Source organism: Dysidea avara, chromosome 4 (genome assembly GCF_963678975.1).
Source record: "Dysidea avara chromosome 4, odDysAvar1.4, whole genome shotgun sequence".
NCBI classification, from domain to species: domain Eukaryota; kingdom Metazoa; phylum Porifera; class Demospongiae; order Dictyoceratida; family Dysideidae; genus Dysidea; species Dysidea avara.
In genome coordinates, this window is record NC_089275.1 from 37,667,616 (window position 1) to 37,955,973 (window position 288,358).

General features: G+C 37.5%; 17 protein-coding genes and 3 long non-coding RNA genes across 32 annotated transcripts; 11 read left to right on the plus strand and 9 right to left on the minus strand.

Annotated features, from left to right (window-relative positions):
* The first annotated feature begins 901 nt into the window (after window positions 1-901).
* Window positions 902-5,104, plus strand: LOC136252016 (uncharacterized). Its single transcript, XM_066044350.1, has 9 exons — window positions 902-975; window positions 1,131-1,834; window positions 1,923-2,654; window positions 2,840-3,016; window positions 3,073-3,246; window positions 3,311-3,493; window positions 4,185-4,352; window positions 4,408-4,581; window positions 4,915-5,104. Exons 2-8 carry the CDS (start codon window positions 1,153-1,155, stop codon window positions 4,578-4,580), a joined length of 2,289 nt encoding a protein of 762 aa, XP_065900422.1. The 5' UTR covers window positions 902-975; window positions 1,131-1,152; the 3' UTR covers window position 4,581; window positions 4,915-5,104.
* Window positions 5,105-8,938: 3,834 nt separating this feature from the next.
* LOC136252020 (uncharacterized) lies at window positions 8,939-13,480 on the minus strand. Its single transcript, XM_066044359.1, has 9 exons — window positions 13,357-13,480; window positions 12,491-13,193; window positions 11,414-12,397; window positions 11,063-11,239; window positions 10,833-11,006; window positions 10,561-10,743; window positions 10,203-10,370; window positions 9,974-10,147; window positions 8,939-9,457 (listed from the first exon to the last, which is right to left on the minus strand). Exons 2-8 carry the CDS (start codon window positions 13,176-13,178, stop codon window positions 9,975-9,977), a joined length of 2,547 nt encoding a protein of 848 aa, XP_065900431.1. The 5' UTR covers window positions 13,179-13,193; window positions 13,357-13,480; the 3' UTR covers window positions 8,939-9,457; window position 9,974.
* A 123-nt stretch (window positions 13,481-13,603) lies between these two features.
* On the plus strand, window positions 13,604-17,854 carry LOC136253421 (uncharacterized protein C6orf163-like). The gene is made up of 3 exons (XM_066046093.1): window positions 13,604-13,731; window positions 15,353-15,468; window positions 17,013-17,854. The coding sequence occupies exons 1-3, from the start codon at window positions 13,650-13,652 to the stop codon at window positions 17,667-17,669; spliced, it is 855 nt and encodes a 284-aa protein (XP_065902165.1). The 5' UTR covers window positions 13,604-13,649; the 3' UTR covers window positions 17,670-17,854.
* Window positions 17,855-18,642: 788 nt separating this feature from the next.
* Window positions 18,643-20,757, minus strand: LOC136253834 (uncharacterized). The gene is made up of 2 exons (XM_066046492.1): window positions 19,886-20,757; window positions 18,643-19,808 (listed from the first exon to the last, which is right to left on the minus strand). Exons 1-2 carry the CDS (start codon window positions 20,578-20,580, stop codon window positions 18,803-18,805), a joined length of 1,701 nt encoding a protein of 566 aa, XP_065902564.1. The 5' UTR covers window positions 20,581-20,757; the 3' UTR covers window positions 18,643-18,802.
* A 3,142-nt stretch (window positions 20,758-23,899) lies between these two features.
* On the minus strand, window positions 23,900-31,693 carry LOC136253422 (uncharacterized). The gene is made up of 7 exons (XM_066046094.1): window positions 31,409-31,693; window positions 29,564-29,653; window positions 28,787-28,967; window positions 28,614-28,724; window positions 25,697-25,765; window positions 24,978-25,019; window positions 23,900-24,427 (listed from the first exon to the last, which is right to left on the minus strand). Exons 1-7 carry the CDS (start codon window positions 31,663-31,665, stop codon window positions 24,029-24,031), a joined length of 1,149 nt encoding a protein of 382 aa, XP_065902166.1. The 5' UTR covers window positions 31,666-31,693; the 3' UTR covers window positions 23,900-24,028.
* A 6,013-nt stretch (window positions 31,694-37,706) lies between these two features.
* Window positions 37,707-39,866, plus strand: LOC136253423 (uncharacterized). The gene is made up of 2 exons (XM_066046095.1): window positions 37,707-37,954; window positions 39,054-39,866. The coding sequence occupies exons 1-2, from the start codon at window positions 37,739-37,741 to the stop codon at window positions 39,693-39,695; spliced, it is 858 nt and encodes a 285-aa protein (XP_065902167.1). The 5' UTR covers window positions 37,707-37,738; the 3' UTR covers window positions 39,696-39,866.
* A 6,626-nt stretch (window positions 39,867-46,492) lies between these two features.
* Window positions 46,493-47,254, plus strand: LOC136253835 (fibrinogen C domain-containing protein 1-B-like). The gene has a single exon (XM_066046494.1). The coding sequence runs from the start codon at window positions 46,493-46,495 to the stop codon at window positions 47,252-47,254; it is 762 nt and encodes a 253-aa protein (XP_065902566.1).
* Window positions 47,255-49,406: 2,152 nt separating this feature from the next.
* LOC136253424 (ficolin-1-like) lies at window positions 49,407-50,412 on the plus strand. Its single transcript, XM_066046096.1, has one exon. It carries the CDS (start codon window positions 49,483-49,485, stop codon window positions 50,218-50,220), a length of 738 nt encoding a protein of 245 aa, XP_065902168.1. The 5' UTR covers window positions 49,407-49,482; the 3' UTR covers window positions 50,221-50,412.
* A 4,928-nt stretch (window positions 50,413-55,340) lies between these two features.
* Window positions 55,341-61,988, minus strand: LOC136252022 (TLC domain-containing protein 3A-like). Its single transcript, XM_066044360.1, has 5 exons — window positions 61,793-61,988; window positions 60,304-60,390; window positions 58,711-58,909; window positions 56,392-56,493; window positions 55,341-55,819 (listed from the first exon to the last, which is right to left on the minus strand). The coding sequence occupies exons 1-5, from the start codon at window positions 61,942-61,944 to the stop codon at window positions 55,565-55,567; spliced, it is 795 nt and encodes a 264-aa protein (XP_065900432.1). The 5' UTR covers window positions 61,945-61,988; the 3' UTR covers window positions 55,341-55,564.
* On the plus strand, window positions 61,463-63,596 carry LOC136252023 (uncharacterized). The gene is made up of 3 exons (XR_010699314.1): window positions 61,463-61,676; window positions 63,134-63,234; window positions 63,323-63,596. It is a non-coding gene; the product is annotated as an uncharacterized lncRNA (long non-coding RNA).
* A 35-nt stretch (window positions 63,597-63,631) lies between these two features.
* LOC136252024 (uncharacterized) lies at window positions 63,632-66,664 on the plus strand. 4 transcript variants are annotated; one of them, XR_010699319.1, is made up of 8 exons: window positions 63,632-64,108; window positions 64,166-64,410; window positions 64,890-65,288; window positions 65,343-65,476; window positions 65,531-65,719; window positions 65,805-65,936; window positions 65,986-66,035; window positions 66,086-66,664. It is a non-coding gene; the product is annotated as an uncharacterized lncRNA (long non-coding RNA). The 4 variants fall into 4 exon arrangements; XR_010699316.1 differs by having other exon boundaries at window positions 64,890-64,966; window positions 65,021-65,288; window positions 65,986-66,664; XR_010699315.1 differs by having other exon boundaries at window positions 65,986-66,664.
* Window positions 66,665-74,612: 7,948 nt separating this feature from the next.
* On the plus strand, window positions 74,613-76,355 carry LOC136252025 (uncharacterized). The gene has a single exon (XM_066044361.1). The coding sequence runs from the start codon at window positions 74,757-74,759 to the stop codon at window positions 76,203-76,205; it is 1,449 nt and encodes a 482-aa protein (XP_065900433.1). The 5' UTR covers window positions 74,613-74,756; the 3' UTR covers window positions 76,206-76,355.
* Window positions 76,356-91,032: 14,677 nt separating this feature from the next.
* On the plus strand, window positions 91,033-106,921 carry LOC136252026 (uncharacterized). Its single transcript, XM_066044362.1, has 9 exons — window positions 91,033-91,147; window positions 99,761-99,844; window positions 99,914-100,192; window positions 101,121-101,189; window positions 101,248-101,298; window positions 101,550-101,807; window positions 103,117-103,287; window positions 104,294-104,356; window positions 104,879-106,921. Exons 2-9 carry the CDS (start codon window positions 99,778-99,780, stop codon window positions 106,768-106,770), a joined length of 2,850 nt encoding a protein of 949 aa, XP_065900434.1. The 5' UTR covers window positions 91,033-91,147; window positions 99,761-99,777; the 3' UTR covers window positions 106,771-106,921.
* Window positions 106,922-110,879: 3,958 nt separating this feature from the next.
* LOC136252048 (uncharacterized) lies at window positions 110,880-120,085 on the minus strand. Of its 6 annotated transcripts, XM_066044392.1 has the most exons (7): window positions 119,918-120,085; window positions 116,183-116,261; window positions 114,994-115,056; window positions 113,238-113,501; window positions 113,143-113,183; window positions 113,036-113,086; window positions 110,880-111,560 (listed from the first exon to the last, which is right to left on the minus strand). In XM_066044392.1, exons 5-7 carry the CDS (start codon window positions 113,153-113,155, stop codon window positions 111,028-111,030), a joined length of 597 nt encoding a protein of 198 aa, XP_065900464.1. In that variant the 5' UTR covers window positions 113,156-113,183; window positions 113,238-113,501; window positions 114,994-115,056; window positions 116,183-116,261; window positions 119,918-120,085; the 3' UTR covers window positions 110,880-111,027. The 6 variants fall into 6 exon arrangements, with proteins under 6 accessions (XP_065900464.1, XP_065900463.1, XP_065900467.1 ...); XM_066044391.1 differs by lacking the exon at window positions 116,183-116,261; XM_066044395.1 differs by lacking the exons at window positions 116,183-116,261; window positions 119,918-120,085 and adding an exon at window positions 116,476-117,441.
* Window positions 116,616-131,081, plus strand: LOC136252046 (NACHT, LRR and PYD domains-containing protein 14-like). Of its 2 annotated transcripts, XM_066044387.1 has the most exons (4): window positions 116,616-117,021; window positions 122,120-122,179; window positions 127,984-130,591; window positions 130,643-131,081. In XM_066044387.1, the coding sequence occupies exons 1-4, from the start codon at window positions 116,667-116,669 to the stop codon at window positions 130,701-130,703; spliced, it is 3,084 nt and encodes a 1,027-aa protein (XP_065900459.1). In that variant the 5' UTR covers window positions 116,616-116,666; the 3' UTR covers window positions 130,704-131,081. The 2 variants fall into 2 exon arrangements, with proteins under 2 accessions (XP_065900459.1, XP_065900460.1); XM_066044388.1 differs by lacking the exon at window positions 122,120-122,179.
* A 7,075-nt stretch (window positions 131,082-138,156) lies between these two features.
* On the plus strand, window positions 138,157-162,554 carry LOC136252028 (uncharacterized). Of its 2 annotated transcripts, none has more exons than XM_066044365.1 (9): window positions 138,157-138,329; window positions 142,921-143,026; window positions 143,079-143,357; window positions 145,137-145,205; window positions 145,258-145,308; window positions 147,933-148,190; window positions 157,496-157,660; window positions 160,381-160,443; window positions 160,502-162,554. In XM_066044365.1, exons 2-9 carry the CDS (start codon window positions 142,963-142,965, stop codon window positions 162,391-162,393), a joined length of 2,841 nt encoding a protein of 946 aa, XP_065900437.1. In that variant the 5' UTR covers window positions 138,157-138,329; window positions 142,921-142,962; the 3' UTR covers window positions 162,394-162,554. The 2 variants fall into 2 exon arrangements, with proteins under 2 accessions (XP_065900437.1, XP_065900436.1); XM_066044364.1 differs by having other exon boundaries at window positions 142,956-143,026.
* A 1,263-nt stretch (window positions 162,555-163,817) lies between these two features.
* Window positions 163,818-171,179, minus strand: LOC136252029 (uncharacterized). Its single transcript, XM_066044366.1, has 6 exons — window positions 171,067-171,179; window positions 169,269-169,331; window positions 166,777-167,053; window positions 166,683-166,732; window positions 165,944-165,994; window positions 163,818-164,361 (listed from the first exon to the last, which is right to left on the minus strand). The coding sequence occupies exons 2-6, from the start codon at window positions 169,309-169,311 to the stop codon at window positions 163,832-163,834; spliced, it is 951 nt and encodes a 316-aa protein (XP_065900438.1). The 5' UTR covers window positions 169,312-169,331; window positions 171,067-171,179; the 3' UTR covers window positions 163,818-163,831.
* A 1,640-nt stretch (window positions 171,180-172,819) lies between these two features.
* Window positions 172,820-209,600, minus strand: LOC136252030 (uncharacterized). 2 transcript variants are annotated; one of them, XM_066044368.1, is made up of 21 exons: window positions 209,504-209,600; window positions 196,627-196,695; window positions 196,439-196,564; window positions 196,231-196,285; window positions 196,060-196,164; window positions 194,575-194,646; window positions 193,067-193,339; window positions 190,566-190,793; window positions 189,983-190,117; window positions 189,841-189,918; window positions 186,740-186,826; window positions 185,593-185,679; window positions 184,380-184,466; window positions 180,308-180,412; window positions 180,114-180,167; window positions 179,766-180,059; window positions 177,878-177,931; window positions 177,547-177,612; window positions 176,635-176,724; window positions 175,919-176,161; window positions 172,820-174,846 (listed from the first exon to the last, which is right to left on the minus strand). In XM_066044368.1, the coding sequence occupies exons 1-21, from the start codon at window positions 209,558-209,560 to the stop codon at window positions 172,970-172,972; spliced, it is 4,242 nt and encodes a 1,413-aa protein (XP_065900440.1). In that variant the 5' UTR covers window positions 209,561-209,600; the 3' UTR covers window positions 172,820-172,969. The 2 variants fall into 2 exon arrangements, with proteins under 2 accessions (XP_065900440.1, XP_065900439.1); XM_066044367.1 differs by having other exon boundaries at window positions 209,489-209,588.
* A 9,735-nt stretch (window positions 209,601-219,335) lies between these two features.
* LOC136254482 (uncharacterized) lies at window positions 219,336-220,417 on the minus strand. Of its 2 annotated transcripts, none has more exons than XR_010700508.1 (4): window positions 220,178-220,417; window positions 219,582-219,674; window positions 219,443-219,530; window positions 219,336-219,389 (listed from the first exon to the last, which is right to left on the minus strand). It is a non-coding gene; the product is annotated as an uncharacterized lncRNA (long non-coding RNA). The 2 variants fall into 2 exon arrangements; XR_010700509.1 differs by lacking the exon at window positions 220,178-220,417 and adding an exon at window positions 219,725-219,902.
* A 23,522-nt stretch (window positions 220,418-243,939) lies between these two features.
* On the minus strand, window positions 243,940-278,126 carry LOC136252033 (uncharacterized). The gene is made up of 15 exons (XM_066044370.1): window positions 277,988-278,126; window positions 276,233-276,304; window positions 276,050-276,175; window positions 267,610-267,664; window positions 266,536-266,628; window positions 266,412-266,477; window positions 266,296-266,367; window positions 264,507-264,779; window positions 262,952-263,110; window positions 261,815-261,946; window positions 260,961-261,086; window positions 259,574-259,654; window positions 253,912-254,022; window positions 246,715-247,083; window positions 243,940-246,090 (listed from the first exon to the last, which is right to left on the minus strand). Exons 1-15 carry the CDS (start codon window positions 278,030-278,032, stop codon window positions 244,202-244,204), a joined length of 3,669 nt encoding a protein of 1,222 aa, XP_065900442.1. The 5' UTR covers window positions 278,033-278,126; the 3' UTR covers window positions 243,940-244,201.
* Between the last annotated feature and the right edge of the window lie 10,232 nt (window positions 278,127-288,358).

The following is a 288,358-nucleotide window of genomic DNA, read 5'->3' on the forward strand; positions in this document are numbered from 1 at the left end:
ATATACTAGTAATAGCATATGTAACCATGCACATCATTTAATACCAGTATTATAAACTGAAAATCTGATATCTATAGTTAGACATTACTATAATGCTTGTCTAATAAATGACTTTAATGTGTTTGTTGTTAACTTTAATCTGAGTTTTGTACGATTATTATCCAAACCTTGCTTACAAATCAGTTTGCAATGTGATGAATTGAAGAAGCCCTTCTAACTTTCATCACTTGGAACATATGACTTATGGAGCACATATCTGTGGTTTATAAGATAAGCGAATACAATAGTTACAGTATAATAACTCGATAATACATTACTATATACACTTATACGTAGCTGAGACTATTCGTGTTACAGTGTAGACTTACTAACTTTGCAAATCAAAGATTTAAGGATACACTTCGATTGAGTATTGCTAGCTAATGTAGGTACGTAGGCATGTGTTATCAATAGATACATGTAAAATGTAATGAAGTAATACCACGCAATGGGTCATGTATGCACACACATGTGGCTAGCAACTGCATTGTTCCTTCTAGCCATATCAAAGAAATTTGTCATTCTTACAATGTAAAACCTTACAAATATAGCTAGTAACCCAAACAGTACTGTTATTGAATATGTAGAGGTTCATCCATGGTAAATGAACATGTGGCTATGAGATTCTCTCTTCTCGTATTTTTGAATAGAGTTTGGTACACTGATACACTGGTCATCTGTATAACCTCCATAGCCAATTCTGATAATACAGCGTACATAAAAGCAATTAGCTAAGATGTGTGTGTGTGTTCAAAATTTTCATTTAATGATGTCACTATGTTACGCATTTATATGTTTTTAAACTAGCACTATAAAAGAACACTCTATAGTGTAGCAAAATTATTGTCATTTTCAAATAGATCAAAACTACTCAAGTATTCTATATAGTCATTGTGCAACAGTTGGAGATTCATAGCTCATCAATTTTTGGTTGCAGTAAGTATGTAGCTACATTTGTACAATATAATAATACTCACTGAGCGCAGAATGTTTGCCTATAGTTTCTATAGTATCCTTATCTATTAGATATTTAGCCCCAATCAGGAAGTTTTGTCTCAGTGGTTTATTACTTTTCAACTTTTATTTTACAGGATTTTTTTTCAAGATATATCGATGTGCAGAACTACTCAAGTGTTTTGTGGCAGCCTGGTAGTGTTCCTACTATCCAGCTATACTACAGCCATGATACCATCATGGTTATCAGCTGTGTCATTTAAATGTCATGGTGAAGGTGATAACTGTGCAGGAGCTCTTATTGATAAACAATGGATAGTCACTACTGCTTCATGTTTCCAAAAATGTAATGGGAGTACTTTACAGCATTTTAAAGCATTTTTAAATATCCCAGTCAAAGGAAAAAGGAGGATTAAGAATGGTACCAAAGTTTCTGTTGAGGATGTTTGGATACATCCGAGGTATGATTCAATCACATATGCCAATAATTTGGCTCTAGTCAAACTTGAATGCCATGATCTCATTCTAAATATTGATGCTAACTTCACAAAAGCTAATTGCTCAATGCTAGTGGACTGTGTCACTCAAAATCACTCTGGTTATTTGCATTCCTCAAAGAAACACTTCAGATCTAGAGAGCTTAGTTGGGAAATGGATTCAGAGGGCAATGTAACTCTATCACGATGTTCTATTGGACTGGGTATGGATACCATCTATTACTGTGCCAGCCAACCAGTTGCTGTCTCATCTAATAAAATGAGTGAATGTGTTAAGAGACGAAGGATAGTTCCCACAACTCCAATCTGTTATCATAATGAATGGATAATATCTGTCATGCAGGGTAAGTCAATTGTGGTACTAGCTATATTGCTATGCATTTATGTACATACTTTGAAAGAAAATGTAATGTTAGCATTTTATAATTGCAGATAACGAAGCTGTTTGTACACCATCCACTGATGCGCCACTCCCAACTGATAAGCCTACACCAACCCCTGATATATCAACTGATGAGCCAACACTGGCACCAACATCAAATACTACATCAATGCCAACTACCCAGTCAGGATCAACAGCAAATCCAAATCCTGAAACTGTAAGTCTGCAACCAACTGAAGCTGTAACACCACAATCAACTGAAACTGTAAGACCATGGCCAATTGTAGCTGTGACACATCAACCAACTGAAACTGTAAGACCACAACCATCCAATGCTGTAACACCTCAACCAACCAAAGTTGCAACACCACAATCAACTAAAACTGTGAGACCACAACCAACTGAAGTTGTAACACCTTGGTCAACCAAAGTTGTCTCACCACAACCAACTGAAGTGGTGACACCACAAGCAACTAAAGCTGTTACTCCACAATCAACTGAAGCTGTAACACCACAGTCAACCGAAGTTGTGACACCACAACCAACCGAATTTGCAACACTACAATCAACAGAAACTGTAACACCACAATCAACTGAAGCTGTAACACCACAGTCAACCAAAGCTATGACACCACAGTCAACTGAAGCTATGATACCACAACCAACTGAAGTTGTGATACTGCATTCTACTGAAGCTGTAACTCCACAACCTACTGAATACATATCATTGGAACCTGTTACAACCTCAACAACACCCTCACAAACTCCTGGTGATAATGGTGGTACGCTCATATCACTAAAATGATATGTCATTTTTGTAGTGGCATTACTAACTATGTTGATAGTTAATAATACCACTGTAACAATGTTCTTACTAATTAAACGAACAATAATAGCATCTTAAATTTAGCACTGTAATGAATTAAAATACTACATTTAATAAGGCTTTACTGCACTCTCTCTGCAGGATGTGTGTTGATTATTGACAATGGCAAAGCTGCTGTTATTCACAACTTTAATGATGGAGCTACCCTTGTAATAGAGTACATGTGTAATAGAGGATATCACTTTTCTCTTAATAATAACAAATTAAGCAGAGTTTGCATCAATGGAAGCATGCCATCCAAGCCACCACCTTGTAAACGTTAGTCAAACTCTATTGTTTTATTATACAAGGTATAATGTGTTTTAATTCTTTAGAAATTGCATGTCGTCCATTTGAACCTATTGCCAATGGAAAGATTGAAGTGACTGGACTAACGTATGCTTCAGTGGCACATTTTAACTGTGATCCTGGATATTATATCACTGGGTCCGCAGTACGTAGTTGTGACACAGATGGTGAATGGAATGGGATAGAAGGAGTTTGTAAACGTAAGCATTTGTTGAGGTGTGCATACATGTCCTCCAATATCTCCATGTCTATTGTTTTCTTCAGGCAAATGTACAGTTCCACAGTCCATTGAGTGTAATGATGGAACACGAGTCTACCCAACTAAATCAGCATTTGCTGATATTGGAGATGTGGTCCAGTATAGAGTACCCAGTGGATATGGATTAATTGGGGACCCTCCCATCTGTCAACCTGACTCAACATGGAGTGCCCCTCCAGACTGTCTGAGTAAGTAAGAGCTTCTTGTATGCAGATGATATATTTGGTGATTCTAGAACTGAGGGCATGTACAGCGTATAAATGCATTATAAGGGAATTCCCAGGGGGTTCTTGGGTGCAATCCCCAGAACCTAGCCTGAAGGATTATATGGCTTTAAAATAACTGAAAAAACTTGATGCCATATTATTAAAACCAACAATGCCAATCTTTACTGCTACTCCCCTCCCCTCCCCCCAAAGGTTTTCAAACTTTCACAATGGCTCCCCTAAAAACTTTCTATGGCCAACATCATTATTGTTGCTCAATGGAAAGACACAACCACTATAAGAACTTGTTGAATGTATCCAATGAATTAAGATATATGTATACAATTTATTAAATGCACGCATTTTTGAGAAATAGAGAGATCCACGGTATAGCTATAGACTCTAATACGTGACCAGATTGCGAATAAGGGTCTTTAACCTATTACACCAATCTTGACAGTTGATAACTACAGATTGGATAATACAATAGATGTTAAATTTGAACATAAGCCTAACTACTAAACTTTCAAGTCAGCATGTTTCTTTGAAGCAATGTTATGGTCTTTTAAGTTAATAGGACTGGATGTGTGTGGAGAACCCTTTTTCACAAATTTGGGCACATTTTATGTGTTCTTGTGACAGCAAATAACTGCAGTTTAACTATCTTGTACAGAACTGTGTGACGAAAGACAAAACATACCTAATGCAGTAGTCACCATAAATCGGGACATCAAGAGCTATACTCGCAAGATCACATGCAATCAAGGATATCAACCTGATGGTAGTGATGTTCAAAGTTGCTACTTTGGAACATGGACCCCAATTTTCAGATCCTGTAAACGTAAGGAATTTGTATTGCCTTTATAGGAGTAGTTATCATTTATAAATCTATTTAGGAGGATGTAGCGAATTTTCTTTGGCCAATGGCAGTACCACAATGATGCTTGACAATCAGTTTGCTCTAATGGAGTGTGATAAAGGTTTCCACTTGGATCCTCCACTAGTGTTGATATCATGTAAAGAAGGAATGTGGCTACCATCTATTCCTACTTGTGTACCCGACCAATAAGGTAATGTATTACTTAACCTAATGTTCCCCCATGCATTGACTTAATTCTGTACAACTTGTTCATATCAGACCAGTTAAGGATATTAATAAGAAATCTATTTTTTTACTAGAATCTAATAGGAGTTAGCTTTATGGTTTGTGGTCATACGTACATCCATTGCTATATGATGTTGATAGCTAAATAGGAATGAAGTATTGCAAAATCATTTGGGTACGTCTTATTTGCTAGGTTAGCATACCCTTTCATGCATTTGATTTTGATCATTTTTCATTGGTGTATGCATCTTGTACAGCTTTTGAATGTGTATTTAGGATCTTATGCATGTATTTACAGACCTGTGAGCACTGTCAGAAATATATACATCCAACTCGTCTTGAAGCAAAGTCTTGTGATTTGTACAATATTTTATATGTATAGTAGTAGCTGTTGTTATGATGTTAATCTTACACATGACACTTGAACAGTTTTATCCTTTAACATGTATGTATAATTATAAACTTTAATTAAAGGCCTGTGTACACAATATATATATATATATATATAATTATAAATGCATCAATATGTTTCATATAATGATTATAATCTATTGTGATGGTAAATCCAAGTGGGTCACATGATGACATGTACTTGCATACTGTATGCTTTATGTAGGGAAGAATTATTGAATATTCAATAATATCAATGAAATGTTAACAGATGTGTTGGCAGGGAGTCTACATGCGTAAAAAATCTTTAAAAGTCAAAGCATTTAATACGTCACAAGTAATTATGCTGCATTTAAGAACAAGTAAATTTGGTCATGACATGATGAGGATGGTAAATAGAATCCTTAACAATCCATGGCACTCTGTCAAACACTAAACGCATGCATGTGTGTGTGAGTGTGACGTGTGTACGTGTGTGTGTGGTATTTATTTCTTGATTCATTAACACAATATGGCTTGAGTTCCCCCTACTTTTAGGACTTGGTCAGCGGGAATAAGTGACCTGTAGCTGAGTTGCCTTCATCACAGTGAGTAAGCGATTGAATGCCTACGTAGCTATAATGCTTTACATATAGTTTAGCAGTCTGTAATGCTAAGCTATAATTATTTGTAGTGGTAATGTGGTATATAGTCATGGTAGATACGTACTGTATGTGTAAACTGTGAAAGAAATAGTTTTATTCACTATCCCACTGGTGACCCACAAAGAAAGCTGCTGAAAGCCTCTGTAGTAGGAAGTCAGAAACATGTTATGTACTAAAACTCTTTGAATGCAGCAGACCAAGTGGTGATGATTTGATCCACAGACAGTTTGTAGCCTATAGGCAAGTGCTTGAGGGGTGATAGCCTGGAATACTATCACATAATGGAAATTAATGTTCTTCAGCTTTTAGGTATATACACATGCAAATCATACACTGTGTGACACATTACTAGATCATACTCTCCTCAAGAAAGTTTTCTCTCAAGTTTCTCCAATGTGATATAAAGGAATTGAAGATCTCTATAGGTAATGAGTAATAATTATTGTAACCTTTAACGATTATTTGACCATGTTCCTGTCATTGGCCAGAATTCTCTCATGTTTTATGTAGTACATTTACCAGAAGGGTAGTTGATTTCAACAGATCAATGTGTTTCTGTTACAGTACAGATATCAAAGCTATACATACTGACAACAATATCTTGTGTTAAGCAACAATAAATTTATTTCTAAAATCTGTCCTATCAATGGAAGTTGTATAACAATGGCTAAACTGCTGCAGTTACAAAATCATGAGTAAATTGTGACAGTTACTATGCAACCACTTTATAAGGATATATAATACACATTTAAACAATGAGAGTATGAGACTGACTTCCTTTTCACTTGTTGCTAAATGAGGCTGTGGTGAAAAGCTATATTTATCACTTTCTTTTGTTGTAAAGAGATCAAAGAAGTCTTGAATTTGAAATCTTTTTGATGATAAAAACTTATTGAAAACAAAATCCTTAGGAGTGTATGTAGGCCAGCCATTAAAATCTCTATAGACTGACACCATGATAAATTGTACATTATCAGTAAAATTATTAATGATTTATAAATAAATTATTTGAATTTCAAGGACTTGTCTTTGCTTTATATATGTACATACGTATGTATGTACATACACACTAAACACCTTCAGGTACTGTATACAAGAATTACATCACTACATGCAATTACTGTGCCAACTGGACAACTCCACTGAGTGACTTCATGATTTGTATATAGCTAATTGTTCTGGTCATGTAGTTTGCAGTTGTTTACATGGAGACCTGGAGTACACTGTGAGTATCTCACAAAATTGATGAGGCTCAGGTTAGACTTAAGCTTCTGGTACCAAAACCTTAGCACTGATATCCAATGTACAATTAACATATAAATGCACTATCAAAATGATTGATCACCTACAAAGCTGTATGTGCGATCAAGAAATTTTATGTGCTATACACCTGATGTTATTATTTCCTTTGAAATGAATATCGAATACCCAAAATGGTATTCAAATATTCAAATAGTCACTGAATATTCAAATAATAGAATACTCGCTTGAGTCGTACGTGACTGGTCACAGTACTGGAATGTTATGGTGACAAGGAAAGTTACTATTTGTTCCTCAGTTAACACCTGGTCCTCAGTTATAGCATCAAACCCTGAAACTACAATTACCAGGCCATTCTGTAGCACAACATGAAGCCAAAGCAAAAAGTTTAGCTGCAGCGCACATGGTCATAGTGTACCTGATCAGTGAAACACTAGGACACTTGTGAACTAGTAAGGTATTGTGTATGGCAGTAGATAGCCATGCATGTTAAATCATTTGATAACATGAGAAAGGTCTTATCAATGCCAATTGCATACAGTACAAAACACACAGACCAATGGATGTGGAATGCTACCCCACCACAGTACTTCATGTTAAGGTATGTATGTGTGTACATAGCTAGGTAAGTATATTACCTCCAGATATAATTTTGTCATGAGCTAATGCACAAATTGATACGTGATGAGAGTGTGACTTTCAATGAAACTGACACTGTTGAAAACATGAAACTTAAGAAAGACCACAATACATAACACAAGTACAGATCTCTACTGAAGCAATCCCAGAAGCTCATTTGTGTAATGGCAGTAATTAACTGTAACTGTATAAGTTTCAGAATGCTAATGATTACATGCACATATCAATCATTGCATTGCACTCTTAAAATTGGATTATAAATTGCTGTACAGTAGCTATAAATACTGTATTGTGGCTTTTTGATATTCTATAATCATAAATTGTGAACCATCCCAAGCAAGCAAGGTTATACCTACGTATATGAAATTTGTAAACAAATTCAACACAGAATTATGATAGCTCCTGGTATATTAAACAGTTAGGAACAAAGGGTGTGCACTCAGTAGCCTAGGTGTGTTAAATAAATTATATTAAGTATGTAAGACATCTTAAGAGCTTAACCTCACTATCAAAGTTGAGTCCTGTAAGCACACTTCTTTATGATAAGGCCACTCCAAATAAATTCTCTGTTTTCTGTTCTGGGCTCAGGCATATTTGCATGCAGGTGGGCGGTCCACAGTTTCCATTATTTCATTACAATGTTGGCAGCTTTTCAAGCTATTATTTGCCTAGCACAACCATAAAAAGCTGCATAAAAGCATGCTTAAGCTTGTTCTTTCCTTTTTAAGTTGCAAAATAGCACAGACATGAGGTCTGTGCCGATGTGATAGCACTGCTGACACTGTTTCAAGATAGCTTTTACTGAGTCTGTCAGTATGCAATAACTGGAAAATAATGAAAGAATACAGGATAATAGTAACCAGATGAGGGCGGTGGATGGGAAACAGAGAATATATTTGGAGTGGCCTAAGACTTTACATCTACTAATCTATCATTTTATATGGAGTGGCTACATATAAGCAAATGGTAGGTATAGATACTATTAAGACAAGAATGATAATTTATTTGGCACCTTTAATTCACAACATAATTGCAACAATGTTACACTGATGTATATACATGTAAGTTGGCATGACTTGTTGAGTTCAGCTAGAATGCTAGAACTCAACACCATCAAGTGTTTCAAGCAGTTGCAAGCCGCAAGAAGTCACAAACATGTTACTAAAATTCTGTTCAATGTAGAAAAAATCCCAGACCAGGTGGTGACTTGTCAACAGACAGCTTGTAGTCTATAGGCAAGTATCTGAGGAGCTGTACAGCCTGTGATCCAGAATTTTGTCTGCATTTGGCCAGTACTTATATTATTGTAACTTCTCATGTTTTATGAAGGGACGAAGGATTGTAAATTTAAGCTACTCACAACAAAATGATTCGCATAGATTACTTGAATAATTTTGAAATAATTTTTATTCAATATTAAAATTCAGATTTTCAAGCATTGTTACAGTTACATTAAAAAATATTCAATATAAAAATTAAAAAATGAACATGCAAATTAAGCACATAACTAGTACAAAAAACATCAAACGTAAAATAACACCTTACAGAACTATTACACAATATAACTACATAGATACATCCAATCCAAATGCTAAGTTAGCATTGAGTAAAGTTACAACAAACAATTACTTTAAGGCATTGAAATAATGCCAGGTTGTCTAACAAGTTATGCCACTGATGTTGTGGCTACAAGTTGATGCATACATATATACACACAGATAGCTACACAGATAAGATACAAGAACATTATGTACAAAATATTTTTACACAGCAAAACACACAGTCTACATAGATGCCAACTTAGCATCTCAGTAAAATATAATAAATACTAATTTACCAGTATATACATGTATGTACACAGTCAGTGCCAAAACTTTCAAGGAGATTTCAAACAGGAGAATCACAAGTCTGTGAATACATACACACAAAGTTCAACCAAATGTAACAATGTATTATGTGTACAAATCTGATCTATTGGTTTGTGGTGCATGTAAAACAAACACTTGTAGGAATTTGTCATAATATAAGTGCATTTACGAAAATATTCAGTACTAAACAAAGAGTGAGAAATAATAATGTGATGTCTTAGAAGGGTAAGCTGACCCAGTATCATTTTTCTACAGCCATTTGAAATTTAGGACTTGGTGTCTTTGTAACAAGTGTTATCTTGGTGTTATAAATAAACAAGGTCTCCTGATCAGAATTTACTTTCATATTTATTTAATAAGGTGTGCATGGGTAAGACAGTCTTATATCTCCTTGACAACATCCAATAAAGCCTCAGAATGCAATGCAAAATCACTAATCACAAAATTTGAACTTTTAAATCTAACTTTTTTAAAAGGTAAAAGGTTTCTAAGCTTCCCATTTAATACTTAATTTATGAGTTAGCATTGCTACATGAGTACAGAGACAGTACATTACCTTATTGGTCAGGTACACAAGTAGGAATGGATGGTAGCCACATTCCTTCTTTACATGATATCAACACTAATGGAGGATCCAAGTGGAAACCTTTATCACACTCTATTAGAGCAAACTGATTGTCAAGCATCATTGTGGTACTGCCATTGGTCAAAGCAATATCACTACATCCTCCTAAATAGATTTATAAATGACAACTACTCCTGTTAAGGCAATACAAATTCCTTACGTCTACAGGATTTGAAGATTGGGGTCCATATTCCAAAGTAACAACTTTGAACATCACTACCATCAGGTTGATATCCTTCATTGCATGTGATCTTTCGAGTATAACTCTTGATTTCACGATTTATGGTGACTACTGCATTAGGTATGTTTTGTCTTTCATCACAGAGTTCTGTAAAAACAAAGATATACATTAATTTAGAATTTCAGACATGATTTAAAATGTATAACAGGCAGTCCTTAAGAACGAAAACAATTGTTAGATATTTGTGATTAGAATTTCTTTTAAGTTTGCCAAAGGTTTATTTTTTAAAACATCCAATATGCATGCATAGCCAACAGTAAGAGTAGTTTGTACTTACTCAAGCAATTGGGAGGTGCACTCCATGTTGAGTCAGGTTGACAGACGGGAGGGTCCCCAATTAATCCATATCTACTGGGTACACTATACTGGACCACATCTCCAATATCAGCAAATGCTGATTTAGTTGGGTAGACTCGTGTTCCATCATTACACTCAATGGACTGTGGAACTGTACATTTGCCTGAAGAAACACAATTGGAGATGTCAATGTAAATATACATAAGTACAAACAATGTTACACAAAACAGTTAAACAATTATTGGTGCTTACGTTTACAGACTCCTTCTATTCCATTCCATTCACCATCTGTGTCACAACTACGTATCGCAGAGCCAGTGATATAATATCCAGGATCACACATAAAATGTGCCACTGAAGCATACGTTAGTCCAGTCACTTCAATCTTTCCATTGGCAATAGGTTCAAATGGACGACATGCAATTTCTAAAGAATTAAAACACATTATACCTTGTATAATAAAATAGTACAGTTTGACTAACGTTTACAAGGTGGTGGCTTGGATGGCATGTTTCCATTGATGCAAATTCTACTTAATTTGTTATTATTAAGAGAAAAGTGATATCCTCTATTACATGTGTACTCTATTACAAGGGTAGCTCCATCATTAATATAGTGAGCAACAGTAGCTTCTCCATTATCAATAATCAGCATACATCCTACAGAGAAAACATAAATATATTCATTACATTGCTAAGTAATATTATTGTTTATTAATTACTGGTTAGGTAGTAAGGACACAATAGTGGCATCATTAACTATGTGCACATAATCAGTAATGCCACTACAAAATGACATGTCAATTTAGGACTTTTACAGAGACAGGAACATACCATTGTCACCAGGTGTTTGTGAGGGTGTTGTTGAGGTTGTAACAGGTTCTGGTGTTATGATTTTGGTAGGTTGCGGAGTCACAGTTTCGGTTGGTTGTGGTCTTACAGCTTCAGTGGATTGTGGTATCACAGCTTCGGTTGGTTGTGGTGTCACAGCTTCGGTTGGTCGTGGTGTCACAGCTTCGGTTGGTTGTGGTGTCACAGCTTCGGTTGTTCGTGGTGTCACAGCTTCGGTTGTTCGTGGTGTCACAGCTTCGGTTGGTCGTGATGTCACAACTTCGGCTGGTGGTGGTGTCACAGCTTCGGTTGGTGGTGGTGTCACAGCTTCGGTTGGTGGTGGTGTCACAGCTTCGGTTGGTGGTGGTGTCACAGCTTCGGTTGGTCGTGGTGTCACAGCTTCGGTTGGTCGTGGTGTCACAGCTTCGGTTGGTCGTGGTGTCACAGCTTCGGTTGGTCGTGGTGTCACAGCTTCGGTTGGTCGTGGTGTCACAGCTTCGGTTGGTCGTGGTGTCACAGCTTCGGTTGGTCGTGGTGTCACAGCTTCGGTTGGTCGTGGTGTCACAGCTTCGGTTGGTCGTGGTGTCACAGCTTCGGTTGGTCGTGGTGTCACAGTTTTGGTTGGTTGTGGTGTTACAGCTTCAGTTGACTGTGGAGTTGCAGCTTCAGTGGATGGTGAGGTTACAGTGGTAGATTGAGGTGTTACAACTTCAAAAGGTAGTTCAACTATTTGTGTTGTAGTTACAATATCAACAGGCTGAATGCTTTTAAGGGGTTTAACAGTTGATGGAGTTTCAGTGTAGGTGATAGGAGTGAAGGTTGATGAGGTTGATGCAATAGATGTTGGAGCATCAGTCGGTGTTGATTCATCTGGAGTTGATGTTGGTGCTGACTCATTTGTTGTAGCATTGGTTGGTGTTGGGTCATCACTAGGCTTATCAGTTGGGATAGGAGCATCAGTGGGTGATGCACAAGCATCCTTGTTATCTGCAATTATCAAAAGACAAACCAGCATTACATTTTCTTCTAAATATGTAGCAATATAGCTATAGGCTTAACTATGTACCACAGTTGACTTACCCTGCATGACAGATATTATCCATTCATTATGATAACAGATTGGAGTTGTGGGAACTATCCTTCGTCTATTAACACATTCACTCATTTTATTAGATGAGACAGCAACTGGTTGATTGGCACAGTAATAGATGGTATCCATACCCAATTGAACAGAACAACGTGATAGAGTTACATTGCCATCTGAATCAATTTTCCAACTTGGTTGTCTTGATCTAAAGTTATTCCCTGAGGTGTGTAAATAACCAGAAAGATTCTGAGTAGAACAGTCCATTGGCATAGAGCAATTAGTTTTTGTAAAGTCAGCATTGATATTAACAGTGAGATCATGGCATTGAAGTTTGACTAGTGCAATGTTGTTGGCAAACGTAATAGAGTCATTTGGATGTATCCAAACATCCTCAACAGAGACTTTAGAGCCACTCTTCAAAGAAGCCCGCCTCCTATTACCTCTATCATGGACATTTAGAAAAGCTTTAAAGCGTTGTGGTGAATCACCATAACAGTTTTTGAAACATGAAGCAGTAGTGACTATCCATTGTTTATCAATAAGAGCTCCTGCACAGTTATCATCTTCACCATGACATTTAAATGACACAGCTGATAACCATGATGGTACCACGGCTGTAGTATAGCTGGATAGTAGGAACACTACCAGGCTGCTACAAAACACTTGAGTAGTTCTGCACATCTTAGGAAAATAATCCTGTAAAGTAAAATCAAATGGGTAAGTACAATCCAGAATAGGCAGCAATCATTATCGAGCGGGTAGACTCGAAGGTACGTACAGTAGCTAGCGGCTACGTAGCTAAACAGCTGACCGCCCAGTAGCGACTAGCTAGCTACACTTCCAACGAGTAGACACTTACTGCTAGCAGAAAGTCGGGGTTCAGTAAATCTTCAGTCGGTATACTTGAGTTCAGTGATTCTTTTAGTGAATGATGATGATTCCCTCGCGAGTTCTTTTATGGAGAGGATAGAAAACATAAAAACGTACATATGGTAGTGACGTAATTTTCAATAGGTATACGAAGACATAGAAAGCGGTGTGGTGGTCAAAACCAGATCAAACGGTTACCAGGCTACTGAAAAATGTATTTTGTAATTCGATACATTGTTTTTGTTTAACACGTGTAACCTTAGTCGCTAAGTAACGGACGCCATGAATCTCGATAGCGTCAAGTTGGAAGCAAACGACCCCTTAATTTACCGCAGACTTGCAGCTACTCATGTTGATATTTTAAGTGAGTTCCTGTGAGTTGTGTTTTGTGAAGCTCATACCTGCCTGGAATTTGAAAGACGAGGCCGCGCCCACTTTAGAGATTAGTCTTTCTAAAAAATATGAAGACAGTTAAGACACTGAGAGAAGTGTTTGGAGGTGTTATTTTGATATATCAATACTGTCTCTCGTAGAACATTTCCTGTACAATTCAACGTGTACTTGTAAAATGCCACTTGTGCGGGTAGTATGTTACTAGTTTCCACAGAAAAGCATACCAAACAATAGTCAACAAACCTTAAAATAAATGTAAACCTTCCCCCAGTAGTGGTGTACAAGGTTTCTCTAGTGATGGTAGTAATTAAAAAGCAAACAAGCAGTGTTCTTGTGTGCATCTGTTTGTTATAGTGGAACTAAGTGAAAACCAGTCAGTGTAATTTGACTGTAGCACTCTGTCTGGCTTTTCCTATGGTGTTCTGCTAATTTTAGTTTGTGGTAAACTTCATAATAAGATAATTAGGTCAGTGTAAGCAGAAGCCAAATCTTAATTGAGAACATGTGGTCACCAATTGTATTTATCAACTTATCTCACTAAGACCCACGAGAAGCCATGATGCCTGTAAACTCAGTATCTTGACCTATACGAGAAAAACTTACTGCAGATCAGTGTGACATGATCTCCAGACAGATTTCATTGTAAGGAAAGTGCCTTGCAGCCTGGTCCCTTCTGCATTCTACCTACTCTTACTATATATAATATTGCTCCTGCTAATATATCAGGGAGAAGAGTACTATATTTCAATTTGTTGGTTTTTTTGTTAGCACGGCACTTAATACAGATGGTTTATAAATAGTTAGTACTGGCCCAATTGTTTATAGTTTCACTATCAACCATTGTGTGATGATATTTAAGCAGAATGTACTGAATAATAGTGGCAGTGTTTGTGGAACATATCTCAGTAAGATTTTCTTCCTTACAATACATGTGCAATAAAGTGGCTATCTATCTAGACTATAATTATGTAGTTGAATAACTTTTGTACTCGTTTAAAAAAACCTCACTGTGTCTTAGATGTTACATCGCAGATGGTGAAAATATCTGAAGGGGTGGCCACATTATTATTTATCAAAGCCTCATCTTAAAGATCACGTTAGTAGTACAATTTTTTTAGACAATCGAAAACAAGGTTGCGGTGTACAGTGTATTAGTGCAATTTCTTTCAATATTAGTTTCTCATGTAAACTGGATAGCATGAGATGAAAGTTCTTTCACACTGTCAGTTAAAGTGTGATAAACCAGTACCAACCTGGTTAGTGGAAAATTTAAGCTTTACTTTAATACATCCTAATAGAACATATGCTGCCTCCAATCGTATAATTGAACGTACCACTAACATCTCACCTATTACTTAAATCATAAAAATATCTTAAATGTTAACATACTTCTCCTCTGTATTTGTGGTGTTAAATGATGCACATTCAGATATATGTGAAGGTATTGAGTTCTCTCAAATATCCATTCACAGGTTTAAAAAAATTGTTAGGGACTTACACTGTAACCTGTGTAGAGGGTCCAGTAGCAGAGCTGTCCAAACATTGCTAAGGATTGTTAAAACTGCATTGTTGCATTGCTTATCATTTCACAGGCATAGGTGCTAATGTAGAGAAGAAATGCAAAGAAATTGTAGAGGAAGAGAGACAGAAAACAATCCGTTCTACAGAAGAAGTGATACGGAGAGAAGAGGAGTCCAAAAGGCTAGAAGTATGTGTATGACTTTGTTTATATGCATTTGCACTGATTTGTCTGTTGTGTAGTCAGTGTGTGTGCATGCGTGCGTGTGTGTGAGTGCGTGTGCACACATGCAGGCATGTGTGTGTGTTATTTTTCACATATAGTGTACATGCAGACATGTGTGTGTTATGTTTTACATGTAAGGTTTAGGTGGGACTTTGAGTGCCTGCACCTTCACTTGTGAGACAACAGTATATAGCCTCCTGTAGGCAGCACAGGTGCCCCAGGACTGGCTGAAGGCTTTGCCTATTTGCTTTATATGTGCGTGTGTAATGTAGTGTGTGTTGTTAATGTATGTGTGAACAAGTTGGAGATATGAGTTAGTTAATGTAAGTTAGATTCACAATTTCCTGTTTAGTTACTCTAATAGAAACACACATGAATGCTCTAATTGAACAGTCACCTTTTTGCAAGTCAGCAACATTCTTTGATCGCAGTAGATGTGTGTTTGTGCATGCATGTTTTTATGCAAGTACACAACATACTACATACAAACGCACAAGACAAAGCCTTTAACTGGTTGATAGTTGATACATGGTCAGCCACCCAGTGAAACACCAAACTCTGTACTACTCATGTTCAGGTGCTACGAATCAGAGCTATCATATATTCCTGCTACTATGTACATGTCTCATGGGTGAAGATGTGGGCACCTGAAGTCCCACTGTCATATGTGAGACACGGACAGTTCAGTATGTATTTTTGCATCTCCAGGTCCCCCTTAATACAGCTGAGTAGGCTGTTCTCTCATTTTACCAGGTTCCCATTGAAACAATTGGCTAGACTGGAGCAAATAAAAACACACACATGCATGCACACATTGAACACGCATGCACCTAGCTTCTGCGTGTGTGTGTGTGTGTGTGTGCGTGTGTGTGTGTGTGTGTGTGTGTGTGTGTGTGTGTGTGTGTGTGTGTGTGTGTGTGTGTGTGTGTGTGTGTGTGTGTGTGCGTGCATGCCCATGTTGTGTAAACATGCATTCCCCAAAAGTTCTTTGCAGGTGTAAGGGTTAACTGGCTGCCTGCTTTTCAGAAGTATAATAGTAACTGAACGGTTGGTTTTGACGGCAAGATGTCTAGGTTACAGTACTTAGACCCTTGTGTTTCCGAAATCAGAAATGACTGTTCTTTTAGAGTATTTTGAGTATAAGTGTAGAGTATTTCAACAGAACTCTGTATATAAATGTATGGGCATCAGTTATCCAAACAATTCACTTATCTGAACACTTTTACCATTGCCTGAGATACACTGGAGTTCAGATAACCGAGTATGTGAACAACTTAATGGTTCAATGGCTGATTCTCACTGTATAGGATACCACAATTATACATCTTCCTTGATAACTAAGACTTCACTTCTTGTACAGTGATATATGCATGCATACTTTTAGTTTTTCAACAGATGCTAATAAAATGCTATTTAACTAGTGATTAAAAGAATTATTGCTTGTACAATAAACATTTACTGTCTGGTTGGGTATTAGTGATTTTAAATGTGACATCTTATAATTACAGGCTTTGAGTAAAGCAGCTGACGAAGCACAGAGACAGAAAGAATTACTACTAGAAGAAGCAACAAAGGAGAGATTGCTAGCTATTGTTGAGGCCAATGCTGTACTAACTGCCGAGCTGAAACAACAAGAAGAGCTCAACATTAAACTTGTGCGAGGAGCTGAAGACAAGAGGCTACAACAGGCACTCAAAGATGCCTCAATCGAAGCATCAAAAAGACAAGATGAAGCTGTAGCTTTAGCTCGAGCAGAAGAACAAGAGTCGGCAAGAAAGGAGGCTGAGAGAGTTGCTCAAATTACAGAAGACAGAAGAATTGAAGCTTCACTACAAGCTGAAGAGGAACAGCGAAAAGCTTTAGAAAACCAAGAGCAACAATTGAGCGAAAAACATGTTGCAGAAATGAAAGCCAAAGAGCAAGAATTACAGCAAACTCATGCCAATGAAATGGACAAACTAAAACAAGATTATGATACGCTGTTGAGCCAGCTGAATTCCAAGTTACAAGAAGAGCAAGGTATTAATAGTCGCCTGACTGCTGATCTTCAGCAAATGACTTTAGAAAAAGAAGACTGGGAGAAGAAATATCAAAACCTAAAGGTGGAGTTTTCACATTTCATTGACCAGTTTCCTGGGTTTAGAGGTGAATTTATTTTAAAGTAACATCAACAATATGTCGCTGTTTTCTATCCCATGTATTCGATATAATTGTTTATAAGTTTATATGAGTATTATGTGAGCATTAACTGTAGTGCTGCACTGTGACTTGTACAAGGTTATTTATATTGGGAGCACAGCTGCATTCAATTTTTTAATTTGGTGCAATGTGTTAATAAGTACGTACATACCTTAAGTTTGTACAGTTTTAGTGTACTTTGAGTATAATCTGATCAGGCCATTCTTGTAGTGTACACATTATAGCTAGTATTGTGGCAAAAATTAATTTAAGTGCATATACAGTACCAAGGTCCAGGGAGGGATGGCTCAACATGTTGAAGGGTTAATGAACCACTAGAACAGGAGTCTAACTAATTTCTGCCACATAGTGACGGTCATTACTTTTGTAGTGACTTCACAATACTTTCTTGTAGTGAACATCACAATAATAATTATAGCGATTTTCACTACCTAAAATAGTAAAAATTGTGGCAATGACCTTCACTACTGTTTTTACTGTGTGCACTTAATACTTTAGGCACCTATAACATAATTGGCTGATGTCAGTAGCAAACAATGATTATTCACTGTCCCACTATGGACCTGCAAGAAGCGTTGGAAGCAGAAACTGCACATCAACCATTGGCAATCATCAGCAGATAAATGTTTAAATAGTAGCTTACGAACAAACATTGTAACAAGATAATATACATTTGTGTCAAGAGAGATGCAACTCATAATGGGGATTCCCTCTGTTGGTGTCAGCATGTTGGCCCATCACGAGCAACGCTCTTTTAAAGATGATTGCCAATCTCAGCAGAAATAAGAAGTCTAAGATACAGGCTGACTTTAGTGAAGTAACTAACTTTTTGCAAGGACACAGAATGGTCAGCACTTTCCCATAACTCTTGCATATTTCATTTCATTTACAATAAAGGCTTTTTGATCCTACCACACGCACAGGCACCACACTCGCGCACATGGTAAATGCTAATGAACATCACTAAAGAACAATGAACAACACCACTGAAACTTTCCCACATTCTTACTACAAAATATTATCTGTCCATATTTACTAAAATAACACTAGTCCACATACAAGTTCATAATAATGAAAAGTTACATGTTTCTTTGCAAGTTTATTTCTTAGGTTCAAGGGTTTCTCCTAGGTGCATAGCCAAAGCCACCATTACACCAGTTGGACTCCAGGATGATGCAGTTGGGAATAGTGATCCTCCAGTGATGTACACATTCTCCACTCCTTTGGGACGATAGTCTAAACCAACTGGTGCCTCCTTATCATTATCACCTCCCATCCACATTGTAGATGCTTCATGGGCAGTGGCAGGTTGACGAATCATTTCTGCAGTTGGCCTGGTCTTCTTCCAGCTACCAGAATTCCCTTCAGGGTGCCAGTACTCGATATGACTTGGTTGTGATGCTATCTCCTGTTCAATTACTTGGAAAGATGCAACATCCATAACGTCCCATAATTCCTCATCAGTTTTGTTTGTTAAACTCTGTAAGGTAGCATTGGTGGTGACATCATTGCCGTCATTCAGTCTGAACCAGTTCTCCTTGTTGTGGTGATCTAACTCCCCAAATGTACTGCATACTATGATCACATGCTCCGTAGAACTGGATCGTTGATCAGAACCAGGGAACGAAACTATGTCAGGATAAAACTGGAAAGCATCTTTAGCATTCTTGACTGGATTAGTGTCACTCATGGCCACCACCTGTATGTGAAACTGGTGTTTAGATTTCTTGTCAACTCCTGCCAAATATATTGCAGCCATTTCTAAATCACCGAATTCTGAGTTGTGATCAAGGACACTACGTGGTATTCGAGCAGTGAAAGTAGTATAAAAGTGACATGTGTAACGCTCTCCAATATTAACAAGCTGCGGAAACTGGTTCTTTGGAAATGAGTTAAGCATCAGAGTGGTAGGAGGTAGTGTACCCATTGCTAGTACTAGTTTAGCACTGCCAAGCTTTAAGCAACCCTGGCTGGTTTCTAGGGCAGTAACCTTTTTACCATTGTGCTGGACTTTCTTCACGGTACAGTTAATGCGTACCTTTAAAGGTGCTTTATCAGCAGAGCTTCTTTTTGTTAGGATGAGATCAAGAGCTTTTCTGGAACTGCATGCTTCTCAAAACTTTGGTATCTAATAAACAAAAAACTGGCAAGTACATTATGTCAAATAATGTAATTTCCTTACCTTTGACCTTTGCATTTGGCAGCCAGTGGCCCTGGAATTACTTTTGTTATAGTGTCAATTTTATCTGATGCTTTGACTAGTGCAAGCTGAAGTCTTTCCTGAAGTTTTCCATACACAGGTTTTGCAGACTGGTTTGTCACAAAGAGTTCATCTGCAGCAACAACATTCATCAGCTCTCTGACTTCACCAAAGTACTTATGTACAGTGTCGATGATTTCAGGAGGCCAGTGTTCCATCTCGTCATCAGCAGGCTCAGGAGTCCACCCACTCCACAACAATGAACGACCACCAAGAAAATTTGTCATTCCATATTGCCATTTAATGTACTTTCCTTGGTGAGTTCTCTCCGATATACTCCAGGGAAAACTAAATGCTGCTCCTAATGTGTGTAGGTATGCTGGGGCTAAGTTTTGTAAATGGCTGGTATAGAAACACTGTCCTTGTTCTAACACAAGGATCTTTGCTTTTGGATTATTTTCTGCCACTTTAGTGATGAAGCCCAATGCACAGAAAGACGATCCAATGACAACATAGTCAAAATCTCCAGTTTGGCAAAGTTCTCCCCACTCTTCATCACCAACAAAGAACATTTGTGTCATCACATCTTGTGGTGTAATGTTCTGCTTGCCAGGTACAGGGTACCCATTCTGGGGTGTTGTAGAGCCCATCATACCTATTAACATACAACAACACATAACATTTGAATCTATTATACACCAACTGCTTATTATTATACTGTAAATTTATATGTTAAAGTAGGAATAGGGATCACTGAAAAAACAACAACATGTGGATTGCTGGTATAATCAACATGGTCATCAAGTACATTTCCATTTGGTTCCACATGGGGTACTTTGAGATAATAAGTCATTCTCTAGAGTTCCCCCATGGATACATATACATGAAATTGACAAGGAGAAAACATCCTGACCGCCTGGCAGACTCCTGCAAGCGTTTGAGTGTTAATCGGATGGAAGCGGGTTCGAGGCTGCCCAGGTCCAATCATGGATTTTTTCTCCTTTTTCCACCTTTTCAAACTTTAAGTAACAACTGTAAAACAGGCTGTAGGACCAGGTGTCCTACAGACCTTCAGCACTTGTTCTGTAAAGCCTTAATAAATAAATAAATAAAAAGTTGCTAAATCCACGTATCCCTATTTTGACTGCGCGTATTTTGCAAGAGACTAGCGACTGAGCCAAAATAGGGATTTGTGAGTTTGTTGAAGGGATTGCTGCAATCCCTTCTTGTTTCATGGGTTTTTTTCAGCAATCCTTTCTCCTTATTATTAATATATTTAAAAATGTATAGTTTATGAAAAAAATACATTTATGGATTAACTTTAACTTGTTAGACACCATGGTACTATTGATTGGAAGCATATACAAGATGCTACATAAACACTGATACAAGACGCAGACTATGTAGTTGTTTACACCATAAATAATGTTTTAACACCCACACAAACAATTTTAACATTGTATTTACCAAGACCAAGAGTTCATAATATATATCAAACAGTGCGGTTGTAATGTTTAGTAGGGTTCCCCCCTAAAGTGATGCGCACCACTAAAAAGCAGTGTCTAAAACCATCATGGAAATATCATACTCGTCGAAAATCACCTTTATGGATAGCCTTATTCCATTCAGCATCAATTACAGCATTAAAAACAAGAAAATACTTTCAGGCATCCGGACACAGAATTTTAAAAAATTTTCCAAAACTCCAAATTTCGTCCAACTGACTGCCTGCCTGACCAAAGTTGCAAGGATAGAGGCCAAACGAAGCAGCACACGGCCACCATTAATTTTTATGCCACAACAACAAACTCACTGGTTGACTGGTACCTTTTGGCATATATACCGCAGTATTACATACAATTCATGCTTCATGGATAGATATTTGAGAGCATAAAGTAGAAATGTCACGAAAGAACTACAACTACAGCTAGAGCATGAGTTGGTCAACTGCTCATTGTCTTTCCAAGTAAAGATGTCTCCATGATGATTGTACAGAAGGGTTTGTTGTGAGCAAGGGTGATATGGGAGTGTTATTGTTATGATTACACATCATACGTAGTTTTGGTGTATTTGTTTAATTAGTGATGTCATTAGCTGAACATAATATCGATTGAATACGTGCCTAACAATGTTTCTAACAACCAAATCAACTCCAGCTCTTGGCATTTCTCACTGAACTACAATCGTTCCTTCATGAGTTTAGACTGCTTCGTAGGAATTTCTTGCTAGGCCATTCACGAATAGGGCTATCTTGAGTGTCGTGAGTGTGGAATGGTGCTAACAATTCTAGCACGTTTATGGCTGCTCATACATCACAAAACAACATCTTATCATTGTGTCATTACTTCACGATATACCCTTCTACAGGGGTATGTGAGGATAGGATACTCTCTTCAGTACTACATAATGACTCTTGATAGTACATAATACACTCAATCTGCCTGGTTTTATCGGCTCCGCCTCCTGCATGCTCATCACGTGACTGGTCATGCTGCATCTGAAAAGGTGAAGCTGATGAAAACAGCTGAGTGTCTTACATGAAGGTTTACCTTTACTGTTTACACGATTTTCACCGCGGTTATCACTGTTTAATACGCAGACGGTCACAACTTCTGTAGTTGGAGATGTGTAGTAGTACTAGTACTTAAAGGAGTAATCTCAGGTCCGCAGGATCTTGAGTGCTGAGGATGTTGTAGCTCGCTCTTGACAGTAACTTACAGCACTAAGTTTTTGCAGGAAATAAGTGAAAAATTATTCTATTAGCGCTTATAATAGAAATAGAGTAGCTATATAGGCGTTAGAGCCAGAATCCCTAACAACGCACAGGCTGAGCCGGCTGACTCTGACATTTCTTGTTTCCATTGCTAGTACGGTGATCTCTAAATCTGCATAATTCATAGCTGGCTATTATAGTGGCTAAATGTACCCATAGGATGGTGCTGCAGGATGTGGAGGATTCTTAAGTGTTAGTACATATACGGTAAAGTAGAATATTTAACTCAGGCTGTTCTATTAAAGTACTTGTTCATACTGGTCGTATACACTGGGTATTCTATGTATTGGTGACCCTGCATTTCTACCACTATGAGTTGTTGTGATAGCCCAGGCGCTGAGCTCGAATATCCCAAAATTATAGTTATAGCTGCAGCATCATTGTAATCAGGCCTGCAAAAACAGGATCACATGTGTGCACAAGCTATACATGCACAGCAGGTCATATCATGCATGTACTGTAATATTTTTGGAAAGTCATGATCAGTTGCTTGTTTAATTAGTGCAGGATATTGCAAGCATGGTCATAGCACGATGGCATAGCCATAATTAAATGTTCTGAGTGATAAAAAGTTTTTGAGAAGTTGTGCAAAATATAATATGCGCATGTGCCTATAACTTTTCCTATTATTTTTGTATCTGTGTGTTATACTCCTTGATGGAGTCCTACACAGTAATAAATAAATTATTATTATATCATTATCAGAACTGTACAGTGGCCAGCACTGAAGGCATGACAGAAACTTCTTCAAACTTGTACTGTAGCCTTTGGATTACCTAACCTAATAAACTGAAAATGGAGTCTATAATATATGTAGCACTATAGCTATATCTCAATAATCTGACATCCTCGCTAATCCAACACAATTTTCTTGTCCCAATGAGCATTGAATTATTATAGTAGAGGTTTCACTGTACATCACACAACTCATCATGTAGCTATTGTGGATATTTTTATTCAATTGCTTCACAAATGCCTCACAAACTAAAATTAGCTCTTCAATCCCTTAATTCACATGCAGTCACTGTCGTAGTACTGCTAATATTAATATATAGCACTACAATGTTTTTGAAATTCTGCAGCCACCAATTAAGATATGCATATATCACCTTACATATAATACTCACGTTTCTTGAATATCATTTTTATCGCTAACCTTCTCTGTAAAAGTATGTTTAATGTATAAGATTTTAATTTGAGACATCGAGTCAGATCTCACATGCATATCAAATGAATGAAATAAAATTGTTTATAGTACAGTAAGTATAATTGTGTACAAAGTACTGCTTAAAACACATACTATAAATTTGTTAATATAATATACATCTCTCAGTTTGTTATCTGTATGGTGTTTAGTCCTGTTTCATTTGGTCCTTCATATCTCCATACCTCACTATTATCACAAGTGCATCCACTAGCCAAAGTATCTGCAGTGCAGTGTAGATGCCAACTGCTACAACTTCAGATGGTGTTATATTCTGAACTAGTTCATATTTTGTTATTCCAATCTGAGTCCCGTAGAAAACGTACAACATTGAAACTAATACTATTCTGACAGAGAAGCTTATTAAAGCCATTCCAGCGAACACGATATAACATGGACACAGGTGTAAGCAACAAGATACTATAGACTTGAAGATTGCGATGACACTGTTACAGCGTGACACCATATATTTTAAGCAGGAGATAGAATATTTGCAACAATAGGATAAGTATGTCCAGCACTTTGCCAAGTATCTGTTCTTGCAAAGCTGCAGTATAAAGGATACCATACAATAATCATAATACTGTGCAAAAATATGTTATGTAGCATATGATGAAATATAAAAATTAATGAAAAAATTAAAGTAGAGTTTTATCATAACAATCATCTTTTGACTGTTACATGAATCATGTGAATTTCTTATATAGCATTCCATTTAAATAAAAATATGACCTTTAACAGGGCATGTGGGCACAAAATACACCCTGTCAAACAACGAGACATTTCTCAGTACTTACACTTTTAATTTGTATTATAAAGCCAATTAAATTTTAATGTAGGCCTGAAACTTGCATGACCATAGAATGATTAAGTTAACAGTTATGAGTCATGTAACTTTGAAAAATTAGGTAAATTTAATGTGCTCACATGCCCTGTTTTCACAGGCCCGGTCACTATAATATAGCACATTTGTGATATTTGAATTTCTGGAATTCTCAAAGAAATATCATATAATTCACTATGCAAGAAACCATAGAGAATTAAAATTTTTGTGCAGTAAACATACCAATTACACGCAGGGCTTCCCAGTCACTCACTTTCTTAGACAATCGTTTTCTAGCAGATAACTGTCTTCTTCTCTGTGAATGATAGATAGTGTAAGTTATAATTACTGAAAGCAACCTATAATATATGTATATTCAAAGCAGGGGGTAGTCAAGATTTTCAAAGGTGGTTTGTATGTAGAATTGATAATGAGTCATAGGTTTGGGGGCTTTGAGGCACACCCTATAGTCGGTTCACATTCATTCTTAACCCCCGCCAAAAACTCTTAATATCAAAGAGGTACACTTCCAATGGTTTTGTATTTGTTGTAAACTTGTTTGTGTGCCTGAATCATCTGTACTGAATAAACGGCATATATTTAAAGTTATGAGTTCTTGCCTGTATCGAAGTGCATGCTTTTTTGATAAACATTTCTAGTGTTTAAAGGACTTCACAGCAATAGTAAATGTTTGGGCAGCTGACCCATGTAACAAGAGTTATTACAAAGAAACAAGGGCTCAGATGAAAGCGAACCGACTATAGTAATATGGCTTGAAACTAGTCAGTAACCTTGATCATGGACATCTAGTTTAATGATATCCAAATTATCCAACTGACAACTCAAGATTTAGCAACTAAAATTAATTTGGAGTGTTCTGAATCATGCTCTACAATTTATATTACTACTTATTACTCCATTTTAGAGAACGTACTATCTGTTGTCTATATTATGATGATGTGTGTGTACTTTCTACAGTGCATCTTTACAAACCTTTACTGCAACCTGTAGTGGTTTTACTGGTATATTTGCAGCATTTGACACAGGCTTTGCCTTTCTTACCTTTAAAAACATTGTATGCATAATTAATCCACCATTACATAACTATAAATACATTAGTTTACTGTAATTTTATCACATGGCTTGCATATAAGACACAATAAAAATAATTATAACAAAAAGGATAAAATTAATTGCTGCACAATTTGTGTGTTAATAAAAATTCTGACTTCTCTTCAAAGTTTTTAATCACCACTGTACTTCAATTAAATGCGTTAATCACACACACACACACACACACACACACACACGTACGCGCGCACATACACACATACGCGTGCGCATACACACGTACGTGCGTGCACGCACACAGACACACACTGCACCCACACGCATATGCTAATCTGATATAATTTTAAAATGAAATAAGATTCCAGTGATAAAAAAGTAGTGGAACAAGACATGATGGTAGCTATTAGGAAAAATCCCTTGGCATGTATGATGAATGCTGTAAGCATGTTTACATATGCCACCGCTGTAAACATGTCAAGCGTGTTATTTGGCATGTTTTCACAATGCCAAAGTAGGGATTTTCCCACATTGTAAGGATTTTTCCTCATACAGTAGCTACCATCATCTCTTGTTATACTACTTTTTATTGCTGGAACCCTACCTCATTTTTAAATCAACATTTTTTAGTTTATAGGAAAGAGCATACTTAAAGTACATACTGATTAATTTGCCCTTAGTATCAAAACGCAGCCAGACACTGTGGCTACACTCATGGAAAATTTCAGCGAATTAGATGCCATAATCAAAAAGTTATGAAGCTTCAAAAATGGGTACCATTTTGTGTGTGAAAAAGTATCTTTTCGCAATTCCGGTCATATTAGAGAGATTGAGGTACTCTAATACAGCAGTCACAATCACACAAAAGGAGTCAAGTGTTACATGGAATGTAATTTTCACAAATCCGGTCACCTATACTAGTACTACATAGTAGATTGAGCTATGGGGCATGGTACAATAATACCTGGCACTGCCTGGCAGCTAGGTAGCTACAGTATAACTCAAGGAAAATGCATTTCTTTCTTTCTGTTAGCCTAAGCATGAGATTAAACGTTCATAACACATGAATATTTATTAGATTCATTGGTATGTAAATTAATCTTTACAAACTGTTTATCTGTGCCAAAGTTTAAGGCAATTGAGTTACCTGTTTGTGTTTTATAACAATTTTTGCAGAGTGTACAAAAAAGGAAGAAGTAAAATGTTGGTCACGTCATTGGCTTTCTTAACCACATGACACACTATTGTGTCTCTTGATGTCCGTTGTACATAAAAAAAATTTCAATACATATGTTGTTACCAAATTTTTGATAATCGTCTATCTATGCACACACCAGTGAAGTTTACTTTTTACCATGAATGGATAGCCACACCAACACACTACACATTCACACCACAGCCATGTCACTGATTTTCCCTGGCTGCTTTTCACAAGTAGATTTCTAGAGACATGTGCCAGCCACTGGGAATGATCTGACACCTTGAAATGTTACTGGCCAGCTAAAACTCAAGGGTAGAGACATGGACAGTTGCCCAGATGTTTTCTAAGTAACTTTCTTTCATTTTCAGTGGCACAGGTGGTCTTGAAAGCCCATTATTAAGGCTGGAGATACCACATGACCTACTTGACCATTTTCTGTTAATATAACAATTGCTCACCCACCACCCCCACCACTACCCATGGTGATATGCTTGTGGTACAGATACCATTGTGAAAAAAGATCTATGAAAACCTGGGGAATAGTCAGGGGATTTCTGAGGTTTCCAGAAATTGGTCAAGTGTATCAAAGCAGTTAAAAAATATTTTAAATTGATTTGCAAAGGAATGAGACATTCAATCGAGATACTCTAATAGAGCAGTCAATCACTATAATAAAGCAGTCACAGTATACGTATGTAGCCTATAGTTTATCACTGTTAAATATATGGTTAGTGGAGGGCGGTTATTTTCAGCTTTTTTTGGTCTTCACCAAAAGTCTATAGCTAAGCTCCTGATCAGAAACCAGTTACCAAAAATGCTGGAGCTGCTTATGATAGTGATGCATATTTTGAATCTTTATAATCTACATAGCCAAATGTATGCTCTGGCGAAGTTCCAGTCTTGTATGCCAATAACTTTTAGAATTACGTAGTAACAACAGAAAGATCAATTTGTATAGCAAGTATAGGGAAAACAAACTACTGGTGTTTACAACAAAAATGTTTGTAACTTACTAACACAATAATAAACAGAGTTACAACTTGCATCAATGTGTTTGCTATGAATTGGGGAGTCTATTGCTGGGTATGTTTTCCTTGTATTACCTTTCTTCACTACATACAGAGATGAAATTGGTGAAGAAAGATCAGTTGCCTATGATCGCTTTGACATGACATAAACAAATTCCCATAACTCATGTACTATCCATTGGTCTACTGCAACAAAACAAAGATTTTCTAACTCCTCTCGAGTAGGCGATCGAATAAGGTGATATCCAGGTTTTTATTGTTAGACCAAAGAAATAGCATTTGAAAAACTACAGAGTTTTAAAAGAAATATGCAAATATTTCAGCCATTACAATCAATGATTTATACTGTAAATTTAGTCTTGCACCGTTATGCTAGTTTTTCGCAGATGTGGTCACCAATAGCTAGCTTGCTATGGATTATTATGAGATAAACATTACAGATAGCTGCATTCACACAGAACATTTCAAACTCATTGCTTTTGATCTACTGGATTGAAATGCTTAAAATTGCATACATATCTCACAATCTATTGGCGTGTGTAGATCAACGGTTTTCCCAAATTAGGTCACATAATTTATGTATTATACTAACAGACACACATGTAGTACTTACCAACTGTTCAATGATGACAGCAGACAAACATGCTGAACTTAATTCTTGAGATAGTATAACACAACCAATTGACATGTGTAAATAAGCATCAGCATCAGAACTCAACATCATCTATAGTGTGTATACAAGTGTTTTGGTGTAGTGTACAGCAAAACAGTACAGTAGTGACTTACGATAGTAACGCGCTGAACAAGATATTGATACATCATGTATCGTTTTAACAATAGTCTTCTCCATATGACACTAAATGACACTGAAGATGTTTCATCAACAAATATTATATCCTTCCAATAGAACATACTAACAACAAAGTACCAGAACAGGAATGGATGTAGTGTCACAAAGTAAGAAGACCTACAAAATTACAAGTCTGTGTATATAACCATACAAGTGGAGTTTGTGAACTCATTAACAACACATCAAAGCCTGTCTATTTTAAATAACTACCTAGGTTAAACTTGCCTATGACCTTGATTTTATTGGGATGTAACTTTGTACACAAATTTGCCTATTTGTAATTTGGAAAGAAATGTGTCTGTGATCTTATTATAAAGTGACCTGATTACAGAGGTTTCAATGCAGAGCATTCAAATGTAAACAAGATAACCAATAACATTCATGTCCACTACTGTGCAAACATGGTGCAAACTACAAACACAATTAGAACTACAAACACACACACACACACACACACACACACACACACACACACACACACACACACACACACACACACACACACACACACACACATAGTCTCCTCTGACAGCTATGTGAAATAGCTATTGTCACCCAGCAGACCAGCACTGGGGTGCCTCTGCACTACTTAGACACAAGAGTCATGTGCAGGCAAATCCTTTGGGGAGAGACTAGTAACCTACAGGAGGACTGTCCATGTCTCATGGGGGAGAGATAAATCTGGTCATGTACGTGGACAGCACAAATGATACCTTGGGTGAACATCATCAGTATGATATGTTTCAGAAATCACTCCAATAGCAACAGCACTGTGAATGATGGCATGTACTAACATGAACATCCTGGTGAAGAAAAAAAGCAAGGGATCAACACTGAAGAACAACATGTACTAATCACAGTGGTCCCTCAATTATCTGAACTGGTTGGGCCCTAGGTGTGTTCAGATAATGGAAAAGTTCGGATAATCAAAGCCCATTCATTTATATGCAGAGCGTTGCTCAATTACTCTAATAGAACGCACACCTTATATAAAATACTCTAATAGAGCAGTCATTGCTACAGTTCGGATAACTGAAAGTTCGGTTAATCAATGGCTGGATAATCGAGGGACCACTGTAAGTATCTGCAGCAGTAGGATATAAAGCATGTTAGCGTTTCTTTTATGATTAAAGTTTTACAGTGACCGGCAATGAAGATTAGGCAGCAACTTATGCTGTAGAGAGCAACTTGTACTACAGCATTTGAATTACCTAACCTAATAAACAGAAAAGATTAGCTATACTAACAATAACAGTGAAACAGAAATGGAGACTTTAAGATTACTTAACCTAGCTATAACAATAGTAAGGTGAAACAGAAAATGATTTTCCACATATTTAAATGATTGCAACTCATGTACAACATTAAAACAAGTAATTTAAAAGTTGCAATGTACAGTGAGGAAATTGAACAAGTGAAAATGCTGTAACTGTAACTTGTTGGTAAACAAACATCATCAGGTAATTTTGATGGTGATGTACAAATAGCTATAGTTATGCAGAGTAGAAGTGGATCCCTGTGTAGGCCTCAGTCACAGATCAATAGACTAATACAGAAAATATCTACTTGAAATACATAATGGAAGTCTGTACAAAATAGATAGCTTACCCTATATGGCTCTGGCTATGCTATGGGAGAATGGCAGGAGAGTTATATTATTATTATGGACAACATCTCAAATAAGCTCCTTCAAAAAAAATTTATAGCACTGGTTGTGATATGAATAAAATCTTTGTTGTTTACATTAATTCCCCAAGTTTTGCTATAGTGATACACTTCTAGAAACTGTTTATAGAAGTTTTTGTGGCATTGATATATATACAGCATTATATACAGCCTGTACCTTGGACTGTGCCACATCTGTTGTGTTTTGCTGTCGGGTTAAAAGTTAAAATGTTGACGATTTTTTTTGCTGAATCGAAGACTGCATTCAGCCTATAGGGAATGCTATACATAGCTAGGCTCCCCATTGAGAAAATCATGTGTGTGCTTGTGCACTTTTGCCCACCTGAGAAAAATGTTTTAATTAAGCAGTAGCCAGCGCGCGAGCACTTTACTAAACCTTGTAGTAAACTTACAGCCTAGTCAGTGAAGAAATCCTGGAAGTGAGCAAGAAATTGTAAACATAAGATTAGGCCACTCCAAATAAATTCTGTTTCCAAATAATGGCTTGAAAAAGCTGCCAACCTTATAATGAAATAGTGGAAATGGACTGCCTACCCGCATGCAAATATGTCTGAGTCCAGGACAGGAAACGGAGAATTTATTTGGCCCGCCTGACAAATGTTGGGCGTACAGCGCTAGCATGATCAGAGACCACTGAGAATCACGACTCAGTAAGGTGTGAGAGTTGAATGGCCTCTGCAATTTAAAGAGTTAACACCAATTATAAAATTCAATATTGGGGGATGGCATTTAGTGGGCACCGGCCTGGTTTTTCAGTAGCACAACATCAACACCTCTCTTCGATTCGTGATGGTGTGGACGAATAACATGTGTTATCAGTGCCTTGGCTTATTCAACAGTGAGCACATAATAGCGTACATTATGGTTTTTACCGTTCTTTAAGTTGCTCAAGCTTCAGATATGCTTCAATAAATTGGTTTTCATCCACTCCTTGTCCATAGCGGTAGCCCCTAATTACCGGTCCAGCTCCTGCGTCACGTTCACCCTGAGGTTCACCCTTGTCAGCCCCAGTGGTGTTGGCCATCTTTTCAATAAGCACATAGACGAGGATATAGAAGACAGCACCAACAATAGATAAAGGAGACAACATGGAAGGCAGCATTTCCTGGAAGACCATTTTATTCAGCATCCAAGAAAACCGGATATGCTACCTTAGTTGTCAGGATATTTACGTAATACTGTATGTCTGGACAGTGACCTTTTAATAACTTAAAACACTGTTTCCTAGAAAAAACCATCCTTTACCACTTGTGACCTATTCTGTGATGATCATGAGAGAGAGGGTCTATACCAGAGAAGAACTGCATGTCAATAGCTATTATGTTTTTACCATGGAACTTAATGTCAAATGGTAGAAAAGTCATTTAATGGGGTACCATGGATTTTCATGGCCTATGAAATGTCAGAATTTCATGCCAGAATTTCATGCCAATGCAGAGATTTCATGGGTGCGATATCCATGAAATGTTGGGGATTTCATAGCAATTTTCATAGTCTTTCATATGTTGTGTCTGGTAGTACTTGTGACCTGAGTAGTTAACTATAATAACTGACTGTTGTGGAGGGGACTCGCATTTTGAATTATACATAAACACCTGTGCAGTCAGTTTGAACCAAACAATCTTATACGCATGTAGTCCGTAGGCTGAGAGCAATTCCCCCTCCCACCACTGAGACACTCTAATAGAGCAATCAACTGTCTATTCTCTATGCCACATCCTGTGACTACTCTGTCTGTCACAGCACAACAGCTTGGTTTGTCCATAAAGGATCTGGTCTGAGGGGCCTTGATCATCAATATGACAACAGTGTATGTGTAATGCTGTTGTATAAAAACTAACAGCATAATGTATGGGCACTGTCTTTCTTGTCAAATGACAACTACAAAACAAAATCATTGTAGCACACAGAACCAGTATAAAGTAAATTCTATGCTGTAGACTATTTTTAGAATTGCATTGATGAATTGTGATTGAGGGGTCTTCCACACACATTCAATTCTATGAACTTGGAAGATTTTCATCTACTAAACTACATTGGTGCTCACATTTCAAGTCAATAGCCTTTTTCATTCTGAAGTTATCAGTCACCAAAGTTGGCAAATTAGATGTGTGTGGAAGACTCCTTTTCGCAAATCTGATCACAATAATATCTACTAATTTACTTATTTAAAAAATCATTTTACACTAAAAAAATACAGTGATTAGGCAAAGTAACACGAATTGTAGATGGAATACTGGCATCCTGTGCCAATACCTTACTTAAAGTTATAACCGTATGCAATTAACAAAAAATTATGACTGCTTAATTACTTCTGAAATAAAAATTTAGTTACAAGAATTGCCGGATGTTAAAGGTTGACAAGTTCATGCAATGAAAATAAAATATTAGCTACAATGCTGCAATGATTCTCCAACTATAGTGTTTAGGTTACTGTAAATATGACTATATACATAACTTACAATTATGTTAAGAAATAAATTTAAAAGAATTAGTGTTATGAGTTGACAGAGGTGCTTAAGAGATGATCAGAGCTCACGAAGAAGTGGAAGATTCAGAAATTATTGGTTCCTTCCTTCTTCCTTAAGGGATATACAGTGCTCCCTCAATTATCCAAACCTCTGTTTTCTGAACGCTTGGTTATCTGAGCAGTAGAAATGACTGCTCTATTAGAGTATTTTGTCTAAGATGTATGTTCTATTAGAGTATCTGAACAGGGTATGTATAATGAATGGGCTTTGTTTTCCAAACTTTTTGATTATCTGAAAATGGATAATTGAGGGAGCACTACAATGTGAATATAAATTTAATGTGTATGCAGTCATGTGACCACTAAGTAGGCTTAGATGATAGGACGTTGTGGGACATGAAAAAAGCATGCACTAATTCATTAAATATGTAGTTTGCAAACATGAAATAAGTCTGTATCTTTGTGGAACTGATCTAAAAAAGAGCAAAAGAATGCAATTAGTGGTACATGCTAGCTATAAAATGTCCTGATTTTTCATAAATAGAATGCATGTAGTTTCATACATATTGCCTGATATTAGCTATAGTTTACAAAAGCAGCTGTCACAGCTGGGTTTACCATTGGTGTAAGGTGTAAAGATATTATTACATATGTGAAATCCCGCCTTGCAGGTTGGTGTGGTAGGCTTTAAAATTTGTACTTAAATACAAAGTGTAAGGACTGTATTATAGTACGTCTTGCTGACTTTCACAATTGCCTATAGACATCGATATCGCTCATATAACACTGTGCTCATCAATACTAGGGGATTTATTGTTGTCTATATACTATGGATGTTACAAAATGAACACTTATTCAATTACGTATACGTACCATAAAATAAGCTATATCAGCACTTTTGTATCAAGGTTGCTTTAAATGGTGACAGGTATATCATTTTTACCTTAAAAGGAATACATAGCTGAATGAACTACAGTTACATATATAGTATTCATAACATGTAGGCATATTTATTGTAAATGATCCTTTAATGCACATAATATGAAATTCATGATCATCAGCTATTTACAGCTGCTAATCATTTAATAGCTGTAACATTCCTACTAATAGTACACAATGATTGACTGCCTTGTTTGGTATAGAGAGTTAGTATTAAGAAAAATACTATACTTGCTCATTTACCTTTAAAGGAAATACTAAATGCTTTAAATGTACTAAGCACAAAACTGTCAGATATTTTCAACAATTCACAGTCAATTATTGTAGTAGTGAACTAGAGTTGATCAGTGTTGGCTAATTTGCAGTGACTACTATTATAACACTAGTAGTTCTAGTTAGTCTAGGAATAGTGTTAGTTGATGGAGAATGTCAAACAAATGGTGGACCTATCAACAACTGTTGTTGTCTTGGCTACAATAACAACAACTACAATGTAAAAGAATTCAGGAGTCTACACTATTGGTAACTTCTGTGGAGTGAAATGTTCCAATGCTAGAGTATATTGTGATACTACCTCAGGAGGAGGAGGATGGACTGTTGTTCAAAGGAGAGAAGATGGAAGTGTAGATTTCTACAACAGAGATTGGGTGGAATATGAAGATGGATTTGGTATCCTTCATGGAGAATTTTGGTTGGGACAAAAAACTGTTATACCCAAGTCTAGCAACACATTTTCATTGCAGCTCTAGGAACACAACCGGTTAACTACTGGCTGACACTGATCTGGATAGAGGCTGTAGCTGCCTGTAAAATATGTTTGACAAGCACAGGAAATTGGGAGCTTTGAATAGACTATCGATTAAACAATGGTACAAAGTCCTATCTTTACTACAAACGATTTGCTGTAGGACCAGCTGCTAACAAATATCAATTAACCATATCAGGATTTGATAGAGATGGACTAACTGATCCATTTAGTGGTTTAAACAACATGTTGTTTTCTTCAAGAGATCAAGATAATGATCGATGGAATAAAGAATGTGCTAAAGTAGATGGTGGATGGTGGTACAATGCCTGCACTCACATTGAACTCAATGAACATAAGGAAGCACAGATATACCTCAATCATCAATCGCTTATGATACCTTTTTTTGAAATGAAAATAAAATCCACAGAGTGTGGTATGTGCAGCACAAACTAATTTCATATTTCACTGAGCACACCCAATATTAATTGTTTTTGCTGTGCATGCACATAATATAGCAAACAGCATTCACAATTTCATAGCTACCATGTAGTTTCATTATAGTTTGATATTAGCTACTCTTTTATATGTGACATTATGTGTACATGCAATAGTACTATAATTATATGGCCCATTTGCTGATTAGTTGATATCAAATTGTTCAAGGGTTAAACCTGTTGATGCTGTTAACAACACATTGCTGTAATTATGTAATCACAAGTGATTTACTGTAGAGGTAATAAATCATTATTGCATCTGCAGATACAGTAAGAAGAACAATGATTTGTGTAAAAACAAGCCTCAAAGCTATGCAGTTTATTATTTTACTTTTTATTAATTAAGGCTTTACAGCACAAGTGCTGAAGGTCTGTAGGACACCTGGTCCTATACAGTCTGTTTAAGATGTTACTGTATAAGTGTGTTTGAAAAGTTGCAGAAAGGAGAAAAATGACTGGACCTACATGTATGTAGCAATGGTTGGCTTTGGGATAAATCCATGCAAAAACAGCCAAGCTGTGCAGTATAAAAAGGGTGCAGCCTTCAAAATCCTGGGGTGAAACCAAAGTTGGCGGTCATGAACCACTGTTAATTGATCTCATAGCGGATTTTGAAGGCTGCACCCTTTTTATACAGCTTGGCTGTTTTGCTTGGATTATTATTTTGCACTAAAACACTCCTAACAGTTTTAAAAGCTAGTAACGTACTTATGTACATACTATGAATGGTGCAAGTGTTATTGGATAGATGGAAGTGACTGCTAGGGTTCTGGTACTTCATTGTGGGTCAGCTGACATGGGTGACCAATATTCTTTCTTGGACAGTAAACTTCAACAGTACTTTGCTATGAAGATTGACTTTTGCCATGCCTCACGTTCACAAGTGTGTATGCATGACTGAAGCCTATAAGCCTATAATACCTTTAATACATGCTTCCATGCTTGCTTCATTTAAGTCAAATGTTTAGCATTGGTAGTTTCAAAAAATACTTATAGCTCAAGTGTGCATGTGCACAAAATTGATTAGTATAATATGAGTACTGTGTGTTTAGTAGTGACGAAGAAACTTGAAGCAACAACCAGACACTGTAACTGTATATAGCTCTTTATACCCAACGAGATCAAAATATAAATGCTTTGCTGCTCAACCGTAACTATTAAGGAGGGCCTAGACCAGACCTGCTGAAAAGTAACTTATGATTAAGTTTATGAATATGTGCATGCAGTATAACTGGCAGAACCATTGCACGTGTTGCTTACGGTACATTATTTCATCATAACATTGAGGATTTGGGGTACATTCCTGCAACTTCTGATCAATTCAAATCAAACTAGTGCTCGGTCAATACAGAAAAATACCTATCCATCTGATACCAAAGCCAAAGGATCTAGCTATGCAATAACCAATTAGCTAATACTGATTTGTGCTTTTAGCTATACTCACTCACAACTCAAAATTTAATAGTGCTTGAGGAGCCATACAGCTTGGTATCTGGAATTTCCTATTACAAAATATGTTATTTGTATTAAGTAAACAAAACTACATCAAGAGGGAATCATATACAAACAGCAGATAGTTGTATGTCATCATTGTCATTATGGCAGTAGCAGCTAAAATATAATGGATTCCAACTTCACATAAAGTATAATGTACGTTTAAGTGATAGTTCATCTATCTACGTGATTGTTGGTTATGAAAAAAATTCTCTCCTAGTTGCAATCTGCACATAAGTTCCATCTTTGTGGGATATCACAACTTGCAAAGAATCATTACAAGTTAACTTTCATGACTTGTTGATTGCTTTCCGAGGTCGAAAATCCCTTACAGTAGTTGAATAATTATAAATCACAGCTCAGTTGATCAGCTTCACACTCTATATAGTGATATGTAACAACATGAAGCTAACCAAATGTGAAATTGTTTCTGTATAAACAATCAATTTTGTATGTAGTAGTCAAATTACATCAATCATAGAGGCTTTAAATCCAGACTGATATAGTTACTTGCATTAGTTGACTAACTATAGAGTGAAACCTAACAAAAGTAATAAATTAAGTTGGTTTCTAGCTGCATGCATGCTGTCTAGCACTATTAAGATTCCTATGGTTAGGTTTCAGCTCTGTCACTGGTCCATACCATTTCTCTTCTGGCAAGAAGTCAATGTTGTTTAGGTTTAACTGGTGTGTTCCTTAGGCATGTACATGCTTTTAAGCTTCAAATTGTTGGAGGATGAAAGTCACAGTTGAGTCTAAATCTGAAATTTTAGCAGAGTTTTGATGGCAAGTTTCCAAATCACCATTAATATTTTCAGACTTGAAAGTTATGTATACTAATAATAATAATAATAATAAGCTACAGCAGACCTTAATCTGAAAACACTACAATGCTTCCCTGTTTATTGAAGCCCTATATCATAAAATGTTATCGGGGAAGCCATACACCAAACTTGTCATGCATGCAAAGTTGGTTGAAGTGGCATGCATGTACTAGGTACAAACATTAAATAAAAATACTACTGCATTGCACTCATTTCTATGCTATTACAAAGTGATGAAGGGTGGTAACTGCTTTGTTATCATGATGCTGGTAGCTGCTAGCAGTTCAGCAGTGGAAGAACAAATGTTGTTAAACTTCTACAATAGTCTGGGCATGCAGCCATTATTTCCTGCCAAATCCTGTAAGGAAATATACAACTACAACTATGCTAGTCATGGCAAATCAGGATACTACTGGATCAAGGCTGCTACTTCTGAATCTGCATTTCAGGTAGCTATAGATTACAACTAACTGTAAATATGACTAGATTTTGGAAAATCAGCCTTAACGTCACATTTTACAACTGAAATATTTATGATTAAAATAAGACATTACTAACTTCTAATCAGCTTTATAGTAGATCAGTAGTCAGTATCCTGAATTACAAGAAATATTTTAACAGGTGCACAAGTGCCTTAGTGGTGACACATATAAGTGTAGGTTTTAACATATATTTCAGAGGTGACTGATTTTCCAAAATCGGGTCACAAATATAGTGTAACACATTAAATTTTATGTTAATTACAAAGTATATAAGTAATTGGCACATGTAGCTAGTTAGCTATGTATAAATTATCTTACCAATAGCTAAACATATTTTGATGCAATGGTTGATTGCATTATGTCAGTGGGTTAAGATTTGTTGTTAAATTCATTGGTAGGGCAGTGATTGCCAATAAGTGTGAAAATATGTGAGTGAATTGGCATGACTTGCGTATTAATATAATGGAAATAGAGATTGAGAGTTGTATTCATATACTGTACTAAACTAAATATGCGGCAACTAATTTTAGCTGATCTTTGAATCAGGCATTGTTAGTACCAGTGAGACATGCAAATCGTATACCAAAGATACACAGTACATGGGTATAGTGTAATACGACTGCATCCACAGCTATATTTTTGTAGTATATAATATGGCTTCCAATCACTTAGCAGTACATAGTCTATTGGATGGTGCCATCTGGCTGTCACCTGAACTGTTTGCTTTCCTCAGCTATAATGACTGAATGCACACACAATACAGCTGAATGCACATGTACTGTTTATATGTATGCTATGTACAGTACGTGTGTATTCAGTAACTATATGTAACTGAGGTGAGCACATAGCTTTTAGCTGAGGTTAGTGAACAATTCAGGTGACAGATGGTGTAATGATATTCAATAGACTAGACGTACTGCTGAGTGCTATTATTGCAGTTGTAAGGTTGTAGCTATTCCATGAATCACTGTGTGTTACTGCAATGAAAATTTGCTGATGTGACAAGCTTCCCACATATTAATATAATGCTTGTGTAGCAAAGAGAAATTTCCTACACTTACCTTAGGTTTACTGTGACATGGTACTGGTTTGTGGTGGAAAGGAAGGAGGATGGATGAAGATTGCTGATATTGATGATGGCCGCAACTGTCCCACAGGATGGCAGCAGATAACGTCTCCAGTAAGAGCATGTATAGCTGGTGACAACAATCCAGGGTGTTATTCAGCATTGTTTGCGAACAATGGTGTTCATTATAATGACATATGTGGTAAAGTGGTTGGATATCAAAAAGCAACGCCAGATGGATTTCATCGAGGCAAATCTATAGACGACATTTATGCTGATGGAATTTCTTTGACATATGGTACTCCTCGAAAACATATCTGGTCCTATGTAAATGGACACAGTTCTCATGATACTGTGTGTGCATCTTGCAACTGTCCATGTGCTAACAACCCAGGAGTAGGTCCACCAATTTTTTACGAAACCACTACTACTGTGATTCTGGCAACTACATTGGTGTATCCTTTACTACATATTATACAACTAACCTTCTGTGGGATGGTGAGGGTTGCACTAGAGGTGATAACTGCTGCTCACAGGCTGGCATGCCATGGTTTCACCGACAACTCCCATTTCAGACTAATGAAGCTATTGAAGCAAGAATTTGTCGTGATCAGTATGCCAATGATGAAGAAATTCTTGTAAAGAACCTAGAAATTTTTGTGCAGTAGCATACTGTAACAATGCACAGCACCTTCTACTAAAACAACATACATGTAAATGACACATTTGTAGTGGTGTAGATTGTGTGATGTACAATTATCCATAGCTTGTTTGTTCTGAGTTATGCTGATCTGTTTATACATTTGAACATAATGAGTGAATATCATATAGTAATCACAAATGTATGCATTTGTGCAAAAGCTAACAATAGAGTATTTTCACAATTATAGCTGACACCGCAAGTACTTATTTATTATATTAAACATCTGTTTTATAGTTTATACATGAATTTCCAAAAGAGTTGCAGGTGGTGACTTGATCCCCTGCACTAGACAATAGGAAGTGCTTAAAGCAATGGTGGATCCAACATGGGGCATTGGGACAAATGGTCCCCCCTCCTTAGTGGAGGAACCATACTTCTTTTAAATACTCAGTCCAAAATCAACTTATGAAGCTGAAAATATGCAAACTCACCTGAAACCAATGTCAAAACAACTGTCAATATGTCACCCAGCACCTTCATGTGTACTAAGTGCCTCTAAAAATAGTATACAGTGTATATACTAAGATCTCTAGGGATCATGTTTATGTTCATCATTTTCAAGATTCTATAAGCACATAGCTTTTACAACAGAATTTTCTTTGTCTTTTAAACTAATGTACAACATGTGAGCACACACAAACATAGCTACATGTGAGGACACAGAACGCTGAGAATTTAAAATGCACTTGACTTAATTTCACTTCTTATAAACCACAATTCCTTCTTAAACAGCATATGCTTTGCAGTATGTGGATGTGGTGTATGTAGCAGTACTGTGATAACAATGTTTATCACATATATAGTAAAATGGTTAGATAATCAAATCGTCCATCAATAATTGTTAGATTGTACTTGGAAGACATTCTGATGTAATTGCGTAGTTCCAATTGCTAATATCAATGACTTTGGAAACATGCATGATAATATATCTATACAAGTTAATATTGTAAGAACATTATTACTTTGATACAGCTGTAAAGTAATTCTAATCAAAAACAGCCAAGCTGTAAAAAAAGGAGTGCGGCCCTTGAAAAGGCTATGGTGAAAAAAGATGTGAAATCAAAGGTGGCGGCCAAGAAATGGCTGTGATGGTAGGTTAATGGTAAAAATTTTAATAACAACAATTCAGGTGAATGTGGTGCCGCTTGGTCAATTGGCACAAAATTCACCTGAATTGTCATTATTAAAATTTTTACCATTAACCTACCATCACAGCCATTTCTTGGCCGCCACCTTGGATTTCACATCTTTTTTCACCATAACTTTTTCAAGGGCCGCACTCCTTTTTTTACAGCTTAGCTGTTTTTGATTAGATTTCACTTCTTTTTGTATTTGTATACTCCAAAGCCGGCCTATGGCCAGCTTTGGGGCTTTTTAACCTATATATTTTTCTTTACCACAGGAAAAAGAAAAAGATGAAGCAGATTTTATAAATACTTTAACTCATTCTGATTTTATCAGTAAATGTACAAATTATATATATAATGCATATATCAAGAGTTCATTATATTATGAACTCTTGCATATATTTATTACATATCAATTAATCCCCACAGGATAATTTGCAGCTGATCTCTCTACTGGGTGACTTGAAATGTAGCTGAATTTTCTACAGGGTGATCTGCTTGTACGTAGATGAACTCTTTACAGGATTCTCTCTACAGGGTGACTTGACTCTAGCTGAACTCTCTGCAGGGTTAGCTGTTTGTAGTTGAATTCTCTACAGAGTGATTTATTTGTAGCTGAACTCTCTACAAGTTAACTTCTTCTAGCTGACCTGTCTACGGGGTGACTTGTTTCTAGCTGGTCTCTTTACAGGGAGATTTGTTTGTAGCTGAATTCTCTACAGGGTGATTTGTTTGCAGCTGAACTCTCTACATGGTGGTTGCTTTGTAGCTGAACTCTCTAAAAGGTGACTTCTTATAGCTGAACTCTCTACAGGGTGATCTTTTCATAGCTGAACTCTCTACAGGATGATTTGTTTGCAGCTGAACTCTCTACATGATGATTTCTTTGTAGCTGAACTCTCTACAGGGTGATTTGTTTGTAGCTGAAATCCCTACAGGTGATTTGTTTGTAGCTGAATTCTCTACAAGGTAACTTCTTCTAGCTGATCTCTCTACAGGATGACTTGTTTGTAGCTGAACTCTCTACAAGGTGATACTTCTAGGTGATCTCTCTACAGGATGGCTTGTTTCTAACTGAACTCTCAACAGGGTGATCTGTTCATAGCTGAACTTTCTACTGGGTGATTTGTTTGCAGCTGAACTCTCTACATGGTGGTTTCTTTGTAGCTGAACTCTCTACAAGGTAACTTCTTCTAGCTGAACTCTCTACAGGGTGACTTGTTTCTAGCTGATCTCTCTACAGGGTGATCTGTTCATAGCTGAACTTTCTACAGGGTGATTTGTTTGCAGCTGAACTCTCTGCATGGTAGTAGTTTCTTTGTAGCTGAACTCTCTACAATGTGACTTCTTCTAGCTGAACTCTCTACAGGGTGACTTGTTAATAGCTGATCTCTCTACAGGGTGACTTGTTTCTAGCTGAACTCTCTACAGGTGATTTGTTTGCAGCTGAACTCTCTACATGGTGGTTTCTTTGTAGCTGAACTCTCTACAAGGTAACTTCTTCTAGCTGATATTTTTACAGGACATATTTGTTTGTAGCTGAGTTCTCTACAGGGTGATTTGTTTGCAGCTGAACTCTCTACATGGGAGTTTCATTGTAGCTGAACTCTCTACAATGTGACTTCTTCTAGCTGAACTCTCTACAGGGTGACTTGTTTCTAGCTGATCTCTCTACAGGGTGACTTGTTTCTAGCTGATCTCTCTACAGGGTGACTTGTTTCTAGCTGAACTCTCTACAGGTGATTTGTTTGCAGCTGAACTCTCTACATGGTGGTTTCTTTGTAGCTGACTCTCTACAAGGTAACTTCTTCTAGCTGATCTTTCTACAGGGTGATTTGTTTGTAGCTGGATTCTCTACAGGGTGATTTATTTGCAGCTGAACTCTCTACAAGGTGACTTCTTCTAGCTGAACTCTCTACAGAGTGATTGATTTTTTTTTGCAATTGAACTCTCTACATGGTGGTTGCTTTGTAGCTGAACTCTCTAAAAGGTGACTTCTTCTAGTTGAACTCTCTACAGGATGATGTTTTCGTAGCTGAACTCTCTACAGGATAATTTGTTTGCAGCTGAACTCTCTACATGATGATTTCTTTGTAGCTGAACTCTCTACAGGGTGATTTTTTTGTAGCTGAACTCCCTACAAGGTAACTTCTTCTAGCTAATCTTTCTACAGGCGATTTGTTTGTAGCTGAGCTCTCTACAGGGTGTTTGTTTGCAGCTGAACTCTCTACATGGTAGTTTCTTTGTAGCTGAACTCTCTACAATGTGACTTCTTCTAGCTGAACTCTCTACAGGGTGACTTGTTTCTAGCTGATCTCTCTACAGGGTGACTTGTTTCTAGCTGAACTCTCTACTGGTGATTTATTTGCAGCTGAACTCTCTACATGGTGGTTTCTTTGTAGCTGAACTCTCTACAAGGTAACTTCTTCTAGCTGATCTTTCTACAGGGTGATTTGTTTGTAGCTGAATTCTCTATAAGGTGATTTATTTGCAGCTCAACTCTCTATAAGGTGACTTCTTCTAGCTGAACTCTCTACAGAGTGATTGATTTTTTTGCAGCTGAACTCTCTACATGGTGGTTTCTTTGTAACTGAACTTTCTACAGGGTGATTTGTTTGTAGCTGAACTCTCTACAGGGTGATCTGTTCGTAGCTAAACTCCCTACAAGGTAACTTCTTCTAGCTGATCTTTCTACAGGGCATATTTGTTTGTAGCTGAGTTCTCTACAGGGTGATTTGTTTACAGCTGAACTCTCTACATGGTAGTTTCTTTGTAACTGAACTCTCTACAATGTGACTTCTTCTAGCTGAACTCTCTACAGGGTGACTTGTTTCTAGCTGATCTCTCTACAGGGTGACTTGTTTCTAGCTGAACTCGCTACTGGTGATTTGTTTGCAGCTGAACTCTCTACATGGTGGTTTCTTTGTAACTGAACTCTCTACGGGGTGATTTGTTTGTAGCTGAACTCTCTACGGGGTGATCTGTCCGTAGCTGAACTCTCTACAAGGTAACTTCTTCTAGCTGATCTTTCTACAGGGCATATTTGTTTGTAGCTGAGTTCTCTACATGGTGATTTTTTGCAGCTGAACTCTCTACATGGTAGTTTCTTTGTAGCTGAACTCTCTACAATGTGACTTCTTCTAGCTGAACTCTCTACAGGGTGACTTGATTCTAGCTGATCTCTCTACAGGGTGACTTGTTTCTAGCTGAACTCTCTACAGGTGATTTGTTTGCAACTGAACTCTCTACTAGGTAACTTCTTCTAGCTGATCTTTCTACAGGGTGATTTATTTGCAGCTGAACTCTCTACAAGATGACTTCTTCTAGCTGAACTCTCTACAGAGTGATTGATTTTTTTGCAGCTGAACTCTCTACATGGTGGTTTCTTTGTAACTGAACTTTTTACAGGGTGATTTGTTTGTAGCTGAACTCTCTACAGGGTGATCTGTTCGTAGCTGAACTCCCTACAAGGTAACTTCTTCTAGCTGATCTTTCTACAGGGCATATTTGTTTGTAACTGAGTTATCTACTGGGTGATTTGTTTGCTGCTGAACTCTTTGCATGATTGTTTCTTTGTAACCGAACTCTCTACAAGGTAACTTCTTCTAGCTGATCTCTCTACAGGGCACTTTGTTTGAGCTGAACTCTCTACATGATGGTTTCTTTGTAGCTGAACTCTCTATTAGGTACCTTTTTCTGGCTGATCTGACTACAGCGTGACTTGTTTGTAGCTGAATTCCCTACAGAATAACTTGCAATGTATTATAGTCACCCATGTTAGCTAACCAGCATTGAAATACCAGAACTACATGCAGTTACCTAGACCCAATAAGACTGGCACCATATCCTGAGAGGTAGACTCCAGCACATCTTCCAAACCCACCACAATCAATAGCTGCATGAGACTGAGGTTTATATCAAACCAGTAAAGTATTTCAAAAAGATCGAGATTCTCTAATAGAACAGTAAAACACTCTAATAGAACAGTCATCGCATGCAACAGAGAGAATGACAACCATATCCCCAGTAGGCTAATATGTTCTTGGCATGATGATGCAAATGTAAGTTACATAATATACTGAGCAGTTGCTGTCCTTTGTATACCAATTGCTATAACTCAGAAGATCAATCAGAAACAATGCATAATATTTTATTTGCATACAAAACTACAAAGAGTTTAGACAATAAAATGTGCATAGCTTCTGAGGGTCTATAGATATGCCCCCAGACCCCCTGCTCTAATATGATGAACTCTGGAACACACCCAATTTCAAGCTATTGCTATTATATGTATTTTGGAGTTAAAGTGACACTTCCCCATTTACATTGTATCATATGAAGAACTTCTCTGCACAAAGAAAAAACATACAAAACAAAACTATATAATGCATTTCTGAAAAGCATAAAAACAATCATAATAGTCAGAAAATTGGGGAAATGCCAAGAAGTATAATAGGCAAATTTTGGAGCATAATAGACTCAAGCCTAACAATCATTTGTTAGTGATGTAGGCTTACATACTGGAGCAACTGCATGTAATAAGTTGATGCCATATGAACAAGTAAGTTGATTATAATTCACTATGTACACCAGTTTCCCTTAATGCCTCCTATAAGTATCAATTTAAGTTTTTAAAGCCACAACAACATTGATAACAAATGGATCTGCATGCGCATAGCATATTGACAGTTTAACTACATCAAGATTAATTCTTAAGGCAACTCTAATAAATTCCATGACAGTGCATCATTCAAAACATCTGCACACAGCATTTTGCATCCCATTAACACATTACAATCATGTGTGTGGTGTATACACTGTATAGTTTCCTAATCTAATTAGTATATTGAACAGCTGCTGTTGATATGTACATACATCTATGAAATTCTCCATCCAAAAAATGCTTAAGAGATCTATGTAGTGAGTAGCTAATGACTGGATGTTTTTCTGATTATTTTTTGGGGGGTTCCAACGATCGTGCACTGTTAGCTATCAGAGAATGACATACAATGATTCAGATTGGTAGTATATAGTGTAGTGTATAGTTATTCTTACAATTATATAATTGTAGCTCTGTTTGAGTTTACAACATTGTCCAAACTTGAGGTATACTTACCACCCTCTGATTCTTATAATGGATAGTCTAGCTTTTAAATTTGTGTACCATAATTACTGTAGCTATGCATGTAAATGTGCTACAGCTATGTACAATCATTGCAAGTATTTGGTGAAGCACATGTGATGGTATAGCTACATACTGTACATATCCATGGGAATGAAATAAAACTTTGCTCTATCCTAAGATGGTATAGGAATATGATAGGAAGTGGCTATTTGCAATTGTGAATATTATAATTTCACATTATTTACCAAATTGAAACATTGCTTTTATAAGGTAGATGGTACCTTGTTTGGAATGATCACTACGTTTTAACTACCAAACTTGGAGAACTACAGTAAGCTAAACAGGATGTTAACCTTGCAATTCTGCTTATGTAATATCCTAAATAGGAAATAAATTGTGGTATAAATGTACTGCAATGTTTCTTCAACAGTTCACAATTTTTGAGAGAACAGCTGAGAGGTTGATCAGTGTTGTATAGTCTACAATGACTACTATTATAACACTAGTAGTTCTAGTTAGTCTAGGAATAGTGTTAGTTGATGGAGAATGTCAAACAAACGGTGGACCTATTGACAACTGTTGTTGTCTTGGCTACAATAACAACAACTACAATGTAAAGAGTTCAGGAGTCTACACTATTGGTAACTTCTGTGAAGTGAAATGTTCCAATGCTAGAGTATATTGTGATACTACCTCAGGAGGAGGAGGATGGACTGTTATTCAGAGAAGAAAAGATGGAAGTGTTGATTTCTTTGGCAGAGATTGGGTAGAATATGAAGATGGATTTGGCAGTATTAATGATGAGTTCTGGCTTGGACTAAGGCCTATGCATTGTCTGACCAGTCAAGGAAATTGGGAACTTAGAATAGACTATCGATTACCTAATGGAACAAAGTCATATCTTCACTACAAACAATTTGCAGTGGGACCAGCCGAAGATAACTATAGGTTAAACGTATCAGGATTTGTAACAGGAAGAAAAACTGATCCGTTTGACAGTGGTCATCCACTGAACAGGATGCAATTTTCTGCTCGCGATGAAGACAATGATCACAAAGATGAAGCAACTAATAGAGATCGCCGTACTTGTGCCAAGTGCTGTGGAGGATGGTGGCACAATAATTGTGGCAATCTCAGACTGAATGAAAACTATAACAGCGCTTTCTTTATAAGGCTTAATGGTGAGTGGTACAATCTACCATTTGTGGAAATGAAAATACGTCCTTTACTTTGTGATACTGACTGAGTTTACTACGTTTGTGTGATGCAGTGACTGCATGGATTTGAATTTAGTATAATTATTGTGCATCTAGATTTGTCATAGACTTAGGTTATGTATCAAGACATAGTCTGTAATGTATACAGTAGGTACATGTGGACTTGACATTAGTTGCTGCTCACATTGTGTGTTTTAGTGTGATATTTTTTACCATGGCAACTTAATTATGAGAAGAACTAGTGTTATAAGTTTTTATGCCGCTTAATACAGCAATGCAAGCAATATCATGGAATCTACTTTTGAAGGTGCATAAGTATAATGAAGCTTCCGTTGTGTTTATGTGGGAACAACCTGTGCATGTGATGTTGTTGTACAAGTAACCTTACATTCGCTACCACAGAACAGTACCATGAAATACCTATGGCTCATCCACAAAAAGTGAAATGTTCCCCATGAATGTGCCATGAAAGTCTTTTCATGGATATTACGTACATGCTGATGGCAATTTTCATGTCATGAATTACCTGTGAAAAGTAAAATTTCATATGCCATAGACAAATAATCTTATGGCACAGGAGAATTTCATAAAATTTAATGCAGTGCCCATGCATGGCCATAAACTGTTAAATTAATAATAGATATATCATAGAGAGTGTGCATGAAAATTACATGAAATTTCATGAGAATTTCCATCGTATATCATAGCCTGCTCTCTGGTAGACAGTGGCTATGGATAAAATTTTAAAGTGGACTTCAACAGTTTTAGTGGAAATCAAGCGCAGTCAAACAATAACCTAACCAGTTGATTAGCGTGACTCATCAACTCTCTCAAGCTCCATTTCCTGCTGAAAACCACGACAAAGGCTTATTTACAGATGAATTCTATGGAGGCTGGAGATCATGAGCAGTCCTTCTTTACAGATTCAGCAAACTGCACATTACATTGAGTATTAAAGTGTTTTATTAGTTTCCAACTAAGCTACTATATAGTTGTGGATCCAATAGAAACCTGTTCCTTTACAGGAACAGTCACTGGCAGTAATAATCTATAAAGTGCTGCATCAGCAAATTGATGGAGACTTTGACCGGGCATGTGCAGCACTGTGCTCACAAAGGGCACACAAATTTTGCCCTGTTTTGAGAATGTAGTTATAATATATGCACTTATAGCAATAATGTACAATAACGTATTATACAAGTCTTAGATATTCTGAATCACTTGATTATAAGGTATATACTCCCTAGTCTGTTATACGATAGCACATATAACTGGTGTCCTCATACCTGCTGGCTTTCATGCACCAGGTTAATACTCATTGCATCAGCCACAAGCTGTAGTTCCAAATTCACACACAAGGAAAATAATATACTAGTCATCAATAATTATATAGTAAGTGAGAAAACATATTGTGAAAATATTGCATCCTCAAATGGTAATATATGCAGAATCTAAACAGGGTTTAGTCAGTAAGGATTTCCAATTTAGTAGTAGTGGATCAGTGCAGAAGTTTCTGTAAACTAATTTCAAAGCTCAACACATGCTGTTTAAAGCGTACACTTTTATAACCTGGCATCAAAAAAGCCCTCAGATTTAGCTGTAGTAATTTACTCATTAAATAAAATTTTTCAGAAAATATTTATGCCCAACTAGACATAATATAGAATGTGTAAGTATACACATCATAATCAAGTTACCCTAACTAACATCTGTTGAGAGAGAAAATAACTTGTGTACCTATAGAATTCCATCCCATCCCATCCCTTCCTTAATAAACATAAAACTTGTTGTACCTTTCACCCCATGCAACAGTGTCCCTATACTGATGTGAAACCATATCCCTGCAGTCAAACTGTAGTATGTAATATACAAACTAATTTTTTAATGAATAGTCATTAGCTATACATCAGCAGCTCAGGGAATAAATAAACAACCATGAAATAAAATAGTTCATGTTACCTAATATGTACATACATTATACTCTTCTGCTTCATATGGTCATCAAACATTAGAAGTTGGTAATAATAATAGATGCTTAACATACCTACTCTTGATTGCCTACTGGTAGCATTACCTTGTTTGGCATAATTTCCTTATTTGGATGTATTAAAGAATGACTGGTTGATTTCCTTGTGAGGTAATACCATTATAATACATAAACAGCAATACATCTATATTAGCTCAAAGTGCTGACAACAGTTTACAGTCAGTTTATTGTGTATACGTAGAAGTGAACTAGAGTCTTGGCTAGTCTACAATGACTACTATTATAACACTAGTAGTTCTAGTTAGTCTAGGAATAGTGCTGGTTGATGGAGAATGTCAAACAAATGGTGGACCTATTGACAACTGTTGTTGTCTTGGCTACAATAACAATAACTACAATGTAAAGAGTTCTGGAGTCTACACTATTGGTAACTTCTGTGGAGTGAAATGTTCCAATACTAGAGTATATTGTGATACTACCTCAGGAGGAGGGGGATGGACTGTTATTCAGAGAAGAAAAGATGGAAGTGTTGATTTTACCAAAAGAGACTGGGTAGAATATGAAGATGGGTTTGGTAATCTTCAAGGAGAGTTTTGGCTTGGATTGAGGTCAATGCACTGCCTGACCAGTCAAGGAAATTGGGAGCTACGTATAGACTATCAGTTAGCAAATGGAACAAGATCTTATCTTCGTTACAAGCAATTTGCAGTAGGACCAGCTGATGACAAGTATCGCTTAACCATAACAGGATTTGACAGGGATGGATTAACTGACCCATTCGTCAGCAGTTCAACATTGAGTGGTATGCAATTCTCCTCCAGAGATCAAGACAATGTCAAATTACACAACCACTTAGCTTGTCCACAGCGACTCGGTGGATGGTGGTACAATAACTGTGGCAATGCTAGACTCAATTATGACACTTACTCCATAAAACTCAATGGTGAATGGTTAAGTGTACCATTTCTGGAACTGAAAGTACGCCCATCAAATTGTCTAATTTCTTAACTTTCAATGATCAACATTTTTATATGGACATTGAAGAATGTGTCTTCTACTGGCATGTACTGTAATAGGCTTTTGTGTGTCATATTTTAACACAGCCATTTTATTAGTATCAATGTCTGTAAAATATTTATATGTGGTTGACGTGGCTAATACGTTTTACCTAGTAACAACATCATCATCACTGCAACAATTACCTGATTATTATGATAATGCTATTTTCTATGGATTTGTGTGCAGTAAAACCTTCATAATATAATTATACACTAGCTTTACTGAACCGACTCGCAGAGTTTCTGTGTAATTGCTTTGTACTTATTACTAGCTCACCATATTTCATTCCACTTCTTTAATTAGAAACTAATTTAAAAGTCAGATGGACCTTGGAGACTGCAGACTCTGTAATTCCAAACTAACTTGTCCACTGCATATGAACTGTACATAGTATGCATGGCTATTAATTACTGTACGTACCTCAATAGTTGTGTTCTTGTGAATTGAAATTCCTCTGGAACAAGAAAATATATTATTATTAATTTTTAATTTAGGAAAAATTGTTAAGAGTTATATATCCTCCAATCATTATGAAATGCTCATGTTGCTTGGTTATTTTGATTTGACAACATGTGATCCTGTTAATACTTTATGTAATGCATGTATTGTACATGTATGTAGTGGTAATGTGCTCAGTTATAAATATTCCACACACACTCACACAGTTTGGAAACTTCACTAAGCCATAGCTACCTTCACATTCAATCTGATACTGATTTTGTTGTCTATTTTTGATACAGATTTTTATGAATGAAGAAAATGCTATTACTTCAAAAGTGTAACAATTCATTAGATTTTGAGATTCAAGTGTACATGATCACTCTCTAGAGCTGTGTCCTGTGTGACATTTACTAAAATCCTCTATCCAATTAAATATGCTTTCCTATACACTGTAGCTATTTACTGATATTAGCTTCTAGTGACTGTTTGCAAAGTAGTTCTATGACTGTACATGTACACTGATTATATGTATAAAATAATATGCACATCACACACACATGTCTCCTACACACATCCAATTCTGCAAACTTGAAAGACTGTATCCAAATAGAAATGCATCTGAAATCTGCAACGTGCGTGCAGCCAATGAGCTTGTTAAAAATGGGCCAACAATTTCGTGGTGATAGCAGAATGTAACAAGCTACATGAATCATGAAACTATTGAAAAAGTAGTCAAATTTTATATTTATCTTCATGCCCAGTTTATTGGCACCTGGTCACATATCAGGGAAATTAATTATAACTTGTACATTAATCACACTATAATGCACGTGCCAGATTTAAGATGTAGGTAAAGGAGATGAATGCAATGACCTCAGTGAAACATAGACATCCAAATGGTATATGACCAAGTCCCTTCTTTACAGTGTAACTCTGTACATAAAAATAATCAAATACACGTAATTATATGAGTAGAATTATTTCAGTACACATGTGGCATGCATCTGTACAAATCTCAATAGAACTACAGTTAATCCATGAGTCACCGACCAATAGAACCACAAGAATAACCTGAATTATAAGGTGGTCTTAAGTACAGAACACCTTTACTGTGTTGAACCTACTGTATGTGGTAACTCTAATGAACAACGTGGTTGCTAATTATAAATGAGATACCACTGTAACATAGTTACCAGCACATGTGCAGAGTAGATATTGCCACTATTTGTGGGTGATGATTATAGCATAAACTCCTCTTAAGTGTAACAACTATTCAGTATAAAAAGATCATTCATATTTAGAAGCTCTAGTACATTTCACTGCAATGCACAATAAAAAGAAAACCAGATGAAAGGTATGGCCTCCAGACACATGATTTTGAATGGCTTTTGTTCCTTTCCTTCCTAAAAAATAATTACTACAAGATAGTCTCCTAACCTGTAAGAGTGAATATATCCTTAGAGCAACATTTTTATACCAAATCAAATAAGCGTGGAGAATATTCAAGGGTACTTATTATTAGAAACTGTGAAACCTCTACAGTGGATCTTTAGTTATCCAAACACCTTAAAGTTTGTTCCTATAGAGTTAAACAAAATAATTATAAGTGTTTGGATACTGAAGCCCATTAACTTATATACAGAGCTCTGCTCGATTACTCCAATAGAATATACATTTATTCTAACAGAGTGCACATTAATAATGAAATACTCCAATTGAATAGTCATGCTGTGTATGGATACCCAGGATTTGCATATGAAAGGATCTGCAATGCAGTAATTACCTAAGGTAGAGTAAATGTAGTATGCGATTACAAATTTATTGAAATGGAAGGCAAATAATTATCGTATTGTGTTGTCTGATATCCGACATTCCGGCATTGTGCAGTGTAGTACCTTGTGGTCTACATATATTTATCATGCAATATAGCTTTGTATCATTGTGGGATGAACTAGTAATAGGAATATTTCATTTATAAAAATATGGCTACAGGTCCAAAAGTGGATACAAGATTTAGTTTAAATTTTGCAAAAAGTGGCAAAGTAAAATACTACTGACTGTTCTATTAGAGTGGAGTGATCACACCATGTCAAGTTTACACCGACAATTACTACTTATAAGTCAGATTTGTTGAAGTAGCATTTCTGAAATTTTGCTTTTTTTCTTAGCCATTGCAGACTTTGCCATGTATGTCTGAATGTAATATTCTTGGAAAAGAGGAAGGTGATGATGGAACATACTGTAATATTACCAACTTATATATACTAGTATTAATATTGATGCCTCAAGTGCAAAACTATGTATGAAGTCAACACACAACATACAAAAAGTACATCATTTGTCACTTACATACACTACTGGGATCAGTAAGAACACAAATATGTGATGAATGATATTCAATGACTTCATAGTGAACAGTTTTATAACTAGATCCATCAGTGGTAACTGCTTGGATTTTCAAATATGACACATCACACATAACATAAATATTGTAGATAAAAAATAGTATGATAACCAATGATGTACCAGAATTAATATTAGCCAGCTATCGGTGGCCTCTAGTTATTAGTTTCTCCAGGTCTGATTTGTTAGATATGCAGATATCAATCTTGGTGTAGTAATAACATAGTGATGTGTAAACACTGTATGCATTCACAATGTACAGGAGATAGAACTAGAATTATGTATGTATGCAGCAATTAGTCAGTGCATTCAGCATTGGATTGGAATGGTGAGGGTGGCAAAGACTAATTCATCTACTGTATATAGCATGCCAGGTGAAGGAGGAAGCATTAGTACAGAACGAACAAAACTATATCATGCAAACAAACAGCACTGCAATAATATTGTCCTTTTGAGCCATGCAGCTGTATATCAACAAGACACTGTTGGAGGAGAGACACAGGAGATTTGCAATTGAGAGGTACGGTGTTTTAGGGAGAAGCATGTGTGGTTCATTCTGCTATAGTACTATTTTAACAGAAAGGGTGGAACTCTATATTTATATGTGACCGGACCTGCAAAATAAAGCATGTGGGCACATAAAAATTGTCTACTATTTAAAATGGTGATGTATCATAACTTTTAATTCCATTATTGTTTGGCCATGAAATTTTCAGCACTTCTTAACAATTTAGTTGGCTTTAAAATAAAACTATCCTATCTCAGTATGGAGATACAAGATGTGATGTGGCAGAGTGTGTTTGTGCCCACATACCCTATTTTTGCAGGCCCATTCACATATAATTCTCTAACCATTTTCGAGCACTCAGCTCTGAGTTATGGGGAAACAAATACATCTATATGCATTGAATATCTTCCATGTTGCCTACACTCTTTCTGCTTTATATGGTCATCAGATATATTTTAGTTGGTAATCACTTAAATAATAGATGCTAGTAATTGATGGAGAATGTCAAACAGATGGTGGACCTATTGACAATGTAAAGAGTTCAGGAGTCTACACTATTGGTAACTTCTGTGGAGTGAAATTTTCCAATAATAGAGTATTGTGATGCTGCATCATTTAAGAGGAGGAGGAGGAGCATGGACTGTTATTCAGAGAAGAAGATATGGAAGCACTGATTTTAACAAAAGAGAGTGGATAGAATATGAAAATGTATTTGGTAACTTCAAGGTAAGCTTTGGCTTGGATTGAGGTCAATTCACTGTCTGACCAGTCAAGGATATTGGGAACTACGTATAGACTATCACAGGGGCTGGGGTGGATGGGATGGCTAGCCACCCACCATGAGTTGAACTACTTTACTTACACATACAAATCAAAGCATTAATAGCTAAATTAGCTACTCATACTAATCATATAAAACACTTGTAGTACACATTTTCTGTTATGTTTAGTCACAAATTCTTTGCATATTATTTGTTCAACAACATACAGTGGGAAACTAAATTCTTGCATCACCAACACTCCGAGGTTACCCAGTCTTTCATCACTCATAGTGGTGCACAACCATGAATGGATTTGCCTGAGACAAGGAAAGGTCTTTTTTGCTTCAGTGTTTCCGATGGGTAGTATTGACAATATGCAGAGGAGTTCTCATATATTGGGGAAGAATAGGATCTGCATCTTCACTCAACAAATGAGTTATAGACTTATCCTTTAAGGTTGCGCAGAATTTACTGCAGTGAGTTTTCCATCTAGCAAGCTCACTATCAAGGTTGTCATCTGCTTGCAGTAAATGATTCCATTTAGATTTTAAGATGGTACATAACTGACGCTTGTCTTTTGTGGCAATCACAAGTGTTTACAAGTACCAGTGTTTCTTTAGGTTCAGTACAAGTGAGGTGGCCAGCACAAAATTACATTTATAATTTTCAGTCAAAATCACTTCCAGATTCAATCTCAGGGGGCAATTTTCTCAATTTTCCTGGGGGAGCATGCCCCCACACCCCCTAGTAATAGCATGCTTTGCACACCAAACCTATTAACACTAACACTTTGATATAGCTAAATCCCCACTTCATTATATGGCAGTGCTCATTGTATAAAAAATTAGCAAAAGCATGAAACTATAAGTCAGCCACCCCCTTTGATTTATTTCTGGATCAGCCCCTGTATCAGTTAGCAAATGGAACAAGATCTTATTAAGCGATTTGCATTAGGATCAGCTGATGGTAAGTAGTGCTTAATCATATAATATAAATAATACAATTTAAAGTCTGTGATATCACAATGATAACAATAAACTGTATAAATGATAGTCATAACTCATAACATAAATATATAGTCATTAACAAAGGATTAAAAAGAGTCATAAACATTTTTGTACCTGCTATATATGACTTGTGTACAGTACTAAAGTTATAATCACTCAGCTATTATTAAATGCTAATCCTTAGTTCTCTTGACATGTTTTACTGTCACTGTTAGTATCTGCAATAGCCATGCAATTTGTATAATAGTAAATGTAATACTGAACAAGTGACATTTAATCATCATTGTTGTGATAACTCTGACTGGTCCTAGTCCATACTGTATCCCATAGTAGACATATAGTGACGGCAACATTGATACTCTGTATATGAAACTCAATATGGCACATGCTCCAAAAACTGTGTACCAAGTAGACGATGTCTTGTGAAGCTACAGAAAGGGAAGACAAAATGCAGAGATGAAAAGGGAAGATAAAATACTGAGATCTTAAGTTTCACTGATCTCCAGTGGTGACCTGAAAGCGTATCTGTATCTAACAGCTGTTAGTCACCAATATGACACAATACATGGTATAGTACATTTTCTCATAGTCCTTAAGAACATGTAATGCAATTACAGAAGTTATATCTTTGGATTTTAACTGTAGGATATATACGCAACATAACCTTCTGTCTGCATACATTAACGACAGAATATTTGATACAGCACAGTCAAAATGTGATAACTAAACACCAGATATGGAGTATAGAATTAGACTTGAAGGCTTGAAAGTGTACGTAATATGAATGGAACATCTAAAATCTGCAACTAGTATATTACAGCCAATGAAAGTGTTAAAAACGGACCAAGGATTTCCCAGTGATAGCGGAAATGTGACAAGAAGTTACACAAGTTATGAAACTATTGAAAAGTAATCAAATTTTCTATACACTTCAGCCCAGTTTTTGGGCAACTGGTTACATATTAGGCTTGGACATCAATTGCACAATACATGCACATACCAGATTTAAGATGTAGGTAAATGAGACGAATGGAGCACTGATCTCAGTGAGACATAAACATCCAAATGGCATATGACCAAGTCCCTTCTTCACAGTGTAACTCTGCACATAAAAAGGGAACATCATTGAATTATATGAGTATGTAGATCGAAATTACACATGTGGCATGTATCTCATCTGTACAAATTTCAATAGAACTAAAGTGAACCTTTGGACTACCAATGGTACCAAAAGAATAGCCCAAATAATGAGGTATTAGAGCACTTTGACTGTGTTTGGACCTAATAGATGTAGTCACTATAATGTGCTGGATTAAAAAGAGGTGGTTGCTAAGTGAGATACCACTGTAACACAGTTTCCAGCACATGTTCACTCTATTAGAGCACTAAACATAATTATGTCACAGCTACTATGTATTGGCCTAGTGTCAAAACCAATCGATGCTCAATGGCTGCATAGTCTACTTCTCTTTGCTAACCCAAGGGTGAACAGCTACTTCCTTAGAACAAAGAGCTGTGGTACATAATCAAGGGTGGTGTTTACGCTGCTAGTAGAACACACATTGAAAACAAAATGTGACCCAGTCTGACAAAACCGGTTTTATCGCCCATGTCAGCAGATTTGATTTTTCATCCAGGACACAAAGCTACATGAATAAACTATCTAATTCCACAATAAAAATCAGCTAGACTTGAGTGGTCTGGTTTTACTGGCTGCTTTTCCCAAGCCCAGTGGCAATCTGTACATGCGGTGTGGGGCCTTAATGGAGTTTTGGTTAGCCTGGGGATAACTGTATGTGGCTGTACAGCTCTGTGGTGTTGAATAAGTACCTCTGCTGTGAATTTCCTTTCATTTTAGCCAATTTTGAGACCTCAATGGTCCAAAATTTGGCCTACTTCATCCCTAAGCCTTCCTTTTCAATTTTTGAACACCATCTTGCCCGCCTTCCAGCCTCCCCCCCCCCCCCCTCCCACCTCCCACCCATTTTGCAGCTCACCTGATACAGTCAACATTGGTTTAAAATCTATCTAAAATGGCGGGAAACTTAGTTGTTGGCTACTTGCACAGTGGACACTGTGGAAGATAAGCCATTGGTATAAAATGTGTGAAAATTTGGTACACATAGCTTCAACCATTGGCGAGCTACAACACAATAAATACTTAATACCAGCATTTCTTGATACTTTTAAATAGGCGATAAGCCCAGTTTTCCCAGACTGGATCACAAATATTTCAATCCATCAGACATGCTTGGTGTTCATTGAGAGGTTCAGACAATTGAGATTCAGGCAAGCAACAATCCACTGTACTAAAAAAGCAGTTACTACGTACATATGTGACTAAGTGAAATATGGTATGTAATTAGTTGTGTGACAAAATTTATTGAAATGGAAGGAAATTGTAAGCAAATTATATTGTCTGATATCCAGAAATCCTATAAGATTATGCAGTGTATTAGATTACTTACTTTTTGGTCTACCTAATGGACAGCTATAAAGCAAAAAATATTGTGCTTTGGAGAGGGGCATGGAGCTATGCAGGTATGGATATAGGATTTTTTTGTCAATACACAGTGTAATGTGCCAGCTTTCTTGGCCCTTTGAATCATAAACTGTCATTACTATATACGTAGTACTGTAATAAGTTTGATGGTTCACTATTTCCAATACCACTCCAATTTGTGATTATACATTTCTGGCACTGTAAAATCCAGCTGCAGGAATTCAGCAACAAAATTAATGTAATGACTGTTCAATTTATGGTTTAACATTGACTGTGTATATTGATCTTCATGTAACTGCAAGCTGCATATTCACCACATTTAATGTTCTGAAATTTGGCTTTTAATAAGCAAGCACAGACATTATGCCATGTATATATTTCTGAAATTTCATATTCTCCTGAGGGAGATGATATGGACTAGAAACATAATTGTGACATGCTAAGCGAAAACCCGATTAGTTTGTTTTTGAGATAAATGCCATTGAAATATATCATTGGGTAAAACGCATGTTATAAAAATAGTTTTACACTCATTTTAATTGCTTCGGTAATAAGTGAAAGAATACATGGATTAAAATATCTAATACATCAATGAAACTTTAACAGCCTATTGTTTTTCCCCTCTGGACAACAAAGAAGTCGTAAAATGAAGTTCAAGAAAAATGCAAACAAGTCAGGTTTTCAATCAGCGAGTCACAATTACCAACTGGAGTGGTCATATACTGGTACCAATAGTCATACCAGCATTGATATAAGCTTTTGCTCAAGTACAAAACTGTACATACAGCATGTAAAAAGTACATCATTGTCACTTACATACACTACTGGGATTAGTAAGAACACAAATATGTGATGAATGATAAAGAATGACTTCATAGTAAACAGTTTTATCACTAGGTTCATCAGTGGTAGCTGCTTGGATTTGATTTTCAAATATGACACATCACACATAGCATAAATATCGTAGATGAAATACCATGATAAGATTGGTATCCACATTTCCAATAAGTTAGACCTAATAGAATAATATACAAACACTGATAAAATCCTCAGTACTCATGTACAATCTCACACATCCAAATACTAAAGTTAATTACAAGTTTGGGTAGAAACAAGATGTGTCTAGTTCCAGGAATTTGGCAATGAAATGATATTTCCTTATTACTTGTAGGTAGTTGTTTGTTAACCAGACTTTAGCTTTAAGTGACTGTCTCAATAAAGACCCACATAATTGCATTTCTTTTATTACCTCAGTAGATACTACAGCATCCAAGGAATGGTTTCATCTTAATGAAATCATAACACTAGACAGTGGGAGTGAAGAGCAAAGAAATCAATGAGCACAAAAATAAATTATGGCATTTAATTTGTGCCTAAATTATGTGCACAATACTCTATAGAAATAGAGTTTGGCTTAAAGTGTTCACAGTTTTTCACATGCAAGTGGGAAGGTGTTTCAAAGGAAATATTAATCAGTGGTGTAGCTACCATTGAGGCAACCGGGGCAGCTGCCTTGGTAAAAATGCTCAACAACAGGCTGAACAGGCCTGAGTTTTGGCACCCCAGATTTTCTACTCAAATGATATTAAACAGCATTACTGTACCACACATAATAGAATCTATGGCTGTAGTACTAAGCAGGGCTAGAACAGTGTCGAACCACTTTACAGCTACTTGAATTTGTAAAAAGATTAAGATACTCTAAAAGTAATGGAAGGTGAGGTGTCTGAAAAGTTAATTATCTCACACCACGAGTGCCCACGCCCACCACTAATCGCAAAGTGCAGTTGGGACAAGCTGTAGAGGAAGAATATTGAGTTGTGTATTACTATAAGGTCATTTAGCAGCAGCTACATCTTGTTTTGTGTTTTCTTCAGCTGGACAAGGCCACGCCCACCACTAATTGCAAAGTGCAGTTGAGACAAGGTGTAGAGGAAGAATATTCCTGAATTGTGTACTACTGTAAGGTCTTTAGCACCAGCTTTGTGTTTCTCCAGCTGCTATATCTTGTTAAATGGACAAACAATGGTGTCGACGTGAGAAATTCCATTTGCCAAAGGGAAACAAAACAAAAAACTGAATTAAGCGACAGTACACTCATAATTATGCCACCTACGCAATAGTAGCTATAGCACCATAAAATATTCATCAAACCTTCGAATGTTGCATTCATACCTTTGAAGCATAAAATCGACATTCATTAATGCACTACTATTATTATACTCTTTTATAAAGAGTCAGTATATAATTAAATACTCTAATAGAGCAATCATCAAATGCTTACAAAACATGAACATTTATCGCACATTTGATACAAGCATAACAGAAAAGTGAAAATTTTTTATAATTCTATGCAGAATTTATGACTACAGAATACACGTACAGTACACATGACAATCAATTACTCACTTGGCATACAGAATATCATGGTGAGTATCTGCTATCACAGAAATTCCAATACTGATACTAACTAATCCAAAAATAGTTGAAACCAACCTAGGACAGATTAAAAAGTCGTGTTATCAGAGTTCAAAACAAGGAGAAATTATATCCCAGACAAAATGGCCAATTAAAATATATTTGATAGGCAATTGGAGGGCTATAAGACATAAAGTTGTACAGTAGACCTGACCCTTGTTTATCCAAAATCAGAAATGACTGTTTTATTACAGTATTTTGTGTATAGGTGTATGTTCTATTAGAGCATTTCAACAAAACTTTGTATATAAATGCATGAACTTCAGTTATCCAAACAATTCACTTATTTGAACACTTCAAAAGGGTTTGGATAACTGAGGATTCACTGTACTGCTTTAGTGTGTTGGTATTTATGTCATGAAGAAGCAGGCATCACACAAGCAGTGCTAAGAAAATAGCATGGTATGCTACATTTATAAAGTGGGTATAATATTGTTTAGAAGGACATTACAATGTATAAGGTCTGTAGAGAATGGAATAAAAGTGATGATAAAACTTGGCCCCATACCATTCTACCCTAGAAGACTTGTACTTAGCAAAGCAAGGTGTGCTTCACCCTCAATTGATAATTGAGGTAAACATGAGGGGCAATGCTCTAACCTATGCATGCACATCGAGTTGATCCTTCAACAAAATAAAGACTTTTTCTCAAAACAAAAGGTCACAACACAACAACAGCTATCATAACACAAAGAACTACAATTGGATTGGCACAAATGGTCTTCTGTATCAATTGGTCAACAGCATTACATTCGGTATTGGGATTGTTGATAGACCCAGGACCCATTTTTGTCACACTATAAGCAATATATTGGAGACTTCTAGTTCTAATATTGACACTTTGATGGAGTATTAGCACATGATTTTGCTGTGTTACTTGGTCAGAAAATGGACTATGACCGATGTTGTATTGTACTGTGGTAATACTTTATGTAGCTTGTAGCAATCGCAAGCTATACAGACTCTATGGATATCAAGAAAGTATCAGATGTTGTCATTGCCATAATAGCTTAGTGTACACAGTACCAAGTTCCATTGTAATTTACATGTACCGTACATTTGACCAATTATACACCAATAGCACCAAACGTCAAAATCAATTTCAAGCCGGACACATTCGATTGTGAGTTTATTGTTTTCATTGATGGTATCATGGTAGTCACCCAGTGATCTTTTCTACCGGATTCTGGAGATTACATTTAGTCTCATCAACACCAAGAGATCACTGTCAGCAAATCCCTACGTGACACTCCTTTAGGAATTCCACTGCTTGGACGACTGCGACTGAACGGTTTGGGCACTAGGTAAGCTCTCGCCGGTATATCTGAGCTACAAGATTATGACTTTAAATACTAGTCAGAAAGCTTCTACCTTGTCATTTGTGACCATAACATTATATTAAACGGGCGAGGTCACGTACCTTTTCGCTATTTCAGCCACTACGGCTTTGTTCGTTTTCAAGGCTATGCCTTCATCACCAGACAAAATTGTAGGTACGATTGTGTTCTTCAGTAGATAATATAGAATATGATGAGCCACCACTCCAGCGAAGAAACGGCCGACTATACCCATTTTAGGAAATTAAACTGATTAATTTCGATTCGTCAAATGACACAATTTAGTTAATTAAACCCAAAGCTCCGGAAATGCGTGACCAGTGTATATGTACAGCACATAATGAAAGTAGTCACAGACATTTCTTTCAGTTTCGTTCAACGTGTAGCAGTGTCAGTGTCATGGTATTCCTTTGGAGCTATCATTCACTTTGGTTATATAATCACCAGAAGTACGTAGCTACTTAACACAATTAAGCTAAGCAGCACTTTGTCCTCAACTTTGAAGCTTGACTGTACGTTCTCACAAGGCTTCTTCAAGTGTCAGGCATCACAGTGGTGGAACCACTTCCCTTCCCACTTTAATGACCACATTGTTAATGGACAATATAAGCAGTTTATTGTGTGTCTGTTAAACAAATTGGTTTTCCATTTTGTAGTGTGCATGTGTCACGTGTGTGCTTTTATAAGCTGGTAATCTTCAGTTTTTTGTGTTTTAGTAGTAGTTCAGTGTGAATAGCTATGTGTTGTTAAACTGCATTTTATACTATGTTATAAATAGACCTGGTGTGATTACTGCATGTAGACTAGCTACATAGGAAAATGGTAACTGCAATGAATGGGAGTATCAAATAATTTTAAACAGGGCACAAATCAGGAACAAGTGGTGGGTCTGTTTCAGAGTACCCTCCAGAAGTAATATGAAGTTGTTTGGGATCCCAGACAGAAAATGATACATACACAAAATACACCATTTGGCAGTAATTAACCTATACTATACAGATCATCATGGCACGACCCTAGTTTCGTGCCACAGAAAAGTTTATTCTGATTACTGATAGGTTTGTTTGTTAGTACTTTCAAGCAAGTATAGTCTTTCAAAGAGTGACTCTTATGATAATAGATTGTTCACCCTTAGCAACATAAGTGTAATTGTATTTTTCAGGTTTTTTGCGTATTGTCGCAATTCGAGGTTTATGCACATATGTGTGATAACCAGTTGGATAATAGAATAAGGTTTCATTAGTTTGGTTTGTCGTATATACATTATCTTTATCTACTGAACACAGTAAACCTTTTCACAGTTGTTTAGAGTTGTCGTTTTGCCACCTTAAAATGTGGACACTATTGGAACAGAATCTCTATGCTATGTGTAGTTTATATTGGTATTGGTATATCATCAATTAAATTTAGTCTGTGACATGTAGATTAGCATGTGATCATGGCTGGAAAGAGGAAAAAGAAAGGTCAAGGGTCAAGAAGTTAAGCTCGTATTGGGCCCAAAAAGAAATACTGAAGTGTGCATGAGGTAACAATATATGTGAACTCAGTTAAAACTATTAGGTTAATGCACTGTGTCTTGCCAAATCAGTGTTATTATATATTGTTATATATAGGGCTCACTTGAATCACAGCATCAACTGCTGGATGCCACTATGCTACCTGACCAATGGCATTTTAGCTACACAATACACTGCAGTGTTATCAAGTGATGCATCGGAATTCATGTCCTCTACCATCAAAGATCTTGACTATAGAATAAGATTTGAGCTGGGAGGTGCATGTAGAAAACCACTGTATTCCAGCTGACAGTCTTGAGTTGCTTTCCAGTGAAATTGACATCAACAAAATTCATGCAACTGATTCATGTGGTCAACAGTGGTAATGTGTGTGTGTGTGGGGGGGGGGGGGGGGGGGGGGGGGATTATGATGAGCAATTTATCAGGCTTGCTCACTCTAAGAAGAGAAATTTCTATTCCACAAATAACAAACTAGTAGCAGTGTTGGAAGAATCATTTTGCTTTACAGTGGAAAGACTTGAGACATGTTGCACAGTTTGGCATGTGAAGTGTGAGACTCTACTTGTGAAGGATAAAATAACACTTACTATGTACATCAGTTACCGCAACACATTACGTACTCTAGTGTCTAAAGCACCACAGAGACCTAGAATTACAGTATCACTATACACTAACACACACTGGTTGTGAACCCCTCAAAGACCAGCACAAATAATCTCTTCAAAAAGCTATTCGAAACAAGAATAGGCAGCTGAAGTGTCTAAGAACTAAGGTGTAACTAAGGGGATTCAATACCACTTGATGAAGAACCATCTAGTGACATCCAAAAAGTGATTTTTCAGCATATAGGATGATTTCAGATGTATTTTCTGGGATCAACAGGTATGATTGCATTATTGTACTGAGGTAGTCATGCATGTGTGGTCTTGTTCGATGTAGGTAACAGCCTGTAAGGCAAACAAGACAGGAGTTAGATGGCACCCACTTTTTGTACATTGGTGTTTAAATATCATGCTGGTCTCCAGAAAAAAATGTATTATATCATTTAGTGTTTATCCAGTTACCATCCAAACACACTCTACATGATTATACCCACTGGTTGAAGCTCAAGCATTGACTTAATGCTGATGTTGTCAACTATCTTAGGGAAGAAATCAAGATAGATACATTGCCAGACTGGAAAAGTAACTATAGCAATATTTCTGTATACATGCATACAGACAAAACACATACACACTCGTAAATATTAAAATTTTAATATATTTATAACAACATTGTTGCACCTTGTTACTGGAGATTATAGTTGTGTTCACCTGAGACCCTGCCAACAACAGTAATACCAGAGAAGTGGACATATGTTCACTCCAAGTGGTTTTGTACTGGAACAAGCATGTTTTCATGTTGTAAACTTGTTTGCGCACTTGGGATATTTTTAAAGCAACACAACACAATTATTCTTGAAGGTACCAAAACACTTTTTTGACTATTATTTCTGGTGTTTAATGGGCTTCACGGCACTAATAAATGTTTGGGCAGCTGGTACATGTAATAAGAGTTATTAACAAAAACCAAGGGCTCGGGTGAATGCAAACCGACTATAATAGTAGGCATTACGTATGTGTGAGTATTATCTGTGTTCAATAAGGTATCATTATGTTCACAGATGTGTTGTGCTGGTCTTTGATGAAATGAAGATCAGAGAAGATTTGGCATTCAACAAAGTAACTGGTCAAATAACAGGTTTGTTGACTATGGTGAACCCATCCTAAATAGTCATTATCTTTGTTTGAAAAGTGTAAGCAGCAGTCTGGAATAGTAATTGACAGCACAACTGTAGCCACCCACATGTTGACTCTGATTGTGAGAGGAATTACTGATGGAGCTAGTAACAACAGGAAATTCTTTTGCATGTAATCCGGCCATACCAGAGTACACAAAATGTGGAGGAGTATACAAAGTTCCCAGCCTAAAAACTTCATTTCGTAGCCAATGTGCCACAGTTAATCAAAATTATGTGCAATGCATGGCATAACTCTTGCCCAAATGGAACATGCCACTTGGGGTAAGATAATGTATATTACATAGCAATATGCTGGTGAATTAATGTTATTTGTAGAATAATGGAAATCTGGACTGATCTTATCACTCTTCATGAGAAATCAGTTGCATTAACTGGTCTACATATAGGTAAAAAGCTCACAAGAGAACACCTACAGCTAACATCATATGAATGTCACATTAGCAGTTCAGGTATATACCCACCTATACTTGACACTACTAGGAACTTGACATGTATGCTTACAGGTACTCAGTTCAGCTGCAGCTTTTGCAACTTTACTAACTCTAGGTCTGCTAACCACAACAGCTGAAGCAGAATAATTTTGTAGGATATTTGATAAGTTTTTTGACATCTGGAACACACATTGCTTAGAAGAAGCTGAGAGAAAGATGAAGCCAAATTTAGCAGCATTTCAAGATGGTTTTGATGAAGAGGTACCGTCATTGTTAACAACTATGCAATGTACACACAGTGTACACATAAATATGTAACAATCAAAAATAATGTGAAATTTTGTAGTGGTTGGAGGATACATTTGTAAAGTACTTGGATGATTGGGAGAACAGTGTGCAGAAAAACAATAAGATCCCAACAGAAGTGAACCTTATTGTACTTTACCTTACCAGATAGTGGAAGGATTAAAAATTTGTGGTAGGTCATAATGTTGAAGCTTGTGTGATGTCATAAATATTTCATGTAGCTTTTTCACTGCCAGAAAAAGTTTTATTGTCACATGAAGAAGTCAAATTGGTATATATATACAGTAAAGTTCAATCAAGACACCATTGAAGCTTTTTTAGACAGCAAAGAGCTAGAGGACAACAGAATGATAATCCTTCAGTTGAACAGTTTTTGGATAACGTATACAAGCATTAATGGTGCAAAATTGTTGGTAGTTGATGGAAGCAGTATATAGCATGAGTAGAAAGCGAGGAACACCAGACCTATCTCTGTTCTACCTAAACAGCTACGTACAAAAATTACTTTTAATTTATTAATGCATACATGTATCTAATGAAATTCCTTTGTTTTCCTTTTACAGTACTCTTCATAGCTTTGTTGTAGTCTTCAAACAGTTTTCTGGTGATGAAGAACCCTCTCACTATGAACCACAATGTGACAATATCCCGCAGTAGTGTACTAGACATGGAGGTAACAAAATCATACGTAATCAAGTCCCAGTGAAACAACAGGTTTTCATCAGTGATCATTTCACATGACTGCACATTCCCTTGTTGTCTCCTGTACTAGCAACTCATATGCAATCAAAAAGTCTGGAAGTATCATCTGATACATGCTTCAAACCACCACGATCAGTTGTCATTGTCCACACTTTTACAATCTAAGTATATATCATACATTTATATGTCACTTTTAATATCGCCTAGTAACCAATTTCTCTCTACTATCTCCAGACCGTGTTCTAGTCTATACAATATACAGTCATCAGCGTACAAGCGACATGATGATGTTAGTTACATGGCCAGAAATATCATTGATAACAAGTAAGAATAAGAGGGGCACCATGCAGTACTGTGCACTGTGGGACACCACTCAACACCTCTGCTGGACCTGAGTAGTGTGCACCACAAACAACTTGTTGGATGCGAGAAGATAATAATGCCGATATCCAATTTAAAGTTGAGTTTCTAATAACCATAGCTGTCAAGTCAGTTTTAACATTTGGTGGTGGCGGTGAGATATGCAGTACTGAAATCTTGCAAAACTATGTCGCATTTTAAACTAATAGCTAAGTCATGAACTGTCTGCAAGAGTTGAAGCTCGGACATTAGTGGTATTATGAAGTCTCTTGAAGTTTAAAGTACGGCTGTTATTCTTTTTTTCGATTCAACTTCTTTCTTAATTCTACCTTCGTCTTGCCACTGTTTGATTACTGTGATGTTGTATGGTGTCCCACTACTGCTAAACTTACTACCGTGCTTGAAAGAGTGCACTGTAAATATTTACCTTCATTTCAAGTTTTCTTATACTTTGACAGAATGTTTAAGGTTTTATTAAGCTATACAAATTTTTAAGTTGTCTATATACATTGCAAATCACCTTCATATTTACATTACATTTTATTCTACTCAAATGACATTACAGGGTATGTTACTCGTAACATAAACTGCTTATTTGCTCCAAGAGTTAATACCAATTTTGTTAGTGGAGCCAATTTATGGAATTCTTTACCACCAGTTGTGACTGAGGCAACCAGCTTGTCATTTTTTTAATCTAATGTAATTGGTACTTGCCTTGTGTGTGTTGTTTGCTCCATCTTGGGACCATTATTCAAATTCTGTCAAAATTTGCACAGTAATAGTCTACTGCTATGACTAGTATTCTAGTTTTACCTCAGGCTAGGCTGTACTTGAAAAAAATTGTTCCAAGACAGAGTGAAATTCAGTCAATACGGAGTTACGTAGTATCAGTCAGTATTATTAAGGTATCCGTACATGAGTTTTGCTGTGCATGCCCCCTGTTAAAACATTACAAACATTTACTGCAGTAAAACACTCTTCAAACAAACAATGGCTTGGGCAGTCATCGGGTCTTGCTATACAGGGCTTATCCAGCAATTTCTTTAATGCCTTGCTATATTCAGAATCTATCTAGAATCAAACAAATCACGTAGAACATTTTTCCATTTCACTCACTATTAACAGCCACCACTAATAAACTAAGAGGGGTGCGAAATGAGCCTAGCTACATGAGTTTTGCTGTGCATGCCCCCTGTTAAAACATTACAAACATTTACTGCAGTAAAACACTCTTCAAACAAACAATGGCTTGGGCAGTCATCGGGTCTTGCTATACAGGGCTTATCCAGCAATTTCTTTAATGCCTTGCTATATTCAGAATCTATCTAGAATCAAACAAATCACGTAGAACATTTTTCCATTTCACTCACTATTAACAGCCACCACTAATAAACTAAGAGGGGTGCGAAATGAGCCTAGCTATGACAGGGGGGCACTTCCGGAGTGTCCTATCTATGGTGAACATATATTTTCTATGCTGAAACCTGTTTGTAAATACTATGTATTGTAAGATTAGTTATACATTTTCATGTCATGCGGTAGCTGGTGAGTGTATATGGTACACATGACATGAAATTTATGTGTATGAACTGCTAACTTCACTTTTCTACTGAGAAAACTACTGTTACTTCTACAGTGACAAGTGATACAAAGTGTTACATGACAAAGCAGCTAATGGGTATAATATAATAATTTATGTAGCAGGTATTATCTCTAAAATAGCAACACACCAGTTTTTCTTTAACCAAAAACATGTGCAATTTGTATGGAACTGAGAGAACTGCAGAGAAACAGATCAAGTCACTTTTATAAGTTGCTGTGTAGGCAGGTAGTTAGTGCAGTAGTTGGACTTCAGAGTTATCTATAGTCTGTCCTCATGTAACTAAATACTTTTTGTGAGAGTGAATTCGAAGTATAGCTTGATTGCATTTTTTTTGCATAGAAGAAGTGAGTATAACAACAGAAGAGAAGTTATGTACCAGGTGGCTAAAAGCTTCTATGTGTTGCTGTACAAAGTGTATACGGGTAGCCTAAGGACTGTGGTAAAGTACAGATTTTGCTTCATCCCTAAACAATAAATCATGCAGTTCATGGCTCTACTGTTACACTGTTTTGGCAGCATCAGTTCCTCTACTGCTGAAAACAAGCGCCTATACCACCACAATACAACTCTAATATATATTAAATATATATATTGTCAAATCCATCACTTACAAATTCAAAGTACAGTATTAAAAATAAAAGGGCAGATTTTATTATTTGATCAAGTATTCTTACAATGTTTAAAGATAAAAGTGTTTCCTAGCTATTCCCAGGAACTGAGGGTTGTCCTAATGCGAATGTCATAATTGACCACACTGTATTCCATAGTATAGACATAATTATAGTAGAAGATGAAGCTCAGCACAGCACATGCTCCCAACATTGTGTATCAGGTGACTTGTGAAGCTATAGCAACAAAAAGAGTGAAATTTTCTTGACAAACTATAGTCCAAGTAAATCCAGATTTGGTATCTCGTACACATGCAATAAAACCTTTTCATTGCAGCAAAAATGGACTAAAAAATTTTTGTCCCCAAAACATCTGTTATAGTTTCAATTGAACACTTCATTGCCTCTAATGATGACCATTCCTGTATAAAAGCTTTAGTTGCTGGAGGTACATATGAACATTACAACAAAAATGAAGAGGGGTGAGTGGTATACCAGTATGTAGTCATATCAAGGTACGTATGAACCAAGGTATTTATGAAAACTGTGAATACCAAGGTAATTGATTTTTATCAGTTAGCACAAACTTGGAGGTCTGGCATGGCTTCCAATTAGTTCAGTTTTGATAAAGCTAGAATGATACACTGATAGTGTGACCACAGCCATATATCCCACAGTAGTTTTGGAAATTCACAAGTACTAACCTCTTGGTGAACCAAGGGCCCACTAACCCAGAATTCATGCATGCAGAGAAAACCAGCTGACTTGTGCTTTATTATCAAAAATGAGCAAACAAGAATGTTAATTTGCCATACCACTACTTGTAGGTTACATTTTAAATGAAAACTTGAGCTCATTTGCAAGCAACCTATTATCAAGTTATATCAAGGTGTTTTAAAAAAATATTGAGGTATCATTTTTGTCAATACCGCCCAGCCCTAGAATCCCAGGTCTCAAATGAATGCAGTCATAAGTTCTAACAATTTAAAATAAATGAAGCAATGAGCATTGCTTTTCTAAAATTGAAACTGTAAAATATGCAAGGACAGTACAACATTGGGTGAAGTAGGTAGTTAATTCCAAATGGTGGTTTGTAAGTGAATTGTATAGCCTCGTTTAGTCACTGGTTTCATTTAGTGATCAGTGAAACATATGCTGGGGTCATAATTTAATGCAAAACAATACACGATTAACTCCAGTTGTATAACAATTAAGTAGCCAAAATGGGATTCTACAGTGTACCCTCACTAATCTTAACAAACCTGTCATCAAACTTCAGTACAATAGTAAAATTGTTGGTATTATGAATTTATATTACAGTGGAACCTCAGTTATTTGAACTACTGTTCTATTATTAGAATAGTGCATGAGTGTTTTATTAGAGTATTCAATATTTTCTGTTGTTTGAAAATCATTGATTTTCATTGTGATTTTACAAACATGCAACTGCAGAATTATGGACTTTCAGTTACCTGAACATTTGATTGTCCCCAGGATTTGAGGTTCCACTGTAGTGCAGAGCACAACCCAATTACTTAATTTAACACCCCTACTCTAATAAAACTGTGTGTTTGTTGTAAAATACTCTAATTGAACAGCCACATTAGTTATCCAGATGAGAGTGTGTATGTTTTTATATGTTCGTCATAATTCTGCACCATGTGAGCAAGCGTTTTACTTTATAAGAAGTAAAAGCAGTTTTGCATCAGGTAGAACACAAGGGTTACTGCAACTAATGCAATCTTGTAGCAGTGTTACACCCCTGACCACATTGCATAAGTGACTGCATGTCTTAAGTATGTAGGTTACTTTGTAAATAATGACATGTTGACAGGCAATTGTAAATTTAGTCAGGTGACTTCACCACCAAACAGAGAAATGATTAAGTTACATATAATCATATAACTTTTAGCCAGCAACCAAACATATGTGCAGCATGACATATTGACCATGTTTACCCCTCCATGTATGTTCATTAGGCGATAAACAGATCAGTGTGAAGTGTGAAACATAGACAGCCAACCAGCATGTGTCCCATACCTCTATTGACTGTGAAATGATATTGTTTGCATGTATACAATGGAAGCCAAGCCTTATCCTGCTCCTATATTCACCATCAAACCTACTCAGTGAAACACTGGGATACCAGTGTTACACTCAGGTAATGGGAACCAGTGCAGGTAAACCCTGTTGGAACAGGACTAGTACCTTACCTTGTAGGAGGCTGTACTACTGTATGTCAAAGTTTGGGCATCCAAAGTTTCGTACAGTATTTGAACCTCATTCGCTTCGTGAGACCATGAACACACACACACACTATACACTACTCACAAATCCCAGTGGAAATTGACGGAATGGCAGACAAAGACCCTTAGTGACCACTCTTTAACTTTTTGTTATTAATGGTGTCAATCAGAGTTGATCATCAACTTGTATACAACACACATTGCAAATGTGTCATAATATGTCATAATGTGTCATAATATGTAGTACCACACAATAAATGATATGAAGCACTGCATATATCTGACCAAAGAAAATGGAATCTTACTAATACCCAAGGCTGGTTACTAGGGCCCAAAAATGTGCAATCATTAAAGCACTTGTGTGGGCAAAGATCAGACAAATAAGGGTACGGTGGTATTATTTCCATATGGCACTGAAAAGAAAATACAGCACTGCATATGGAAAATACAGCACTGTTGATCACCTGTGTGAATTTGTAAATTGCCAGAAGTAGCCAAAACGATGCTATCTGTTTGTTTTATGACCAAATTTGTACTATATAGACACTTACTGATTGTCTGATGGCTGAAAATTGACATGATTCAAACCTACACAATGAACGCTCTGGCTATAAAGCACTTTACATCGGTTAAAGCACCACCACGCTTGTGCAATATGAAATAGTAGTTCTCTGGTGAAAGTAGCATATGGCTTCGCCTCATGCTGTATTAGTTTCTTGCCCATGTCCTCGTGTTATTTTTTCATATTGTACTGAAAATGCACTTGTGGTTGTGCTTTAACTAATATATAATGAGGTGGTAGCATATAAAATACTTAGCTATTTCATCTCACATGTATACACCACACACACACACGCACACACGCACACACAAACACACACACAAAGCAAAGCCTTTGGCTTCCATGCTAGCATGGTCACACCTTCCCAGTGGACCAGCACTGGGAAACCTGTGCCTCAAGTATGAGTTATGAGTCAGTGCAGGCAAATTCTCCTAGTAATCCGCAGGAGGTTGTACCATGTCTCACAGGTGAAGGTGTGGGCATCCTAAGTTCCACCTGGACCTTCGCCCACTATGACATGGATTTGCCTCCTCAGTTTTCACCAGGTATACCAAATGATACTACAGGCTTCTCCAGTTGACACCAGTCCCCATTTATACACCTACGTAGACTGGACACACACACACACACACACACACACACACACACACACACACACACACACACACTAAACACCTGGCATAGACAAAGTCATGGTATGTTACACTGATAGCTATCACCCTATAGAACTAATCTGCAAAATAAGTAAACACACCTTTTTAGAATATACACAGTGCACATAACTTTAAGTAAATTAAAGGTCAAGGTTACAGTGACAGGCATCTATAATATAAAACAAGACCAAGGTTTAGGTCGAGTAGAAAGTAAGAATCTCATTATGTAGTATTCACTAATTTGCATACATTGAACAGGTGAGTGCACTATTTATATGTGTAATTATAGCCTTGGGGGAAGGAGAGGGGTCGCTTAGTTTTAAGTAGATCTGTGACTGCAGTCAAAGCCACCTGTGACTTTTGAGCGTTCCCATGACAGTGTTTAATTGACTTGCGACTTAACAATTAATACACTCTGGGTTTCAAACCTTTATCCTTGACCATTAACTTGGCACATGAATGTAGTTGACCTTTTGTTTGACCACAGGTAAGGCCACTCCAAATGAATACTCTGTTTCCCATCCACCACCCGCATCTGGTTACTCTAATATTCCAGGGGGTCCGACACCACCCAAAAGTCGCGTTTAAGATTCCGGATCTCACCATTTTTTTTGAAATTTCTATAGCTAGCTACAATGCACTCGGATGTCTTCCAGGCTAATTGGATCACTAGTGAAGCCAGAAATGAATGCTAAAGTTTGCTTTTGCGTGTCCAAGTGTGTCGAGACACCTGCACAGTGCTCAGGCACTAAACTGATTGCAACACTGCCTATGAGATAATATGCACCAGAAATATATGGAAACAATCGGACTTTAAGAACATTTGTCGAGACTCCATTTTATGGGAGATTCCAGCCCAATATTCCAGATTCCATTTTGGGATTCCAAGTGATTTGTGTTGGATTCTTGTTAGTGTCAGAGCTAGACCCCTTGAAAGTATTCTTCCATTATTTTTGGTTATTCTTATATGCTGACAGGCTCAGTAAAAGCCATGTCAACTCACGTGTCAGCAGTGCTATAAAGTCTTCACGGTTGTGTAACTTGTGTTATTTTTGTAGGTTTAAAAAGGCTTAAGCATGTTTTTATCCAAGCCTTGAATTTTATGCCGCTTGGCAAATAATGGTTTGAAAAGTTGCCAACTTCGAATTCGTTGCCAATCTTTATGTCTTTGGAGATATAACGCTAAGACTGTCCTCCACTACTGGGCCCTCCACCCAGTTGTGGAGGAAGATGTTTGACTCGTTTGCCTTTTGTGTGTGTGCCGGTGTGTTAAATTTTTTTGTCATAATTAAAAAAAAACAAAAAAAACTTACATCTCTATCTTTATATGAAGGCAGTGGATACTGAACTGACTGAAAGTCTGTTCAATAAGCCGGATTGGCTATTGAACCGACAGTAAAACTTTATTTGGGTGACTCGAGTGGCCTAACCTACAGTGTGCTGTCATAGATTGCCATGTGTCACCTGGGAGCCGCAGCCATTTTGCAGCCACAACATAACATTTACTTTTTTGTTTTTTATTTATTTATTTTTGATGGAGGAACAGATAATAATATAACAAGGAAAGGTCTTCACGCCGGCTCAAACAGTGGGCAGAGAGGCAAACTCTGCCCAATCCTGTGATGATGGAATTGTTGCCATCACAGAAGCAGCATTGCCACGTTGAACATCAATAGCAACCTTCTGAATTAAAAATTCGGTGGCTCTATTATCACCAGACTGTGTTCCATTACCCGGGAACCTATCCGCCTCACTAATGAGCACGCACATGTTCGTGCACACGATCCCCAAGCACCTAGGGTCTCAACACATAGAGGGGAGGAGTGATCACATTTACTTGATACTCACCATATATACTACAACGCTTGCAGTTCCGTGTAGTCCATACCTTTCTGATACTTCTAGTGCTGCGTATGCACGGGGCTTAGCTCGCTCAGGCTTATGATCGAGATTTATATCAGCACGTAGCAAATTAGGCACTTGGACACCTTTGAGACTGTACAGTGAATGGCAGATGACTCCTCAGTGGTAAAATAATTGCGATTTCTCCTTTTTTTACCATCTCAAAATAGGCGCTAGACTGCATATAAATTATTTATAAAATAACAGTATAATGCGCGCTTATTGAAAAGGTGATTCCCCAGTTGATTGCTGACAAGTCTAACCTTTTCGTTTTTGTCGGTGAGATAACCCAAGTGATTTTAATACAGACGATCTACTGAAACAGCGACAGACAAAGAACATTGCCCTCGGAGAAAATGATGAACCTTAAAGGACTTAGCCCTTGTATGTACGCCATTGTTTGCTCGAAGAAGACCAAGGAACAGTGGCATAAGGCCGTACGGTGTTTACACGATAAATACAACGTTATTTGGCCAGGAAAAGTTCGCGTAATCAAGTATGACGACAGTGTAGAACAGGCGCTTCCTGAACTACAACGACTGCGTCCTTCCTACTGTTGCTTTGTAGCTATTCACAGCGAGTGCTCCAGAAGTTTTGTCCGAAGCGTCCACTCGGTGACCCGTAAGATTGACCCCTCCAATCCTTTCACTGATACGCTCTGGGGAATTCTGACAGGACAGGAAGAAGATGACGTCGTTTTTGCTGTTCAGCAGGTACAAGATAGTCTGTGTGTGAGTAGGGTTCTAGGAGGAACTGGCGTAAACTTAAAGAAATTTGAATCTGGGGTTTGGTATTCAGAAGGCGAACAAGGTGTTGCTTATCGTAAGAAATTGGGCAGTGCTGAAGCATGCAAGGAGTCATGTGCTCCAGATGCCACAGGTGATATTGTGGCAGAACTAAGTAGTGACAGAGATGAGAAAAATGACAAAGGTGTTGACATGGTGATTACAAGTGGCCATGCTACTGAACATGATTGGAACATTGGCTATAACTTTCGCTCTGGACAGTTGATCCCAATGGATGGCAACATTTGTGGTCTAACAGTAAACGGGGATGTCATACCAGTTCAATGCAGGAAGAAACCAAAAATTTATAGCGCATGTGGCAATTGTTTGATGGGTCACATTTCCGAAAAGAATTGTATGGCTCTTGCTTGGATGCACTCTGCCAATGTGATACAGATGACTGGATACATTGTTGAGACTTGGTTTGGTTATGCTGGATGGGGTGTACACAAGTACTTCATAAACAATCCCGGAATGATGACCTTTGCTGAATCATTCTTTGCAAACCAACAGTCATTGATTACAAAGCTGCACAAAGATTATCCTGAATTTTGTGACAAATCTGTTGGAGAGGCTAACTCTGTGTACAAGAAATGCTTTAATACCAAGGCAACAGCAAGGAAGGAGATGACACGAGAATGCAGTGGTCTGTTGTATGATCAGGATAGTCTTGCGTTCTATGGAGACCCGGCATATGAGGCAAGAATTGCTATCAAGAAGGAAGAATGGGACTATGACATTAGCATAATGGAACTTGATCCTGCAGGTCTCTCACCAGGATGGTCTAAGTGGGAACTGAAAGTCAAAACCGTATGTCACGGATCATTTGAGTGTCCAATTCCTGATGACAAAACAACATCATTTGGTCGGCCTCCTGTATTTGTCTTTCCATGTTCCATGAGAGACTTCAAGGTACTAGAAGGAGAGGCGGTTATCAATTGTCGTTTTATACTGGTATCGGTGTTTGGAAACTATACTCCAGGGAAAGAGTTTAAAGTTGTGTTTGCTGTACAGTTGTGACAAACTTGCAATATTGTGTACATGCTTGCATGTGTTCTAATAAAATTAATTTTTGGTGCATGTGTTTGACTGTATTATGATTTTCTTACATGCATGTGGATGTAGTTATTGAGTGTCATTTGCTTTATATACACCAGTAGGTATACATGACTGAAACAGTGCAATTACACAGGGACTTTAAGCAATATTATTGAGTGAGGAGTTTCAAATGCAAGCTGCTGATGAAATGGACTTGATTCTCAAGTGGGACCTCCTACATGCATAAAATTGTGTATAGCTATTATGCAGTCAAGAACAAATGAAGTACAATTATTGCAAGTACTCTTGATGGATATAATCCTGATAAGTGGGCATGGCTCATGACATGAAAGAAGCAGGGCTAGACTGTGACGCATTAATGCACTTTCACATAGCCAGACAAATTCATGTCACACGTGATCCAATCCTAGATTGCATGGTTGTACATTGCGGGAGATCAAGTCACCACTGAATCTGGGATTTTTTCTGCATTCTTACAGTTTTAGATACATGTTCTGACTCCCTGTATTTACAGGCCTAGCCTTCTCACAGGTCCCTAGTGGGATAATATATGAACTGAGTTTGATGCTAATTCCAGCTTTTGTATTTCACTGTTAACTTTGAATGATATTATAAACATTTGCCAGCATGTATGCATGGCCTGAGTTAAGACTCCACTCTATTTGCACAAGATCTAGATATCTAGCATAATGAGTGATGCTATAGTACCAGGAGTCACAAGGCTGTTAGTACTAATCCAGCCTACAATTTCCTAGTATCAGTATATCCTGAAAAATGACAAGGAAGTATTCACAGTCATGCTACACTACATGATTATAAAATATAAAACATGAGTTACTCCTGATCATATGTTCCATTAGCAATGGAAGTATATGGTTTCATTCGATTTCACAGTTTTCAATGTAATCCAGTATAGCTTTGTGGATACTAATTTTAAGCAACATTGTTTTCTTTTTGCCAAATCTATTCTTAAACCCTAGAAAGGTTAAAACAGCAGGTACAAATGAGAAGGCCAATACTTCTGCTAGCCCAAAAATGCCAGATACATTCTTCTCAAGATGATACACATTCTTAGCATGCATAGCAACTACTATATAGAATAGCATGATGGCTATCCGGATGATAATTGTAAACACTTTCTTTCTCAGTGGTTGATACTGTTCCACAATCCTATGAAATAGCTCTTTTGAGACCATTGTAGTTATGCCGTCAAATGTCAAAAGTAGCTTTGAAGGAGGCATAGAGTTTGTGGAGTTGCTTGCAGCACTGTGAGAATCTGCTGGTGTATTACAGGTAATACAAATGGAATATCCAATAGAATCATCCTCGTCTTTTCTAGTCAAGCTAACATTAGCACTCAAATCTCTCTGCAAAAGTTTAAGGCGTGACTTATCATGAAAACTTCCAATTATCTCATCCAAGATATCACTGTAATTTCCTTGCAGCTGGTTGACCATAAAATAGATGGTACCAACAAATGCTCCAACCAAGACTATATACTTGTATGCCTTGTCAGGTGTAAGAACACAACCAATAAGAGCGTAAACAGTCACTTCTGCAATGAAAAAGCAGTAGACAAAAATGCAGAGCATAGCTAACACAAAAAGAATAAATAGTGCTATTCCATGGAAAATGACAATGAAAAGACGAAACTTAGTTTTATCCTCATTGTAAGTGTCTTTCTCCCCTCTAGCCAAAGCACTAAGCATTTCTTTGCAAAAATATAACCACGGAATTAAGAAATACAAAATACCCACAGCAACTGAGATGATGACTGCAATGACTTTCAAACAAACCACAAATGGGTAGCAAACCCACTGAGTTATTGTAGGAGAATGTTGAGGCCATTCAAATAGACCACAACTACGTTCATAAATAAAATTCCAAAAGCGAAGATCAGTTGTAAGGAAGATCCTCTCCTCCATAATATTAGCAAGCAGTTGATACTCTATTCCTTTAATTTGATGAATCATTCCATTTGGATAAGGCCACTTTACTAAGAAAGGAATTGGTTGGAAATGACTTGGGTGTTCAGGTCTAACCCACACACTCAAAAAACTTGGCAATATGCAGCAAATACAAAGAGTAATGAAAGTTATCATAAAGTAGATTGGAGACAACAACAACATCCGAAGAGTAGGTGGTGCCAAGAGTAATATAAACAACAACCTTCTAATTCTTCTTTTCACAGCTAAGTCTGAATCCGGATAGTAGCATATCGCTCTTCTGATAAGTTTCATAAAATGGTAGGGTGTAGCATGCGAAGCATAGAAATTTATATTAAACTTTTTACCTCCATCAGAGCTTGGAAAATAGTATATCAGCAAAGGACAATACACCCACAATATAAAAGCAAACAAAATTATGATGTTGTAGTGATGCCATATGTCATTGCTTTCACATGTAAGGTCACCCGGCCTGTAGCAGTAATAATTTGGAAAGTATTTGGTTCTAGAAAGTCCTGTTAAATTATAGAAGTAAAGAGCATGTATGAAATATCCATAATACAGTAGGTCAGGTAGAAACATATAGCTATGAGGTGTTACCAGGTGTGATGTTCCAATGTTGGCATGAAGACAGACTTTTTCCCACTCATAAGTAGTGCCGTTGGTGACTTCTTGCAAAAATGACACCATTTCTCTCTGCCCAAGGCCACAGCTTTTGTAGCCAATTTCTTTAGTACACTTCTGGTCACAATGTCCCTCTATATCAAACTCATCAATAATGATATCCGTTGTTGCTAGAGATAGTGTATAAAAATTGTGAGGATAATTCAGTAAATATTTATAGTCTCTCAAGACCCAAACCCACGTGATCGATCCAGTGTAATTTGAGTAGTTCACTTCGTGATTGTTGTAGCCCTTCACATATGCTCTGAAGTATAACAAAACCTTAAATCTTTCCTTCAGATACTTTAGCACAGTTTTCTTCAATTCATTTCGGTCCGTTATCCAATTGAAAGTACATTTAAATGGCCTCCAACATCTTGCAGCCTCTTGATCGCTTGCGGTAGTGTTCGCCTCCGGTTCGGCGTTAAGTAAATCGTGGAATGGACAGATGTCTTCTCTAGCGGACGATAAAAAAGGAAACAGCACAACGGATAGTAATACTAAAAGAAGAAACATCTCAATGCCTATAATATAAGAAGCTCTCACTATCTTGAAAATTATTCATATACACGTACGTATATTAGCCTGCGGTACGTCGTGGGAGTACTACAGTAGTTGTGTGCATGGGTGGAGGGAATCCCCACATGCCACCCGAGCAAAGCCAATTGTTATCCACTTGCATTGAGGCTTATAAATTTATAGCCAACTGTGACTTCCTTTTAATAGTAATTGTCACAGTAAATAAGTTAGCTAGCTAGTTTAGCTAATTGTATATGCTGGCCATTTGGCCAATGGGTGTGGCCTACAAAATTTTAGGCACATGTGGCACGGCTAGCTATATAGGCGGCAAATCCAGGGGAGTTCCAAGAGCCCCCCCCTTTGAGAAAAGTGTTACTTTGAGAAAAGTGTTACTTTAAGACTAAAGCTTTCCCAACATTAATATTTTTCGAATTTTTAGTACAGTGCTAGTGCATGGATTCTATATAGCTGTCACCTGGCGAATCCAAGCACCCCTCCCCTCTCTCACCCCCCCTCCCAGCTCTCTCTCAAAAAAATTATACAAGATGATGTTGACTGGGTATCCATACTAGATCCCCTTGGTATGAATGATGCTTGGTTGTGATTTAAGTCTATTTTTCAAAATACTTTTAACCAGTGTGTTCCTACTTATAAACCCAAGAAAAAGAAAAGTCTGTATAGTAACTGTGCAGTATTTAGTTTGAAAAGGAGGAAAAATCATCTTTGGAAAAGGTATCTCTCAACTCGTTCTACTACAGATCTCTCAAATTTTAAATCAGTTAATAACCAGCTTAGGAGCTTAACTCGTAACCTCAGAAAGACTATGAAAAGCGATTAGCCCAAGGTGTGAAATCTAGACCTAAAGCATTTTGGCAATACAAGGACAAAAATACACCATAGTGTTACTGAGTTGCTTTCCGCTGATGGTTCTACAATGCACTCTGACACCGAAATGGCTACCCTTTTTAATGAATATTTCTCTAGTGTGTTTACCTGTGAGGACACCACAACTATTCTTACAGTTGATTCAACCAGTTCCCTTCTTCTTAATGATTCCATTGAGATTACCCCTGCAGTTGTATTCAATAAGCTTTCAGCTCTGCAAAACAACAAATCTCATGAACCTGATGAGTGGCCTATATCTGTTATTAAATCTGAGTGAATTTATTGCTGTGCCACTATCTATCTTGTTCAATAAGTCACAAAATAGTGGCATCTTGCCACCAGATTATATAGAAGTGTGCCAATGTAACACCCATTCACAAAAAAAGGTGCATGGAATCTAGCTTGTAATTATCGACCGGTCAGTCTTACTTCTATTTTCAGCAAGTTAATGGAATCTATAGTCAAGGATCGATCATATCCTAAGTCATTTATCTACAGACAACCCACTGTCCCCTTACCAATTTGGCTTTATACCAGGGAGATCATGTTCCACACAATTACTTCTGTTTTTGGACTATCTTACTTGTCATTTAGATAATGGATATTCAATTGATATAATCTATTTGTACTTTCAAAAAGCCTTTGACACTGTTCCACTCAACATTTATTTCAAAAATTAACATCATTTGGTATTCATGATAATATCTTAAAATGGATTAAAAGCTTTTTGTCTAGTAGAAAACAATGAGTTGTACTAAATGACCATCAGTCTTGTTCCATACCAATTACTAGTGGTGTACCCCAAGGTTTTGTGCTGGGGCCTCTAATGTTTGTGAATGAGATACCATCAATTGTGTCAAGCCCTGTTCTAATGTTTGCTGATGACACGAAAATTTAAGAAAAAAGGATGACTAGCTACACCTGCTACAAAACGACTTGGATCAACTTCACAGATGGTCACAACAGTGGGAATTGGAATTTAATGTTTCCAAATGCAAACATCTTAACTTCGGCCCAGCTCACCACCATGGTCCTTACTACGTATCTCAATAGAACACTAATTGAACTTGATACATCCCACAGCAACCTTAGTATTCTTTTTGACAGCCAGCTTAAATTTCGTACCACACTACTCAAGTTACCACCAAAGCTAACCGAGTACTTGGATTGATTAAAAACCTTTTGATTATCTCGACCCTATCATGCTAACACAATTGTTCAGTACGTTAGTTCGACCCATTTTAGAATATGATGCTAAATCATGCTATTTGGGGACCTCATTACACTCTTGATCAGAGAAAGATAGAGAAGGTACAATGAAGAGCTATCCGTCTTCTCCCATAACTACAGGATAAATCCTATGCTGAGAGGTTGACACTATTATCATTACCATCACTCCAATTCAGACGTCTGAGAAGTGACCTAATTTTCCTTTATAAAACTCTTAATAACTACTTCAGCACAGATTTTACTGATTTGTATACTTACACAACTACTGCCACCAGGGGGCATCAATTCATATTGTTTAAGGAACGGTCAAGATTATTGTGTAGATCAAATTACTATATGATCACCAATGATTGGAGTAACTTACTTATGTTGTAAATAGTACCTTAATTAATACTTTTAAAAATTGCCAACTTTGGATTGACATGGGTAAGGCTTTCAAAACTCCCTAATACAGCACACGCCTTAGAATAATCTTCACCTGTGTTTCACGGTTTCCTTTGCCATGCAATACTTAGAGGTTATGGATTCTGTGTGTGTGAGGGAAAGAGAGTGGGAGAACATGATTACTAGCTAGTGTGTGTGGTTAAATGCGGGGGATTCCTCTGATTTTGTTGTGTATAAGATGACCTTGCTCTAGCTTGGAAAGTGTGAAACAACTCCTGTTGTAATATTTTGATGGTTTATGCTGTTAATTGAAAGTTGTGGCTTTAAATGTACAAGTTAGTAACTAAAATTTGCCAGGCTTAAATCAGCCAAATTCAAATATTATTTTGGTGTTTGAGTGACTACTGTATGGTTATTCGGAGCTTGAAATGTGTTTGCCTATTAGCAATGCTCTGTTATTGCTTTTACCCATACAAATTGTATTGGAAATTGTATAGTGTTTTTAGCAATTAAGTTGCCAGGGGTAAACAGCACAATTTCCCTAGCTTTCTAATGCTAAATCAGATAATATTAAGTGGCTGATAGCTATTGAGGTTATTTAGCCGCAGCATGCAGTCTATTCACTGCTGTGCTATGTCGCCCTATATTTACATTCCCATAATTATGTCTCCAATACATTTTCTCTCTCTCTTCAATTGAAGCCTCATGACCACTGAAAATTGGCAATGACTAGCATCTACAGTACTATCCCATGCATGGTCACATGGACACACTTAGCTTGCTATGTATATTTGCAAATGATAATTATGCACATGGTCTTGTGTATGCCACATTATTTAGGTCCATAATAGCTATAGCTATTAAACTGGACTACTCATGACTGTCACTTATCACTATACAATTCTTGATCAATGTAGCCCACTTGGAAAGTAATAGAATTTTAGATATTTATGCATAAAACTACTCTACATCAAAAGTTCAGTCCTAAAACATATGCAATAGCTTTAGCTGCTGGGGGACTGTGCCCCCCAGACCCCCTGCTTCATATACCTACTACCCATGGCCAAACCCAGGGTCTGCCCCTGACCTGTACAAAAAAGCTACCTTTCCAAAAAGGCCAACTTTAAATTTCCTTAGCTGTAGAGAGAAATTTTTACACTAATAACCTACAGGTGTATCTCAACTGCCACAATCTACGTATATCAAGACACACGGTAGTGTGTCGTGCGGCCCAAGAAGCCGGCGCGTAACACCCGTGAGTATATTGACAGGAAGAAAGAAAACGCAATTTTCACACCTCCGTAGCTCTGTGCTGCCTTGATGAAACAAGACGATTTTTGCTGTGGACATGCCCTCCAACTGCAGCACTCCACATTCCAAATTTGAGCGAAATCGCTTCACGCGTTCCCGAGATATGCGACTTCAAAAATTGGCTCAGTTTCTTCGTTTTTTTTCTTCTTATTTTTCTTTTTCTTGTCGCACACTTACAAAAACTGCTATAAAACTCGAACGCCATATCCGATTGCCTTGAAATTTGGCACACAGAAGGGGGATATAAGGGCGCATCTCGGTACCAACTTTGGCTGGAATACGATAAACAGGCAAAGAGTTATGAGCGATTATTCACGAAAAATAACACCAATATGTTGTCACGCCTACAGGGTAAACCGCGTATGGGAAGAAGCTGAAAATCGGTGGGTGAATAGGTTAACTATTGAACCTCAAACCTTTTGTGGTTTGAAAGAAATCGAGGTAAAAAACAGGAAGATACAACGAAAAAACCAACAGTGTGTAACAATTACGCAATCGAGATTAGCTAATAAAAAAAACGACTGCTTGCCACGCCTACCAGATAAACCGCTTGGGGTAATGCTTTGAAAATCGTTGTACAGATGGAGTAATCATCTTAGAAAGGCTCATCAATGGTGTAGAAGAATCAGACTTAAAGCCACGGAGTTATAACACGAAATCCAACTTGGTGCAGCAAGTGCGAGATCGAGATACTCTAATAGAGCAGTCATCCTAATAGAGCAGTCACCCTGAAGAGAATTCAAGAGATCAGCTAGAAACAAGAAACCTGTATAGAGATCAGCTAAACACAAATCACCCTGTAGAGAGATCAGCTAGAAGAAGTTACCTTGTAGGGAGTTCATGCAACTGTGGAAAGAGATAGTTCAGCTAGAAAAAATCACCTTGTAGAGTTCAGCTACAAAGAAACCACCATGTAGAGAGTTCAGCTACAAACAAATCGCCCTGTGGAGAGATCAATAGAAGAAGTTACCTTGCAGAGAGTTCAGCTACAAAGAAACCATCATGTAGAGAGTTCAGCTACAAACAAATCTCCCTGTAGAGAGATTAGCTAGAATAAGTTACCTTGTAGAGAGTTCAGCTACAAAGAAACCATCATGTAGAGAGTTCAGCTACAAACAAATCTCCCTGTAGAGAGATCAGCTAGAAGAAGTTACCTTGTAGAGAGTTCAGCTTCAAACAAATCACCCTGTAGAAAGATCAGCTAGAACAGGTCACCTTGTAGAGAGTTCAGTTACAAAGAAACCACCATGTAGAGAGCTCAGCTACAAACTAGTGACCTTGTATAGAGACATCAGCTAGAAGAAGTTACTTTGTAGAGAGTTCAGCTATAAAGAAACCATTCTTTAAAGAGCTCAGCTGCAAACAAATCACCTGTACAGAATTCAGCTACAAATAAATCACCATGTATAGAGATCAGCTAGAAGAAGTTATCTTGTAGAGAGTTCAGTTACAAAGAAACCACCATGTAGAGAATTCAGCTACAAACTAGTGACCCTGTAAAGACATCAGCTAGAAGAAGTTACCTTGATAGAGTTCAGCTACAAAGAAACCATTATTTAAAGAGCTCAGCTGCAAACAAATTACCTATACAGAATTCAGCTACAAACAAATCACCATGTAGAGAGATCAGCTAGAAGAAGTTATCTTGTACATAGTTCAGCTACAAACAAATCACCCTGTAGAGAAATCAGCTAGAAGAAGTTAACTTGTAGAGAGTTCAGCTACAAAGAAACCATCATTTAGAGAGTTCAGTTTCAAACAAATCACCTGTAGAGAGTTCAGCTACAAACAAATCACCTGTAGAGAGTTCAGCTACAAACAAATCTCCCTGTAGAGAGATCAGCTAGAAAAAGTTACCTTGTAGAGAGTTCAGCTACAAACATATCACCCTGTAGAAAGATCAGCTAGAAGAAGTCACCTTGTAGAAAGTTCAGTTACAAAGAAACCACCATGTAGAGAGTTCAGCTACAAACTAGTCACATTGTAGAGAGATCAGCTAGAAAATTTACCTTGTAGAGAGTTCAGCTACAAAGAAACCATTCTGTTTAGAGCTCAGCTGCAAACAAATCACCTGTACAGAATTCAGCTACAAACAAATCACCCTGTAGAGAGGTCAGCTAGAAGAAATTATCTTGTACATAGTTCAGCTACAAAGAAACCACCAAGTAGAGAGTTCAGCTGCAAAGAAATCACCCTGTATAAAATTCTGCCACAAGCAAATTGCCCTGTAGAAAGATCAGTTAGAAGAAGTTACCTTGTAGATAGTTCAGCTACAAACAAATCACCCTGTAGAGAGATCAGCTAGAAGAAATTACCTTGTAGAGAGTTCAGCTACAAAGAAACCATTCTGTAAAGAGCTCAGCTGCAAACAAATCACCTGTACAGAATTCAGCTACAAACAAATCACCCTGTAAAGAGATCAGCTAGAAGAAGTTACCTTGTAGAGAGTTCAGCTACAAAGAAACCACCATGTAGAGAGTTCAGCTGCAAAAAATCACCCTGTATAAAATTCTGCAACAAACAAATTGCCCTGTAGAAAGATCAGTTAGAAGAAGTTGCCTTTTAGAGAGTTCAGCTACAAAGAAACCATTCTGTAAAGAACTCAGCTGCAAACAAATCACCTGTACAGAATTCAGCTACAAACAAATCACCCTGTAGAGAGATCAGCTAGAAGAAGTTAACTTGTAGATAGTTCAGCTACAAACAAATCTCCCTGTAGAGAGATCAGCTAGAAGAAATTACCTTGTAGAGAGTTCAGCTACAAAGAAACCATCATGTAGAGAGTTCAGCTGCAAAGAAATCACCACTGCCCAAATTTCAAGGCAATAGCTCTTTCCAATCTGAAGTTATCAATTGTCAAAGTTGGCAAATTGTGTGTGGAAGGCCCCTTTTCGAAAATCCAGTCACATATGTATTATATATATAATTTGTACATTTACTGGTAAAATATTTAAAGTACATCTACTTCATCTTTTCTTCCTGTAGTAAAGAAAAAAAAATAGGTTAAAAAAGTCCCAAAGCTGGCCATAGGCCGGCTTTGGGGTATACAAATACAAAAAGAAATGAAATCTAATCCAAAACAGCCAAGCTGTAAAAAAAGTGTGCGGCCCTCAGAAAGGCTATGGTGAAAAAAGATGTGAAATCCAAGATGGCGGCCAAGAAATGGCTGTGATGGTAGGTTAATGGTAAAAAATTTAATAACGACAATTCAGGTGAATTTTTGTGCCGCTTCACAAAATTTACCTGAATTGTCATTATTAAAATTTTTACCATTAACCTACCATCACAGCCATTTCTTGGCCACCACCTTGGATTTCACATCTTTTTTCACCATAGCTTTTCTGAGGGCCGCACACATTTTTTACAGCTTGGCTGTTTTGGATTAGATTATTATAATTATTAAAGTTTTTAAAAAGTGACTGGCTTAGATGGTTTCACTGTATAATTACACGCACCACTAAAATTATTGCCTGCATTTGTTACACAAAAAGCACTGGTTTGAGTATTCAATCGGTTCTCCAGCATATTCAAGCATTGCTATTAATTACCTCTAAAATTAGCAATAACATTGTATAGCTATTTATTTTCTGCTATAAAAATGATTACTCAACATCTTACTCAACATAAATTGTTTCACAATTGTAATTACCACTTTGGAGACGCTGGACATAGTTGGGAAGGATGAATACAAGGTAAAGGGGGGAAAGTGGGAACTTGTAGGTATAGTGGATTAAATGAAGAGATGAATGGATAGTAATCATTGGAATAGTGTGTAGCATTAAAGTCAGAAGTCAGTTCATAAACAGATAGATCTGGTCCATTTAAGATCAGGTACTGGGCAGTCAGCTCAGCTGGTTTGCCCAGAGGCTGAAAACCCCAAATGGTACAATCAAATACATACATATATACATACGTACATACAATTTAATAATTAATTACAGTAGTGAAGGTTAAGTACGTAAATAAATTCATCCAAGTTTCTTGATTCTATTATATTAATTGGCAACTCATTCCAGTCTTTAACAGTTCTAGGATAAAAACTATATTTATATGAGTTGAGGGTTGTTTGTGGCAGAATGAAATGATTGGGGTGATGTTGCCTGGTACAAAATTGACCCAGAAAGTGTTAAAGGTCTACTAACTATGGGCGCCGGAGGGGCAATTCTAACGGGTAGTGAGCTCGATAACTAGAGTCAGCAGTGCCTCAAATCATGTGGTAACGAAGTGTGAATACATGTGCGTAGCATAGGCGGCGGAAAGGGAGGGGGCTAGGGGGCTGAAGCCCCTCCCCAGAATGATATCACGCCGAAATTATCCTTCTTAGAGTGGGGCTGAAAACCGTGATAAAGATCGAGGTACTCTAATAGAGCAGTCACTCTAATAAAGCAGTCACAGTATTAGAACAGTGTGTAGCGAGCTATGTAAGGATTTTTATATAGTTTATCAGCTATAAATGCGTAGCTGGTTAATTTTTTTTTGGTCTCACCTTACCAAACCAGAGACAATGTAGTGCCTCATTTCCATAAGTCTGGGTCAGCCCAGCCCCCCTCATATCAACTACTTCCTCCGCCCCTGCGTGGGATGAGGGTGAACGGGTGTAGTACCCAAGGAGTTGTCTCTAGCATTTGTTAACGTTTGGTAGTCGTCTTTTTGTGAGGTAGCTAGCTAATAATGTCTTTGAGGGGCGGGTCTACTTCGGAATCCAGACTTCTAAAAGCGAGAGTTCCACTCTTATAATGATGAACTCTCCAGCGATGTTTTACTGTAAAATAATCAACATTTAGGCCATTAGAAATGCAGCTGAAGCCTTAAACAGTTGCTGTAATAGCTTTAAAAGACAAGACGATAATTATTTTAGAGGCGCTTATTGTGTACAAAGGTAAAATATAGCTGCTTCAAGTGATATTTATACTATGTGGAAAACAAAAAGAGTATAATATAGCTAGCTAGCTAGACAAAACAGTAAACAAACTAGCTATTTAAAAAATTAAAAATTTCAAATGAAAGTAGGGGTTGATATAATATACATGCTACAAAAGGTAAGGAAACAAGCTCAAACATGTTACAGCTGAAATGAGAAATGATCCAGCAGTAAAAAAGTAAGGAAACAAGATTAGACAACTACTTGCTAAAATGAAACACTTTAATTCCTACTTTTGGCTAATTTGATGGTCTCATTTCAAGATGCTGGCCAAAAGTAGGCATTAAACTATGTCTCTTTTTAGCAAGTAGTCGTCTAATCTTGTTTCCTTACTTTTTACTGCTGGATCATTTCTCATTTCAGCTGTAACATTTTTGAACTTGTTTCCTTACCTTTTGTAGCATGTATATCAACCCCTACTTCCTTTTGAAATTTTTAATTTTTTAAATAGCTAGTAGATTGAAGGGAATGCATGGTGTGCTGTTCCACAGTCTAGCAATAACAATAAGAATTCATCACACTGTTGGTAGATTGTGTCTTGTGTCTACGTTTGTATCCTGCTGATCTGCAACTGGTAGGGACAGAAGAAAATTTATTAAATTTATACATATTGATCTTGAGAGATGGAAACGTCACTGATTTATGAAAATTGGCAATAGCCATATGAATAGAAGATTGTAAGTATTAGAGAATCTGGATCTGTAAGGTTAGTAAAACTGGTGGCATTGCTGTTAATATTGAGTCTATGAGTAGGATCAATAAGAACAAGAAGAATAGTTAAGAAGAAAAATAGTCAAAGGATTCTACTAATGCTGGGGAAGAAGATAGCTTAAGAAGAAGAAGAACTAAGACTAGACTGAGATTTACTATCTATTTTTTTATTGCTGTTAAATCATCAAAAGCTCTAGCAATATTGAAAACACTATAGCAACACTAAAGAAAAGAGTTCAAGTCTCATGAGTCTCTACATAGTCACTGGTTACGGCCATTGGTTACGGCCATTGGTTCAGTGTCAGTTAAAAGCTAGGGCTTCCACAAACATGAAATATACGTATGTGGCCCCATCTGACAAAATCAGTCTTATATATAGTCCATCAAATTTTGACCATAATTTCAAAGTTTGAAATCCAATAACTTTTTCAGATGCATTATACCACAGGTGATTTGCTGGCAAAATAAGGGTATAATATAAAAGTAAAATTGACTCAGCCCTAAAGCAGACCCCATATTATCCTTCAAGAGCGAATCTGTGGACATGATAACTATTGAGAACTTTATAAACTTGCAGAATTGTTATAGATTACAAAAAAAAAAGAGATGCACAATATTAAGCAAACACATGTATTTCTGGCTAAAAGATTTTGTCAGACTCGGTCACATAATTCTTTCTAATTTCTAATCAGCAGTTACTAGATTGAAATTTGATGTATGTAGCTGACTAATATAGGCCAAATGATTTTTTTTATCGACTACAGTAATTGAAAAGTGATAGCTAGTGATTGGTAGTGTATAGTCTCCAAGACAGGTAGTCAGAAATATTGAATGTTCGGTCAGTTCCATGCCTTGAAACATGCTATGCCGAATTGAGTCATATGGGATATAAATAATCATGTGTATACCAATCATGTACATGGAAGCATTGTTGACTTTAAATCTTGGTGAAATCCAGCTACATACTCATTCGTTGTACTTATTTGAACGACCTCCCCAATGTGATACCGTATAGCTTAAATATTTTGAGGGGGAAAATTTTCGTTGATTTCGCGGTTTTGGGGGTTATCAGCAATAATTTTAGCCTTGAAATATTTATGACCTCCATATAATCTAATACATTTTGGGAGTGTTTAAAAATCCGCGAAATTTTATTTTTGCAACATTGCTCAACCTCGAAATATTTGCCCCTCGAAAATATTTAGGCTATACGTGACTGAATTTGACAAAACCCGGCTTCGACGCACAAAACTTCGTTAGGAGATATGGCGATTTTAAGTAATCATTGTGTAATAACTTCCCAGTGCCTACAGCTGTGCAAACAAAATTTGCACCAAGTATGCATCTATTTACTAGCTATCACTGAGTGGGTGTATACATTTCTGATACCCAAAATTAGCCCTGTTTTGGGCAGCTTTTCTCGAGTGAGTAATAATATCACAGGTGATAGTAATAGGGTGGGAGGGTGGGGGTGGATAGTAATAGGGTGGGAGGGTGGGGGTGGATGGTGGTCTTAATATACGGGTATAAAATGGAGTAAGAAGACAATTGGAATCCAGAGGCCAAGTTTGGGCTCTCCATGGCCCTCAAATCACTCCAAATTGACCGAGAACACTATTGGTGAGCTCTCTGTGAAGTCCCAGCTCACTACACACCATTATCACATAGCCATGGCCATTCAATGGCGCCAATCTCCCACTCGTGGCTTTGACAGGGTCGGAAGAAAGCTGCCACAGAAACCAGACTTGCCAGTCCTGAAGGAAGTACAGTGTGGAATGTGATAGTGTATTAGGCCAGCAATCCATTTCTGGTAAAAACGTAAGTTTGATTTTGTGTGTGTGGAAGCCTTGTTATGTGAAATCCAGTCACATTTAATATTAAGGGAGGCATCACGTGAGATCACGTGATCTAACAATACTACAGTTAGCTTGTTTGGCTGCCTCTTGCTACTCCTTGTGTTCCATGGGTTGGTAATAAAGTGTGGGCCTGTTTTCAAGCGTCAATTGGTAAGTTACACTTTATATGGGCTATAATGTATTTCGGTATTAAGGCCGGTAATTATTATAGAGGGCGCTACGCTCTGTTGCAATAGCTATCAATCCAGTGTCACGTGATGTGCATGTTTGTTGCATGTTTGCATGTGGTTTAATCTATGATATTGAGGCTGCACGACTGGTATAAATTGGAGGCATTTCCAGCAAGACATTGCATGTGTTGTACTCGCGTCTGGGCAACCGAGCTGGATTTTAACATCGACGGAGGGAAGCCTTATCACGTAGCTAGCTAATTGGAAGACTAGGAAAGCCAGACCGAACTGGACAGCTCAGTAGTTGGTAAGGCTGTAGCACCACGCGTAGTCTCGGTTGGTGTGCCACTGCACCGGCGTGGCCGGGCTCGAGCGGCCTTACTGAGGCCGTGCCATTCATGTGTTTCAAAGAATACTAACAATAAGCATATTAAATTGGGCCAGCTAATTTTTAGTGGGTCGAGCAGTACTAGCTATAATTTATATTATTATACAAATGAGCCGAATTTCAAGAACTCGTGTATTCATGCGTGCATGCATGGCCTTTAATATGCGTTTTCAACGCGGATTCTGGGGATTGTTTGAAGGGTTGCAAACAAGCTGTATTTTCTTGTTCCTTGCAGCTGCTGAGTAATGTTAATTTTGTATTAGCGTTTTACCCCTTTAAGGGCTTTGCTAATTAATAGAAATGAAATGAAAAATGATTTCTGCCACAGACGAAACATGAACACATATTTTGTTGGCAGCTTGTTTGCAACCCTTTAATGCCGGATCCCCAGAATCTGGGAATTCAGAATGAAATGGCTATTGGAGTTACACCAGACCCTTTTCCTCCTACAAAAGGGAAAAAAGCGGTCTGCATGGGCACAATTAAGACTATTATTGCAGTGCTTAATACACTGTGATTGAAGAAAATTGTTCACTTTTCGATAAAAGCACCAAGTTTCTTATAGGGTGTGGGGAGACATGTAAAAAGTCCTTTGGAACCCTATTTTTTGGACATTGGCAATACAACTATTTGTTTACATGGAAACCAATATAAGTTTAAAGGCTGGATATAGTATTAGACCAGTACAAAACCTGCAGCTACTGTATCATAACATATGATTGCCTATTAAAATGCTATTGTTTTCTCAGCCTGGCAGTAAACAAATATGACTGAAAATCCTACAAGGATCGTCCTATTGTTTCTTTATAATTATAATCATCAAAGGCGCACAACAAAAGTTATTGAACGATGTTTTAATTGGCTCCAGGTGGACATAAAATCACTGGAATATCAGTGTAATATACCAAGTATCTCTGCATGAAACACTAATTAAATTTGATGTGCAAGAATAATTCACACTGATATTCCAGTGATTTTATGTCCATCTGTAGCCACTCGGCAATTAAAACTTCATCATTCAATAACTTTTGTTATACACCTTCAATAAAGAAAATTAATGATACACATCAAGATGACCCTTGAATACGATAGTGCATTAGAAGTATAAAACTTTAATAAAACCCGGCTGATTGAAAATACTGCCAGGCTGAGAAAACAATTTGTTTCATATGACCTTTATGGGCCATTTGTTGCAGCTGCAGGCTTTGTATTGGTTTAATGCAGCCTTTACACTAATAGGATATTGATGTAAACAAATATTTTTATGGACAAGGTCCAAAAAATAGGGCTCCAAAAGGACTTTTTACATGCCTAAAATCACTTAGTACATGCACTACAAACCCCATAAGAAAGTTGGTGCTTTATCATGTCTTGATCTGCAGGCCACCCAAACATGGCCCTTGCACCACTTTCAGTGCCAACCCTACACCTCCAATACTCAAAATAGCACCACTGGCAGGTAAATTTTATTTTTTGTCAAGTACTGTAGATAGCTGAAATATATAGCTCAAAATGCAATTTTTGATACTGTAGTTGCTCTAGCTATAGTTAGTTACTACTTTTTACAGGTTTTATGGCTGCATTCAGCCACCAATATGGTACAAAAAATCTTTGATGCTGTAGGATGAATGACAATGGTGACGGGGATGAGATTAAGTTACTTGGCCTTACCAGTTGGGCACTGAAGAGTGAACACACAAGTAGAGTCTGTATCAAGTGTTTACCACTAGCCTAGGAGCCACCTAAGCTAAAATCTTTGAGTAAAAGTATCCTGTATCACTTAGTCGGTGGAAGCACTGGTGAATGCATGGTGACTAGTCTAGATATAGCTATAGTACAGTACCTCCCAGAGGTAACGTTACAATCCCTCTCGAGTGTTCAAACCCAGGCCACGACTTGACACGGACACATGACTGGAAGACATCATGTGCAAAGGCACGCGGTTACTGGAGCAGCCACTCGAGGGAGCTTGCATGTCGTGGCTATGCATAGTGAGTTAGCTAGCACACACATGCCAAAGAAACTTGCAAGTCGACAATGGGCTACATGAGTGTCAACTGCTCGCAGGTGTAACGTTACCTCTGGGCTGTACTGTAGTATAATATGCAAGCTATTTATTGTGCATGCTTTGATTAATAATTGTAACACCTTGTCTTGTGTGGCCACAATCACTAGCAATTATTTAGTATTAGTATAGTGGCTAGCTTAATATTTAGTAGACCTACAACAAGACCAGGTAAGATATTAACTCATGTTCAACACATTAAGTACAGCAGATCTTGTCGGCATGTAATTCCCCCAAGCTTTCCCCATGACATAATTTGTTTGATATGGATTCCTTTATTGAATTATTGGTTGATTCAATATTGGAATATAACAGCTGGTAAAACTTTGATATTATTATTTGGTTTTTCTTGGAATATAACAGCTGGTAATCCTTTGATGAGGTGCTAGAATGGTGTATATAATAGTAATACAGATGGTGTGTGGTTCTGTAGTAACCTTGCATAATGACTATGCTAAATGCTTGTAGTAGGTGTCTGAGGGCTGCTTTGCTCAACACACTGATGCTAGATGACTGAGCTTCTGATGGTTGTGGTACTTTGTAGTTTTATACCTACAGTGTGTTGGTGAGTGGCCTGTCCTGCCACAGCAATAACACTTGGGTATAGAAGATATCTTGTGTAAGTCTGTGGTTGATGGTGGGTCTCCTGCTGCTCCAACACTATACATTCCATGGCTCTCCTTAGTGGCTGTCTCAACTGCTGTGACTCCCCTCGCTGGCACTTCTGGTCGCTCAATCATGGGTCACCAAATTTACTGCTGACCTGGATGATGTTCTATTCAGATGGTCAACCCAGTTCTATTTGAATGGTGGTGTATATGGCAACATTTAGGTATGCTGTTGGCGGCAGTTAATTACTTAAATTGAAGCAAAGATCATTTGCAAGAGTAAAAAATAAACAAGGAGCTGTTATATAGGACTAGAATATACACCCTGTAGCCCTAAAATACTCATGCATAGTGGCTATATAACAAATCCTGGACCTATTAGTTAAAATCAATGATAGTATTGTAGATTAACTCCGGCTATATTCCACGCACGTAGCTGCATGACACCTGGTTATTAGAGGTAGTACACCTTGTCTTTATTTCCTTTTGGAATTATAGTTGGTATGAAATAAAAGATCTGCAGAGAAACAATTTGGTTTTTATTTCAAGTCAATAGCATGTTTCATCGTAAAGTTGTGGTACTATGTACCTAAGAGTACTCTTGACAACAATTTGATACAGAATAGAAACTGTTTAACTATAAAATAAGAAGTAAGTCAGTGATGTGTAATCGTATTATGCGTTTTAGCTTCTACTTTGCTAAAATGAACAGAGTCTCATTATCATAACCCAAAGATTATCCAGAACTATGTATCAGAGTTCAGAGCTACCCAGACATGCTACCATAGCCAAATGGAAATGTATTGAAAACAATCTTTTGTGCATTGCAATCAAATGTGTGGGCACAGTTTGTGTATATAGAAACAGCCATAACTTTACAATAAAACATGCTGTTGACCTGAAATAAAACCAAACTGTTTCTTAGCATGTTTATTTCATAACATGCTTTACCAATTTAAATTATTCCTAAAGAAAATGAAGACAACAAAAGGACTTATTTTCAGCACAAAAATAGCCATAAAAGTCACCAAAGATCAAATCTGAGATGGCCCTATATGTACTAGTAATAGCATGGGTAGCAGTGAAATTTGGGATAAATACCACGAGTGTTGTATTGGAAATGGGGATAAATTTCACGAGGCGAATGCTATTCCCAGTTAATACCATACTCGCTGCATATATGCATGCTGTGCATTAGCATTGCTATGTACGCAATTTGTCACTATGTACTAAACAGGCGTCAACACTAATTGGCGCTGCATTGTTAACATAAATTCTAGCCAATGAAATTGCAATTACAACTTTTTCACTGCTACCAGTGAAATACGGGATAAATTTCACTGCTACTATTGAGACTTTTGTATGGGCAGTGAAACAGGTATGGTATTATAACAGTTATTGCAACAAGTTTCATAATAATTGTATCAACTTTTTTTCAACTAGCAGCCTTACAAAGACAATAGCATTCATAATATGCAGTCCTAGCTCACAAACAAACTCTGAGGTTTCCAATTGCCCAGCCTAACCAGCTATGAAAATACTTTAATAGCTTAAAGCACCTGTTTTCCTGTTGTACTTGACTAGAAACAGTGTGTATGTTATGTGTACTCTACTTTTGGCACTTGCTCCGTGTATTATCCTGGTGCATGGAGAAAAAATTCTGATAAGACTGATATATATTATGAACTCTTGCCACTATGTAATTGCAGTAAGTGTAGTACAGCATCAGAGTACACAATACAATGTGAACTTTGTATATATGTCATTATTTTGCATTGCATGTAGTAATATAAGTTGTCTGGATATGTGTTTTGCATAATGTACAGGGTCATAAGTATTCACTGGTTCTGTTCCAGCTGGTTATGGCAACAAGTCCTCTGGTAGTTCGGTAAAAGAGATTATTGAATACATACTATATTCACAAGGAACTGGATAGTCTCATCTGACTCCCCATGGGTCAGTTCGTTAAAATTCTCAAGCCAATTACAACAAAATTGCCCACACATGATCCATTCCTCCTCAGTCTATTGACCTGTAGAAAATATGCAATCTACAAAACAGTCGATATACATGCGAGATAGTGTTGCACCAATGATAATTTATTAGTGTTGCACTGATAATCGGTATCAACCTATATTGACTACTAATTGATTAATTGCTTTTGAGTAAATCAAAGCTGATGTTCATCTTTAGGATATTATATAATGATGCGGGGGAGGTTAAACATACGGTATTTGGCATTTTAATTAAGTTATGTGTTAATGGTTTAGTGGTGACTATATGCAAGCCATGCCCATGGTAAAAGTAAACTGTGAGGTTTTAGTTTTCTATGTAGTATCAGCCACTTTGTCTCTGTAGTAATTGTACTTACTGTAAATCAGGAAAAATTAGCCTCAAAAAATTTCATTGCTGGCTGTATTGACGAAATTAAAATGACAAATTATTTTTAAATATATGAATAATTTGCACATACTGTACAAATATTAATGTAACCACACGAACACCTTTTATACCATTGCTTTTATGTAGTTGCTTCCCTCAAAAAGGACATTAGCATAAACTCTCATTTATCGAACATAGTTTGCGCCTCCAATGAAACCACCCACATGAAACATCATAAATGACACTAATAACACTCACAGGTAACCTCTGACCTTCATGTCCAACATATCAAAGTTTCAGTCTTCTAGGACTTCCATTCCAGTAAGAAGTTATAGGCATTGGAAGCAGGCAGTGTAGTTTCTCAGTTATCAGCAGGTTATCTTTAGTATATCGCCTACACATAGAATCGCCATGCTATAATTATTGGCCACTTTGTATATTTTACTCTCACTATTTAAGTAACTCCCAACCAAAACTTGATGTAATTCTTATGTACAAAATTTTTGCTACATTATAATGTTTTTGCATAGCTAAAATGACAACATTACATCGGTAATGGATCGACAAATTAATCCTTAACATAATGGGTAAAACACAGTTCTCGATGTCAAAATCATCATTTTCAATGCAATCTTCATATATCCATCTTGTGCAATGACACCTAAGCCACTCCCTCCCTGTGTCTGCATCATCAGCAAATGAGCCAAAACATACACAGCACCTGTCAGCGTCTTTATAACAGACTCAATTTCTGGCTGCTAGATTTCCGTTTTGAGGGACATCTGCCAGTTTTGTTTTTCTGTGTTACATAATATATTATGAACTCTTGGTGACATTTACTAAAGCCATATTTGGGGAATGGCTTTCACTTGCAACATCATTATGTGCTTGATTATCTCTAGAACCAAGAACAGAACTGTTTGTCTGTTTTTTGCTTCATGATCACTTTCTGTGACTCTCCTCTGTTTTTCTCCTTCATGAATGTTTCACTTGTTTTTCAAGATGCTTCACTTCTCTCAGCACTGCTTTTCATACTTTCTGTTCCTGCTTACATTTCAGCTCCTCTTCCTTAAGTTGTCTTTCCTCAACCTCTCTTTCCTTTTCTTTAGCCTTTTGCATTTTCTTGTTACTTGTTAACACATGTGCTTTTCCAGTAGTGCTCATTTTTGAACTACAGGCACAATGAGCAGTTTCATCAAAAGTGATCATTGAACAGCCACCGCATTGTTCATTGGTAAAGTAGAAGACGGATAAATGTTTAAAGCTGTTAACTAAGCAGAACCGACTTGTTCAGTACTAGAGTTTCTATGAGGTGAGCTATTCATAGGAGGAGAGTAACCACCTTGCTGAGTACTGCATGCTCTGATGTGCTTGGGATGATTAATTTTCAGCCAAGCTTCATAGCATTAATCTGGCAGGTTAAATCCTTCCTCAAATCTGCAATCTGTTCTTGCTTAGTCATGAATGTGGTATGGTCACATTCCTTAGATGATGAAGGATTACTGTTCTTGTCACTTGATACATCTTTCGACCAATTAGCTGATCTGCTACCACCATTGTCCTCTAATGTCCACATACAGCACATAAACGTGCTTTGCACTGAGAATTATTGTTACCTGCCTGAAGTTCCCAGGATGATTAATCTTCAGCCAGCTAGGTCAGCTAAACAAGGCTAGACTCTTCAGGGCATCATCTCCTTATGAGACCTAATTTTTTGTTGATACAGTAGCTTGTAGTGTACCAGTCACATAGAAAGCCACCACACAAGCTCCATGGTACATTACTGGAAATAAATAAGTTCCATCTGACTGACAATTATCATGTGACTTATATAGGGGAAACCTCCCAAGCTTCATAGTGTTCATCTGCTAAGTCAAACTCTTCTTCATATCTGCTAGCAACATCTGTTCTTTACTCAATAGTGAATGACCTCATGATCCACCCATCTATTTTCACTTACTGCAAAACGTGTACCTGGTACTTCATTCTTCATCCACAAATAATTGAGCTGCTTTGCAGCAAATGCAATAAATGGAGGAATAACCTGCCCAACTGCACTAATAATTACAGTTATCTGCTGCTTTTGGCCTGATGTTTGGTACCGAACTTTAGCAATTCTTCTTCTTCCTTTGATAAATATGGTTTAGGCCTTGGATCTGTGCCATGGACAACACGTCCGAGGTTTGGTGAGGTACACCATTCCTAATCACAGCTTCAAATGGTTTTAGTTCTCCACTATATAGTTACTGCATTCAAGACACCAGACATTTGTTCTTCAGATCATAACTTTCTTTTGGAATACTGACGAGGAATACTGGAACTATTATTGGTTAGGGAATTATGTTGATGCCTCCTAAATCCTTTCTTTTGTTTAAAATAAAAAGATATCAGTATTATATGTGACCGGATTTACGAAAAGGGGTCTTCCACACACATCCAATTTGCCAATTTTGACAATTCATACATAACTTCAGATTGGAAACAGCTATTGACTTGAAATTTAGTCAGAAGTTAGCATTAACATAGCTGAATGGACGGTGAACATTTCAGATTAATATGTTGCTTGAATACTAAGTTATGGTTTATAGGATTGGATGTGTGTGGAAGACCCCTTTTTCACAAATCTGGCCACATTATAACAACCGACGTATCAAACAGTCCTAACTCACAATTGCCAGTACGCTATACGATGTGCTTTGTTAAAGCACTTGGATCGGGTTATGCTTCGTGATTTTAAAATATAGTTTTGACAATAATAGATGCATGGCAATAATTGAGAGTTTATGCTACTAACTGGAAACATTCCTACCTCTCTAATCCAAGGTATACTCTATAAGCACAAAATAGTAGCTTTTTTTCTAGCATGGATTCCTGAATAAGTTTCATATCAATATGCCATATATGAGTTAGTTCTACACTGGAGAGGGTTTGCCACAAGGTACAGTAGTTATTCATGCAGTACTATATAAGTTTAGTTAATACCTGTAGCTCACAGTCTATATATAGCAAAATCTCGGAAAGAAAAATTCATCAAGACTGTCTCTACCAGAAGTAATTACACAGTGAAGCCTCAGTTATCCAAACTCCAGTTATTTGAACTTTCAGTTAACTGCCTTGCAGGGTCAGGTTGATATGGTTTGGAATTCGTGATTTGTGACTGGACCAATTAGTAAAATTTTAAAGTTATACACAATTATATTATTTTATGGTGATTTTGACCATAACTGTGAAGTTATGGACTTTTTATTTATCTGAACACAAGGTGGTCCCTGCGGTTTGGTAGCTTTCTCACTCTTGATCCAGTCACAAATCACAAATTCCAAGGCATATCAACCTGACCCTGCAATGGCTTACATTTGGAAACTCCCACTGCTTAAAATACAGTATCATTTATATAGTAAATAATAGCAGGCTATACAATTGCTTTAATAGAGCGCGTAGCATTTATGGTCATTCTACAAATTATCCATCTAATAGATTTATAAGATGATATAATGGAGACAGTAGCACGAACCACATATAAAGATACCACACTACCAGAGGCTCTTAACAAAAATGGAGGTATGTTGGTGGTTACAGATTGAACTATGAACTAGCTATATGAATTGTAACTGAATTTCCCATATATAGATCTAAAGATTCTACAAGACGGATATACTTCTATATTGCAGTCATTTCCAGATGGGTTTTTACAGACACTGGAGGATCTTCAGGATGATATTACCCCAGAATGTATTTGTGCTATACTGAGTTCTGAAACTAATGATGCCAAACTAGCTAACAAGATGATGTTGGATTGCATGATAGCAAAGGTCACCTGTAAAGAAGGTCTACTTGACTTGTGTAATCAGTTGGAGAAGATTTCTAATGCACCCAATATGACTATGGTTGTGGGCCAGTTACGTACAGGTAAGAAATGGTCACTTATTATCAACACAGAAAGATGTAGGATTTCATACTTAATTCACCAGTGTTAAGTCTAATCATAGAGTCTGATACTACAATACATAATGTTGGGAATGCAATACATTTTACAGTTACGGGCTCGATACCATCACATGATGACATTTATGGGGTACAGGGACATTTTCAATAGGTACAATAAATTTTTGCCGAGTTCACCCAGAGTTTTCTCAAAAGCAGTTATCTTGTTCACTTCATTGATATTTCATTTGCACTCTCGAAGGTATGAACTTTTCATTAGTGTAGCGTGTAATGCTAGGCTTGTTTTCATGAAGCCAGGAAAACCCCCACAAAAAGTACTGTCATGTATCCATTCTTTTGCTTCACATACTTAAAGTAACTGCTTTACAGAGCTAAAAATAATTATGTGCACTCATTATGATATGGCAAAGCTGTTTAGCACTTCTAGAGCTTTGTATGTAATATGCCCTGTACACTAAAACCCCACACTAGTTTTTAAACACAAACTTCGCGTTCTTTCCTTCACACCTTCGGTTGTGGTAAACTTTGCTTATCTGGTTAGTCCATAACTCTTTCAAATTTTAATAATTTGCTTGAAAATCTTCTTCCAAAAAGATTAATTTAGACCTTCTTTATAAGACCAAAATTTCTGAATGATTGGATAATGCGCTAAAGTTAAAAGAATGAAGATTAAAAATCTTAAATGATTTTTGAGGCCACATACCTTAGAGATGCATACGGTGATTTTGGTACATTACATTTGTGGGAAATTTCTCTGTGAAATTATCTTGTTTGAAATCCTATATGTGTGTATTTTCTACTATAAGCTCAAGCTCTTCTTTAAACTATAATATACATATGTAGGATTGCCTAAGACATAGATGTTAAGTGTACATATTTGTATAATTTTCAGAATTGCAACGTGCTTTTGAAGTGGATTATTCAAATCGACCTACAGTTATGATACAGAAGCATGTACCAGGTATTTCAGCATAATATATCGTGCACATGTAATAAATGTACTGTGTAACCATATACAGAACTGAAGTCATGGTCGTTGACACAAACAACTCTAAGTGATCATTGTAAAGGTATGTGCATTGTAGCTTTGTTGATGTGAAATAGGGTTTAGAGGAGGAGCTTGTTAATATAACTGCTTACATTAATGCTACTAGTTTATTTTCTGCTATTTGAGCTAGCACAGCACGTTGTCCTGTAATTGCATGATCATCTAGCTGAACTCCCAACCAAGAGTTTCTTCCTATGCTTGCAGTATAAAATAGGAGTCAAAGTATACAGTATAGTGTACAACTTAATGTTATGAGTGTATGTGTTATTATAGGAGTAATGAAGAGACATTATCCAGCACTTTGTAACAGTCTTCCAACGAATGCTCAAAATTCTATATTGAAATTGCGACAGTACAACAAAATGCTTCCACAAGAAGCGGTTGAAGCCATAGCTTCCTGTAGCTCTGTCAATGAGAGGATGGTAACTTGTTTCATAGTCAGCTGCACTGGTGATGAAGAATTCTTCTGGTTCTGTGATCAAATGGAAAAGCTTGTTGAGAATCCTCACTGTGTTGAAGCATTAAGAAACGGTTTGTCAAAAGTTAAAATTAGACTAATACTTTACATTTCTGTGGCCACCTCTTCATTTACTTATACATAACAAATGCAAGGCAAATTAGGAATTTTTAATTCAATTGTGGGTTATAGATATAAAAAGTTGTGAAACAAGGGAAGTCACCTGTACCTGCAGATATATTTAATTTAGTGAACAATTAAAAGTTTTTACGCCATCATGTTTCCTTTACATGAATAGAGCATGCATGAATTTACAATATAGCATAAAATTCTGGTTGTTATGCTAGCTGATGCTATAAGTGCTTAGCTACAAGCACATAAATTTATGTTAGCAAAATTTGCAGGCTCTGAAGGAGTTGGTTTTTTCTGAATTAACATGTTTAAATAAAATTACCCGCTAATGGGGCAAAAGCAAGGTGCTAAAACCTGGGCATCTTAGTTTACAATCAAGTGAGGCACCTGATATTTGTACGCTAGTCAGTGTACACCAAATATGAGTAGGAATGGGACAGGATTTCTTTACCACTGTTATTGTGGGATCGTTTTGTTAAAACAATTAGAATACTCTAATAGAGCAGTCAGGTAAAAGAGATTATTTAATAATATTGCATTTGACCATATGCAATTGTGTACTGTATATCTAATAGATGTAATACACTGGTATTCTATGAAATAAAATGGATTATTGCTTTGTTGTAAACTTAATGGTACTTTCATATGTTACACAATAAAATCTAAATAGTTTTGTTCTACACGACAGTATTGTGATATGAAGTGATGTTGCCTTCACTGCTTCACTTTTCCTTTATCATGAGAATCCATGTTTATCTTTATATACCAATTGAATTACCATCATAAGCTGAGTCTAATGCCCTTTAGTGTGATGCTGTGGGACAAAGCATTATGGAGATTTGGCTAATATCAAAGTAAAAGAAATATATATAATATAGGTGGTGTAGAGTTATGGCAAAGGATAATTGTACTTTATTTGGGTAACCACAGCAGTGGAGATGTCTTCAAAACAATTATCCTCAGTATGATTTTGCCAGGAAGTCATAGGTGGTGATAACAAATTCTTTAAATATAAAAAGTTAATAATGGTTTCATACAAGTTTGTGTGTTAGCATCTAATACTGTATTTTGGAACTTGATTGTCAAACGATTAATTATTTGTTCTCTTCAAGTACTGTAATTTCATTGTAAAATAATTTTCATATTACAAAATTTTCTTACACGAAAAAACTAATTACGGTATATATACTGTACATGTGTTCAAGGAAATCAAGTTGTGGATTTTATGATAACTTCTAATCTTACATATAGACTTCCTGACTGCAGAAGTTGTTATTGACAATAAAGGCAAACAGCAAGATGCAGCGTCTGGTGATCTACTCACAGACAAGTTCTCACTTGTTAGAATACAGCTTCGCAATCAACAGAATGTTATACTAAATGGCAAGCAATCAACTGATCATCAAAGTGAAACTCCACTAGGTAAAACTAACATTTGCATTATTATAATAAGGGGTGTCTAAAGTACGTACTACCCTGCATAACATATTCAGAATAGTGACTTTTGGCTTAACACTTGCACGAATCACTTTGTTACTTTTTTCTATTATGTGCATGGTAAAATGTTACAGCTCTTTGCTTTATTTGTATCAATCCTTTGAATGTGAAAATGTAACCTAAATCTAGTACAAGCTGCTACAGGCAGTATCATGTGAAGTTTGCATATATATCAGAGTTGTTCCAGAAAAAAAGTAATATATGACTGAAAACAATCCAAATCGCTCATTAGAAGTTTCGAGATAAATGAGAATTCAAGTCAGTATAACTTACCAAAATTTAAATGAGAGATGCATCAATCTATTACCTTTAAAGCCATATCCAGTACTTGTAGCTGCTTGTAGAGTTTCCCACCAAATAAGATGAAAGTCTGAGCAGTTGGACAAGTGAAGTAAGATCACGAGTGCTCACAAAGGGGAGGATGGTGGGGGTGGTGGGGTGGGCAAGAGATGGACTTCAAGATAGACAATTGTAGTCCACATGAGATTATAGAGCTGTACTGGCTTCCTAGTGGCTGATATGCAGCAAAATCAACATAGAAATTGTCTGGCAAACCTTATTAGGCCATACATCAGTACACCACTGATTACTGCCAAGCCAGGTCCTTCACAAGACCAGAAACTGCCATTTCGTGCTTGCCACACCACCCAGAAAAGACACCTCTTAAAACTAGCCTTGAGTAGTTAGAGTATACTGAGAATAGTATGATAGTGTAGCTGTCCACTAGTAAGGTTAGTTTGATTTTGCCTGATGTGCGATTTGGATCAGTTTTCTAAAATCTAGTCACATATGCAATCTATAAACTGTTGTAGAAATAAAAATATATGCGTATACAATGTTATATGCTCCAATAATACTTAGTTAATTTATGGCATGATACATATGTATGTGTCTTTCAATACTTGTTTTCAATTATGCTGTCTTGGTCCAGGGCTTCATGCAAGGAGACATCTGGCACGTCAAATACTTTATGACGAAGAGCGACTTCAACAAGGTAATATTGCACATATGTTTGTGTGTTAGTTAGAACAAGCTGACAATGTTCTATGCTATTTACTAATCCGAGGGCGAGGCTACCCACAAACTTGTGCCAGAGGTAATTAATTGTGAGTAGCCAAGCCCACACCGTCTGACTGTCTCTAAAACTGATGTTGGCTTGTTCTAAGTACGTTAGACTGAGTGGATAGGGCAAAAAAAAAGACAAACTGTGCATGTGCTATCATAATCAATTCTCCAACTTGATGGTATCAGCACCCCACCACGACATTGGTGTATTAATGCCTAGATTAACACAAATAATGCCTGTACATGCCTTGTCACAAAGTAAGCTAACAATTAGAGCATTTTTGGCTTTGTCGATTTTTATTTGATCAATGTAGTAAACAACCACGGGCTAGACCACAGGTTACTAACTATTTAGTAACCTTGCCACAGGTTTCATTTGCATTTATAACCTCAAACATAAAGGAAATATCACATAAAAATATGTATTACCTCTAAATTTTCGTTTTTGTAGGTATCAAATATCAACAACCTCCAGTGTTGCCTATCAATTATGTGGAGCGAACTGGTTTGCTGAACAAACTAGCCACTGCTATAGTGAATGCCACAAAAAGTTCTCCTAATTGTGATCCTACCGTAACTGTCAGTGGCACTGGTGGTTTCGGCAAGACTACTCTTGTCCAAGCTGTTTGCCACCATGATCTGGTAAAAAAGCACTTCACCGATGGCTTCATGTTTGTAGACATTGGTCCCCAATACTCGGATCCTGCTGCACAGTTGCATCAACTCTATCATCTTCTGACTGATGGAAAATCATTACCTCGAGGTGATCTTGGCCTTGTTATAGAAGAAATTAAAAATTTCACCAGCACATACTGCCGTAAGCTTTTAGTCTTGATTGATGATGTCTGGGAAGTCAATGATGCCAGCCCAGTGCTCCAAGCATTTAGCAGCTGTAAGACCATCCTTACCAGTCGAATAGCTAACATCTTTGAATCGGTGAAGTCAGAAGAGTACATTACAGTTGATTCCATGACACATTTGGAGGCCGCTACACTTCTAACTACTGGCATAGTTGACCTCAAAATTCTACCAGAAGCTACCATGAAGTTGCTGGAGAATCTTGCTGAAGATGTTCAGCTGTGGCCACTTCTACTGTCACTGGTGCGAGGTCATTTCAAAAGCAGCCAAAGATTGTACAGTCACTCGTTTGAACAACACATACAGTATGTCCAGCGTAAAATACAAGATAAAGGTCTCAGTGCTCTGGACAAAGAACACCATAACAAAGCAACCATCAGAAACCGTGCAATAAAAGCTTGCGTTGAAGCTAGTCTTGATTTGCTTCTGCAGCATGAGAAGGACATGTTTAAAGCCATATTACTGTTTACTGGCATCGGCAGCTCAGTTCCAGTGCAAATTCTTCATTTATTATGGAAAATTGATGAGGAGGAAGCAAAGCAATTTCTTGAAAAGTTGCGTGCCTATGGCTTGATCATGCCCAAAAAATTAATGATCCCTCCATACTACAACAAGCAGGAGTGTACAGAGATACATGCCAGTATCAGTACCTTCATCATACGCAGTTTAGAAAGTGATGAAGTTGTCAAGCTGTCAATAGAATACTATGGAACGGTGACAATTATAGATGCACTAACAAATGCTTTTGATCAATCATTTGGACAGCACCCAGCAAAACTTGGCCAGGAAAAGTTCCTTTTGTACTGGAAGACTCGACTAGAACATGATATCCTGGTTTACTATCTCCGTCGAATAAACATGAGTGCTCTCATTGATCCCCACAGACTCAACTATATAGTTAAACAAACTGAGAATGCCTTTTTGCAAATCCCCATGATGTCACAATATGGAGCAGAGCTAGTCAGTGAGCTGGAGATGACAGCAAAAGAGAGCCTCAAGACACTCATCCAAGCTCCAAAACTAAGTCAACAACTAAACCAAGCAGCTCAACAGTGTCTCTATGAAACTAACAGTGCCAAATTATTTGCTACCCTTGAAGATTACTGCAACAACTATCCAGTTGGAAAAATTGCTATAAGATCTGCTGAAGTTTGCAAAAAAATGATTACATATATGAATGGCTTATCATATGATAGTGGTTTTCTGGTGGCTCAATATCAGGAATTGCAAATGCTGAACCCTAAATATCATGGTGTAACTGGTAGTACAATTGTATTGGCTCGTGTTGACCTACACATTGATCTTTACAAACAGGTTTGCAGTGCCCTGCAAAGTAAATCTCCATTCGAAATGGACACTGTAAATGATTACGTCAGATCTGGAAGGTTTGATGAGGAAGATCGTTTTGTGAATGTGCACCATGTGATTAAAATAAAGAGATTTGCTCCACAGCTGCAATTTACAATTGTTGAAAATGACCATTAGTGTATAATGAATACTCACATATGTAGTAGCTGAATACCTACAAGTATTATGCATTCAAGTATGTACATATGTACATTAGAATCATACTCTGTATGTAATATCATGTACATCATTAACTAGCACGCTTACGATCAAAATGTGTTTCATCAGATGTGGATGCCACATGTATTTTGGTGTATTAAAGTAGTTGAGACTGAATTATTGAAACACATGCCCTGATCACTGTGGAGGTTGAATGAGTAGAAACAATTATTGTACGATGTATTAGTCCCATAATTAAACATGAGCAGAAATTGATTTGTAGTACTTAAATTCTCAGATAGTATGAGTCCCAAATCTTTGTGTGAGTCATTGTGTGCTAATACTATATGGACATAATTATGTATCAGAGATAGCATATTCTGTTTAAATGATGGGTATACAAATTTCTTATGTCCTTCTGGACCAAGTAAAATAATGCAGTGATATTTTCCTGCAAGACATTGTGGGTACTAGCTAATTTAAACACTTTGGATCATCAACAAATTTTAACGAGCTGACTTTGGTGGGTATAATTATTACAATGTCATGTCATTGATATAAGACAGAAGCCACTAGAAAGGGGGGTTCCAGTGGTAGCAAATAAAATCTGCTTACAGCTATATACAGTAGTCTAGCTAGTAGGTTTTAACTCCTGAAATTTAATGAAACTTGATGCAGGGTTGGGGAAGATATCTTTCTTTAGTTTAGGGGCAGGGGAATATCTCGTGCTAAGCTTACTACCAGAGAACAATATACCATGAATGAAATACCTAAGAAGCGAAATGATCCCCATGGATGTGCCATGAAACTCATTTCACGGTTATTTATGTATGAAATACCCACGAAAAGTAAAATTTCATGGCACTGACAAAATATTTCATAGCACACAGAAATTTCATAGATGTAGTGCCCATGAACTGTTAAATTTTCATAAACTATTCTGTAGGTATTTCATAGGCTGTGTCCATGAAAGTTTATGAGTATTTCATTCCACATAAACCTATAATTATTAGTTTCTCATCCTCCTGTACTCAAAATAATAGAGCAGGAGGACAAAATTTTATTTTTTTACCAACTAGAAAGCTGAATTAGCTACCTAAAATGACACAAAATACAATGCTCTAGCAAGGTGCCAACTAAAAAAGGGAGCTATATAAATGGCCTCCTTTAGCCATCCGTGATGCAAAAATTTGACTGCCCTTGCCTACCATCCCCAGCATGGCTGTCAAGTGCAGGACAACGGGAGAGTACCAGCTACTGAAACAAATCAATCAAGAGTGCCAGACTCAAGGCGACCCTCGGAATAGATCTAGACCAGATTGACCATATATGGTATCGGATGACTATTCGATGACGCTGTAAGCATATTACAACAGACCATGGCAAAAATCCTTGTTGAGGTAAGATAAACAGTGATGTATATGGGTGGGGATAACAAACTAATAGTTTAAGTTTATGTGGCCTAACATGGCATTTTTCATAGCCTGCCTGTGATACAGATGACCAGGTACCCAAGTACTTCATAAACAATCCCGGGGAATCCTGAATCATTCTTTGCAAACCAGGAGTCATTGATTACAAAGCTGTACAAAGAATTATTCTGAATTTGTGACTGGGCCTGCGAAAACAGGGCATATGGGCACAAACTACTCCCAATCACCTAACAGGTCATATCTTAGCACTGGAACAGAATGTTTGCATTCTGTAACTTGCATCATAAAGCCAATTAAAGTCGTACCAAGAGCTGAAAATTGCATTGCCATAGCATAATGGTACAAAACGTTATGAGTGATGAACGGTTGAAAATATAGGAAAAAATCATGTATCCACATGCCCTATTTTTGCAGGCCCAGTCACATTTTGTGACAAGTCTGTTGGAGAGGCTAGCTCTGTACACAAGAAATACTTTAATAACAAGGTGACAGCGAGGAAAGAGATAACACAAGAATGCAGTGGTCTGTTGCATGATCAGGATAGTCTTACATTTTATGGAGATCCGGCATATGAGTCAAGAATTGAATTGCTATCAATTAGGAAGAATAATGGGATCATGGTATTAGCATAATGAACTTGATCCTGTGGGTCTCTCAAAGGAGGCCAACCAATTAATGTCATTTTGTCATCAGGAATTGGTCCTGGACCAGGACACTCAAATGACCCATGACATTTGGTCTTGATTTATATAGCTTCCACATAGACCATCCTGCTGACAGACCCACAGGATCAAGTTATTACATGAATGTCATGTACCTATTATATTATTATTAATCTTCTTTCTTGGTAGCAAGTCTTGATTCATATGCTGGGTCTCCATTGTTTTTCTGTGTGCAGATTTCAAGGTACTAAGGAGAGGTGGTAATCAACTGTTGTTTTATACTGCTATCAGTGTTTGAAAACTGCACTCCAGTGAAAGAGTTCAAACTTCAAAGTTGCATTTGCTGTGCAGTTGTACTAAACTTGCATACTGTGTGCATACACATTTGTGTTCTTATAAAATTAGTTTTGGTGTGTTTGATTGTATCAGCTAGGGTTCTAGACCTTTTTTTGGATCTTGTGGATATAAAGCATGAAGCTTTCCAAATATAGTTATAGTATGTATCATAAAGGTTACCTTTTCCACCTCAGATTTGACCTTTGACAACCGGTTGTTTTTTTTTGTCTATGTCACCTATACATAGTTCAAAATTCACAAACTTGGTGTCAAATTAATGTTCTTGCTCTGAAGAGTACACTAACATTAAAGAAAGTCCATAGCTTTTACTATTCCAAAAGTTATAGCCATTTATTAGAGCAAAAAGTAGTCTTCCTTTGAGTCACGATGTTGAGTTATTTAGATCATTTACAATAGTAAGGTGAAACCTGTCTTGTAGTGGCTACCTGTGTTAAGAGACCATGCCTCTATAAAAGTTTATTTCAGGAGATAATAGTACACCTTGTACAGTAAAACACACTGCATGCTTGTCTTAATAAGATAGAAAATATTGCCAATGCCTATGGGATACAAAATAGCCAATAGCTACACTGAAGCATGCAGTTAGTTGTCAGCCTTCATTATAACATTGTAACAATGCAATGCTCCATTCTATGTGCACCATTAATTGCTGCATGTGCAGTATATCAGAATGATGTGTTATGATTGGTATATAATACAAGGAACTGGCACTAAACAGTGTTTATACTGACCTGGTGATCAATATTATGCAGATATCATAAGGCTGTTTGGATAGTGGTATTATACTATTGAAAACCAATTCCTTTACTGTCTTACATATAATAAGATTTAAGAAAAACTTGTAAGTTACTACTACATTTCGGGCAACTGTTTTAAAATGTACAACATAAAGTCATGCCATTTTGATGTTTTTTTGTTTTGTTTTTTCTGCACCATATACCTATAGCTACATGGTATGTACAAGCAATAAATCAATTTTACCTACAGTAGTTTAGTTGGCTATCTAAATCAGTGGTTTTTCCTTCTATATCTACTGGGTTTCAACTTAGTTATAAATATCACCCATTAATTTTATGGAGCTCCCATATATTATGTGATCATAGTATAATACCTGTTAACATGCACTTAGTATCTTGACCATGTTATTATCTATGCAAAAACAGCCAAGCTGTATAAAAAGGGTGCAGCCTTCAAAAATCCTGGGTGAAGAAGTTGTAAAATCAAAGGAGGCGACTGCAATGATGTGGATGATAATAAATTTTATTAATACACAAAGGCCATAAAATTTATTATCATCCATATTATTGCAGCCATTTCATGGCTGCCGCCTTTGATTTCACAATGTTTTTCACCCAGGCTTTTGAAAGCCGCACCCTTTTATTCAGCTTGGCGGTTTTTTTATGGATTTTACTTCTTTCATATTTTAAATATATACCCAAAGCCAACCATAACCTGGCCCTGTGGATATGCAGTTACAAAATGTGCCATTTACTCAACCCAGTACATATATACTACTTTTAAGTCATGCATTACAGGTACCAATTACAATGCTCATTTGCATGCACATACTTGGTTCACACAAGCTTAGGGTCAAGTGCATTTGATAAAGTACAAGTATTCGAGAATGTTCCATATCCAAAATTATAGTACAAATTGCTTTCCAAGAGTACATGTATACAAAACAGACTCACATGCGTACATTTAATGATTAACAACAAAAATGTACATAGCTACAGTGTAGAGGTGTGTACTACTTTATTGCTACGGATATACTTGTAAAAGTTTTAAGTATCAGTATAAAACACATTACTAAGGTGATACAAATTGAAGCAAATAAACACAATTAGAAAAGCTAAATATGCATTGTATAAACACAATGATAAAATAGCAAGCAAAAAACAAATAAACACACTATATAATACACTGTACTGGTAATGACTGTTATCTTGCAATTGCTTTAATTTTTTGCTGTTATCATCATGTATTGCTTGCTGATGATTCAATACTCTTTTAAGGGACTCTATTTGATGTTCATAGCGTTTTTGGTATTCTTGTTCTTGTGTCTCATTTATTTGTGCTATATCATCTCTTGTTGGCAACTCATCAAGTTTTTTAGAAAACTCTTTGTTTAATGATACAATTTTGTTGATTATAACTTTACTAACTTTGTCAAATTGTTGTTCACAGTTAGAGTTGATTGATTCCAGCAATGATGCATTGCTGGGGTAGCGTGTGCTATCAACTTCTGCTATAAATTTCTCAGATAAACTCTTTGGGTGGGAATTCATAATAAGCTCTTCATTAGACTTCAGTTTACCTGTATGACAGACAGAATCAATGTGGTACCATACTTTTTACATTCAGCAGCTAGTTACTTTTATTTAGATAAAAGTATGCATAGTATGCTTTGATCTTTGTAAGATAATGAGATCTTTAAAAATCACTAAGAGACCTGCTAGCAGGTCTTTTAAGTGCAAACATACCTGCTAATAGAAAGGCTTCAAGCATTGCAAATTTCACTTTTGATGATATAGTATAGATTTGCTATGCTCTTTTAAGCATATTTCAGACTAATAGCCCACAGAAGACGACCAGTTGCCCAAGCCAATCCAAGTTTAACCACTGCATTACTTTTATAAGCAATTAAGCATACCTAAAAGAATTTGATTATGGGAGGTAGAGTCTAACCAGGGGCGTAGAGTCTAACCAGGGGCGTGCCAAAGGGGTTTCCAGGGGTTTCACGAAACCCCTATTAAAATTGTCAGTAGCAAGAAAATGTTGGCAAACACAGTATCAGCAGGAGTACATCAATCTACATCATTACAGTGATGATCTGTGGGGGCACAGCCTCCCTCCCCAAACCACTATGTTATGGCTATAAAAGATTGAGAAACTCCAATAGAGTGCGCAGTCAGTGAAATACTCTAATAGAACAGTCACCACATGTAACAATATTCTACAGTTGCCTAGTGTGAATACTTGCATCTGCAGCACTATTCCATGGGTACACTTAGCTTGCTAGGAATTTCAGGACCTCACTAGTGACCTTCGCTAGTTTGTTTTTACTATGTTTAGCAGTCAGACTACTGGCATTTGACACCCTACAAAATTAAATCTTCTAGAAGCTTGCACCCCCATGTTCTACATCCTGGATCTACTTCCAGTGGAAACCCTTTTTGAAAAATCCTAGGCACGCTCCTGTCTAACATTGTAGCTATACATTTGCTATGACTAATGGACAAATCCAAAGATATCACAGAAATTCTGTTTAGAGCACATGTGGTTTAGCAAATGTTTTATGCCTATTTCATCTTCTTTTAACAAAGGCTTAGATGGATAAACTACGCACCTTGTAGAATGGTTATATTGTGCTATCTGTAATGTGGGTGTAGTCCATAATGAAAACTGTGCATGTGCCTGGTATTTACACCATAATAAGCCAGCAACAACTTATTCAGTTACCATTGTTATCCACTCAAGCCTTGTCTTTGATCTGCTATATACCTGTTCTTCACACTGCTGTGTTGAGATGGGCACTCAACAGCTTGGGATTTTTCTTGTTGACACTATATAGTACTATCGTACTGTAAGATTAAGTTCATACTGAGATGGTTTAGAGAAATTTAACATAATAAGCCGTCTCAGTTACCTTCTTAATTGTTTAATACTACTAGTATATATTTATTCCCTTAAATTATTTAAGCCATCACAATAAGCAGACACATGTCTTGCACACATGGTGTCATATAATACAGACTCAGTAACTAATACACTATAATCCATTGTACTCACTTGAATTATCAACAAATGACTGTCCTAATGCAGGATGATCAAACACATACGCTGAATCAAAATAAACATATTAGTATTCATTTTATTACTACTATGTACCCACATACGTTGATGGTCCATCACTGACAGTTGATCTGAGTATCTTGTCCTACTCAAACATGATGATAGAGTTAGTTATAACTTTTTATCCCACAAAACTTACTGTTCAAGCTGAAACAATTCCAGCTCTATTTCATTACAGGCATCTTGCAAGCTGTCGATTTTTCTGATTGCATCTAAGTACTCTCAGTAGATTTATTCAGCCATTCGGTTAACATCTCATAGCAGCAATTAAAGGCAATATCATTTTCTCTCTGTACAATGGCATTAATATCTGCACTATTAAACTGCAGGTTAAGTGCGATGGTCTCCCAGTGTGTAGCAATTCTGGGTACAATCAACTTGTGGAGATGTTCCATCAAAGGCTCTGTATCAAAAAAGCAACAATGTGTCATAATGTGATGTTATTATAGCTATTTGAATTGAGTTTTACCATGCAATGGCACAAGTATTCACACATTTTTTGTGGATGTGTGAAATGACATTAGCACCGTATTGTCAATAATAATAAGCAATGAACTTCTTGCTAGAAATTGGTTACACTGGCAGTGGCAAGTATGATCTAAAGTGCCTACATCTTATCTACATGCATACGTATTCATAGCTTCTTGAAAATCTAACTTCTCTTTCTCTACATGCAGGCAAAAAAATATGCTCTTACTTAACACAAATCCTTCACCTGGTTCATGTATCTTTGCATGCATATCATGCTCAAATATATGGTGTTATATCATAGTATAAATATGTATAACAGAATGTAAAGCCGATAGGTACATATGTATACTAAAATACAGCACCATAACATTTGAGCATGGTATACATGCAAAGATACATGAACCAGGTGTGTTAAGCAAGTATATACTTTTTGCCTGTATAGAGAAGGCAAGTGAATGAAGTGGAAAAAGAAGTTAAGTTTTCAAGAATTTTTATAAATTCCATAGGCAGATTCATTATGATTGTTTAGTATGTCTACACATTTTAATAGTTGAAAGTATACTAGTGAGTAAACAAACAAACAAACAAACAAACAAACAAACAATACATGCCCTGCACTACACTGTAAGCAGATATGTACGTGCTTATTTATATGTACAAGAGTCAACCTCAGTGCTTAGGTCTTGTGTGGTTATCATTAATTCATCACAATGTAATGTTACTGCACTATTGCAGTGTTGGAATGAACTATCTGGTAATACGTAGTTTGATTCTTCATTGAATGTACAAAATTCAGGCATCTTTCAGCAGAGGTGACCTTAGGTCGTTATTTACCCCTCGGTTAACAATGTGGCATTTGAAAGATGAAAGTTGACAATCAGACAGATTGGAATCTTACAGAAATCTAAAACTACACATTTTGTAATTTAAAATTACCAAATTTTACGAATTTTTTAATTTTGGAATTACTGAATTTTACGAAGATTGGTACTAGTAATAGCATGGGTAGCAGTAAAATTTGGGATAAATACCACGAGTGTTGTATTGGAAATGGGGATAAATTTCACGAGGCGAATATTCCCAGTTAATACCATACTCGCTGCATATACGCATGTTGTGCATTAGTGTTGCCATGTATGCAATTTGTCACTATGTACTAAACACGCGTCGACACTAATTGGCGCTACATTGTTAACATAAATTCTAGCCAATGAAATTGCAATTACAACTTTTTCACTGCTACCAGTGAAATACGGGATAAATTTCACTGCTACTATTGAGACTTTTTGTATGGGCAGTGAAACAGGATGGTATTAAAATATGAATTGTAAGATAGCATTCATATTTCAATTTTCGAAATTTCATAGACAATTTAACTTGTTACCTACCCCTCGTTGTAAACACATTATACATGTAATATGCACCTTGCAACAAGGTATCATCAATTTCAGTAACTTGAACTGCCATCAGTACAGACTACAAAGACTCTACATACAAAAGGCATGTGCAATAATGACAATGTACAGGTACATATAATGTAACATTGATTTAATTGACGTACACTTTAGATATCGAATGGCAAGTACTTTGTGCACTGAACAATAAAGGATAAACCATATTTAATCGGTTAAACACTGTGACATATACTACCATAGTTCTAAAATGAATTCAGTGACTATTTGAACCTGACCACCATTTGATGCTCAAAAATGAAGCCCTTCTTTTCAAAATCTATTGTTGCACTACTCAAGTGTGGCTACTATCGAAGACACGACTTTTAACCAAGTAAATACAGTAGTCACAGTAAATCTGTAATAGGATTTGATATGAATAAGATCAATGAAATGAGAATGTCTTTTGATGCATGGACTATACGTATATGCATCAATGGCCAGCATTCAAGCCATTAGCTATAAAGGCTGATAAGAAGTGAGACTATCCTTACAGAATTTCAAAGGGCCAAGCATTGTCTCTTTCTAAAATCATACATATATTTTTAATCAAAAAGAATGATATTAAGAATCACAATATTGCATGGTACATGCATGATGTTCAAAATTAAATACAGTATGTGATGACCTAGAGTGAAAAATGGAAGGGAAAGTATTAAAGTTTTGTTGTAAACTCTTACTTTGAAAGTTGTCGATTTTAGGTGGTACCGTAACACAAATGAATTCAATGCACAAAATAAATAATTCTAGACTGCAGCTATTGTGGTTTCACACCCTACCAACACCTGTGACCTCTCTAGTGGAAGAAAGAGAGAGAGAGAAGAGAGAGTAGATTCAGTAGAGTGCATGCAAATCAGAGGCTAAGTTGCAGCATATTAACTAGTAATATCCTGCTGTTACAAAGATAATCATACAATTTATAATGTGACAATAATGTCAACAAAAAGCAAACATGCAATATAGCTTTCACTGGTAACTTATTCTCTAATGTGAACAGTGAACTGAAACTATCAAAATGATGTCTCACAATATTTTTCCTAAGTTATTCAGTAGTCACTGAAGCACTACATGTAGTTCAGCAAGCCCTAGTTAGTAGCTATGTAAAACAGATTGTATATGAGCCTGCAATGGCTAAGGCATATAGCCTGCCCTGTATACGTACCCATATCATGCATGGATCCTCAGCTGAACGGCCACACTTCACCTTACATAGTTGATTGTAAAGTCACTTGAACTGAACCCTGAGGGGGGCGGGGCAGTGATGTGTACACCATATAAATAAAATGCCTCCTTAATGATTACGATACATATCTTCCTATTATGTATATACACCCTATGTCCACACTTGAGTCTAGGCATGCAAACCCCATATTATGTACATGCCGATCTGATCTAATTTAAACAGTTTATTAAACGTACTTATACTTTTGCAGCGGAGCACTTACAATCACCTACACTTTACACGTGCTTTAGCTTTCAGTCGAGACTAAAAGATATTGAGACTAGCACACTCAGCGCTTTCACGATCTTGTCACATTCGGTAGCCGGCGCTGAAAGTACCGGCATATAAAAATTTCCGCGCGCTTAAATTTACAGATGCGCGGTACTCTGAATATGATGTTCTTCTGGGTCTTTGAAATATCAATATGACTACTAATCCCTATTTTGTTGCCTTCAACATGCACTATCAGGATTTGACGACAGCCTTGCCAGCCAACGCGATGTATCCTACGTTTGTCAGATATGAAATGTTAAAGGATCCGCAGCTTAATCAGCAGTTTATTGCAGCCTCAACCAATGAAGCCAAGACGCGTGTGCTACTGGATTCGATGAGGGGCGGACTGCAAATTGGTGTGGTTAGCGTATTCCAACAGTTTTTGAAGGCGATGACTGAGTATGCCGAAGGAAACAGCGATCCTGTGGTTAAAAAACTTGTAAAAAACATAAACAAAGATTTGCCTTCGGACTTGGGTCGTACGGACTCCGATTTGCCTTCATCAGGTATGTAGCTAGTCTCGCCTCCAGACTGCAACGTCTGGGGGCTGACTAGTATGTAGCCACGTATCATTAAACCCTAGTAGCTAGCTATAGCAGTCTATACTGCAATAATGCATTGTAAACTTCCTTGTAGGCCACACCCACCTTTGGGGGTACCATTGTCCTATATACCCGTGGTAGTTTTCTCTCCTCACTTTTCATTTGAATTTGGATAAGATGCTAAGGGCATAGCCCAAAAATAAATGCAATTCGTACAATATGAATGGTGTTTGCTAATAACTAAAGTATTGTTATTTGTTTTTACTGTGCAGAAATCACAAATGATTATAGCACATAAATATCATTACTTACATCCCAGTGCGTGGGAGTATCAAAGTACCGCACTGGGTTATAACCAGTTTTGGGAGTAACGCATTACTTATGTAACGCATTACTTATGTAACGCATTACTTATGTAACGCATTACGTAATATTATTGCTTTTGTGGTAACAAAGTAATATAACGAATTACGCTATAAAAACAGGTAATATAACGCAAGCTACTTTACTTACAAATGTAACGCGTTACCTAAGTAATATAGTTACTGTAACGAGTCTAATATTACAAAATATTATTACTACAAGTAACGAAGTTACTAATCTCGTTAGTTATCCTCTGAGTAACGTCTAGCCACAACGAAGTAACGAGGCCTACTGAATGAAGCTTATTCACCAGTTTCTTACTTATAACCAAGATTTGCATATTGTCCAACAACGCAATCATGTCACGTGATAACGTGGTAGTTTCACACATGACAGCTTAAGGCTATGGACACAAAGTAATATAATATGTAATACTATTACAGTTACTTTATTTTATGGGTAATATGTAACTGTAACTAAATAGTTCAGTTGCATGTAATATGTAACTAGTTACTTTTACAAAGTAACTTGCCCAACACTGGTTATAACTACCATACAGCTAGACAGAGCGGCGCTGCTACTGTACGATAGGGTCCGCAATCCAAAAAATCAACTTTTACAAATCGATCCCCCTACCATTGTGGGATGTTCATTGTGGTATCCCATTGCAAGATTCACCATGAAACCGGAGGCACGATTGTTGTCTTCACAGAAATATCGATTTTAGTATTTCGTGAGATGCAAATATTATTTTTAAAATTTCGTGCTCCACACAAAGAACAGGATAGAACTTGCTGCTTAGCTGGATATTATCTAGAGTTAATGTAGTTAAAAAGTACGCACAGTAATAAGCAAATGATTCACTGGGTTCCCGGCACAGGGTTGCTTTCTCTCAAAAAGCAGAAAACGAAACACACATTTTCCAATTCAAACTGCCCTACCAGCCAAGACAAGAAAAGCCAACTCTTCCTCATAGTGATGTGATAAGGTTGGATGCATAGTCTGTCTATGCTGTTAGTCTGGATAGGATCTGAGACTTCTCACCATCTGGGTGAAGAACGTCAAAATTTTCGTGCGTCATTTCAAGGGATTCTCTCAATGGTACCAAAGTGCTTTCCAGTACTTCTGATGCCACACTGGTCACTTAATTTTGTTTAGAATGATGATAAATGATGGATCAAAACGTTTGGTAGTAGTAGTAGTTGGTGTTTCTGTGATTTCATATGATGCAGTATACCAGCAGCTCACCAGGAGCTCCACCCAGCTCGAATCAAAAATGACAGATTATGTGCTTTTTTCGGTTTGTTTTTGGTGTTTTGCAGCATAATGGTGATGTAGGGTGATCTAGTGAAGATTTGAAGCCACTGTGGAGCGTGAGAGGTGAAGTCAAATTTGGACGATTTTGCTGCCTTCTTGATGCATAGCTTAGAACGAGGCGTGGAAGCCGTCAATGAAATAATAATTGACAACCGCTGCTACCAAACGTTCAGGGACATCTTTTGCCATAGTTTTAGTTTATAATTGATGATTGTTGTGGCTGCAGAGGCGCTGGAAATGGCTAGAAAGCACGACACAATTCTTTGATGCTGCAGAAAATTTTGACGTTCGTCACCCAGATGGTGAGAAGTCTCAGATCTTTTCCAAACTAACAGCATAGACAGACTATGCACCCAACCGTATCGAAACACTATGAGGAAGAGTTGGCTTCTCTTGCCCTGGGTGGTAGGGCAGTTTGAATTCGAAACGTCGTATCTCTTTGTCTGTCTTTTCAAAGAAAGTAACCCTGTGCCAGGCACCCAGCGAGTCATTTACTTATTTCTGTGAGTACTTTTCAACTACAACAACTCTGGATACCATTTGGCTAAGTAGCAAGTTTCATCCGGTCCTATGTGTGGAGCACGAAATTTAAAAAAATAAATTTTGCATCTTGCGAAATACTGAAAACAATATTTCTGTGAAGACAACAATCGTACCTCCGGTTTCATGGTGGATCAAGCAATGGGATACTACAATGAACATCCCACAATGGTAGGGGGATTGATTTGTAGAAGTTGATTTTTCGGATTGCGGACCCTATGTACGATATATTAGTTATCACCCTGTTGCAGAGCCACTCAGTCCGAGACTCAGTCTCTTTCGTGACATCATAATAACCGCGAATGGCATTGTTTACCAATGGAACAAAGAGTCAAATAAGGAAATATTGATACAAAACACACCAATACAGCACTTAAAACTAGCAAGAAAACTGTTAATCCTTTACACAATAACACTACAAGTTACCAATACGCCGGATAGTTTAACAAATGTCAAGAATAGTCCGTGACGATTTTCGCTCCAGCAATCACTCCCAACGGTTACTATGGTGAAGAACTAACTTCCTCTAGCTTCATCGTTCTGTCTCGGACTATGGTAGCCACTTGTTGGTCTTTATTTTTCTCTTGCACACCACGCGACAACACTATACCACTGAATTTCTGACGAAGGCGAACCGTACCTGGAACCGCTGCTTCATAACACCGTCCTTCGCTACAGTTTGTAGGCAGTATGTAAGGTCTCCCTTGTAGCTACGAAGTAGAATCTCCACACAATTCGGACGAAATCTTGAGCATAGTGACAGGAACTCAAACCAGAACTTAATTTACTATCCGTAAACTTCTGCGAATTCCCGTGCACTGGGATATAAAATAGTTATATCCCGTATACTCGGATGATATCATTGTTATTACACTCGTCCTCGGCTCCGCCTCGGACTCGTGTAATAACAATGATATCACCCTCGTACCGGGATATAACTATAACTTACGCTATTACAAAAAATATCTAGGGAAGGGGAATTGACTATGTAGGGGGAGGGGGTTAAAGTTTAATCACAGAGGGGAAAAAAGCAACTTTATATTATAAGTCAATGTTTGTCATCAGTTGGTTGTAGTATCCATATGCTAATAGTACCTACTGTACTGCGTATTGGGAATCATGGAGGTTTGGGTTATCTGGCCAAAAATATCAGCTTCACAATACCTTCCTGATGCCTTGGCAGTATTGGTTATGTATAACCAAGCACAAAAGTGTCTTCAATATGATCCCAATAGATTGTTAAGAAATTTAATATGCAGTAGTTGTAACATGGGTACGAGTGATTTGCCTGAAATATACACATGAGCACGAGGGCGCAGCCCGAGTACTTCCCCAAGTCCATGATCACTTTACACTGATCACTTTACAAAAATTAAAACCCACTATCGATCCTGTTAAGTTTCGCTATATTAAAGGAGAGTAGATCACACAGTTTCATCAAAGAAATCAAATGATTTCTGAGAATGCTTGGAATGCATTAATGAGAATAGGAGGTAGTATATACAAGTTATATCCCTCTTAGGAGGGATATAACTTGTATACTCCTATTCTCCTTAATGCATTCCTGAGCACTGATAGCAGTGCTATTATACCACTTATACACCTTCTCTTCCCTTTGAAGTGAGGTGTGAAAGTGGTATATATATATATATATTCATTGAAATGTCTTCAGGCAAGTATAACTCGATAACAGCTAAGGCTACGGGATTGATTTTTTTCACTGTTAAACGTTACTTCAGCCCAACAGGTGTCTTTTGGCATACCGCAGTGCATGCAATGCACGTATCATGGACTTAAATACCTTTGTCCTCCTTTCTTTTTTGCTGACAGTCCAATTGCAAGATGTCGATTTGTGGTAGCACAATGGCTTCCGTATGTTTGTAAATGGGAATCATCCATATTTTCCATGATGATGACTGGATTGATTGTAGAGGCACTTCTATACTATAGAAAAAAAAGTAGGGAAACAAGGGAGTCACTAGCTGACATCTAATTAGGGATTTAATATCCACTAGTATATCCACAGGTATAGGAAATGTTTCATCACTTTTTAGCTATTCCATTGTTTCACTTTTTTTTCTTTGATTCCTTTAAAAATTCCTAGTAGTAGTAGTAGTGATAGTGGTAGTGGTAGTAGTCAGTGTTGTAAGTGGGTCAGTACTGTTGACCCGTTTGACCCACTGACCCAAATAGTAATCCGGATGGGACCCAGATCTGACCCGCATGTGACCCAGTTTAATTAAAATAGAGGCGTGCCCCAAGAGCTAGATTAAAAGTTCACAAGTTCCACTAGTCAGCCGTACAAAAAATTGTCTGCAAGAAGTGAGTAGCTATATACTATCAAGTGGGTGTGGCTCCATGTATGTATTATGAAGTGGGGGTGGCTCCAGGTAAGTTTACATGCAGCTACAGAATTTAGTTACTTACATTTCAAGTAGCAACACGGATCTGGGGATGCATGCATGCCCACAGAGCACAGCTAGTACAATTCCGATAAGTGGGCATGGCTTTATATACCCTGCACAGACAGCAAAGCATATTCCTGAATGGTGGGTGTGGCTCCACGTAAGTTTCTTGAACGTTTACAACTGCATTTCCATCAATACAATTGAGCTTGTTAACTTATAGTCACATGTGATCTCATCCTGGTCAGACCGAGATATTCAGTGAAGTGGATAAGACCCACTTGACCCAGACAAAATGTGACTCAAATGACCCAGATAATTCGGATGACCCAGCTTACTTACAATGCTGGTAGTAGTACCTACTAAGCTTGTCAATGTCCACCTTCATCAGCTACCCCTCACATCCTTCTGCATTCATCATTGTGTATATTTTTTAGGTTATCCCGATAAACAATCACAAAGTTGGAAACCGGCATTGAAAAAAGTGAAAGCTGATGGTACGTAAGATTCAATTACATGCAGGGTATACTTACATGTATTGCATGCAGTGCATGTAGGCATAAAAAAATTAAAATGCAATTTACGGTCTTAGCTAGACATATTATATAGCATTAAGTTATCTCATATAGTCAGTCACCCATGGCTCCAAAACATAAACTCAAAAGTATGAGGAGCAACAGATTATAATGCTTTGGAATCTTATTGTACTGTACGTAATGACAAATGACTTTGCTAACTGTTAACTTTTCTGTTGATACTGCTAAATTGCTAACTTTGTAGAACAGAGCTACAGATTTATGCAATGGTGATGTTTTGTTAAATGTGAGGGCAGGATGCTTCTACTAAATGAAGTGGCTAGCTACTTCGTAAGATTTGATGCAATAATTCTCTTATGTACAGGAGGTGTTTACAGTTGTATTTCAATCTAATCCAAAACAGCCAAGCTGTAAAAAAAGTGTGCGGCCCTCAGAAAGGCTATGGTGAAAAAAGATGTGAAATCCAAGGTGGCGGCCAAGAAATGGCTGTGATGGTAGGTTAGTGGTAAAAATTTTAATAATGACAATTCAGGTGAATTTTTGTGCCGCTTCACAAAAATTCACCTGAATTGTCGTTATTAAAATTTTTACCACTAACCTACCATCACAGCCATTTCTTGGCCGCCACCTTGGATTTCACATCTTTTTTCACCATAGCCTTTCTGAGGGCTGCACACTTTTTTTACAGCTTGGCTGTTTTGGATTAGATTTCATTTCTTTTTGTATTTGTATACCCCAAAGCTGGCCTATGGCCAGCTTTGGGACTTTTTTAACCTATGTTTTTTTCTTTACTACAGGAAGAAGAAAAGATGAAGTAGATGTACTTTAAATATTTTATCAGTAAATGTACGAATTATATATACTGTATAATACATATGTGACCGGATTTGCGAAAAGGGGTCCAATTTGCCAACTTTGACAATTGATAACTTCAGATTGGAAAGAGCTATTGCCTTGATATTTGGGCAGTGGTGAGCACCACTATAGCTGAATACATGGTGAAATGTTCAGGTTAATATGTTACTTGAACACTGAGTTATAGTCTCCAACATTTACGGAATTGGATGTGTGTGGAAGACCCCTTTTCGCAAATCCGGTCACATATATTGATTACAGAAATCTCCATGGTGGTTTCTTTGTAACTGAACACTCTACAAGGTGACTTCTTCTAATTACTCTCTCTACAGGGTGAATTGTTTGTAGCTGAACGATCTACAAGGTAACTTCTTCTAGCTGATCTCTCTACAGGGTGATGTGTTTGTAGCTGAATTTTGTATAGGTGATTTGTTTGCAGCTGAGCTCTTTACAGAATGGTTTCTTTGTAGCTGAACTCTCTAAAAGGTAACTTCTTCTAACTGATCTTTCTACAGGGCAATTTGTTTCTGGCAGAATTTTCTACAGGGTGATTTCTTTGCAGCTGAACTCTCTACATGGTGGTTTCTTTGTAGCTGAACTCTCTACAAGGTAATTTCTTCTAGCTGATCTCTCTACAGGGAGATTTGTTTGTAGCTAAACTATCTACAAGGTAACTTCTTATAGCTGATCTCTCTACAGGGTGATTTGTTCGTAGTTGAATTCTGTACAGGTGATTTGTTTGCAGCTGAGCTCTTTACAAAATGGTTTCTTTGTAGCTGAACTTTCTCCAAGGTAACTTCTTCTAACTGATCTTTCTACAGGGTGATTTGTTTGTAGCTGAACTATCTACAAGGTAATTTCTTCTAGCTGATCTCTCTACAGGGCGATTTGTTTGTAGCTGAATTCTGTACAAGTGATTTGTTTGCAGCTGAGCTCTTTACAGAATAGTTTCTTTGTAGCTGAACTCTCTACAGGGTGATTTGTTTGTAGCTGAAATCCCTACAAGGTAACTTCTTCTAGCTGATCTCTCTACAGGGTGATTTGTTTGTAGCTGAACTCTCTACAGGTGATTTGTTTGTAGCTGAACTCTACAAGGCGATACTTCTAGGTGATCTCTCTACAGGATTCCTTGTTTCTAACTGAACTCTCAACAGGGTGATCTGTTCATAGCTGAACTTTCTACTGGGTGATTTGTTTGCAGCTGAACTCTCTAAATGGTGGTTTCTTTGTAGCTGAACTCTCTACAATGTGACTTCTTCTAGCTGAACTCTCTACAAGGTGACTTGTTTCTAGCTGATCTCTCTACAGGGTGACTTGTTTCTAGCTGAACTCTCTACAGGTGATTTGTTTGTAGCTGAACTCTCTACATGGTGGTTTCGTTGTAGCTGAACTCTCTACAAGGTAACTTCTTCTAGCTGATCTTTTTCACTGCATATTTGTTTGTAGCTGAGTTCTCTACAGGGTGATTTGTTTGCAGCTGAACTCTCTACATGGGAGTTTCATTGTAGCTGAACTCTCTACAATGTGACTTCTTCTAGCTGAACTCTCTACAGGGTGACTTGTTTCTAGCTGAACTCTCTACAGGTGATTTGTTTGCAGCTGAACTCTCTACATGGTGGTTTCTTTGTAGCTGAACTCTCTACAAGGTAACTTCTTCTAGCCGATCTTTCTACAAGGTGATTGAGTTTTTTGCAGCTGAACTCTTTACATGGTGGTTGCTTTGTAGCTGAACTCTCTAAACGGTGACTTCTTCTAGCTGAACTCTCTACAGGATTATTTGTTTGTAGCTGGATTCTCTACGTGGTAGTTTCTTTGTAGCTGAACTCTCTACAATGTGACTTCTTCTAGCTGAACTCTCTACAGGGTGACTTGTTTTTAGCTGATCTCTCTACAGGGTGACTTGTTTCTAGCTGAACTCTCTACAGGTGATTTGTTTGCAGCTGAACTCTCTACATGGTGGTTTCTTTGTAGCTGAACTCTCTACAAGGTAACTTCTTCTAGCTGATCTTTCTACAGGGTGATTTGTTTGTAGCTGAATTCTCTACAGGGTGATTTATTTGCAGCTTAACTCTCTACAAGGTGACTTCTTCTAGCTGAACTCTCTACAGAGTGATTGATTTTTTTTGCAGCTGAACTCTCTACATGGTGGTTTCTTTGTAACTTAACTCTCTACAGGGTGATTTGTTTGTAGCTGAACTCTCTACAGGGTGATCTGTTCATAGCTGAACTCCCTATAAGGTAACTTCTTCTAGCTAATCTTTCTACAGGGCGATTTGTTTGTAGCTGAGTTCTCTACAGGGTGATTTGTTTGCAGCTGAACTCTACATGGTAGCTTCTTTGTAGCTCTACAATGTTACTTCTTCTAGCTGAACTCTCTACAAGGTGACTTGTTTCTAGCTGATCTCTCTACAGGGTGACTTCTTTCTAGCTGAACTCTCTACAGGTGATTTGTTTGCAGCTGAACTCTCTACATGATTGTTTCTTTGTAGCTGAACTCTCTACAAGGTAATTTCTTCTAGCTGATCTCTCTACAAGCCGATTTGTTTGTAGCTGAACTCTCTACATGATGGTTTCTTTGTAGCTGAACTCTCTACAAGGTGATTTCTTCTATAGCTGATCTTTCTACAGGGTGATTTGTTTGTAGTTAAACTCTCTACACGATAGATTCTTTGTAGCTGAACTATCTACAAGGTTATTTTCTTCTATAGCTGATCTTTCTACAGGGTGATTTGTTTGTACCTGAACTATCTACATGATGGTTTCTTTGTAGCTGAACTCTCTACAAGGTAACTTCTTCTAGCTGATCTCTCTACAGGACAATTTGTTTGTACCTGAACTCTCACATGATTGTTTCTTTGAAGCTGAACTCTCTACGAGGTGATTTCTTCTAGCTGATCTTTCTACAGGGTGATTTGTTTGTAGCAGAACTCTCTACAAGGAAACTTCTTCTAGCTGATCTCTCTACAGGGAGATTTGTTTGTAGCTGAACTCTCTATACATGATTTGGTTGCGGCTGAATTCTCTACATGATGGTTTCTTTGTAGCTGAACTCTCTACAAGGTAACTTCTTCTAGCTGATCTCTTTACAGGGTGAATTGTTTGTAGTAGAACGATCTACAAGGTAACTTCTTCTTACTTATCTCTCTACAGGGTGATTTGTTTGTAGCTGAACGTTTTACAAGGAAACCTCTTTTAACTGAGCTCTGTACAGGGTGAATTGTTTGTAGCTGAACTATCTACAAGGTAACTTCTTCTAGCTGATCTCTCTACAGGATGATTTGTTTGTAGCTGAACTATCTACAAGGTAACTTCTTCTAGCTGATCTCTCTACCGGGTGATTTGTTTGTAGCTGAATTCTGAGCTCTTTACAGAATGGTTTCTTTGTAGCTGAACTCTCTACAAGGTAACTTCTTCTAGCTGATGTATCTACAGGGTCACTAGTTTGTAGCTGAATTCTCTACATGGTGGTTTCTTTGTAACTGAAGTATCTACAAGGTGACATCTTCTAGCTGATCTTTCAACAGGGTGATTTGTTTGTATCTGAACTCTCTACAAGAAATCTTCTTCTAACTGATGTTTTAACAGGGTGAATTGTTTGTAGCTGAACTCTCTACAGGGTGATTTGTTTGTAGCTGATCTCTATACAGGTTACTTATTTCTAACTGATCTCTTGAATTCTGTTCAGGGTGACTGCTCTATTAGGATGACTGCTCTATTAGAGTATCTCGATCTCGCACTTGCTACACCAAGTTGGATTTCGTGTTATAACTCCGTGGCTTTAAGTCTGATTCTTCTACACCATTGAAGAGCCTTTCTAAGATGATAACTCGATCTGTACAGCGATTTTGAAAGCATTACCCCAAGCAGTTTACCTGGTAGGCGTGGCAAGCATAATAATAATAATAATAATAAAATAAAAATATTAAAAATTAGCTAATCTCGATTGCATAATTGTTACACACTGTTGATTTTTTCGCTGTATCTTCCTGGTTTTTAGCTCGATTTCTTTCAAACCACAAAAGGTTTGAGGTTCAATAGTTAACCTATTCACCCACCGATTTTCAGCTTCTTCCCATACGCGGTTTACCCTGTAGGCGTGACAACATATTGGTGTTATTTTTCGTGCATAATCGCTCATAACTCTTTGTCTGTTTATGGAATTCCAGCCAATGTTGGTACCGAGATGCGCCTTTATACCCCCCTTCTGTGTGCCAAATTTCAAGGCAATCGGATAACGCGTTCGAGTTTTATAGCAGTTTTTGTAAGTGTGCGACAAGAAAAAGAAAAATAAGAAGAAGAAAAAGAAGAAAAAAAAAACGAAGAAACTCAGCCAATGTTTGAAGTCGTATATCTCGGGAACGCGCGAAGCGATTTCGCTCAAATTTGGAATGTAGAGTGCTGCAGTTGGGGGGCATGTCCACAGCAAAAATCGTCTTGTTTCATCAAGGAAGCACAGAGCTACGGAGGTGCGAAAATTGCGTTTTCTTTCTTCCTGTCAATATACTCACGGGTGTTACGCGCCGGCTTCTTGGGCCGCACGACACACTACCGTGTGTCTTGATATAGTTGCAATGTAAACATTAAAACCACCATCTTCGTGTGACAGTACGAATGAACAGATAATAAGCAAATGGCTGCATTAATCAGGTCACTTATGCATTAAATAACACATTACAGGATTATCAAGTTGGGTATAGGCAGGTGGCCACTTTGTGGTATATGGTGACCACATTATATGGTGACCACATATGGTGACCTGATTATAGGCAGATGTCACTGTTTTACAATTGTTGTGTACATTTATGGCACCGCTGTGGTGTGGTTTATATGTGTGGTTATTGAACATTAATTTCTATGTAGCTATTGTCACTTGTACACATATGCCAGTCATGTGTATGACATTCTTTTAGATTTTGAGCAATGCAAAGCTCACTTGAAGTCATGCTATCTCAACCGGCCAGAGGAACCCAACAGATGGCACAAACTGGGAGGACTGGAAGTTTACTTTGAAATTGCCATAAGAAAGTCCAGATACTTGAGTGATAAGTTTCATGTGGACTGTGCTATGGATGTAATTAAGGATAAAATGGAACATGTCACTGTTGAAGAAATATTAATCGCTGGTCAGCAAAAGATCACTTTGATTGAAGGAGATCCAGGATCTGGTAAGACTAAGATGACTATACATATTTGTAAACAATGGGCTGAGGGAAAACTACTGTTGAATGAACTGGTGTTCTTGATTCCACTCTGTAGCAGCTACTACCAAACCGTTACTTCATTAAATGAGCTGTTTGATGCCTGCAGCTGTTCTGTATTGACAGAATATGCCAAGCGAAACTATGGTAAAGGATTTGTGTTTATTCTAGATGGGTGGGATGAGCTTCCTGAGCGTTTACAATTACGATCTTTCTATCATGACATAATCTTTAGAAAGACAGTGCTTACTTGTTCAACTATCATAGTAACCTCCCGATCCTCTTGTTCGGATCGTATAGCTCAGGCAGTACAGGATCACTATTACCGGATATTAGGATTTACTCCAAAAACTGCTAAAATCTATGTTGATGAACATTTCAAAAATCTTTCACTGTCAAAGCAAGTTTTACTTACAAATTTACAAGGTCATGACTACTTCCATCAAGATTTTCATGTTCCCATTACTATACTAATAATGTGCTTCATATGTTGCTATGATTCATATTTACCCAAACCTACAACGTCATCAAAATTGTATGAGAGGTTTGTACTGTTGTTTATGCACTCCAATATTCCTGGTACTTATGGGAAGACCTTTAAAAGTTTGCATAATGTGCCAAAAGATCTGAATCCATTGTTCAGTAAATTGTGCAGTATAGCCCTTAGAATGGTGATCAGTGAAGATTTACAGTTCAATAAAGAAGAATTGGAAGATGACTTAAAACACTTACCTTTTAAAAGTTCAGATGCATTTGGACTGCTAAGCAGTGAACATGGAATTGATGAGTTTGCTGGGAAGCAAATACATTGCAGTTTTATTCATCGTTTAGTACAAGAACTATTGGCAGCTCTTTCGGTAGTAGAATCACAAACTGTGGAACACATAATTGATCAGCACTTTCATGAGGGATCATTTTTGATAAATGTATTTCCTTTTGTATTTGGCTTAATGGATTCCAGTACCTGCATAGATTCGTTGACTTCTTTGCTAGTAAAAAAATACTTAGAATCAAACAAAAGCAACACACTGCTTATAACTATATTGCATTGTTTGTTTGAAGCTCAAAATGCAGCCCTTTGTTATGGATTTGCTTCGGTGTTTCATAATGAGAATGGTATTGATTTATCATTGCAGTCAGATTTAGAATACCTCTATGCCACTTATTTCTTCTCTGTCTGTGGTTGTGCAAAGTTAACCATTAAAGGACTATGGCTAACAGATACTCGTGCTGAGTCGATGGCTCAATATTTGTGCAATCCTCCAATACCTTATACAGAAATAATATCCTTGAGTTGTGAGGGTGTTGATTTATCAGAAAAGGGGGTGAAAGCTCTGAATAAACTGATTTCCCATCAAGACAATTTCAATTCACTGAAAATTCATGTTTTAGTTTGCTATGAAAGTAATGTAAAAGTCATATATGATAGCATATGGAAATGTTATTTAGTTATTGATACTTTGATAGTGATAAATCATAGTATTACTAAAGGTGACCTGGACTGCCTAGGGGAGATTGTTTCTACAGTGAAATTTATTGATGCCATAATAGTCTATGGCTCTTATTTTGGCGAAGGAGTGTCTCCACAATCATCAGATTCCTTTTGTAACTCATTGTGTAGTACCAAATCATTGAAATGGCTATCACTGCATCTTACTAATCTATCCTGTGATAATATAGCAGTACTTGGTAGAATTCTGGTCCACAACAGTTGTTTAGAAATCTTAGATATAGGCCGTGTGAATGCTATGGATAGTTTGGTTAATATTTGTGATGGGTTGTCATCTACCAAAACTCTTCAAAAGTTTAGTGTACATCTGGATTCTGCCGATACTTCATTTGTGTTTGAGAAAAGGTTTGCAAAGTGTCTTACAAGTAATCAATCATTGACTTTAGTTGATTTCACTGGTATATTTGGATTTTTGTGTATCGATGAGCATGTGCAGTGGTCGTCTTCACAAGTGTGCTTCTTTTGTAGTGGCTTACAATCCAACAGTACTGTTACACTGCTGGATATTACTGGTTGCTACATAGACAAGACAGCGAGTGATTCTGTGTCTAAAATGTTGTCAGTCAACACCTCTTTGAGGCATCTTTTCCTCAATCCAGTCCACATGGAGAAACCAGATGCTGTTATGATAATTGAAAGTTGTAAAACAAACACTGAACTAGAAATTTTATCTCTTCATTGTAACTGGTTGGATGATCAAAGTGAAACCAACAAGTTTACTTTTGCAACTGATCCAAAAATTTGTGAGATGGTAGGTCAAGTACAAAATTCCCGACAGGACAAAATGAAACCAAATTTGCACATTATCTGGTCAGTGTATAAATATAGATTTAATTGTGTTTTATGGTTTTAATTATGTAGGGAATTGAAGGAGTATTGTGAAGTAAAGTCTTCTATACTGGTAAAATCTTATCAGGAATAATATATTAACAAACTGAACACATTTAAGTAAAATACATAGTATGGACTGTTATCTAAGCTATTTGACTGTTACATATATGCTGTAAAAGATAAGTAGTGCTGGAATACTGTGGCAAATTGTGAACATCACTGCAAGTTTTAGTGACGGTCACTAAAAATGTGTAGTGATGTGTGTTCACTATTTGCCATAGTATTCTACTTATTTTTTACAGTGTATACATGTTACTATATATAGTGTATACATGTTACTATATATAGTGTATACATGTTACTATGTATGTACGTATGTTCAGTAGTTAGCAACTATACCCATGAAACTGGCATATGAATAAATAATTGTGGTTCATAACTTCATATATATTTGTGACCGAATTTGATAAAACAGGGCTTCCACGCACATCCACTTTTATGAAGCATCACAACTCAATGTAGGAGTATGCCATTAGTTTCGATGGGAAATTTTTTAGGTCAATAGCTTACTGAGTAGTCAAGTTACAAAGTCAGAAAATTGGATGTGTGTAGAAGCCTTGTTGTGTCAAATTCGGTCACATTTATATTGTGGTGCTATGTAAAAGCCTAGCTGACTTGATTCTCAAGCAGGCTCCATACATATGTAAATTAAAGACTGATTGACATATCAAGACAAGTGATAAAATGTCGATACAATAAAATTTATTGCTTTGATTATTTCTGTTCTATTTGTGCAGTCAGTCAGTAAAAAAAGCATCAGTTCAATAAACTTGTTAAACATGCAGTTGTTTGAGAGTACAATGAAGGTACATTGGAAGTACTGCTGAGCTGTAAATGCAATCTAATCCAAAACAGCCAAGCTGTAAAAAAAGTGTGTGGCCCTCAAAAAGGCTATGGTGAAAAAAGATGTGAAATCAAAGGTGGCGGCCAAGAAATGGCTGTGATGGTAGGTTAATGGTAAAAATTTTAATAACGACAATTCAGGTGAATTTGGTGCCGCTTGGTCAATTGGCACAAAATTAACCTGAATTGTCATTATTAAAATTTTTACCATTAACCTACCATCACAGCCATTTCTTGGCCGCCACCTTGGATTTCACATCTTTTTTCACCATAGCCTTTTTGAGGGCCGCACACTTTTTTTACAGCTTGGCTGTTTTGGATTAGAGTTCACTTCTTTTTGTATTTGTATACCCCAAAGCCGGCCTATGGCCTGCTTTGGGACTTTTTTAACCTATCTTGTTTCTTTACCACAGGAAGATGAAGCAGATGTACCTTAAATATTTCTGATTTTATCAGTAAATGTACAAATTATATATATAATACATATATTTATTACAGAACTGTCCATGGTGGTTTCTTTGTAACTGAACACTCTTCAAGGTAACTTCTTCTAGCTGTTCTCTCTACAGGGTGATTTATTTGTAGCTGGATTCTGTACAGGTGATTTTTTTACTGCTGAGCTCTTTACAGAATGTTTTTTTTTGTAGCTGAACTCTCTACAAGGAAACTTCTTATAACTGATCTCTCTACAGGGAGATTTGTTTGTAGCTGAACTCTCAACAGGTGATTTGTTTGCAGCTGAACTATCTAGATGATGGTTTCTTTGTAGCTGAACTCTCTACAAGGTAATTTCTTCTAGCTGAACTCTCTACATGGTGGTTTCTTTGTAGCTGAACTCTCTACAAGATAACTTCTTCTAACCGATCTTTCTACAGGGCAATTTGTTTGTGGCAGAATTTTCTACAGGGTGATTTCTTTGCAGCTGAACTCTCTACATGGTGGTTTCTTTTTACTGTAGCTGAACTCTCTACAAGGTAATTTCTTCTAGCTGATCTCTCTACATGGTGGTTTCTTTGTAGCTGAACTCTCTACAAGATAACTTCTTCTAACCGATCTTTCTACAGGGCAATTTGTTTGTGGCAGAATTTTCTACAGGGTGATTTCTTTGCAGCTGAACTCTCTACATGGTGGTTTCTTTTTACTGTAGCTGAACTCTCTACAAGGTAATTTCTTCTAGCTGATCTCTCTACAGGGTGATTTGTTTGTAGCTGAATTCTATACAGGTGATTTGTTTGCAGCTGAGCTCTTTACAGAATGGTTTCTTTGTAGCTGAACTCTCTACAAGGTAACTTCTTCTAACTGAACTCTCTACAGGGAGATTTGTTTGCAGCTGAACTTTCTTCATGATGGTTTCTTTGTAGCTGAACTCTCTACAAGATAACTTCTTCTAGCTGAACTCCCTACATGGTGGTTTCTTTGTAGCTGAACTCTCTACAAGGTGACTTCTTCTAGCTGATCTTTCTACAGGGTGATTTGTTTGTAGCTGATTTTTCTACAGGGTGATTTGTTTGCAGCTGAACTCTCTATATGGTGGTTTCTTTGTAGCTGAACTCTCTACAAGGTGACTTCTTCTAGCTGATCTCTTTACATGGTGATTTGTTTGTAGCTGAACTCTCTACAGGTGATTTGTTTGCAGCTGAACTCTCCACATGATGGTTTCTTTAAATTTGTAGCTGAACTCTCTACAAAGTAACTTCTTCTAGCTGATCTCTCTACAGGGTGATTTGTTTGTAGCTGAACTCTCTTCATGATGGTTTCTTTGTAGCTGAACTCTCTACAAGGTAACTTCTTCTAACTGAACTCTCTACAGGGAGATTTGTTTGCAGCTGAACTCTCTTCATGATGGTTTCTTTGTAGCTGAACTCTCTAAAAGGTAACTTCTTCTAGCTGAACTCCCTACATGGTGGTTTCTTTGTAGCTGAACTCTCTACAGTTGATTTGTTTGGAGCTGAACTCTCCACATGATGGTTTCTTTAAATTTGTAGCTGAACTTTCTACAAGGTAACTTCTTCTAGCTGATCTCTCTACAGGGTGATTTGTATGTAGCTGAATTCTGTACAGGTGATTTGTTTGCAGCTGAGCTCTTTACAGAATGCTTTCTTTGTAGCTGAACTCTCTACAAGGTAACTTCTTCTAACTAAACTCTCTACAGGGAAGTTTGTTTGCAGCTGAACTCTCTTCATGATGGTTTCTTTGTAGCTGAACTCTCTACAAGGTAACTTCTTCTAGCTGAACTCCCTAAATGGTGGTTTCTTTGTAGCTGAACTCTCTACAAGGTGACTTCTTCTAGCTGATCTTTCTACAGGGTGATTTGTTTGTAGCTGAATTCTGTACAGGTGATTTGTTTGCAGCTGAGCTCTTTACAGAATGGTTTCTTTGTAGCTGAGCTCTCTACAAGGTAGTTTCTTCTAGCTGATGTCTCCACAAGGTCACTAGTTTGTAGCTGAACTTTCTACATGGTGGTTTCTTTGTAACTGAACTCTCTACAAGGTAACTTCTTCTAGCTGATCTTTCTACAGGGTGATTTGTTTGTGGCTGAACTCTCTACAAGGAAACTTCTTCTAGCTGATCTCTCTACAGGGAGATTGGTTTGTAGCTGAACTCTCTACAGGTGATTTGTTTGCAGCTGAACTCTCCACATGATGGTTTCTTTGTAGCTGAACTCTCTACAAGGTAACTTCTTCTAGCTGATTTCTCTACAGGATGATTTGCTTGTAGCTGAACTATCAACAAGATAACTTCTTCTAGCTGATCTCTCTACAGGGTGATTTGTTTGTAGCTGAATTCTGTACAGGTGATTTATTTGCAGCTGAGCTCTTTACAGAATGGTTTCTATGTAGCTGAACTCTTTACAAGGTAACTTCTTCTAGCTGATGTCTCTACAGGGTCACTAGTTTGTAAATGAATTCTCTACATGGTGGTTTCTTTGTAACTGAACTCTCTACGAGGTAACTTCTTCTAGCTGATCTTTCTATAGGGTGATTTATTTGTAGTGGAATTCTGTACAGGTGATTTTTTTTGCAGCTGAGATCTTTACAGAATGGTTTCTTTGTAGCTGAACTCTTTACAAGGTAACTTCTTCTAGTTGATGTCTCTACAGGGTCACTAGTTTGTAAACGAATTCTCTACATGGTGATTTCTTTGTAACTGAACTCTCTACAAGGAAACTTCTCCTAGCTGATCTCTCTACAGGGAGATTTGTTTGTAGCTGAACTCTCTACAGGTGATTTGTTTGCAGCTGAACTCTCTACATGATGGTTTCTTTGTAGCTGAACTCTCTACAAGTTAACTTCTTCTAGCTGATCTCTCTACAGGGTGGTTTCTTTGTAGCTGAACTCTACAAGATGATAACTCCATCTGTACAGCGATTTTCAAAGCATTACCCCAAGCGGTTTACCTGGTAGGCGTGACAAGCAGTCGTTTTTTATTAGCTAATCTCGATTGCGTAATTGTTACACACTGTTGGTTTTTTCGTTGTATCTTCCTGGTTTTTTAGCTCGATTTCTTTCAAACCACAAAAGGTTTGAGGTTCAATAGTTAACCTATTCACCCACCGATTTTCAGCTTCTTCCCATACGCGGTTTACCCTGTAGGCGTGACAACATATTGGTGTTATTTTTCGTGAATAATCGCTCATAACTCTTTGCCTGTTTATTGTATTCCAGCCAAAGTTGGTACAGAGATGCGCCTTTATACCCCCCTTCTGTGTCCCAAATTGCAAGGCGATCGGATGTGGCGTTCGCGTTTTATAGCAGTTTTTGTAAGTGTGCGAAAAGAGAAAGAAAAATAAGAAGAAAAAAAAACGAAGAAACTAAGCCAATTTTTGAAGTCGCATATCTCGGGAACGCTTGAAGCAATTTCGCTCAAATTTGGAATGTGGAGTGCTGAAGGTGGAGGGAGTGTCCACATCAAAAATCGTCTTGTTTCATCAAGGCAGCACAGAGCTACGGAGGTGCGAAAATTGCGTTTTCTTTCTTCCTGTCAATATACTCACGGGTGTTACGCGCCGGCTTCTTGGGCCGCACGACACACTACCGTGTGTCTTGATACTGGTTACTTTTGGGCAGAAAATCCCAAATCTTTCATGATCCCTGTTAGGGATTAAAATTAATGTCCACTAGTATAGCTGTAGCTGTAGACACTTGATATCTAAGTATGTTTTACTACATGCATGCATACCACCATGCAGAGTGTGGAAATGTGGAATGTGACACATTAGTACCGATAACTCTACAGTCTTGTGATGTATTGATTGTTTATTCTACTTGAAGTCAGATCAGAGGCTCCGCCACTTTTACATGTTTAACTATTAGCTATGGAAGTTAAAGACCACAAAAGTTTACATGTAGACTGGAGAATTACCCAATTTGCAAAGACTCCAACCTGAAATGAAACCAGCAGCAGGTGTGCTAGAACTTTTCATTACATGCATGCTTAAAGGTTCTGTTGATTAACAGAATAAAATTTATGCTGACCCATTTATAGGTTGTGACCACTAAAGCTACCACATCATGTGAAATCACAGAAACACTGACTGCCGAATGTTTTGTACCATCTTTTGTTTATTATTACCACTGTAAACAAAAATAAGTGACCAGTGTGGCATCAGAAGCACTGGAAAGGAATTTAGAATCATTGAGGGAATCCCTAATATTGAGGACGAAGGTTTTGGTGCTCCTCACCCAGATGGTGAAAAATCTCAAATCCCTTCCACATTAATATCCTATGTATTCAACCTTACTGCAACGCTTTGAGGAAGTCTTGTCTTGGCTGATAGTGAAAAAAATTAATTTTGTTGTTTTCTAAAGAAAGCAGCTCTGTTCTGAGCATGCAGTCACTCATTTGCTTATTACTGTGTGTACTTTTTAGATCTATGGTTAGATTTGCTTCCATTGATCAGCACTCTGTCTTTGAGATCCCATCATGATTGCTAGATCCACCGTGAAACTGGAAACATGATTGTCTTCACAAAAATATTGACTACCAAAAACAATTAACAATGGTTTGTCAACTCACCAAATGAATATTGTCTGCCTCTTTAAATAAACCATTCAAATAGTTTGTTATTTGTTCAAAATTCGACATTCTATTGATGTACAATGGTAAAGCAATATAGACTTCAAAACTTTATGAAATATTTTGTCATTTTCTTATAAAAAAAATGGAGCTTGTAGTAGTTAAACCAACAGATCAGCATAAACAAAGGCAATTTTATTTCCTACAAAAACATAATTGTGAGTGTTCGTGAATCACATGCATTTAGAATATTTGATTATTTGTTCTTTGTAAAACTATTCATTTTGTTGGCATTTAGAATATATATTCATTTTAGCCCTTCTTTTTTCAATATCAAGAAGGAAGTTCTTCAGAACCCCCCTACCTACATGCCTGAACTAATTCTTATGTGACCATACACACCAGACAATCCCACCAGTTGTATTTCATCACAGATCATTTTGCTACATTCCTAGGGGTGTATATTATCTGACTGACTGATGTGATTTGATGACATTCAGCGTAGTCATTCTTCCATACCTGAGTACATAACAGCACAAAAACAAAATACAAATTAAAATGAAGGAACGCATTTGCAAAAATGACAAATAAAAACACAAACTTCCCATGCTTGCTGGGCGCTTCACAGCAATTTATTCCAGCAGCAAGTGGCACTATGTTGGAAGCATTGCTTTGTTCTAACAAAGCAATTGAAACTTTTTCTATAACACACCCAGTTTAGTTATTTCAATGCATTTTTATAGCAAAATAGAATTTTGTGAAAATGGCCAGTTTTTGCTCAGTGGGTCACATTTGACAAGCTTCAAACATGTATTTCATGATTCATAGAAAGGGTCAATGTCATGCATCTCCCATAATTTTGGTCCACACTCCACTCGAGTCATCTACCATCATTGCTTATAGTTTGTACGGAATGTGTCATACAAAAACAGTCCATGCAAGTAAAATGTAGCTAGTACACTACAACCAACTAGTATCAACAAAAAGTGAGGTCTCATAAGTAGATGATGCCCTAAAGAGCCTAGCCTTTTTTTAGCTGACCTGAAATAGATGTTTGGCACTTAGCTATTATATTGGTTTGAAGAGGTTGTCTTTGTAAAGAGGGGTGGTCTTTATAAAGGCCATGAAGAGATCAGTATGCCTTTGAGATCTAATTACAATGTGGCCTTTGTAAGGAGGTGGTTTTTGTACTAAGGTGGTCTTTAAGAGGTGGCCACTAAACAAGAGTTTTAATTCAGGGTACATTTATATGACAATTTGACCATTTCCGGTTTTCGTTTTCACTGTTAATAGCATTGCTGTGTGACGGCTTTAAGAAGCTAGTCATCATTCATAACAGAAGCTTCCATTTGTTGTCCTTGGAAGAGAACCACTGATTTGCTAACTTTACATTAAGCCACATATTGTGGTCATAATGGTCAACATATTTCATATTGATCAACAACTAAACACCATAGTATAGCAACAGTGCTTTTTTCTACAGAATTGATCAGGAGCAAGCTGCCACCATCTAGTTATTATGATGACCCCCAACACCTATAGCTAGCTTAAACATCCCACCATGGTAAGGGGATTGTATAGATACCCCAGAATCACGTGATGCATATTTGTGGTTTGCGTGCCAGGCGACATTAATATAATTATTCTGCTAGTTTTAGCCTGCATTGGCTCAATACTAGGCGGTGAAAGATTCTGACAAGGGGAACGAATCTGTGCTTTACTCAGACTGACAAACCGGAGAAAGTACTCAGTCAACCTGGGGAGAAACGTAGTAGCTAGCTAGTTGGACTAGTAGTTGGTAAGGCTTTATAACTGTATAATTAACAATAGACTATGATGAATGGACTATAGCAGTATCAACAGATGCCGCTCAAGTATGTTTGAGCTGTTTAAAAAGCAGAGATGCGATAGCTATCCTGCTACACCAGTGAAATGACTGACGGCGCCATATAAGCTGGTTGTTAGCTACGCAGGGCCATATATAGGTCAACTTCGCTTCTGCACTGAAAAGTTATTACATCAGTGCAGTAATTTTCTTACCCCGTTTCTTTTCTTAAGTGTCACAGGGTCATATCGTGCGACCAGTATATGGCTGAGCAGGAATTTGTGCTGAATCTTCCGCACTGCTCCGTTACAGCCAACACTACATGGTAGAGTAGCTACGCTAGTATGCAGTGTCTTCACTTATAATGTATGGCCATGCATATTATAGCTGTACAGCTGCTACTATTGTAGAGATGTAATTTTCGCATGGCCTGTTCAGTGAGTTATGTACCTACATATCAATGTCACGCCCCACCTACCCCAGGTCGGGCAGCGGGTGGGGATTTGTAGGGGATTTGTCACCCAAATTCGTCCCTAGGGTAGGGGCATTTGCAACACGAATAGCCATACTTGGCCATATTGTTAGTGATTCCCAGGATAAATAATACGAATTCGTAGGGGATTTGTAACTCGAAGCTGTCCCCAGGGGTAGAGAATTTGTCATCTAGCATTTGCAAATCCCCAGCAATCCCCACATCTTCCCGACCTGGGGTAGGTGGGGCTTAACATTGATAGGTGCATTAGTGACTACCGGGGTTTTCAAGTCCGTTGTCCTATTATAATTGCATGCGCATGCGCTAAAAACCTACTAACTGAAGGACCATTCACTGGTGATAAAGGAGTCACAACAACACAGTGAGTAATAGTTTTATCACATTTACAATCATCCATCATAATAGGGCACACACAGTTACCTGATCTCACTTGAATCTGCCATTTCTTTCGCACTGCTAAGCGCATGCGCCAAAATACATAAGACAACGGACTTGAAAACCCCGGTATATATTGTGTGATCCAGGCCTTCACCCAAATCACCATGTAATATATGTACATGTGTTCATTTGAATCTCATCCATACAACTAATGCAATAGCTGGCATAGCTATAGGTTACGGGTATCCATAAAGATCAATAGCAACCATGGAAGAAAATGAAACTTTGTGATTGTGATTCAGAAGTAGTTAAGACTGGGGAAAATCACTATGATCCTGGATGGATTATATAATAGCCAATCCAAGAGCAGGAATAAAGGAAACTGGTTAACTCTGCATGCAGTACAATCAACAAACAGCTGGAGTTTAGCTAATGGTCTTGCTAATGGCCCTGTTTCTTAGCGATATTACTAAGCAATGAACAACATAACAAAACTGCACTGCTTTTTTTTTTCTTTTTTTTGCCAGTGTTCTTTGGCTTATAACTCACTCTTTCCTCGTGCATTGACAAAGATAACTTGTGATTATAGCTATATGTAGTGTGATATCAAACGGATGCCGTCTATAGTTTAGATTATATTAAGTTAAGTAGTTAACTGATATTATTGTACTTTTATGTATGTGTACACTGCTGCCATGTCTATTGTACTTCTGTGACCATGTCACTTGCAATGATATCTCATGAACAGCTGTTACATTAGTCTGGTGAAGTTTTGGTCTACAGGTGACCAGGTTTTCTGCAAGCTTTTCTTTAGTTATAACAAAAAGTCATGGCAGCTACATATTTAGGACATTTAGTACTATACACAGAACTTTAATGTGGTTTTATATACAGTTGTGTAGTGTAAGTGATTAATGAGCCATGTACAATTAACACAATTAATGCATGACTAGTGAGGTAATGGATAATTCCCTAAGTTTTCCCCATTACCAGAGATCATAATGTAATTTATTTAATATGGTTTCCTGTATAATTTATCAGTTACATCCAAATTTAATATGGTTTCCTGTATTAGTCATTGGTTACATTCAATAAAAATATTATGTGGTTATTCTTGGAAAAGTAGACAGTGGAAACCTTGCAAACATTCAAGGGGTACTAGAATGATAGTAGTCAGACAGATGGTGCTTGGTTATATCGACTTTAAAGGTTGTATTTTATACTTCTACTAACATGCTTGTATATTATTGGTATTCACTACTCATTTTTTTACTGTGTTTGAATTAAAGAGTTGCTGCTGTCGTAATAAATACAACTGTTGTTTTGCATCACCATGCATGTGTGATCACTCACAACACAGTTTTACCAGCTTAATAATATTGTTTTTGTTATAAGAAGGAAAGGAAGATACACATATTCAGCACTTTTAGTACAGATTTTGTGTCAGTCAGTGATTAACTCGAGTGACATTACATCCAAACATGGTGAGGTAACATAATTCTCCCAAGTTTGATATATTCAACAACTATTATGTGGTCATAATTCTGGTTTTTCATAACCTCTGCAAGCTGGCAACACTTAGGAGGTACTAGAATGATGTAATAGTGAGACAGATGGCATCTAGTTTAAGAGTTGATGTTATGGACTCTTGTGGTGGCTATAATCATTGCATCATCACACCTCTACAATAACCTTACACAGCTCACCTTTGCAATATGATTGCTGTGTGAATGCGATCCTCCTTCAGTAGTTGACACACAAAATTTCACCTCCTGGTTTAAAGGCAGATCTAAGTAACAAATTATATCTTAACAGTTGTAGAGGTGTTAATGGCAAAATGTGGAGAGGAGGTACTAGAATCATGTGATGATGAGACAGATGGCATGTGGTGATGTTATGAACTCTTGTGGTGGCTATAACCATTGCATTTCTACTATGGCCTTACACAGTTTGCCTTTGATTGCTGTGTGAATGCTGTACACCTTTAGTAGTTCATATACCAAATCTTATTCTGATCACCCCCTGAAATATGAGCCCTCAAAATGATATTTTCTTTGTTTATCTTTTTGAACACTTAAAACTGGTTTGGGGTTGCTAGTGGATCAGGATAAAAGGCATGTGCATAGAACATGCCAAAATAACCAAGTGGTGAAAAACTCTTTCAAATGAAAGGCCAGGAAATAGTTGCAATAATGTTAACGCCTATTAAAAGCGATTGGCAGTAGCTTCACTGCAGTTATTTCTTGGCTACTACCTTTGAATCACAACATTTTCACCCTGCGTTTGTTGGGTAGCTGTGCTCTTTTTTCACAGCTTGATACATATGTACAATAAAATCTGATGCAATATTATTGTGTTAACCATTGATTTTTGTTATTGTAACCTGATGATATAGTATTGGCTTATCAATGTAATAGACCTAACATAGCTATTCGTGAGATTTGAATATGATTTGTTTGAAGAAGTACAAGTATCTTAACATAGATTTAAGTACTGATCATGAATAAGAATCATCTCTTAAAATGAACCCAGTGTGATGAAACTTCTTTTGAAATACAATATTCTGCTGGTTATCCACGAAAACAAAAATACACATAATATTATTACGTAGAATTAATTTTGAGTCAATCAGACTGATTGTTTAAAGTCACAGCAAACTTCATGTAATAGTGTGTTTGCTATTATCAGATGGCTGTGTGAAATTATACTGCACTACAGAAATAGCTGCTCTCTGTCTGTTTGAAAAATAACAATATTGAATTCATTGTTGATAGTTGTTTGTCTTTTACTGTGTATATAGCAATATCCTGGGAAAAGATGTTTTTATTAGAACTATCATCATAGCTTTTCAAAATCTTTATGTTTAATCCAGTCATGAATATCCCAATACACGCCAACCTGACGCTGTGTTAAAAAATTGCAATGGCATATATTTGGAAACTTCTGTTGCTTAAACGTGCAGTATCACTTAAATAAGTAAAATGCAGTTGAAAGAGCCATAAAGGTGTATCCCTCTTATAGAGTACATTATAGTAGAGCAGCCGGCTTAGCAACATATTTTGATGAAATTGTCCACTTTGTGATAAAAGCACCAAATTTTCTGTGGAAGGTGAGAAAGGTGTACTAAATCAATTGAGATACAATGCCATGCCAAAATCGCTACCTTAGGGCATACGTATTTTGAAACTTTAAAACTAGGCTATAAATTTCTAGCTGCTCAGGAAACCACACAAGTACATTCAAAATCTTCATTTTTGTTTAAATCGCTTGAATTTATTTCAAATTTACAAGTGCAATCAGAAGATCTTTCAAAATGTGGTAACATAAATGGTTTTTAAAGACTTCTAATGGAGCCAATATTTCAGTGTTAAAAGTACAAGCACAATTCAATATATTGCACATAATATAACTTCGTATACCATGACCTTTCGTGCTTCGGCAAACTAATTACCTGGATGGACACCTCCCTTGATCAGCTTTTGGATATGACTATCTCTTGCTCGTCAGTGTATTTTGTATGGGGCACTTTATGGCCTACCTACTTAATAGAATTTTACTTGTTAGGTTCTTTAGATGTGATACGATTGGCGATTTTAATGGCACCATAATTATCTAAAATGCAATAGTATGAATTAAGCAAATGTTGTACCAAGTTTGGTGCTTTATCAAAAAGGGAATGATTTTTTTGCTTAGCTGTTCTACTATTTCATTCATGATCATAACAATAGATTTACAATGGATGATATAATGGAAACAGTGACACAAACCACACTACCAGAGGCTCTTGAAAAAAATGAAGGTATGTTGGTGGTTACAGATAGAACTATTGTAACTGAATTTCCCTTAATTAGACCTGAAGATTCTACAGTCCAGATACACTTCTATATTACAGTCATTTCCAGATGGGTTTTCACAGACACTGCAGGATCTTATGGAAGATATTACCCCAGAGTGTATTTATGCTATACTGAGTTCTGAAACTAATGATGCCAAACTAGCTAACAAGATGATGTTGGACTGTATGATAGCAAAGATCACTTGTAAAGAAGGTCTTCTTGACTTGTGTGATCAGTTGGAGAAGATTTCTAATGCACCCAGTATGACTACAATTGTGAGCCAGCTACGTACAGGTAAGAATTGGCCACTTATATCAACACAAAAAGATGTGGGGATTGCATACTTAATTCACCAGTGTTAAGTTTAATTAACAAGAATTAGGAATTTTAAGTTTGTATGACTGAATTAGGGATTAAATGTTCACTAGTATATTATCTGCAGGTGTAGGCGACTTAAATGGCCACTTACTGTATATACGTGACTTGATCTGCAAAAAAAGGGTCTTGTAGCCTTCCAATTGCATGTACTTGGCAATCCATAATTTAACTTGTGTATATGGTACCAGCCTGAAATTTGGTACACTCCTAAATAAACACTATTCCTGGTGGTGCTGAAACGATTATTTGGTTATTTGACTATTCGGTCGGTATGACACTATTCGATTTGTTACCACACTATTCGAATAATCATTAGCACTTTGTACACTGTGTTCAAATGGAAAAGCCTGCCTTGAAACTTAAGATTGTGAATGAAGTGATGTATCTATGCCAAAAAAAATTAATTTTGGGAAGATAGAAATAGCTCTTAGGCTTTACCTTGCTCCATAACAAAGGTTTCAGTACTTATTCAATAGAAGTATAAGCTTAAAGAATAATTGAATATTCGGTCGTTTTGTTCACAACTATTCGAATAGTAGAAATTGCTATTTGTTTCAGCACTAATTCCTGGATATAATTTTAAGACAATGAGTTAAGCACGTGATGAGTTATGACTCGTTAAACTTGGAAATTTGGAAAGGCTATAAGACCCCTTTTTGCATATCTGGTCGCATTGAAAGAATGATGTGGGGATTCAGTGTGAAGTTTAATGAAATTATCTGTGGTCCACTTTGCCAATCTAGTTAACTATTACAAAATGATCTGTAACTGTTCCAAATATTAGTGAATTTGCTTGAAAGGTGTCATCACTTAAGATCCTTGGGTTTATGTTTGACTCGTCTTTTACTTGGGGGCCTCATGTGGACATGATTGTTCCAAGACAAAACAGTGGTTAGCTCAACTATATCATTTATCATCATATTTAGACCCTGTTGGTCTATTTATGGTGTACAAATCCTTTGTTCATTCCTGTTTGAAGTATGGCCATCTTCTTCATTTTGGTGCTGCCAGAAGTTACCTGGAGCATTTGGATGCTCTTCAGCATCAAGCTGCCAGTATCTGTCATTGTACCTTTCCATCCCTGGAATCACGCCGGCATGTTGCAGCGATTGGTCTCACGTGTCGTTTATTGGATGGTGGGGTCATGGTAATTTACAGTCGTTTCTTCCTCAATTTGTTGCAACTGTCACTAGGAGATCATCCTGTCTAACCGATTTATCAGATCCTGTCTGGGCACTTATACTGAACAGTCCCATTACATTCAATAGTTTCCACAGAAGTTTGCATGGTGCAATTTCAACAATGTGGGATACTATACCTGCCAATTTATTACTACAGGACCATGCCACAGGATGGCGCTCTGTGCTGAAATGTCTCCAACGCTGCTGCCGTTAATGACAAAAAAAACAACTAATTTCCGATTTTAAATTTTGAACTTATTTGTGTTTCAAAATGATTGGATAACACTCTAGAGATTAAAAAAACATAGATATAAAATGAGGTTTGAGTTCATGTACACCAGAAATATATGCATGTGCTTGTTTTGCTCAAATTTAGTATGAGATGTTTGGGGAAACTTCCAAGGTGAAGTCATCTTGTTTTGAAAAATTCTGTATGTTTAAATGTATGTACATGTAGGATTTCCTACGTACATTGTACAGATGTAGTTGTTAAGTGTATATGGATAATTTTCAGAATTACAATGTGCTTTTGAAGTGGATTATTCAAATCGACCTACAGTTACAACACAGAAGTCTGTACCAGGTAAGTCAGCATAAATTGTGTATGTGTATATGTACTATTTAACTATTTGCAGAACTGAAGTCGTGGTTTTTGACACAAATGACTCTAAGTCATCGTTGTAAAGGTATGTGCATTGCAGCTTAATTTGTTGATGTATAACTACACAGTAGTTACTGTACATCATACAGTACAGTAGTACTGATCATGAAGAGCTGGGCTTTTCCAGCCAAAAATACCAGCCCATAACCACCCTCAATTTCCATTCATGATAGCTTGGCAGCATTGATTTGGCTCAGCCAAGCCCAACAATGTCTTCAGACCAACCCCAAACACCTTCCAAAAGTTCCTGTAGAATTTACAAAACAATTCTACCTAATAAAATTTTACGTGCTTGACTGACTGACTGACTGATGCCTCCAGCCAAGCATAACTCGACAGTGGATAAGGCTACGGGCTTGATTTCTTCACTGTTCAACTTTGCTTCATCCCAAGATGTGCCTTTTCACCAACTGCAGTATGTACAATACACGCATCATTGATTTTCCTTTGTCCCAGTTTTATTTGCTGACAACGCAAGATGTTCATTTATTCATGATAGAACATTAGTGGCTTCCTACTAATAATTTATTTAGTATGCGCTGCTCAACTTTCTGTGATGGTACGTTTGTTTCTCGTGTGTTTGAGTTCAACTGATTGTTCCAGACGACGGATGTAGGATAATTAAGAACTTGTTTTTAGCAAAGTATAACAGGCATGTGCTAATTAGTTGGCACAGTTTAATCGCTTGCATTTCTTAACCACTGCTTTGCTATGTAAGTTCTTTGTTCTAAGGTATTTCATTCTATAAATGCTTAATTGTTTGTTTCTAGTGTGTTTGAGTTCAACTAACTGTTCCAGATGACTGGTGGGTAAGAATTCTTTCTTAGCAAAGTAGAAAAGGCACATGTTGATTAGTTGACACGCTTGAGTTCCTTCAGCTACAAGTAGAAAAATACAAATGAAAAAAATTGATGGTGTCTTCTTTGATTGACTTCCCATAACTACATCAATTCATCTTTATAAAACAAACCAGTTATGTAGATTGATCACCAGTTCTCTAAAAAGAACACAAACAAGTATAAGAAAAAATATGAATTTTAAGCTAGAGTAGGCGTCAACTAGAACTAATAAAAATGTAATGAAACAAGCTTAAGTTAGTATAATATTATGACAGCAAATTACTGTCACACAAAAGAAGTGATCAACCCTACTATGCATTTCAATTACAGAAACTCCACAGCACAGTAGGGATATTCATTTCTTTTTGTGTTACAGTAATTCGCTGTCATAATAACTCAAGCTTGTTTCAGTACTTTTTATTTGTGCATTATATTCTAGTTGAACCCCATATTCTCTAGTTAGGCTTGCGCCATTTATGCCAGCATAATTCCAAGCATAATAGGCTAGCAAAAGCATCAAGCATTATGCCAGTATAATAGGACAATTTTCAAGGGTTTTAATTAAAACACGCAATGCACGTACCAAAAATACTGCACAACATGAACATGTTGTGCAGTATTACTGCATTTCATATCAAAAACCTTACAGTATTATTATTTTTACTATTCCTTGACTGATTATTCACACTTTATGGAAATAAAATTGAGATACTCTAATAGAGCAGTCATTTACTCTAATACAGCAGTCAGGAAATGCAGGTATTCTCTAATAAAACAGTCAGCTCTCAAGCATAATCTCAATTTTGAAAGCATAATAGGCTGGATTTTTGAACACTGCTCAAAAGCATAATAGGCAATTTTCAAAGCATAATTGGCTCAAGTCTAACTCTAGTTTATAATTCATATTTGTGACCTGATCTTGGAAAACCTACCTTTTTGGCACGTTGGTCAATTCTCTGTTTTATAGCTTAAACGAGGTACTAGGTGCTCATCTATCTTGTGTTAAAATTTCAGCTTAATATCTTTAAGCATTCCTGAGATATGGCCGATTTTCTGTCCTGTACATTACAAACTAACTTTTATGGTAATGTATTGAGTTCTGTGGGTGATTAAGGGTGACAAATGGTGACAAATCTCTTTGTTTACTAATAATTCCATTCTTACAATCTAAAATACTTTAAAAGACATTTCTGATGGGTTAATGAAGTATTCTTGGTACTTTTCTGCAATTAAAGACCATGTATTATTGTCTAAGACTAAGTTTTAGCCATTGCAGCACCTGAACAAATCACCCAATTTGTTAAGTTACTTGTTGTCCCACGCATGTGAAATTACTACATGGTCTGATGTAATCATCCATATCTCCTAGGAAAAAGAAGCTTTGGGTGTGAAACTTCATAGCAAGAAGGTTTAATAGTTGCTTTATCTAAATGTGCAAAAAAAATAATTTAAAAAATATTGTTGAAATTTTCATTTGAGTTTTCCCAAAAAGTTAGCTTGTGCCCAAAAGGTAGGTTTTCCAAGATCCGGTCACATTTTTCTTATACTTGTAATAATAGCACAGTATGTAACACTAATTTATACATTGTTGAGACAATAGCTAGCAGTATGGTGGCTGGTTTTTGGACATCAACTTGTTTTTTACTATTTAAGCATAACCTTCCTGTAATTTGCTTCTCTGAAATTGCATAATTGTCTGGCTCTCCCAACGGAGTTCCAGAGTTTCTGCCTATGCTATGTAAATGCAGCATGAGTCATTGTATATACACCATAGTGTTGTGAATATATAACATGGGATGTATTATTATAGGAGTAATCAAGAGGCATTATCCAGCACTCTGTAACAGCCTTCCAGTGAATACTCAAAATTCCATATTGAAGTTGCGACAGTACAACACTATGCTTCCACAAGAAGCAATTGAATCCATAGCTTCCTGTAGCTCTGTCAACGAGAGGATGGTAACTTGTTTCATAATCAGCTGCAGAAATGATGAAGAATTCTTCTGGTTCTGTGATCAAATGGAAAAGCTTGTTGAGAATCCTTACTGTGTTGAAGCATTAAGAGATGGTTTGTTAAAATTCATAGTAAAATTGCTAATATGTGACTGGATCTGTGAAAACCCCACATAATCGTGCAAGCCTAAATTTTACCATACAAAACACCAATTACAATCGGTAAAATACCTGCGTATCATTGAAACAATTCTGTATATTTTTGAATGCTTTGTTCTTAGTGAAGAAATTAATATAAACCTGGGTATCATCTAATTTGCCTACTCAAGAAGAGTTCAATAGTCTTCATTTTTTGCAGTAGACAAAAGGTTATTTAAGTTATGGGTGTTTGTTTACATACTGTCAAAGTGATAGTATATGATCAATTTTTCTTCACTAAATTCGCCTTTGTATGTAGTGATATAAGGAAAAACTTACCCAGCAGTCGATTCCTCCATTCACGGCAAACACAAAGGTGCTAGTTTTAGCTCCATATCTAATTAACTTTGTAAGTTACAACCGTGATAGTAAGTGCCTGTAATTTATTTTCCCTATACTTGCTGTACAAATCGATTTTTCTGCTGTTTCTACTTTATAGGGCTGTAACTCCAAAGTTATTAGCATGAGTCTGAAACTTTGCCAGAGCATGCACTTGCCTAAGTAGATTATAATATCAAACAGTACGGTAGTACTGTTTAAGTAGGGTTTGCATCAAAAGTGACGCGCGCCACCAAAAATACCTGCCCTTAAAAACCAGCTTAGAAACTTCTTACGCGACTAAAATCACTTTTATGGAATAATATTAGTCCATCTAACATCAAATGTAGCGTTAAAAACAAGAAAACATGTACTGGCGGCCGGATGTAGAATTTTTAAAAAATTGTCAAAACTCGAATTTTGTCTCACTCACTCACTCACTTACTGACCACAGTTGCAAGCCTAGAGCCCAAACGAAGCAGCGCACGGTCACCATTTTACGCCACAATAACAAACTCACTGGTGGGATGTACCTTTTGGGGCTCCGACGAGTGTGCGCCCTGTGCACCTTGTCTTTTCTTTTATCTTCAATCAGGCTGCTTGTCTTCTTCTTCATCCAATGAAACCATACCGAGGCATTAATTTTCCATATCAACACTTTCTTTAAGCAACATAATAGACGCCACGAGATTACTTAAGGTGCTTAGACTATGCTACTGTACGGCCTCCGACTGTACGGAGGTACCAGTACTCCACAATAGGTAACAAGGTCAGGCCCATTCTTTATTCTACGTATTATCGATCTATCGATCGAGACCACGATGACCACGCCCTTTTTACACTAGCTGTATTTGTGGCCACACACCCTCAAGTTGGCAGGCTGATTCAAGATACTCTAGTCTAATAATCGATCGAAACCACGATGACCACACCCCTTTTTGGGGCAAGCACATCTTCGCAGGCTGACTAGAGATACTCTAATACAGCAGTCACCCTAATAAAACAGTCACATGTTTATAGCTAGCTGTATGCTTTAACAAAAAAACTAAACAAACTAGTATATTAAAAATTATAAATTTAAAAATGAAGTAGGGTTTCAAGCTATAAAAAGTAGTGAAACAAGAGATGAACAATGGTAGCTATTACAGCATAGCTCAGTGAGAAATCCCTACTTTGGCATTGAACACAAAATAATTGTTATACCATGCCAAAGTAGGGATTTAATACTGAGCTATGCTGTAATAGCTACCATTGTAAATCTCTTATTTCACTACTTTTTATAGCTTGAAACCCTACTTCATTTTTAAATTTATAATTTTTAATATACTAGTTATTTTATTAATCAAGAATGTGCAATTATGTCAGGTTTTTGCAGACCTGGTCACATATATTTGCCTTTTAGTGGCCTCATATGTAGTACAGGTATTTGTTGGACGTGAGATATTGTATGCTTTTCATCAACTGTGTTGCAAGGGTTTGCTTTATGTAGTCATGTTTTGGCCAACCCTTGCTGACCTGCAGCTGTCTAAAACAGTGATTAAATTAGCTCCATACATAAATGATGCATTTAAAAAAATGCTACTTGCCAAGAAAACTTTATGAGCTTGCTTAAAGTTGCTGGCTGTACTTTATATTGAAATCTTTTTTCTTGACATGGATATTACCAAGCATAAATTCACACTTATTTCACAGCAAATTTATATATTTACAAAGTAGTTGTACAGTAATGCACCTATCAATATTATTCCCCACCTAATGCATGCGCACCGCTTATTTTAATTACATATTTCTATTTCTATTGCTTCTCAATTGCTTCTGCATATTTCTAACTTGGTACATGAATCCACTGTTACACACTCCTCATTTGTGCCAAAGATCAAGGTAATCGAGTTACAAGATTGCATTTTATGGCAATGTTTGCAAAGTGTGTAAAAAGTAAAATCGAAGCCCCGTAGCCCCCCGTATGGCATAAGAAGAAAAAAATGAAGCAATTAAAATGAAACTTTGAACACCCATATCTCACAAATGGCTGTTGAAAATTTAATCAAATTTGCAGTGTGGCATACCCTACTTGGCAAACAGCTATAATGCAAAATGGTGTACTTTGCCATGGAGATATGCACGCGTGAAAAAGCTATTTTCTTTCTTCCTGTCAATATACTCACGGTGTGGTGCGCCGGCTTTCTTGGCCGCATGACACACTACCGTGTGTCTTGATTACACAAAATTTATACAGTAGCTGGAACAAAAATATTTCAATATTCTCTGTTTAAAATCCTCTACATTTGTTGCTTCAATAACTGTAGCTGGTAAACTATTCCGCATTTTAAGAGTTGAAGGAAAAAAAGGAGTGCTAATAAATATCAAGGTGAGCTTGCAATTGTTGGAATCTTTGTGAATGGGATGCCATAGAACTAGCCCATTTCACATCAACTAATTCATATAGTTGATGGAGTGGGTATAGGTGTTGGGAGGACAAACAAAGACTGGCGCAATTACTCTCCTTACTTCTGGCTTCGCACCAATAATACGTTGGTGCCTAAACTCATTGAACCTGCTGTTTGACCTTGGAGTGGTCATGTGGTAGCAGCAGTCGGTCTTGTGACACTCCCAGAGAGATTTGTGCCCCAAGTTAAACCTGATTAAGCTATTAAGTTTTTGTGTTCTTTTGAAGCTATATACTATATCTAATGCAAAACAGCCAAGCTGTAAAAAAAGAGTGTGGCCCTCAAACCGGCTATGGTGAAAAAAGATGTGAAATCCAAGGTGGCAGCCAAGAAATGGCTGTGATGGTAGGTTAATGGTAACAATTTTAATAACGACAAATCAGGTGAATTTTGGTGCCGCTAGATCTTGGCACAAAATTCACCTGAATTGTCGTTATTAAAATTTTTACCATTAACCTACCATCACAGCCATTTCTTGGCCGCTACCTTGGATTTCACATCTTTTTTTCACCATAGCCAGTTTGAGGGCCGCACTCTTTTTTACAGCTTGGCTGTTTTGGATTAGATTTCACTTCTTTTTGTATTTGTATACCCAAAGCCGGCCTATGCCGGCTTTGGGGTTTTTTAACCTATCTTTTTTTTCTTTACCACAGGAAGAAGGAAAGATAAAGCAGATGTTAAATACTTTTAAAATTTCTGATTTTATCAGTAAATGTACAGATTATGTATATAATACATATATTTATTACAGAACTCTCTACATGGAGGTTTCTTTGTAACTGAACACTCTACAAGGTGACTTCTTCTAGCTGATCTCTCTACAGGGTGAATTGTTTGTAGCTGAACTATCTACAAGGTAACTTCTTCTAGCTGATCACTCTATAGGGTGATTTGTTTGTAGCTGAATTCTGTACAGGTGATTTTTTTGCAGCTGAACTCTCTACATGGTGGTTTCTTTGTAGCTGAACTCTCTACAAGGTAACTTCTTCTAGCTGATCTCTCTACAGGATGATTTGTTCGTAGATGAATTCTGTACAGGGTGATTTGTTTGCAGCTGAACTCTAAATGGTGGTTTCTTTGTAGTTGAACTCTCTACAGGATGATCTTTTTGTAGCTGAACTCTCTACAGGTGATTTGTTTGCAGCTGAACTCTCTACATGGTGGTTTCTTTGTAACTGAACTCTCTACAAGGTGAATTCTTCTAGCTGATCTCTCTACAGGGTGATTTGTTTGTAGCTGAACTCTCCACAAGGTAATTTCTTCTAGCTGATCTCTGTACAGGGTGAATTGTTTGTAGCTGGACTCTCTACAAGGTAACTTCTTCTAGCTGATCTCTCTACATGATGGTTTCTTTGTAGCTGAACTCTCTACAAGGTAACTTCTTCTAGCTGATGTCTCTACAGGGTCACTTGTTTGTAGTTGAACTCTCTCTACATAATGGCTTCGTTGTAGCTGAACTCTCTACAAGGTAACTTCTTCTAGTTGATGTCTCTACAGGGTCATTAGTTTGTTGCTGAACTCTCTACATCGTGGTAACTGAACTCTCTAAAAGGTGGCTTCTTCTAGCTGATCTTTCTACAGGGTGATTTGTTTGTAGCTGAATTCTCTACAGGTGATTTGTTTGCAGCTGAACTCTTTACATGATTGTTTCTTTGTAGCTGAACTCTCTACAAGGTAACTTCTTCTAGCTGATCCCTATACATGGTGATTTGTTTGTAGCTGAACTCTCTACATGGTGGTTTCTTTGTAGCTGAACTCTCTACAAGGTGACTTCTTCTAGCTGAACTACGTAGTTGAACTCCCTACAATTAAGGTAGCTTCTTCTAGCTGATCTCTCTACAGAGCGAATTGTTTGTAGATGAACTCTTTACAGGGCGATTTGTTTGTAGCTGATCTCTATACAGGTTACTTGTTTCTTGCTGATCTCTTGAACTCTATTCAGGGTGACTGCTCTATTAGAGTATCTTGATCTCGCACTTGCTACACCAAGTTGGATTTTGTGTTATAACTCCGTGGCGTTAAGTCTTATTCTTCTACACCATTGAAGAGCCTTTTAAAGATGATTACTCCATCTGTACAGCGAATTTCAAAGCATTACCCCAAGTGGTTTTTCTGGTAGGCCTGGCAAGTAGTCGTTTTTTTTTATTAGCTAATCTTGATTGCATAATTGTTACACACTGTTGGTTTCTTCGGTGTATCTTCCTGGTTTTCAGCTCGATTTCTTTCAAACCACAAAAGGTTTGAGGTTCAATAGTTAACCTATTCACCCACCGCTTTTCAGCTTCTTCCCATACGCGGTTTACCCTGTAGGCGTGACAACATATTGGTGTTATTTTTTGTGAATAATCTCTAATAACTGTTTGCCTGTTTATTGTATTCCAGCCAAAGTTGGTACCGCGATGTGCCTTTATACCCCCTTCTGTGTGCCAAATTTCAAGGCAATCGGATTTTTCGTTCGCGTTTTATAAGTGCAAAAAGAGGAAGAAAATTAAGAAGAAAAAATAACTAAGAAACTAAGCCAATTTTTGAAGTCACATATCTTGGGATGACTTGAAGCAATGTCGCTCAAATTTTGAATGTGGAGTACTGAAGTTGGAGGGCGTGTCCACAGCAAAAATCGTCTTGTTTCATTAAGGCAGCACAAGGCTATGGAGGTGTGAAAATTGCATTTTCGTTCTTCCTGTCAATATACTCACGGCTGTTGCGTACCGGCTTGGGCCGCACGACACACTACTGTGTGTCTTGATATGTGACTAGTCTCACGTGCCAGACGGTTTGTGTGGGGGCAATAAATAAACTGTCTGGTCACTGTTGTACACATTCCAGGACCACTGCCAGAATGTTGGCAGAGCCAATCAGATCGCTTCGCAGACTCTGTGACGAAACAAATCAAATTTTTATTGTAATAAAGAACAAAATCTCAGCAACAGATTGCTTTTTCGAAAGTTTAACAATGCCATGGGTTTAGGATCTTTGTTACCCCAGCACAGGACTCTTAAAAGGGTTGGTATAAGAATGATTATGGTTCACTACGGATTTGTGAAATGGCGGAATTGTAGAGGAAGATGTTCAGCAATGTTTCGAATACGTGTCACCAGGACATTACCTGTACAAATATCATCTTAGCCTACTCACAGAGGTGATTGGAATGATTATTACATCATCCTTTGTGCGAAACAATACCGTGTTGTAATCTAATTGCATTCCAGTGAGTTCATGGAAAGTGTGCAATAGTGACCAGACGGTTTATTCACTGCCCCTATACAAACCGTCTGGCACACAAGACTAATATGTGACCCAGTCTGAAAAAACCGGTCTTATTGCCCATGTCAGCAGATTAGATTTTTCACCCAGGACACAAAGGTACATGAATAAACTATCTAATTCCACAGTCAAAATCAGTTAGACTTGAGTGGTCTGATTTTGCTGGCTGCTTTTCCCAAGCCCAGTGGCAATCCATACATGCGGTGTGGGGCCTTAATGGAGCTCTGGTCAGCCTGGGGATGACTTTATGTGGCTGTACAGCTCTGTGGTATTGAATAAGTACCTCTGCTGTGCATTTCCTTTCATTTTAGCCAATTTTGAGGCCTGAATGGCCAAAAACTTGGCCTAATTCATTCATATATCTTCCTTTTCAAATCTTGAACACTATCTTGCCCGCCTTCCAGGCCCCCCCACCTCCCACCCATTTTGCAGCTTGCCTGATACAGTCAGCCCCGGTTTAAAAACTATCTAAAATGGCGGGAAACTTAGTTGTTGCCTACTTGCACAGTGGATGCTCTGGAAGGTACTTAAGTAGTTGGTGTAAAACGTGTGAAAATCTGGTACACATAGCTTCAACCATTGGCAAGCTGCAACACACCAAATATTTAAAACCGGCATTTCTTGATAGTTTTGAATAGGCGATGATACTGGTTTTTCCCAGACTGGGTCACATATATATGTAGTAGTTGTAACATGGGCACGGGTGATTTGCCTGAAATATACACATGAGCATGAGGGTGCAGCCCTAGTGCAAGTGTGTATATTTCAGGCAAATCACAAGTGCCCATGTATATTCCACTTGGGTGACTCACCTGCAAGTGTGGGAAGCTGCAGGAATGCTTCACAAATGTATTTATATGGGACCATGTCAATTTCAATTTTGTAAGAGCAATGACAAGGCACTGCTGAGAGGTCAAACGTAAGTGTGTCGACATGAGCATACAGATTGCTTCGATTATGGGTACGCAATTAAACACAGGAAGCCCTAATGCAAGCTGAACAGCTCATAATAAAACTCAGGTGCACTATAAAGTACTTACTATACTAGCCATAATAAACTAAAGCAGTGAATATGTTTGTAGCACTATAATGGCCTAGTCAATTAGGTGCCATGCCCAGTCACTATGTGTTGGTGTGTGACATCACGTTAGGTGTCAAAATAGCAATATAAAGACAATTCAAGTGCATTAAAGCACTTACTTTACTTTACTACCCATGAATAAACATATTGAATATGTTAACACTAATGGCCAAATCAATTAAGCTCTACGCCCAGTGTCTGGACATCGCCACATGACTAGAATGCAATCAAAACAGCAATATAAACTAAACTGTGACTTCTTGATACAGTAAAACAATGAACTATCTTCTTCTCCGGCTCACTTTGCAAAACTTAACCCACTAACAATCCTGTAAAGCGTCACTATGTTAAAGCAGAGGAGATCACACAGTTTCATCAAAGAAATCAGATGATTTCTGAGAATGCTTGGAATGCATTAATGTGAAATGGAGGTAGTATATACAAGTTATATCCCTCCTTGGAGGGATATAACTTACCTCCAGTTCTTGTTAATGCATTCCTGAGTACTGATAGCAGTGCTATTACACCACTTATACACCTTCTCTTCCCTTTGAAGTGAGGTGTGAAAGTGGTATCATACAGTACGATAGTGCTGTATAGTAGGGACCAAAGGAGTAGGGACCAAAGGAGTAGGCATGGTCCACGAAATAACATGCATCACCCAAAAACCAGCCTCAGTTTTCCCTAACGATGATGAGGCAGTATTGGTTAGGTAAAACTAAGCCCAAACAAGCTTTCAGATCCACCCGGAACGCTGTCAACAAGTTGCTACGGAATTTAAAAAATAATTTATTTAACAGAATTTTCTACTGACTGACTGCCTGATTGATTGCCTGACTGATGCCTCCAGACAAGTGTAACTCGATAACGGCAAAGGCTACGGGCTTGATTTTTTCACGGTTGGACGTTGCTCGGCCCGAGAGGTGTCTTTTAGCATACCGCAATATGTACAATGCATTCTTCATGAACTTACCAGTGTCCTCCTTTGTGTCCCATTCATCTTTGCTGACAGTGAAAAGTGTCGATTTGGCGATGGTACATGATGGCTTCCCTTCATAACAGAAATAGTCCGTATTTTTCATAGTGGCTGATTTAATTGCAGAGGTGCTTTTTTGAGCAGTTCTCGATTTGTACTGGTGTGTAATGGGTTGAACACAGCTGACAGTGCAGTGTAATGGATACTTCACTTTTCAGGTGATAATTGTGGCGTGCGGTGCCATTTCAGATACTGTATCATGGGTTCACTGGTCATAACAATTATTATACGTATGTACAAAAAAAGTTAACAAACAAGTACACAGAAAAATTTGGAAATTTTCAACTAGAGTAGGGACCATAGCACATCAATAAAAAAAGTACTGAAACAAGGTGGAGTAGTGCACGATATTAAATCACAGCAAAACAATAAGAAGTGTTATATCCTTACTGTGCTCAATATACCATAATGGAAATGCACAGTAGGTATATAATACTTATTGTTTTGCTGTGATTTAATATCGTGCACTACTCCAGCTTGTTTCAGTACTTTTTATCAGTGTGCTATGGTCCCTACTCTAGTTGAAAATTCCAAGCTTTTCTATGTACTTGTGTGTACCACACCTGTGGTTGAGATCAAAAGTGCTGTGCTGTGGTACACTGTATATAACTGATATACCACAGCAAAATGTGGTATATAAGTGATATACCACACTTTGTGGCTATGCTACCATATATGGTATAACTTCACACATTCCGTGAAATCCTTATAGCTAAATGGTAAACAAGTCTCTAATAACAAGCACCTAAATCAACCAAGAATTATTAAAATGTCTGATCCATCAAGGATTTCGATCTTCAACAGGGGCTGTTTCACTATAAATTGCTATCTATAATCATTTCATCTACTGGGGGTATAGAATATAACAGTTATAACATGATTACTCGGGATGTGTGTATATTTTTGTCATATCCCTCATAACCATGTTATAACTATAAAATATATTATATTCTTTTAGATATCCAACTGTATACTGTAAAGACTTTTTTGGTGTGCAAACATGTTGGATCTTGTATATAGAATAAGCCATAATCACGTTGTGGATTTTATGATTATTTCTTCCCTTACACATATAGACTTCCTGACTGCAGAGGTTGTTATTGACAATAAAGGGAAACAGCAAGATGCAGCATCTGGTGATCTACTCACAGACAAGCTCTCACTTGTTAGAATACAACTTCACAATCAACAGAATGTTAACAGCGAGCAAGCGACTGATCATCAAAGTGAAACGCCACTAGGTAAAACTAACATTGTGTTGTGCATTATTGTATATAGTTATGGATGTCTAAAGTATGTACTATAACTCAGTCACAATATTAATCTTTAGCTTAACTACTTGTACAATTCACTTTCTTATACTATATACAAGTACACAAAAAAGTTGGAATTTTCAACTAGCATAGCACATTCATAAAACAAGCTGGAGTAATGCATGATATTAAATCACAGTAAAACAATAAGAAGTGTTATATCCCTACTGTGCTCAAGATACCATAATGGAAATGCACAGAAGGGATATAACACTTCTTATTGTTTTACTGTGATTTAATATCGTGCACTACTCCAGCTTGTTTCAGTACTTTTTATCGATGTGCTATGGTCCCTCTCTAGTTGACAATTCCAATTTTTTGTGTACTTTTTTGTTAACTTTTTTTTGTAAATAATTATTATGACTGGTGAACCCACACATACCACATCTGAAATGGTGCCATGTGCCCCAATTATTGTCTGAAGAGTGAAGTATCCATTACGCTTCGTTGTCCGCTATGCTCAACCTGTTACGCACCATTTCAAATCAAGAAATTTCGAAAAGCATCTCTGTAATCTACGCATACTAAAAGAAATAGTGCCACATGTCCCAGTTATATCAATTATTGTCTGAAAAGTCAAGTATCCATTACGCTTCATTTTTGGCTATGCTCAACCTGTTACACAGCAGTTAGAATCAAGAACTGTTTGAAAAGCACCTCTGCAATCAAAATAGCCACTATGAAAAATACGGACGATTTCCGTTACGAAGGGAAGTCATCACGTGCTACCGCCAAATCAACATTTTTTGCTGTCAGCAAAGATGAATGGGACACAAAGGAGAACACTGGTAAGTCCATGAAGAATGGATTGTACGTACTGCAGTATGCCAAAAGGCACCTGTCGGGCCAAAGCAACGTTGAACAGTGAAAAAATCAAGCCTATAGCATTAGCCGTTATCAAGTTACACTTGTCTGAAGGCATCAGTCAATTATTCAGTCAGTAGAAAATTCCGTTAAATATATATATATTTTTAAATTCTGTAGCAACTTGTTGAAAGCATTTTGGGTCAATCTGAAAGCTTGTTTGGGCTTAGGTTTACCTAACCAATACTGCCTCATCATCGTCAGAGAAAATTAAGGCTGGTTTTTGGGTGATGTTGTGGGCCACGCCTACTCCTTTGTGGTCCCTACTATTAAAGGTGGACCGATACCGATACCAGTATCGGTACTGATGCCGATACCAGTGGTATCAGTATCGGATCGGTATCGGTAATACAAGGTACAGATACCACAGTAGACACTCACTACTTTTATTAAACCATCTCTAGCTAAGTTTCCAGTAGCTAATAACTTAGTTGAGCTAATCAGTAACTTAGTTGAGCTAATCAGTAACTTAGTTGAGCTAACAAAGTAGTGAAACAAAGCCTTTGTTACCCTTTTCCAAGTATTGCTGCAACTGCTCCGTGCGTATTCTAATATATTAGAGCACGTGAATCCTTTGTAATTAAATGGTAATGCAGTTGTTCCTCAAGAAATAAGTTTATGACTACTTGGCTTGCCTTTTCATGAAAAGGTTTGGTTGAAAAGCTGTAACAAACATTGTACAATTATCGGCCGCCCACGCAATTAATTGCCTTATCAATAAGCTTACAAGAAAACTACCTCAAATCAAGAAATTAGTAATCCACAATGATGTTTTTATCATGTTTAGCTGTTATACAATGAATATTTAAAACTTGATTGAACTGAGATCAATCAATTACTGTGATATTTTAATAGCTAGCTATGTATCACAACAATGAAATTTCTATAATAAACTTGTCTAGGCTTCAATGTATAGTATCGGTATCGGTATCGGCATCGGTATCGGCATCGGCATCGGTATCGGCATCGGCATCGGTATCGGCAAATAATTTCAGTACAAATACTGGTATCGGAAATATCGGTAAAAAGTGGTATCGGTCCATCTCTACCTACTATACAGTACTATCATTCTGTATGATGTTCAAGTTGTAGAAGGTAAAAACATTATAGCTCATTTCTTCATTTAGGCTTAAGTACATTATGCTTTTTAAATTACCTATTAAAATTCTTTTTTTATTCACCTATTATTCCCAAAATTATTCTCAAATATTTCCTGGAATAGTAGAAGTCACATGTATTTTCTTCTGCAGTTGAACATAAAATCACTTGCATACATAAAAATAATGTATAAGATCGAGATACCCTAATAAAGCAGTCACATAAAACCCGGTGACTGTTTTATTAGGGTAAGTGACTGTTCTATTAGAGTATCTTGATTTTTTACGATTTTGATCTAGCAATGTTTGAGGATGTGCCATTATGAAATTCTTTGCAATACTACAAGAAGAATATGGGAATTCTAATTACTTATTCCTGAAGACCATCCTATTATTCCAGAATTATTCTTTTTGCCACCTATTATTCCAGAAATTATTCCGGGATAATGTACGCATGCCTATTTATATAGATCTAAATGTAGCATAAATCTAGTACAAGCTGTTGCAGTCATTATCATGCTAAGTTCGTATAATTATATATTTGTAACAGTCTTTTCCCAGCTAAGAAATATTAAATTGTTGTAGAAGTACAAATTCAGATGTATGTGCACCAGTAATACTTTACTATTTCATGCCAATTGTATGCAAACTTACTTCAAAACTTGTTCACCTATTATGTTGGTCCAGGACTTTATGCAAGAAAACGTCTGGCACATCAAATAAGTTACGATCAAGACCGTCTTCAACAAGGTAACAGTGTGCATATGTTTGTATAATATGTATTACCTCTAAATTTTCACTTTTTTAGGTATCACATATCAGCAACCTCCATTGCTACCTAGCAATTATGTGGAGCGAACTGGTTTGCTGAACAAACTAGCCACTGCTATAGTAAATGCCACAAAAAGCTCTCCTGATTGTAATCCTACTGTGACCGTCAGTGGCACTGGTGGTTTCGGCAAGACTACTCTTGTCCAAGCTGTTTGCTACCATGAACTGGTAAAAAAGCACTTCACCGATGGCTTCATGTTTGTAGACATTGGTCCCCAATACTCAGATCCTGCTGCACAGTTACATCAACTCTACCATCTTCTGACTGGTGGAAAATCACTACCTCGAGGTGATCTTGGCTTTGTTATAGAAGAAATTAAAATTTTCACCAGCACATACTGCCGTAAGCTTTTAGTCTTGATTGATGATGTCTGGGAAGTCAATGATGCCAACCCAGTACTTCAAGCATTTAGCAGCTGTAAGACCATCCTTACCAGTCGAATAGCTAACATCTGTGAATTGGTGACGTCAGAAGAGTACATTACAGTTGATTCCATGACACATTTGGAAGCCGCCACACTTCTAACTACTGGCATAGTTGACCTCAAAATTCTACCAGAAGCTACCATGAAGTTGCTGGAAAATCTTGCTGAAGATGTTCAACTCTGGCCACTTCTACTGTCACTGGTGCGAGGTCTTTTCAAAAGCAGCCAAAGACTGTACAGTCACTCGTTTGAACAACACATACAGTATGTCCAGCGTAAAATACAAGATAAAGGTCTCAGTGCTCTGGACAAAGAGCACCATAACAAAGCAGCCATCAGAAACCGTGCAATAAAAGCTTGCATTGAAGCTAGTCTTGATTTACTTCTGCAGCATGAGAAGGACATGTTTAAAGCCATTATACTGTTTACCGGCATTGGTAGCTCAGTTCCAGCGCAAGTTCTGTATTTACTATGGAAAATCACTGAGAAGGAAGCAAAGCAATTTCTAGAAAAGTTGCGCACCTATGGCTTGATTATTCCCAAAAAGTTATTGATCCCTCCATACTATAATGAGCAGGAGTGTACTGAGATACATGCCAGTATCAGTACCTTCATCATACGCAGTTTGGAAAGTGATGAAGTTGTCAAGCTGTCAATAGAATACTATGGAAATGTGACCATTACAGATGCACTAACAAATGCTTTTGATCAATCATTTGGACAGCACCCAGCAAAGCTTGGCCAGGAGGAGTTCCTTTTGTACTGGAAAACTCGACTAGAGCATGATATCCTGGTTTTCTATCTCCGTCGTATAAACATGAGCGCTCTCATTGATCCCCACAGACTCAATTGTATAGTTAAACAAATTGAGAAGGCCTTTTTGCAAATCCCCATGATGTCACAATATGGAGCAGAGCTAGTCAGTGAGCTGGAGATGACAGCAGAAGAAAGCCTTAAAACACTCATTAAAGCTCCAAAAGTAAGCCAACAACTAAACCAAGCAGCTCAACAGTGTCTCTACGAAAATGACAGTGCCAAGTTATTTGCTACCCTTGAGGATTACTGCAGCAACTATGCAGTTGGACTAATTGCCAGAAGATCTGCTGAAGTTTGCAAAAAGATGATTATACATATGCATGGTTTATCATATGATAGTCGCTTTCTGGTGGCTCAATATCAGCACTTGCAAAGTCTGACACCTGAATATCATGAAGTCACTGGTAGTACAATTGTATTGGCCCGTGTTGACTTACACCTTGATCTTTACAAACAGGTATGCAGTGCTCTGCAAAGTAAATCTCCCTCCGAAATGCAAGCTGTCAACAATTATGTCAGATCTGGAAGGTTTAAAGAGGAGGAAACGTTCGTAAATGTACATCATGTGATTAAAGTAAAGAGATTTGCTCCACACTGGCGATTTGAGTTTGCTGGACATGACCATTAGCACAGTACAAGTACTCATGCTATACACATGTACAATAGCTGAACATTTACATGTACGTATCATGTATTCAATCATACTATCATGTGCATTCTAGCCTAGATTATAAACACGCTTATCAACTTGTAAATGATTACTTTGTTTACCACAGTTATTCAACAGTACAGTGCGTGGAGCCTCATGATCAGTCTATCTGGTCATATCATTACATACATATGAAGCTGTGTCATATATATACAGCAAACTTAACACGATTCCACTCTAACTTGGATAGAGCTAAACATTGGCAGAGCAAATGCATGAGTTGTGTAACCATTGGTAAAAATCATGAATACATTATTATTGATGCTTTACTCCAGGGCAGATGATGTTAAGTAATGATCACTGGTTAACATGATATTTAAAATGAATAGATTATTCAGTGGTTTACTGACTATTCATACAGTAACTTCAGCTAGCTACTGTAGGATAAAGCTGTTGTCTTGAAATTTAGCCAGTAATGAACATGAACATAAATTACTAGGAGGAGGTTTGCATGTTTCTTGAACACCAAGTTATAGTTCATAATATTGGATGTGCATGGAAGACCCCTTTTTGTAAACCCAATCATGTATTTTGATGACAATTCTTGTAACAGACAATGGTTATAACACATGGTATATTTGTTATCATTATTGCTACTCAGCTTGATTAATATTCTGCCTCCCTAGTCAGGCTTGTGTAACCAAAAATCGTATTATTTTCAAGTGTAAAATAAGTCTGACTCTTGAATCACTATTTAAGGTACATGGTCAACATGCAGTGCATATACTCTATTATGCTGCAGGAATTTCTTTTAGAGTATTAAGAGCAAGTCTGGCATTCAGTTTAAAGGTTTCAGTGTATTTAGAGGTTTAGCATTACAAATCCTGGTAGGAATATAAATTCCACTAGCTGGTGACAGATTTTGAGATTACTCTCATATATATGTATATACCACTTTCACACCTCACTTCAAAGGGAAGAGAAGGTGTATAAGTGGTATAATAGCACTGCGCCCTCGTGCTCGTGTGTATATTTCAGGCAAATCACTCGTGCCCATGTTACAACTACTACATAATATGCCAGGAACTACCTTCAGCAGCCGATAAGCTCCTGATAGTCAATTAGTTGTGCGATTGCTTATTAGAGTATTTTTATTGTTTCAGCCAACAGAGACAATTTCAGAATTACACTACTGCAGGGAACGTATACTATTTCTTTGTTGAAATACGTAAATGATATGCATTCAGGGATCTTCACATAAACCATAATATTATGGTTTCTGAATCTAGTAGCATGAAATGTGCAATATAAACAAAGTTCCCACATTATATATGTACAGTAGAGACATATTTTTAGTAATGTTTTCAGTCCACATATTTAGGTTTGTCACCTTTGTTTACTGCTTTACTAAAAAAATTTATTTATCATGAGTATGAAAAAATGCTAGGTTGAGTACATACAATTGGAAACAAATGAATACAATCAGAAACACATATAAAACATTATATAAGCACAAAGCTAAAATAGCTAGTACAAAACAAACAAACACACTAAACAACACATTGTTCTGGTAATGAATGTTGTCTTGCAGTAGCTTTAACATTTCGTTGTTGTCTTCATGTATTGCTTGCTGACGGTGTAACAACCGTTTAAGGGACTCTATGCGTCGTTCATAATCCTTTGGATACTGTTGTTTCTGGGTTTGAGCTATGTCATCTCTTGTTGCTAACCTTTCAAACTTTTTTTGCATTTCATTGTTCAGTACATCAATTTTGTACTGTATCACTTGACTAACTTTATCAAATTGTTGCTCACAGTTGGAGTTGATTGACTTTAACAATGTTACATTGCTGGGGTAGCGTGTAGTTTCACATTTTTCTATGAATTGTTCGGTTATACTCTTGGTTTGGGATTTTAGAATAAAGTTTTCAGAAGACGGCAAGGCACCTACATACAAGTATATAATTATGTACAACATCCCTGTGTATGATTGCATGTGAAATTACCTGCTCAAAAAACTTGACCCTCACAACAAAGCCAACATACATATTTATTATGTACATACTTGTACAGTATACAATAAGTACCTGACTCATACACACAGCTGTGCATATGTACAAACATGCCTAGTATGTATGTAGAGCTGGGCAATAGTAAAGAAAAATATCAAGTATTGTGATATTAATTTTCATCTCGTATCATGATAATTATTTAGCCTATACACCATCATGATGGATGTAACACTTCTAAATGACTACTAAATGGTTCTATTCATGAACCATATTCTTGTCTTTTCACAAGAAAGGAGCAATGATTAGTTGTAAACAATGTACAAATTAGCAAGTTTATTTACATTAACTACTGATTTGTCTTTGCATAGTATCATGATACATATCGTTATTGTGATATTTTTATTACTATCGATCGCCTTGTGAAAAATTTGCTATTGCCCAGCACTACTAGTCTGTATCATACGTAGATATACCACTTTTACACCTCAGATCAAAAGAAACCACAGGGTTATATTTCACATATTGCTCTGACCACAGGGTGATATCATGATTATAGCCCTGACCACGATGCCTTTGATGCTGAGGCAACTACAAAGCATCAGTTCCCTTTGATTCTTTATTGAGCTGCTTAGAGTTTACATTGTGGGTTTTAGTTTAGCATATAGACTTGGATGGCCACTCATTCTCTTCAAGGAAAAGTAATTGAATGAGTCATCATCACGTAGTTCAGCTGCTACGCATCACTAAATAATTGTTTACACAGTGTTGGCAATGGTTTTCTATATAGCACATTTCAACCATGTGACAGGATGGCTTAGAAATTCTCAGGGTCAGTAACCTGAACTCTTTGCACTTACTTTAGCACCTTAAACTATTTTAGACATCCTTAACTAGCTTACTTGGCTACAAATGGTAAGGTGTCCACAAAAGGTATCCATTTGCAAACATGGAAGAAGTACACCACAACAGGAAATTTTGACAAAAGGAAAAGTTGATGAATCCTCAGTTATCAGCTTTGATGAATTAAATGTTGATGAAAATCACAAAATCATAATAGGCTTTGAAGGTGCTAATTCAAGGTTTGACAAATTAAAAGTTGCCATTTGTCAAATGTGTTGACCTTCAAACTTTCCTGACATAAAAGTAAGCTAAGGGGGCTATACTGTGTTCAAGGAAAATCTTACTCTATTAGTGGTTAGCTATACTGTAATTGGAAGCCAGTTTTGTACTAAGTAATATTACTAGTCTAACAAATTCATTGTAACTTCCTGTAGTTCTATGGTTCATGATCTAACTAATTATTGGCCAGACTGTTTGGCTGAAAGGTGATGAGATACTTTATTGGTTTACAATTGGACTTTCAACACTAGTGGCAGCATTTTATCTGCCCAAAGTGCTCATGCACTATGTAACGTATTATGACATACTTGCAATTATATATTTTCAGGTAGATTAATACTCATGTGCAGTATGTGTATGTAAACAACAATTAAACACACACCGGTATTGCTACTTACTTGAATAATCATCAAATGGCTGTCCAAATGCAGGACAATCAAATATATAAGCTGTAGATTTAGATAATGTATATACAATGTATTGATAATATATAATAATTACTCTTTAGTGGCTAACTACATTTTATGAAAAAGGTATGGACTACTACATGTTAGGGCTGGAACAAAGGTCAAATTTTACCCTCCGAGCTTCTTGCAAGAAAGCTACCAAAGTTTTGAAGCTTTGTTATTTATGCCATGCTAGTAATTGGTGATAAAAATTGACAAGTATACGCCCATATTTTTTGCTGCTGCTGTAGCACAGGCTCTAGTAAAACTGCTTTGATTGTACAAACTTTATCAAGATACTACTGCATGCTTCCAGGGATTTTTGACTTAGACAAGCCAGTATTCATGGTTACAAAGCTTTGGAGGGGTAAAACTACTTTTGAAGGCTACAAAACCTTTGAAGTTTCTGAAGCTTTGTCCCAGCCCTACTACATGTATGTCTCTAGATAATATGGCTGCTACATTTTCGAAACTCATCTGGCAGTGGTAAAACAGTTAAACCAAATACCAGTGTCATGTTTGGCTTAACGGCAGCTTACACTGATTTGTCCAGGGGACCAGCCCAAAAGTTACATACACAAATACACAAATTTACATTATGTTAATCTAGAACACATGATATATACACAGACACACAGACAGACAGACACACAGTCACATTACATAGTGATACAGACAAAAGTATACTTACATTGATTATGATGACTTTCCATAATTGGTACCTGATCTGCATATCGTTTCCTACTTAAAACATAAATCCTAACTTTACAGCTTACACAACTTACTGGTCCTGTTGAATCACTTCCTGTTCAATTTCATTGCAGACATCTTGCAAGTTGTCGTCCTGCCTGACTGCATCAAGTAACATCTCCCAAGTACTCTCAGTGGGTCTGTTATGCCATTCAGTAAGCATCTCACAACAGCAGTTAAAGGCAACATCATTTTCTCTCTGTGCAATGGCGTTTATACTTGAACTATCAAACTGCAGATTAGGTGCAATGGTTCTCCAATGTGTGTCGATCTTTGGGACAACCAAAGTGAAGAGATGTTCTAATACAGGCTCTGTAAGAACAATACAACATGCACTGTTATTTAGGTGCTCGAGTTCTGTTGTGTACATATTTTTGTCACTGACTATATGTACATGGTTACACTGACGTATGAAGGGGTAATTGCCACTGGTATGTGTGTGTGTGTGTGTGCGTGTGTGTGTGTGGGCTGTGAATAACTGAACAGTGCAATATGGGGGAAATGAACCACACTATCTTAGTACACATACTTTCTGCTTTCTATAAATGCAGCCGGATTTAGTTCCAGCAGACATTTGACTCCTTGTACTGATTAAGTTACTCTTTATATCAACATTTAGCCAAATGCAGTAGCTTTTGTCAAGGAAAATTTCAGTCAATTAAATGCAGTGATAAAATAGTTATGAAGTTCTCAAGTATGGATAAAATTTTATGTGTGAAAATTAAGGGTACCTTTTCACAAACCCAGTCACAAATGCATGTCCTACTTTTGTTCCTTGTCAGTTAACTATTAACAGAAATGTCCTCTTGCCAGACATATGCAGGTACAAAACATGCTAGACTTTAAATGAGTATATGCACAGTATGTGCGCCCGAAATATTAGGGGTGCAAGTAAAGAGTAGCCATTTGCTTCATTGTTCTGCCTGCTAATGTAACAAACACTCAGTTACACAAAAGCAATACTTAGTCCATGCTTGTCCTTGGACTCTCTCATGTGTAGATAGTTACTGCAAGAAGCTCATTGATGTGCTAACCGTGTGATCAACACGGAAGAGAAAACAACAAAGGATTTCATAATGCATACATGTGTATATGTGACCCACTGAGCAAAAACCAGCCATTTTCGCAAATTACTCAAATTCCATTTTATTGCTTCTCTGTTATCTATATATATAGTGACAAAGGAGTGGACAGCCAAAGTTTCAGCCTTTTGTGATGAATAGTCTTGGAGTTATAGTGATAGACAGTTGAGACAGGAATAAACTCGATATGTACAGCAACAATACAGCAAATAAACTACAGGCGCTTACTTAATCAATCATAACTCACAACTGAAACAAGCTACAAAGATGGTATTTGGCTCAGTCTGTTCACCGTGAACTGGCACATCAATCAAAGTATATAGTGTTTTCCCTGTGCGTCTCCGTGTGGACAAAGAAGAGGGCCATTTCAACAATTAAATTACGATGGTACACTTTAATTGCATCATGCATAAACATCCATAACTCACGAACCATATGCTGTACAAACACAAAACAAAGATTTTCTTACTCCCAATGAACAGGAGCATCAGGTGGTGTATAGGTTTTATTGATTTGAGCCTTTGATTAATACGTGCTAGGGCTGAGTGATACTGCCATTTTAGTATCACGATCGATACTAAAGCCACTATTCACGATACTGAATAGTTCACGATACTTATGAATAAGTCAATCATAGCTGCTACTACATAGTGTATTGCTCAGCATTCCTGCAGGAAGTCCTTACAGGTGATAGCAAACTAGCCACTATCATCCTTGTTTACAGTAACATAACACATGCTTTGAGGTTATGTTATGCTGTTCACACCTCTCTGCAGGGGAAACCAAGTGGGTGGACTTTATCACTTACAAGGATTCTTAGCTAAATACTGCATAAAAATGAACTTTTAATGACACAATGTACAGGCATGGTATCATGATAGTTAAATAACAAAATATTACGATATCAATACTTTCAAAATATCACAATATATCGCTAAAACGATAGTATCGCTCAGCCCTAATACGTGCATAAAATTTTCATGTAGCACATGTATTTTTACCGTTTGTTTCAATACGTTGTAATAGCAAAATAGAATTTTGTGAAAATGGCCGGGTTTTCGCTCAGCGGGTCACATATGTTTTTGGTGAAAACATCTATTCTATATAATTATAGCATCACCACAATTGTTGATTGTACCAAATGTTGGCTGAAGGCAATTTACCAGTTCACTACTGTAGTAAAAATTAAATATAAATACCACATTTGGAGGACTTTTGAAGGCATAATGGAGACACTCAGTAACTTTTTTTTGGAAAAAAATGGAAACCTATATGGTCTCCATACACTACATGTAAGAACAGACATACAATTACACCTCACTTAGTGGCCACCTCTCCAGATAAGGAAAGGCTTATAATATCAGCAATGCTTAACATACTATACTGCATGGCCTTGTCACTTTGTGAAGGTATCACTATAAGAAATTATGATAGACATACAGTACCTTGTAACAAGATATCTTCAGTTTGAGTTACTTGAACCGCCATTAGTGGATCACCAACTTATCCTACAATGAAATGCAGTGTACACTAATGGTATACATGTGATGATTTAAGACGAATACACAATACTAATTTGATGTAAATGAAACAAACAGGATAGGTGAACATCAAATAGTACAATTCTTGAAAGGCCATTGTTATTGAGCATTGACACTGATCATCAGTGGCAATAAGAAGTAGTGCTGAAACGATTATTCGGTTATTTGACTATTCGGTCGGTATGGCACTATTCAATTTGTTACCACACTATTCGGATAATTGCTAGCACTTTGTACACTGTGTTCAAATGGAAAAGCCAGCCTTGAAACTTAAGATTGTGAATGAAGTGATGTATCTATGCCGTAAAAAATTTATTTTAGAAAAGATAGAAATAGCTCTTAGGCTTTACCTTGCTCCCTAACAAAAGGTTTCAGTACTTATTCAATAGAAGTATAAACTTTAAAGAATAATCGAATATTCGGTCATTTTGTTCACAACTATTCGAATAGTAAAAAATGCTATTCATTTCAGCATTAATAAGAAGCCACCAGTGACTATTGAGGCTGACCAAAAAACAGGAAAGACAGGTAAGTTTCAACAAGAAGTGTAAACAATGCATTCACACCACGATTTCTGAATTAGTACACTTGGATAATATATTTCTTGTTGACAAATTTACACAGTGCTTATTAGGACAGCTCCGAAACCAAAGTGACCCTAATTAGCCCTTAGGTAGTCATGATACATTAGTACAACTACATTGTCTTTTAGAATGCAATTTTTTTGGTGAGTTCAAAGTAACTTGGCAGGATGTGCCACACTCTTCCAATTCTAGCTTGCCTCAAACTCACCAAAAATTGACAAACTAATGTGCTTGATATTTGATTTGTTCCAATGAATCAACATCAATGACACACACACACGTCAATAGCCATTGTGTACTCCCTACTGCTGACTGTGGTAAGATGAGTTTCACAACACAGCACTAATGATTTTTTCATAAATAAATTTGATGCAGACAGCAACGGAAAACCTTTATTGGAAATATGTGAAATAGAAGAACAAGGTGTTTTCCACTAACAAAGGAAATATATTAGTAACCTTCAAATATATGGAAGAGCTGAAAAAAGCTCACCAAGGCTAGGAGTCAATGCTTGACAAATACTAATCTTTGTTCTCACATCCTGCTTGTAGTTTTACAAGCTTGACCTACTTAGTAGAGCATTAGTGTGTGTGATGCAACAGGCACATCCAATGTATCCCCAATTACTGTAGGCTACTGCAATACATATGAAATATGCACACATCATTTAAGGGGGTGTCACATATACACACGCTGTACGTACATCTGCGAGTGGTCAAAAGTCCTTTGCTGTAACTAAGAACCAATTTCACTGCCCTGCGACTTAAGAGCGAGTATTTAAACTTTTCAATTGTGGGTTTCTAATTATTGTCTTTGATCGTTAACTTTACACGAATTTAGACATCATTGAGAGCTTGAATGTGGTCGCAGATTTACGTACAGTGAGTGACTTTGTGCCGCGACCCTCCTGTTATTGTACTTTTTTTTTTTCTCCAAGGGTGCCTGCACCCCTCGCCACCACCCCCAGCACCAGATGGTAAAAGTGCTGGACAAAAAGACTGTAAACTCAAAAAATCAATGAGATGGCAACTTGTTATTGTACTTGTGCCCGATTTTAATATCTATCAGCACACGTGAATCATACGCATACAGTACACAGCTTACGAACGTAACCGTACCTTTTGACGAAACGACTGCTGTAGCTATCTCTGTGGACTGTGGCGTACTTGTTCAAGGTTCTTTTCCTGTTTCCTCATGTGCCAATTATACGCGCGTCAAATAATAATAATAAATGTCACGTGATAACTCCAACTGTACAAACCAGTAGGTTATAGACTCGCCAGGCTAATCTTCGAGTTTGCTATTCTGTGCGAGCTCTATATGTGCTCAGATATACAATACCTATACCATACAGCTGGGGGGGAGACTTCTGCATGCATGAATGTTGTTATCAGGGTACAGCTGAAGGGAAGTCTAGCTAATTGTATTGTATTGTATTGTATTGTATTGTATTGTATTGTATTGTATTGTATTAATGCTTTACAGTGACCAGCACTGAAGGTCTGCAGCAACATGTGCTGCAGCCTTAGGATTGCCTAACCTAATTTCAAGGACCGTAGACTTAGTGACTTATAGCTGAAAAGGTGTAACAGAAAAGGGGCCAAAGTAAGAAAAAAAATCCCTCCAACCCCAGGAATCGAACTGCAGGTCACCCAAGTCTAGTCGGGGCCACACTCAGTCTCCTCCAGGAGGGATGGATTTTCTTCCTTAATCCTAAAGTATATTAATTTTAACTGATGCTGTCATCCCTGGATAAACAAAACAGTGCAGTGAAGTTTGCAATGACTAGAAACTAGTCAAGGGTTTGAGTTGAGCTACATACGTTATAATTAATTTGTTGCAATGTGCAATTTGCAATTGACAAGGCCAGACAAACTTGATTAATTGTTTGCTATTTGCATCACTTTTCATCCTAGCCTACTGCCTCAAATTTCCGTCATTAATTGTTGCTGTTATTAGTCATGATCACATGCACATGAGAAGGCTGGTTTTCACTTTACAGCACAGGAAACATTTTCACTTTGCAGCTCAACTTGAAGGAGTAAGAAAACGGCTAGCTTTTACTGAGAAGACTTTAGTTAATCAATTATGGTAACAGGTAGCCTGTGTTGGAACATTTTCCTTATAATTAATAATGAATTACGTACACTCAACCAACACTACTTCTCTACACTGTATGTACAATAAGCACTTTTAGGGTCACTGGCCAGCACCTGCATACAGAATTACACAATTCTACATATGTGACCGGATTTGCGAAAAGGTTTTATCATTACATATAATTGCTTGAAATTTTCTATGAATACAGATAAAGTATCTCGCTGAAATTAAATGCAAGTTATAATCAGTATAAGGAGTTAAAATTTAATGTTACGTCATTTTGTTTGCTGGCATGTAAAATGTGTGGAAAAGGTATCTTTTCACAAATCCAGTCACATATTCTGCTTATGCACCATTTTAGGACATAGCACCAAAAAGCCTAGCTAGCTGACATTAAAGAAACCAGCTTACTAGAACTGTAGTTGTTATGTACTATTATATAGGCACCAGCCTATAGCTTAGCTCACATAATATACAGTAGGTACGTACCTGCTAGCATTATGAACATAATGCTCATTTTGAATTCCACACCACAATTTTAAAAATATAATAGCTTATGCAGAAAATGACAAAAACTACTAATAATGATCAGGAATTAAGATTAAACCATTAATAATCTAAGACATATTAAATAGATTTTGTCTTTCATATGTACAAGGACTACTAAGGCCCTTCATATTACATGCTATGGTTGTGGTGACATTGATAAGAACTGGACCACATATGTAGAGAAATATAACTACAGCATGAGCACCATGCAAAGTGAATGTGTACCAATCACACAGTGATGCATACCTTATCATTACACATGCATATACACGTCAAATTATGTACATCTAAGCCAGTAAAAGTGTGCATAGTGTAAATGCAAAATTTGAAAGTCACACTGTTATAATGCTTACAGCCAAAATTAAAAGTGTGTTATGACATATTACAATTTTGTGCGGCACTTGTGTTCCCTGAAAATGCTGACATTCCAGCAGAAATGAGATCATTCATATCAAGACCTGACTGCTGCAGTGGAAGTTGCATTATGGTGGATAGTATGTTTGGATCACTCATCATTTCAGGCAGAAATTTTTGATAGAGTCCCATTGAGTCTTGCAGCATAGGAGTCAATACTTCAGTGTAACGACTACCAAACTTTTGTATTATTTCAAGTTGTTTCTGTGTATCCTCTCTTGAAATTACCATCGCATACAACTCAGATCGCATAGTAATGTAAAGTTTAATTTGGACTGGCATGGGTTTCAAATAACTAAAATAATAATTCAATTGGAGTCTTGTAGCTATAGGCACTTTATTGGATGTGCTAATAATGTCAATTAGTTCTTTCAGTAATTTCAGGTAACTGTCTAGCAATATGTTTATATAGGATATTGCTTGATCACCATGTCCACTGTTAAGAAATGTTACAGTTTTCTTGTACTTTTCTCTCAGCGTCAGGAATGTTTCCTTCTTCACTTGTGGAAGCCTTCTTGACACATCAGGAAAATCTTCAACACTTAGTTTTATAATAGCTTGAAGCATGAGTGGAATTGTTTTAATGTATATTGGAATGATAATGGAATCCACCATGTTGTATAAGTAAAACTTGCAGTGATCTGCATCCACTCGCATGCTTATAGACTCAAGGTTGCTTTGCATGTACTGCTGTACAAATGATGCATCTAACAGAAACTTTTGTAAAACTTCATTTACATCTTTGCTTTCTGAAAAACTCTCAAAGAAGTATTGCATAATTGCTGGATGAATTTCAATGCCATGAGTGTCATCTGTATTAGCAAAAGTAGGTAGTGAAGTGTATGACAAAAGCCCCATGGACTGTAGTATGGAACAGCAGCAATCAACAATTTCTAAATTTCGTCCCCAAATACAAAACAGCAGTGATTTTGATGTAACTTTGCCAAATGTAAATGTTGTCGCAAGCTTTGCCAGTCTATGCAGGTCATCTTCATTTAAAAATACTAAACTCGCTCTAACACAGGCATTAATGGCATTCTCCAAGTTAGGTTCTATTGGATCAAATTCAGCTAGTCCACAATTACTCAGCTTTTTAAAGGTTTGCTTTATAATAGAAGCAGAAGACCGATTTGGCATTGCTTTGTGTTGCTGACCTAATTGTCCCCTGACAAGATTTAGTAGCAGTGGAGACTTGTGTACACTCAATGCAAGTTCCGTAAGTTGCTCAAATGATGCAGCATCAAGCGGTTGAAATTCTGGTATTGTTAGGAATTCAACTGCTTCACGTTGGTCCATGCCTTTCACAGGAATCACATGTTTACAATTGATTGTAGTTGAAATGTCACTCTTGCGGGTGGTAAGAACAATTTTGCAACTTGCAAATGTATCAATGTACACTTTAGCATCTTCCACTTCCCACACATCATCAATGATAACCAAAAGCTTATTAGCATGATTCTTGCATAGAGTATCAATCTCTTCAGACAAGCAAGTCACCAATTCTTCTTCAGTGACTTCCTTTTCTTCATCAGTTTCAGGTTGTGTCCATGGCAGTCCAGTTAGATTTAGATAAAGTTGTGAGAGTAAGTTGAAAGGCTTTCCTGGTACTGGTCCCAATTTTATCCAGAGAAAACCAGATAGGAAATTCATTTGAACAGGAGGCTGATGACACAACATTTTGGCCAGTGTAGATTTTCCAATTCCTCCTGCTCCAATAAGTGCCACAGTCAGAGCAGCACTAGAATCAACTACTAGTGCATCTGTAACTGTTTGTAAAATGCTTTGCCGCTGGATGTAGTACAATGGAAGTGGTGGTGGAGGTTGGTAGACAACATCTGTTGTGCAAAACACATAATATAACTACAACTTATAATTGCGATGATGGTTGCATTGCACTACATAACTATGTGGGAAAATCCTACTTTGGCATGGTGGTAGAATGCCAATGTAGGGATATTTCCAAATAGATATACGTATGTGATGTAACCCTACCATCAATCATATCCTCTTGTTGTATCATAGGAACCCTACTTCATTTCTAAATTAATAAAATTTTAATTGCACTAGTTTGTTGACTTGTTTTGATATAGCATTGGTGCTATACACATGCGGCTGTGACTGCTTTATGTATCTCGATCTTGCTGCTTATTTCGAGTGAGCTATGCAATAGATTTGGGGGTGTGGTTCAATGCCTTGTCTTGTTTTCTACAGCAAAACTGCAGCTGATTGCAGCTAGATCATTTAGGGGCATGCATGGTGACATGTTCTGATTGTTTGAGGGTGTGGTCATAATACAATCATTTGTTTATCAAGTAACAAGTGCAGCTACCGGTACCTACTCCATCTTAACAGTAGCTGAAGCACTTCAAATAGCTTCTAAATACAATCCTCGAATGAAAGTGTCAACATGGAAAGTTAATGCCTCCTCCTTACATGAAGAAGAAGACAACCATGCAATTCAAAGGCAAACTGTAGAAAGCAGACATTCTTTGGAACCAGAAAAGGCACATTCCACACGCGAGTTTGTAATTGTGGTGAGATGGTGGCCATATGCATGTGCTGCATCATTTGGCTTCTAGCCTTGCAACTGTGGTCAGGCAGGCAGGCAAGCTGGCACACCAAAATCAAGTTATGGCAGTTTTTAAAACAAAGTTCAATATTTGGCCTTCTGTAAGTGTTTTCTTGTTCTTTTTAACACATGCACTAAGACATTCCTGTAAGGCTACTTTTCATCATGTGTGACATTACTATGATGATTTTTAATGGCAGCATTTTGGTAGACGCCGTTCATATTAGGAGGGAGCCCTATTAAATAGTACTGTACTGTTTGATTATTATAAGTACTTTAAACTTGTGCAGGCTCTATGCATGTACTTATTTATTTAGTAGCTACGTATAACATCTCACCAATTTGGATCAGTTTCAGTGCATTGATTAGTTTCTCCCAAGTAGCATCGGTGTCTTCCTCAAGCCATTTCTTCATTGTCGCATAACAGCAGGAAACAATTTTGTTGCAATGTGTAGCATACTTTACTTCAATACCATTAAGACTCGCACTATCTACTCCAAGTTCCCTGCCAATTTGTTTCCAATATCTACCTTTGTCCTTAAGAAGCAATCTTTGGATGTATATTAGGTCAGGCCTTTTCCCTGTAAAAATTAAAGACACAGTGAAATATGTAGTGTTGTACTGTATACACCCAGTGTGCATTACAAGTGACAAAATATTTCATATAAAACCTTCTTTTTTAGAAAAATAAATTCAGCATTGTAATTGTCAACCAGTTTGTAATAGGCTACAGTCAAGAGTAAAGTTACACAGTGCGTATAATGAATTACTGCAGTCATAATTTGTCTGGATTAGGATCCAGGATTCTGATCCACTATTTTGTAGTTCACACTTCATCAAATTACCCACATCTTTCAAATGAATGAATTGAAAGATGAAAATTTGATGTGCACAAAACAATATTCACATTCTTTACAGGTACAGAATTCTAGGTATGTAATTTCACAAAGAAACGATCACTTGCTATCTAAAGAGTAATCGGAAAAAACTGACAAAAGAACAAAACCTTCACTACCATTGACACACGTAGTTTTACATAAAAGTCAAACATTACCTCTAACTTCTCCGCATGATGCAATATCATCTAAAGTCACCCATTCTATGTTCATCATCTTTTGTGCAATACTCACTGTATCAGAGGTCCCTGAAATAGCAATTTACAATAATTATACACGTACCTATTGACACATACTCTATATTAAATCTGTATTCACAAGCATATATCATACCGTAGAGTCGGGTTGTTAAGCACATGCATCTGTTAATTGCATATTATATGTTAAGCACATACACATTTCTGTAATTAACCATGGATGATAAGTGCACATGGGCATATGCGACGATACAGCTACACACAGCAAGTATTGTCAAGAAAAGCTGAGAGTACTGAACCATTAATGTCTTCTCAAGCACTTACGTCTCTGTTGAGGTATCCCTTTGCTATGCATATAGCAAATCAGCAATCTGGATAATGATAATTTGTTTATCACGAAGGATTTCACTCAGAAATGGAGTCAAATATTCTTACACACTGGCGTGGTGACTATTAACTACTCTCACAACGTAGTGATTCTGTGTTACACTCACCACAATTATTTATTAGGCATATGCGCCTAACAGATACTATGATTTTTGCAAAAAGTTTTTTTCCAAAAATTATAAGCGCATGCGCTTAACAACCCGACTTTACGGTAACACTGAACCAATTAATAATAGTGCCAGAAATATAGGTTTAGTGGATGCCTGTATTTTTATCAAACCAGATCACATTCAGTTCTGATCCAGATTACTATATATTTGGATCAGTGTGTCATTTGGATTGGTGATTTTGACACCTATTTCTTACAAACTGTGTAATTCTGGAGAGATCGTGCCTACACTACCCTTGTGCATAACAAACTTAGAAATGTTAAAATCCATGAAAATGCCCAATGTATGAATACAAAATGGAGTCACTTTTACATACCTGTGTCTAATTGTCTTTGGCGAAACTGCATGAATTCCATTAAGGCAGTTCTTGACAATGAGGCCACTATATATATAAAATCGTCATGTACATGTATACAGCACTCAGTACCATTTATAAAGATAAGAACACTGATTACCAATTGCACTGTGCCATATAGTTTACACAACAGTGTTACAGTAATTACTTCTAAAGTGCACCACATTAACAGTGCTGCACAAAGAATTGGAAATTGGCAATGTATGAAAACAACAATCGATAGCATGTTTGGAAGGCAAGGTTTTCAGATCCTGTCACATGCAGCACAGTATTAAAAATGAGTATTACATACCACAAATGTTCATTTCTTCTGGAATTGTAACAGCGCCACTGGATCTGTAAAAGTCTACAATGTAAAATAAAATGTATGCATTAGCAAGATTAATACAACAGCTGAAAGGTACTACATGTATATATGTGACCGGATTTGCAAAAAGGTACCTTTTCCACACATTTGACATACCAGCAAACAAAATGTCATAACTGTTGACTCCTTGCACTGATTGACTTTCTGTTTGTATCAAAATGTAACCAACAAATGTAGGCATATTTATGGAAAATTGCAGACACATGCTTGCAATGATACAAAAGTTACAACATTTGGAAGTTGAAAAAATGGGTCAAATTTTATGTGTGAAAAAGGTACCTTTTTGCAAATCCGGTCACATATAATCATCATAGGGCAGACAGGGATGCCACATTACATATACGCACGTGCATGTTTGTACCTGTGCATACATACATAGTAACACACCGAATAGGCATATGTGACTGAATTTTAGAAGACCGTCGATATACGCACATTTATCAAAATTCGTTTTATTGGTTCTTTGTTGTCTACAAGGGCAGAGGAATGGACTAGCTAAGTTTCAGCTTCATAAGTTAAACAGTGTGGGAAATACAGTAGTAGACAGCTGGACGAGCGAATAAATCAATATGTACAGAAGACACCGAGAAAATAATCTACAGGCGCTTATACAAACCATCATAACTTACTGATACAATGGCGTATGGAGTTGAATTCTTGCTCATTGTGTGCACCATGAAGTTGTGAATCCACCAAGGTATAGTTTTTGCCGTAGGTATTCTTCTGTAATCCGGAAGGAAGGCAAAGTCATTGAAGAAAGATCTTAGTAAATTCTTTTGTCACTGCAACGTAAACAAACATCTGTAACTCTGAAAACCACCTGTGTATGAAGATGAAACAAAGATTGTCCCTATGAATAGGGGAACACGATGATGCCCAGGATTTATCCACTGTAGTGCCAATTCACCGACCAGCACGGCAATAAAAACTTGCGTAAATTTTTTCTGGAGCTTGCATTTTATCCATTGTTATTAAATGCGTTTTATTATAAAAGTACTATTGTGCGTAGATTGACGGTTTTCTAAAATTATGTCACATATAGAGTTTATGTACACAAGTACGGTTGCCACTCAAATGCATTGTTGTCTCACAAGAGTGTGAGCAATTAAAAAACTTGCTAATTAAAGGGTGTGGAACCTGTTTTGTTAGCGAGTATTCATCCTGTTTCGTTTGGGATGAATACTTGCGAGCAAAATGGGTCCCACTCCCTTTAATTAGCAACTTTTTAAATCGCTTGCACTCTTACGAGATGACATTGAATATGAGCGGTACCGTATGTACAAAATGCATGTCCTTGTACAAAGTACTAGTTACTTAGTTTTCGGCTTTGCTCTGCTTGCTACACAGCCTTACGCATGCAAAGCAATATGTAAAGTTCAGAATCAATCTACCTATGGTGTTTAGACTTACGGTAGTGAAGTATAGTTTTATTCTTATGAGGTAAACAACACATGAACCATTGACATACTGACACGTTTCACTGGGAAATGGGACACAATGACAGGCAAAGGTAAGTCCATGCTGCATGCAACATAGCTACTGTGGTTGACAAAATAGCATACAAAAAGTTATGTAGGCAACTTATTGGCATTTCTGGCTGTTCTGAAGGAAAGTTTGGGCTTGGGTACATCCAGCCAAATAAAATTTCAAGACCTTGCGAAGAAAAGCTGAGGATGATATTGTTGGGAAAATGCAAGCCATCGTGATTTCTACAGTACAATACTGTCATTCTGTATGTCATACTGTAGGCATCTACACACACACGCGCATTTATGTACATATCTATACACACATACAGTATTACACTTCTTACCTATCATATGATTCCCCAACTCATCATATTGTTCCTGTTTGACGATAACTTCAACAAAGTCAATAAATTTAGCAGCTCCTTTAGCTAATATAATAGCTTTGACTTCCTTCAGTAATAACTTCATTTGGGTGCTACACTCAGGGGGAGGATCATCACTATCCATAGAATTTCTTTCTGGGAAAAGTTTTAGTTCCACAAGCTTCACTTTAATAATGTCAGGGTCCATCATCATCATAAGATCATAATGTTCATTGAAAGATGCCAATGCTGCTGCTTTGTCTTCTTCAGCGTATGCTGAAACATAAATGCAGTATGTATTTAAGAAAAGAGTATAAGAAGTATACTCACCATAAAATCCTCGACCATTAATCGATTTTTCAGCACTTGAGGCCGGTTGATTTTCTAAAAAAAGGATGCTAACACCATCACAGAACTACTTGTAAACAACACATGTTTAATTGCTCGTTCACTATGTTAGCATAACTTTTTCACTCTTTAACTAGAAGAATAATTTTACATGTTTGACAGAAATATGTACGTACCTGTAATTACACTTTGCATGGCAGTAGTTGCTGTTGACATTATAGGCTCCAATCCTAGTTGTTTCATGAGTTGTGTCATCCATGTGGACTGCTGATCACTTTCATCTGCAAAATACAACAATAACAAATAGTATACTAAACATTGCGGACTTTTAAGGGTGCTAGCGGGTTTTTGAAGCCATTCAAGGGACAACCCACATAACCACATGCGGCTGTTACATCATAATTGGCAATATTACGCATACTCAAAGTATCTGTGTTAGGCGGCCGTGTTTTGCGCCAAAGAAATTGGCCAAGACGTTTGAAAATCATCACGAAAATGATCGTCTAGGCGCCCAAGAGTGACAATAGAGTGAATTATCCTGAAAGTAAGTGCTAGTTTTGATGACACGTGCGAACGCAAGCTGATTTGTAGCCAACACACGTTCTTCCTGTGTTTTCTCAAGTGATAGTGTACGCTGGTAAGTTATATTTGTAATTGTACGCCTTTTCTTAGGTAGAGACAATGTTCCAGTTGGATTTATCACCCAATACAAGACACTGACTGTGCGTTACGAGGCGTTACCCATCGAAGAGCAGGCTTGGCGACTCCACAACCAACAGGAAGGTATCCCAGTGTGTAAAGAAAAGAACAAAAGCTTTTGTTTAGTTCATAACTTCATTTATAACTTGTTATTTGATAAAGTTGGCATTTGTGGTTTATAGAATTTGTTGTAATAACTGGTTGGTGTGCGCATGTTCTACACTGCATTGTAAAAGGCGATATTCTGGAATACACGATAGTGGGATCTCTACCAAACTTTTGGTGGACCATCAGTGATAAATTTGCAAACTTTTAGCGCATGGAATTATAATTGTTGTGATCCAGCACGAAGTTACAGGGCGCGGAAGTCAAAGTTTGCTCGTGGCACTCGCTCTTTGTTTTATAACTCAAGAAAGTACATATACCTACACTTGTATAATTGACAATTAAATTATTGAAACAGTTGGTTTTTTGGTGCATCGATTGACATACAAACTTTATAAAGTAATAGTTAGAATAGTTCTAGGATACACTTTACATAAGTATAAGAAAAAGAATCTCAAGCTAGACTACTAGAGTAGGGACAAACTGCAATAAAAAGTACTGAAACAAGCTGGAGCGGATTGCAATGTCCAGATATGAATATCCCTATTGTTATATGGATACTCTACAACCAAAATGCACAGTATGGATATTCACTTCTTATTGTAACTGGACATTACATACTATATACTCAGATACAGCATGTTTCAGTACTATTTATTGCAGCGCTACATGTGACTGGATTTTGGAAAAACAATCCAAATCACACATTAGAAGTTTTGAGATTAATGGTTTTGATGATTTCAAGTCAGAGTAACTTGGCAAGGATAGTAAGAATGTGTATGAAAATTGCACAAAAGATGCATCAATCTTTTACTTTTCAGACCACTTCCAGTACTTATAGCTGCTTGTAGAGTTTCCCACCTAACAAGATAGAACATCTGAGCAGTTGGATAAGTAAGGTAGTATCACGAGTGCTCACAAGGGGATGGAGGGTGAGGGGTGGTGAGGTGAGCAAGAGATATACTTCAAAATGAAGGCAGACCACGATTGGAGTCCAGACACGAGATTACAGGGCTGTGCTGGCTTCTTTGAGACGGATTTGTAGCAAAATCAACAGAAAAGATGTCTGGCCAAGATTATCAGGTTATCTACCAGTAAACCACTGATTCTTGCTAAGCCAGACCCTCCACAAGGCCAGAAACCACCATTTGAGCTCTTCACACCACCCAGAAAAGACGTCTGTTAAAACTAGCGTTGAGTAACTAGCGTTGAGTAGTTTGAGTAGTACTGAGGGTAAAAAGTAGTACGATAGTGTAGCTATCCACTGGTGGTGTTAGTTTGATTTTGCCTGATGTGCAATTTGATTTGTAAAATCTGGTCATGTATTGTCTCTACTCTAGTTTAAAATTCCTAAATATTTTCTTATATATACTTGTTTGTGAACTTTTTTTTGTTTATTCATGACCTAACAATTAAAAAGCTAGCTACAGCCACATATGTAAATCTTATATTCATGAGTGAGATCATGATCTGCAGCAATCATGAATCTAATAATTATATTCATAATGCACAAGGGCTGTCCACTTCATTCCAGCTGCATCTACTGATATGCACCAACAGCACCAACAGCACCAACAGCACCAACAGCACCAACAGCACCAACAGCACCAACAGCACCAACAGCACCAACAGCACCAACAGCACCAACAGCACCAACAGCACCAACGTATGGCATAACCGCCATACTAGCTTACATGCAGCTATGCCAGACTAACTCACAACAATAGTCTACTTTCATACATATGTTTTATGAATACCATTCCACAAGCAGTCCCATTTCCTGATGGTAGATGACATCTTGTCTGGCAGCTCACTGAACTACACACACGTGTATTCCAATATGTTGGTGCAAGAACACTGTGAAACATGCATACCCAGAGATCAAAGCCGTATTGTGCTATGGCCGCTCTAGTACATGGAAGGATAAAAGCAAGACAATAGTGCACATACAGGCTATACATATCAAAATGCCAAAGGTTTCTACTTAAATGAATCCGAAGCATTTCTGGTAGCTGTAGTCACTTTTCCGCTATGCTTTCCTGAATGCATCGGACAGGCAGTCACTAGAAAATTCCATTAAATTTTTTTTGCAATTCTGTAACAACCTGACAAAAATGTTTAGAGCCGATCTGAAGGCACTTTTGGGCTAGATTTTACCCAGCCAATACCGTAATATCATCATAAGGGGAAATCCAGGCAGGATATTTTATTCCAAGCCATGCCCACACCTTCATCGTCCCTACTATACAATACTATTGTACTGTGTGATACGTACCATAAGATGGATTATCTTATGAGGTACAAATTTACACGAATACAATAATAAGCGACCTAAAATATATGCTTACAAGTACAAGGAATTCTAAATTCAATCAGGAGTCATAGAAATATAAAGTAGTGAAACAAGGGAGGTCATCTATACTTGCAGATATTCAATAGTTATACCACCACAGCTGCGAGGGATTTTGCTGATATATATACACCCAAAGCCCGAGGGCCACAGGCCCAAGGGCTGCAGGTGTATATATTAGTAAACTCCTAATCAGTCATATATAAGTGATATATATCACTCAGGGCACACTCACCTGATAGGTGAAAGAACTACACAGCACTCACCCCATTTGTTTTATACACTAGCATCTGATGATTGATTGTGGTTTCAATTATGTGGGCAAATAGCTCTCACAACATTATTACTACGTCAGTATCTTTCAACACATGCCGGGAACGATATTATTTCGTGGGCCACACCTATTCCTTTGTTGTCCCTAGTATACAGTTACTATCGTATTGTATGATATTGAGACACGTTATCAGCAATTAGCTCACATTTATTTTCAATAACTATCGGACTAAAGAGGTATGCTTCAGGACAAAGAAATTAAGTTCATATACTTTGTCTAGAAAATTTACACAAATTCTTTCTGACTGTGATTCTTTATCAGACACACATGTGCATGACATATGTTGTCTTTCAGTTCAAAAAATTCATGGTAGCTGACTACGTCAGCAGCTACAGTGACTGACAAGATCAGCAGGTATAGTTTGTAGTTGTTAACATACAAAGTGTTATTAATGCTTTCAAAGGCCATTTTATATAATTAAAACAAGCATTTCTAGGTTGTCACACCCATATTTCAAACTGACATGTTAAAATCACATTAGAGCAAAATCTCCTAACATATGTTATGTTGTTTAAAAGAATGAGGTGCATTTACAGTCTTTGTGCGCATAAGCTTTTAGTTTGCATCTAGAGGCAATGCAGTACTTCCCACTACATAACTGATAACCTTGAGCACTGGTTTTTAATTCATATGTTACAGTACAGTAAACACACTTCTGCATATCATTGTATGGCAATGGCTATTCACTAGCCAAGCCATCATTGATGCTTGTACATGCAAAGTACAATGAAGATGTGTATCATCACCATCATGTACATACCATTTGATGGATTCATCATATTTCTCATCACACTGGAAAACATAGACCCCATAGCTTGTGTATAAGGATCAGCTAACTGGCTTTCAGCTAAGATAAAATATCAACATAGTATATACTTTTCAATAATAATAATAATAATAATAATAATTATGTTTAATGTGCATTATATATGGTATGTGTGGTTGTGAAATCAAAGGTGGCAGCTGCATTACTGTTAAGCTTGCTATTAAAATTTATTGGTATTAAATCATAGCGCTTGGCCACCACTTTTGATTTCACAACGTTTTACACCCAGACTTTTGAAAGTTGCATTCTTTTTTTACAGCCTAGTTTGATTTGTGTGGATTTCACTTTTATGCATTTTAAACATCTCAAGCCAGCCATAAACTGGTTTTGGGGCTTGTTTTATCCAATGTCTTCTTATCTACATACACAATGTGACTGGATTTGCAAAAAAAGAAGTCTTCCACACACATTCAATTTACCAATTTTGGTGATACATTACTTACAAGTGGAAGGAGCTATTAGTTTGAAAGTTCGTAACTGGTGGGCCCCAGCATAGCTTAATGAACGGAGAAAAGTTCAGGTTATTTACACACTTTGTTACGGACTCTCAAGTTGATGAAATTGGATGTGTGTGTGGTCACAACAATGATGAATATGGACAACTGAAGTTACAATAGTATGGTATTGCAGATTTGTTTGACTATATTTTATTTATTATTGTATTTAAATACCCAAGTTGGTTTTTTCCTTGTAACTCTGTAGATGTCTTTTAAATCACAAGAAAATTTGAGCTATGGTGGTTAACCTATACACAGACCAGTTTTCAAGTTACTTCCGTAAGTGGTTTACCCTGCATGTGTGACAAAAAAGCAGACTTTTCTCACAAATCATGAAAAATAGTTCTTTCTTCCTGGTAATAAACCCACAGTGTAGTGCCCCAGTTATCTTGGCCACATGACACACTTGTAAAGACAAAAATCGCTAGTAAATAATAAAAATGGTACACTTGTTTCTGGGAGCATTAATTAGAGTATATACAGTATGTACATTTTTTTCCATGTCATTTCGAAGCACAGGCTAGGTAACTGGTGAGTTGCTTTGTTGAGTAATGACCCCAACTCTGTATACGTGTACGTACCTGCACACACATAAATATTTTGCATTCAACATAATATACACATGTACGAGGGATACAGTACGTACGTACCTTGGGATGGATTTGATGGATTTCCTGCCATACCAGCAAACAAAGACCCCATGGCTTGTGTAAATGGATCAGCTGACTGGCTCTCAGCTATATGTATGAATGTAAAATGAGTGTAAGGAATTTCAAAATTAACAGCTGCATTTATATGCTTGTAAGCGACAACATATACAAGAACCTAACCATAGGCGGTGGAAAGGGGGGGGTAGGGGCTTAAGCCCCTCCTCGGTCTGCTAAGCCCCTCAGAATGATATCACGCTGAAATTATCTTTCTTGGAGTGGGGCTGAAAACCGTGATAAATATCGAGATACTCTTTTAGAGCAGTCACAGTGTTAGAGCAGTGTGTAGCGAGCTATATAAGGATTTTTATGTAGTTTATCAGCTATAAGCGCGTAGCTGGTGAGGTGGGAAGCTATTGTCAGCTGGCTGTGACCTTTTTTTTTTTTGGTCTTACCTTACTAAACCAGACACAATGTAGTGACTCAGTTCATTTTGACCTTCCATAAGTATGGATCCGCCCCTGGTCAGCCCCCCCTCATATCAACTACTTTCTCCGCCACTGAACCTAACTATGTTTCTATGCATGTAGATAAGTACATACAATAGCAAATCATGAGATACACTGCATGTAGTTAAACACTACAACAAATTTTAAAACAAATAAAAAAAGGATAATAAAACAGAATTTTCAGTGGTGGTATTAAGTTACTTGAAGTAAAGCACGTAGGAAAAATCCTAGAAATAATTTCCAAAGCACAGAGTTTGTAACACAGTAATTTAGTAACTGATCAGTCATTAACACTTGATTCCTATGTAGCTCTGTGCTTCCCATAGATTTCATTGCACAGTGGTTGGTTATCTGCATCAAGGGTGATTTTGGGGACAACGTCCCTTAATGATGAAACTCACAACATAACAATAGTAGCTACATACATATGTAGGATGTTGTTTATTTTTAAGTTTCTGAGCTTCCAATACTGCAGCTGCAACCCCAGGTAAAATAATCCTGCAAGAATATTTGCAAGCCTAGATAATATTGTGATTTTACTGTATGTCTTGGATGAACATTTTTACATTGACAACACTGCCAACATCAAGTACTATGTGCTTTAGTTACACCCACAGTAACAGTAATTTATTACAACTTACATTGAGATGAATCTGTTGGATTCCCCATCATACCAGAGAACATAGATGCCATAGTTTGTGTAAATGGATCAGCTGACTGGCTCTCACCTATCGATAGAACTTTTATGGTTACAGAAACAGCAATGTGCACATCAACTTAGTCACAAATTAATACGTTTCATAGTTAATACACATGTGATTATTTTCCTTTCTCACAGTATCAACATAAAAGCTTTGAACATCCTAAATCTATGGGGGACCAAGGTACTGAAATGTTTATTTTGTTTCAGTTGTCCCTTCGTTCCTGTTGTAACTTTTAACTTGTAATGAACTACTATACTGCAACAATGTAGGGTATGTTCTGATTGAGAATTGGGTGATTTGGTGGTGACTGATTGTGTCATCTTTTACTTTACCTTGATGAAAAAAGGTATGTGTAATTTAATGTATATATAGGCACAGAAGATTACTAGAAGTTAAAATATGGTGAACAAACCTGCTATACATGTACTTGCTCACATAACTTAATATTGATGGAAAGCAATGATACCTAAATCAGACAGTAGAAATATATCTGTGATATAGCCTATTCGTAGACTTTTTAACACTGAATACAATGCTGCTAGTGATGTCATTCATGCAATACTGAAATTGCTTCAATTTACAGGTACTTAATAACAATACAGTATATGTGACCAGATTTTACAAAACCGATCCAAATTGCACATCAGGCAAAATCAAACTAACACCACCAGTAGATAGCTACACTATCATACTAGTAGTTTTGACACTCAGTACCACTCGAACTACTCGAGGCTGGTTTCAACAGACGTCTTTTCTGGGGTGTGTGTAGAGCTCGAATGGCGGTTTTAGGCCTTTTGAAGGACTTGGCTTGGCAAGAATCAGTGGTTTACTGGTGGACAGCCTGACAATGTTGGCCAGACATTTTTTCTGTGGATTTTGCTACATATCAGTTACTAAGGTGCCAGTACAGTCCTGTAATCTCATCTCTGGACTCCAATCGTGGTCTGCCTCCATTTTGAGGTCTAACCCTTGCCCACCCCGCCACCCCCCACTCCTTTGTGAGCACTCGTGATACTATTTTGCTCATCCAACAGCTCAGATTTTCTATCTTATTTGGCAGGAAACTCTACAAACAGCTACAAGTACAGGAAGTGGTCTGAAAGGTAACAGATTGATGCATCTTTAGTGTAAATTTCATACACGTGCTTGCTATCCTTGGAGAGTTATGCTGGCTTGAATTCTAAACTGTTTATCTCGAAATTTCTAATGTGCGAAATGGATGGTTTTTCCAAAATCCAGTCACATATGTATCTTTACAAACAATATACCTACAACAGGATTGAAATGGATCAGCAACACTGACCCAGATGACTGACCTACAATAGTAGTCTGGGTCAGGATCTCACCTAGATGTGATCCATGTAAATTACAGTAGTGGAGTGTACTGAAACTTACTTTTGTGGAAATATTACATAATTGGTCCTGTGTTATACGCAACAAAGATTTTTTTGTAAAAGCGAAAGACAGATGTATAGATGCAGGGTATATGTTAACCAAACAGTAACACAGGAATGTTTACTCAAAGGTACTCTCATATGCAAAACTGATTCACTTGTAGCAATTTTCATACTGTATTAATGCTTCCCAATGAGTTACCACTGAAAGGTAGCAAGGATTGTATACAGATCATATGAAAATGGTTATACGCATGTCCTTGAGGAGTGTTATATATTATAGCACCGAACAATCAAAACTCTCTAACCAAACAGTCATTGCTCTAATAGAGCAGTCATGAAACCTCATGTGTATTGCTTATACATTTATCTTCCTTTGAGTTTCTCGAACAGAATATATTCACCAGCAATGGTTTGTTTCAAAACATCTTGAGGAGATATGTTTCCATCATGTTCAAGTAAGATGACATAATCAATGCAAATAAGAATCTGGGTCAGACCCTAATGCTTTGTAGAATAGTTAGGCTTCAGGATTTTCTGGAATTTAGTATCTCAAAGGCCCTGTGCTGTGGCACCCAAGCAAAACAAGAGTGCTACTATAAGTACCACTCTTGTTTTTTGTACTATCCAGTTAAATACCCATGTGTTGCTAATTAGGCAAAACAAAACAAGGGACCTATAGGATTTAGATCTCTGTGAGTATGTAGCCAATGAAATTTGACTACTAATTATCTTGCCATGGTCTAAAAAGTGGACAAGACCAGATAAAACATGATCCAGATGATCACTCTCATATGTGTCCCGGCTTAGCAAAAGAGTTTGCACAACTTCCGATTTTTTTTTAATTCTTAACTTTATCTGCAGTGTCCAAGGAATGGATCATCAAAGTTTCAGCCTTCTGTGGCGAGTAGTTTTGGAATTATAGCACTACACAGTAGGAAGAACAAAACAATCAATTTGTACAGCGACGATACTGAAAATAAACTACAGGCATTTACATTCACAACCATGATATCTATTTGCATTAATGTTCAACATTGCAATTTGGCTTAAAATGTTCACCATGGATTAGCAAATCAACCAAAGTATAGCATTAGACCTGTAGATACTTACGCATATGGATATGAAGGCAGTTTAGAGAAATGATGACAATTTTGTTTACGTTTACCGCATCTTAAACAACTCACGTAACATGCATACCATTGGGGCTAAAGAAACAAAATGAAGATTTTCGAACTCTCCATGAGCAGGCAAATGAGATGGTGTATATTTTAAATCAATTTGAGTCTTGATTCTCTGAGTAATGGCCCGATAAAAACTTGCATATAATTCCTTTGTAGCATGCATAATTATACAAAGTTTTTATAAATTTCATTTTCTCATAACACATGCTTCTGGTTCTTGCTGAGATGGTCATATGTATTTTAATGCATTTGAGGGATGCCATTCGCTAGCACTTGCTTATATCCTGTAAAGTCAGGCATATACAGTACGTACATGTACACAGCAAAAATGAGGAAAGAAATGGACCATACATACAAAGAGCACACAAAATATTCTAAATGAGTTAGTCACTATACTTATGTCTTACTTTAAACTGTGTGTTATACACTGACAATATTGACTGGTACTGTATGTATGTACCTTGTGATTGGTTTGCTAAATTTCCCATCATACCAGATAGCACAGACCCCATGGCTTGTGTAAATTGCTGGCTCTCAGCTATAGTTATGCAAGAGCACTACGTTAATATCAACACTCACAATTACTTTTCTATTAAAACTACCTGAACTGCTGGTAGAGTTACCTGCTCCACCAGTGAAGGCAGATAACCATTGTTCCATTCCCATCTGATTAACTGGTCCCATAGCCCGTGACATGACATCATCTGAAGTCATTGTCTCATCACTATCATCATCAGCTATGTATAAGGTGAATTATGAATAAAATGCATATGTACATTTGTGTATCTCATGTCAGTAGTGGATTTATACTCATACATTAACGCACGCACGCACGCACGCATGCACGCACGCACGCACGCACGCACGCACGCACGCACACAAAGCAAAATCATAACCTTAGCAACCATAACACAGTAATGTTACACAGGAATACTGGGATGCCTGTGTATTCTAAAAAATTTGAAGGAATAAAAAAATTAACTCTTGATGAAATTTGGAAGATGATATTTGATAATTTTTATGTACATGTTACAACAGATGCTCAACAATGCTTATTGAAATGCTAAGCAGAAATTGGAGAAGAAATATTTGGTGAATTGAAATGAATCCACCATATTCAAATTTCTATCCAAATTCATGGTAGTGAGGTTGGTATACATATACCTTTGTGAGCTTTAGGCTTACCACTTTGACTTGTAGCATTCACATTATTATGGGGAGTATTGCTGGTAGCTTGGTTAGACAATGGATTTTGACTTGCTGTTTCATGTCCACTTGTATCTAGCTGTTGTTGTTGTTGTTGTTGTTGTTGTGGTTGACGCTGAGATTGTTGCTGTTGCTGCTGTTGTTGCTTTTGTTGTTGTTGCTGCTGCTGCTGTTGTGGTTGTACTGTCTGTAGATTTTCCACCACAGCTGTAAACAAGACAAATACAGTAGCTACCATCAATATGGTCTGTAAAACAGCCTTCATTTCAGATATAGCTTGCTTGCTTACGTGGGTGTGTGGCATATGCAAATACATATACGTAGTACATACACACATTTTTTCAAACCAATTTCAGGAAACTATCATGCATCAGTCATTTATTTGGATTTAGGAAATTGGGGACAGTATTAGGGAAATTTGGGATACAATGAGCTATATAGTATAACTTCAGTTATGACATTTATTGTTTTGGGAGTATCTAATAGTACATTTATATTCATTAGATTATACAAAGGAAGACCTACACTTCTGTAGATTTACGATTTTTTTTATGTTGGTACAGGTGTATTAGTGGTGAGTGATAATTATTTAGAGTTACTTGTGGGATGATCATATTTGTAAATAGGGCTTTGCAGTGGGTAAATATTGGCAAGTAGTGGAATGATAAATGTGATGATAGTAAATAGAGTGGGAGATTTGGGGTTAGTGATAGGGATGTTTTTGTTATTGAATTAGCATGGGACATTGAATTATGAAGCATTAAATTGTATGGTAGAGAAGGATGTGGTAGTGTTGGAAGTAGTAGGATTGTGCTTATTTTGGGGTGTGGTAGGGAAATCGGCACAACTAGGATTGGATACTTGATTGTCGGACGCAATAGTGGGCCCAACTCTGGTTTCAGCATTACTTCATGTTGCAACAGTGGTGACAGCGGGAGTATTTTTAAAAGTACTAGTTGTATTGTGGGCCCCCGAGTGATTTGCTTGTACACCCAAGCTTGAGGGCTGTCAGGTCTGAGAGCATGGGTGTACATATCAGGCACATTACAAGGGCACATGATACAACTGGTATGTGCTATGCCAATTGCAGGCTAAGAGTCTGCGAGCGGTTAACCACCCAAGCCAATATGAGACCGATCACTGAATTTATTATATAGACCAACTTGTAAAATTTGATTATGGGACAGCAGCAAATAACCTTGTGACTACATTTGCTAACATGAATGGGCAAGTCCTAAAGGTATCATGGAAAGTTCAATTAAGTGATTTTACAAGCATTTTAAAGCAGCTGCATCATTTTACCTATTTGCAACATTTACTAAACATTTATAGGGGTAAGTTTCACTGTAGAGTGTTTATCTCATGTTACTCGAAAAGAGGACGTGGTTCGTATTCGAAAATGTGGTGAACCACTTGAGAATATGCTGTAGCACTAGTTCTCACATTAATCCAATGTTTCTCAACACTAGGCATGCATCTATTATGCAAGCATAATTTCAGGAATCATAGGTAGTTGAAAGAATTGGGAAATATTCCGGAATAATTGGATGAATTCTAGGGATAAATGGTGCAAAATTATGCAAAACTCGTTTAAATACACTACTGAAATAATTTAAGCATAAAAATGGTTGAAACGTTTGAGATACTCTAATAGAGCAGTCATTTACTCTAATAGAGCAGTCAACTTAGAGTCCATAATTCTACTATAGCAGTCAACTTAGAGTCCATAATTCTACTATAGCAGTCACTTGTAAATCGTATTAATATGCTTATTATTTAGCACAAATTTCAGGAATAATTTTGTGAATAATAGGATAGATAGGGAATAATTCTGAGAATAATACGTAGGTGAATAAAAAAGAATTGCCAGAAAGAATAATTGGAAGATTTTGGAGCATAATAGACTTAAGCCTACTCAACTCATAGGATGGCAAGGATGACAAATCGCTTCCATCTGAGTGCTGTAGGATGCAAAATTGAATACATGACTTTTGTCACATGACCAAAAATAAATTCCCACAATTGATTTTGGCTTGAGTTTGTATATAAAGAAATTGGCGGTACTGTTCCCATATCAAGGCCATGGTACATTTACAATGTACCATAGCCAGCCAGGGTTTATAAGATATGTACCTACAATGTACCATAGCCAGCCAGGGTTTATAAGATATGTACCTACAATGTACCATAGCCAGCCAGGGTTTATAAGATATGTACCCTGAAATTTGCCTTTGAAATTAGGTGGCTTCATGGCACATTTATAAACTCTGGATATTTGTTTGAGTGTTGTAATGTAAACTTGGGAGTAGGAGGGGTATGAGGGAACTAGCCTATGTACATACATAAAAATATACTGTATGTACAAAGCTATGCAAACATTAACTTAACATTTCTATTAATAGAGTACTTACTGCATAATATGCATATTGTATACTTAATTGTTTACAAGATTGAGACTGGGTTCAGACATCATCACTCACCCTTTCTAAGATTATCTAATACACTGGTTAGCTGTGCAGCATTTTTCAACAGTGACAATGATTCACAAAGATCTAAAATATCTGATTTACATGTCACTTGTTCAATAAGACACTCAAGTATTATCTGATTAGCAGCAGTAAAGTGAGAACAGTCAAATATTGATGAGATGTGAGTATCACACAATTCTCTTTCTAATAGTTGTACAGTCTCATAATAGTTGTCAGGCATGTTCTTGATAATATCATCATAACGTGATCTCAACTCTGACAAATCTGTGGAATTGAAAAGATAAACTGTACTACAGTAGTTTCAGCAGTTATTGTCATTGTTAAGTTTGAAACAAATGTTCTTGACGAGTATATCATATTTTTAACGGTTAGAGTACTGGCAACGTTATTATAAAAAAATACAAGAAAATTTTCCAGCTAGATATGCTCACTCAGAGTGACCTCAAATTATCCCAAATACACTTTGTGTGATTGAGAATGTCACATATACACGTATTTACAAGAGGTATGATTCTGCAAGAAGCCAAGAACCCTACATGTCTGTGCATTTTATAAGTTCATTTGTGACTATATGGGATCTGGGAAAACAGTCCTATTGCCCATGACAGAAGGTTTGAACGCAAAGCTAAATAAATACACTATCAATTTCACTGTCAAAATCAGTCTACTTTGTGTCCCATTTCTCTTTCCACTACCATGTAGGTGTTGATTGGTGGTAACTCGTGACATGGCTTTAGTGTTTAATACTTTTGTATGGATTGATAGCAGAGGTGTTTCTCGTACTGTTCTTCATTTGTAATGCTGTATAATGAGTGGGAACTAAAGCAAAACTGGTATGTAGCATAGTGACTGGACTGAGCACTTCTTGTACTGTTATTTGACTTTAGTTTGTAATGATATATCGCAGGAGGTTTGAACATGGCTGAATAAGAACAGTCATTGATAATCGGGGGGTATGTTCAGTCATGTGATTAATGTATGTGGCACCATTCTTTCCCTTGATGCAAGTATGCAATGGTAATGAATTATGTTACGTGTCTGTAATCAAACAAGTGCAAGGAAACATTATAAATTTTACATGCGAGATATAAAGCAAATGAACCAAGGGACCAGCAGCTACATACACTAGATGGTATTTAATCCCAACTTCAGTCACAGCTAATATACGATTGACAGGCTGAAGAAGGAATTAAATGTCAAGTATAGTAGAGCTGCAGGTGTAGATGACTTCCCTTGTTCATTCCTTTTTTTGTCTTTGTTCCTTACTCAAATGTAAAATTTACCCTTTTAGTTGTAGTACTACAAAAATGTATATGGCCTTACTGACACCATTGCATGTACAGAAGTTATAATTAATATAATAAGATCACTGATAGCAAGTGAATTGTTTACCTATATGAAAGTCATGTTTCTGTATACTTTATACATACATGCATGTACCATTAAATAACTGCCTACAATAAGGTTTTTAATTATCTACTTACATAATGCGTTTATACCTGTTTGGTTAAGTAACTTTCGAGGTATTTTTGTATCAGGATTTCGTCTACTTGTAGTATCCAAACCAGTAGCTGACATAACAGGAAAATAATATAATAATTACACATACATCACAAGAATGCTGTACTGCTGCTGTGCACCTTGTGGAATATTGTGGAATAAATATTGTGCATATTGAGCAAATATTGTGCAATGTGCAATAAATGGTAATGGACCTATCAAAGTCATGTCCCACTCCCTCCCTCAGAGTATATGAACCAATATAGTGGACTTACAAAATACTTTGCAAGGGGACAAAATAGCTTGCCAGTGTTTTTATTTCTCAATACAGGATTTGATCGCTTGTAATGTAAACCCTTACTAATTACTATTGTTTACAACCCCAGGGATGAATTTCAAATCTACAGATAGTGTATGGGACCCCTTAAGGTGGGGTTTGACTTTGATAGGTGCATCACTCACAGTGTCAGCCACATAATAATTATGTAATTTTCATGGTTTTGGCAAGACAGAAATGCTACAACTACAGTCATCTGTCCAACCAATTGTTGCCATTTCTTTTCCATAGTTGCATGTTATATGTGACCAAATTTTGGAAAACCATCGATATACGCACAATAGTACTTTTGTGATAAAACGCATTTAAAAACTATGGGTAAAAAATGCAAGCTCCAGAAAAAAAATTATGCAAGTTTTTAGTGCCTCACTGGTGGGCGAATTAAGCCTCCAATGGATAAATCCTGGGCATCATCGTGTTCGCCTATTCATAGGGAGTACAAAAAGCTTCATTTCATCTCCATACACAAAAGTATTTCAAAATTACAGACATTTGTTTACATTACGGTGACAAAAGAATTTACCGACTATCGTTTTCAGTGAATTTTCCAACCTTTTCAAACACAGAAGTATGCCTGGGGCAACAACTATACCTTGGTGGATGCACCAATTCATGGTGAACACAATGAGCTAAGATTCAATTCTGTATGCCATTGTATCAGTAAATTTTGATGGTTTAAGTAAATGCCTGTAGATTCTTTTCTCGATAGTTTCTGTACATATCAATTTATTCGCTCGTCTGGCTGTCTAGTGCTGTATTTCCAACGCTACTTACCTTATCAAGCTGAAACTTAGCTAGTCCATTCCTCTGTCCCTGTAGAAAACAAAGAACAAATAAAATGCATTTTGAAAATTTTGCGGATATCAACGGTTTTCTAAAATTAGGTCGCATATGTTATTTGATGAAGCCAAGTTTTATCTATGTCTATCATATGAGTGCCAAAACAGGTATTTAAGTGTTTCATAGCTACACGTGAATGAAATGGAAAAATAAGATATGAAACTCTTCAAATATAGCTACACACCAAAATTTAAAACATAAAAAATCCTGGATAAGCTGCATCTATGTACTGCACTTCAATGTGCAAAAATCCTTGGTACAACCACGAACATGTTTATAATAATTAATTAAGTGCATCAACCCTTACACAGATTATTAATAGTTAATGGAGTAGACACAGTTACAGGAGCACTATCACCATTATCAGTTTTACTATAAATAACTGGATGCGCTGATTGTACTTCTTTAGTTCCTAGAAAACAAATAAGTAAAGAAAGTAAATCTATCAATACATCAAAAATGGGTACTTGCTACTTACCTCTTTTGAATTGATTTGCTTTTGCTTCTAATGATCTTTTTCTGTTGATAAAACTCTATTGAAATAAAGTACATTGATGCAGTATATTTATTCATATGTAAAGCATATCCAGCTGTTATGATTATGATGAGTGAGCCTACAGTACATCTCACACAATTAATCTTTATGCGTCTTACAGTCACAAAGCATACAGCAACACAATACATACTTTTACTTCTGAATTATACTTGTTCAGTTCCTGTAATAATAATGTCAGCTTTTTCTCCAACTCATCAGCATTATATTTTAGCATCACCATCTTGGATCTTATTTCAGAAATGTGGTGATTCTCAACCTGAAAAATTACATATCAATTCAACATTAAATTTATACAATTATTGTAGTAGTGTTTCATACTTCAAGCATTGCAGCAATATCATCCCTTAGCACCTGATGCTGTGGTGTAGTAGAGTAGTGAACTGGTCTCTGAAAAGAATTCACAGTAACTCAAAAGTATACAATAGGATAAAACATCATTATTAGGTTCAATAGTAGGCAATCATCAATGCATTGTCATCTAGGGGACCTACACTAAGGCTGCCATTGTAAAAAAAGCAACATCTTCAAAATGATTATAAACTTGATCCTGTTTCATTTTGGAGTAACTCTCACTTGGATATGGTTGCAGTGTTGATCGATTCTATTACCTGGCATTTTGAATTTCACGTGCTGAAGTGAGTGAGCTTGTCATACTATACCAGTGTGCTAGAACTGCAGCACAGACTGTGGTAACTGTGACACACTGTATTTGTACTAAAATAGTTCTACTGGATTGTGGGAGAATTTGTTAGACTACAGTTGTGGCACATGCGATGATACTTGATGAAAATACTTCCATTGATAAGTGATAACTGGTAGCAATCAGTTGTAGCTAGTTACATAAGCTTTAATACAACACCGTATGTTGGCTAGCCCATCATTGGGTCATTAGCCTTTTGTGTAATTATGAATAAAGTTGAGTGTTTTGTGGGGGATGCCTGCCCCTCCACCACATTCTGGCTAGCTACGCCCCTGATTCTATTGTTTAGATAAATCACATTGAAATACAGAGTGTAAAAATGCATGCTAAAAATATAATTTTTATGAACGCTTCAATAAACAGTGAATAATACTCCAATCGATATATGTAACTTCTATACGTACCAACGGATTAGGGAGAGTAAGAATATTTTTGTTTTGTTTTTGTACCATAAAGCAAGTGTGAGTTACGTATGTGTGTTTGCTTACATTATGGAAAAGTATAACATTATCATGGCCGTTTTTCTAAGCCTAGCTTCTTGCTTAAAAGCACGGGTACATTCATATACTTAGGCCAAACACTGTATATTGACAAATTCTCCACCTCAACGAGACAAACTCCATTCATGACTTATGATCCATTAAATGAGCCCCTGTAATTCAGTATAGTCACTATACAAACTGATTGCTTTGCTCTTCTTGCTGTCTATTGGTAAAAATTATTTGCTGAAATTTTAACAGTTTATTGAATTTTCCTCTAGACAACAAAGAAGCCATAAAATCAATGTTATAAAAAATAATTTAAAATGAAATAAGGTTCCAGTGATAAAAAGTAGTGAAACAAGAGGTGATGGTAGCTACAGTACATATCAAAACATATGTATGGGATTCGTCAAATCAAGCATTTTCAGGTGGTTATCAACATTAAAAAACTGCATAGGTCAAACCCTTAAAAATTAAGAATTATGCATTAAATAAATCTAACATCTGTTTAATATCTTTTTTGAACCTCAACTTGGTAAAACAGGCTGATCATAAAATGTGACTGGGCCTGCGATAATGGGGTATGTGGGCACATGATTTTTGCCTACTTTTTCACACTTTCATCACTCATAACGTTTTGAACCATTATGCTATGAAATTGCAATTTTCAGCTCTTAGTAAGCATTTAATTGGCATTATGATGCAAGTTACAGAATGGAAATATACTTTTCCAGTAATAAGATATGACCTGTAGAGTGATGGGATGTAGTTTGTGCCCGCATTCCCTATTTTCGCAGGCCAGGTCACAAAATTTCATCACTCCTTGTCCAATGCAAAATACATGTATTACACTACATACAAAAACACTAATTTACAACCTTTAACTCACAAAATCTCTATAGCACACCATACAATATAAAAGAAAGCTCTTGAATTTCTCTATCCAATGCCGACCGTACAAATGGGAAAATGTCACCATAGCGACAGTTATTTACTGCTGATGATGACATAATACGCGCTCCATAAATTATTATAACCTATTGGAAAATTTAATTATTTCACCAGGAAAATCCCAATTTACAAGTTGTTATCCTCAACCAACTTCACTAAATTTGGTATCATTTTATGCAGCGAAGGATGCTTAATAAGACTCCAACCGTACAAATTGTTAAACAGTTTAGTTTACAGAGATATGTTTAAAAACACAGTTTTTACAGGCATTCTGAACATGTAAATTTTGCAGTACAAGGCTCCTTTTTAGCTTCCCCTTCGTTACTACACAAAGAACTTACACATGAATCGAATCGCCTTTCATCAAGGAATCTGATAAACCAAACTTCATGTTTGTTAACCAGAGTACGTGGAAGTTATGGCACCTTCATTATCATTATCATTATTATAAATTTTAGTCAAATGACAAGGATTGCACAAAAGGCTGAGCCTGCAAACGTGCTCCCCAAAAGGACAAAACAGTACAAGATACAAGGACGATACACAAATACACAAACAACAAATAAAACAGTACAATAGCACATAAATACAAAGCAACATTTAGTTAAAAAAGAAAGCGCCGGAGGGCAACATGGAATAGTTTGGGGTCAGTTATCTGTAAGATATTGGAAGGTACGTTGTTCCAAAGGAAAGGTGAGTTGATGAAAAAGGAAAACCGATAAGCATTGATGGTGGATATAGAGGTATCTAATCCAAAACAGCCAAGCTGTAAAAAAAGAGTGCAGCCCTGAGAAAGGCTATGGTGAAAAAAGATGTGAAATCCAAGGTGGCGGCCAAGAAATGGCTGTGATGGTAGGTTAATGGTAAAAATTTTAATAACAACAATTCAGGTGAATTTGGTGCCGCTTGGTCTTGGCACAAAATTCACCTGAATTGTCGTTGTTAAAATTTTTACCATTAACCTACCATCACAGCCATTTCTTGGCCGCCACCTTGGATTTCACATCTTTTTTCACCATAGCCTTTCTCAGGGCTGCACTCTTTTTTTACAGCTTGGCTGTTTTGGATTAGATTTCACTTCTTTTTGTATTTGTATACCCCAAAGCCGGCCATAAAGCCGGCCTATGGCTGGCTTTAGGGCTTTTTAACCTGTCATTTTTTCTTTACTACAGGAAGAAGAAAAGATGAAGCAGGGTGATTTCTTTGTAGCTAACCTCTCTGCAAGGTGATCCTTCTGACTGATCTCTCTACCGGATGACTTGTTTGTAGCTGAACTCTCTACAGGGTGATTTGTTTGTAGCTGAACTCTCTACAATGTAACTTCTTCTAGCTGAACTCTCTACGGGTGGCTTGTTTCTAGCTGATCTCTCTACAGGGTGACTTGTTTCTAGCTGAACTCTCTACAGGGTGATTTGTTTGTAGCTGAACTCTCTACAAGGTAACTTCTTCTAGCTGATCTTTCTACAGGGTGATTTGTTTGTAGCTGAATTCTCTACAGGGTGATTTGTTTGCAGCTAAACTGCTACAATGTAACTTCTTCTAGCTGAACTCTCTACGGGTGGCTTGTTTCTAGCTGATCTCTCTACAGGGTGACTTGTTTCTAGCTGAACTCTCTACAGGGTGATTTGTTTGTAGCTGAACTCTCTACAATGTAACTTCTTCTAGCTGATCTTTCTACAAGGTGATTTGTTTGTAGCTGAATTCTCTACAGGGCAATTTGTTTGCAGCTGAACTCTCTACATGGTAGTTTCTTTGTAGCTGAACTCTCTACAATGTGACTTCTTCTAGCTGAACTCTCTACAGGGTGACTTGTTTCTAGCTAATCTCTCTACAGGGTGACTTGTTTCTAGCTGAACTCTCTACAGGGTGATTTGTTTGTAGCTGAACTCTCTACAAGGTAACTTCTTCTAGCTGATCTTTCTACAGGGTGATGTGTTTGTCTCTACAGGGCAATTTGTTTGCAGCTGAACTCTCTACATGGTAGTTTCTTTGTAGCTGAACTTTCTACAATGTAACTTCTTCTAGCTGAACTCTCTACAGGGTGACTTGTTTCTAGCTGATCTCTCTACAATGTAACTTCTTCTAGCTGAACTCTCTAGAGGGTGACTTGTTTGTAGCTGAACCCTCTACAGGGTGATTTGTTTGCAGCTGAACTCTCTACATGGTAGTTTCTTTGTAACCGAACTCTCTACAATGTAACTTCTTCTAGCTGAACTCTCTACAGGATGACTTGTTTCTAGCTGATCTCTCTACAGGGTGACTTGTTCCTAGCTGAACTCTCTACAGGTGATTTATTTGAGCTGAACTCTCTACATGATGGCTTCTTTGTAGCTGAACTCTCTATTAGGTACCTTCTTCTAGCTGATCCGACTACAGGGTGACTTGTTTGTAGCTGAATTTCCTACAGAATAACTTGCAATGTAATATAACTGAGTAAATTAAACATGCAGCTGAATGCTTTATTAGGGTGACTGTTCTATTAGAGTATCTCGATCTCGCATTTGCTGCACATAGTTGCCTTTCGAATCATAACTCAGTGATTTGTACTCCGATTCTTCTGTACTACTGCAAGAACTTTCTATGATGATTATTCCAGCTACATACTGATTTTCAGCTCGTTGCTCTAAGCGGTTTGCCTGGTAGACACGAAAACTAATAGTTTTTTTATTCATAAAAATTGATCGCGTAATTTTGACACAGGTTGGGTTTTGTGTCATATCTCCATGGTCTTTATCCCGATTCCTTTCAAACCACAAAAAGGCACTCCTACGATGGTTGCTCCATCTACATATCAATTTTCAACTGATTCCTCCAAGGCGTTTACCCTGTAGGCGTGACAGACCTTCGACCTTATTTTATGCAAATAATCGGTCATAACTCCGTGAATGTTCATCGGATTCCTACCAAAGTTGGTACGGAGATCCGCCTTAATGAGCCCTTTAAGTGTGCCAAATTTTAGCCCAATCCGAGCACGCATTCGTGTTTTATGGCGAATTTTGCGAAGTGTGCGAAATGAAGAAGATGAAGAAGAAGAAGAAAAAAACGAAGAAATTAAAACGAAATTTTGTTCGCTCGTATCTCGGACATGGCTGGAGCGATTTTCTTCAAATTTGGTATGTAGACTCCCCTAACTGGGCGGCACGTCTCTAGCAAATTTGGTTCCAATCGGATAAGGAATCACAGAGCTACATAGGTGTGAAAATTGCGTTTTCTTTCTTCCTGTTAATATACTCACGGTGTGGCGCGCCGGCTTCTTGGGCCGCACGACACACTATCGTGTGTCTTGATCTATGGCTGATGGATTTGAATGTCTATTAACTGCAGAGAAATACCATGAAGACGAAATTGCTGATTGGTGGAGCAAGATGTTATGTACTTGACAGATAGTGAAGTAGTGTTGTCTCTGGTGTAATGTGTAATGATGGCCACTCCAATTGATCTAAGCAACAGTCAGATGATAACTTGTTTAGAAGATGGTGTTATTTTAGTTGAAATGGGCGTAACCCATTCGGAAATCTGGAATATCTTACACAAATTTTGATATGATGAAGAAAAACCCAAATTAGTCTCACGTAGCCAGGCCCTTTTCTTTCTTTTGTGTGGGGCAGGAAAGAAAAAGGTCTGGTGAACATAGTATAGCATCGTTGTTGGGCTATCCCAAGATTGTGGGGATTCTACTGTGCAGCTTCCAGATTGTTGTTTGGTGCAAATGACGTGACCTGCTGCATTTGCATCCTGTTACCATAGATATTTCAGTAGTAGCTATGGCAAATATTAGCAAATCACGTCATTCGTGCCAATCAACAATCTGGAAGCTGCGCAGTAGAATCTCCGGATAGCCCAACGACGATGCTATACTATGTTCACCAGACCCTTTTCTTTCCTGCCCCCACACAAAAGAAAGAAAAGGGTCTGGCTATGCGAGACTAAATCCAAATAGCAATGTATAAATTGGCATGATTAAATGTGGTTGTGACTGCTGTATTAGAGTATCTCCATCTCGCTCGTAACAGTACTATACATACAAAGTATTAACCCTATAATTTATTAGAATAAAAACCCTATAGACGGGTTGCCTTTTTAAGGCGTGGTCGTTTTACCATAAATTTTCCACATACTTTCCGAGTTTGCTAAGTCAAAAATGTATTACAGCTAATGGAGAAAATGATCGTTTTGGTTAACTTTAGCAAGCAGGAGTTAGCCAGCCTACAGAACAGAAAGTATGTTATAGAGAAAGGTTCGAGCTATAACATATCCAGCGTGTAAGGTGAAGGCTGAACGAGAAGATGATTTTCTCTCAATCTCGGGTTTTTGGAAAGCGATAAAACTCGCTGAAAACATTCTTTGTAAGACTTTGCTACTACTTAGAATGATAGACTGGATGATTTTAACTCACCTTGTACCTTTGAAGAATCAAAAACGTTTGTCAAACTATTTTTAAAAAATGGGTTTTTTGTTGACTTCTTTGTAGTAATATGTGGTTGTAGTTGTATGTTATATTATGTGGTTGTTAATGTGTGGTTGTAGCTGTATAGTTTCCTAATGTATTATGGTTTGTTGTAAAGGTTTCATATTGCTCTATTGTTGTAACTGATCTATATCTATTGTATGTATGCTATTGTTTGATTAGTTATTGTCTAAGTAAAGCTGAGAGAAGTAGCGTATAGCTAGGCGTCATATAGCCAGATATTACATGGTGTCAGAAGTGGGATCCATAGGATGGCCACATTTCAAGTAGCTTCACCCACTAGCTTCAACTTCGCTAGGCCAGAAGAGTGGCCTAAGTGGCATAAACGTTTCGAGCGGTTTAAACATGCTTCAGGACTCGCAGAGAAGTCAGAAGAAAGTCAAATCAATACATTGACCTATACAATGGGCTCCAAAGCAGATGACATTTTTCAATCCTTCAACTTGTCGACTGAGGATCAGAAAAAGTATGACGCTGTTGTTACCCGTTCCCAAGATCATTTTATTGCTCGCCGAAATGTTATTTTTGAGAGAGCTAAATTTAACTCTCGCATACAAGAAGAAGGAGAATCAGCAGACTCTTTTATTACTTCCTTGTATGGACTAGCAGAGCACTGTGGGTTTGGTACACTACACGACGAACTAATTCATGATCGTATTGTTGTGGGAATCAGAGACACTAGTCTACCAGAGAAGCTACAAATGGATCCCAAACTCAATTTACAGAAAGCTGTTAATGCTGTTCGCCAGAGCGAAGCTGTAAAATCGCAGCAAGCCACAGTAAGGGGTGTGGCTAAGTCCTCTGATGACGCCATTGATGTTCTGCAAAAAGGCAGACACCCGAAGAAGGGGCAGGGCTACAAAGTCCGCAAGCAGTTCAGCAGATATAGTGACAAACTACCAGTGCACAAACCTCTCAGCAAGTTTCATAGTCAGCCACCAAACAATTACAACTGTTCTCACTGTGGACAATCACCAATGCATCCACGACAGCAATGTCCAGCCAGAGATGCTACCTGTCACCGTTGCTCTAAGAAAGGACACTTTAAGTCAGTGTGCTGATCTAAGGCTGTGGATGACATTTCAGACAATAACTCCGATGTTACCTCAAGCACTGGAGAGCTATCTTTCCTTGATACAGTTTCTCTCGAAGTTTCCTTTGTACATGGAGGAAGCCAACCATGGACCGTTGTACTTGGTCTGAACAGTAGTCAGACAGAATTTAAAATTGACACTGGAGCAGATGTTACAGTTGTACCAGAACATGTTTACAAAGAGTCTAGAGATGAACCTTTGAGCTCCTCAGACAGAATACTCCGTGGCCCAAGCAAATACTCTCTACAAGTATTGGGCAAGTTTCTAGCCACTTTACAGAAGGATCAATCCAATACACAAGAACAAATCTATGTTGTCAGAGAGCTACAGAAAGCACTTCTAGGAAGACCTGCAATTGAATCCTTAGGGCTACTAATTCGTGTTGACGAAGTGTTGTCGAGTAAAACAGTTGTTGTTTCCAAATTTCCTCATCTTTTCACAGGCTTAGGCTGTATGAAAGGAGCTTACCACATTGATCTCAGACCTGATGCTACTCCGTTTGCTCTCACAGTACCTCGTAGAGTAGCTATACCACTCATGGAGAAAGTCAAAACTGAACTACAACGAATGGAGAAGATGGGAGTCATCTCTCGAGTCTCAGAACCAACTGACTGGTGTGCAGGTATGGTAGTTGTCCCCAAACCTGATGGGAGAATCAGAATTTGTGTAGACCTCACCAAGCTAAACCAGAGTGTGCGACGTGAGCAACATATACTACCATCTGTTGAGCAAACTCTAGCTCAGTTGGGGGGAGCTACCGTATTTTCGAAACTGGATGCAAATTCAGGCTTCTGGCAAATTGAACTGACCAGAGAATCAGCACTGTTGATGACTTTCATAACTCCTTATGGCAGATATTGTTTCAATCGCCTCCAATTTGGGATTACTTCTGCTCCTGAACACTTTCAGAGACGTATGTCAGATATTTTACAAGGCCTGGAAGGTGTTGTTTGCCTTATTGACGACATTTTAGTTTATGGAAAAACCCAGGAAGAACATGACAAACACTTGACTGTTGTTTTACAAAAAGTTGCTGCTGCAGGCATTACACTCAATCCAGCCAAATGTGAGTTTTCCTGCAAAGAAATCAGATTCCTGGGACAGTTGGTTGATACACAAGGCGTCCATGCTGACCCTAGCAAAGTCAAAGCCATACAACAGATGAAAGAGCCTAAAAACATTTCTGAGTTACGCAGATTTCTAGGGATGATCAACCAACTAGGCAAATTCACACCAAATTTGGCAGAGAACACTAAACCTCTTCGTGATCTACTGAGCACTAAAAATCAGTGGACTTGGGGGAGTAGACAACAGGAGGCATTCAAACAGCTGCAAAGCCTGGTGAGTTCAAACTGTGTACTTACCTTGTTTGATCCTTGCAGGAAAACCTGTGTAAGTGCAGATGCGTCCTCGTTTGGCCTGGGGGCTGTATTGACTCAACAGCAACCATCAGGCGAGTGGAGGCCAGTTGCTTACATTTCAAGATCTATGACTCCAACAGAACAGCATTACGCCCAGATTGAAAAGGAAGCTTTGGCAGTGACATGGGCATGTGAAAGGTTTAGAGATTACTTAATTGGTCTTTCCTTTCACATACAGACTGATCATAAACCCCTTGTGCCGTTGTTCACCTACAAAGGCTTAGATGAACTTCCTGTTCGTGTTCAACGCTTTCGTTTTCGTCTGATGCGTTTCAACTTCACTGTATCACATGTACCTGGCAAAGATCTCGTAGTGGCAGATACACTCTCAAGGGCACCAGTTTCATCAGGAGTTACTGATGATGAAGAGTTTCAACAAGAAGTAGAAGCTTATATCAATCTCATTGTGCAACAGTTACCAGCTTCTGAACACAGACTGAAAGAGATTATGGCTAGACAGCAAGAAGATGACACATGCAAAACAATGATCAAATACTGTCATGATAATTGGCCACATCGCAGCCATATTGCAAGTTGTGCTAAGCCTTACCTTTCAGTAGCAGCTGAACTTTCTGTGTGTAATGGCCTACTACTCAGAGGTGACCGAATTGTTATTCCTCAATCACTGCAGCCAGAAATTTTGGGGAAGTTACATTGTGGACATCAGGGAATATCTAAGTGCCGTGAGAGAGCTCGTCAATCTGTTTGGTGGCCTGGGATCAACAAAGACATAGAAGTCATGATCTCCAAATGCCTGATTTGCTGTAAGCACAAGAAGCAAAACACAGAGCCATTGAAACCAACTCCATTTCCAGAATATCCCTGGCAAAATGTGGCCATTGATCTGTTTGAGTGGAAGAAAACCACTTATGTTTTAGTAGTCGATTACTATTCACGATACATTGAAGTGTGTTCCCTCAGAAGTACTAGTTCTGCAAGTGTTATTCACAAGCTTAAAACTGTCTTTGCTCGTCATGGTATTCCAGAGAGCTTAATGTCAGACAATGGCCCACAATTCTCTTCACAAGAGTTTCCAACTTTTCCAAGGATTATGGTTTTGATCATGTCACCAGTAGTCCCAACTATCCACAGACCAATGGAGAAGCAGAACGAGCAGTGCGAACTATCAAAACTTTACTGTCTAAAAATGATGATTCACTATTGGCACTACTAACATACCGTTCAACTCCTTTGCAAAATGGATATAGTCCAGCTGAATTGTTAATGGGTCGAAAACTCAGAACTACTTTACCTACTATCTCACAAACTCTCCAACCAAAGTTACCAAACAAGAGAACTTTACAAAGCAAGGAGGATGATATGAGAAATAAACAGAAAGCCAATTACAATTGTCGACACAGAGCAAGAAACTTAGAACCACTACTTCCAGGAGAAACAGTGTGGTTGCCAGATCGTGAGTCTAGCGGAACAGTAGTCGAAGAATCTAGTCCAAGGTCTTATACAGTTCAAACCCCCAATGGACAGTTTCGACAAAATCGCAGACATATCATTCCAACTCCAAGTAACTCAACATCAGAGTTACCACCCAGCGCTGAAACCATTCCAACTAACAATGATTTACCTACCAACAGTAACAACCAACAAGATTCAACACACACTCGTACTAGAAGTGGCAGAGTGTCTAAACCACCAGATCGATTTATTTCTAGTGGACTCATTTGAACTGGTTTGTTATTTTTTGTATGTTTTAGTTTTATTTATCCCAGAAGGGGAGATGTAGTAATATGTGGTTGTAGTTGTATGTTATATTATGTGGTTGTTAATGTGTGGTTGTAGCTGTATTTACTTCCTGCAGTTAGGTGCAGAATTTCTTGCACCTTCTTTGGCACAACTATTCCAACTATCACTATCATCTGGGAAACTGCCATTAGACTGGGTTAGTGCCAATGTTGTTCCAGTTCATAAGAAAGGCGACAAACACGCTACAAGTAATTACCGTCCTATAAGCCTAACTTCCATTGTTATTAAAGTTATGGAGAGAATTATCCATCGCAAACTTGTTGCTGCTCTTGAACAACACAACCTTCTTAATGACTGTCAATTTGGTTTTCACCACAAACGCTCTACTGTTTCTTTACTTTTGGAGGCAGTTAATGATTGGGCAACTTCTCTGGAACAGCGTAGTAGTACTCACTGCATTTTCTTAGACCTAGCAAAGGCTTTTGATTCTGTTTCCCATCCTCGTTTACTGTTGAAGTTGGAATCTCTTGGAATCTCTGGTGATATTTTGATTTGGTTAAAGGCATTTTTAACAAGTCGTCGCCAGCGTGTTGTAGTTAATGGGAGGTTTTCCTCATGGCTTCTGGTTACCTCAGGGGTGCCCCAGGGTTCAGTCTTAGGCCCTCTTCTTTTTTTACTTTTCATTAATGACATTTCCTCTGTTATATCTCACAGCAAAGTCAAACTATTTGCTGATGATGTCACGATCTACAAGGAAATCTCATCACCTGATGATGTTAAATTGTTGCAGTTTGATCTCTCAAGTATAGCTCAGTGGGCGAAAAAGTGGCTCTTGCGTCTCAATCCAATTAAATGTGATAGCATAGTGATTTCCAACAAGCGTTCCTCAATTTTACCTTCATACTATCTAGATTCTTCTGTTATCCTGTAATTCGATACCTAGGCATTATAGTTGACACAAAGCTGAACTGGAATGAACACTGTAAATATGTTTCAGCTAAAGCTACTAAAGCACTCAATTTTCTTCGCCACTGCTTGTTCAATGCTCCTTCATCCATTAAATCTACTGCTTACAAATGCATTGTCCGCCCCGTTATGGAATATGCCAGTCCAGTTTGGCATCCTCATACTGCTAAAAACATCAATGCTCTGGAATCTGTTCAGCGTAGAGCTGCCCGTTGGGCTTCCAATAGTAGGTGGATTCCTTCATCTCACTGTTGGAGTAAGTCTTCTGACGAATGCATCCAAGCATTAAAGTGGCCTACCATTCAACAGCGTCACAACTACTTTACTATTTGTTGCATTCATGATAGTCTCTACCACAGGAATTCCTTACCATTTAGTGAACATTTTTAGTTGTCCCAAGCTCCCACAAGGTGTCACCCTCTATCTCTCCGGCCTGTGACATCGTCTATCAATTCGTTTCGTTACTCTTTCTTTGTGAACAGCCCATTTCTGTGGAATACCATACCCCATACCATCCTGCGAATTAAACAGCCACCCTTGTTCCGTTTAGCCCTCCGTCGTTTTCTTTTTTGAATCTTCTGTATACTTAATGTTCTTGTTTTGTTAGTATTTATTTTTGTTCTTGTAGTAGTTTTGTTTTACAGGTGTATTTGCTTATGTCATTGTTTTTGTAATTTCTGGTGTATATGTGCTTTTTGTGGGAAGTACGCCTACAGGCTTGTCCTTTTGTACAACCCGGTCTTTTGACAAAATTGATAATAACATAACATAACATAACACATATGGTTTGTTGTAAAGGTTTCATATTGTTCTATTGTTGTAACTGATCTATATCTATTGTATGTATGCTATTGTTAGATTAGTTATTGTCTAAGTAAAGCTGAGAGAAGTAGCGTATAGCTAGGCGTCATATAGCCAGATATTACATTCTTGACCAACATTGTAATCATGCGTAAAATGGAAAGTCGCGTTTGCTCGCGATACACAAGGGACACGCCCTAAATGGGATAGGGTTTATTGACAAACCAGCACTTTAGCTAGTAGCTCTCTATTGGGGGTGCTGGTTACAATGTTGGTAACCAGCACCCCTTAGACCAACATTGCTGGTTACAATGTTGGTCTAAGGGGTGCTGGTTACCCCGGGAAAAAAAAAGAAAAAAAAAGCTCTCTATTGGGGGTGGTGGCGAGGGCATGAAAACCAACGGGTTCTTTGTAAACTCAATTACAGCATTATCGTAAGTGCTTTCCCACTAGGGACCTCCGAGAAGGCTAGTATATTTGAATACGTTTTTGGTTTTGTTCTATAATTCCAGTAATTCTGCTTGCAGTGACACTCGCAGTGACATGGAAAAAAACGACAAGTAGGTCTATAGTTACGTAGATCTATAATAACTAACATTTATTACTCTCACATCTGATTCCTTAGTGACCTCAGGGACGTCATGTCTCGCGTTATGCACAGCCGCCATATCATTCGTACAGGGTACCGCCCCTGCTAACCACCATGTTATTTTTGGAAATCACGATTAAGACCACGTGATCCCGGGGCCAATGGCATGACAAAATGAGTTGAAACAACACATGTTATAGGAAAACTAGGTGATTATTATTAATTAGCAAAACCCACCAAGGACAACATGCTAATTATTATTATTATTATACAGGAATTTAAAAAAAAGGCAAAGCCTGTAAATTCTGATCCTATATGTTACAATAAATCTATGCTAAACATAATGTCATTGTTCAAGTTGTCAAACAACTTCTTGAATTCATCAGTTGATTGAGCCTCCACAATACCACTAGGAAGAGAGTTCCAGTTGTTCACTACATGGTGAGAAAAATAATTCTGTCGAACCTCTCTAAAAGCAAATTGCTTGAACAGTTTGCAAGAGTGCCCTCTAATTGCTGTCCATGCTCTTGTAAAAAAAAGTAGTTTCATTCACATTTAGATGTCCATTTAATATGTTGTAGGTCATGATCATGTCCCCGCGAAGTCTCCGATACTTTAAAGTTGGTAATTTGAGGTATTTTAGACGCTCTTCATAAGGTAGATGTTTGATAGATGGTACCAGCCTTGTTGCATATCTTTGGACCTTTTCAATTGCATCTTCGCCTACTTTGTAATTAGGACCCCATATGGTGTTGCCATACTCAAGACATGGTCTTACGATAGACTTGTATAAGTAAGAAAATGTTTGAGGACTTAAGTTAATAAAGCACTTACTAATTAGACCCAGAAGTCTTCTTGCTTTACTAACAGTTACTGCTACGTGCTTATGAAATTTTAGTTGACTGTCAATCATGATCCCTTTTCCTCACTAGTTTGCTTAATGTCACAACCAGCCATGGTATAAACATGACTACAGTTTGTCTTCCGTAGATGTAAAGTTTTACATTTGGAGACGTTAAATGGTAACTGCCACATCTCCGACCACATAAGTAGATGGTCAATGTCCTGTTGCATTCTACAAATAACAGCATCATCTGTCACACAACTGTATAATTTAGTATCATCAGCAAATAAAAGGCGGTGAATAGTCAGAACTTGAGGTAAATCATTGATGTACACCACAAAGAAAATAGGGCCAAGGACAGAACCTTGTGGCACACCTGAACGGACATCAGCCCATGAAGATTTAAATGTGCATTACAATTACAACTTCATGTGATTGTTAGAACTCAGAGAACCGACAAACTATTGCTGCACATACACTAAAATGTGACGGTCAATAGTCACTTTGGCTCCTAAAAACCATTACTCTATTATCATACAATGAAATAACACCTTAAACTGGCTAATTGAACTAACAAGTTGGAGAGAAGAGAATTATGGAACTGTTACAGTGAATACTTTTTGCTACATCAAAAGATTATTCAAATGCTTTTTATTCTTTAGTGTCACCATTGGTGATGAGGGTGTATTGGCTTATGCATTTAGAAGTCACCTGTATGGAAGTATTTAAACAGAATTACTTAATCAAAGTTGTATATCAACGCTCACTTTTCACAGACTTATTGACCATTGTCACCATTCACAGGCCTACAAGTGGCATGGTAGAGTATGGTCATGGATTAATGTTAAGAATAACACAATGCCTAGTAAAGTAGTCATTTCTCAATCTGGTACATTGTAGGTATCTTATGAATGATAGCATTTACTTTCGGGTTTTGTATAGAAGTAGCTATATACCAACTTCTGGATCACCTGACAGGTGCTTTTGCTACTCATATTTGCAACTTATTTACAGTTGATAGTACTGTGCAGTGCATACATTTTCTTTTAGTTGTTTGTGTGGTTATATAGACAACATTTTGTATTTTCATTATTAATATAACACTTAATGCAAGCAAACCAACCATAGCAGATTTATATAGTACATGCAGCTGTACTTATGGTACTGTATACACACAATAGTTATAATTATTATATAGCTATTATATGTGCACATTTTGTGGGTAAATTTTGAAGTTTGCAGGACAACTGATTTATTTGCAAAGATCATTCTTATACTAGATGAAATCACAAGAGGCAATAATCTGACTTTGATATAGAGTAATGAAATATTGCATACAGCTTCAAGCATTGACATCAGTAGTGGTACCATTATGGTACTATTGGTAAAGAAAATGCACAATATTATATACATGGCAGACTACACAAACTTATCACACCCCAAACATACAGAACATTGAAACAAATCTTACCTGCAATCTTGCTAGTTGGGTAGTCCTGGCAACAATCTTCATGAAAGTGACAAACCGGCGTACTTAATAACTTTAAACAGGGTGTAGGACCAGGTGTCCTACAGACCTTCAGCACTTGTGCTGAAAGTAGTGCTGAAACTATTATTCGGATATTCGACTATTTGGTCGGCAGGACATCATTCAATTCATTAACGTGCTATTTGAATATTCTAGTGTCCATAGAACCACTCATTTTGAAAGATCCATGGCCACTTTTTGCATTAAAATTTGGTGATATCAAAGTCTGTTTATCGCTAAAGAGAATACTTAATGCTTTATTGACTTTATTGTACCAATCTACCAATCTAGTATTGGATTGGCAATTGGTTCAGACAATTTAAGCAAAATTGGTATAATTGATCATGATTTTTAAAATAAACACCGATTCAATTCTGATTTTTCTGATAACCACTCCATAGGAATTATATAACAGGTTGCCCTTTTGGTACATATCTATATAAAACCAAGCTACGTATAAAAAAAGGGAAAGGCCTCCAAATAGACCAAGGTGAAAAAGATGTGAAATCAAGTGGCAGCCAAGAAATAGCTGTGATGGTATGTAGATTAATAGCAAAAAATTAACAATAACAATTCAGGTGAATTTGTGTTGCCTTCACTAAGATTTGGCACCAAATTCACCTGAAAAATCATTACTAAAAGATTTGCCCACCACAGCCATTCCTTGGCCGCCACCTTGGATTTCACATCTCTTTTCACCTTAGCCATATTGGAGGCTGCACACTTTTCATAGCTTGAGATATCACTTCTGGTACCTCATAGGCTGGGTTTGGGACTTTCTATTTACTTATCCTTTCTTTACTGCAGAGTTGAAGAAAACTGCAGATGTCTAACAATATGATGTATAGCTAATTTGTAATTTGTACCATAAAATTATCACATGAACTCTCCACAGGTTGACTTGTTTGTAGCTGAACTCTCCACTGGGTGACTGTTAACATAGCTGAATTTAACTCTCTAGAGGGAGACTGTAGCTGAACTGTCCAAAGTAAATGAACTCTATTCAGGGTGACTTGTTAAACTTGCTACAGAGTGACTTGTTTGTAATTGTGGTTCTCCGCAAAGTAAGCTTTCTCACCACAGTTTGTATTTCAGCAGTAGTAGATTTCTCCCATTGTATGTAATCTGAGTCAAAATCCCACCCTGAAGCAAACTCTTGAAGTATGTATATTCAAGAACTAACAATTAGAATCAAACTATCATCCTGAGTATGATGATTTCCAAATCTGTTCTGTAGCATGATAGCCCCAGCCTCATGCAGAAACTTTGAACTCTCTACAGACCATTGATCTCTGACAAACTGAATTGAGCTTCCTTTCTGATTCCCTATAATTTGAGCACTACAGCCACTTTTAACAGTTGAATTAAAGACTTATGAAGAGCTTTTAGATCTTTATAACTCCATTTAGCCACATGATACTTATCCTGTAACACTTTATTTTTTTCTTTTCTTTTTGTCCCATTAGTATGCATTTGGAACATGCAGCTCATTGTTTAGCTAAATGTGCCAAATCAGCTTTCATTGATGACACTTAATCTCTCTGAATTTTTTGGACTGGTGATCTGAGATACACGCTTTAATCTACTCATTGATTCCGACAATACAAACGTAGCTGTCTACACAGAACAATTTAGAGTCCACGAATCAGACAAGTCAGTAAGACAGCTTGGAATATAGGACCAGAAACATATATTTAACTTTACATGCACAGCCTAATGTAGAGCATAATAGCTTAATAGGTTCCAGAAAGATAATGCTAGCATAATAGGCTGAATAATGTCAGTTTTCCAGTAAACTTAGTAGTCTGTAGACCAGATACGCATGTATTTCATTGTAGCTGTATAATGCTCAATGTACTTCATTACAATAGTCATTCATTCTAATAAAGCTACCAAGCACCTAGCTACCACAGACTTATTTTGTTTGAGAGAACAATTTTGCAAATTTTGCAACTTAGTAGCAACTGTAACTGCCATTACCATGGTGGTTTTAAAGCCATTTCAGGTTAAGTGTTAAGTAAAACAAGTTACCATATAGCATACATCAGCACAATGGAATAATATTGAGCATAATTATAATTGATGAAAATTTGAGCAGCCAAGTGCAGCATAGCACACTGTATATAATAGGTGCATAATAGGCTGGTCCCTAGTTGTTGCCCTTTTTTTTAAAAGTAGTGTTTTACATGTATGTACATGTACGCAAGTAGCTACACAGAAAAATTTGGAATTTTCAACTAGAGTAGGGACCATAGTACATCGATAAAAAGTACCGAAAGTCCGAAACAAGCTGGAGTAGTGCATGATATTACAGCATAGTAAAACAATAAGAAGTGTTATATCCCTACTGTGCATTTCCATAATGGCAGCGGCGGAGGAAGTAGTTGATATGAGGGGGGGCTCCGTTGGGCTGACCCAGACTTATTTCTATAGTTTGGTAAGGTGAGACCAAAAAAAAAAAAAAAAAAAAAAAAAAGGTCACAACCAACTGACAAGAGTTTTCCACCTCACCAGCTACCATTTCTAGCTGATAAACTACATAAAAATCCTTACATAGCTCGCTACACACTGACTACTTTATTAGAGTGGCTGCTCTATTAGAGTATCTCGATCTTTATCACGGTCTTCAAGAAAGATAATTTCGGTGTGATATCCCTCAGCAGACCGAAGGCCCCCCCCCCCCCTTTCCGCCGCCTATGCATAATGGTATCTTGAGCACTGTAGGGATATAAATAACACTTCTTATTGTTTTTGTGATTTAATATCATGCGCTAGCTAGCTACTCCAGCTTGTTTCAGTACTTTTTATCGATGTGCTATGGTCCCTACTCTAGTTGAAAATTCCAAATTTTCTGTGTACTTGTTATTTTTAAATTCCATAGCAACTTGTTGAAAGCGTTTCGGATCAATCCGAAGGCTTGTTTGGGTTTAGTTTTACCTAACCGATACTGCCTCATCGTCGTCAAGGAAAATTGATTTTTGGGTGATTTTTTTCGTGGGTCATGCCTACTCCTTTGTGCTCCCTACTATATAGTAACTATCGTACTGTATGATTAGCGAGTACAATAAATGTATGATCACGTGATGATGGCGCTTATTAGAGAGTGCGCCATACACTCAGTGGTTTCATTACTTTTGGTGTGACATGGTAGAAACCACCGAGCAATTCGCAGAGCAAGATAGTGATGGAGGCTACGAATACACTTTTGTACATTCAGTTCCTGACAGATTAATGTGTATGATTTGTTACCTGCCATGTCGGAATGCGCAACTGAGCAAGTGTTGTGGTTATGTTTATTGTGAATCGTGCCTCATAAGATGGGAAAAGACACCTGGATTGAGGTATACATGTCCAACGTGCCGTGTAGATAGGCTATACACCTTAAAACATCGTGAAGCAAATCGTACCATGAAAGAACTTGAGGTTATTTGTCCAAATGGGTGTGGCTGGCAAGGGAGACTAGGTAGCGTGAATAAACACCTAAATGATTTACAGTGTAAAGCTGTGGAACAGTCATCAAAACATGTAACTATGATGAGGAACAACAGTATTTTATTTGCAATCCTTTGCTATACCAAAGTTTGCTACAATGCATTGCGGAAGTTACAATTCCCAGCAATTGAACATGCTTTTCTCATCGTTTGTATGGCAGCAGCATTTTTCATAGGCACTGTTATCAATTTAGAATTAATAGTCTGTGGTAGTAACAACAGAACATTGTCTGCAATGCCATCAAGACCATCACCACCATCTTCATTTAATATAATGATGGAAAACGTATGCGCTCCACTGTTGCAAAACTTCACAAAACCAATAATTGTGGAGATGCTAAACTTCACTGAGAAAATGACAAACAAAGAGCAGTGGCACAGCAATCCATTTTTTGTCTTCAAGGAAGGTTATCAGATGTGCCTGAGGGTAGATGCCGCTGGATTTGGTGATGGTGAAGGTACCCACATGTCTCTTATGTTATATCTTATGAAGGGACCACATGATGATAACTTAGAGCAATCAGGACTCTTACCAGTGGATGGCGATTTCAAAATAGAGTTATTGGACCAATCCAGTGGAGAGGACCACTACATTGACTATATGTACATGGATGTTTATTCCTGTAGTGAGTGTGCTCATAGAGTGTTGGGTGATGATGATATGGCTAAGGGATTAGAAAGTACTCAGTATATATCTCATGATTTCCTGTGTCAATATACGGACTATTATCTCATTAATGACACGCTCTACTTTAGAATATCATACAGAGTAACTGAGTGGATTTTCGTCTTTATTGTAATCGTAATGCCAGTATCAATAATTGGTGGTCTGGTGTTAGATTTATGCATATGCTGCTTCTTGTGTTGGTATGAACTCCCCCAGGATGAAAGAAGCAAAGTAAAAGAAATACTTGTGCTGCTTCCATTAATAGTTTTTGGTTATGGTGTAGCATTTTTTGCATTATTCACAGTAGCAAGTGTAGTTGTCTGGGCAGTGCTAACCATTCTAATTACCACAGCAGTTTATGTGGCTGCAATGAAAGACAAGGATAATTGGTTGAACATAAAAAGGATAGCCACTACTCTACTGTTAACTGCCATAATTCTTTTGGTGTTGTTTAAGATCATATTTCCAGCTCCTCTAGCATGGCCATGGATATAAGAAATATTTAATCAATTGTTATTGGTATTTCCAAATAACTTCTGATCACTATTGACTGCTAGCTGTTATTAGTCATGCATGAGAATTTCAATACAGGATACAGATGATACTGCTAATATAAAATAATTCAATTTACATAGCGCATCATATTTTAAATTGTGAAGTATATATGGGTAGGAATAAGATACGTATATATAGTCTATGCATACACAAATGTAGATAAAACCAATTTTGCAAAAAAAAAGCATCTGCAAAATCTTGTAATGAAACAGTGGATTCTTGTGATTCTGGCAATCTTTTAAGAATCATAAATTTATACTATCAGCAGTGAAAGAAGACCCTGTTGAGCTTGATTCTATAAAACTTTAAAAGACAAGAAAGGTTTAATTTATAATAATAATTTCTTGTGTGGAATTGCATGCATACATAGTGCAGTGCTAGAGTGACTGTGTATTGCAGTAGATCAAATACTGTTTTCATTGAATTATTTAATGTGTATCTATAATATAAACTTTAATTTCATTGCTAAAAGGTTGGTGCCACTCTTAAGCATCTGATTCGTGTAAGCAGAACACTAGCTATACCATGATTAATAGCTATGTAGTTGCAGTCGAACTTCTCTAATCTGACGCCTGCACATAAACCAAAATGCTCTTTAATCCAATTAACAAACTGTCATTCATGCAACACTTAAGAACCTCTGAATTTGGTGTCTCTATACTCTGTAATCCGACACAAAATTTATAATTCCCTAGACTTGGAAATACATTGTTTTCAACAACTGACAAAGAACATAGAATAACTTACTGTACTAAAACCATTACAGAAGGTTTTTTAAGCAATCAAAGCTTTAAAATAACAGAAAACAGCATATGTGACCGGATTTGCAAAAAGGTACCTTTTTCACACACAAAATTTGACCCATTTTTTTTGGACTTTAAAGCTTCATAATTTTTGATCATGGCATATAATTGCTTGAAATTTTCAATGAATGTAACTACAGTATTTGGCTACATTTTGATACTAAAAGCAAGTTAATCGGTATGAGGAGTTAAATGTTACATCATTTAGTTTGCTGGTATGTCAAATGTGTGGAAAAGGTACCTTTTCGCAAATCCGGTCACATATTGTTTCTTACATATCTTGTGTGTAAATTACCACTTTCACTTTTGCTCTGATGCCTCTGCCTGTGATTTACTACATAGCTAATCCATTTTGCACAATGTCAGATTGCAGGGGTGACTGGACAACCCAATAGTCTTCTTAATCCAGCAAATTTATGTTTCCCATTAGGTATCAGATTAGAGAGATTTGACTGCGTTCTCTTTTTCACTGAGTTAATTAATGGTGGCAGCTATACTGTAGTAATTTTGTGTAGCCTGTACAGTAGGGCACCTCAAATTCATACTGAAATGTGCATCATATCTCAGTGTAACCTTAGAATTGCTTGGACTATATAAGCTGCTTAATGGCCTAATTCGTTATATATAAAAATGACTTTTCCACTACAAAACAGCACAATTCTTTCACTTAGCAGTTATATCACAGTTATAGAATGTCTTTGTTATTCGAAGTCATCCTTAACATTGCCTCAAACTTGTGTCGATACGATATTGGGATAAATATCGAAATTTCGATACGATTTTTGATAATTTTTAATTGTGTGGGTGGTATAATTGCGTGGGCGGCCGACATTTATAAATATGCTTGAAATACAATTTACACACAAACTATTGCATAAAACTAATAATAAGCCTAGGAAACCGGTAGACAAGTTTTTAAAGTGGCTAGATAGTACAGAACCAACCTTCATTTCTAGCGTGATTGCGCAATCACACACTAAATGCTGTAGATTTATCGAAATATCCTTCGATATTTCGATAATTATCGCAAAATATCCTTAGATATTTCGATAATTATCGCAAAATATTACCTTTTCGATAAATATCGAAATCTGCTAAAGCAGTATCGAAAATCGATACGATAGCGATATCGACAAAATTATCGAGAAATCGATATTTTTGCGATACATCGCACATCACTAGTCAATGACTATAACATTGCAACAAAGAGGGTATTCTATGTTTTTGTACTATTAACACCTTTCAGGGGCGGATCTAGGATTTCTAACAGGGAATTCCAGTGGTAGTAGGAGACTCAAATGCAGGCAGATGCTATTAAGGTTTTAATTTTATAATGCTCGAAATTTATTCTTATTCTGATGGTTTAAAACTACTATACACACGTTAACTTTGGTCTACGATCCTCATACTATCATCTCATGCCATCAGTTTCTGAGAGTTTCTTGGAACTTCTGCATGGTAGAAATACAATGGTGTCTTGACTATATAGTATGTAGCTTATCATTCACTGCGAAAAAAGCTCAGAATAATAAGGTCTATAACAGTCTTATTATGTTAGTATTAGAATGAGCATGTATTATTAGATTAGGACTTTACTATAACAAGCTTACTGAATACATTTAAGACAGTCATATATTAGAGATTAAATTACTAGTATAGTGCGGTGTATTCTCAGACTATACTAAGCCTATTTCAATCATATATTGGCTTCTATACTTTTTAACTTTCCTATAATCTGTGGCTACCTTAATTAAATTATTTCTATAATTATATTTGTAATGAATTTAATTCTGTAAATATATGTTAAAACCACAATAGGTACAGCTAGTAAATCAATGTCTCCTTGGCCATGAGAGTATCAAATAAATTTCATCATTTATCAGTCTTTATCCAACTGCAGCAGGTAAGACAGTAAATACAATTCACAAGTTCCATTACTAATTAATTACCTGTATTATCATCACCATGTTCATCACCATGTAGAAATCTGTTAGTCATCTGGTAGAACTGTCCCACAGCTCTAATACAAAGATGGTAAATATAATGTGCATTCTGGACAATCGTTGGACTTACAGTTTGTAACAATAAGAATCTCATAAAACCAAGACCTTGTCTGGAAACCTAGTATTACCATGTAGAATGGCGGCTAGGTCCCACAACTCTATTAAAGATGGTAAATATAATGCGTACACTGAACAATCATTGTACTTACAGTTTGTAACAATCTTGTAAAACTGAGACCGAGTCTGAGACTGACAATCCATGTAGAACTAAGACAAGTCTGATAAGACCAGTTCTCACAACCCTAAATGGAGGCAAACATAATTCATATTCTGGATTACTTGGTGTACTTACAGTTGTTATCAGTAAGTCTAACAAGACATAAAACGGACACTTAGTGACTTTGTTGGGATGATATCAGATGAAGATTTTTGAACGGTCATATCTCAGCAAAGAACAATGATATCAAACTGTAACTAGCAGGTATGGTTATAAAGTGTTAAAATAAGTACATTCAAGCATTGATTTATGTTAAATCCCTGTTCTTTTGGCTAATATATAAGCATACCTGTTGATATATTCGCTCTTGGCTGAGATATAACCGTTCAAAAATCTTCGTCTGACATTCGACCATACCAAAATTCACAAAAATACTACTAACACCACATGGCCATTTTTATGTCCGTTACATAAGCTCACAAGAAGCATCTGATACACTGATAAGCAAGTCCAAGAATCTTGTAATCACTAAGTACAATTGAAACAAGACTAAATATAATATAATTTGCATACTCTCAGTGGACTTACTTTTGTTAGCAATACAAGCATGGTCAGTGAAATAAGGAGAAACAAGATGGAACAGGTTCTTGAAAGCACTCAACTCATTTACAGTGCCAGACATACATGAGGTAGCAGCCGTCAGCTGTTGATAAAAAGTAGTGGAAAACATGAAGAAATGAGACCGGTTCCCAGAAGAAATGAGACTGGTTCCCAGAAGAAATGAGACCGGTTCCCAGAAGAAATGAGACCAGTTTCCACAAACCTAAATGAAGGTAAATATAAATTGTATACTGGACACTCTCAGTGTACTTACTTATAGATGTTAGTAATAAGCTACAAATTTGCTACTAACACCAGCAAAGAAAATATAAAATTCCATTTAATGCTCACTATCACGTGATCGCGAGCTCAAATGTGACAAAGTTGAAGGAAGGTGTCAGTAAAATGAGGTTGTACGCATCGTGATTATATCAAGTCAAGGTGATAACTCTATGACAGATGTTGAGTGAGGTGTTCTTGATAGAAGACATGCAAGAAGCGTAATAAATGAAGTATTCCTTTTAATGCCCACTGCAAAAAGGTAATAGTGATTGGAGATTGGACCTATGGTACTAAGGAGATTGTCAAGGTGATGAGGCACGTGCTACTATGCATTCCTTTTAATGCCCGCTATGGTTTAGCGGATCTCCAACATTGTAGTGCTGATGTGTGACATGTTGCTAGCCGATTAAAAAGCTTCTGTAATGGCAACAATACCATCATCCCAGGACTGGGCAGAGTTTGCCTCTCTGCCCACTGTTTAAGTGTTTATTTATATTATCAATGTCACATATTATATTAAAAAAAGTTAAAAGTTGGATCAGGAGTTCATTCGTGAGAGCTGTGGAAGAAGAAATTAGGTAAAAGTGCATGCTGATTGAGCAATAGTGTAGGTGGTAGTGTCAATTAGCTGCAGAAACAGCAGTGTAGCGGTATAAATTATTTAACTAGCTAGGCACAACCATGCACTTTAATAAGATTTCTATATAAATGTGTAAGAGTCCACAGTGAGATGGACTCGTATGTCGTATTTATAATTGCATGGGTGGACTTAATTCAAAGGTGTGCCCCACCTAGGCCCTACCATCACTAAAAGTATAGCTACGCCACTGGCTGTTGCATAGTGTTCTTGGTTAGCCAGGTGCTCACTGATTAATTGTGACAAAATTTTCTGCAAAGTTAACTGACATTCTAATGCAATAGCAGCTAATTCTACTGCAAGCAGGTTGAGTTCAATTTCCAAGGCAACAAATTGAATTGCAAAAGCAACAAACTCTATACTGCAAAAGTGACGAATTCAATTGCAAAGGTGATGAATTTTCTACAAACTCTTCAAAGTCAAACTATGTATGGTTCATTAGTAATTATTGCTAACAAAATATTAGAGTTATGGCAACATTAGAGAATTTTGGTAGTGACACAGCAAAAAGCAAAACTTAATGAATAAAATGTGACCAGACATATGTGAAAATCCAACATAACCGTGCAAGCCTAAATTTAATTAAGCATGAAGCACTGAATACAATGGGGTGAAATGCTTGCATAGTAAAATTCCATGAATATTATCAACACTTTGTTCTCAGTGAAGAAAGGGTGTAACACTGAACGTGGATATCATCTTAATATTCACCTACTTGAAACTCTTTGTTTCGTAGTAGTACTCCCAAGGATACACAAGTTATGGTTGTTTGTTTACATCACATCATAATGATAGTACGTGATCAATCCTACTTCACTGATTTCACGTTTGCACGTAGTGAAGAATGATATAAGGAAGACCTTACCCAGCAATCAATTCATGGTGAACATAATTAATCAATCTATTGATGCTATTTTATAGGACTGTAACTCACAAAGTTATTGGCGTATGAGACCGAAACTTTACCAGAGCATACACTTGGCTAAGTAGATTGTAAATATCTAATAACCAAAAAATGCTCAATTGTGTTTGGTTTTTGCGGATCCTGTCATAAATATTTTTTATTAACTATGCTCTTATCAAACTTACTCTACTTTCCTCATCACAGTATTCCATTTATATGGTATGTATACTCATCATATGTTTTTTTTATTAATATAGAAATTTATCAGCCGAAAAAATGAACTAGAAGCTAAGACACACCAATTTAAAAGAGGTATGTATATACACAACATGATATGTGTAGCAAAAAGTACACTTTTGTTAAAGCCTTACTTAGTGTCACTCAATATGTGACCTGATCTTGGAAAACCTACCTTTTTGGCACATTGGTCAATTTTCTGTTTTATAGCTTAAATGAAGTACTGGGTGCTCATATGGTGACAAATCACTTTGTTTGCCAATAATTCCGTTCTTACCATCTAAAATACTTTAAAAGACATTTCTGATAGTTTAATGAAGTATTCTTGGTACTTTTCTGCAATTAAATGTCATGTATCATTGTCTAAGACTAAGTTTTAGCCATTCCAGCAGCTGAACAAATCACCCAATTTGTAAGTTAATTGTTATCCCACGCATGTGAAATTACTACATGGTCTGATATAATTATCCATATCTCCTAGGAAAAAGAAGCTATGGATGTGAAACTTCCCAGCAAGAAGGTTTATTAGTTGCTTTATCCAAATGTGCAAAAAAAATTAATTTTATAAAATTTGTTGAAATTTTATTTTGAGTTTTCCCAAAAAGTTTGCTTGTGCCAAAAAAGGTAGGTTTTCCAAGATCCGGTCACATATTTATTTTGTGTCTACAGTAAAATGCAAAACATAACAGGCTGGAAATTGTATTTTAGCATAAAAGGTGTATATGATTCGCTCTGCTAGTTGAGCAGTTGCAACTTATCAGGTTTGCATGAAAAATTGAGGTACTCTATTATAATAGAGTACCTCAATTTTTCAATTTTAGAACAGTCACTGCCAAATAAATACCCTAATAGTACAGTCATGCATACCTAAGGAATTTTCTTTGTTATAAAACACTAGTTCAACTAAATACAGGCACTATAATACAACTTTATACTATTATATTAATTGAAGGAATCCAAGCAATAAAAATAGTGAAACAAGAGATGAATGATGGTATTACAGCATAGCTTGGTGGAAAAATCCCTAAATTGACATGTTATAACAATCATTTTGTTCAATGCCAAAGTAGGGATTTTCCCACTGAGCTTTGCTGCAATACCATTATTCACATCTTGTTTTCACTTTTTTTGATTCCTACTTTATTTTTGTATACTGGTTTTTTTATTATAGTATACAGCTATATATGTGACCCAGTCTGACAAAACTGGACTTATATAAAAGTATCGAGAAATGCCGGTTTTAAGTATTTAGTGTGTTGTAGCTCGCCAATGGTTGAAGCTATGTGTACCAAATTTTCACACGTTTTACACCAATTCCTTACCTTCCAGAGCATCCACTGTGCAAGTAGCAAGTTTCCCGCCATTTTAGATAGTTTTTAAACCGAAGTTGACTGTATCAGGCGAGCTGCAAATTGGGTGGGAGGTGGGGGCCCTGGAAGGTGGGCAAGATAGTGTTCAAAAATTGAAAAGGAAGGCCAAGGGATGAATTAGGCCAAGTTTTGAGCCATTGAGGTCTCAAAACTGGCTAAAATAAAAGGAAATTCACAGCAGAGGTACTTATTCAACACCACAGAGCTGTACAGCTACATACAGTCATTCCCAGGCTGACCAGAGCTCCATTAAGGCCCTACACCACACGTATGGATCGCCACTGAGCTTGGGAAAAGCAGCCAGCAAAACCAGACCATTCAAGACTAGCTGATTTTAAATGTGGAATTAGATAGTTTATTCATGTAGCTGTGTGTCCTGGGTGAAAAATCGAATCTGCTGACATGGGCGATAAGACCAGTTTTCTCAGACTAGGTCACATATACACATGTTACTGCTGTAATAGAGTATCTAATCAAAAACAGCCAAGCTGTAAAAAAAGGTGCGGCCCCCAAAAAGGCCATGGTGAAAAAAGATGTGAAATCCAAGGTGGCAGCCAAGAAATGGCTGTGATGGTAGGTTAATGGTAAAAATTTTAATAATGACAATTCAGGTGAATTTGGTGCCAAGACCAAGCGGCACAAAATTCACCTGAATTGTCGTTATTAAAATTTTTACCATTAACCTACCATCACAGCTATTTCTTGGCCGCCACCTTGGATTTCACATCTTTTTTCACCATGGCCTTTATGGGGGCCGCACCTTTTTTTACAGCTTGGCTGTTTTTGATAAGATATCACTTCTTTTTTGTATTTGTATACTGCAAAGCCGGCCAATGGCTGGCTTTGGGGCTTTGTTAACCAATGTGTTCTTTTTCTTTACCACAGGAAGAAGAAAAGAACTTAAAGAAGATTTTCAATACTTCAATTATTTTTGATTTTATTTGTAATTATACAAATTATATACATATATTTATTACATGCTCATTATTCCCCACAGGATATTATTTTGCAGCTGATCTCTCTACTGGGTGACCTGAAATGTAGCTGAACTATCTACAAGGTGACCTCTTCTAGCTGATCTCTCTACAGGGTGATTTGTTTCTAGCTGAACTCTCTACAGGAGATTTGTTTGCAGCTAAACTCTCTACATAGTAGTTTCTTTGTAGCTGAACTCTCTACACCATGGTTTCTTTGTAGCTGAAGTCTCTACAAGGTGACTTCTTCTAGCTGAACTCTCTACAGAGTGATTTGTTTGCAGCTTAACTCTCAGAGTCTACATGATGGTTTCTTTGTAGCTGAACTCTCTACAAGGTGACTTCTTCTAGCTGAACTCTCTACAGGGTGATCTTTTTGTAGCTGAACTCTCTACAGGGTGATTTGTTTGCAGCTGAACTCTCTACATGATGGTTTCTTAGTAGCTGAACTTTCTACAAGGTGACCTCTTCTAGCTGATCCCTCTACAGGGCGATTTGTTTGTAGTTGAATTCTCTACACGGTGATTTGTTTGAGGCTGAACTCTCTACATGGCGGTTTCTTTGTAGCTGAACTCTCTACAAGGTGACCTTTTCTAGCTGAACTCTCTACAGAGTGATTTGTTTGCAGCTGAACTCTATACATGATGGTTTCTTTGTAGTTGAACTTTCTACAAGGTGACCTCTTCTAGGTGATCTCTCTACAGGGTGATTTGTTTCTAGCTGAACTCTCTACAGGTTATTTGTTTGCAGCTAAACTCTCTAAATGGTGGTTTTGTTGTAGCTGAACTCTCTACATGATGGTTTCTTTGTAGCTGAACTCTCTACAAGGTAACTTCTTCTAGCTGATCCCTCTACAGGGCGATTTGTTTGTAGTTGAATTCTCTACACGGTGATTTGTTTGAGGCTGAACTCTCTACATGGCGGTTTCTTTGTAGCTGAACTCTCTACAAGGTGACTTCGTCCAGCTGATCTCTCTACGGGGTGATTTGTTTCTAGCTGAACTCTCTACAGAGTGATTTGTTTGCAGCTGAACTCTATACATGATGGTTTCTTTGTAGTTGAACTTTCTACAAGGTGACCTCTTCTAGGTGATCTCTCTACAGGGTGATTTGTTTCTAGCTGAACTCTCTACAGGTTATTTGTTTGCAGCTAAACTCTCTAAATGGTGGTTTTGTTGTAGCTGAACTCTCTACATGATGGTTTCTTTGTAGCTGAACTCTCTACAAGGTAACTTCTTCTAGCTGATCCCTCTACAGGGCGATTTGTTTGTAGTTGAATTCTCTACACGGTGATTTGTTTGAGGCTGAACTCTCTACATGGCGGTTTCTTTGTAGCTGAACTCTCTACAAGGTGACTTCGTCCAGCTGATCTCTCTACGGGGTGATTTGTTTCTAGCTGAACTCTCTACAGAGTGATTTGTTTGCAGCTGAACTCTATACATGATGGTTTCTTTGTAGTTGAACTTTCTACAAGGTGACCTCTTCTAGGTGATCTCTCTACAGGGTGATTTGTTTCTAGCTGAACTCTCTACAGGTTATTTGTTTGCAGCTAAACTCTCTAAATGGTGGTTTTGTTGTAGCTGAACTCTCTACATGATGGTTTCTTTGTAGCTGAACTCTCTACAAGGTAACTTCTTCTAGCTGATCCCTCTACAGGGCGATTTGTTTGTAGTTGAATTCTCTACACGGTGATTTGTTTGAGGCTGAACTCTCTACATGGCGGTTTCTTTGTAGCTGAACTCTCTACAAGGTGACTTCGTCCAGCTGATCTCTCTACGGGGTGATTTGTTTCTAGCTGAACTCTCTACAGAGTGATTTGTTTGCAGCTGAACTCTATACATGATGGTTTCTTTGTAGTTGAACTTTCTACAAGGTGACCTCTTCTAGGTGATCTCTCTACAGGGTGATTTGTTTCTAGCTGAACTCTCTACAGGTTATTTGTTTGCAGCTAAACTCTCTAAATGGTGGTTTTGTTGTAGCTGAACTCTCTACATGATGGTTTCTTTGTAGCTGAACTCTCTACAAGGTAACTTCTTCTAGCTGATCCCTCTACAGGGCGATTTGTTTGTAGTTGAATTCTCTACACGGTGATTTGTTTGAGGCTGAACTCTCTACATGGCGGTTTCTTTGCAGCTGAACTCTCTACAAGGTGACCTCTTCCTCTACAGGGTGATTTGTTTCTAGCTGAACTCTCCACAGGTTATTTGTTTGCAGCTAATCTCTCTACATGGTGGTTTCTTTGTAGCTGAACTCTCTACATGATGGTTTCTTTGTAGCTGAACTCTCTACAAGGTGATTTGTTTGCAGCTGAACTCTCTACATGATGGTTTCTTTGTAGCTGGACTCTCTACAAGGTAACCTCTTCTAGCTGATCTCTCTACAGGGTGATCTTTTTGTAGCTGAACGCTCTACAGGGTGATTTGTTTGCAGCTGAGCTCTCTACATGATGGTTTCTTTGTAGCTGAACTCTCTACAAGGTGACCTCTTCTAGCTGATCTCTCTACAGGGTGATTTGTTTCTAGCTGTGTGAACTCTCTACAGGCGATATGTTTGCAGCTGAACTGTCTACATGGTGGTTTCTTTGTACCTAAACTCTCTACAAGGTGACTTGTTTCTAGCTGATCCCTCTACAAGGTGACTTCCTCTAGCTGATCTCTCTCTACAGGTTGATTTGTTTGTAGCTGAACTCTCTACAGGGTGATTTGTTTGTAGCTGAACTCTCTACAGGATGGTTTCTTTGTTACTGAACTTTCTACAAGGCAACTTTTTTCTAGCTGATCTCTCTACAAGGTGACTTCCTCTAGCTGTTCTCTCTATAGGGTGACTTGTATCTAGCTGAACTATCTACAGGATGATCTGTTCATAGTTGAACTCTCTACAGGTTAATTTGTTTGTAGCTGAAATCTCTTGTTTCAAACTGATCTCACTGTAGCATAACTTATTTGGAGCTGAACTCTCTACAGGATGGCTTCTTTGTAGCTGAACTCTCTACAGAGTGATTTTTTTTGTAGCTGAACTGTACATAGGGTGATTTGTTTGTACCTGAACTTTCTACAGGGTGATTTGTTTATAGCTGAATTCTCTGCAGGGTGATTTGTTTGTAGTTGATCTCTCTACAGGGTTTCTTTGCAGCTGAGTTCTCTACAGGGTGACTTCTTCTAGCTGAACTCTCTCTTGTTTCTAGCTGATCTCTCTACAGAGTAACTTGTTTGTATAGCTGAACTCTTTACAGAATAGTATTTTGGTTGCTGAACTCTCTACACGGTGACTTGTTTGTAGCAAAATTCTTTACAGAGTGACTTGGTGGTAGCTGAATTCTCTACAGAGTGACTTACTTGTAGCTGAACACTGTATAAACTATAAAGTGACTTGTCTGTAGCTGAACTCTCTTCAGGGTTACTTGTTTGCAGGTGATCTCTATAGGGTGACTTGTTTGTATAGATGAACTCTTTACAGGGTAGTTTCTTTGTAGCTGAACTCTCTCCACAGTGACTTGTTTGTAGCTGAATTCTCTAGAGAGTGTAGCCGAACTCTCTACAGGGTGCATGACTTGTTTATAGCTGAACTCTCTTCAGTGTGACTTGTAATGTTCTGAATCACTACAGCGATATATTTGTAGCTGAACTCTCTATAGGGTGACTTGCTTCTTGTTGAACTGTCTATAAGATTAACTGCTTGCAGCTGAACTCCCTACAGAATAACCTGTAATGCAATAGAATTCTATAATGGAGTAAATAAATTAGCTGAATGCTCTATTAGGGTGACTGTTCTATTAGAGTATCTTGATCTCTCATTTGCTACACGGAGTTGGCTTTCGAATCATAACTCAGTGGTTTGTAATCCAATTCTTCTATACTACTGCAAGCACTTTCAATGAAGATTATTCCAGCTATACACCGATTTTCAGCTCATTGCTCTAAGCGGTTTGCCTAGTAGGCGTGAAAACTAATGCTTTTTAATTCCTAAAAATCGATCGCATAATTGTGACACAGGTTGGGTTTTGTGTCATATCTCCATGGTCTTTATCTCGATTGCTTTCAAACCACCAAAAGGCACTCCTACGATGGTTACTCCATCTACATAGCAATTTTCAACTCATTCCATGAAGCGGTTTACCCTGTAGGCGTGACAACAAATCGATCTTGTTTTACGCGAATAATCGGTCATACCTCTTGAACCATTCATCGGATTTGCACCAAATTTGGTGCTAGGATTCGCCTTTGGACTCCCCTTCTGTGTGCCAAATCTCAAGGCGATCGGAGTACGCGTTTGCGTTTTATAGCAATTTGTGCAAGTGTGCGAAAATACGAAGAAGAAAAAAAAACGAAGAAAAAAAAAACGAAACTTTGGCCACTTGTATCTCGGAAATGGCTTGAGTGATGTCCTTCAAATTTGGAATGTAGACTTCCCTAGCTAGCGGGCAACTCTGTAGCAAATTTGATTCCAATCGGATAAGGTATCACCGAGATACAAATGTGTGAAAATGACGTTTTCTTTCTTCCTGTCTGTATACTCACGGTGTGGCGCGCCGGCTTCTTGGGCCGCACGACACACTATCGTGTGTCTTGATATATATAATCTAATCAAAAACAGCCAAGCTGTAAAAAAAGGTGTGGCCCCCATAAAGGCCATGGTGAAAAAAGATGTGAAATCCAAGGTGGCGGCCAAGAAATGGCTGTGATGGTAGGTTAATGGTTACATTTTAATAACAACAATTCAGGTGAATTTGGTGCCAAGACCAAGCGGCACAAAATTCACCTGAAATGCTGTTATTAAAATGTAACCATTAACCTACCATCACAGCCATTTCTTGGCCGCCACCTTGGATTTCACATCTTTTTTCACCATGGCCTTTATGGGGGCCGCACCTTTTTTTATAGCTTGGCTGTTTTTGATTAGATATCACTTCTTTTTGTATTTGTATACTGCAAAGCTGGCCTATGGCTGGCTTTGGGGCTTTTTTAACCCATGTGTTTTTTTCTTTACCACAGGAAGAAGAAAAGAACTTAAAGAAGAATTTTAGTACTTCAATTATTTTTGATTTTATTAGTAATTATACAAATTATATACATATATTTATTACATGCTCATTATTCCCAACAGGATTTTTTTTTGCAGCTGATCTCTCTACTGGGTGACTTGAAATGTAGCTGAACTATATACAGGATGGTTTCTTTGTAGCTGAACTCTCTGTAACAGGTGATTTGTTTGCAGCTAAACTCTCTACATGGTGGTGTCTTTATAGCCGAACTCTCTACATGATGGTTTCTTTGTAGCTGAACTCTCTATAAGGTGACTTCGTCTAGCTGAACTCTCTACAGGGTGATTTTTTTTGTAGCTGAACTCTCTGCAGGGTGATTTGTTTGCAGCTGAACTCTCTACATGATTGTTTCTTTGTAGCTGAACTCTCTACAAGGTGACTTCGTCCAGTTGATCTCTCTACGGTGTGATTTGTTTCTAGCTGAACTCTCTACAGGTGAATTGTTTGCAGCTAAACTCTCTACATGGTGGTTTCTTTGTAGCTGAACTCTCTACAAGGTAACTTCTTCTCAACAGGGTGATTTGTTGTAGTTGAATTCTCTACTAGGTGGTTTGTATGAGGCTGAACTCTCTACATGGCGGTTTCTTTGTAGCTGAACTCTCTACAGAGTGATTTGTTTGCAGCTGAACTCTCTACATGATTGTTTCTTTGTAGCTGAACTCTCTACAAGGTGACTTCGTCCAGTTGATCTCTCTACGGGGTGATTTGTTTCTAGCTGAACTCTCTACAGGTGAATTGTTTGCAGCTAAACTCTCTACATGGTGGTTTCTTTGTAGCTGAACTCTCTACAAGGTAACTTCTTCTCTACAGGGTGATTTGTTGTAGTTGAATTCTCTACTAGGTGGTTTGTATGAGGCTGAACTCTCTACATGGCGGTTTCTTTGTAGCTGAACTCTCTACAGAGTGATTTGTTTGCAGCTGAACTCTCTACATGATGGTTTCTTTGTAACTGAACACTCTACAAGGTGACTTCTTCTAGCATGATCTTTCTACAGGGTGAATTGTTGTATCTGAACTATCTACAAGGTAACTTCTTCTAGCTGATCTCTATACAGGGTGATTTGTTTGTAGTTGAATTCTGTACAGGTGGTTTCTTTGTAGCTGAACTCTGTACATGATGGTTTCTTTGTAGCTAAACTCTTTACAAGGTGACTTCTTCTAGCTGAACTCTCTACGGGGTAATTTCTTTGTATCTGAACTCTCTATAAGATGGTTTCTTTGTAAATGAACTCTCTACAAGGTGAATTTTTCTACCTGATCTCTCTACATTGTGATTTGTTTGTAACTGAACTCTGTACAAGTGCATTTTTGTGGGTGATCTCACTGCAGGTTGATTTGTTTGTAGCTGAACTCACTAAAGGGTGATTTTGCTTGTAGCTGAACTCCTTGCATTGTATCTAGTTTCTAGCTGATCTCTCTACAGGGTGATTTGTTTGTAGCTGATCTCTCTACAAGTTGATTTGTGTGTAGCTGATCTCTCTGCAGGTTGATTAATTTGCAGCCGATCTCTCTACAAGGTAATTTGTTTGTAGCTGAACTGTCTATAAAGTGATTTATTTGTAGCTGATCTCTCTGCAGGTTGATTTGTTTTAGCTGAACTCTCTACAGGGTGATTTACTTGTAGCTGAACTCCTTACATTGTGACTAGTTTCTAGCTGATCTCTCTACAGGGTGATTTGTTTGTAGCTGATCTCTCTACAAGTTGATTTGTGTGTAGCTGATCTTTCTACTGGTTGATTTGTTTGTAGCCGATCTCTCTACAGAGTAATTTGTTTGTAGCTGAACTCTGTACAAGGTGCTTTTTTGTAGGTGATCTCACTGCAGGTTGATTTGTTTGTAGCTGAACTCACTGAAGGGCGATTTGCTTGTAGCTGAACTCCTTACATTGTGTCCAGTTTCTAGCTGATCTCTCTACAGAGTGATTTGTTTGTAGCTGAACTCTCTATAAGGTGATTTATTTGTAGCTGAACTCCTTACATTGTGTGTAGTTTCTAGCTGATCTCTCTACAGGGTGATTTGTTTGTAATTGATCTCTCTACAAGTTGATTTGTGTGTAGCTGATCTCTCTGCAGGTTGATTTGTTTGTTGCCGATCTCTCTATAGGGTAATTTGTTTGTAGCTGAACTCTCTATAAGGTGATTTGTTTGTAGTTGATCTCTCTGCAGGTTGATTTGTTTTAGCTGAACTCTCTACAGGCTGATTTGTTTGTAGCCGATCTCTCTACAGGGTAATTTGTTTGTAGCTGAACTCTCTACAAGTTGATTTGTGTGTAGCTGATCTCTCTGCAGGTTGATTTGTTTGTAGCCGATCTCTCTACAGGGCAATTTGTTTGTAGCTGATCTTTCTACAGGGTGACTTTTTTGTAGCTGACCTCTCTTCAGGGTGATTTGTTTCTAGCTGATCTCTCTACAGGGTGATTTTTTGTAGCTGACCTCTCTTCAGGGTGATTTGTTTCTAGCTGGTTGCTCTACAGGTTGATTTGTTTGTAGATGAACTCTCTACAGGGTAATTTGCTTGTAGCTGAACTCCTTACTTTGTGTCTAGTTTGTAGCTGATCTCTCTACAGGGTGATTTGTTTGTAGCTGAACTCCTTACTTTGTGTGTAGTTTCTAGCTGATCTCTCTACAGGGTGATTTGTTTGTAGCTGATCTCTCTACAAGATGATTTGTTTCTAGCTGATCTCTCTGCAGGTTGATTTGTTTGTAACCGATCTCTCTACAGGGTAATTTGTTTGTAGCTGAACTCTCTATAAGGTGATTTGTTTGTAGCTGATCTCTCTGCAGGTTGATTTGTTTTAGCTGAACTCTCTACAGGGTGATTGCTTGTAGCTGAACTCCTTACATTGTGTCTAGTTTCTAGTTGATGTCTCTACAGGGTGATTTTTTGTAGCTGAACTCTCTTCAGGGTGGTTTGTTTCTAGCTGATCTCTCTACAGGTAGATTTGTGTTGATTTGTTCATTGCTGATCGCTCTAAAGGTAATTGATTTGTTGCAGTTGAACACCCTGCAAAGTGTTTTGTTTGTAGCTGATCACTCTAAAGGGTAATTTGTTTGTAGCTGAACTCTCTCCACAGTGACTTGTGTGTAGCAGAATTCTGTGTAACTGAATTCTCTAGAGAGTGACTTAATTGTAGCTGAATTCTCTACACAGTGCATGACTTGTTTATAGCTGAACTTTCTTCAGTGTGACTTGTAATGTTCTGAATCTCTATAGTGGTATATTTGCTTAACTCTCCACCATAGAGTATCTCGATCTCGCATTTGCTACACGGAGTTGGCTTTCGAATCATAACTCAGTGGTTTGTAATCCGATTCTTCTGTACTACTGCAAGGACTTTCTATGAAGATTATTCCAGCTATACACCGATTTTCAGCTCATTGCTCTAAGCGGTTTGCCTAGTAGGCGTGAAAACTAATACTTTTTTATTCATAAAAATCGATCGCGTAATTGTGACACAGGTTGGGTTTTGTGTCATATCTCCGTGGTCATTATCTCGATTCCTTTCAAACCACCAAACGGCACCCCTACGATGGTTACTCCATCTGCATAGCAATTTTCAACTCATTCCATGAAGCGGTTTACCCTGTAGGCGTGACAACAAATCGATCTTGTTTTACGCGAATAATCGGTCATAACTCCTGAACCATTCATCGGATTTGCACCAAATTTGATGGTCGGATTCGCCTTTGGACTCCCTTTCTGTGTGCCAAATCTCAAGGCGATTGGAGTACGCGTTTGCTTGTTACAGCAATTTTTGCAAGTGTGCGAAAAGACGAAGAAGAAAAAAAAAACCAAGAAAAAAAATGAAACTTTGGCAGCTCGTATCTCGAAAATGGCTGGAGCGCTTTCCTTCAAATTTGGAATGTAGACTCCCTTGGCTGGCAGGCAACTGTGTAGCAAATTTGGTTCCAATCAGATAAGTGATCACCGAGATACAAAGGTGTGAAAATGACGTTTTCGTTCTTCCTGTCAATATACTCACGGTGTGGCGCGCCGGCTTCTTGGGCCGCATGACACACTACCGTGTGTCTTGATCTAATCAAAAACAGCCAAGCTGTAAAAAAAGGTGCGGCCCCCAAAAAGGCCATGGTGAAGGTGGCACAAAATTCACCTGAATTGTCGTTATTAAATGTAACCATTAACCTACCATCACAGCCATTTCTTGGCTGCCACCTTGGATTTCACATCTTTTTTCACCATGGCCTTTTTGGGGGCCGCACCTTTTTTTATAGCTTGGCTGTTTTTGATTAGATATCACTTCTTTTTGTATTTGTATACTGCAAAGCCGGCCTATGGCTGGCTTTGGGGCTTTTTTAACCCATGTGTTTTTTTCTTTACCACAGGAAGAAGAAAAGAACTTAAAGAAGATTTTTAATACTTCAATTATTTTTGATTTTATTAGTAAGGCCATACCTATTGGATTTTATGTTGCACGGGCCCGACCTACTGTCTTTTTTCATGACCTGAAATGATAATGATAATCATGTGATATAGGATCACGTGTGCCAAGAAGGTCAATCTCGTATGTGCTAGTGAAAATCAGCTATTGGGATAACCAGGCTCCTCTAGGGATTAAACTCTTCAAAAGGTTGAGCTTTAATGGTGAAGATACTCCAAACAAAATAGTTCTTATATTCAAGAGGTTTGATTCATTGTACAGCAATACATTATGGTGCTGCAGAACACCCTATATGTTTCATTAACGTTTTTTGTAGTTGTTGCTCTTTTTCTAGGTTTGCTCTTTTTCATTAACGTTTTTTGTAGTTGTTGCTCTTTTTGTAGTTGTTGCTTTTTTTTTGTAGTTTTTACTGAGTCGGGTCCCAGTTTTGGTCTTTACATCAATCTATCCAAGTGTGAACTATACTGGCCTTCTGGTGACAGTTCTTTTCCTAACTTTCATCCTGCCATCAAGCGTATCAACCCCAAGAACAGTGGTTTGGAGCTTCTTGGATCTCCTATTTGGGGACCTCCACAGTTTTACGATGCCTTTTTATCTGTTCAATTTGATAAAATAGTTGCAATTCAGGATAAATTGGTTGACCTCGAGGACCCTCAAGTAGAGTTGCATCTGCTTAGGAGCTGTCTTAGCGTTTGCAAGGTCACTCACCTTTTACGTTGTGTGCCATCTTCCTCTTTGGGTTCCTTTCCCTCACATTTTGACCTTAGGTTGCGAGAATGCCTTAGTAGAATCTTGTGTTGTGGAATTTCTGATAGTAGTTGGACACAAGCCACCTTGCCATTTAGGTTAGGAGGCTTGGGCCTACGTGAATCTGAGCATTCTGCTGCTCCTGCATTTGTGGGGTCCTGTAATTCTTCTCGTATTTTAGTGTCGCATTTAGTGGAAACTTTTGATGTTTTTATGCCATTTCCTGGGGAGGATTGTTCCCTCGCTTTCTTCGAAGGTATGTCTGTTTCTGTGTTGCAAAACTCCTCTCAAACTGACCTTCAAGCCATTTTAGATGATTCACTTTTTAAACAGCTTGTAAGCAGTTCCACCATTCGTGATCAAGCACGTCTGCGTGTTTATCACATTCTTCTGGCACCAGCAGTGGTTGGCTTAAAGCACTTCCACAGCCTGCTTTGGGTCTAGCTATTCCTCCTCATGATTTTACTATAGCTTTACATTTGTGGCTTGGCATTCCTTTGTTCCCTTCTTTACCACTCTGTACTTGTCTATCTGTCATTGACCAGTTTGGTGATCATCTGCTGGGGTGCTCTCATGGTCCCTTGAGGATCCAGCGTCATAATGCTTTAGTGTCTGTTGTACACCATGCCTTGCTCCAAGATCACCCTGGTGTTCTTAGGGAGCAAGGCATTCCATCTGACCGATCTCGTCCTGGCGACATATACCACCCTGACTTTCATCTTGGTCGTCCTGCCTATTTTGATCTCTCCGTCAGGAGTACCACTCAGTCTGCTGTCATATCTTCTGCTTCTTCTCAGGCTGGGGTGGCCGCTGCTGTTGGTGAGATAGCTAAGGACAACCAATACCAGGACATTGTAAATGATAATGGAGGAGATTTTATCCCTCTTGTATGTGAGACCTTTGGTGTTTGGTCACCATATGCCCTATCAATTTTAGGATCCATAGCTGACAGAACAACTGTTAGAAACGGTTTACCACGAAAGTTTGCTAGGCGCCAACTTATCCAGCAACTGTCTGTGACTTTGTGGAGGTACAATGCAAAAATGATACCCCGCCAGTATTCGCTTACTGCTGAGGACGAATTTCCTGACTTTGACATTGGTTAAGTTAAGTACGTATAGGTAGTAATAAGTATACAGTTAGGTAATAAGTAGTAGTATATTGTAGTTTGTTTTTTTTTGATTTGATTAATTCACCAAAAAAAAAAAAAAGTTGCTCTTTTTGTATGGTTCATAATACTTTAATTTTCTATTATGTACTAATTATTATTATCATTATCAAATCGACCTACCTACCCAAATTTTCTGAGGTTTTGCCCGCGCAACATAAGATCCAGTAGGTATGGCCTAATTATACAAATTATATACATATATTTATTACATGCCCATTATTCCCCACAGGATATTTTTGCAGCTGATCTCTCTACTGGGTGACTTGAATTGTAGCTGAACTATATACAGGATGGTTTCTTTGTAGCTAAACTCTCTACAAGGTGACCTCTTCTAGCTGGTCTCTCTACAGGGTGATTTGTTTGCAGCTAAACTCTCTACATGGTGGTTTCTTTGTAGCTGAACTCTCTACATGATGGTTTCTTTGTAGCTGAACTCTCTATAAAGTGACTTCGTCTAGCTGAACTCTCTACAGGGTGATTTTTTTGTAGCTGAACTCTCTACCGGGTGATTTGTTTGCAGCTGAACTCTCTACATGATGGTTTCTTTGTAGCTGAACTCTCTATAAGTAGGCATTCCAGCCCGATTTTTAAATTTTGGAAAAATGAGCTTTTTATATGCTCAATGGATAGAGTATTGATTGCCGATCTCAGAAATATATAGTTTGCTGGGTTGGAATTAGCTACTATGGCATGCACAGTGCTTAAAAACTGAAAAAAGATACATATTTTCTCTGGGGCTCCCCATACATTTTAAAGGAAAAAAGGCACAATTGAATCAGGAAGCCATCTAGCAATCTGGACCATCTTGAAACTGCAGTTGCTTCAATCTGCAAGTTTGTACATGTAATGAGAGTAACTTTAGATTGTATCAGATCTCAGCTATCTTTGTATACTTTGTGGTGAGCAAATATGTTTCACCTATTGCACACTTCTCAATACAATGGTGTATACCTATAGGCAAGAGGCTATGTCAAGTAAGTAAAAACAGCAAGTTAACAACTTACAACTAAAGTGGAGGTGCCGCAATGATGCAACAATACCTATAGTGGAGTTGTGGTTTCAATTATGGTATTGTTATGCCGACTTTGAAGTGGTTTATTCTTTGAGCTGATGACACAGCCATCAGAAAATTGCTCTGGAGCTGAAAATCGCTAACCCGAGCAAAGTAACTACAGTACGCACTTTAAAGTAAGGACCAGTGACTACCTTCCACACGACAGTACGTTTTTTAAAGTTTTAAAGTGTTCTACATACATTATAAGGCTTGAAAAGATTACAAAACAACACAAAACTTACTTATATGTAACGCACACGATAAAACTAAGATTTTCATGATGATCAGCGTGTGGACAAACCCCACAGTGATTTTCATCCTCATTGAAGCTTGGACGACGGAGCAATCCCAAGTTAAATACGAGTTGTTATTTTGTGCCAGGGTTCTATTGGGGAATATACGGAGAATTTTTTTATTAAAAAATCTCGGATACTGGAATGCCTACTATAAGCTAGGTGACTTCGTCTAGCTGAACTCTCTACAGGGTGATTTTTTTGTAGCTGAACTCTCTACAGGGTGATTTGTTTGCAGCTGAACTCTCTACATGATGGTTTTTTTCTTTGTAGCTAAACTCTCTACAAGGTGACTTCGTCCAGCTGATCTCTCTACGGGGTGATTTGTTTCTAGCTGAACTCTCTACAGGTGATTTGTTTGCAGCTAAACTCTCTACATGGTGGTTTCTTTGTAGCTGAACTCTCTACAAGGTAACTTCTTCTCTACAGGGTGATTTGTTGTAGTTGAATTCTCTACAAGGTGGTTTGTTTGAGGCTGAACTCTCTACATGGCGGTTTCTTTGTAGCTGAACTCTCTACAGAATGATTTGTTTGCAGCTGAACTCTCTACATGATGGTTTCTTTGTAACTGAACACTCTACAAGGTGACTTCTTCTAGCTGATCTTTCTACAGGGTGAATTGTTTGTAGCTGAACTATCTACAAGGTAACTTCTTCTAGCTGATCTCTCAACAGGGTGATTTGTTTGTAACTGAACTCTCTACATGATGGTTTCTTTGTAGCTGAACTCTCCACAAGGTGACTTCTTCTAGCTGATCCCTCTACAGGGGGATTTATTTGTAGCTGAACTCTCTACAAGTGATTGATTTGTAGCTGAACTCTTTATGTGGTGGTTTCTTTGTAGCTGAACTCTCTACAAGGTGACCTCTTCTAGCTGATCTCTCTACAGGGTGATTTGTTTCTAGCTGAACTCTCTACAGGGGATTTTTTTGCAGCTAAACACTCTACATAGTGGTTTCTTTGTAGCTGAACTCTGTACATGATGGTTTCTTTGTAGCTGAACTCTTTACAAGGTGACTTCTTCTAGCTTATCTTTCTACCGGGTGATTTGTTTGCAGCTGAATTCTCTACATGGTGGTTTCTTTGTTGCTGAACTCAGTACAAGGTGAATTCTTTTACCTGATCTCTCTACAAGGTAATTTGTTTGTAACTGAACTCTGTACAAGGTGCGTTTTTGTGGGTGATCTCACTGCAGGTTGATTTGTTTGTAGCTGAACTCATTAAAGGGTGATTTGCTTGTAACTGAACTCCTTGTATTGTGTCTAGTTTCTAGCTGATCTCTCTACAGGATGATTTGTTTGTAGCTGATCTCTCTACAAGTTGATTTGTGTGTAGCTGATCTCTCTGCAGGTTGATTAAATTGTAGCCGATCTCTCTACAGTGTAATTTGTTTGTAGCTGAACTGTCTATAAGGTGATTTGTTTGTAGCTGATCTCTCTGCAGGTTGATTTGTTTTAGCTGAACTCTCTACAGGGTGATTTACTTGTATCTGAACTCCTTACATTGTGTCTAGTTTTTAGCTGATCTCTCTACAGGTTGATTTGTTTGTAGCCGATCTCTCTACATAATAGTTATACGGACACAATGTGGAGTCTATGAAATTTATAAACCCGAAGGCCCGGGCTGTAGCGCACGAGCGAAGCGAGGGCGCTACTAAGGGCATTAGGGTTTATAAATTTCATATAGACTCCACATTGTGCCCGTATAACTGCTTTAGACTCAGATTACTTACCTCATCCACGGCTGTTTCTGCTGTAGGCTCGGCAAAAGCGACTGGTTTTCTTACGATAATACTAGCGCCATGGCAACTATGCGTCCTCACGTGACTAAATAATCGCGCTCGTTAAATCACTGCACGTGAATAACGCATAGTGATTGGACAAACCCGAATTTGAGCATATGTCACATTGTGCTTGAAGGCGTGGAGTATATTAGAAAACAAGATGGAGTATATGATATTTATTACCCACCCAAAACAGCCTAAATAGAGTCTAAAGGGTAATTTGTTTGTAGCTGAACTCTCTATAATGTGATTTGTTTGCAGCTGAACTCTCTACATGGTGGTTGCTTTGTTGCTGAACTCTCTACAGGGTGTTTTGCTTGTAACTGAACTCTCTGCAGGGTGATTTGTTTCTAGCTTATCTCTCTACAGGTTGATTTGTGTGTAACTGGTCTCTCTACAAGCTGATTTGTTTGTAGCTGATCTCTCTGCAGGTTGATTTGTTTGTTGCTGATCACTCTAAAAGTTGATTTGTTTGTAGCTGAACTCTCTGCAAAGTGTTTTGTTTGTAGCTGACCTCTCTTCAGGGTGATTTGTTTCTCTCTACAGGGTGATTTATTTCTAGCTGATTGCTCTACAGGTTGATTTGTTTGTAGATGATCTCTCTACGGGGTAATTTGCTTGTAGCTGAACTCCTTACATTGTGTCTAGTTTGTAGCTGCTCTCTCTACAGGGTAATTTGTTTGTAGCTGATCTCTATACAAGTTGATTTGTGTGTAGCTGATCTCTCTGCAGGGTGATTTGTTTGTAGCCGATCTCTCTACAAGGTAATTTGTTTGTAGCTGAACTATCTATAAGGTGATTTGTTTGTAGCTGATCTCTCTGCAGATTGATTTGTTTTAGCTGAACTCTCTACAGGGTGATTTGTTTCTAGCTTATCTCTCTACAGGTTGATTTGTGTGTAATTGATCTCTCTACAAGCTGATTTGTTTGTAGCTGATCTCTCTGCAGGTTGATTTGTTTCTAGATGATCTCTCTACAGGTTGATTTGTTTGTTGCTGATCGCTCTAAAGGTTGATTTGTTTGTAGCTGAACTCTCTGCAAAGTGTTTTGTTTGTAGTTGATCTCTCTACAAGATGATTGTTTTGTAGCTGACCTCTCTTCAGGGTGATTTGTTTCTAGCTGATATCTCTACAGGGTGATTTTTGTGTAGCTGACCTCTCTTCAGGGTGATTTGTTTCTAGCTGATCGCTCTACAGGTTGGTTTGTTTGTAGCTGAACTCTCTACACGGTGATTTGCTTGTAGCTGAACTCCTTACATTGTGTCTAGTTTGTAGCTGATCTCTCTACAGGGTGATTTGTTTGTAGCTGATCTCCCTACAAGTTGATTTGTGTGTATCTGATCTCTCTGCAGGTTGATTTGTTTTAGCTGAACTCTCTACAGGGTGATTTGCTTGTAGCTGAACTCCTTACATTGTGTCTAGTTTCTAGCTGATGTCTCTACAGGGTGATTTTTTTATAGCTGATCTCTCTACAAGTTGATTTGTGTGTAGCTGATCTCTCTGCAGGTTGATTTGTTTGTAGCCGATCTCTCTACAGGGTAATTTGTTTGTAGCTGAACTCTCTATAAGGTGATTTGTTTGTAGCTGATCTCTCTGCAGGTTGATTTGTTTTAGCTGAACTCTCTACAGGGTGATTGCTTGTAGCTGAACTCCTTACATTGTGTCTAGTTTCTAGTTGATGTCTCTACAGGGTGATTTTTTGTAGCTGAACTCTCTACAGGGTGATTTGTTTCTAGCTTATCTCTCTACAGTTAGATTTGTGTTGATTTGTTCATTGCTGATCGCTCTAAAGGTTGATTTGTTGTAGCTGAACACTCTGCAAAGTGTTTTATTTGTAGCTGATCTCTCTACAGGGTAATTTGTTTGTAGCTGAACTCTCTCCACAGTGACTTGTGTGTAGCTGAATTCTGTGTAGCTGAATTCTCTAGAGAGTGACTTAATTGTAGCTGAATTCTCTACAGGGTGCATGACTTGTTTATAGCTGAACTTTCTTCAGTGTGACTTGTAATGTTCTGAACCTCTATAGTGATATATTTGCTTAAGTCTCCACATGGTGACTTGCTTCTTGCTGAACTGTTTATAAGATTAACTGTTTGCAGCTGAACTCCCTACAGAATAACTTGTGATGTAATAAAATTCTATAATGGAGTAAATAAATTAGCCGAATGCTCTATTAGGGTGACTGTTCTATTAGAGTATCTCGATCTCGCATTTGCTACACGGAGTTGGCTTTAGAATCATAACTCAGTGGTTTGTAATCCGATTCTTCTGTACTACTGCAAGGACTTTCAATGAAGATTATTCCAGCTATACACCGATTTTCAGCTCATTGCTCTAAGCGGTTTGCCTAGTAGGCGTGGAAACTAATACTTTTTTATTCGTAAAAATCGATCGCGTGATTGTGACACAGGTTGGGTTTTGTGTCATATTCACTGTATTGTAGACGTCAAAGGGGAGATCTAATTGAGACCTACAAGATATTGAATGGTTACTATGACATCAACCCTACCTCATTTTTCACTTTGAGTAATACGGATACCACCAGAGGTCACCACCGTAAACTCTTTAAATTTCGATCTCGGCTGCTAGTGAGGCATAATTTTTTCACCAACAGAGTAGTTAATTTGTGGAATTCTCTTCCAGCAGATGTTATTTCTGCACCAACCGTGGCATTGTTTAAGAAGAATCTTGATGATTTATGGAGAACAACAAGATATGGGCACTCTCAAAGGCCTGCGGCCTAGCTTGACAGTCTTGTACTGCCAAGCAATTTTTGTCCATTAATAATAATAATATCTCCATGGTCTTTATCTCGATTTCTTTCAAACCACCAAAAGGCACTCCTACGATGGTTACTCCATCTATATAGCAATTTTCAACTCATTCCATGAAGCGGTTTACCCTGTAGGCGTGACAACAAATTGATCTTGTTTTACGCAAATAATCGGTCATAACTCCTGAACCATTCATCGGCTTTGTACCAAATTTGAAGCTAGGATTCGCCGTTGGACTCCCTTTCTGTGTGCCAAATTTCAGGGCGATCGGAGTACGCGTTTGCTTGTTATAGCAATTTTTGCAAGTGTGCGACAAGACGAAGAAGAAAAAAAAACGAAACTTTGGCAGCTCGTATCTCGGAAATGGCTGGAGCGATTTCCTTCAAATGTGGAATGTAGATTCCCCTGGCTGGCGGGCAACTGTGTAGCAAGTTTGGTTCCAAACGGATAAATGATCACTGAGATACAAAGGTGTGAAAATGACGTTTTCGTTCTTCCTGTCAAAATACTCACGGGTGTGGCGCCCCGGCTTCTTGGGCCGCAGGACACACTACCGTGTGTCTTGATCTGTACAATAACTGATAAAATCAGAGTATTTAACATCTGTTTCATCTTTTCTTCTTCCTGTTGTAAAGAAAAAATAAATAAGTTTAAAAATCCCTAAAACCGGCCATAGGCCGGCTTTGGGGTATACAAATACAAAAAGAAGTGAAATCTAATCCAAAACAGCCTAGCTGTAAAAAAAGAGTGCAGCCCCTTAAAAGGCCATGGTGAAAAAAGATATGAAATCCAAGGTGGCGGCCAAGAAATGGCTGTGATGGTAGGTTAATGGTAAAAATTTTAATAACGACAATTCAGGTGAATTTTGTGCCAAGACAAAGTGTCACCAAAATTCACCTGAATTGTTGTTATTAAAATTTTTACCATTAACCTACCATTACAGCCATTTCTTGGCTGCCACCTTGGATTTCATCTTTTTTCACCATGGCCTTTTTAGGGGCCGCACTTTACCATCACAAATATGGTTTCAGTATATTTAGCACATTAACTAAAGCCTTACGTGACATTCTTAGTGTTATATCAAGCTTTTTTGCATTCAATAAGCCACTGGAAATACCATCTTATATCCCTCTTTTATCACAGTGATAGTGTATAGTATACTAGTGCAATAAAACAATAATTTAAAAGCAATTGAAAGTAGGGTTTCAGCGATAAAGGTACTGAAACAAGAGATGATGGAAGCTATGAGGGAAAATCCCTACTTGCCATTATACAAAAATAATAATAATAATCCAATTTCTGTGTTATCCAATACTACCTGGTCCAGTTCATTAAGTGCCTAAAATAGTTTTGTTGTGTCTATGTTCCTTCAAGGAAAATGTCAACATGGAAATTTGTTGCCTTCATATGGTTTCCTGGAATGAAGAAGACAACCATTTAATTGAAGGTAAAAGGAATAGCAAAGTGCAGAAGGAAGATATTCATTGAAACCACAAAAAGTACATCCCACCCATGAGTTTGCTGTTATGGTGTATAATGGTGGTTGTGCTCTGCTTCATTTGGCCGCTAGCCTTGCAATTGTGATCAGACAGGCAGTCAAGTTGGCAGGCAAACCAAGGTTTTGACTATATCTGGATGCCTCTTTTTCCTCATTTTTAATGCTGTATTTGATGGTGTAAGACTATTCATGAAAGTGACTTTTGTCACATATGACTTCTCTACGACAATTTCGACATGGCATTTTTAGCAGTATGTATCACTTTAGGGGAGAAACCTACCAAACTGTTTGATATAACCATAAACTCTTTTAAAGACTATACAATGTTACAGCAAAACTTAATTAAATTAGTTATCTAAGTGGGCAAATGGAATTTAATATATCCAAATGTAACAGTTTTATGAATATCACATTTCCACACTACAAGTACTTACACCAGAACTTGTTTATTTTAAATTTTTGTAGCTTTGTTATCTCTCCATTGCATAGTAGGTAGCTAAACACACACCTTCTGCAGGGTTGATAGTGCTATTCATGTACTTTTAATTTTGAGGAACTGCTATATACTTTTTACACTTGATAGCTTCACTCACATGACAATATTATTATTATGTATTGATGCACATACGAAACACTTTTAATATAAACACAGTGGCTATTTTTCCTATACATGTGTACCTGATCATAATAATATTAACTATTAAAGAAAGTTTATAGCAATATCAGTAAATATCTGTGCTCTAAATATAGGATGCAGATGCATGAATAATTACTGTTTAATACAAGTATAATAAATATGTAGCTATTCATATTTATGTGTGCATGTACTGTAACAGTGCTATAGTTTACATTTACTGTGTTAAGCATACATTTTGTTCCTTTGAAAATGTTGTCACAAATTCCTGTAGAAGCTCTGAGACACTTGCTGTATGATCACTGGACAGAACTTTTGATAAGGTGTCCATAAATAATGGTATGGAATTTGTATCAGTCATTAAACCAGGCATCTGAGAAAACATAATTTGGTAGAGGTCCTGAATTTCTTGAAAAGCTGGCATCAGTAACTCGTTTACTTTGTCATTGGCATTTCTAGATATATTATAGTTTTGTTCATCTGTCCTGTTTTCAGAATTCAACCAATCTAATGATTGTACTCGCATTTTAAAATTTAATTTCAGTGCCATTTTGTACATTGGTAATAAATGGAATATTTTTTGTTTTATTTCAATAGGTATTCCATCACATTCAGTGAGTAACTGTTTCAAGTGCTGCATATAAACAAGTGACTCTTCATCTATTAATGCTAATGCTTCTTCAACCTTCCCTTTGTCTAAAAGTGAAATTACCTCTTTCTGCTGCTCTCTAATTTGGATATATGTAACTTTTCTGATAATTGGAAATGGTAAATCGTTTTGCAGATCCTTAAACAACAAATCTGTTAATACATGGACTAGCATTGGCACTGCCTTTATTTGCATAGGAGTGATAATCGAATCCATGAAGCCAACATTAGACAATGTTTCTATATAGGAATCTTTAGACTTTGGCAAATCAAACATATATTTATATAAAGTGGAAAGATCAAACATCATAGCATGGAAGAATTCGTCAAGGTTGTTGAAAGCACGGCCCAATTCATTATCAAAAACATACTGTACAATTACAGAATGAACTTCAACAGCAACAGTGTCATCTTTATTTGTAGCATATGGTAATTCAGTATAAGATAAAAGTCCCATAGACCATAACTCGTCACAGCAACTATCAACATTTTCTAAACTTATTTCCCACAGATTATACAGCAGTGATCTGGGAAAGATAGTGGCAAATGTAAAGCTTGTTACTAGCCTAATTAGTCGATTTAAATCTTTTGGCTTCAAAAAATCCAGACTTGCTTTAATACTAGCAATAGCAGCAAGTTCTTTGTTAGACTTCTCTTCTTTTGGATCAAAAGCAGTTAGTCCATAATCATACAGTTTTTGAGTTACTTTCTCTATGATTTTATCTGGAGAAACACTAGACATTTTCTTGCAATGAGCTTGAAATTGGTTACGTACAAGATTCAATAAAAGTGGCCAACAATGTAAATTTATTGCAAGGGTATGAAGCTTGTCATTTGTAGAGGGTTTCAGTACATGAAACTCTTTTATAGCTAGCAACTCAATTGCTTCAAATGTTGTCATACCTTCTATGGATACTTCACTTCCGCATGAAAAAGTGTTTGTAAGATCATTTCTACGGGTAGTAACAACAATTTTACAGCAACTGAATGTCTTTATATATGCATGTAAATCCTTTGTTTCCCATACATCATCCACAATTACTAAAAGTTTTTTGTTATTACAAATACTTTGCAATGCCTTTGGTAAAGTAGCCATTATTTCTTCTTCAGTCAGTTGTACTTGTACATTAGAAGCTATTGGATTCCATTTCCTTCCAGTCAAGTCATTGTAAATTGACAACAACATGGCAATAGGTCTTACTTTTGGCATTGGTCCCACATGAATCCATAAAAAGCCTCCGGGAAAGCATTTCTTAATGGATGAATGATGGCATAAAGCCTTTGTTAAAGTTGATTTTCCATATCCACCCATACCAGTAACGAGTAGGTTCACATCAACGTTATCACCGGCCTCATCTCTTGTCAGTGCATCCACCATATGGCTTAGAAGTTGTTGTCGTTCAATGAGGTTCTGAGGAAGTGGTGGTGCGTGTGGCGATCGGAAATTAAACTCTAGTTCTAAATTGCAACATATTCGCGTGTGTAATATTTATGTCAACCCATTACAGATACTTAAAATGTACATGTAAGTAAATTATTTTTCTAGCTACGGAGCATTTCTTGTCAGTTATCACACAGTCATTCATCTCTACATTATTAATATGTTGAGAAGCATATGTGTGAATAGTAGTATTTCACAGTGAGTTCATAGAGTAGACATATGTTCAAAGGCTTACTAGCAATTGCTTATGCAACTGTACTAAGGTTTTGCTTGATTTTGAATAAGTATTATCTAAATATAATATCTCTAGGCTTGTTCTATATTGCATATGTAAACCTGTGTTATATACAGTGTAGTATATTCTATTAAAGCATTTCGTTGAACATTTTCTTAAAATGCTTGACTTTTAGATTCATTGAAATTTTAGTTCATCTACATTGCACTATGCAGAAATGATGCATTTGTAAAATTCTGTGAATGCTTTTAGATTTAGGGTCACTTTTAGTAATGAAACACAACTTGTGAAAGTTATTATACTGTTGTAAGTGTTAGATCTCTATAATAATATAAGCACTAACTCTGGGAAGGCAACAAAAAAGCTGCAAGAGTGTATATTAGTAATATAATTATCGATAACAAACCTTCTTTTTTGTCTTCTTGCTGTTTTCTTGCTGTGTGTTGGTGTTCTGCATCTGCCTGAGCTTGTAACTCTTTTGTTATACTGTCTGAAAGAGTTTGAGTAGCGATATGACCATAAGACTTCATTATTCTTAACATGGCATAAAACCCTGTTTCATGGCCAGCTTTTAAAGGACCAACTATGTGTATCAACAGTTTTCTAACTTTATCTGATTTTACTGTTAAGCATGTGATCTCCTCTAATTCATCTTCATTAATAATTTTTTCAACAACAAAGTATTTCAAAAGATCATCAACATCCGTCATAGTGTTACATAGTGCTGCATAATTTTTCTGAAACACCTCATATTGAGTACTCTCCTTGTGATCATCTGAAAGTAAAAGCATATTAACTGTACATGCATACAACTATATCTAGACCATGTAAAATGCTAAGGATTCCCAGGAAGGGTACTGACTCCCTCTGGTGATAACATAATAGGTGGAGAAGTTGTAGTATGGATCAGCATTACACTGTTAAAGATGAAGTGCTATGGTGGCACCTCTAGGTACTATTTTTTGACTGAAGCAATCAAAATTTAGCACTTTTAGGTGATACCATACAGTAGCATTTTAAAGTGCTACCATAGCACTTCAGTTTTAACAGTGTACTGTTATTTATAAATTGCATTATAAAACTTGTACAGATTCTGGGGTCACACCACTAGACTTTGTGAAACTTCTCTTTGCACTAAAGCCATGATTATAGTAAACATTAATTTTATGCTATGCCCTGAAAATAATTTTAAAAATTAAATTATTATGGGAAATAGAGATTACTAAAAAAAGAAAAGAAACAAATGTCAAATATGTTCAGCATGTTAAACTGTTCTAGAACTACAATGGAGCATATCTCAAAGCCTAATACTTAAAATTGTCACACACACAAATTTCTGTTCTAACTCAGCTGTCTGATGGTGATACATGTCTCAACGGATAAACAGAAAAATTTGGTGAGTATACAGAGATTACTGCAACACAATCTCATATTGTTAGTTGATAGTAGCTAGACTAAAATCTATTATGCTCTAAAATCTATTATTCTTTCTGGCAATTCTTTTTTTCTTCACCTAAATTATTTCTATCTATCCAAAAATTACAGTACTCCTGAAATTAGTGCCAGACATAAGCATATTAATTACAGTTTTATATAAGCAACTGCTATATGGGCTCGTATTTGACTGCTCTATTTAATTGACTGCTCTATTAGAGTAAGTGACTGCTCTATTAGAGTATTTCGATCTTTTGACTGTTTTTATGCTGCACTGTTTCAGTGGTGTATTCAAAAGATTTTTGCATCAGACTACATAGAAAACTCACAAATTATTCCTAGAACTCATCCAATTATTCTGGAATATTCCCCAATTCTTTCATCTATTTATGAAATTATACTGGCATAATAGATGCATGCCTACTAATAGCTGCCTTTGCCATATCTGAAAATATAATGCTTCCAATGCTTATACACTCTGGTTGTGATACATGCCTACAAGTTTTTGTGTAGCATTAATTATATATCCTTTCACAGCAGTAGGATTACAAATTTGAAGAAACTTCTCCCACTACTTTTATTAGTTATGTGTCAGGCTTCACAATGTAAACGATACTGACATAGCACCTCTTTAAGCTAATGTAGTAAATCAATATTGTATCCAAAATGGTAATTTAGTTCAAATGGGAAGCAGTATAATGGCTGGGCTGAAAGAACCACCAATACACTATGCTTGTTAATGAAACTTCATAGGTAGTGGAGATGGGGGGGAGGCCAGGGGGGCCATAGCCCCCCAACTTTTATGGGACACTGTTTGCAAGAAAAGATTGAGATACTCTAATAGAACAGTCAGGAGCTGGATACTCTAATAGAGCAGCCACAGTATTCAGAGAAACAGTGTAGCAAGCTACTTAGCTATGTATGTATAGTTATAAATAAGGAGATATAATTGGTGGAGAGAAGCTAGTTATTGTCAGCAGGTAGTGACCTTTTTTTTTTGGTCTTCAACTTACAGCTGGCCTGGCCCCCCCACTCTTTGGCCTGCTCCACCGCCCCGGTGACACTTCATCAATATATTAAGCAAACAATGGTTATTACATTGCCATATTGCTCAGCAATCAGAATGTACTAAACACCCACACTCTAAATGGGAAGCAGTACAATCCTTGGGTATAAAATGGCTGGGCTGAATTGGCATCACTACACCACAAAACAGTAATAACACACCCATTTGATTATTTTCTGATTGTTATAAACACTCCGTCCTTGGGCATCATGTTTACAACATAAGTATAATATTATACAAGTTATATTCCTCCTAGGAGGGATATAACTTGTATATACTATGTCTATTTCTCGTTAATGCATTCCTGAGCACTGATAGCAATGCTATTATACCACTTATACACCTTCTCTTCTCTTTGAAGTGAAGTGTGAAGTAGTATACATTATAGTTATAACGCACCTATGAGGTACTGACCTCCTATTCTCATTAATGCATTCCAAGCATTCTCAGATTTCTTTGATGAAACTGTGTGATCTCTGCTTTAATATAGTGACACTTCACAGGATCAATAGTGGGTTTTAGTTTTGTAAAGTGAGCCAAAGCATAGATCATGGACTTGGGGAAGAAGATAGTTCATTGTTTTACTGAATGAAGAAGGTCACAGGTTAGTTTATATTGCTGTTTTGATTGCATTCTAGTCACATGGCATTGTCCAGACACTGGATGTAGTAGCACTTAATTTATTTGGCCATTAGCGTCAACATATTCACTTTAGTATCATGGTTAGTAAAGTAAGTACTTTAGTACACTTGAATCATCTTTATATTGCTGTTTAGACACCTGGCACAAAGTCACACATGTGTAGTGACTGGGCATGGCACTTAATTGGCTAGGCCATTATAGCACTGTAAACATATTCACTGCTTTAGTTTATTCATGACTAGTGTAGTAAGTACTTTATAGTGCACTTAAGCTTCATTATGAGCTTTTCAGCTCCACTTGGCTTCCTGTGCTTAATTGCATACCCACAATGAAAGTGATCTGCATGCTCGTGTCGATACACTTATGTTCAGCCTCTCAGCAGCGCCTTGTTGTTGCTCTTACAATGTAATCCACAATCGAAATTCACATGGTCCCATATAAATACACTCGCAAAGCATTCCTGCAGTTTCCCACATTTGCAGGTGAGTCACCCAAGTGGAATGTATTAGTTGTAACATGGGCACTTGTGATTTTCCTGAAATATACGCACTTACACTAAGACTGCGTTCATATGCTTGTGCATATATTTCAGGCAAATCACTCATGCCCATGTTACAACTACTACATAATATCCAAATGAGAAAATTAGAAAATTTTAAGCATGGATCGTTGCAATAAAATGTAAGTGTTGCAACATGGAAGATCAGTCACCTCGATCTCAAACTTATCCACTACTTTGTCCATGCCAATTTATTGCTGCTAATTATTATCTAATCCAAAACAGCCAAGCTGTAAAAAAGAGTGCGGCCCTCAAAAAGGCTATGGTGAAAAAAGATGTGAAATCCAAGGTGGTTGCAAAGAAATGGCTTTGATGATAGGTTAATGGTAAAAACTTTAATAACGACAATTCAGATGAATTTGGTGCCGCTTGGTCTTGGCACAAAATTCACCTGAATTGTCATTATTAAAATTTTTACCATTTACCTACCATTACAGCCATTTCTTGGCCGCCACCTTGGATTTCACATCTTTTTTCACCATAGCCTTTTTGAGGGTTGCACTCTTTTTTTACAGCTTGGCTGTTTTGGATTAGATTTCACTTCTTTTTGAATTTGTATACCCCATAGGCCAGCTTTGGGACTTTTTTAACTTATCTTTTTTTCTTTGCCACAGGAAGAAGAAAAGATGAAGCAGATGTACTTTAAATATTTCTGATTTTATCAGTAAATGTACAAATTATATATTATATATAATACATATATTTATCGCAGAACTCTCCATGGTGGTTTCTTTGTAGTTGAATTCTCTACAAGGTAACTTCTTCTAGCTGAACTCTTTACATGGTGGTTTGTTTGCAGCTGAACTCTCTACAAGGTGACTTCTTCTAGCTGATCTTTCTACAGGGTGATTTGTTTGTAGCTGAACTATCTACAAGGTAACATCTTCTAGCTGATCTCTCTACAGGGTGATTTGTTTGTAGCTAAATTCTGTACAGGTGATTTGTTTGTAGCTGAGCTCTTTACAGAATAGTTTCTTTGTAGCTGAACTCTCTACAAGGTGACTTCTTCTAACTGATCTTTCTACAGGGCAATTTTTTTGTGGCTGAATTTTCTACAAGGTGATTTCTTTGCAGCTGAACTCTCTACATGGTGGTTTCTTTGTAGCTGAGCTCTTTACAAGGTAATTTCGTTTAGCTGATCTCTCTACAGGGTGATTTGTTTGTAGTTGAATTCTCTACATGGTGGTTTCTTTGTAGCTGAACTCTCTACAAGGTAATTTTGTCTAGCTGATCTCTCTACAGGGAGATTTGTTTGTAGCTGAACTATCTACAAGGTAACTTCTTCTAGCTGATCTCTCTACAGGGTGATTTGTTCGTAGCTGAATTCTGTACAGGTGATTTGTTTGCAGCTGAGCTCTTTACAAAATGGTTTCTTTGTAGCTGAACTCTCTACAAGGTAACTTCTTCTAGCTGATGTCTCTACAGGGTCACTATTTTATAGCTGAACTCTCTACATGGTGGTTTCTTTGTAAACTGAACTCTCTACAAGGTGACTTCTTCTAGCTGATCTTTCTACAGGGTGATTTGTTTGTAGCTGATCTCTCTACAAGGTAACTTCTTCTAGCTGATCTCTCTACAGGGAGATTTGTTTGTAGCTGAACTCTCTACAGGTGATTTGTTTGTAGCTGAACTATCTACAAGATAACTTCTTCTAGATTATCTCTCTACAGGGTGATTTGTTTGTAGCTGAATTCTGTATAAAGGTGGTTTGTTTGCAGCTGAGCACTTTACAGAATGGTTTCTTTGTAGTTGAACTCTATACAAGGTAACTTCTTCTAGCTGATGTCTCTACAGGGTCACTAGTAGGTACCAGCCTATTATGCTTTTAATTTTTCCTATTATGCTATGCTGCAGTGCTCAAGAATTTTGCCTATTATGCTCACAAATATGCTCAAAATTTTTGCCACAGTTCCCATGTTTTGTTACTTTCTAATGGATAATGACAAACTTCAGCTTATGAACAACTGGTTAAATGTAAAAAAAACACTCATTATGCATTAAGAAATTGGCTGCATTGTAAACTATAAATAACTCTCCCCACTGCCATATCAGTGCCATTGACTGTTTTATTATAATTATTAGTGTACTTTTCTGTGGCATGCATTTTTCTTCCCAATATGCTAGCATTATGCTTGATTCTTTCAGGCACCTATTATGCTCAAAATTATGCCAGCATCATAGGCGGCGGAAAGGGGAGGGCTAGGGGGCTGAAGCCCCCCCTCGGTCTGCTGAGAGGGGGCTTAGCCCCTCTCAGAATGATATCACACCGAAATTATCCTTCTTGGAGTGGGGCTGAAAATCGTGATAAAGATCGAGATACTCCAATAGAGTAGTCACTCTAATAAAGCAGTGAGTGTGTAGCGAGCTATGTAAAGACTTTTATGTAGTTTATCAGGTGAGGTGGAAAGCTATTGTCAGTTGGTTGTGACCTTTTTTTTTTGGTCTCACCTTACCAAACCAGAGATACGTCTGGGTCAGCCCAGCCCCCCCCCCTCATATGAACTACTTCCTCCACCCCTGGCCAGCATAATAGGCCTGTACCTAGTCACTAGTTTGTAGCTGAATTCTCTACATGGTGGTTTCTTTGTAACTGAACTCTCTACAAGGTGACTTCTTCTAGCTGATCTTTCTACAGGGTGATTTGTTTGTAGCTGAACTCTCTACAAGGAAACTTCTTCTAGCTGATCTCTCTACAGGGAGATTTGTTTGTAGCTGAACTCTCTACATGGTGGTTTCTTTGTAGCTGAACTCTACAAGGTGATTTCTTCTAGCTGAATTATCTCTTTCCATAGTTGCATGAACTCCCTACAAGGTAACTTCTTCTAGCTGATCTCTCTACAGGGTGAATAGTTTGTAGCTGATTTCTCTATAGGATGACTTTTTTGTAGCTGATCTCTATACAGGTTACTTGTTTCTAGCTGATCTCTTGAATTCTCTTCAGGATGACTGCTCTATTAGGATGACTACTCTATTAGAGTATCTCGATCTCGCACTTGCTGCACCAAGTTGGATTTCGTGTTATAACTCCGTGGCTTTAAGTCTGATCATTCTACACCATTGAAGAGCCTTTCTAAGATGATTACTCCATCTGTACAGCAATTTTCAAAGCATTACCCCAAGCGGTTTATCTGGTAGGCGTGGCAAGCAATCATTTTGTTATTAGCTAATCTCGATTGCATAATTGTTACACACTGTTGGTTTTTTCATTGTATCTTCCTGGTTTTAGCTTGATTTCTTTCAAACCACAAAAGGTTTGAGGTTCAATAGTTAACCTATTCACCCACCGATTTTCAGCTTCTTGCCATACGCAGTTTACCCTGTAGGTGTGACAACATATTGGTGTTATGTTTCGTGAATAATCGCTCATAACTCTTTGCCTGTTTATCGTATTCCAACCAACGTTGGTACCGAGATGCGCCTTTATATCCCCCTTCTGTGTGCCAACTTTCAAGGCAATCGGATGTGGCGTTCACGTTTTATAGCAGTTTTTGTAAGTGTGCAAAAAGAGGAAGAAAAATAAGGAGAAGAAAAAAACGAAAAACTAAGCCAATTTTTGAAGTCACATATCTCGGGAACGCTTGAAGCGATTTCGCTCAAATTTGGAATGTGGAGTGCTGAAGTTGGAGGAAGTGTCCACAGCAACAATCGTCTTGTTTCATCAAGGCAACACAGAACTAAGGTGGTGCAAAAATTGTGTTTTCGTTCTTCCTGTCAATATACTCACGGGTGTTGCACGCCGGCTTCTTGGGCCGCACGACACACTACCATGTGTCTTGATAAGGTATGGGCATTTGAGATGACATTCTCCTACATTGTGATGTAAAAGATAAACAAGCATGCATGCATTTTTAATTACCTATGGAAATCTATGATAACAAACATAAATACTATGAAACCCAAACCTGATGTAACAGTTGCTTTTTGCACTGCACCGACAGCCGCAGACAGTAAAGGCTCTATCCCTTTTTGTTGCATTACTAGTGATACAGCAGCTTGCATGTCACTAGATTCAGCTGTAATGAAAAAAGTATAATCATTAAGTACAATAGTATAATCCAAGTATCATATACAGTATGGTAGTACAGTATAGTAGGAATCATGGAGTCTTGTGCTTTCTTACTTTCTTACCCAGCCTCACTTTTCCTTCATAACAGCTTGGCAGCATTGGTTAGACATGCAAGCTTGTACATGTGACTCCAACAATTTGTGACCGGATCTGCAAAAGTCCCAACTGAATCTGCTGATTTTTCAGGTATGGTACAGATTTAATTTTGGAAACTAATAGACTGCTCAGAAAGTACCAAAAGTGGAAATTTCTGGCAACCAAAAGTAGCCTTTTTCAGCAACGTTTGATGGCTCAAAAACTTTGGGCGGTGGAGAAAAGATGCCAATTCTGGCAAGTTTATAGTTGCCCATAATTTCCATCTTTGGCATTTATGAGCAGTTCAAAAGTTGCAAAAACTGAAAGTTACCAAAATTGGCAACTATTGTTTTGCTTTGAGCAACCACAACAAATGGTGCTCCAAAGCTACCAAATCTGGCAGTAATTGTATTTTTACTGATAAAGGACAATAAACACATTGATTGTGGGATTTAGTTTGCCAAAAGTTACCAAAATTAAGTGGAAACTTTTTGATGCTGAGAAATTAGTGAGCAATTCAAACGTTGCCAAACTTGGCAACTTTTGGTTGTCAGAAATTATCAGTTTTGGCAATTTAGCTATTTCTGGCAACTAAACATATCACTTTTTATGCAATGCAAAATTGGAAATTTTTGCAACCAAATTGGCAAGCTCTTAACTACACAGAATTATCATAACTATTAGACACTTTTCAAGTTGGACAAAGATTACCGAAACTGAAACTGTTCTAAAATTGGCATTGTCTGTGTTGCTTTGAACAACAACTAGATGGTGCTTAAGTGTTATCATACTTTAATTATAATATGCAATAAATGGGTTGATTTAGTAAAAGCAAGTTAATCAGTTTCTACAATGTAGAAGATTGAAGTTAAGATTGTCCATATTACATCCGCTTCTTAATGACCCTTTTACACCTACGCTTGGCCAAGGGTGCAAATTCCTTGCATCGTCGGTTGTTGCAACTGCTTTCTTCTTCTTGTACAATTTCATCATCAACCTCCTCTTCATTGTCTGATGATATAGGAGATAGAGTAGCCTCTATTTGTTCTCTTCTCTCCCACTCTTCTTTAGCTTCCTCCTCATCATGACTTGGCACTTCCACAGAATTGCTATTGGAGCTACCAACTCTATTGCCATTGCCATCGAGTTGTACTTGATTCTTATATAATATTAAGTGAAGCATCTCATATTAAATTGGGCAATGTAAAGAGGTGTTGCTTGAGAGTGTAGGAATTGCATGTGACCCATCAACTACAGGGCAAGCATTTATGAGCCACTATCAAGGTGCCAGTGATACCGTGACATACTATGCTACTGATATTTTTTTAAACTGTTCAAAGAGTCCTGACGAAGCATAGGCATCACCTATCTTCCTATATACAGTAATTATTAACTGGCCTTGCACCGCCTATATACTGCTATCTCTTACTTAAGAGGTAAACCAACAACTTTGTAGCAAGCCATGCAAACAGTGAATATCCATTGAATTTTGAACCTGTATCTGAGAATCTAAGTGAGGTCAATAATTATGGGTTATAAACAATATCCTGACAATGGAGATTATCAGAAATTTCAGACTCTAGTGGCATCAATGACCAAGAAGATTGCAGACTGTGAAGCTAAGTTGGTACCAAGAACTAGTTATCATATTCAGGAAGGTTGCAGACACCAAACAATGACAACCCCAGAACTTGCTGGCTATGGGAAGAGCCAGGGCATGTGTGTCACTGCTGTCCTTTATATAAGGACAGGCCAATTTGTTGCTGACCAAGACAACCTCAAGAGCTGTTCAACACCCTACTTAGTACAATGTGTTAATGGTTACATTGGCAATACACCGGTCAATTTGTTTGGTCGATTCTAGTGAAGCCATGTCTGTGATACACTTAGTGAGACACACACATCCTGCAAATATGCACCGTATATGACCATATAGAAGCCCGGGCGTTTATTTCCTATAAATCATTTTTGACCCGGCGTTTAAACGAGACCGGCATTAATTTGGACCCGGGCGTTTATTTCTTACTAGCCACTCGTTGAGAATGACAGGTGCCAGTAACAGTACCTACGAAATACGAAATCCATAGCCCATCACGTACATAAACCCATTCGGACTCCTCTGCTGGGTGAAACATTGGAAGTCGGGCAGAAAGATGACCATGATAAATATGCTATGGCCATCACCAGAAGAGAAGGCATAGTCGAACAAGACAAGACATCATAAGACTGGTGACGAGACATCACTGTATAGTTAGCAGCTGACATGAGTTTAGAACCCCTTTCAGTGCATATCGTTAACACCCTGGCGTTTAAATGAGCCCCGGCGTTTAAATGAGCCCCGGCATTTATTATTATTATTATTATTTATTATGACAGTCCCCTAGCTGTACCTGGCGTAGATTTGAGCCCCTGCGTGTATTTGAGCCCGGCTTTAATACGGTCATATACGGTATATCTGTACGTGTATTTAGTAGTATTCTTGATGTTGTGGGTCAGACCTAGTACTTATTGATTTTATTTTTGATCTGTAGTCCACAATATTACTGTGGACTGTTTGCTAGGGGCAGACTTCATGAAGCACCATACTGCTCTTCTAGACTGCAACTGTAACACATTATCAGTATGTTGAGAACCTAGAGTGGCCATTCTTATTGCTCTCAAGTGACTACCTGTGTTGTGTAAGGCTTTGCGTGGTGTCCACCTTGTGCAGTCATCACGGGACTTGGAAATCCCAACAAGATCTGTACAAATTGTTGTATAGGAACAATTGATGCCTTGAGCATAGCCAGTTCAGTCATGCTTGTTAAACCAGTGGAGATCTTCCTCATCATTGCAAATAGCATGATCTTTTGAGTTCGTGCTGTAACAACCTGGTTACAGCTCAAGTTCTCGATATTAGTCCATCCCCAAACACAGTTTATAAAGGAATGAGCTTGGGCAGGTGACACCAGAAGATGATGCATCGTTGGTTTGTGATGAAAACATGGAGACTGGCCATCTTTGATGATCTTCACCCTTCCAAACCTGTCAGAAATTGGTACATACTTCTTGGCCTTTCGTATGAATTCTCAGATGTTTTTGGTTCATTTTATAGGTCCAAAAGGCTGCACCACAACTGTCAGCAGGCCCACCCATTGATCAGCCTAGTAGACTAAAGAAAATTGAAGTCAGTTGCTTACTGGGACACTTCTGAAAATTGATGGTACTCTGGACTCACTGGAGTGTCAATACTTTACTATCCTTGATTTAGCCTCTGGTTCCTGAAAGGTTGCTGTGGAGAAATCTTACAAGGAGAAAACTGTTTCGTCCACAATGAATGAACACTTTGAGTTTAATGACATACCATTTGGTTTGACTACCACGTGCACTTTCCAGAGGCTAATGGAGTGTGTCTTAGGATGAATCTATGAATAGTGCCTTATTTATTTGGATGACATTACTGCCTACAGCTCTTCCTTTAATGGGAACCTACATTGCTTTTGCAATGTCTTGATTGCCTATGGGAAGCACGTTTTTAATTGAAACAGTCCAAGTGCTCCTTTGTTCACATGGAGTATCCTATGTACCTAGGGCATATTGTATCAGCTAATGGCATTACCCCTGATCTACAGAAGGTGGTTGCAGTTGTCCAGTTTCCCCACCCTAAGCCATACCGACAATTCCTAGGCCTCATGAACTATTATCACAAATTCGTCTATAATTATGCTAGTGTTGCAGAGCCATTTCATGGAGCCCACAAAAAATTCAAGTGTGTGTCAACATATCTTTGATGTCCTAGATTAGAGCTTACTAGGCTATCAGACTTCTCTCACCCTTTTATACTCCATTCTGATGCTTTTGCCAAAGCCATTGGTGCTGTTCTCAGTCAGCTTCAATCAGGTTAAGAGACTATTATGAACTGTCAGATACAGTAACAAAGGAAGAACGAAATTACTCCAGTATAGAATGTGAGGTATTGGCTTTGGTGAGTGCAGTGAAGAAGTTCCACCCTTACCTCTATGGGTTCTAGTTTACACTGGTGACTGACCACACCTCTCACTTCATTGAATGATTTCAACAACACTGGTGGCTGACTGGCAAGATGGCTGCCGTATTGATAAAGGTAAGGCAATAGCACATGTTCAGTATTGTATGGCTATCAGCATGTCAAAGGTTACTTTTCTAGTGAATTAGAAGTATTTTTAAACCAGGCGCGTGCCCACAGCCGGCTGAAGGCCGACTGTGGGTGCGCGCCTGGTTTACTGAAATTGTTTTCGTAAAAGTGTGTGTTTGTGTGTACCTATCTATGTTTGTCTGTACGCACCCACATGAGCAAAATCGTTAAATAATGGTAAAAGCAGCTTTTACGTAAGAAATAAAAGTGAAATGAAGTCTATATTAAACTTCTGCACCGGTGAACTTTTCTCTGAGGTGGTTTCTTTTCGGCAGACTGAAATACGGGTGTGGCGACTTTCCTCAGACTACCTTCCCCTTGAGGTTTTCAGGTGTTTAGCAACTGAAAAACAATGGTGCAGGCCTCGTACACTACCAGGAATAGCCTATCGCTTCGAGTTAAAAGGGGGCGTATCCCTTACGTATGCGAAACGAAAATGAAGAGCAGCTTTGAGGCTTTGTCGAGAGAATTTGTGGGAAAAAACACGTTAGTCACACTATAAAAAGTGTAGAAGATACTTCTGTGCGTAATATGGTGGTAAAAGCAGTTTCTTTACCAAACGCTTCCTTAGCAGTGCATAGCAACATAATTGAACAAATTACCAATATTTCATGAATTACAAAATATGAGAATTAGCTAATAATATTATTGCCCAACCCAAAACTAACCCTATCGTAAAATATTAATAGTAATACATAGTTGGTTAATTCATAGTAGCATATACTGTCTATAGTTAATTCCAGATGAGTTAGCTAGCTGCATGGCGCCTTGTTTTTAGAAGTAGCACAACATCAACTTGTTGTGAAAGAAATAGCACCATAGCTGTAGCTACTTTTCTGCTACACGTGACTAAATTCATCATTTTGGCAGTCAGGCAGGCAGTAGAATATTCCATTCAGTGATTAAAAAATCTGTAGCAACTTGACAAAAACGTTTCAAGTTAATCTGAAGGTACTTTTGAGCTCAACCAATACTGTCATGTTGAAACCAAAGCAGACATTTGGGTGATGATGATTTATCTTAAGCCATGCCCGAACCTTCATCATCCCTACTATACAGTACAAAAGTACAACTGTACTGTACACTACAAATCATCTACAAGCCTTATAGCTATTTAATCTTTGACATGCTAGAACCATTTAGCCACCATTGTACCCTTAATGCATTACCACATTATTATTCTATACACAACGTGCAAAAAGAAAAGGTGCTCATTTAGTTGTTACTTAAAAATGCATTATAGAGAAAGAGTTTTTGGTATTTATGGTACCTTCTGATATGCCTGGTATATCTTTTGCAACTTTAGATATCATAGCTTCCATGGTCTGTGGATCATTTGACTGACTGCCAGCTATATTATTATATATAGTAAAGAAGTGTAAACACAATCTGATAAAGTGTGACGTACTACTACACATACTGTAGTTTGTGACAAAATCCCTACATTAGTATACATGTAATTAAATCTGATTCTATTCAATGCAAACCACATAGCAATGTTGTAATACCACCATTCATTCATTTTATTTCACTGCACTTCTTCATAAAATACATACATTAATTTTAGTTATGTTTATGCTATAGCTATGTATTCTAAAACTTACCTATTAAAAATGAAGTGCCCAAAGCCCTTCACTTAAAAAAAAAAGCAGCTACATGTGGTATATGACAAACATATTCAGAGGGCTCGTAATAAACCTCCACTAAAAATGAGCTTTGTTCTGAGAAGGCTTACTGACAATTGTATCAACTACAATCATTATTCATGCTGTATACGCTCCTCCAACTGGTATGGGCATTATGCAACCAAATAGTGTAAGTATTCTAGGCTACCAGAAATAGCATATCCTTTCAAGATAAGAAAGGGCATGTCCCTTCCTTCTGTAGACAAATATTGAGAGCAGCGTATTGGACATTGTATAGTATTGTGTCAGAAATGAACTATAAAACAGTTGAGAAGATAGTTCTGGGCATAATTTCATAATTTGTGGTTCAAGATGTTTTATTGAGTTGCACACAGGTTCTGTCTCTGTGTTTCTCCCTTTAGTGCTTAACTGGTAATGTCAATCAGAGGAGAGCGGACACGATTTAAGTGCTGCTAAAATATATATTATACATATAGTTGTTTTTAACGTGCTGAAGAACATTAAGCCTATATGATAGGAGTTACCAATCAATGTTTATTACTGCTTCAAGTGGCAAGCGAAGGGCTGAGGTAATTGCACACGACATACATGGCATTGTCAATATTTCCTTAAACCAAATTTTCAAAAAAAACCAAACATACCATTTTAAAACTTACACTAAAAACCCGATTCAATTATCCAGTAAATCCCATTGAACCCCACTGCTTGCTAGATTTGTATTGAGTGTATTGAAGCTCACATGAAATACCAAGTGGAACAATTAAAGCAATAATTTTACATAGCACTTAAAACGTGTCCGCCCTCCTCTGGTGATAAATAAATAACCTTCCATTGCAGTGTATAGCAATGTGATTAATGAATCATCACATAATTGATGAATTATGAAATACACCAAATTACAATCATTAACTTGATTGATAGCATTTAACACAGTTAGTATGAATCAAGCACCTGAAGCACAGTAAAGTAGCACATCAACTTGGGTGCACATTAAACATAACAAAAAACAACCTGCTCCATCAAAGACAGTAGATATCATCTTTCCCATGTCTATCTGGCTAAGTATCTCATTTACATCAGTTTGTGAGATAGCATCACTCGGAACTGCTCCACCTTGATTATCACCTCCACTGTCAGCTGCAAAAGTTGAAAGAAATCAATGCAATGTGATTTTAATAAAATATCATACCTATGTATAGCACTTATAGTGGTATGCTAAGCAGAGCTACGTACAGCCTACTAGGTAATGCACTAAAAAGAAACTCAGCCAGTATAAACTAATAAGCAAACTGTCAAGAGAAACGTTACACCGATAAGGTTGGACTGTGTGTTTACAAAACCAAACAGGATGTATTGTAATTATGTAGCTGTTTTGTGGTGGTATAGTGAGTTTGTAGATCTAAGGAGTCCAATAGCAGCACCTACCTCTTTTACATCCCATTAACTTTTGCTGCATGAACACATATAATTTTATGTAGCAGTGGTGCAAATGCGTGCTTCAGTACATACGTATGTATGTTCTTGCTATCCTTCATATCTAAAGAGTTGAATATAAAGTATGCACGAGTAATGGTGATTTTTTCTGTAGTGTAGGTGCCGCAAAAGGCCAAAAATAAGAACAAAATACAGATCAAGGTAGTCTCAGCTCAAATTCAGTATGAAAATTGTCCCATCACATAATGGCATTGCAAAACCGAACTTCATTTTCTACCAGGTAATACTAAGCTGCAGATGCAGTGAAATTACATTACTAATGGTTCTGGGATCGTGCATGATTTTCATTGCTCATTGCTTGACCACTCAACACACAATCTTGTGTGCTGATTTTCAAAATTTCAATAGCACATAACCAATAATAAATTTACCTAAACCCATTGCTCCTCCAGTTAAAGTAGATAATAGCTGACCCATGCCCATCTGGTTGATTAGTCCCATGGCTTGTGATTGGATGTTACTAGAAGTTGCTGCAGAATGGAAGCTACTGGCTTCACCATCAGCTACACAAATACATACAGTGTAATCATTATAACTGTGTAAGTTGCATATAGCATACAGAAGAGCCTTGGTTAATCTTAAAATCAGTTTTCCAAACCGTTGGTTAAGGAACACTGAAATGATAAGTTTTTTTTTAGAGTTCTGGAATTCTAGTTAAGTACTGTACATAGAAGTTTATATGCTAGATACATTGTTTAAGCATATATCAGAATTATAATACGGAATTCTCAGTTATCTGGTCAGATCCCAGGAGTTCAGATAGTTGAGGATCCACAGTCCCATATTGCTAGCCATTCTAAGTATTTCTGTGTGAAGTTATGTGCCTTTAGTAACAGCAGATGTATGTTTATAAACAAACATCTAACTATTTGGCAATGCTAGACCATAAGATATTACACACATTTTAGGGTAGTATGGGCCATTGTCATGGTAGATCTATCTATCCTCCTTGCCATCGTTGTCTTAAACAGTAAAAGTCATCCATGCCACATTATCTATAGCTACTTATTTAACTCAACCCAAGCTACACTTACCCATGCAAATTGTATGTCCTGGGATGTTTCATTCAGAAATGTTGATTTTTTTTGTATGTGACCTGCAGTGTAATGTACTGTATTTATGTCACAGCATATATTACCTTAGTTAAAAAAATTGATGCGGAAACTCGACCACTATTCGATGCTCAAAAACAAGAATTAAGCACTTATTTTCAAAATGATTGTGGCACTACTCAAGTGCAGCTACTATTAGAGGTGCAGCATTAAACCAAGGAAATACATTCTGAGCTATTTCTCCATCCTTATATGAAGACATCATGTAAACAGTCAATCAGTTCGACAGTCAGTATTAAAACTGTGTGAAAATCTTTGAAAAATCAATATTGTCACAATGGATGTCTGAAACTGGCTTTTGATTACTTTTTTGGGGAGGTTTTGTGATCTTTACTATTAAACTTAATGATGTAAAATTGGTACAATGTACACATGTACAGTAAATTACATGTATACCTTTATCTGCATTTCCTGGAGAAAGACTTGGTTGATGTGTTACTTTGGTGCTGTTTTTGTCACTAGACTGTGTGCTGTTAAGATCATGATCATTGAGGTTGTGACCATCTAATGCTTGCTTGTTTTTCTGCTGTTGTTCTTGCAAGTGTTGCATCACAGCTATTATATGTAGTAAAAGGACAAATATAATTTATTACATTAATGCATAATAATTGAGGCTGATTAGAAACATTCACTTCTCTGAACACTTCTGTGTAACTCTAGGAACAAAAGTGTCCACAGAACCTTTATGTGTTAACTGCAAACTTTCTTCGTAATTTATGGTGGTTCATACCTTACAGCTACTATTCAAGGGAAGCTATGGCATTAATGTAAGCTGCTTTTATGCGTGGTGACTAATCAGTACATCTAATAATTCCTGTTATTATAAGGATGCCATATTTTGTAGCTCTAGTACATTTTACCGTGATGTGTACTAAAAAGGATAACCAGCCACATGATGTACAGGTAGAACAACTTTTGCTCCTTTCCTCACTGTAAATATTACCAAGAGTATATAATGGGGAGGGAGAGTGTCTAACTGTGCTATACACTGTGAAAAATGAGCCCATACAGTCCTATGGCATCGTTCCAATGTCTTGGTAATTTGTGTTGATTAGTGACTAATAAGAGAAGTGGGTGCACTTTGTATGCGCACGCATACACGTGAAGAAACTGAAGTTACTGAGTGAAAGTCAACAAAGTATGGCACGTTGCACAAAGGAACTTGGTACAAAGAAAACGATGCAGGCAGCTAAGCTGGACAGCAAACACCACCAGAAACATTAATGCTGTCTTGCTGTTCCAGTTCCCACATGTGCAGTACTCTGGGTCATCATAAGTATCAACCTTGCACGTGACATCTTCATTAGAGATTTCATTAAGGTTGCCATCCATTGTCTCGACAGTTTTTCTAGAGAAACTGATATGTATGTCTAGACAGAGTTTCAAATCATCCTTTTGGCCCATGGAGGTGTGCTGCCGGTGCAAAGTCGGGTGCAGCACAAAAATTAGGGGACATCTCCCTTGCAGCTGTCTCCTTGCAGCCGTCTCCGTCTAATTGATTGACAGGCCTCGGACCAAGTTTTCCTCCTTTTGACTTGTTTTGTTTTGATTACAACCACCTTGAACTAGTAATGTGCCAAACCTGGAAAATCAACATCAGTCAGGTTTACGAGAGGAAACGAAGATATGCGAGTTATTTTACGGACTCATTTTTTGCAGCCTATAACACAGTTCAACACTCTCCCTGCCCCACTATATACTCTTGATATTAATACAAGACTCTCCATTTCTTCTTCCTGCTAGCAGCTACAGTAGCTATGTAGCTCCTTAGAACAACACTTCCATCAATAGCTGTAGCATTTATTCAAAGGTGGCATTTATGTTGTTGTAAAAAAACAGCATGGTCACTTTTTTAAATGCAGCAACTACAGTATTAGAGGAGTGGTATTTAACAAGGTAATACAGTACATAAATTGAGTACACATCAAACACTTCATGGCATTGTACTAACCAATTCTGAGACTTTCTACTGTCTTAATTAAATGAGAATGATTTTTCAACATTGACAATCTTTCACAAAGATCTAAAACATCTGCTTTACAATTCACTCGTTCCATAAGACACTCCAGTATTATCTGATTAGCAGCAGTAAAGTGAGAACACTCAAATATTGATGAGATGTGAGTATCACACAATTCTCTTTCTAATAGTTCTGCAGTCTCATAATAGTTGTCAGGCATGTTCTTGATAATATCATCATAACATGACCTCAACTCTGACAAACCTACGTATGAGCAGATTTTAAAAAATGCAATAAAACACAAAAAAGACAATACTAGTGGCAGGTGATATTTATAACAATGTAGTTGCCACCTCGGATTCAAATTTAAACCACGGATGTTTGTTCGGCCTGGAATAGTGTCAGAAAAAATTATAAAGTTTCTGTTTTTTTTTCTTTCTAACAGACAATTACTGTATATACAACTGTCCTGAAAAATGGAGCACACTACACCACATCACGCACCAGGAATTCTGCAACTTGTGTTACAATGCCAATTAAAAGTTTCTTTGGGACTAGAAATTGAATAGCCGTAGCATGATAACATACCATATAATTATGTACCTGGAAATTTTTTATTGTATGTATATTATTTTTCATGGTTATAGACTTGGTCATGATTTCTGTGCTTTAAATTTCACGGATGCCTTTTAGCCCAGGATTTTTGTATTTGAAATTTCACATAAAAATACAGATCATTGTTGATTGATTTGAAGATTTTCATTCTTGACCACATAGTTATGAAGGATCTAGTGCATCTGAACTAAGTAGTACTGTAGTGGCAAACCCTATGGGGAATAATGACTGAGGTACTGTAGTAAATGTCAGAGTTGGTTATATCAAAGTGACTGCTATAGAGAAAGTTGTACTAGTAGATGTGATATCCTTAGCAATAGCATCAAGACTATAAATGTTGCGGTCATTTCTTCGCTGCACATGTTGACACTTGTGGCTCACTCACACGCACACACACACACACAGCAAAGCAAAGCCTTCAGCAGTTGTGCAAAACACTCCTATTGCTGCCCAGTGAGGGGATAACTGTGTACCACTCAAGCACTCGAGTCTAGTGCTGGGGTAGGACTAGTAACTCGCAGGAGGACTATCCAGGTCTCACAGAGAACCAAAATTGCCACAATGACCTCAACATCACTAAGCAAGACAAGGACAGTTGAGAATTTGTTTCCCCAGTTTACACCAGGTACCCATTGATGTTGCTCACACACACACGCACGCACGCACGCACGCACGCACGCACGCACGCACGCACGCACGCACGCACACACACACACTTTCACATGATAAAATTTCATGGTAGCTTTAATAACCATGAATATTGTGAAACTTATGTACCATGAAAAATTATATGGTATAATACACTTGCAAGTCATCAAAGTAGAGGTATTCCCGTGATTTGCAAGCTTGTTCATATTTGTGAAGAGCACTTTATTATATTTCTAATTGCACAGTATAATTTGAATTACTTCATTGTGACAAATAATTTAACTTATGGTACATATACAAGATGAGTCCACACACCATTACTACGAAATACAACGTCGATGTGCATGTCAAGCTGTAATGAGACTTAACATGTGCTTTTTCTACTTGCTAATTATTAGGACAAATGCAAAATTACAACAGCAAGTAGTTATGGCACAACAAAATCCACAGAAGAATTGCACCCCCTTTACTGAATAGTAAGATACATAGTTTTGCTAATTTATTCAATGTTGCGTACCTTCTAGATCAATTAATTTTTGTGGCATTGACACGCTGGATGCTACAGAGCTTTGTGCATAATTACTAGTACCTACATAAACCAACATTCAGATATGTATATATGGTAGCTACTACCTTGTTGATTAATTGGAGATATTGCAGTAGCAAGTGAAGTGTTAGCAGTAGTACCAACAGCAGTTGCTAAGTTGTTTATTGACATTCAGTGAGTACAGTATAATTATTCTATACTAACACTTACTAGATGGCAATGGTACAGAAGTAGTGCCTTTCATTTTGCTGGCAGTATCTCCCCTAGGTTTACTAGAATGCAGTGGCTGTTGCTTTTTCAGACCTACATGCAATAAAACTGTGTATTAATACCAATCATGTATAGTAGGGATCGTGGAAGTTTGGATCTTCAATATCTATACAGCCTCACTTTTCCCTCAAAACAGCTTGGCAGTATCGGTTAAGCATAACCAAACCAAAATGCCTTCAACCAAACCTTTCCAATGATATCTTTAAAATTTTCTATTCAAACTTCTCTATTAACTGGCTTCAGCCAAGCATAGCTAACTTGACTATGGTTAATGCTACCGGCTTGATTTCTTCACTGTTCAATGTTGCTTCAACCCGAGATGTGCCTTTTTATCAACTGCAGCAGCTACAGTGTATACATCATGGACTTAATTTTGTCCTCCTTAGTGTCCTATTTTCTTCTCCATTACATTGAAGATGTTGATTTGTGGAAACGCGTGGCGGCTTCAATGCAAGCTGGCTGTTACGAGATTAGGTCATAATTTCCGTAGTGAGTGTATTGATTGTAGAAGCCCTTCTTGTACTATTCATTGACGTTTTATAATACTGTATAACAGGTGGAACATACCTGAAAATGAAGTGGAATAGCCATTTGCTTCACTATTATGTATATTTTATTATTAATACAATATGGTTAATGGCAAAATGCTCCTTGTTGTATTCATTTCAAAGTGATTAGAAAGTAAGTAAACACTGTTTTCTAAGAAATATGTAGCACAACATCCATTGGTTTACAAGACTGTTTAATAACAAATGAATTACATTAGAATAAATGAGGAAAGTATAGAGAGCTACATTTAAATAAATGAAATACATAACTGGTGAACAGCACAATTGATCATTATGAAACTTATAACTTAATTAGTTATCATACACCTTTCATGCTAGAATACAATTTCCAGCCTGTTATAATTTGCATTTTACTGTAGACACAAAATGAATGTTGAGTGACACCAAGTAGGGCTTAACAAATTGTACTTTTTTGCTACACATATCATGTTGTATATATATGTACCTCTTTTAAGTTGATGTGCCTTAGCTTCTAGTTCATTTTTTCGGCTGATAAATCTCTATATTAATAAAAAAAAATTTGATGATTATACATACCGTATAAGTGGGATACTGTGATGAGGAAATAAAAAATATTTATGACAGGATCTGCAAAAACCCAACACAATTGAGCATTTTTCAGTTATTAGATGTTTACAATCTACTTAGCCAAGTGTATGCTCTGGTATAGTTTAAGTCTCATGCGCCAATAACTTTGCGAGTTACAGCCCTATAAAATAGTATCAATAGAGAGATTGATTAAATAATGTTTAAAATACCTTTAAACCTAGTTAATGTTGAGAACGACAGCAGCACCAGACAATCCACCATAGAGTGTGACAGCAAATGGGATTGACGGGCACTAATTAGAATAGCTGTGCACTAATAGGAATAGTGACTTTGCGCATGCGCACTAACACGTGATCGAGAAGTAAGAAGCTGACGCTAACGTTTGACAACAAAAACATCATGCCGACAAGATCGCAGTCAAAAATGACGCCAGCACAGAAGAAGACCTGGAACACGGAGACGACTTCGACGGGATCACAGTCGAAAAAGACGCCACCGCAGAAGACACCACTACAGAAGAGGAGCCGGAATACGGAGACCACTTCGACTAGCAAAAAGACAATTCCGCAGAAGTTTCCCCCAGCTGGAAACAAGAGTACTGCTACCGGTACGAAGAGGAAGCGTACAAATAGCGGCAGCAACCCGAGTCAGAAGAGAACAAAGACGGGGAGTTCTTTGGAAGCACGCCCTTTGACAACAGCTGACATTCCGAGGATAGTTGCAGCAGTCGCCGACGCCCACTGGCACGAGGTACCGGATGCAAGGAAAGGCAGCCGATGCACACGTAGGGATGGTAACAGCTCTAGAAGAGTGTCTTCGACAGCACGCCATCAGAGCCAAGACGAGTCGCCCAGCAGTGAATCCCAGTCCAGTTCAGAGGAGGAAGACGCGGAGCACGAAGACTTTGGTAATTAGTTGCACAACATACTGTACAATCCTTTAGTATACAGTGTACCCTATATAATGACAACCTATATAGCGTTCTATATAAAGCACACTAGTAATGTTTTGTGTGGTCTCGTGGTAGCTCTATATAAAGCACACCATATACAGTGGCTAACTATGTAAATGCATTAACAAACTTCACGGCAAGCTGCAGCACCAATACCTATATTGCACATTATGCTCCCTCGATAAACTGTCTGCATGCAGCCTGCTTTCTCCTATCTCCTTAGCCTTTGATGAGCTTCCTGATGGCGAGCAGATACCTCATGTTCAGGAGTTAGAGGATGACCTTATTAGCATTGACAGCTCCAGCTCAGGGTCTGTCTACTCATCCAAGAAGCTGCACCCACCAGTACTGATCAGCAACGGCATCCCCCCCGTCCCCCTCAAAGTTGTGAAGCGGGTGGAAGAAGGCCTATTTGTGGAGATGGCAGAGCTTCATCCCAATTACCTGGAGTCAGTGGACTTCAACTCAGGTGATCAGCCCACAGGATCACACAGGAGACCCCCGGAAGTCTTCGACATTGTGGATTGGATCCAGTGCTTCGGCATATACATGGCCATAATATTTCGCTGTAAACCAAAACGCATCGCTGACTTGATCGGCTATCAAAACATTATAATTGGGGCTTTTCAGCTCTGCCATGAGAGACAATGGATCCTGTATGACCGCCGCTTTCGCCTCAAAGCATCTGCTTCCCGCACCAAACAGTGGTCTGTAATTGACATCACCATCTGGAACACAGCATTCCCAGACAGGGCAATCAGAAGGCACCAGGCTCAGGGCCCCAACATTCACCCACCTCCCCTCAATTACTCTCAGCGACCGCTTCGCCAAAACCTGCCCCCTCCCAAGAAAATGGCAATCTGCTTAGATTGGAATGATAGCCCCAATGGGTGCACTCGGACAACTTGCCATTATGAACATGTGTGTTACAGATGTGTTCACAGCCCCAAGGAGCAAGATAGGCAGCATAAGGCATGATTAGGCATCCCAATGCCCAGCTACCCAACGTGTAAACAAGCAAGCTGAAAGACGACCCCTGATGCCGTAAAGTACTCAACTTACTAATGACTGTGGTTTTTTTTTGGTTTTTTTGTTTGTCTGTTTTTTTCTGGAACTACTCTGCTTACTCGCACAGCACACCACTTTAGGTAGCTATTGTGTTTGTTTCAAGGTTTCTTATTAAGTTTGAGTATCCACCTAAATATGAAAAAAGCATGAGTGTTGTGCATCGGCATGAGAATGTTAGATATCCAGATTCAATTAGCACAAGCATGCACACATACAATTAGTAGCTACATACACATACATATATATCGCCATCTTCCCCCTCTGTAGTGATGACAGAGGAGCACATTATTGGAGTCCACACTGAAGACCTGCGTTGCAACTATGAAAAATGGATTTCAGTGTGGTCATCCCACTAGGGCAGAACTCCAGCCACTGTAAGAGTTCCACCAGGGGCCACAGTAATCTCTACACTGCTGAGGGTAGACCATTGGAAAAGGATGTTGACAGACCACCCAAACAGGCCACTAGTGGATTTCTTCATCACTGGACTAACTGAGGGGTTTCGTATCGGTTTTAGAGATCAATCAACACCACTGAAATCAGCTAAACAGAATTTAAGCTGTGCACTCCAGCACCCAGACGTAGTGCAGACTTATCTGACTGAGGAAATGGCACTCGGACGTGTAGCTGGCCCTTTTCCAAAATCCGTAGTCCCACAGGCACACGTCAGTCGGTTTGGGGTCATCCCTAAGAACCACCAGCCTAACAAGTGGAGGCTGATAGTCGACCTCTCTCATCCTATCGAGGGAAGTGTTAATGTAGGAATCCCCAAGATGTTGTGTTCCCTGAAGTACATTACAGTAGACTCGGCAATTGAACATATCAAGCAGATTGGCCAGGGCACACTGCTGGCAAAAGTAGACATCAAGAGTGCCTTTCGCCATCTACCGGTTCACCCAGCAGACTGCCATCTCTTAGCTATGAGATGGGATCAGCACATATTTATTGACACCTGCCTACCCTTTGGACTCAGGTCCGCCCCCAAGTTATTCAATGTTCTGGCGGATCTACTGTCATGGATACTTGAACAACAGCAGGTCACACCAGTACTCCACTACTTGGATGATTTCCTGACGATGGGCCCCCCGCAGTCCCCCACATGCTCTAATCACCTATCTGAGATCAAGGATATATGCTCTACGCTGGGAATTCCCCTGGCTTTAGAGAAGGTTGAAGGACCCTCAGATTGCTTGACCTTCTTAGGGATTACACTAGACTCCCAAAGCATGCAGGCACGCTTGCCCAATGACAAGTTACAACGAATCCGCCTCCAAGTTGCTTCCTCGTTAACTCGAAAGAAAGCCACTAAAAGAGAGATACTTTCATTGGTGGGCCTTCTACAGCATGCTACTAAGGTAGTATCCCCAGGGAGGACATTCTTATCCAGAATGTATCGCACAGCAGCTCGCCTCAAGCGTCTGTCTTATTATACTCGCCTTAACACAGCCTTCCAGTCTGATTTAAGATGGTGGCACCTCTTTGCCTCTTCTTGGAATGGTCGCAGCTTCTTCAATTGTTCTCTCCCTGACCATGAGATACTCACCGATGCATCGGGAACCTGGGGCTGCAGTGCAGTCTTTGGGACTCAGTGGATGCAATTGGCGTGGTGCAACGAGTGGTCACGAAGGGACATCATGACCAAGGAGCTTGTCCCAATAGTTTTAAGCTGTGCCGTATGGGGGCCTTTACTATCTGGCTACAGAGTAGAATTCAAGTGCGATAACCGGAATGTCGTTGATTCTATTAACAAAGGTTCTTCCAAGGAACCAGTTACCATGCATTTGCTGCGATGTCTCTGGTTCTTCTCTGCTCATTTCGACATCAGAGTAGTTGCTTCCCATATCCCTGGAGCAGTAAACATTGCCGCGGACCAGCTCTCAAGAAATAAAGCAATGGAATTTCTTCAGGCAAACCCTCATGTCTCCAGAATCCCTGTGACGATGCCAACACCCCTTTTAAAACTGGTATCACCCCAAAAGCAGGACTGGACTTCACCTTCTTTTCTGCGCCACTTCAAGCGAACCATGAACAGACTGCAGATCCACTCCTAGTGATCTGAATGCACCAGACAAACACCTCACACATAACTCAGTGTATGTTATAACTGTATACTGCACTTAGCCGCACGGTGTCTTTGTTCCCAAATGTATGATTGCATACTGTTCATTGAGAATGTTAATAATAGAATGTATTAAGTGCACACTGCTTATTCAGAATAAATAAATTTTTTAAAAAAATAAATAAATAAAAATGCATAAGGGCACACTGTCATGGGGAATGTTTTTAGATCCCTGCTGGTCATTCACCTATAGGTGGCCACCAGCAGAATACCCACATTCGTGGGCTCCTTAGCAAAGCCCAAAAGCTCCTGCAAACTGGCTTGTCCAAGTCAAGCAGATCCACCTACATGGCTGGTCAAAGAAGATATCTTCACTTCTGCAAGGCAGCAGGAATTAAGCCACTCCCTGCATCCGAAGGTGCTCTGACGCTGTTTACAACTCACCTGGCAGTTTCCAATGTTTCCCATGGAACCATTAAAGTGTATTTATCAGCAGTTAGACACCTGCACATCTGTAAAGGACTGCACGGTCATTTCAGCCAACAACTGACACCCCGGCTTCACCTCATCTTGAGAGGCATTAAAAAGCGTCAGGCTGATGTTCACTCAAGGAGGAAGCGTCTCCCAATCACCACTCAGCTACTTGGAAAAATCAAACATCTCCTGTCTAAACAACCCACCTATGACAACACCACCCTGTGGGCCATGTGCTGTCTTGCCTTCTTCGGCTTTTTAAGAGTCAGTGAATTCACAATCCCCTCAAAGGGCTCATACAACTCATCCCGCCACCTCTCACTTCAAGATGTCACGGTTGACAACAGAACCAACCCCGCCTACTTCAACTGTTTCTCAAGCAGTCAAAGACGGACCCATTCAAACAAGGTGCACAAGTCTACGTCGGTGCCACCGACACAACTATTTGTCCAGTTAAAGCAGTGCTATCTTACCTGGCAAGACGAAACAGTCACCCAGGCCCTCTTTTCATCACCAAGGAAGGAAAAGGCTGGACAAATTCTATGTTCCGCTCAGCTCTCCAAAGCCTTATGGGGAAACTGAAGTTAAACAGGCACCACTATAATACCCATAGTTTTCGTATAGGAGCAGCAACCTTGGCATCACTGGCAAACATCTCAGACATCCACATCCAGATGCTAGGTCGCTGGAGAAGCAATGCCTTCCAGCGATATATCCGGCCTCCACCCACTGAGGTAGCTAAACTCTCCAAGTCAATTGCTACTGGGAATCAGTAGTACAACTAAACTACACAAACAGTTTTCTTTCGTTAGTGTATACATACTATGGAGTTACCCAAGTGCAGACTTCAAATTGTATGAATGTACATAATAATCATGTAAATATAATACATGTTATCAGTTGTGGGTGATGCCATACCTTTGCATCTGGATACCAGGCACTCACACAGGAACTTTGATACTTGGGTAAAGGAAACACCTCCTCTCTATGTAGTTACAGAGGGTCTCCTTTTGTGGCTTAAGGGAAGGTACTTGGCACACAGAATGCCTCTGGATGCCAAATCCCTTCCTGGCCCAAGTATCGAGAATTGTTTCAGAAGTTTAGGGCCTTAGATATTTGACCTCAAAAACTAGGAAGAAATAATTTTAAAGAACCAAAAATGGCAATCAGGGCAAAGTACATTTACCAAACCACCACCACAAACATCAGTTTATGGGAGGCGAAGAACTTCTACTGGACTGGCATCTTAGGAGCAAGGGCACATAAGAAAGGTTAGTCAAGTGACCAACATTAAATAATGTTTAAAATACCTTTAAACCTAGTTAATGTTGAGAACGACAGCAGCACCAGACAGTCCACCATAGAGTGTGACAGCAAATGGGATTGACGGGAACTAATTAGAATAGCTGTGCACTAATAGGAATAGTGACTTTGCGCATGCGCACTAACACGTGATCGAGAAGTAGAAGCTGACGCTAACGCTTGACAACAAAAACATCACCCACCTCCCCCTCCCCCTCTTCATACCTGCTGCCATACCTCTGGCTCAGTAGTACCAGAACTGCTATAAATCAATCAATCAATCAATAATAGCAAATAAAGCAATTACAATGTGCTTCTGATATCAGGACCTCACACCTACAATCTGTCATGGGGTACACTGTTACAAATTTATGTTTCCATATACCGTTGCTCAATAGGTAATTTTATGCTGTGTATTGCCACCTTACTGCAGATGCATATGTGCATATATGTATGGCTAACTTGTGTTGTATTCATTAGCTACAGATTAGGCCACTCAAACAGGAGCATCGATGTGCGACTCCCCAATGGGTCAATGTTAGCTCCTTCAAAGGTGGTGTTGATGGGGCCGCTCTCAAGGAGCACCATCAATCACCTTGTCTACAGAGAGCTCCAGCCTAGCATTTGTGCTGTCTCTCAGCTGGAGTGTTGGCCTCTTGCTCCTTTGCGAGCATGGGTCAGCTCCACACATGTCAGAGGGTGCATCAGCATGCTGTCACATGGTGGCAATGCTGGTCGTGCCGCTCTGACGCAGAGCTTACCCACAGCTCTAGCTGCACTTGCAGCATCTCCATTCCTGATAAGAGGAATGTGATAGTACTGCGCCCAATTAGGACGGTTGCCATATACTTATAAGTATATTGCCAACATAGATGTGGCTTAAGGGAAGGTACTTGGCACACAGAATGCCTCTGGATGCCAAATCCCTTCCTGGCCCAAGTATCGAGAATTGTTTCAGAAGTTTAGGGCCTTAGATATTTGACCTCAAAAACTAGGAAGAAATAATTTTAAAGAACCAAACATGGCAATCAGGGCAAAGTACATTTACCAAACCACCACCACAAACATCAGTTTGTGGGAGGCGAAGAACTTCTACTGGACTGGCATCTTAGGAGCAAGGGCACATAAGAAAGGTTAGTCAAGTGACCAACATTAATCATGTTCACCATGAATTGATTGCTGGGTAAGGTCTTCCTTGTATCATTCTTCACTACGTGCAAACGTGAAATCAGTGAAGTAGGATTGATCACGTACAATCATTACAATGTGATGTAAACAAACACCTATAACTTGTGTATCCTTGAGAGTACTGCTACGAAACAAAGAGTTTCAAGTAGGTGAATATTAAGATGGTATCCAGGTTTATTGTTACACCCTTTCTTCACTGAGAACAAAGTGTTAAAAATATTCATGGAATTTATTATGCAAGCATTTCACCCCATTGTATTCAGTGTTTTATGCTTAATTAAATTTAGGCTTGCACGGTTATGTTGGATTTTCACATGTCTGGTCACATTTTATTCATGAAGTTTTGCTTTTTGCTATGTGTCACTACCAAAATTCTCTAATGTTGCCATAACTCTAATATTTTGTTAGCAATAATTACTAATGAACCATACATAGTTTGACTTTGAAGAATTTGTAGAAAATTCAATACCTTTGCAATTGACTTTGTCCTGTTTGCAATTGAATTCGTCACGTTTGCAATATAGAGTTTGTTGCTTTTGCAATTCGATTTGTTGCCTTGGAAATTGAACTCAACCTGCTTGTAGTAGAATTGGCTGCTATTGCATTAGAATGTCAGTTAACTTTACAGAAAATATTGTCACAATTAATCAGTGAGTACCTAGCTGGCTAAACAAGAACACTATGCAACAGCTGCAATGATTGTTAACCAACAAAAACTTGTAGTAATTAGTTGTATTCAGTATTTAATTTGTCTCCAGCATGCTTGATAAAGATTCCAGCCACTGTAGTTCACTATTGACGGATATTATGTCATTAGGTGAGCAACTGAATTTTCCACCTCTGAAAATTATATACATCCAGTAATTCCTTCATGATGCAAACACAACTAATTTTACTGCAAGTGTGTCAACTAATTCAATTGCAAAAGCAATAAATTCTACTGCAAAAGTGACAAATTAAATTGCAAATGGGATAAGTTGATTGCAAGTGATGGATGCAGTAGCAAAAATCTGTAACTCACTAAGACAGGCAAATGCCACTTAATTTGTGATAGGTTCTGATATTTTTTTAAATACTCTTCTCTTTGAAAACCATGTAAATAATATTATATGGATCAAGCTTAGTGAAGCATATAAGTACAACAGGCAGGCAAGATCAATTCTCTGCGTAAATTGTGCTTGATGATTGTACTGAGGTTTTGGTGCATATTACTTACAGCAAATGGTTTTCCTGGGCTTGTCGCAGTGCACATATATAACAGTACATGAAACAACAATACATACAGTAACATACCTCAACTTCAGACCTGTATTTATCAAGCTCCTGTAATATGAGGTTTAACTTTTTCTCCAAAATTTCAGCATTATGTTCCAGTGCAGTAACTCCCAACTTCAGTTCAGAAATGGCATGATTTTCACTCTAAAATATTTGCTATATATATACACTGCGATATTACAATTACATGAGATTTCATACTTTGATCAAAGTAGATATATCATTATTCAATGCCTGATGATCTTGGGAAGCAGAAAGATGGTGTGCTGATTTCTGTAACAAAATTAATAAATGATATCAAACACATCAGCAGCAAAGACTAGCTACACAAAAATAGTTTGTTGTTAAAATATCAAACAGAAATGTCACCTTTTAAATAGCTACCACCACCACCACCTTGTATAAGGATTGTGAAAATTCAAAGGACATGGTAATACATGCAGGAAACAAGCCATGCAAGTACTAAAGTCCAAAATTAGTATACTATTGCACAAACTGCAATAGAAAATAATTATTGCTCTTCTGGCTATAATATACATGCCACCAGTTGCTACAGTGAGTCAAGAGGAGAATGAGGATAGTTTCTTCCCACTTTGGACAGTCTGTGGTCGACCACTCTTTTGTCACATATTGAGATATTGAGGTTATTAGGGACAACTAGCTAAAATCAAATCTGCAAGTTGCATGCACAATTAACCTGAGGCACAACCAACTTTGCAGTCTTTGCCTTATTCTAAGTACCGAGCTAAGCACTTCCTCCAATGTCAAAGCTAGCTTTTAAAAGAAAATTGCACTTATAGTAGCTATGCATTCCAGCATCCGATATCTTTCAATAAAAAAATAAATTCCATACATTCCCCGATAAAACCCTGCATGGTACAAAATAACAATGTGTATTTAACTTGCATCATCCAAGCTCCAATGGGGATGAAAAATCACTACGGGTTTGTCCACACGATGCATGATCATCATGGAAATCTTAAGTTTTATCATGCGCATTACATCTAAGTAAGTTTTGTGTTGTTTCGTAATCTTTTAAAGCCTAGCTTGTAATATATGCAGAGTACTTTGAAACTTTAAAAACACCCTGTCAGGTGGAAGGTATTGGTGATTACTTACAGTAAGTAGTTACTTTGCTCGGGTTAGTGATTTTCAACTACACAACAATTTTCTGATGGTTGTGTCACCAACTCAAAAGTATAAACCACTTCAAAGTTGGAATAAAAATGCCATAACTGAAACCACAACTCCACCTTAGATATCGTTGCATCATTGTGACACCTCCACTTTAGTTGTTTACTTTTTAGTTGCTGATTATATTGAAAAGTGTATAGTAGGTGAAACATAATAATTTACTCACCACAAAACACACAAAGATCGCTGAGATCCAATAAACCTTGAGGATACTCAGCTTACTCTCATAAGTTAACTTGTAACTAGAAGCATCAGCTTCAGCTGATGCTTCCTCCCTGTTAAAATAACAATTGGAAAAAAAAAATTAGTTTCAAAACAACCCAGTTTGCTAGCTAGATGGCTTCCTAATTCAATTGTGCTTTAAAATGTATGGGGGAGTCCAAAGTACCTTTTTTTTCAGTTTTAAAGCACTGTGTATGCCAAAGAGTACAACCCAACAAGCTATTATAGTTCTGAGATTGGCAATCAACACTCCATCATATAAAAGCTCCATTTATTTTCTAGAAGTCGGGCTGGAATGCCTACTTTATATAGCTACGGCATAGGGCGTGGCATGGTTATCTAATGGGTCATCGTTGGCCCAGCAAATAAAGGTATTCGAAATAATGTGCTACCAGCAGTAGTTTTTCAGAGCTTGTCCACAACAAACATTGCTAGTGTTAGCGAAAAATCGCTCTATGACTGCAAGATTGTGAGTGCGTGTAGCCAGCCTCGGCTAGATGCTGTACGTAGCTACAGTACAGATAACTACGCTTAACTTACCGTTCCTTTGTTTTTTACTGGAAAATTCTGCAAACTTCCCGACATACTGGTTCACAACGCAAAGGTTATTGAAGCGAGTTGGAGAACACCCAAACAATTCTTGGAATAAACCACATGACTTGTGGGCGTGCCCGCGTAACCAGGCCTCTTATAAAATGTGACCTGGCCTGCGAAAACAGGGCATGTGGGCGCAAACTACACCCCGTCACACAACAGGTTACTGTATATCTCAGTACTGGAAGTCTGGAACAGAATGTCTGCACTTTTATTTTGCATCTTAAAGCCCATTAGCTAATAGCAAGCTAAATGCAAGAGCTGAAAATTGCATTGCAATCAGAGCGCCTAATGGTAGCTATGAAAAGTTACGAGTGATAGAAGTTTGAAAAAGTAGGCAAAAATCATGTTCCCACATCAGCCTAGTACTACACATGCCCTATTTTCGCAGGTCCGGTCACAAATTTGCTTAAGGGGCAAGCAACTGTCTCCTATGGCTTCCGTGAATTTCATACTATACGCAGCTGTAAAACCAGCACAGATACTGTTCCCCACTTGATGAATAAAACATATTAAGTTGAGACGGAAATACATTTTTAGGTATGACTGCTATGGCTTTAAAAGAGGAATTGCTGTGTTTCATAGAAAATTCAAAGAATTCAATTGCTAGCTCATTCAGTCAAAATTCTCCAAACAGTTGCTTCCATACTTTAATTTGTTACAAATATACTAAGGTAGCTAGCAGATATCAAAGTTTAATAAGCGTATAGAACTAAAACTGTGAGACTAGATTCAAAATTTGTAGAATTCCTAATCCTTAGAACTGGAGATGTTGATTTTTTTATTACCACAAACACATCTGATACAAAAGGGATGGAAAGTCAGCACAGATCAATGAAGACCAAGATTTTGCATGTAAAGCCATAGGAATTAGTAGCATGCTCCCTGAGAAAGCAGCTACTAAATAAAACTGACCGAATGGAATCGTGAACAGAATGGAAGTGTAGGATGGTGGAGGGACTGCGTGACTACCCAGTACTCCACACTATTTTGTAAGTGTATCTACTGCACCAAGAAAAAAAGCTATTGCAATTACAACTATTCCTAGCATTCTTTCTAGGAATAGCTAATAGTATTTGAAGAAAAGGGTAACATTAAATTGTTTACAGAAACTGAGTCATCAACATGTGTAGATGAAACCTTATAAAATGACCTAGAATCTACAAAAGTGATGTCATATGACAGGTCAACAGATAAGATAAAAGGACCTTTTTAACAGGAATTCAGTCTGTCTATAGCCAGTGGTAAGAGTGTTGTTTGAATAGTTCTTTGAGTAAAAGGCTCTTGTTGTTGTTGCAGAATAGAGGATAGGACTCAGTACAGCCAGGCTGAAGATACAGCAGCTAGCAGAAGGTTGGACTAAATTGACTATTTTTTGTTACTTCTAATTACTGATATTGCTGTCAATAAAATATCAATATTCTTTATTTATTGAACAGGTCTTTAGAACAGTATTTATTCTAACCTTAGTCACTAGTAGCTATAGACATTCTCAAGTGTAAAGCTATTATTATGTACTCAAAAATTATAGTTGGATAAGACTTTATGGTATGGCTGAGGTGGTGGGAAGGGAATTCCATGCATCAGAACCAACGTTGAAACTGGGTCACTACTGCTGACCCGGATGACCCACTGACCCAGATTAATTAAAGCCGAGACGTGTTTCGGCTAGTCTCGAGCGAGCGAACGAGTCTACATTTTGAGCGTTCGATTCGTGTTGAGTAAATATTGCAACTTCAGCCTAGCGTAGGTTTAAGACCAAAAAAAAAAAGGTATTCACCTACTGACAATAGCTATACTCCTCACCATAGATACCCTCAATTTCGTACTACATACTACACTTACTAACAAATGAGCGTGGCTGAGCGTATGTTGGTAATGCGATAAGTGGGCGTGGCTCACGAAAGAGCTACGCGATAGCGTTTATAAGTTCCACGTCATCAAACGAACAATTTCGTTTCTCACGTGATCCAATCCGGGTCAGACCCGGATAAATTGTAAACCGGGTCAGACCCGGAGAAAATGTGACCGGGATGACCCGACCCGGTTTGAACGCTGATCAGAACTTAGTCCAGCTGAGAAAAAATCCTAACTATACATCCCGAACAACGTAAAGAGGTGGGAGGTAATGGTAAGCACTAAGTAAAATTATCCAATGACCTGAGTCCACCGTTCAGTGATTCCACTCCACTATTTTGTTTCACCAAACACCTTTACCATCATAGGAATTAGCAACTTAGTGCATGGAAGTGTTTGACACAGAACTGTGAAACCATAATAGTTATTTTTAACTACTGAGTGTATAATGGCTATACCAGTATGTTGTATATATATATTATGCTTATATTTACAGGTATCATGAAATTAAGGATACGATGTACACATATAGCTAGCTTGTTAAGAAAAAAATTAATAGTATCATAGCTATAAACAATAATACGCACAATCAATACACGGTAGTACTAAACATCACTATGTACAGTTACTTTAGGTTCAGATTAAATCCATGGCCATGCCAGTGGTGTTGGAAGTGTAATTTTAACAATGACTAAAGCTATGATACTACCTGAAATAAACATGACACAGAGTGTTTTAATAATCAAGTTTAGTTCCTCCAGCTCTTTTTTGCAAATACCTAGATGTATGTATAATGCAAGTGCAACAAAAAGAAAGGTTAGTAGCTCCCATAGTACAACACTTCCTATTGTGAATACTACAAAATACACAATACTTACAATAACACCAAGTAACAGTAATAGCAAAAGGAACATTGCAGCCAAATTTGTTTCATCATGGCTAAGCCCACGCCAATATACCACACAGCCAATGGATATTAAGCCCAACACCAAACAAAATCCCACAGCAAAGGTTAGAATCAATACAAATATAAACAACCAATTGGTATCTGCATATGATACTCTAAAATGGGCTGTATCATTAACAAGATAGCTAAAATTCTGATCAAGGATAGCATCATGTGATATAAACTGATCATATACCACTCCTTTGCCCATCTCATCATCTAATACTCGTTGAGCACACTCATAGCATTCATAAATTTCCATTGAAATGTAGTCAGTATAGTGATTTTCGTTACCAGACTGATCAATCAATTCTACGTTAAATCCTCCATCTACTGGAAAGCGACCTGACAACTGCAGCTTGTCATCATGTGGACCCTTCATAAGATGAAATTTAAGGGACACATGAGTACCATTACCATCACCAGATCCTGCAGCGTCTACTCTCATACAAATCTGATATCCTTCTTCATAAGTTAAAAATGGTTTACTGTGCCATGTGACATTGCTTTTAATTTTCTCTGTGAAGTTTTCTATCTTCAATGTCACTGGCTTCATGTAATCAGATGACAATGGAGCAAGTATCAATTTGTCAAATTGGACTAAAAACCAAGATAGAAAAGATACTGAGCCGGAAATATTAGAAGCACCTTCGAATGTTTTGTTAACAGCGCTGCTATAACAAACTGTTGTTTGTATATTAACAATAATACCAGTGAAAAAAGCTATGGTGATGCACAGGATTAGTACAACATATTCAGTAACCGAGTGCTTACAACATATTGTGTGCCAACATTTGATGTAGAAACCTTTTATGGTCTTGCTGATTAACCAGTTTTCATGTTTATTCACAACTTGCAATTCACGGTGCTTTGATTGTACTGACATTTCACATGCTTCTTTAAAGTGACTGTTCACCTCACCCAACGTGCCTTGCCAGTTACATCCTAAGTTTGGACAGGAAATTTCAAGCTCCTTTATTGTACGATTAGCTTCGTGGTGTACAAAAGTTTTCAGCTTTTCAGCACGACACGTTGGGCAAGAAAAACTCAAGTCAGTTGTGTTTTCCCATTTCTTAACACACGATTTGCAATAAATGTACCCGCAGCATTCACTCAGTTGTGCATCACAGCTGGGCAGGTGGCAAATCGTGCAGATCAATCTGTCAGGAACCCTATCCACAAAGTTATATTCATAACCTCCGTCACTTTGCTCAGTGTTGTCTGGTAGGTCTTCTGACATTTCACCCAGCTTCAACGATATACGCCCATGAAACGCTTTGTCAGCAAATTTACAAATTACGTAATTGTACGTACTAACAAATTACATACGTAATTACATACGTAATTACACGTAACTTCCGGCCGCTTTGATCAGCAACATTTAGCAAGCAGCAGCAGCAGCTACAGCAGCACTGAACTTCTAAGAGTGGGTGACAGCAATGGCGGATCCAGGATGGGGCATTTGGAGCAAATGCCCTCCTCCCTCCTCTGCCCTTTCTTTTAGAAAGAATAGCTATCATTTCAATAATGCCAGTTAGGCCAATATCAGTTTATTACTCAAGTTTTTAGCTTAAAAGGCAGACATATTACCTCTCTTTACTACACATTTAACCTGAAATTAAACTCAAACTGTCACCCAGCACCTTCGTGCGTATTAAGCGCCTCTAGAAATAATTATCTTGTGACAGGTGATTTAGCTTTTGTAGCACCTTGTAAGACTTTACAACCTTCTGCAATGGCCTAAATGGCACAATTCAACAGTGAAACACTGCTGACAGGTGATTGTTTGCTGTTATGTGTACAACAGATTGCAACTAGTAGTTAATTCTCCTTTTTAATGGTGTGAATCTGTGCCCCTCCCCTTGCCAGCTCCTGGATCCGCCCATGGACAGGTGGATTTATGTCTCCAGACCACCCAACATTCGCCAGATTACTTCAAGCACTGTACTATGGCATATAGCTAGCTACATATGTAAATCCAAAAGCTTTACTATTTAGATCTTATAAAAGTTAAAATTACGAAGAACTACAGTAACTAAAACATCATCATCTACGTGGCTTTTTTAGACCTAGTGGCCATGCACTTATACTGCAGAACCCACCCGGCAGAACCAAACTGGTAAAACCAGCTCAGAATTAACTGAGGCCAAGCATTCAAGGTAGCTGTCACTGCAAAATGCCTAATCTATAGCTGTGAAACAATACCTTTTATTCTGGCAATGTATTTCATGCTTTTAACAGCCATTATATCCCTGAAGTAGTTACTGTAATCCCATTATCCCTGAAGTAGTCCCTTTTAACAGCCATCCCTGACTAGGGGCAGATTCAGGAGCAGTGTGGGTTGGGGAGAGCAGATTCGTAATTCTTTTGTTGCTGTATTTTTTAACAGCAATGACTGCTCTTTAGTAGTTGATATATGGCCTTTGCAAATGGTTGAGAAGTCTTTACACGCTGTTTAAATGGCTATGAAAATCTTAAACACCAGCAACATGATAATTATTTTAGAGGCGCTTAGTATGTAAGAAGGAGTTTGGCAGCTGTTTTAACTTCGGTTTCAGGTGAGTTTGCAATAAATGGTGGCAATAGCTATGCAGTTTTCATGAGTTGTATAAACTGATAAAATGTATAGTATGATGGCTCTTCCACAGAGGATGGGGGGGGGGGGAAGGGATTTACCCCAACTGTCCCATCCTGGATCCGCCATTGCTGACCACAACATAGTTATCACACACATTGCAAGGATAGCTTTGCTAAGTCATCTCTCCTCGACCAAAAACTTTTCCTGTTCTTCTGCCACTTCCTCTCACTGATCATGATGACACACGTGTTACTAGTCATGATGAATTTATATCCTCTGTCAATGACTTTTACTTAGATAAGTTTGTGTAGTATGGTTTTGGTTGTTTGTACAGTGTTTATTGTGTGTGTATGTGTGTGTGTGTGTGTGTGTGTATGTGTGTGTGTGTGCATGTGTGTGTGTGTGTGTGTGTGTGTGTGTGTGTGTGTGTGTGTGTGTGTGTGTGTGTGTGTGTGTGTGTGTGTGTGTGTGTGTGTGTGTGTGTGTGTGTGTGTGTGTGTGTGTACTCTGGTAGGGAGGAATGGCATTTGCTGACTATATACCATGAAGTTAAAATAAGAATCAATCAATCCGATCAATCTGCAATTCCATGGAATAATTATGGTGTATTTCTACCTTTAACCTCTACTATATATAATTATGTCATAATGTATTCACGTCAATTGTACACTACTAGCAACTAGCCAGGTGTTTGATTGTTGTTGAAAACTTCGATAATACAGCCACTTTGTTTTCACCACATTAATGAGGTTTTCAGTATTAGGGTCACTTATCATGGGTTTCATTAATGAGGTGACCCTATTAATCAATGTAATATAGTGTGGAAGATGCATCTGGACTTGCTGGACCTGACCACCATAATGAGGTTATATTATCTTTTCACTTTAGCTACAGCAAATTCAGCTGCCACCTTGTTTACATATATATCACATTGTATCATAATTTTCAAACCAATTATTTTACCGTGCTGACAAATTTTTACTTTAATTACTTACAGCAAATGGACATGTACAAAGGATAAAACTGATAGCATTTTTAATTATATACATGTCTCCCTCACTCATGATCATGCATCTCACCTTTGTCATCTCAAAACTCAGTTTATTGTGCAGTACCTTACTTGGCTTTGCTATTTTAAAAGCTAAGCTGGGGGTTTCAGCACATTAATGCTGAAATAAATACAATATATAAGATGATAGCATAGATTTATTACTTCCTTATTTTAATATGAGAGAATTGATGGCCTGAAGTACAGTTATCTGGAGCAAGAATGATAACTGAACTATGCAAAATCAAACACTGGTACTTGAAAAAGCTATTTCAATCACTAATAAAGAAATGATTTGAAGCACAGTACAATTCTTCTAATAGTAAAATTCACAATACACACACTATAGTGTTGGGGAATAAAATTAATCATGATTACGTTAGTCACTGAATGATGTTATCACAATAATATGGAAACCAATGCTGGTATAATCATTACTAGTGAAGCATTCCAATGCACATGGGCAGATTTAAGGGGTGCTTAGGGTGCTGAAGCACCACCTCTAATTGTTTTACTGTGAGCTAGTAGAAGCTATATACAGGTACAATTGCACATTAATTTGGCTGCTTTCCTGCCAAAGTGTATCAGAGGTATATGTAACCCTAGACTAGCAAACAAAAACAGTTAACTACATACTGTAATAGGGAATACTGGTACTCTAATCAGTTATTTCCATTTGAGGGATACTGTGAAGGTGTACATTAGTCTCATGAGCCAGACCCTAATCCTTGCTTATATCAATTAGAGATTATAAGATAAAGGCTCCCCACCCATGAGTAATAAAGTTTGGTCCACAAGACTAACTGTAAGTGTACACAGAGTTCATTATTAACACAAACAGTTGCAATTGTATACCGCATATTCACCATTCTTTTAAATTCAAAGGAGATGCTAGAATAAACATAGTATGAATGGGTTATAGACAAGAACTTCCCTACCACAAGTTGTTCTAAGGGGCACCCCATTGTATATACATAAAAAGAGAGCTTATTCAATCAATTTCAGTCAAAATTGTTTAAAGATTAAATTTTAATTTCAGAGGGTATTTTTTGTGGGGTGTTCCTACTTTAGATGTTGAGTGTGCATTATACCACCAGTTATCACCACTTTCAAAAGTTTTCTTACCCCCTTATTTGGTCACAATGTGACGATCCTATTAGCTGGTATCCCCTGAATGTCTGCCTCTGAGATTAACTTGAAAGTACTGTTAATATGCTACATAGCTTTTATGTACCTTCTTACTTCAGTTTATTGCTTATTATCCAGTTTTCTCATCAATTAACTTTAAATGCTTACTTACAAGCTTAATTTTAAATTTCGTGTAATCATGTGAATTTTGAGGGGAAAACGGAAACTACTGCTTTTCAGCAGTGCCCTATACATAACCTACTCCAATTAACATACGTACACAGAAGTGCACTAAAAATGAGACTTATTATAAAGGTTTAAATTGTCCAATACTTGTTGCAGCATAAAGTGATTTGTGCTAATGGCAAATGCTCTAATAATTCATTTTACATAATAATTTATTGATTCACAGAATTATCAATGCTGTGTTGTGTAATACTAATACACCCACCTGTGCATGTACACTAAACCAAAACATCACTGCATTCCTAAAACATCACTTAATTAGATAACATGATGTTTAGAATTAATGCATAATCAACCATATTTTTCATGTAGAAAATTAAGTGATGTTTTAGTTTAGCATTATGATCTATTCATACAGTATGCAGTAGGACTTTGCTCTAATTCTCTCAGGCACTGATAGAAGTGTTTGATTATTGAGTATAATAAAGCATACATCTATACTTTAAATTACTCCATTTAAGCATTCATATTCTATTCCAGAAAAATTAGGATTGGTTATGTTTGCATCACTACTGTAAAATTAAGTTAATTGTGGATTTATTTGGGGATTGGAGTGTTGAAGTACCCAATTTTTGCTACGTGTTAGTGAGAAATAGTACTGTAGGTACCATAATGTGTCAACCATATAGGCAATGAAAAGATGGGAAAAGCTAGTGGAAGGGCCAACCTTTTATAAGAATTGCCAAAAAGTATAATTTTAAGTATGTAGTAAGGATTTAAACTGAAGCTGACAAAATACTCCAATGAAACTGTACACTACTTTATTTAAACATTCTTCTTTAAACCAGATCTAGATCAATGTACATGAACTGAATTTTAACCTCTTCTCTTTTTTAATTGACATGAGCACTGCTACATATCTCACCATTGTGCCAAACATGCTGCCATACTTAACACTAAACTTCTATCTATGCCTTTACATAATATGTGCTGAACCAAAAAAATTATTAGCACTAAATATTTGAAAGGTACGTAGTTCAGAAAATAGCTAAACTCTTTTCATCACAAATCCCTGAAAATGTATCTTTAAATTAAAATTAATGAGATACCGGTGATGATACTGCAGGATTTATCACTGGCGATTCTAGAGTTGTCAAACAGGGGGGGCACATGCTCACCTTAATTAATGTATGCTCCTGCTAGGGGTCTGGTGGCAGGAAATTTTGAATCATTTACTTTAGAAGGATGCATTTTTTAAAGTCAGTCATAGAAATGGTCACTATATGTACATAGCTATATATACAAACCTCAGATACTAGTTCTTTACTGTATTTGCATCCTTACATTAGACTATTATAGTACATAACCAAGTGATTGAGGTGAACCTTATAGGTAATGTGAATGACATTCTGCATGTCCACGTAAAAATATACAAAGTGTAGCTAACAATTAAAAACCAAAATCAAGTCTTCGATTTCCACTCCCTGCAAATTGTTGTAAAAATATTTGGAGGACTCAGTTTCTCAGCAATGTCTTGTTCAACAAAAGGCAGCATGAGACCCACTAACCACTCTTGACACATGGTAGTTCTGAGTTTAGATTTAAGTAGCACAAGTTTGGAAAAGGCTCTTTCACAGGAAGCACTTGTAAAGGGTATAGTGCACAGTTTAACCAAGACGTTAGTTCTATGTAGACATTTGTTCTGTTATGCTCTGCTAACTGTTTAAGCATTTTGTAAGGTTTTGTGGCATCAATAGCACAATCGTTAACAAAAAGTGAGCTTTCATATTTTAAGGAAGCTAGATCCAATGAAAAATGAGCTGATATTTCAGCAAATAGAGAATCCGATGAAAGCTTTCGTTTTTGTAAATCCCCCAACAATGACAAGTAAATTCTTGATTCTTGATTAAACCTTGACTGAAATTCATTTAAAATTATATCTAAGACTTCATAAAATAAACAAACACGCAGCCTGTCTTGATAAGTGGCAGGTGTATGCTCCACAGACCAATTTGCATCTAAACGATGACTAATTTTTCTTGCTCTAGGCTCAGAAATCTCTATTCCGACATTGTCAGCAAATTCAGTAGCTTCATCGTAGAATAACTTGAACTTAGCTTCATTTCGCATTTCTTTTATGGTTTTGACTGTTGTATCTACAACTTGTAAAGCACCGACTATATCAATATCTTCTCTTTGAAGATAATCACTAACAGTGCAGCATTTGAAAAGAATATCCTTTAAAACTACAAGGCATATGCAGAACTCAAACTTCATTATTGAAAACACAAGTCCGCCAGCATCTGCAGCAACTCGGCCATCCGAGCTTTGCTCCTCAATTTCTTCTAATGCCTTTTTAATAGCTGTAAAGTTTTCATATACAGCTTGAATAGCATCACTCCTACAAGCCCACCTTGTGTCTGATAATTTTTTGAGACTTTTAATCCGTAGTTTAGATTTTAACTCAAGCATCAGTGATTCAAGTTTACTGTGTCTATGTGGACTAGCTTCAAGGAAATTGTAAAGATTTTGCAACACACCAAAAAAATTTCTGGTATACTGATTAGTGGATGT

Coding starts and splice junctions, on each gene's coding strand:
- LOC136252016 (XM_066044350.1), top strand. CDS start 1,153: ATGTGCAGAACTACTCAAGTGTTTTGTGGCAGCCTGGTAGTGTTCCTA. Junction 2,655..2,839: donor AACTCCTGGTGATAATGGTG/GTACGCTCATAT, acceptor CTCTCTCTGCAG/GATGTGTGTTGATTATTGAC. Junction 4,353..4,407: donor AATTTTCAGATCCTGTAAAC/GTAAGGAATTTG, acceptor AAATCTATTTAG/GAGGATGTAGCGAATTTTCT.
- LOC136252020 (XM_066044359.1), bottom strand. CDS start 13,178: ATGTGCAGAACTACTCAAGTGTTTTGTAGCAGCCTGGTAGTGTTCCTA. Junction 10,744..10,832: donor AATAGAAGGAGTCTGTAAAC/GTAAGCACCAAT, acceptor GTGTTTCTTCAG/GCAAATGTACAGTTCCACAG. Junction 10,148..10,202: donor AATCTTCAAATCCTGTAGAC/GTAAGGAATTTG, acceptor AAATCTATTTAG/GAGGATGTAGTGATATTGCT.
- LOC136253421 (XM_066046093.1), top strand. CDS start 13,650: ATGAATCTCGATAGCGTCAAGTTGGAAGCAAACGACCCCTTAATTTAC. Junction 13,732..15,352: donor TACTCATGTTGATATTTTAA/GTGAGTTCCTGT, acceptor ATCATTTCACAG/GCATAGGTGCTAATGTAGAG. Junction 15,469..17,012: donor AGGAGTCCAAAAGGCTAGAA/GTATGTGTATGA, acceptor TTATAATTACAG/GCTTTGAGTAAAGCAGCTGA.
- LOC136253834 (XM_066046492.1), bottom strand. CDS start 20,580: ATGTGTTGTTGTATGTTAATAGGTATGATGGGCTCTACAACACCCCAG. Junction 19,809..19,885: donor GCCAAATGCAAAGGTCAAAG/GTAAGGAAATTA, acceptor TTGAGAAGCATG/CAGTTCCAGAAAAGCTCTTG.
- LOC136253422 (XM_066046094.1), bottom strand. CDS start 31,665: ATGCTGAATAAAATGGTCTTCCAGGAAATGCTGCCTTCCATGTTGTCT. Junction 29,654..31,408: donor CTTGAGCAACTTAAAGAACG/GTAAAAACCATA, acceptor TTTCTTCACCAG/GATGTTCATGTTAGTACATG. Junction 28,968..29,563: donor ACTGATGATGTTCACCCAAG/GTATCATTTGTG, acceptor GTAATTTTGTAG/GTCTTCTTACTTTGTGACAC.
- LOC136253423 (XM_066046095.1), top strand. CDS start 37,739: ATGAAGGGTGGTAACTGCTTTGTTATCATGATGCTGGTAGCTGCTAGC. Junction 37,955..39,053: donor CTTCTGAATCTGCATTTCAG/GTAGCTATAGAT, acceptor CACTTACCTTAG/GTTTACTGTGACATGGTACT.
- LOC136253835 (XM_066046494.1), top strand. CDS start 46,493: ATGACTACTATTATAACACTAGTAGTTCTAGTTAGTCTAGGAATAGTG.
- LOC136253424 (XM_066046096.1), top strand. CDS start 49,483: ATGACTACTATTATAACACTAGTAGTTCTAGTTAGTCTAGGAATAGTG.
- LOC136252022 (XM_066044360.1), bottom strand. CDS start 61,944: ATGGGTATAGTCGGCCGTTTCTTCGCTGGAGTGGTGGCTCATCATATT. Junction 60,391..61,792: donor GTGGCTGAAATAGCGAAAAG/GTACGTGACCTC, acceptor AATCTGTCCTAG/GTTGGTTTCAACTATTTTTG. Junction 58,910..60,303: donor CATGATATTCTGTATGCCAA/GTGAGTAATTGA, acceptor TTATTCTATTAG/GTCTAACTTATTGGAAATGT.
- LOC136252025 (XM_066044361.1), top strand. CDS start 74,757: ATGATGAACCTTAAAGGACTTAGCCCTTGTATGTACGCCATTGTTTGC.
- LOC136252026 (XM_066044362.1), top strand. CDS start 99,778: ATGGAGACAGTAGCACGAACCACATATAAAGATACCACACTACCAGAG. Junction 101,190..101,247: donor GATACAGAAGCATGTACCAG/GTATTTCAGCAT, acceptor AACCATATACAG/AACTGAAGTCATGGTCGTTG. Junction 101,808..103,116: donor TGTTGAAGCATTAAGAAACG/GTTTGTCAAAAG, acceptor TCTTACATATAG/ACTTCCTGACTGCAGAAGTT.
- LOC136252048 (XM_066044391.1), bottom strand. Junction 111,561..113,035: donor GTCATTTGTTGATAATTCAA/GTGAGTACAATG, acceptor TCTGTCATACAG/GTAAACTGAAGTCTAATGAA.
- LOC136252046 (XM_066044387.1), top strand. CDS start 116,667: ATGACTACTAATCCCTATTTTGTTGCCTTCAACATGCACTATCAGGAT. Junction 122,180..127,983: donor GAAAAAAGTGAAAGCTGATG/GTACGTAAGATT, acceptor ACATTCTTTTAG/ATTTTGAGCAATGCAAAGCT. Junction 130,592..130,642: donor CCAAATTTGCACATTATCTG/GTCAGTGTATAA, acceptor TTAATTATGTAG/GGAATTGAAGGAGTATTGTG.
- LOC136252028 (XM_066044365.1), top strand. CDS start 142,963: ATGGATGATATAATGGAAACAGTGACACAAACCACACTACCAGAGGCT. Junction 143,027..143,078: donor GGCTCTTGAAAAAAATGAAG/GTATGTTGGTGG, acceptor TCCCTTAATTAG/ACCTGAAGATTCTACAGTCC. Junction 160,444..160,501: donor TCAAGACCGTCTTCAACAAG/GTAACAGTGTGC, acceptor TCACTTTTTTAG/GTATCACATATCAGCAACCT.
- LOC136252029 (XM_066044366.1), bottom strand. CDS start 169,311: ATGGCGGTTCAAGTAACTCAAACTGAAGATATCTTGTTACAAG. Junction 167,054..169,268: donor TGAAGATATCTTGTTACAAG/GTACTGTATGTC, acceptor TTGTTCTTACAG/AGCCTGTATTAGAACATCTC. Junction 164,362..165,943: donor GCCATTTGATGATTATTCAA/GTAAGTAGCAAT, acceptor ACTTGTATGTAG/GTGCCTTGCCGTCTTCTGAA.
- LOC136252030 (XM_066044367.1), bottom strand. CDS start 209,560: ATGGCGGCTGTGCATAACGCGAGACATGACGTCCCTGAGGTCACTAAG. Junction 196,565..196,626: donor ATATTGCTGCAATGCTTGAA/GTATGAAACACT, acceptor GTAATTTTTCAG/GTTGAGAATCACCACATTTC. Junction 196,286..196,438: donor AGTATAATTCAGAAGTAAAA/GTATGTATTGTG, acceptor TTATTTCAATAG/AGTTTTATCAACAGAAAAAG.
- LOC136252033 (XM_066044370.1), bottom strand. CDS start 278,032: ATGTCGGGAAGTTTGCAGAATTTTCCAGTAAAAAACAAAGGAACG. Junction 263,111..264,506: donor AGTAGAAAGTCTCAGAATTG/GTTAGTACAATG, acceptor TACATATAATAG/CTGTGATGCAACACTTGCAA. Junction 246,091..246,714: donor GCAAGAAGACAAAAAAGAAG/GTTTGTTATCGA, acceptor GTTGCAATTTAG/AACTAGAGTTTAATTTCCGA.